Genomic DNA, 250339 nt, shown 5'->3' with positions numbered 1-250339 from the left:
CTTACTCCACCTGCAGGCAGAGGCCAGTGGCCGACAGGGCAGGCCTGGGACACCCTCCAGATCTTGGACACAGGTAGCCTCCTTGGGGCCACTGGTCTCCCATGGATGGCCAGCCCACTCACCTTGAGGCCTGAGGGTGGCCTTCAGGACTCTAGTCCTTCTAGGACTGACTCAGCAAGGGGTCCAGACTGGCCCCTCTGGGCAGGACACCTGGGGAGGCCTCTCCAGGTGTCTGCAGCTCCAGAGGCCCCCTGCCTGAGCCGCTCGGGCTGGGGGCCAGCTGGGGCCATTCTGCTGGCTTGACCTGTGTACCCCACATCCCTACCTCAATGTGGGTTGGTGGGGAGGGGGTTTTTGCCCAAGGCCTGTCCCCTGGTTCCCGGCTCAGACTCCTGGTTCCTGAGCCCCTGGCTTTTCCACCAAACAGGACGGGATACGGCATCCGAATAGTCACACGTTCTTTTGCCCACTTGTCCGTCATTGCTAAAGTCCTCAGTGCCCAGAGCTTGGCTAGGCACTGGGGGTCCCAGAGCTGAATGCGAAGTGAATGCTTCTCTTCATCGACCCCAAGCCCGGATGCGGGACAGAATGGTGAACACACAGGCTCCATTGGCCCCTATACACAAGGCTGCAACGGAGGAGAGTAGGGTCTGGGGATGCAGAGCCGTGGGGAACCCCCCTTGGGTAGACACTAGGGTAGTCAGTAAAGACTTCTTGGAGGAGCTGGCATCCAGGCCAAGGCCCAGGAAAAAAGGGAAGAAAGGCAGTGGGAGGGACACGGGAAACGGGATGCCTCGGGTATGGGACCGGAGGAGAGAGGCTCTAACGTGGCCTGGGGTAACAGTGTGGATGGTGGAGCATGGGGCTTGGGGGCTGGGCAGTGGGGAGAGCAGAGCTTGAAGAGCTCCCTCACACCTGATAAGGTTCCAGAAGGTTCTGGAAGGCCATAAGGGAACCTTCCATTTGAGCTTCATGGTCTCCAGCATCTGGCAGGAACACCCCAGGCCATTTGAGCTTCATGGTCTCCAGCATCTGGCAGGAACACCCCAGGTGCCCTTCCCCTGGTACCCAACAGAGTCCGGTGACTTCTGGGCAAAGAGCCTGCGTGCCTGCTGGCTTCCCTGAGCCCCTGCCTGGAGCCCCTGTTCTCCAGTAGAAAAGTAGCTCAAATTGGAGTCCTCAGGCTGTGAAGTGTTTGGAGAGCAAAAGGTAGGTGCTGGGGCCCTTGTCAGGCTGCTCCTGGTCCATCCTGGTCCCTCTGCTGGGCTAGGGGCCACAGCTGTTGGTTACCAAGGGTTCGTCCCACCAGCTCATTGAAAGCATTTGAGGAGAGGCCTCCCCGGGCCTCAGTTGCTCCATGTGGACTGGCTGATCCCAGGGTCGTCATCAGAGCCAGGATGGGCCACAGCCTCGGTGGCCACCCCCAGGTCCAGCCTCTTTGAGCTAACAAGGCCATGCCAGGATTTTGAACTTCTCTTGCAACCAGTCTGGGAGGGCGCACCCTGCCTGCTGAGACTGGGGGGGGGATGGCCTTGTTGATGCTCCCGACATGGGCGGGGTGATTAACAACTGCTTCCCCCTCTGGGTTCCCAAGGAAGAGAGATCGATTAAATCTCAGTGACAAGCTCTCTGGGAGAGGGAGGCCAGCCGGTGGCAACATAGCTGAGTCACGACAATTCTCTCTGGGAGTGAGGAGAGTGCCTATGGCAGGGTGAAGAGCTCCCTCATCTCAAAGGGCCCCTCTCTCCTGGAGGGGCCTGCAGGCCCTCAGAGAGGTCAGCGCCTCATTGAGGAGACTTCAGGGCAGCCCTGGGAGGCCTGGCAAGGGGGCAGGCCTCCGGCCATATTAGGAGAACTTTCTCGGGGCCAGAGCTATAAAGACAGAGTTCTGACCATCACTAGGGGAATGCAAGCATGGTTTGATCTCCACGTAACAGACAGGGAAGGATGCGGCTCCGTGGTGCTCCGATCCCAGGATTCTCATGGGGCAGAGGCTCGGCTGTGTAGCTCAGATCCAAGACTCTCTGTTCCGTGGTTGGGAGGCGTCACATCTCTGGGCCGGGGAGGAGGGCGGACTGCGCCAGGCTCTGGGAAAGCTGCCCGCTCCTTCTGCCCTGACATCGCAGTTCCCTCCGGAGGGGAGACTCTCTTTGCCTCACCCTTGTTCGTGTGTTCCCCAAATACTGGGCACCGCCATGTGTCAGGTGCTGGGGAAGCCACCAAGGGGAGCCGACAGTCTGGAAGGCGCACGAGGTGGTAAGTGTTTGTGGGGCATGTGGGAAGCGTCGTGAGCCATCCAGCATCCAGCCCGGGAGAAGGAAACAGCCAGGGCAGGTTAGGTGGGATGAGCAGGGGTGGGGGGTGGGGGGTGGGTCAGAGCAGGCCACGTGGATGAGCCAGGATGTGAGGGAGAGGAGGGAGGAAGCTGTCGAGGGACTTCCAGGCAGTGGGGCGGCCGGGCCAGGGGCGCGGAGGAAAGAGAGTGAGGGGCAGTCTGGGGGAGGGGCGGGGGTGCCGTGGCTGGAACCGAGTGAGGGAAGGGAGAGCAGGGAAGTGGTTCGGCAGATAGCAGCTCCGGGTCATGGGCGCCCGTGCGGTCTGGAGCTTTTCGTCCCAATGACAGGACCCACGAGGTTTTTGGCCGGTGGGGCTGTGGCGTACCTTCATCTCTCCTAGGATCGTCCGCTGGGAAAAGTCTCCGGGGCTTCTCCCCGGAGCCAGGACGCAAGGAGACGGGGTAAGGGGGTGCCTGATGTGGTCCAGGCAGGAAGCTCCATGAAAGAAGCAGCGGACTCTGGCTGGCTTTGGCAGACAGGGCAGCAACCTTTCCCGAGGGGAGCTGGGGCCTTGGACAGGAATCTCCAGAGAAGGAAAGGCCCAGAGAAGGCCAGTGCCGGGCTCCGCCCAGGCTGGGAGCCCCAGCGGTCCCTTGAGAGCCGTGGGGAGGGACTTACCCCAGGGCCCGTGTGGGATGGGGAGGAACCAGGACTCGGGCCAGCCTGTTGCTCGGTGGGGAGGCTGGAGGAGCCCCTACCCTTTCGTCCCGTCTGTGGCCTGTGGATGAAGGAGAGGCCAGGACAGCTGGGCCCCCGGAAACACACTGGGGCTCTGGGTCCCACACTACCTGCCTCTGTGACCTCAGCCCCACTCTGCCTCAGTTTCCCCTCTGTAAGCTCGGATGAGAGCACCTGCCTAGGGACGGTGAAGAGGGTGCGGCGGCATGGCCAGTGATGAGTCAGCAGAAGTCAACAGCCGTCCCTCCGCCACCGCCCTCCTCACGGTCCAGGCCGACTGAGGAGCAGAGGGCAGACGTGCCCCTCAAGCAGGCAGCCAAGCATTCACCTCGGGGAGCCCCTCGACCACCCACCTGCTCAGGGGCCCCTTCCCTGGGCAGGCTCATCAGTCGAGGGGTGCGGTAGGGCCTGGCAGACCCCTCCCTGTCCTTCCCTGACTTGGAAGCCGACTGTCTCGCTGGAGAAATTCTGCCTGTGGACGGACCCCGTGTGGGTCCGCGCCAGGCCAACGTACCCAAGCAGGTCTTGGGGCTGCTGAGAAATGCGGTGCTCTGGGAAGACACCAGTGCCCTAGACTCGTGTGCTCATTACTCCTACGTGCTACAGAGGTCCCTAGGACAATATTCTGGCTCAGGGCCTGGAAGACCCAGGTCTCAGCCTCTCTCTGGTCTTCCAGGGTCCCTTCAGCTGGTGCTCGACCCCTCTCGAGCTCCTGCTAGGGGCCTCTTGCCTTTGGCTGACCCCTGACTGAGGCTGGGCCTCAGGACCCCAGGGTCCCCTCCTGTCCCCATCACAGGGTTTTAGTGGTCAGGAAGCTGTCTCCCTGGCTGCCGTGGCCAGCGATCTCTTTGACCCTTGGCTCCCACCAGCAGCACCCGGCATATCCGCAGACTGCTTCCGTCCCCCTGGGACTCCACAGGGCCTGGCACAGTCCCCTCTCCAGGGACCCCCAGGTTCATGTCCCAGCGGTACCCCTGGAATGCTGCCTTGTGTCGCTGGGGCCCCTGGGCCGTCTGGCGGGCCCCACCCGCTCAGACTCCCGAACTGGCCAATCACGTTTCCCCACTCGCCCTCCATCCCCCACAGGCCTGCACGCTTTTCACTCACCCCTCCCTACCACCCTCCTTGGGGCCCTCTGGGGCCCTCCTGGTAGCCCTGACGTCACTTCTTCCGGGACGCCCCGCTCTGCACCAGGTGCCCCGCGCTACCCCCAACGTGTTACTGTTGTCTGTTGACTCTGAAATGCAGGTGGGTGATTGCGATGACTGTGGGGGCAGAGGGTGGGCGCCCTGGCCCTGCCCCCTGCCCCCCTGCCCCCCCGCCAGGCGTGGTAAGCCCACGGGGACGTGCCCCCCGCGCAGCCGTAATGGGCACCTTTATCCATAACCGTCTTCTGATACCGTCATGCCCTGTCACTGGCAGTTAAGTCAAAACTTGGCACGAGCCCCAGAGCGCCAGGCCAGGCCTTGCACAACGTGGGGTGGGGCGGGGGGGGGGGCGGGGAGGAATCCCCGCAGGGACACTGAGATGCGCCTATTTTTAGCCTCCAGAAGAAAACTAAACCCCAACACACACAACGTGCTACACAAATATTTGTTTTTATTCTTAAAAGGGCTCCGGTGGCGGGCTTGGGGCCTGAAGCACACGCTCACTCGGGGGAGCCACGCTGGCTTGGAGGGAGCCTGGCCGGTCCCCACACGCCGCACCCAGCGCTGCCTCCCCGCGGCCCCACCCTGCGGCTCCAGGAGCCTCCCCAGGGCCCCACCCGCCCTGGCTGTCCTCTAAGGAACTGGCCGGGCAGCTTCCCGCCTCCCGCCCAGCTCAGCCTGCTGTCCCCGCCGGCCCGGACCACCTGCCCTCTCCGGAGGGGCAGCCGCTTGGAAATCCCACGTTCTAGAAATTCCTGCTCTGAAGAAGGCTTCCCCTGCTCCGGACTCCTCGCAGTTAGCAATGTGGGGGGCAGGTGGCCCTCCCTTGGGGCGCCATTCTGACCGCTCCGCATCGGCTCCCGGGCACACGTGAGGGGGACACTCCCCAGACCACTCGCGGCCTCAGGGAGAGGCACCCGCATCCCTGAGCCGCGTCGCGGGACGGCAGCTCGGCTTCCCTGCGGCGCCTTCCCGACGCACCCTGGCCCAGGGCCGCCCTGACGAGACACCAGCCAGGGGAGCTTCGAACAACAGCCATTTACTTTCCGGGGGTTCTGAGACCAGAGTCCAAAGTCAAGGTGTCCGTGGGGCTGCCTCCCTCGAGCACTGGAGAGGGAGGACCGCGGCAGCTCTGGGTGGCTGCCAGCGTCCTTGGCTTATGGTCGGGTCACTCCAGCCTCCAAGGCCAGCATCTGCCCGTCTCTCTGTGTGACCTGCTCCTCCCTGGGCATCGGACACCCCCCACCCCCGGCATCTGCTCCCTCTCAGAAGGCCCCCTGGGATGGCATCTGGGGCCCGAGCACAAGCCGGGCTCATCCCCCTTCTCCCGGCCCTTCCTTAATCACACGTCCCATAGAGGGAAACACTGAATAGGCTCTGGGATTCGAACCTGGACACCCCTGAGGCTAACGGACCCCGTGAGGTCTCCATGAAGACAGACTCCCCGGGAGGAGGAGAAGGCCAAGCAGGGAGGGGTCCACCGAGGCAGACGGCAGACCAGGAGGTGCTGCCCCCAGAGTTTGGGTTTGGACAGAAACATAAGCTCGTGGCATCCCAGACCACCCGGGGTGAAGCAGGCCTGGGTCGGCCTCACTCCCACGCCAGCACCAGCAAGAAGCCCTGCGGGTCACCACAGTCCACGGCTCCAGGCCCTTCCTCCAGGTGTTGCCTCCACAAACATTGATAAGTGGTGGCTCTGAGGCTTCTCGTCACTGCTCTGTCCCTACCCATTTCCTCCTGCCCAGGGCTCTCTAGGTCACCTCCAACTTGGTTAGGGTCTGCGTAGGACCCTGGGCGTTTGTCTTGTCCCCTGACGTGCCTGTGGAGGTGGTTGAGACATCCTCTGACTGGGACGCTCTTTTCCGAGACCTCTGCGCGGCGGTGGCTGCCTTCCTGCTCCTCAGGGCTCAGGGTGATGGTCACTGACTCAGAGATCCTTCTAGGCTCTAAACTTAGGAGCGACCTGTTCCCCAGACCTCTCACGGAGCTCGTCCCCCAGGCTTCTGGTTGGTTCCGTCAGCACACGCACCCTTGGATGGGACACTGCTGCCTCCTCCTCATAGCGGCCCGGTGACAGTGCCTGGGACAGAGCAGAAATACAGCCGTGTTTTGTTGACCCAGTGGACAGATGTGTCCCAGACATTGGTTCGATGATGAGAAAATGCCGTCAGTAGCAGAAAACCATCTAAGGAGAAACCGAGGCTCCTGCTTGGGCCCAGCGACGCCCCTCCCCCAACACCCCCCCACCCCCTGCTGCAAGGGTGGTGGGAGTGGGGGGTTGGGCCTGAGGCCCTGACTAGGTTTAGATTACAAGATTAGGCGCTCATGTGGAGCCTTTGTCCAGTGAATGCATGTATTAAGCGCCCACTGTATGCCAAGACCGCTCAGCCAACATTGAACTAAGAACCAGGTCCAGGGATGTTCCGGTGCTGGGGGTGGTACCGGGCCCTGAGCCCATCCGCAGGCGGTGCAGCTAACCTTGGGCACATGGCTAGGTGGGCCTTACCTCGCAGGAAGCAGGATTGGAGGGAGGGTTCTGGGCCCGAGTTACCAGCCGAGTTACCTTTATTGGCTCTCATGTCATTCCAGGTGGGTACGGGCTGGGGCGTGCCTCCCGCCGCTTTTCTCCTGTGCTCGGGGAGCCCCAGGCTCTGTGCGGTGTCCAGGGGCTGCTGGGGACAGGGGCTCTGGCCTTCAGACCCAGCAACATAGAGCGACTCTGGTCGGGTTTGACAGTCAGGGTTCCACAGAAGGGTTAGTTTGACAAAGGGGCTCTGCTGTTAAAAATGTCAGAAAATCGGGGTGCCAGGGTGGCACAGTCAGTTAAGCATCTGACTCTTGGTTCCAGCTTAGGGCATGATCTCGGGGTCCTGAGATCAGCCCCGCATCAGGCTCTGTGCTTAGCATAGAATCTGCTGAAGAGTCACTCCCCCTCCCCCTCCGCGCCCCTCCCCCTCCGCGCCCCTCCCCCTCCGCGCCCCTCCCCCTCTGGCTCACTCCCTCTCTCTCAAATATATAAAAATAAAAACTTTTTTAAAAATGTCGGAAAAACCACGAAAGGAGTCCAACTCTATAGTTTCATGGAAGGTACGAAAGGCTCAGAGAGGGACCGGGTCTGCCCCAGGCCACACAGTTTATTTACACAGGTCTCCTGGCTCTTCCCCCAAACAGAGGCTGCCTGAAGCTGGGCTTCTCAACCCCTCCCTCCACACCGGGGCTGGCCTGGGGCAGAGCAGCCCAGCTCCAATCCCATGCCCCACGCTCAGCTGGAGGCCCTGACGGGAAGTTCCAGTAGAAAGCCAAAGCCGGGAGATTCTGCTCTCAAATGTTCCTAAATGAGACCATCGCATAAAAAACTAGTCCAGGAATGCTCAGAGATTTTCGGCGTGCTAACCGGCCACTGAGGTCTTGGGTCAGGGTAGGCGGCGCAGGGACCCGTGTTCCTGGGTGCAGCCTGGCTTGGCCGCGAGAGTTTGCTTCCTGACGCACCTGCCATTTCCCAGGAGGGCCGGCTGCCACCGCCCACGGCTGGGTGTCACCCCATGGAGAGGGGAGCTCGGGCACAGTCCCCCTGTGCCCAGGGACTGAGGGTGGGGCTCAGTGTTGATCAGTCTCATGAGGGGACAGTGGAGCCCATCACCCAACACTCCTGAGACCCTGGGCCTCCTGTCTGGACCCCGTGGAGTGAGAAAGGTTTGGCATTGCTGGAAGAAGCTGCCAGCCAGGAAATCAGACAAGGATCCAGGACCCAAAGAGAATCATCTGGGCAGAAGGAGCACTGTGGGGCTCAGACCAGGAGGACCACCCCCCAGCTTTCTAGGCAGAATTTAACCCCCATGATCTAACTGGAGGGGTTGGGAGAAGGACTTCCAGAGGCAAGGCTGCGGGCAGGAAAGCTCAGGGAGCTCTAGGGCCGGATGGGCGTGGGGAGTCGTCTCAGTGTCCCTAGGCTAGCAGGGGCTTGGGTCTAAGTGTTCAGGCCCTGAATATCAAGCCTGGGCCACTGACTCTGCTTCTATCCCTGGTGGCCCTGGCCATGGCCTCGTGACTCAGGGGTCAAATCGGTGCATACGCAGTTCCTTGCCTAAGGTGACCTTCTAGTCCTCTCTGCTGGGCCAACCCCTACACATCCTTCAAGGCTGGTTCGTGCATCCATCCCCTCCTCCAGGAAGTCCCCAGTGCTGTGCAAACGAGGGCAGGAACGGGCGCTGCAGGGTCGCTGGAGACCGTGCGGGGCGATAGTGTCATTCTGCCGACACCAGGCCCAGACGCCCGCCCGAGTGCAGGCCCGGAGCAGAGTCTGGGAGGCTCGCTTCTGCTGGGAGAGACACCTGCACATGAGGGCCTGGTGTGGTAGGAGAGGGTGGCCTCGAGGTCCTGGCCTGGTCCTCCTGTTTCTGCCCATGCCTGGGGCTGGGCGGCCTAACCTCTGCAAGCCTCAGCTTCCTCTTCTGTAAAATGGGGATTTTCCTAACGGTCCTGGGTGAGGATGCCCGGCAGGCACAGCTCCAGGTACAAAGGAGGCGCCTGGCTTTCCACCGCCGCTGTTCCTGACGGCAGCTGTTAACGGAGCAGCTAAACCCCAAAGACACATGGAACTCGAGAGTGTGAACGAGGCTCTTAGGACACAGGGCGGCTGCCGGGTCTGCCCCACAGGAGGCTCTTCCTCCTCCTGCACCTGACCTTGCTGCCCCGGGCCCCCCAGCTCTCAGCTGCAGCAGGCCTGAGCCCCTCGGTGCACAAAGTCCTCGTCAGTCTGGGGTCTGTGCACACCCAAGGGGAAGCCCTTGGTTCCTTCAGGCCCACCGACCTGGTGCTTCATCTGTAAATGGGGCTCGTGCCCAGGCTGCAAGGTCATGTCAGAGCTGCACGAGGTTCTGAGTGCCCCACGCTGCTGGTGGAGGCCAGGCCTGTCTTCTTGATGCGGTGAATGTTCTCTGACTCTTCCGGGTGCCCCACAGGGCTGCGGACCGGGCGCACGGGGGTCTCACAGGCTGAACCCGGTGCTCGCCTCATACCACTCAGGTCTGGTGGGCCCAGGAAATGGCCCTGTTGTCACAGTCCTGGGAGATTCCCCGGCTCTTCTCGGTGAGACCTCACAGACTGCCTTAGTCCCCCTCCCTTGAGCTGCCAGGGCCTCCCGCCTTTTTCTGGGGATGTCTTGGAGCTGGGGGGTGGGGGGGTCAGGCAGGAGAGCCAGTGCTGGTGGGCCTCTGGCCTCAGGACTGAAGCTCCCCTCTGGGGCCTTGGCCTCCTCCTAGCCTGGCGGATAATCCCCCCAGCATTGTGGGAGCAGGAGCTGGGCCCTGGGAAGATGCCCCAGAGCCTCTGCTTGGGCCCGGGAGGGCGACCTCTGGGGTTTTCACTGGTTGCCCCACCCTTGGGGTAATTGAGAAAGCGGCTTCCTTTTAATTAAAGCTCTGCAAAGGGTCTGAGCTCCCTAGGAAAGGGAAAGTGTAGATGCAGAATAATTAGCCAGACAAAAGGCAAATCCCCTTAGCATCTCCCTGGGCAGGTTAATTGGTTGGGGCTCTGGCCCGCCTGTCCCGGCCAGATACCAGGGCTTTCCCCAGCCTCCCGCCGCTCGCTGACCCTGAGGCCACACCTGCCCCACTGTCCGGTGTGGGAACCCAGCGGGGGCTCCGGTTGCCCTCTGATCCGCGCTGCCCCGCCAGGCCCTCTGCTCAGCCTCCCGGCCCCTCCCTTGTCATACCCCAGAGCCAGGGGGAGCCTGCGGGGCAGCCCTGGCCGGTCTCCCTGGAGCTCCCGTGGCCCTGGGCATGCTTTCCTGTGGCCTGTTCCAGACACAGCACCCTCTGAACCTTCGCCTGGGCTGGCAGGCTCCCTCCCCACCAACACCCCCAGACCCAGCACAAGTCCTCCTGGCAGAGCCTCCCCTGAGACAAGCCTCTCTTGGGACGTGCCGGCCACACGCTCTCACAGCAGGCCCCTGTGACAAATGTCCTCTCTCCAGCTCGTCTCGTCCTTACCTGTCCCCAGATGGCAGAGCCGTCTCCAAGGACTCAGGGTCCAGCCCAGGCCCAGCACAGAGCGGCACCCAGGATCCCCAGGCCCCAGGGGAGGCTCTCGTGTAGGCTGTGAATGCGGAGCCAGGCAGGGTCCAGAGTGTCCCTCACCAGCCCAAACGTAGGCCCGGGAGCAAGGGCCACCTCCTGACCGTGCCCTCCATCTGTAGGAGGGCGCGGGCTTGGAGAAATCTAGAGTTTATCAGTGAGCAAGAAAGAAGGAAGGAAGGAAGGGGAGGGGGAGAGAAGATAGACCGGCGGGGGGGGGGGGGCGGCCTCCAGATCACTGGCCCCTCCCGGACCGGCAGACCCCAAACTGGGCAACGCTTGCTGGGAGGCCTTTGCCTGAAATCATTCTGAAACGTCTGATTTCCCGCCCTGCTCTGTGAGGCCTTCCTCTGGCTGTGGCCCCGGGGAGACCCCTGCCCCGCAGCCGCCACCGTCGCTGTCCATAACTGTGGTCAGAGCAAGAGGTGCCCAGGCCTGCATCTGGCGGAGGCCACGAGGCCACTGAAGTCAGGAGAGGTCGGCGCCGGAGGTCTCAGGCTGAGCTGTGGGAGAGCAGGGGTGCGGCAGGGCGGGCATAGCCCGGGTCCTCCCGGCTCAGGGCACAGTGTGGGGCCCAGATAGGGGTGGCCCTGACCCAAGGTCACCGTGGGGCTCCTCGGGGCAGCCCCGAGCCCCTTCTCACTGCCCCCACCCGGGCGGACAGTGAGTCAGCCCCACAGCTTGGTCTGAGGCCTCCGGCTGTGGTGGTGTTTCCAGCTGCGGAGAGGGGACAGCTGCTTATTTTTCCTGCAGTTCCTGGGGGTGGGGGCGGGGGCGGGACCGAGGAAGCTGACCCTGCTGGTTCTCACACTGGTGCGGGCTTCCCGGGAGCCCCTGAAGGAAAGGGGGCGCCTCAGGGACAGGCCGCCGGGGTGGGGGGTGTGTGGGGCCTCCCCGCCACACTCCTGGGGCGGCCAGCCAAAGCCAATTCCACAGGCCAGTTCCTGGAGCGGGATGTTGGGGTTTCCGAGGTCGAGAAGGAACTGGCAAGCTCGATTCATGATGTCACTGGCCCAGCCCCAGCCCTGGCCCAGGCTCCCGCCTTGCCACCGCCTCTCGAGGGCGAGGGGCACCCTGGGATCGCTCAGAGCCACCACCGTGAGGACTCAGGTACCTGTCCCAGAGCAGCCCTAGGCATCCCTGGCCCTCAACACCCGGGCCTTGACTGCTGGGGCCACCGACCTGGGGAGGCCCTTGGAGGCGGGGACTGAGTGTCCCAACTTCTGGGACGGGCCAAGGTGGCTTTGAGGGGAGGTTTCCTGAACCAAGGGAACATGTTTCCAAGATGCAGTGATTCACCCGTGCCGGGAGGCCTTCCCGAGACCTGCCGACCCTCCTCCCAGCGGGCCCGGGGCTCAGCCCCCAGTGGGGCTGGAGCCCCCAACCCAGCCCGGGATGCAGGTGGGGTCAGTGGGGGCTGCATGTCATCTGCCACCTAGAGTCGAGGACCCCTCCCAGTGGGAAGAGGGTGGACGACAGGACCCATCTTCCCCCTTTCTGGGATTTCCAGTTTTCTCCCACAAACATTATTTTTTCTGGAACTTTTTAATGAAGTATAACCCACAGGAAAGTGGACACAGAAATATACAGCTCGACGAATTTTCACAAAACAAACCCTGCACGTAACGGGCACAAGGTCAGAAACAGAACACGGCCCGCTCCCAGAAGCCTTTCGATCCCCGCCTGGCTGCTGTCCCACCCGGGGGCCACGCTCCCGACTCCCACGGCCGTGGATTCGTTTTGCCTGTTGCATACCCCACAGGAATGGGTCACACGGCCTGTCCTCACGTCAACGGGTCACACAAAGCCTGTCTGGCTCCTTTGTTCAACATTGTGTTTGTTAAAAAAAGGAGAAGGAGAAAAAGAAAGAAAGAAACCCCAAAACCAAAGAAGACGACGTGCAGGGTATGTCCCCTAGCTTGATGGCAATAATCCTAAATACGTACACTTTCTAGGTTTCGGTTCTACCTTAGGAAAGCTGGGAAAAAGGAATGCATAAGCAAACAAACAGAAATTGCGTCTGCGAGGTTCCCCTACGCTGTTGCGTGTGGGCGTAACTCATGTAACACTCTTAAAAAATTTAGAGCATTTTTCAGAGCAATCTGAAAAAAAAGAAAAAAAATCGAGGGGAAAGTACAGACTTCTTCTATGCCGCCCTCCCCACGCCTGCGGCGAACATCTCCCGTTTGTCCCCGTTGACGAGCCGATAGGGGCCTGTTATGGTTCGTAAAGTACGTAGCTGACGTTAGGGCTCACTCTTGGTGGGGTGCATTCTACGGGATTGGACAAATGAACAATGACATCGCTCCACCATCACAGCACCCTCCAGTCTGCAGAGTATTTTCACTGCCCTAAAAATCCTTGGTGTTTCACATCTCTGTTTACTTCTGTCCACCCAGCCCTGGCGACCACTGGTCCCTTCACGGGGTCCATATTCCAGGCCTTTCCCAGAATGTGACAGAGTGGGGACCCCACAGTATGGGGTCTTGTCACACAGACTTCTTTCCCTTACGGATGTGCATTTACCGCTCACTCCTCTTCAGCGCTGAGTAATAGTCCATCGTCTGCGTGGACCACAATCTATTTGTTGGTCCACCTGCCCGATACCTTGGTTGGTTCCAGGTTGTGGCGATTACAAGTAAAACTGCTAGAAACATCTGTGGGCAGGTCCTTAGGTAGACATCAGCGTTTCGCTCATCTGAGTAAACCCCGAGGAGCACAAATGCTGGGTTATAGGGAAAGAGTATGGTTGGTTTTGATGGCGCCATCAGCTAAGGGTCCAGTTCTTGATTTTCAGCTCAGTCCGTGATCTCAGGGTCGTGGGATCGAGCCCCGTGTCGGGATCCGAGCTCAGGATGGAGCCTGTTTGAGAGTCTTCCCTCTCTCTGCTACCCGCCCCACTTCTGTCTCTCGCTAAAATAAACCACATTTTTTTAAAAAAGGCGTTTCGTCCCGCACAGTGGCCGCCCCCTTCTTCGTGTCCCCCAGCCACCCACCTGTGTCCTTCCATCCACATTGTTGCCAGCACTGGGCGCGGTGGGTGGTCTGAATTTTGCCCTTTCTCAGACGTGTGTCGTGGTGTCTTATTTTAATTTGCAGTCCCCCGATGATACCGAAGGGGAGCACCTTTTCAGATGCTTATTTGTCATCTTTGGTAAGTTATCTCTTTACATCTTTGCCCCTTTTTTAGTTTGCTTTCCTATCACGGAGTTAAGGTTCTGTTACTCAGCACCGTGGCCGTTTAGCAGATGCGTCTTACGATGGTTTTCTCCCCACCGTGGCTTGTCTTCTCACTCTCACGACTGTGTCTTCCTCGGAGAAGTTTCTAGGTGGGATGCATCTGGCTCATCCATTCTCTCCCTCACAGACCGAGCCTCTGGGGTTGTGTCTACAACGTCATCTCCAAACCCGAGGTCGTCCAGGTTTTCTCCTCTGTGATCTACTAGGAGTTTATTATGTAAAGTTCTGCGTTTGACACGTAGGTCTATGTCCCTTTCTGAGTTGATTTTCGTGAAGACCATAAGGTCTGTGTCCAGATTTGCTGTTTTGCGCGGGATGCCCGGGTGTCCCGGTGCCCTTTGCTGAGGAGCCGGTCCCGGCTCCGCCTTGTGTCTGCTCCTTGGCGAGATCAGCGACTACGTTTACATGAATGTGTTTCCAAGCTCTCCGTTCTGCCCCGTGATCCGTTTGTCCCTTCGCCAACGCCGCCCTGTCTCGATCACCACAGCTTTCCCGTGTTATGTGCTGTGCAGGAATCTTCGTGCAATGCTCTTTTTAATTAAGAAAAATGATTGACCGGGCGCCTGGGTGGCTCAGTGGGTTAAAGCCTCTGCCTTCGACTCAGGTCATGATCCCAGGGTCCTGGGATCGAGCCCCACATCGGGCTCTCTGCTCAGCAGGGAGCCTGCTTCCTCCTCTCTCTCTGCCTGCCTCTCTGCCTACTTGTGATCTCTGTCTGTCAAATAAATAAATAAAATCTTTAAAAAAAAAAGAAAAATGATCGATGCTATTTTGAAGAGTTGCCATGTAGGAAGGGCTGTGCCTGCAGCTGGCCTGCTGCACGGGGTGTGTCCTCTGCCAGCCCCGTGGTCCCTGGAAGTGACTTCTAGGCCCCAGCAAACCTCTGGGTGGGAGGGGTGGGGGTGGGGGGGTTTGTTTTCCTGGCTTCGGTGAGTGCGTGTGTGCATGTGCGGAGAGGGGAGGCGGGAATTCCTCACTGGCCCTTGACTATTAAGCATTTCGTTAACCAGACCAGGCCTGCTGGCAGCTGGGGTGGGGATCTGCACTGCCCCGAGGTGGACCTTCCCACTGTCCGCTTCCCATAGCCATTCTAGAGAGCAGTCGCCATCAAGGCTTCCGTGGCTGGGACAGAGAAGGGAGACCTGCCCCGTGAGACCTTGGGCAGGTCGCTCTGTTCTCTGAGCTCTCGTTGGCTCACTTGCAAACAAGGGCCATGGACCCCTGGTGGGTAAGCACTCACCCTAGTTCCGAGGCTCCCAGAGAGGGAGGCAGGCCCCTTGCAAACTGTAAAGCGCCAGGCAGACGTGTGAACGTTAAGACCAGCCGGAGTGTAAGTCCACGAGCAGGGCTGCCCGGGGCACCATGGGGTAGTCCGAGGAGGCGGGGGAGATGGGCTTTGTTGGGCGGTCTCCAGGCAGCCCTGCCCCTCACTCACAGGCCGAGGGAGCAGGGATCCTGGGGCTGGGACTGGCTAGGCGCGCCTACCATGGCGGTCACTGGGTCCTGGGACCCTGTTCTTCCTGCCTCTGGGTGCCAGGCTGCTCCCCGGCCGCCCACCCGGAGAAGAGCCTTGCTGCCCACAAGGAAGCACCCGGCTAGCGGCCGCAGAGAGCTCTGCGCAGGCACCTGGCTCTCAGGACCCCTGGCAGCCCTGTAGGTCCCCCGCAGCGTAGGTGCAGGTGAGAAGCAAGGAACTGAGGCGGGTGCCCGCCCAGCCGCCCGCCCCACCCCTGCCGGGCCCGCACTGCCTCCGGCGAGCGTCAGGCAGCCCGAGACAAAGGCCAGCCTCCCTCTGCCAAGTGCCAGGCCTTCCCTCCCTGGACCGTCCCCACCGAGGGTGGGGGGCCCACCCTGACCCCCGCTACACAGGTGGAGACTGGGGCCTGGGAACTGAGCACAGCAGTGACCTCCTGACCCTGTGACCTGCACCGTGCCCAGAGCATGTGGCCCAGAGCTCACCTGGGCAGCTTGGTCCCGGGATCCGCGGGACGGGCACTTCCAGTCAGCCTCCCACCCGTGCTTCCCCTTGTTACATGAATTCATCTCATTTCGGGGCACCCAGCAGGTCTGCAGCGGGTTGGGATCTCCCCCCCATGTCTGGGTAAGAAATCTGAGCCCCAGGGCTCTGCAGCAGCCTGGTCAGAGCCTCTTGGCCAGAGAAGGGTGGTGATGGCTGAGCTTAGAGCCCCTGACTCCAGGGCCTGGCTCTCTCTGACGAACCTGACCTTGACTCTGCCTCTTGGGGGCCTTCCCCCACGGGGGCCTGGACCCCTCATCAGCCTGTGAGCCCCTGCCCCCGGCTCAGTCTCTAGACGGTCATCTCCTCCTAGCAGGTGCACCTGGACCTCCTCTCGCTGCCAGCCGGGCCTGCGTGTCCCACCCCCAGAGTGGGAGCCAGGGCTGCCTAGAGCCTGGCGGGTGCCCCATTAAGGACATTTGAGGGAATAAGCCTGGAGAAGGAGGAAGGGGTACATCGTGGCAGCTCTGAAACTCCAGGTCTTGGAGTTTGGCCCTTGTTCTCTGGGCAGTTTGGGAGCCATGGAAGGTTCTGGAGCTTGGAGGAGGGCTTGGAGGGACATCACCCAGTGGGCCACGGGGTTCTCTGTAATTCACAAGCTGTGTTTGGGACTCCTATTCCCTTGACTGGGAGGAAGTTACCCTAGTAGAGGCGGGACTGATGCGTCGCCAAGCTGAGGGGACACGAGCCGTGGCGGGTGCTGCGCTCCTAGTAGGCAAACAGTCTCCAAGGCTTCGTCTGAGACGCGGCACCCAGTTGTGTCCCTGGATGTGAGGACCGGGGCACTCTCGGGGACTGGACAGCTCCTCACGTGACAGACTTGGTGATGAGGCCCAGGCTGGCCCACGGCGGAGCCTCGCAGCCTGGGCCGGACAGCGTGCAGTAGGCCTGAGAAAATCTCTTGTTAGGTGGGAGAAGCCAACCCCGGTTCCGAAGGAGGACATTTTCAAAACTGGCCAAATATTTGCAAGTAACAAGTTCATCGAGGCAGGTGGCTGTCCCATCCGTTTTTACAAGAAACCTCCCTATCTCCTCGTCATCTGAGGCCTGGCTGGAGCCAGGGAGCCAGCGGAGCCCGTGGACAGCAACCGGGCCGCAGTCTGGTCCAACGTGGGCCATCCTCAGTGGGAGCCCTGGCCTCAATCTCCCCGCTCACTCCATCGCTCCATCTCCAGGGCCACTACTCGGCCTCCCCCGAAGAGGGTGGTCTCCAGGGACCTGGTTAAGTTGCTGCCCTCCTCTGGTCTCTGGCAAGCTGGTGGCTTCTCTCTGGGCCTTAGTTTCCCTCTGTGGGAGGAAGCAGCTCTTCCAAGAATCCAGCTGGACAGGATCCTGTGGTTCCCCATCCTGGCCCATCACATACCAGTGTCCGCTCGTGCTCTGACCACCAGTGGGCTGAGGAGGCAGCTCCAGGGTGAAGGGCCGAGCCCCAGGGGACAGGGGCTTCAGGGCTGGCCAGATGGAAACTGTTTCTGGGCCTTGGGGGTTAAACTCAGCATCCGAGGGGAGAGAGTACAGGCAGGGTTGAGGCCAGAAGGATGGCTGGGGTCCTCTGTTGTCCCAGCGGCTTCTCTCCTGTGTCCTCCGGAGGGATCCCCCTCCCAGGACTGCTCCTCCCAGGCCCAAGCAGGGAGGGGGCTCCTGACCTCGGTGCAGCACAGACCACATCTCTGCCCCACCAAACGCCCTGGCCTTGCAGCTGACCTTCCTGACCTCAGAGCCCACCTGAGTCCTTTCCTCTTTTGTCCGCCAGGCTGACTCCTACTCATCTTGCAAGAAAACGCTCCAGAGCCCCTCCTCCAGGAAGCTCTCCCTCCTTCCTCCCTGTGAAAGGCTCTGATGAGGAAGACCCAGGGGCCATGGGAGCCCTGTCTGAGGGTCAGGGAGGCTTCCTATAGGGGGTGATGGTGGTTTAAGTGAAGGGAGCCAGGAAGAGCTGACGGAGGAAGGCAGGCAGGCCTGTCCGAGGACCCTCGCCACTCTGAGTTGACTCGGGGTTTACTGGCTTATCTCCTTGCTCCCCTTTCTGGGCTGGGGAGCCTTTGGGGAAAGGGCTGGGCTGAATCCTCTCCAAGGGCCCGGTGCTCGCCGGAGGCGCCTGATCCTGCTGGCAGCGTGCGTGAATGAACGAGTTGGAGGACGGAGTGAGTCAGGTGGTCTGGGAGGCCCTGGCCAGGGGCCGCGTCCTCTGGGAGGGGCCGGTGGGGCACAGCGGTACATCGGGTCCGCCACGGCTGGTGGGTGTGACGCGGCGCCCGTGAGTTTACGGTAACGGCGGGGTGGGAGAGCCGTAGGGAAAGGAGTTCTGGAGCCCCCGCTTGTTCCGATCCTGGCTCCGGCCTTCCTCCGTCTAGCACTTGGCTCACTCGGGTTCCCTGTGCTCTGCAGGACGACGGAAAGCCCCCGACCAGGCAACAGCATCGAGCTGAAGCATCAGGGCCGCCGCACTGAAGCCTGGGAAGACGAGGCTATGCGGAGACCAGGGTCTCACGCACGGGGCCGGGGCTCCCGGGCTTCCCCGTGAGGCTGTCCAGGGGATCATGAGACCTCGGGGGCAATGCCAGGAGCAGGTCGGGACAGCACGGGCAGGGACGGAAGCCCCACGGGAAGGGGGCGGCCTGAGGGGGAGGGACACAGACCCCAGGCCCAGGGAGGGACAGAAGGGCCAGCCGGGCCCCTGGGCAGGGAGGTCAGAGAAGGGAAATTAGTTATTGTCTGAACAAGGTCGCTTTTGGAGAGCAAAGGCAGGGAGGTATTAAAAATCATTTAAATTGTCCGTTGCTTGAATGTTTATTTCTTGACCAGTTTTATCATAAGGGTTGGGTCTCCCAAGTAGTCTGCTTCAAAACCGTTTTTATTCTTTATCAATTAATTAATATAGTTATTATTTATTTATAATTGTGAATATTTATATTTACATATTATATTACATATATTTATAGAAATGTATTTCTATAAATATAATTTTATGATTATATCATTTATAAGATATATATATATATATATATATATATATATATATATATATTTATGTGTTGGGGAGGGGAGGGGCGGAGGGAGAGGCAGATTTCTGGCAGACGCCCCACGAGCGCAGAGCCTGGCATGGGGCTCCAGCCTGCGACACAAGGTCAGGACCCGGGCCCAGATCAAGAGTTGAACTGAGCCACCCAGGTGCCCTTAGGTTCAAGGCCTTTTGAAACCGGTACGACTATTTCTCATACGGTTGAGACCAGTCACAGGAAGCCACACGGAAAGAGCAAGGCCGTCCCGTGCGTCGGTCACCAGGACATGAAAAGGTAACGACCATAGCATGTGGCTTTTAAGTCACACCACGTCTTTGAGCCCTGTCTGTCCCTTTGTCCCGGTGTTTGTCTGCCCAGTGCATGTGTGTTTAATAAAGACTAATTGTTTTTAGGGCTAATTTCTATCCATTTTCCTGTAACCTTCAACGTTGCTTGTAAGGATCCCCAAAGGTGAACGTGCCGGCACCTTCCGCCCAAGCTTCCCGCGGGTGACAGTATTTTTGGTGGACACGGTCCTCTCCCTGTAGCCCAGGGCGCCCTCTGAGCCCAGAGCCAGCCCTGCCAAAGGAGGGAGATCTTGGTTCTAATATTTTACACTGAAATGTGGAAACACCTCAGCCTGAGCGTGCCCCCAGCCACTGCCGTCTGTCCTCTGGCCAGGGCGCAAACATGCCACAACCAAAGACAAACGGTAAAAAGCAAATCTCACTCCAACAAGTTTTCTCTGTTTATGATTCTTCTAAATGACTATTGAAATTTACGTGCCGGGAAACTGGGGGGCCTCTTGGTTCCATCTCATTTCGATCCAGAAGATGAATTCACCAGGTAAGTCAGGGGACCCCCCACCCCAGCCCAGCTGCCACAGCCGCTGCCCCCAGCCGAGCGGTTCCAGCCCCGACCACCGGCCACCGACTATCCGACCATCGGTCTCAGGAAGCTCTCCCCGGCTGGGGGTCCAGCTATCCCTCCTCCTCGCCTGCTTCCTTCCGTGGGGCCAGATGTGAACGGCTTCTGGTTCTCAAGTCCTCGTGGGCCTGGAAGGATTAGGAGGCTGCCCAGCGCTCATTTGGCTGAAATAGTTGCTAAGATCGCGGCTGATTTCCTTACAGAATCGCAGGGGAAGGTTAGAGAAGCCCCGTCTGCAAACACTCGACAGCGACACCCGAGGTCTCCTGGGCTGATTCTGGCAGCAGCCCTCCCAAGCCGAGGGCCAGGGGACGGCGGGCAGCACGTGTTCTGCCGCCCCCGGGGACGCCTTTGTGTGTGTCGCCGCCGCGTCACCCCAGAAACGTGGTCGTTTGACCGTCACTTGGGCCGAGAACCAGTGGTCAAGGCTGATCCGCGCAGCCCCTGACGGGTAGCTGTGCAGCTACGGAACCGGCGTGTATCACGACTGGGCACATCCCTACCCGGTGGGTCGGTGAGCGCGGTCGTCCCCGCAGGAGGAAGAATTCTGTCTTCAGGCCGCACTTGCAGCCGAGCTCGCGAGAGTGGGCATTCCCCACCACGCCCCCCAGTCCCCCCCGGCAGGAGGGAAGTTTTCTTGGACTGGTGTGGGAGGAGCGGGAACATCTCTGCTCTACGACTTGTCTGTTGGTGATGCGCTGGCTGTGTCCTGGGGGTGGGGACGGACAGCCCTCTGGCGTCCTGAGTCAGCAGGGCTGCAGCCCCAACCCCAGGGGTCTCCCCGACTGGCCCAGCTTCTGCTGCTGAGGGTCTAGGTGGGCTGTCCGCGCCCTGGGGACCGGAGACTGAGGGGGGTCCCTGCAGGTCCCTAGGCTTCAGCCACTGAGAGCCGCCCGCTGTCCTTAGACTCTGAAGAGGTGGGGTGAGCCAAGACATGACCAAAGAGCTTGTGTGGGGAAGGGCCCAGCAGGGTCGTGACAGGCGGTGGTGCAGCACCAAAGCCACTTCTCCCACAGCCCGACAAGGCCCTGAGATGGCTCCAGACCCAGGGGTCTGTGACGCCTGAGCCCTCGTGTGCCCAGCTTTCATGCCTTGTGAGGTTCCAGGGAACACAGTTTGGGAACCTTTAGAAAATCCCCACATTAAGCATTTCTGCAGTGCGTGCTCTTTGCGGAGTTGGCGGGGCTGGGACGAGTGGGCATAGCCCAGCCCACTGGGGCAGCTGTTGGGTTTCATAGTCACGAGATGCTGCCAGTCTCCTGTCCCACCTCTGGCGGGAGCCTGCCCTCTGCCTCAGTTTCTCCGCATGTACAGCGAGGCGACTGGCTGGCAGGCTGCCCTCTCCACTGCTGTGGCAGCTGATTCCGTGGATCATGGGACGCACCAGGAAGAAAGGGACAGACGAGGCCCCTGACAGGGTCCCGCTCAGGTCTGCGGGACGGATGCCGCCCATGTGACCTCCAGTCCCTGCTAGGCCTGCCCCTCCCCCAGCAGAGCCCAAGCCCAGCTCACTGCAGCCCTCAAACCACAGCTGCCAGGCCCGACCCTGATGGGGGGCCCACAAGCGGGCAGAAGCAGGTCTTGTGCTATCGGAGAGGCTCCCCCCACACTGATCAGCCCCAGGCAGCTGCGGCCCAGGGCCGGGGGGCCAGCCGGGACTCTCTTGGACGTTCTGTGTGGCTGAGGGGATCTCTAGGCAGTCTCTAGAGATCTCCCGGATTTTCTCCGTCCAGAAACAGGAGTCGCCAAGGGCTATCTGGACAGCCCCAAGGAAGGGACAGTCACGGTTGGGGGGGGGGGGCAATGACACAGCCCTGGGCTGTGACGAGGCGGGGGTCCGTGCCCACCTTACAGATGGGGAAACTGCAGTCAGGGAGCAAGGGAGGGGCCCGGAGGCTCTCGTGTCGCAGGGTCCCCCACTGAAAGAGGCGGTTCGTCCGTGACTTCTCTCAGCTGCGTGCTGGGCGCCGGTGTCCCAGGTGCCGTGGGCCAAGCACGAGCAGACAGACCAGGGAGCAGGTGCCTCCCAGGATGACAGCTCCAGCGCGAGACAGGAACGGAGTCCGGGAAAGGCAGGGGAGGTGGGAGCGAGGTCTGTCCCTCCTAGTTCAAGGGACCCGTTCGAGGGTTGTGAGCTTTGCCTACTGGGGAGGCTGAGGGTGGAAAGGAGCCCCCAGGAGAGCGAGAGCCGTGGCTGCAGCCGGGGGATGGAGCGGGAGGGTGGGTGCTGGGTTCTAGACATCTCTTGAAGGCAGAGCCAACGGGATTTGCTGATGGATGGAGTGTGGGGTCAAAGAGGAAAAAGAGGCAAGAGAGGTCGAGGGTTTCGTTCTGAGCCTTTGGAAGGAAGGAGGGCTTCCTTCTTGAGATAGGGAGGGCCGAGGTCAGAGCAAGGAAGGATGGGGTGTTCAGGGACAAGGCGCTCGAAGGAGAAAGGGGAGTGGTCTGGGGCTGGCAGTCGGTCTCAGATCTGATGGGATCGTGATGGAGGGAGTGCAGGATCTAACCCTCTGGGGCCTAGTGGGCGTCTCCCTTGCTACAGCAGCCTGATTACTGCACACGTCCCAACATGTCTGCCGCGCTCCCACGCACACACGCCCGGCACTCTCATGCTGTCTCCTGGGTGCAGAGAGCCCTGTGGGCGGGGGAGGATGGGGAAGCAAGGTTCAGAGCGGTGGTAATGTGCCCCAGGCCTCAGAGCCAGCGCTGGGATTTGGACAAGGGGTGTCAGAGGCCAAAGCCGCTGTTTTTCCAGGGCTCACGGCTGCCTTAGGGCCTATGGGAATTTTCTCTCCCGGGGCGGGGGCGCTGAGTCCAGCTGATGGAGGCGAAAGGGCCACATGCTTTTTGTGGTTGAATTATCCAAACAGTGAATCGCTCCATCCGCCCGGGTGGCTGCGAACGGGCGGGCTTTGTCCAGTCCTGAGAACAGCGGCGGCGGGCAGGGCCAGACAAAGGCGGGCGCTGACACGGACTTTTCCATGGTCCGGCAGAGAAAGAAAGGCCTGATGGACAAAGCCTGGCAGAGTCAGTGGGGCGGGGCGGGGGCTCAGGCGTTAGTCACGGTGCGGCTGGCGGGAGGGGCGGGGGTCACCGGGCCCCCCACCCCAGCTCCCCGCCAGCCAGCCAGAGCGGTCAGGGTCAGAACAGGAGAGCGGGAGCTGACTTGCTGATGGCCCTCTCTGTTCTGGGGCAGCTCTCAGGGCTGAACCCCCTCCCACCCCCTCGCCTTCCTCATAAGCCCCAGAGGAGGCCTCCAGGGACGCCAAGAGACCACCCAGGTTCCCACCGCCGCCAGCACCCACTCTGTACGGGCCCTAGGCCCAGTCCCACGTCCCGGACAGCGCCAAGTCTGAGTGTGCAAGACCTCCCCAGCCCAGCGGCCAGTGACTCTTCAGGGGAGCCCCACGACTGTCTCAAAGCAACCTCTTAAAAACTGTGTGAGGTGGGGCCGAGTGATGGGCAGCCTGGGGCTGGGGCTGGGAGCCCCCTTGTCCTCACCCCTCTGTTCACGGGAACCAAGAATCAACCACGGGCCAGAGGCCAAGCCTGTGGGCTCAGCACAGGGATGGAGATTCAGGGAAGGGGAGGTGGAGGGAGTGCCCAGTGCACGAGGGGACCCGCGGGGGGCCGGGCAGAGCCGTTCCCTCGGCCACCGGAGCTGGGCACAGCGGGCTTCCTCCGTGTAGCTCCTGGAAGGGAGCTCTGAAGGTCCAGAAGGTGGGCTCTGCCTCTGGCCATGGACCCTGAGTGGGGAGGAGCAGGCGTGGACAGAAGGGGGGATGAGACTGTTGGGGGTGGAGTTACACGGGCATCAGCATGGGTGGGGGTGCCCCAAAACACCGGGGTCACGGATGAGGGATGGTGGCCTTTGACAGGAAAGGAGCCCACAGGGGTGATGAGCTCCTTCCTGCCCTTTAGAGAATTGTCTTGAGGCTGCCTTGACAATGAGCCGGAGGGGACGGCCGGGCCCTCAGCAGGGTGGGCTGGAGGGGGCGGCTACGGACGGTTCAAGCCTGTGTTTAGTCCAGGTGAGGAAGGGTGGTGGCCGTGGGGGCAGCCAGCTTTCCCCGGGGGGAGCTGGAAGGAGACTGGGGTCTGAGGCCACAAGGGGGCTGACCTGGGGGTCCAGGCGCCAGAGGGCAAGCCCGGGGAATAAGGACCGGAACCCGGGCCTGGCCCAGCCTCTACACGCACAATAATTTCATCTTTTAATTCTCCAGACTGCCGGGTACGTGTTATCCCAATTATGTCCCGGGGAAAGCAAAGCTCAAGGGACCCGGAGTGTCCCAGTCCGGCCTCGGGCAGAGTGGGCTCTACCTGCCACATCCAGCGGCTGCCTTGACTACCCCTGGCCCATGGCTGTCCCCGGATCCCTGGGCCACCCCAAGGGAGCACGTTGCTGTCCGCACAGGTGAGGCAGCCACCCCCAACCCAGAGCACATCTGGGGCCCTGCGGGGCACACCCGGACACCCGTGCCAGGCCTGCTGAGAAGGCACCTGGGCCTTGGCCAGAGTCGGCGTCATCCTCCCGCAGGCAGAGCAGGGCCCCCAAACCAGGAGGTGGAGCCCCCCAGCCTCACCGCGGCCCACACCGCCCTCTGAGGCCTGCCCCAGCTCCCATCTGGGTCCCATCAGCTTCGCCCTCGGCCAAGAGCGTGTGGCGTCCGTGGGAGTACGAGAAACAGCCGCAGGGCCCGGCCTGCTGCCGACAGGCCTGGCTTTGCCCCAGCGGGGAGGGCGCATTTCTGATGAGGAAGCAACTTGGCTGATCCATGCCCCGTCAGGTGGTGCCCGGGGAGGCTGCCCAGGCCCCCACCCGGCCCCGGCCACCAGGCTCCGGCCACGATCTTCAGCCAGGATGTGACTAAGGGCCTGGCCCAGGGCTGTGGGCCGCCTGGAGGACAGCAGCAGGGGCCCGGAGGGCACTCGGAGGATGGGGAATGGAAGTGTGCATGCACACGCATGTGTACGTGCTGGGTGCTTGCCTGTGCGTGTGCGTGTGCGTGTGCATGCGTGTGTGTCGGTGGCTCTGGGCTCAGGTCCCCGTGCCCAGAGGAGAAGGGGGCCAACCAGCTGCGTTCACAAGAGGATGGGCCCCAACAGAGCTCCAGCCCACCGGACCCTGGCAAGCCGACCTCTGCCCTTGGGCTTCTCCCAGCCAAACCCTACCCCGCACCCAAGCCTGTTTCCCCACCTGCTGTGAACAGTAGGAAATTAGGTCATTTACACACATCCACTAGCACAGCCCTGGGCCTGTAGCAGGTGCTCTGTGAATGAACTTGCACTTGGAACAGTCCAGAACCTTCAGGGGCCTGGCCCAGGGTATCAGAGAGACCATCTGTGCAGGGGCAGGGGGAACCTCAATGTTCATCACGGCCTCCTTCCAGCCTGCTGATATCCCGTGGGATTCTGCAAACATTAACCACGTTCCTACAACCCCCGAGGTCCTGGGTCTAGGGTTAGCCCCCTGAGATGACCTGAGCATGCCCTTGGGGAGCTCAGACCAGTGTGGGGGGTGGTGGTGGATAGACATTGTCCCTGCGAGATAGCTGTGAGACCCCAGCCTCAAAGCCTGACCGGCCCTCAGCCCTGGCTTTGCTGGACTGGGGTGCAGTCAGGGAGGGCTTCTTGGAAGAGGTACACATTTGAGCTAAATGTGTAGAGGGAACATGTCAGCCTGGCTGACGGAGAGGGGAAAGAGCATGGCAGGGGCAGGACTGACACAAGCAAGGGCCAGAGGAGGGACGGCACATGGTGTCCACATGGCGGACTCAGGGCGGTGTGCGCAGGTAGCAGGCACGACCATGGAGAGGTAGGTCGGTTGGAGGGTGCCGCTGAGCGGGACCACAGATGACCCGAGGCCCACAGAGTTGGTGGGCTCTGGAGTCCTCTGTGCCTGCTTCCTCCCTCCCAATCCCGGGCGCTCCATGCGGAGGGTCCGGCCGCAAACCCCGGGCCAGATGTGGGGCTGCCCTTGACCCCTCCCTGGGTGGCATGGCCAGGTGTGTCAGTCCACACACGCTGGGGGCAGCAGGAATGGAGCCGCCCTGGACGAGGAAGTTGCCGGACCTGGGTGCCTCTCGGTGACCTGGGCCCTCTCCGTCCCCTTCGAAGTAGGGGGACAGCTATTGTCCCCCGTCTGCCGCCAGGGGGCTGGGACCCACTGCAGCAGGCACTCGCCTGGGAAGACACCTGGGCACGGGCATTCGTTGGTGGATAGTGAGGATGGAGGGAGCGTAAGTCCCCAGAAAGCCCTCTGAGGTGTTTGGAGAGAGCAAGCAAGCATCAGTCCCTGCTCGGTCTGGCCTCTGTTCCCTGGCCTCTGGGCGCTGGAGTCTGGGAGCATCAGGTCAGACCCGGGGCGAGGTTCACCGCGGGGCGCCCTCCAGCCCCCGGGGACGGCCTCCCTGAGCATGGCCCCCGTGTTCAAGCTGGGCATGAGCAGACAGGCAGGGAGAGCACCATGGTGGCTGCAAGGCTGGTGGCGGTCCTGGGGACAGAGGGGACATTCTGGAGGACGAGCATGATAAGAAGGGATCAGGGGGCTGAGGAGTTTGGGGAGCGGGGCTGTGGACACAGGTGCCTCTCCCTCTGCCTGAGACTGTGTCCCCAGGTCCCGAAGTCCCCCTCACAGAAGGGGGCTGCAGAGGTCTTGTCCAGGGATGTGTACACTGAGCAGGATTTCCTCACCTGCTCAGGGGAGGGGGTTGGAGGTGGTCAGGTTTCAGGAGGCTGCCTGAAGGGCTGCTGGTCTCCGAGGGGCTCACTTGTCCCCCCGAATGGGCACCCAAGGGACGCACTGAGTAGATGTTTCAGAATAAGATCCCGGGTCCAGGAAGGCAGGGGATGGGGCTTGGACCCAACCTGAATGAAGCCTAGGATCGGGACAAAAGGGAGCAACCAAGGCAGAGGGCACCAGCGACAAGCGAGTGATGGCGGGCGGGGCGGTTTCCAGGTGACCACGGCCGGAGCTGGGCCAGGCCCGAAGGTCACGTCCTGACACCCAAGCAAGGCTCTTGGCACGAAAATGCCTTTCCAGAGGTTGCTGACCACCCTCTGCCCTGCTCACAGCCAGGCCACTCTCTCCAGGGTGTCGGTGACAGGGGCAGGGAGAGCCACCCCCAGGGACGGCCTCATGCCTGGGAATCAGCCCGGGCCTCTCCTCCTGGCTCTGGGTGGGGGACACCTTGCCCTCGTCGCTCCCGCGGACGAGCGCCACCTCACTGCCCATCACGATGGCTCGGCGCGGACACCACCACCACCCCGTCAGAGAGTAAACAAAGCGGTGACACCGAGGCCCCGTGGCTTGCCCAGGATCTTCTGGGTTAAGGGTAATCTGGCCAGGAGCCGTGGCCTTGACCTCCACAGCATGTAAGAACATGCTTGTAAGCTGCTAGGATCGATAGATGTTTTTACTTTTCCTAAAATACATTCTGCTCCCGCCACTCCTCCCACAGCTCCCCATTGCCCACAAGAACGCAGCCGGCATGAGTGTCTACGCCCCACACTGTGCTTGTAGCGTGAGGGCCTTCCACTGTGCCCCCCCACCAGGACCCTGAGCTCTCTCTGAGGCCTCTTCTAGCCCTTTGGCCTCCCCAGGGGCCTCTGGCCGGTGGCCCCAACCGCACGGTGTGGGCCGCTGGGCATCTTACTCTCCTGGGCCCTTCACCTGCGTCCAGCCTCTGGCTCCGGGGACCCAGCTGTGGCCAGTGGCCCGGCAAAGCTCTCACAGCTTTGGGAGCCTCTCTGGGCCTTGCTCTAAAGAGGTGTGAGCTGGACCTGGGGCCAGACAGCCACTCTCGTCACAACTCCCTCTGACAGCTGGAGGTGCTGTCAAACCCAAGGACACAGAGGGCTCGGTTAGCGGTCGCGATGCCACGCTCCCAGTCCGCCTCGGGTGACGCCTCCAAGCTTGGAATTATGGTTCCCAAATATGCACTTACTTGGGTTTGCTTTTGAAAAGGTTAGGATTTAAGTATCACCCGATAACACACACATGCCCAGCTACATGTGAAATTACAGAGCAGCTGGCCCCGGGCTCTGGCGCGTGCCCACGGCTTGCCTGCGGCTGTCAGCCACGGTGCCTGGCGAGGGGTGGTCTGACGTGGCCCCATACCTGGGGCATCCCGGGGAGGGCAAGCGGGGTCTTCGGGGACAGCCCGAGGACAGGAGGAGGCCCTGCCGGGCTGGACTCACCGGATTGTTTGTGCCCAGGGCCCGATGCCCCACCCCGGGGGCCTGGCCTCGCAGGTGCCCCCAACTCTCCCTGGAGTCTGGCATCGGACGCTTGCAGGCACGGGGGTCCTGGGCCAGTTCCTTCCCTTCTCTGTGTCTGGGTTGATCATCTGAAAAACAGGGATGGACTGTTCCAAGCAGATAAAACCTGTGGCGGGACTGCGCCCAGGGCGCACGCCTAGAGAGGACGCCGCGGAGCTTGGGGAGTGGTGGTGAGAAGGGCCTGGAGCAGGACCGTGGGCAGCGAGCCCAGGTGCACACGACCAAGCTCAGGGACCCACGTGGCCCCCCCCACCGTGATCATGGCAACGGTGATTATCATCGACGGGGGGCGAGGGAGGCAGGGCAACGCGAGTGACATCAGGGGAGCTCCCTGCAGGTCCTAAAAGCAGATTCCCGCGGGAGTGAGAGGAGCAGGCACTGGGGAGGGGCCCAGCACAAGAGGCCCGTGCTCGGGCTGCATGGAGCCCACGCGGGTGCCCGGTCAGGCCTCCTGAGAATAGGCATGGTGAGCCCGGCTCCGGCCGGCTCTCCTGATGCTCCCCAGCTCGCCCTGACCGTCCCACCCCGGGCAGGCCCCTCTGCCTGGCTCTCCCTGGCTCCGTGAGTGTGCGAGGCACACCCGCTCTGCCTGCGCACCAGCCCCTCTGCCTCACCCTGAGGCCTCCGGGGCGTGTCTCACCCCGCGGACAGCAGCCTTCTCGCTGTGACCTGCTGGTCAGCTCTGCACCTGTGGGCCTGTGGGTTAGGAACAGAGGCGCAGCCCCCTGAAGCCATGGCCCAGCCCCCCATCAGCCCTGTCAAGCTTCACCTCCCTTCCCTCCCTCTGCAGAACGGGGCCTGAATTCGGGAGCTGGAAAGCACAAGGGCGAGGGGCCCCAGGATTGGCGCCGGCACCCCGCGAAGCAGCTGCCTCCCTCTGAACTCTGAGCCCCAGGTCCCGGGCCTCGCTGCCAGCCTCGTCCCTGGGCATCCTCTGTCCTTCATCCGTCTGCGGCCGGGAGCCTGGCGGGTGAGCGGTGGAGGCGGCTCTTCCCCCAGAAAGCCCTGTGACTTTGGGCAAGTCCGTCAACGTCTCTGTCTCCAGGTTCCCCTTGAGCCGTGCTGTCGCCCACCCCCCCCCCCCAACCCCAGGCAGGGGCACAATTCACAGGTGCTCAGCCTAATGCCACCAAACACAGGTCAGTTGGGCACTGGGGACAATATCCGACCTCCAGGCCAGAGCTGGGGGCCCTGACCTCTCGTAGGTGCTCCTGGGCTGCCTTGGGCTCCCTGCTTAACATACACAAGGTACGTGGTGAGCGGCCTGTGGGCCACTATGTGGCGAGCTGCCCCAACACAGAGACAGACGTGGGGGAGGCTGTCAACCCTGGACTGGACTGGTGCTTGGGTGCTCCCCTGTATTCTCAGCAACCGGAGCAGGGTGGGGCCCTCCCTGGGGAGGGGCACCTGCCGCCCCCCAGTGCGCAAGTCTCCTAACATTCCTATGCCCCCACCCCGGCAGCAGCAGGACCAGGAGGCCGTGAGACAGGGCACGGGGGAGAGCAGATCCCAGGTGCTCAGCGACTGTGGGGCAGACCCTCCGCTGGCCGTGGCCACGAATCAGTGTGTGGGTACCGTCCACTCGGGGTCACTCTCCCATTGAGCAGTGTGGCCACAGAAAGTCTTCGGTGGGCAGATTCACCCCGCCAAAGGCGTAACAAACTCCAGGGAGGTCTGGCGGTGGGCCCCAGGGGGCGGGGATACGGGCCTGCTGAGCCCCAGCAGCTGGGGGGGTCCCCCACCCCAGGGGATCTGCCTGCACAGGGCTAGGCACAGGGACACAGAAGAGACAGAGTGAGGTGAGGGGCGGCCCACAGTCAGGACTGCGGGGGCGGGAATCTGTGTTCAAATCCCGGCCCAGACCCCGTGGGGCTGTGGAACTGGGAGGCCAGTGGCTCAGCCCCCCAGGCCTCTATTTCCTCGGGTGCAGGAAGAGCGAGCCGACGCCCCCATGAAGCTGAGCTGCTGGGCGGGGACGTCACTGTCACTGTTGGACCAGCACCCGCCCACTGCTGTTGTCCGGGGAAGCACACAGAAGCTCGTGGGCTAACTACGAGCCCTCGGGGGCCGGCCACGGAGAGGTGGAGAGGTCGCTCAGAGTGCCGGGAGGTCAAGTTTAAGCAGAGGCCTCCCTTGCTTCACTGGTCCAACCCCAAACAAAAACGCAGCCCCAGCCCCCACAGGGCCTTTGTGTCTGTGGAACCACCACCCCCAGGACATCTGTGGCCACCCCCCGCAGGGGACGTGGAGAGAACAATCTGACCAGGTTTGGTGGCCTCTGCATTCAGCAGGGTCCCAGGGACAGCACCGCTGCCTTTAGGCCCCAGCCCCGGGACCCCAGGGCTGCCTCCAGAGCTCTGTCCCCCGGGTGGTCCCCGGCCCTCCCCATCCCCAGCACCTGCCACTGCCCCCGAAGGATGCCCAGGGCCTGTGGGTATTGTCCCAGAGCCACCTGCCCTGTTCCCGGCAGGCCCATGGGGTCAGGACAGCTCCGCTCATTCACACGAGCCTGAAAAGCAGCCCCTCCCGGCAACTGCCCTCCTCCTCCTCCTCCTCTGCGTGGGGGGAGGGGCCAGGCAGAGTCAAACAGTATTTTTTCTGTTCTCTCCTGCACAGATGGAATTCAATTAGGAAAGAAGAAACCCAAGCCCAGCCAAATACTGCTTAAAAAAAAAAAAATCTTGCGGGAAAGAAACATCTTCCCACATCCTTAGCAAATCAATGAAATCGGCGGCTCCTGTCCAGTTTCGTCCCCAAATGCATCAGACACAGCCAGAATGTTCTCCCCCGCACCCAAAGCGGGCAAGGCAGGCTGACGAACACAAGCGGAGCTCGCTCCGACCCCTGACCCCGTTCCTGCCCCACAAACTGCGATACGCAGGCAAGGCTGTCCCCGGGAGCGGGGCTGGTCAGCAGACCAGGCCAACTCCGCCGCCCCCTGTGCCAGACCCTGCGTGGGGTCAAGGCTCGTCCCTGGGCTCTGAGGGAAGAAAGCTTCTCCCCATGGTCCAGTCACCCCCTTGGCTCTCCCTCCGGGACCTGGCCGCTGTCCAGGGCTTCCAGAAGCAGCCTGGGACCTGGACGCAGGAGGTCGCTGCAGAAGGCTGGGGCCATGCGCTGCCACCCACCGCTGTGGCCTCTGGCACTGGGTCTCCTCCAGGCTGTTCCCAGCTCCAGAAGCTCACCACAGGGTCAGGTCGTGGCTGCACCTGTCCCCTGCTTCACGGGGAGTGGCCCCCTCCCGAGGAAATGGTCCAGAGCCTTCCAGAGCTGTGCTGCCAGCCCAGCCCCACTCCCGCCTGTGTGCCGCCTTCTCTGGAGGAGGACCCGAGGCTCGTTGAAGTGTCCTGTCTGAGCTCCAGAAGCTTCACTGGCTTTGGAGACAGTCTCTGCCACAGAGCCAAGTCTTTCCAGAGCACCGGTATGAAACCAGGGGAGAAACCCATCAGGCCTTTAACAGAAGCAGCTCTGTGCCCTTGGGTCCCGGTGGAGGAGGGGGCCCTCCGCGGCCTGTGTCCTAGGAAGGGCACCGAGCCAGTCCCGGCATCCTCGCTGTGCGCATGCCCACTCCCCAACCCCGGCCCCGGGCTCACTGGGGTCCAGGCGTTACCCCATCTGGGAAACATGGGCTGTGCCCAGGTCCCCGAGCATTTGAGGGGCGAGAAGGTGGTGGGGAGACAGCTCCTTTCCTGCCCCGCTGACGGCAGAGGGATGGTCCGCGCGCCCTCCGCTGGGCTCTGCGCCTCTCCGTCTGCCCGACCCCCAGCTCTGACCCCTGCTCCTCGCTGTCTGTCTTCCAGAAGTCCTGGGGAGCGTTTTGCCCCAAACCCCTGGCACCCCGACCTTCCCCAGACTGAGTTCCCGAGGCAGCCATCCTCCCTCGGGGGCTCGTGGGCCCCCAGCCCCAGCACAGAACCAGCACGGGGGAGGGGCTTCTGGTCTGCGGCAGCCTTGGCTTCTCGGCTGGGTGGCGGACCCGCGGGAAGGACCACGGACCTCGCCTGCGTGTGCCTCGGCCGTGCCACCCGTGCATGCTCGTGCCGCACACCCAGGTTGACGGGGGGCCCCTGGGAGCAGCAGCGGGCAGGACAGCTGGCTGGGGGCCTGGGCCCGGGAGCAGTGCCACCATCTGCAACGTCCCAACGGCCCGCTCTGCAGGTGAGAACCGGCCAAGGTCCCGCCAAGGGAGGGGTGGCAAATGCGGGCGGATTACAGGGGAGCAGCGGCCGGGGCTCGAGTCCCTCCGCGCTCTGAACCAACAGGAGCCATTTCAATTCTGTCGAGGGTGACTTGTCTCACAGATTGCCGAGGCACTAATTAGTGCTAATTAGAATCTGATCGACTCGCCAAGGCAATCTGTCCTGCTGGGGCAGGCGGGATCCCAGAAGCACGTCTGATCTCGAAGGGAGTGGAGGCTTTTATGCGAAAAGGCCCCATGGGTAGCTCGGGGGGCTGGGTGTCTTTGTACCTCGCTGCGGCTTTGAGGACGCCCCTATTAGAAGCGATTCTGTTCAAACGTGTTTGACACATTCCAAGGGGAGGGAAGACAAACGCGTGCCTTTGAGAGATGGGTGAGCGATGGGTGAGCGATGGGTGAGCAGCAAGGCCGGCCAAGTGTCATCTCCAGCGTTTCGTGCAAAGGCACCAATGAGGCCTCACGGGCCAGGACGAGGCCCCCGGACCGTTGCCATGGGAACGTTCTCCCGCTGGAAGGGGAACTCGGGCACCCTGGGTCTTCCCCTTCTCTTTTTGCCTGGGACCCGCTCTGGAGCGGGGTGGCCACTGACATCCACCTGGGCCCCCGCGAGGCCAGGGGCGGGAACTAGAGCTGCAGAGAGAGGCGACCCGAGGCCTGGTCTCTGGCAGAGGGCAAGCAGCTGGGGGAGGGCTTCGGTTTAAAATTCCTTCCGGCCCCTGTAACGGGTGCTGGACGCGCCTGATCTCAGGCGGCCTTCACGGATGGGGCCTGGAGATCCCCACGTGCGTCTCCGTTTGACAGACACGAAAACTGAGCTCCCAAGAGGTTGGTGACGGTGTGCTGAGAGTCAGGGGCGGGCCAGGCAGAGGCAGGGCTGCAGACAAACTAGGGACAGGAGCTCCCACACATGTCGGAGCCCTGAGCTGCATCCGACCCCGGGGGGTGAGCAGAGGGGAGGCCCCAAGTCACACTGAGGACGGGGTGGGAACGGCTCCCGCTCTCAGCCTCCATCACGGAGGCTGGTTCTCCTTAGGGTCTCGGAGTCCAGGGCTGCCTCCCTTTGACAGGTGGGGGCCTGGGGTGGGGGGGACTCATCCGTGGCTAAAAACCAGATCCAGCAATGCTCGAGCCCTCAGGCCGCCCGCTTCTTCGCGGGGGTCAAGCCCAAGCGTTTAGATTCCAAAATTTTTATAGAAAACCCCCACGTGCACCCGTGTCCCGCTCTTCTCCACTGTGCGAGCACCTTGGCCACGGGCATGGAGCCCCAAGGCTGCAGGTCCGGTGTGAGGGGGAACCGCTCATTTCACGGAGTGGAAGCTCCAGGGCGCCCGGGGCGCGTCTGTTCGTGGGGTCTGTTGCCACGTGGATTCGCAGACGGTTACTCCTGAGATGCTTCCGGAACATATTTTACCCCTCTGCCTGGCCACACGTGCTCTGTGTGTGTGGGATGGGGACTGGGGTCCTTTTGTGCTGCCCTCGCCAGTCACGGGCGGGCCCTCCTGAGGTCAGGAAGGATTCCACCGAGGCCAGTTCGCAGGAGGAGGAGAGTAAGAGGTCGGAGCCTCTGGGTTTCCGATGAGCCCCAGGACGGCTGTTCCGCTTCTGGGTCAGCTCTGTTGCCCAGTACGTCTGTGGTGAGGCTGTGAGCCGGAAGGGGCCTCCGTTCTGGAACATTCCTCTTGCCCTTTTCCCAAAGCAGCTTTATTGAGGTTTAATTCTCAATTAATGGCACGTGTTTAAAGGGTACCCATCTGATAAGTTCTGACCTGTATTCGCATCTGTCAAAACCAAGAACGAATCCCATGTCCCCCAAAGTGTCCCTTTGCAGTCAGTCCCTACCCGCCCCCCCCCCCGCCCGCCTTTCCTTGCCCTACCTTTCCCCTTCTGCTTTCTGCAACAATTAGTTAGTTTGTATTTCCTAGAATTTTAGATAAATGGACTCGTCTAGTATGTTCTCCGCCCGGGTGCTCCCCTGCAGTAGAATAACTCTGAAATTCATCTGTGTCGTAGGGCGAATCAGTAGTGCGTGCTTTCTTCTGCTGGATGTACAGATCTCACAGCTCGGGTGGTTTTTTTTTTTTTTTTTTTTTTTTAAATTCTCTTGCGGATAGACATTGAGGTCGTGTCCCATTTGGAGTTACGAATAAAGCTGCTATGAATATTCATGTATAAAACTCTGTGTGGACATGTTTTCAGGGTATGTTTAACTTTTTAAGAAATTGCCGAAGTGCTTTCCAAAAGTGCTTGTGACATTTTATAGACATTCCATCAGCAGCGGGGGTTTTTCTACATCCTTGACAATACTTGGTGTTGTCAGCTTTTCTCATGTTAGTCATTCAGATGGATGTGGAGGTTATCTTGCTGCGGTTTTACTATGCATTTCCCTAACATATTGAGTATCTTTCCGTCTCACCTGTTCTTCTTATATCTTCCCTGGCAAATGCTATTCAAATCTTTTGTATATTAAAAAAAAAAAAGTGGGTTGTTTGTTTTCTTACATTGCATTTCGAGAATTCTTTGTATATTCTGGATACAAGGCCCTTATCGGTTAAGGGCTTCAAATGATTTTCTCCCAGTCTGTGGCTTTTCTTTTTATTCTCTTGACAATATCTTTCAAAGAGCAAAAAAATTCAAAGATTTTATTTATTTATATGTCAGAGTGAGAGAGAGGGAGCACAAGCAGGGGGAGTGGCGGGCAGAGGGAGAATCCAGCTCCCCACTGAGCAAGAAGCCAGGACCCTGGGACCCCTAATGACTGAGACACCCAGGCATCCCAGCTTTCACTCTCATCAATCCAATTATGACTTTAAGAAAGTCCTTTTACGAATCGTGCTTTGGGTGTCGTATCTAAGAAATTGGTGTCTAACCCAAGATTGTGAAGTTCTTCTAAAGTTTTTATAGTTTTAGGCTTTCCATTTCCACAGTCTAGTTTTAAGTTAATTCTTGTATGTGGATCCAGATAGTGGTTGAAGTTTGCTCTTCAGTTGTTTTTTCTTTTTTTTTTTTTTGTTTTTTTTTTTTTTTATACAAATATTTGAATGTTCTAACATCGTCTGTTAAAAGAACGATCATACGATCATTTTTCCATTTAATCGATTTGGCTCCTTGTCAAAAATAAGTTGCCTGTCTATGCGTGGGTCTCTATCATGTTTAATTGCTTCATTTATCTTGACACCAATACTACACTCTCTTGATTATAGTAGTTTTATAATAAGTCTTAAAATAATATCATGTGCATTGTCCACTTTTGTTGTTTTTAAAGTTGTTCTGGTTTTTTCTAGGTTCTATATACTTCCACAGGAGTGCAAGGGTCATCTGTCAGCCACTACAAGAAGGATGCTGCAGCCTGAGCCGCCAGGCATTAAATGCGCATGTCCATTTTGGAGGAAAGCGCCGTTTTCACAATCTTGAGTCCCTCTAACCCGTGAACACAGTCCACCTCTCCATTTATGAAGATCTGTAATTTCTTTTGGCAATATTTTGTAATTTTCAGGGTAATAGATCTCTCATGTCTTTCATCAGATTTACTCTTAAGTATTCCATACTCTTTTGACACTATTATAAAATGCATCTTTTTATAAAGATTTTATTTATTTGACAGAGAGAGCACAAGCAGGGGGAGTAGCGGAGGTAGAAGGAGATGCGGGGTTCGATCCCAGGGTCCTGGGACCTGACCTGAACCAAAGGCAGATACTTAACTGACAAAGACATCCAGGAACCCGCATAAGATGAATTTTAAAGTCTTAATTTCTGATTACACGTTGCTGGTATATAGAAATACAGATAATTTATGGATACTGATCTTATTCCTGCAAACTTATTGAAATCTCTATTGTAGATTCATTGGATTTTCCATATAGAAGATCCTGTCACCTCTGAGTACAGACACCTTTACTTCCTCCTTTCCAATCTAGGGATCTTTTATTTATTTTTCCTGCCCGATTTCCCTGGCAACAACTTCCAGTTCCGTGCTGAATAGAAGTGACAAGAATAGCCATCCTGTCTTGTTCCGAATCTTAGGGGAAGAAAATTCATGCTTCCATCATGATGTTAGTTGTAGGTGTTTTGTAGATGCCTTTTCTCAGATGGAGGAAGGTCCCTTCAATTTCCAGTTTACTGAGTTTTTAATCAGGAATGGATGTAGATTTTTGTCCAATGTTCAATGTGTTTTCTGTACCTATTGAGGTGACCATATGTTTTTTTTTTTCAAGTTTGTTAATATGGTGAATTACATTGATTAATTCTCTAATATTAAACTGATCTTGCAATCCTTAGATAAAAAGCTCTCCTTAGGGGCGCCTAGGTGGCTCAGTCGGTTAAGTGCCTACCTTCAGCTCAGGTCATGATTCCAAAGTCCTGGGATTGAGTCCTGCATCTGGCTCTCTGCTTAGCAGGGAGCCTGCTTCTCCCTCTCTCTCTCTGCCTGCCTCTCTGCCCACTTGTGCTCTCTCTGACAAATAAATAAATAAATAAAATCTAAAAAAAAAAAAAAAAGGCTCCTTTTGTTATGCTGTGTTGTCCTTTTTATATATTGTTTATTGGGAAATACATCCCTTCTTTAATATTCTGGGAGTTTCTGTAGAATTCATTAAATGTTTCATAGAATGGACTAGTGAAGACATCTGGACCTGCAGCTTTCTCTGTGCAATGTCAATTTCTTTAGCAGATATAGGGGTATTCAGGCTATCTATTTCTTTTTGAGTGAGCTTTGGAAATTCATGCCTTTCTAAGAATTTGACTGTTTGAACTAAGTGGTCAAGTTTATAGGCACAATATTATTCATAATAGTCTCCTATTATCCTCTTACTGTCTGTAGAGTCTGTAGTGATGCCACCTTTCTCATTTCTAATTTTAGTAATTAGTATCTTCTCTCTCTCTCTCTCTTTTTTTTTTCCCTGATTAGTCTGCTTGGAGTTTATCAGATTTATTGATCTTTCCAAAGAGATAGCCTTTCTTTGGTTTCATTCTTCTCTTTATTATTTTTCTCTTTTCTATTTCACTGGTTTTCACTTCGCTCTTCATTGTTTCCTTTCTTTTGCTTGATTTGGGTTAAATTTGCTCTTTTTCTATTTTATCAAGGTGGAATTGGGGTCACTGATTTGAGATCTTCTTTTCTAATATAGGCATCTCATCTTCTAATATAGGCATAGTTAATCTCTGCTTTAGCATCATCTCTCAAATTCTGATATGTTGTGTTTTCATTTTCATTCATTTTAAAATACTTTCTGATTTTACTTTTGATTTCTTCTTTGGCTCATGGGAGTATAATATAAATTTATTTAGTTTCCAAATATTTGAGGCTTGCCCAGACATCTTTATATTATAGATTTCAATTATGGTAAGAGAATATAATTTATATAACTTGGATCCTTTTAAATTTCATGAGGTGGAATGTGATGTATCTTGGTAAATGTTCCATGCACGCATCAGAAAAATGTTTATTCTGTTATTGTTGAGTGAATCATTCTATAAATTATAATTAAGTCAAGTTGGCTAATAGTGTGGCTCAAATCCTCTCTATCCTTGCTGATTTTCTGTCTCTTCTTCTATCAGTAATTGAGAGAGGAATATTGAAATCTCTCTCCATAATTGTGATTTAGTTCCCCCTTCAGTTTATCAGCTTTTGCTTCATGTTTTCTGAAGTTCTCAATATTTAGGATGGTTATGTCCTCTTGGGACCTGAGAGGCTCCATCCGTTAAGCATCTAACTTTGGCTCAGGTCATGATCTCAGGGTCCTGGGATTGAGCCCAGTGTCAGGCTCCCTGCTCAGTGGGGAGTCTGCTTGTCTCTCTCCCTCTGCCCCTTCCCCCACTCATGCTTAGTCTCTCTCTCAAATAAATAAATGAAATATTTTTTAAAAATTTTATTTATTATTTATTTGAGAGAGAATGAGAGAGCATGATCAGGGGAGGGAGAGGGAGAAGCAGACTCCCCATGAGCAGGAAACCCCAACATAGGACTCCATCCGAGGCAGACACTTAACTGACTGAGCCACCCAGGTGCCCCTAAATAAATAAGATCTTTAAAAAAATTGTTATGTCCTCTTGATTAATTGACACCTTTATAATTACGTGCTGGGTTTTGATTTTTTAAAAAATCTCCGATAATAGTGTTTTCTCTGAAATTTACTTGGATGGTAAAGTTATTCCAGCATTTTTGGATTACCATCATACTGGCAAGTCTTTTTCTATGCTTTTACTTTTAACTTATTTGTGTCTTTATATTTAAGGTGCATTTCCTGTATGCAATATTATAATTGGAACTTGATTTTTTAAAAATTTATTTATTGATTTAAGTAATCTCTGCACCTAAGGTGGGGCTTGAACTCATGACCCTGAGATCAAGAATCGCATGCTCTTCTGACTGAGCCAGGCCATGTGCCCCAGACCTTGATTATTTTATTCAATCTTAAAATCTCTGACCTTTAGTTGGGGTGTTCAGACAACTTACATGTCATGTGATTATTGACATATTAGATCTCTTTGTTTTGTGGGTTTTTGATGTTTTTTTTTTTTTGTTGGTCCCTTCTGTTTTTTGTTCTTTTTTTCTCTTTTACTGACTTATTTTGGGTGGAGTATTTTTTATTATTCCATTTTCATCTCCTTAGTTATATCTCTTTGTTGTATTATTTTAGTGATTGCTTTATGGCTTATACTATAACCTTGAACTTATCGGAGTCTACCTTCAAGTGATATTATGCTATTTCACCTAGTAGAGTGTAAGAACCTTATAATAGTATTTCCATTCCTCCCCCAACCTTTATACTACTGCCATACATTTCACTTATTTTATAAATGGATGTGAACAGTCACCTCTTTAAAAATTGAGGTGAAATTCACATAGCAAAATTAGCAATTTCAAAGTGAATAATCGAGCAGCAGTTAGTCTGTTCACAATATTGTAGAACAATCACCACCTACAGATGTTCCAAAACATTTCCACCCCTCCAAAATAAAACCCCACACTCATTAGGACATTATACCCCATTCCCCCTGGACCCTTGACAACCACTCATCTACATTCTGTTTCTATGGATTTACCTATTCTGAATATATTGTGTAAATGGAATCATTTACACAAAATGACCTTTGTGTCTGGTTTCTTTTACTTAGCCTAATGTTGTCGAGGTTCATCCACATGTAGCATATATCAGTGCTTTACTCCTTTTTATGACTGAAGAATATTCTATTGTGTGGACAGACCACAATTTGTTTATCGACTCATCCATTGATGGACATTTGGGTTCTTTCCACCCTTTGGCTTCTGTGAATATAGTTGCTATGGGCACTGGTGTGCAAGGATTCAAGACCTTGTTTTCAGTTCTTTGGGAGAACTGCTGGTTTCTATGGTCATTCTATGTTTAACGTTTTGAGGAGCAACCAAACTGTTTTCCACAGCAGCCAAACCATTTTGTATCTTTACTGACAATGTATGAGGATTCCGGTTTCTCCACACCCTTCCCTATGCTTATTTCTTTTGTTCCAAACAATGTTGGAAACTATGTGTCACGTGGTCATGTGAAAACGTGTGAAGTGGTATTTCACTGTGATGTTAGTTTGTCCTCTCTCTAGTGACTAGTGATGCTGAACATTTCCTCCTGTCCTTGGCCATTTGTATCTTCTTCGAAGAAATGGCTACGCAATTCCTTTGGTCACTTTAAAGTTGGGTTGTTCGTTTTTGCTGTTGAGTTGTAAGAGAGTCTTTTATATCTTCTGGATACTATACCCTTATTAGATATTTGATTTATAAATATTTTCTCTCACTCTGTAGGTTGCCTCTTCACTGTCTTGGTAATGTCTTTTGGTGCATAGATGTTTTTAATTTTAATGAAGTTCAATTTATTTATTTGTTCATCATGGTTTTGGTGTCATATCTAAGACTCCATTGCCAAATCTAAGGCCAGGAAGATGCACTCATATATTATCTTTTAAGAGTTTTATAGTAGCTTTGATAGGTAGGTTGTTGTTGATACACTTCAATTCAAAATTTTAATTCAAATTTTAATTTGAATTAAATTCAAACATTTAATTTTTGTGTATGGTGTGAGGTAGGGGGTCCAGCTTCATTTTTTTGCTTGTGGATATGCAGTTGTCTCAGCACCTGTTAAAGAGTGTATTCTTTCCCCCATTGAATGATTTTGGCAACCTTGTTGACAATCAACTGGTCATCGACATGCAGGTTTCTTTCTGGATTCTCAGATTTATTCCACTGGTTTATAGGTCTGTCCTCACACTAGTACCAGCCTGTTTTGATTACCGTAGCTTTGTAATATGTTAGAAAGTTGAGAAATATGAGTCCTCTAATTTTGTTCTTCCTTTTCAAGATAGCTATTTGGGATGTCTTAGGATTTCATGTGAAAGGGAGGGTTGACTTTTCTGTGAAAAGGGCTGTTGGAATTTGGATAGGGATTGTACTGAACCTGTAGATTAGTTTGGATAGTATTTCCATTTTAAGCAGATTAAGACTTCCAATCCATTAACATGGAATATTGTTCCATTTGTTTAGTTCTTCTTTTCAATTGTCTTTTGAAGAGATTTGAATTTTGGAAAATGTTACATATTTACCCATGTAGGTACCATTTACAGTGTTCTTAATATCTTTGTGTAGATCTGTATTTCCAACTAGTATTATTATTCCTCTGCATGAAGGACTGTAACATTTCTTTTTTCTTTTTTTTTTTTTTAAGATTTTATTTACTTATTTGTCAGAGAAAGAGCAGCAGGCAGAGGGAGAAGCAAGCTCCCCAATGAGCAAGGAGCTTGATGCAGGGAGCCCGATGTGGGACTCGCTCCCAGAACCCTGGGATCATGATTGAGCCAAAGGCAGATGCTTAGCAGACAGAGCCACCCAAGCATCCCTGGACTGTAACATTTTTTGTAGTGTAGGTGTGCTGCTGATGAATTTTCTTCCTGCTTTCATGTTTTTGAAAATGTCATTACTCACTTTTCCTTTTCAAAGGTATTTTACTCTGCATATATTTGCTGGAATTATATTTTAAAAGATATTCCTCTTTTAAAGATAAGTAGAGGTGACAGATTATCTTCCAGGACTTTAAAAAATGTGGTTGCTTTACTTGCATTGTTTCTGACAAGAAATCTTCCATCATTCTTATTTTTTTCCTTTATGTAATGTCTTTTTCTATGGTGACTTTTCAGATGTCCTCATTTTCACTGGTTTTGAGCCATTTGACTACAATGTCCCTTCATGTAGTTTTCTTCACGCTTCTTGTGCTTGGAGTTTGTTGATCTTTTAGAGCTGTGGGTTTATAGCTTTCATCATTTTGGAAAAATCTGATCATTATTTCTTCAAATATTTTTTCTGTTCCCTCTCTTCCTCATCTTCAGGGACTCCGATTATACATATATTAGGCCAATGGAAGTTGGCCCACAGCTCACGGATGTTTTTTCTCTGCAGGGGGTGGGGGTGATTCTTTCTCCTCTGTGTGCTTCATTGTGGATACTCTCTATCACCATGTCTTCAAGTTCGCTAATCTTTTCTCTTGTAATGCTAATTTCATGTTATTGTGCCCACTGTGTGTTTTATCCTGTGCAGTGTGGTTTTCAATGCGGTTTGGCTTGGTCTTTTTTATCCTCCATGTCTCTACTTTATCACTGAACTTGTGGAATACAGTCAGGGTGTCTGGTTCTGCTAATTCTTTTGGTTGTTTCCAGCAGGAGTCACATGGGCCTGTTATTCATCTTGGTCAGAAGCAGAAGGACTCCCTCTTCTTAATCCAAGTATTGGTAATGTCTTCCTTGCTGGCTGTGGGAGCCTGTATGAAGTTGGATAAAATAAAATGCCAGCCCTCTTCTCATGGCAAGTCCTCACCAGGGTCTCCCAAGGGATAACACAGCTGCTGGTTTGGAAGTGGGTGTGGTGTAGCTTCAGCAGAAACAGAGACTGAAATGTGACTTGGCCCAGGTTGTAGGGTACCTGGACTGGTCAGGGCAGTAAGCATTACCTGGACTGAGGCAAGGCGGCCAGAACCAGCCTCCTGGTAAGCATGTTTGGGGCTTTGTTCATGCAGATTGAAGAGCCTGATGTTTACTCAGTGATGCCAACACTGGGAGGACCTAGGGCCCCTTGGTTATAGCTCAGGTTGGGGTTCAGAGGGCACTTCCCCCTCAATTGGACGAACAGATTGATGACCCAGCAAGAAATGTCTGAGGTACGACAGGCCAGGATGAAGGGCAAAAAACCAATCAACCCAGCTGGGGGCAAAACAAGATAACAGCCGGCTCGTTGTTGTTCAGGCCATCTCAATGTGAGTTTCGAATCACGGTAACAAGGACCACAGTCATCACCAACCTGGTTCTCGAGAGCCATGATGATCGGGGCGTTGCCTGTTGAGTATCTTTTCTGGCTCCCTCGGTGACTGGTGGGGCCTACATTACTCATGCCCATTTGGGGTTGGTGATTGCTGAGGCTACTGTGTCTGGTGGGGTGGGGGATGGTGCTCTCCCTTACCACGTCCAAGCATGGCATGGTGGGGCGACTCTGCCCTCGGAATAGGGAGCAAAAGGTGACATAGATCACGTCTTGTCCTTGGGCAGGGTCCTGACCTGTGAAATAAGCTGTTAAACAAGACAGTCTTGCCAGGAAGGCCTGGGAACTAAATTTCTGGGGTCCAGGCCAGTGCCAGGGCTCTAATCAACCATTAGCATCTAGGTGGTAGTGCTAACAAGTGTGTGCATGTGTTCAGTGTGCCTGTGTGCACACACGTGTGTGTATGTGTGTGTGTGCTAGTGAGGACTCCCAGAGGTCTGAGTCCAAGTCTGAGACAGGGGCTGTGGCGTCTCCTCAGCCCACCACTGTCACAAGAAGGTGGCAGCCAGGGTTAAGCTGGGACTTAATCTGGCTTTGATGCTGACCCACTGAGCACCCAGGGCACAAGGGTCACGACCACCCACTCCGGCCCCGGGGAACCACCGAATATGAATCCATCCTGCTTAACCTGGCTCAAAGCCCCTTGGGGGCTGAAAGGAGGGGCCAGGGCCGCCCTGGAGCTGGGGTAAGCTTGTCCGTGCACCTTCCTGTTGGGACTCATGCTTCTGAGCAAGGAGCCAAGAGCTGTCCTTGTGCTGTTCACTTGGTGGAGGCTTAATAGGCACCCACCATGGCCAGTGCTGTTTGGGGTGTGGGGGACGCAACGTTGAGCAGAAAGGTCAAAATTCCCGCCCTTGAGAACCGGACAAAACATGAAACAGACACTGGCCTGGCTGGAGACAGTTAGGAAGCAGGGAAGAGAGGACGGGGCAGGGCTGCTGAGAGGGAAGGCAGGAGGCTACAGGCATGATGTCACTGAGGAAGTGACGTTTTGGCAAAGACCGAAAGGAGATGAGGGAATGAGCTGGGAGAGATCTGACAGGAAAGTGTTTAGGCAAAGGGAATGTCACGTGCAAAGGCCCTGAGGCAGGACACACTCTCACTTGCTTAAGGAGCATCTGGGAGTCTGTGGGGTGAGAGCTGCAGGGAGGGAAGCCCAAGCAGGCGACCCCATCAACTCCAGTGACACTGGGCAGCGTTGTGAGCGTGATGAGCCTGTGGAGGTTTTTGGCAGAGAAAAATAACATGAGGAGGCAATTGTAACAACCTCAAAGAACACGGTTCACAGTGGCTTAGACGAGGAGGTGGCCAGATTTGGGACATATGTGGAAGGTAAAACCACAGGATATGCTGACGAATGTGGGGTTCAGGAAAGAGGGGGTCCAGGAAGACTGTAAGGGTTTCGGTGTGAGCTACTGGAAGGCTGGACTTTTTCTTTTGTGGGTTTGGGAGGACGGTCAGGGGCAGAGCTGGGGTGGGTGGGTGAGGCACTGCGGTGCACGTGTTCACCTGTGAGACACCTACCGCTGTCCCTGTGGTAACACAGAGCACGAAGTGGGATCCAGGGTCTGGGGCTCAGGGGCATCCACGCCAGGTCTAAATGGGGGCATCTGAGTATCAGTGGAGATCTACACTGGGTAGATCTCCAAGGAGTGGGTGTAGACATAGAAAAATGCCACCGACTACACCCAGGAGCATGCTGGGACACGAGAACCAGCAAGGACATGAGGTCCTCGGTGGCCTTTGGAGCAGGGGAGGGGTGAGCTGCATCGGAGAGGCTCACGGGAGAAGAGGGACAATTGGAGATGGCGAGACAACTCTTCCGAGGGGTTTTGCTTTTGAAAAGAGCAGAGAAATGACTTTCCACTGGAGATTGGGTGGGCTCAACAGCGGGGTCCTGCTGATGGGAGAAACCCCGGTGCACAGGCTGCTCGGGGACAGGGGCGCGGGTCAGGCCAGGAAGGGATGGACAGGCGCTTCGTGGTTCCTGTTGCTTCCAGAACTGGGAGGAAGGCCCCACGCCAAGGGGCGGGCATGCAGCCCAACGGGCCACGGGGCGAAGGGCATCAGGTGCCTGGGTCACGCCTGCAGCGCCCAGCTCCGTGGCGAGTGCTCCCTCCAGGCCGAGGGCAGCCACGGAAGGGGCACAAGGCCTCGCCAGACGGGAATCCCACGTGGCCAGGGGCCGTGGCGGGGGGGTGGGGGAGCGTGAATGAAGACCGCTGAGTCGGGTACGGACAGAGGGGAGGGAGGCTGCGGAAGGTTCTAGTGGGGGCTGGAGAGCTGCGGGGAGGAGACGGGAGGTGGCGGGCGGCGGGGCATTGCCGCGCTGTGCCTGTGGGAGGGCAAGCCTGAGCGAGCGTCCATGAGGCCGCCTCTGCCTCAGCGTCCCCGTCTGGAGGGTGGGCGCGAGGGCCGCCGTGTCGCGGTACTGCTGGGGGTTAAAGGCCTCGGTCCATGGCCAGTCAGCACGAGCATCGGGGGCTCCTTAGCTCTCGCTGGCCTCCCTGCCGAGGCTGGCCCCGGGGCTGTGGACCTGTGAGTCCCACGGGAAGAGCGCCAGTGCCCTGGGAGCCGAGGAGGCCGGAGGGTGCGGGGCGGGCTGGGGGGGCCTGGGCGCTGCCGGCCCATCCTTCTCCTCCTGCGAGGCCATCCCCCAGAGGGCAGTGCAGGATCACCTCTCGGCCACACGCGGCCTCCCCACAGCTGGGAAGCCGGCTCTCTCTGGAATCCCTGCAAACGGGCCAACCTGCCAGCATTGGATTTTCCTCTGAATGCTCCTCTGTTTTCCGGCTCTGAATCGAATGCAGTCAGAGGTGCCCCGGGCGCTGCTCTCAGCGTGCTAGCTCACCCGGCCTTCCCGGTGGCTCCAGGCGGTGGTTACTGGGACCTCCACTCTATACAGAAGGAAGCCAAAGACCCGAGAGGTCAAGGCACTTGGCCAAGGCCACACAGCTAGGAAGAGAGGGGCTGATCCCTCTGCTCGACTGCAGGGGCACACGGGCTGTCCGCTGCTATGGGAAGGATCCCCACCCTCCCTCCCCCGGCTGGTCTCCTACCTGACCCCCATCCCCAGTCTGGGACTTCGTCACTTCTTCTTCTTCTTCTTCTTCTTCTTCTTCTTCTTTTTTTTTTTTTTTAAGATTTTATTTATCTATTTGACTGAGACAGAGATCACAAGTAGGCAGGCAGAGAGAGGGAGGAAGCAGGCTCCCTGATGAGCAGAGACCCCGATGCGGGGCTGGATCCCAGGACCCTGAGATCATGACCTGAACGGAAGGCAGAGGCTTTAACCCACTGAGCCACCCAGGCGCTCCCCTTGTCACTTCTTCGTACTGATGTCTGGAGTGGCCTCCCGTACCTGTCCTTCCGCTCCAGCAGAGCAGGGACCTGGTCTGTCTGCCGGGGGCTGAGCACCTGCCACGCACCCGGGATTCAGACTCAGCACTGGCGGATGTCCCTGTTTCCAGGGGGATAGGCAGGAAGAGGGGCGAGAAACCCCGTTCTGGGCCAGTGCAGACCTGCTGCCTCCTCTCCATACATCCCGGCCTCTGGGCTCGCCCCTCCTGCCACGCGCTGGAGCAGCCACGGCGGCCGGCTGCCGACGGAGCTGCGTTCTCCCTCCTTCTGCCGCCGGACCCTGCGTCTGCTTGATGAACGGGGTGACGGCCGTGGTGGCTGGGGACAGCATGCGTCCCGGGCGTGTCTCCCCGATCCCCCCCAGGACCGGCCCTGCCCTGAGCCGGGGGTGGGGGGCCGGGGGCCGGCAGAGGTGGGGACTTCTCTGAAGATGCAGGAGGAAAGAGAGGGAGAGACGGGGAGGAGCGGGAAGGTGGGTGGAGTGGAGGCAGCCAGAAGGACGGAGAGGGGCAGCGGAGGCCGGCCGGGAGGATGGGGGCCTCGGGAGCTCGGCTCCCCCGCGCGTGCGTGATTTACAGTGGAGAGTAAGTGCTAGAACAGACTGGGCTGGAAAGCCTCCCCGTGTCAGGTCGGTGCCGCAAAGAAAACCATATCTATTAGGACTCTGGGAACAAAGACTCCACGTAAACATCTCCCGAGGTGTGGAATCTCCGGGTGACTCAAGGACCTCACATCCAGACAGCAGAGTTGTGAAACCGAATGCCTGAGCGGGCTAGTCGGTCGTCTCCTGCGCCGACGACAGCGGGAGGCGGCCTCGGAGCGTGAGTCACCAGCAGCAGCGCCCAGGAAAGTACCCAGGTCACCCCAATTACAGCATTATCGATCGCTGCCATCGCTCGGGAACCCAACCCAATGAAACTGGAGAAAACGCCAGCTGGGCCGGGCTGGGCCGGGAGGAATCCAGGCTTTGGCGCAGTCGGCCTTCCTGGCGGCAGCCTCTGCGGTCATGCCAAGCCACAGCCCTGTGTGGTCGAAGTGTGCGGAGGCACCGGCCCCTTTCTGCAGACGTGGGCACCAAGGCCCGCCGGGCCAGCGCCTCTCCCGCAGCGCGAGCCCAAGGTAGAGAACCCAGACCGAGGAAGGCTGCTGGGGCGAGGCAATGGGCCCTGGGGACCAAGGGCATGCAGGGGTGGGGGCGAGGGGCAGGAGAGCATCGAGCTGCCCCTGGAGGGGTTTCTGCTCACAGAGCATCTGTCGTGCGCGGGCACGGACGTGTCAACCACCACACTTGCTTTATCTCGATCTCAACCAAGTAGATGCCCAGGAACCAAGGCTCACAGAACGTGTCGCTTGCCCAGGGCCCCTCAGCTAACAAGCAGCTGCACGGGGCTAAACCCAGCCCTACCTGCCCCCAAGTCCACGCTCTTTCCACGGGGACCCCCTGCCTCTCCGTTCCCCTCGTGTGCAGGTGGACAGAGGCGGGGAAGGGTCCCTGCCCCGTCTCCACGGAACATGTGTGCACGCAAGTGCGGCCGTGCCCACCAGCGAGGACGTGCGTGGTCGCGTGTCCCTGTGGGGCCTCCCCACCGCCCCCCGCCTGGCCCGGCCTCGGCCTCGGCAGAGCGGGGACGCCAGCTCCCGGCGGCCCACCCACGAGCCGGTAGCTCCCCATGCTCTTAATCAGTAAGATATGTTTCTGGAATAAAAACCACATCAGCATTTTTATTTTCAAGTTCAGACAAGGTTTTTTTTTTTTTTTTCTTCCCAATTTTCCCTTCACATGGGTGAGGCTAATCCTCTCGCCTTGACTGACAGGTCTTTAGACTCAGCCGTGCACGGAGAGAAGCAGAGAATCAAGGACAACAGCACCGAGGAGACTTTTCTTCTCCGCATTTTGCAGATTTCAGAAAGCCCACAACCCGTAATTACCGGTGCGAGATGTTGAAAAAGTGACACCAGACCGGTGGCTGGGCTGTCCTGGCAAACGCGGGGAGTGCCACGGGGAGTGCCACGGGGAGTGCCACGGGGAGGGCCACAGGAGGGCTCTTGTCCTCGCCTTGTTTATCCCACAGACTCTGTCCTTTCCTCCTGAGGATCTGCCCTGGGGGGTGGGATGGCCCACAGGTAGACACTCCGGCCTGGGGGGTGGGGAGAGGCAAAGCCCGGAGGGAAGGGGACCAGGAAGAGAAGAGGGGGGAGGGCCCAGGTAGGAGCCAGAGCGCTTGGAAAAACCACTTAAATCCAGGAAAATGCAGACTAGGCAGGAGCCTCTCTGTCAGGAGTGGGGAGGCTTCTCCATAGCTACGGAGCAAACAGGAGAACTTTCCATGCCCCTTCTTAGTGTTTTCCAGGGTATACTCAGACCCAGCCTCTGTCCTGGAATTGAACTGACCTTGAGTTAATAAAAGGGGTGTGGCAGTGGGGGGCCAAATCCTGGGTGTGTGTTTGGGAAGTTCTCCAACACTGAAGCCAAGCCCCAAAGGCCCAGTTATCTTTGGCCCCGTGAGGAAGGGGTGGGAGATGGGAGCAGGGAGAGCTTGGAGCAAGGCTCATTCCCAGGTGTGACTCCGTGGGGTCCTTCTGGCATTCTCAACGGGGTCATTCTTCACTGTGGAGCCTGGTCCAGGCACTGCTGAACATCTGATACCCCAGCCCCTGCTCTCTAAATGTCCGTGATGGGGACAGAGTCTGGGAGTGTGACAACTCACACTTCCACACATTCCTAAATGCCCCCTGGTGGGGGCAAGGGGTACTGCCTCCAGAGAGGGACAGGTAGAAATCAGGTGTGCTGCCACTCCAGGATGGGGGGGTTGGGGAGGAGGGGAGAAGGACCGGGTTGGAGATGAGGGCCCCCTGGGGTCCAGCTGCCTTGAATGTCATCCTGGGGAGTCAGACCTGAAGAAGTTCGGGGAGGGGAAGGGCATGGCAGACTTGTGTTGTAGAAAGGTCACAGGTTGCCAGGTGAGGCGTGCTTTCGAGGGCATTAAGACTGGAGGTAGAGGCCTGGGATTTTCTTTGTGGAAAGGGTAATCGCAAATTCAATTTCTTTAATAGATATAGGGTTATCTGAATCTTCTAGTTCCTTTTGTGTCCATTTTGAAAGTCTGAATCTTTCACAGAAATAGTTTTGGTATAATGTCATATTCTCATTTTCCTTTAGTGTCTGTAGGATTTGTAGTGATGTCCCATCCTTCATTCCTCATAATTTGTGGGTTTTTTCCTCCTGAGCAATCTCACTGGGGATTCAGAAATATTGTCGATCTTTGCAAAGAACCAGCTTTTGATTTTATGGATTTTCACTACTATTTGCCAGTTTTCTACGTGATTGGCTCATGCTTTTATTGGTGCTGTTTACGTCCTTCTATTTAGTGGTTCATGGGCTCTTCTTTTTCTAGTTTGTGGTGGAAACTTAGATGATTGATTTTTTTTTAAGATTTTATTTATTTATTTGACAGAGAGAGAGAGAGAGAGATCACAAGTAGGCAGAGAGAGAGGAAGGGAAGCAGGCTCCCTGCCTAGCAGAGAGCCCGATGTGGGGCTCGATCCCAGGACCCTGGGATCATGCCCTAAGCTGAAGGCAGAGGCTTTAACCCACTGAGCCACCCAGGTGCCCCTAGATGATTTATTTTAAACTGCTCTTCTAATAAAGCATTTTAAAGCCCTACATATCCCTTACTTTACATGCATTTCAAGAATGTTCATACATTTGCCTTTTCCTTATCATTCAGATGAATCTTTTAAATTTAATAATTTCCTTTTTGACCCACTGGTTACTTAGAAGTGTACATCTTAACTTCCAAGTGTTCAGATATTTTCCAGATTTTTGTTATAGATTTTAATTCTGTCATGGTCAGTACTTAATTCAGTATACGAAAGCATGCGCATTCTGTATAATTTCAAGCATTAAAATGGGGGCACTTGGATAGAATTCTGTGTGAAAATCAAAGAGAAGGCAGAAGGAAAAGTTAGAGTAAACTTTCCAGGCATTTTTAAAACAAGCATGTTCATTTTTAAGATGGATTATGATGGGGGTCACATTTTTTGATATTTCAATTCTACTCAAATTACTGAAAGGAGTGATATAATATTTTAAAGTAGCTCTACTACTTCTGGCAAATTATATTACGTCTAGCTATAAAGACCAAAGATCAAAAACTTAAGTATCAGCTTGAAATGTTGGTATCATTTTTTTCCGAAGTTCTTTTAGGGAGATGTGAGCAAAAAATTTGAAGACAACTAGGCTAGATAATGAATAAAAGGAACTTGGAATGGGAGGTTTCCTTTTTCTTTAAAACGGGCGCTACTTGAGCCCACTAGAAAGGGTACAGGAGCGAGGAGGCCCCTGCGCGTGGGGACGGGGCCGTCGGGAAAGGCAGGTCAGTGTCGGCAGAGCGCAGGTGTGTGAAAGGCACAGGGCTCTGCTGGCCATTTCGGGACTCCTGTGCCCTGCTGTTTCCTAACGGTGTCAGGTTCACTTCCCTCCCCCGGTGCCTATTCTGAGTCCCACTCACGAAACACTCTAGGGCAGAGCGGCCTACCCCGGGGAGTACTGGAAGGTGCGGGTTAAGGTGGACCCAAGTCCTTGAAGACTTCCTGGAGAAGGAGAGCGTTATGGTGGAGCCTGAAGGAATGGCAAGTATTTAGGAGAACAGGGAGAGGTAGGACTGGCTCCGGTCCTGTGGAAGGAAGCAGGGCGGGGCTGGAGCCAAGGTCGAGTCCAGCCCGGGCTCTGCCTTCCGCTGCCAGGGCACCATTCTCTTTGGGGTCTACTCCCCCACCCCATTGGGGGCCCCAGCAGAACAGATGCCGTTGCCGAGCATCAATGATGAGCCCCTTACCGAAGCCAGAGGGCTGGTCCTCACCTTAATTCTTGCTTGATGGAGAAGGGGTGGACACCGGTGCTCAGAGACGCCCAGCAGCACGCCGAGCTCACACAGCACTGGGACTGGGGCCGGAGTTGGCAGCTCTCCCCTCTGCCAGGCGGGCTCTGGCCTGGCCTGTTTTTGCCTCGTCCAACACGCCTGCAGCTTCCAGAGGGAGACTCTATGCTGGGGGCTCCCCATCATCTCAGGCCACAGCCCGAAGTCCTTAGGCAGGCAGGTGACCCTTCAGCATGAGGTGGCCGTTGTCTCTTGCCCCAGGCTGATGTCCACACCAGCCCCCTGCCTGGAAGGCCCTCCCGGCCGTCCTGACCTGTGTGAGCTGTGGCTGGGAAGACTGAGACCCTCAGGGCTGTGGCTTCTTCGCTTACAGGTCTTCTTCCCCACAGGACACGCTGAAGGCCACGGTGAGAGCATCTGCTTGATTCAGCCTTCAGTGCCGCTGCGGCGCGGTATTCATTTGCTAGGGCCGCCGCACTCTGGCTCCGACAACAGCAATCCATCCTCTCGCGGTTCCCGGGGCTGGAAGCCAGAGATCAAGGTGCGGGCGGCTGGTCTCCTCTGAGGCCTCTCGCCTTGGCTTAAAGGTGAGCCTCCTCTTGCTGATTTTCGTGTGAGTCCGTCTGTGCACACACACTCCTGCTATCTCTCTGTAGCCAAATTTCTTCTTCTTAGACGTCAGATTGGATTCAAGTTCACCCTAACAGCCTCATTCTAATCACCTCTTTAAAGAGCCCTATCTCCAAATATAGTCACATTCTAAGGTGCTGGGGTTAGTGCTTCAATACGTGAGTATGGGCAGGGGAATGTGATTTGCCTCTAAAAGCACTGGATACACAGGGGACATCAGACAGACACAGCCCCTGCTCTCACTGGCCCCCTAGCACAGAAGGCCAGAAAAGCCACCGGCTGACAGTCCCCTCCCCCAACGACCCCGCTGCAGCTGCTCCTCTGGCCACCCTCCTCCGGAGTCAGTGCTCCATCCCCACATGGCCCTTGCACCGCCTCGGACTCCCAGGACCCCAAAAGGTGTGATGGTTCATTTTCTGCATCAACTTGGCCCAGACATTTGTTCAAACAGGATTCCAGGTGTGGCGGGGGGGGGGGGGGTGGCGACTGTGGACGAGATCTGGGTTTGCGTCAGTGGTTGGGGTGAAGCCGATGGCTCTCCCCAACTGATTGGCCCAATCCATTCAGCGGAAGGCCCCAAGACAGCAAAAAGGCTGACCTCCCCTGAGAAAGGGCGGGGGATGGGGTTTCTCCTCCTGCCTGACAGCCTAGAGCTGGGACTTCTGCTTCCTTCCTGCTTTTGGACTCTCTCGGAAACACTGGCTCCTCCTGGGGCTTGGAGGCTTTTGGACTCAGACCGGAAAGACACCGTTGGCTCCCCCGGTCTCCCCCTGCTGACGGTGGACCCTGGGACTCATCCGCTTCCAAAAATCACACGTGCCGATGCCTGAGAATAGCCCTTTCTATCTACACCTACACGTGCTGTGGCCTCTGTTCCTCGGGGAACCCAAATAAAGAGGTCCTGTGCGGACCTCACCCTTTTACAAACAGGGACACTGAGGCTCACAGGGACCTACAAACAGGGCTTCCTCTAAGCGGAGGAGGGTCCATCACTCCTTTTCTGAGCCGCAGGGCCCTTCACCTGCTGCTTCTCTCTGGTCCCCAGGAGGGTGAGCTGCTCCACGGACCCACCAGCTCCTGCCAGCCCGACTGGGCCAGCTCACGCACACACTTGAGACAAGGCCTTGCAAAGTCCCCTTTCCTGCCCGCGGGACTGCACCAGGGAGACTCTGCGATCCCAGCTGCCTAGGGTCCTGGTCTGATTGAAATACAGAGAGGCCGTTGAGGCCTCCCCTAGGAATGATGTGCTCTTGTGACCTTGCCCAGGCAGGGAGTGGGACATCCCAGGGCCTTCGAGAAGCTGCTCTGGCCTTCACACCCCACCCCCTCGGGCTCTGCTCCCTGGCGTCTCTTTCATTCTCTACTGGATGGGGCTCCGGACCATTGAGTTCCCCTCCTGCTCCCGGCACGCTCAGCTCCGGAATCCGGTGACAGGGTGGCTGCGTCCAGTTTGACCCCCGGCACTCTCGCTGGGCAAACTTCTGCACGTGGCGTCAGGCTTTCTCAGCCCGTCGACACTTGAGCCACAAAACCTGCCCCAACAGCCCGGGGCCGGCACGAGGTGTGGTGCTGGTGACGCGAGAGGGTGAGACCGTGTCCCTGCCTTTCTGGCAGCCACACAAGGCTCCATGACCACACCTCCGTGGTGGCAGATGCTGCTGACGGTCCCCACGACCCGCTGTCCCTCCTTCCTGCGGTCAGGGACCACTTGCACTCTGAGTGGGCCAATCACCACCCAACCAGAGACTACGCAGTCCGGTTTCCCTTAGGAATCCGTGTGGCCCTGGGGCGAAATTCTCGCCCAGAGAACGCGAGCGAAAGAGACGCAGGCCAAGTCCAGACCGCCTGCTTCAAAGGACACTGCCTGCCCTTCTCCTCCGTGCTTCCTCCCAAGGGCAGGAAAATTGGCACAACAGGCCACCCAACTTCGCTGTGCACAAGGGGGACACCACAGGAGACGGCAGAACGACAGGACGGGGAGGAGCCACGTCCCTGCTGACCCTGAGAGCCCGGGGTACCCCGCCCCGCCCGCCCGTCTGCCGCTCCGACACTATTACGCCGGGAGAAGTAAGCTTCCTTCCTGCCGGGCCTCAGTATTTAAGGTCTTTGGGGAGAGCAGCTCAACCTGCTCCGGGTGGCAATCTTGGTTAGGTGTGACACAGGAAACCCAGACAGACTGAGACATAACACTGAAGCGCACAACGCCAGGCATTCTCACAAACTGAACACACCCGCGTGACCACCACTGCTGTCCCCCGCAAAGGGAACCACTACCCTTCCTCCCACAGTTTAACCTGCTGACGAACATCATGGGGACAGTCATACGGTTGTCATTTGGGCGTAGCTGCTCCCTGGCGAGTGTGGCCACCGGACCCTATGCTCTGAACGTACCGCGACCTTAGTCCTTGTGCTGCTGGTGGCTCGGGACCTTCCCCGGTCCTGGCTCTCAAAGTCCAACGCTGGTCTGGACATTGACAACTCCTCTGTCTTTGGGCTCACCCACACACACTTCTGTTAGGTATGAACCTTGCAGTGGAAATGCTGGTCACACGATATGCTAATCTTCCAAGGTTAGCAGAAAACACCAAATTGTTTCCCGAAGTGGTTATAGGGTTGTGCCAATTTCCTCTTCCACCAGCCGTGTTGGAGAGTTCTGTCTGCTCCACATCCTCACCGACAAACACATGGTATTGTTAGTCTTTTTATTTTTAGCTATCCTGGTGGGTAGTGGCGGCATTTCACTGTGGCTTTAATTTGCATTTCTTTGATTACTAATGAGATTGCGTACCTTGGTATGTTTGGCGAAAAGCTATCTCCCGTGTGCAGTGCCTGCTGTAGTTTTGGGCCCGTTTCGAACAACGTTTTGAGATGCAGTTCCTAATCTATCTGGGATATGAGCCCTTTGTCAGTTATACGCTTCAGTCTCCTCTCCCATCGCCTTTCCACCAATTGTGACTTCATGCTTCAGGCAGTCCATTTTAACAGCTCGCACCACATAATTAGGAAATTGGACCCTATCTGTTGCGAGACTCGTTTCCTAGAAGTTCCAGCATTTTGCTTTTCCTGTTCACACTAGCAATCCATCTGGCAATTGATATTTACTTATGGTGCAAGGGAAGGGTCAGGTTTCCTTGGGCCTCTACAGATACTCGGTGGCCCGTGCCCGATGGGCTGAGATCACCCTCTCCCCACGCTCGGCCATGCCTTGAGAAGAAAAAATACATCAAGTGTCCATAGATGATAATCTGGTTTTGGACTCTGTTCTGCTGCTAAACTTGCTTTTCACAGTTCCGAGAACCATTCTTCTTTCAAAGCATATTGGCTATTCTTGGCTTTTTCCATTTCCGCGCACACTTTATAATTTATTGAAACGTTTTATTTTCTAAATCTTCATTCCTGGTGTGTAGAAACTCAGCGAATCTTCATATATTACTCTCGTGTTCAGTAACCTGGCTAGACTCATGAATCACGCTAATGTTTCGGGGTGCAGACCTTTTCTGCACGAGATGCACGAACCACCCCAGCGCCTGCTTGAGGTCTTTCCTGATCACAACACTTCAGTCTGGTTTTTTGATCTACCTCTGGCTCTTTCACCGTTCCAGCAGAAGAGTACACATAGGTGGTGAATTTTGACTCCTCTTGCCTTATTCTTAATATCGAAGGGAAAAATTCCAGCATTTCTTCACAAAGTGCAGGACTTGCTGTAGGGGGGTTTTTGTAGATAGTCTTAATCGTAGTATCTCCATTTGCTATTTTTTTTTATTAATAACATGATTGATTGTTGTATTTTTATTGACTTACTTTTTCTGCAGGGATTGATCGTGATTTTAATGTTTACATTGTGATGTTTATTGACATTTAAAAAAATGTTACACCAATCCTGCATTCCTAAAATATAGTTTGTTAATAACGTGATTAGGCTGTCTGGGTCCACGTTCATGGCTAAGATTGGTCTTCACTTTTCCTTTCTTCTGATAAACCTTTCAGGTGTTAGTCTCAAGGTTATGCTACCCTCAGAAAGTGCATTGTGACGTGTTCCTGCTCTTTTCTGTTAGAGTCTGTGTGTGATTGGCAGTATTTCTTCCTAAAATGCTTTAAATGTTTTAAAGATTAAATATTTAAAATATTTTAAGACATATCTCATTGTTCTGCTTTTTTTTTTTTTTAAAAAAAAGGAGTTTGTTCACGTCAGCCATAAGTTCAAATTTATTAGATAAAATAGTCACAATATTATTCTATGGACTTTCAGCATTCACACGATCCATGGTGACAGTTTTATCATTAATGCATTTTTAAATTCTTTTAACGGTTTTTACTTATTTGACGGAGAGAGACACAGCGAGAGAGGGAACATAATCAGGGGCAGTGGGAGAGAGGGAGAAGCAAGTTTCCCGCCGAGCAGGGAGCCCGACCCTGAGATTGTGACCTGAGCCAAAGGCAGACGCTTAACCAACTGAGCCACCCAGGTGCCCCAAATGCATTTTTAAAAAATATTTTATTTATTTATTTGACAGAGAGATCACAAGCAGGCAGAGAGGCAGGCAGAGAGAGAGGAGGAAGCAGGCTCCCCACTGAGCAGAGAGCCCGATGCGGGGCTCGATCCCAGACCCTGAGATCATGACCCGAGCCGAAGGCAGAGGCTTAACCCACTGAGCCACCCAGGCGCCCCAAATGCATTTTTTTTTTTTAAGAAGAAATTTTTGGCTTTATCTTTGCTGTATGTTTCTTTTTTAATTTTTAAAATTATTGTGGTTGTTTCCTGCTTAATTATGTTTTGCTCTTATGTTTATTACTTATTTTTTCCCCTTAGTTGTGCATTTAAGTCATGTTCATTCTACTGAAGGATGTTTAGGGGATCAATTCTCCGCCTTCTTTTCTCACATGTGCATTTAAGGTAGCAAATCTCCAACTAAATAGCTTTAATTGCAGCTCACAAACCTCATATACAGTATTTAAAAATATATTTATTTGAGAGAGAGGGACAGCAAGGGTGCACACGAGCAGCGGCGGGGCAGGGGCAGGAGAGGGAGAGAATCTCAAGCAGACTCCAGGTTGACCACTGAGCCAGATGCGGGGTTCGATCCCACAACCCTGAGATCATGACCTGAGCTGAAACCAAGAGTTGCGGTACTTAACAGACTGAGACACCCAGGCACCCCCTATATGTTAGTATATTCATTAACGTTCACTTAAAAATACTTTCTGATTTTCATAGTTCTGACCCTTAGGTGTTTGAGAAATGTATTACTTAGTTTCTAAAATTGTGGAAATTTTCTAGTTATTTGATATGCAGCTTAACTGTTCCAGGATCAGAACATATTCTGTATGATTTTAATCCTTTGAAATTTGTTGGTATATGTCCTATGGTACAGCAAAATGGCAGATCTGGTAAGTGGTTTCACATGTATTTTGAAAGTATGCGAACTCTACAGGTGTTGGGTGCGATGTTTTATGGAAACCAAATAGGGTTGACCCTATTAATTGCTCGAAACTTAATATTTTTATGGGACCTTTTTGTCTGCTTATTTTGCCATTTGCTAAGAGAGGACAGACCACGGCAAGCTGACCGTGACTCCAACCCCTTCTGCCGACTGGGGCAGGAACACTGGCAGGCGGCTGTTACTCGACACTGGCTGGGAGCAGGTGACGGCCCCTGCAAAGGGAGAAGCGGGGGGGAGGGAGGGAGACGGACGCAATCGCCACTTAGCGGACTGAAGGGAAGAACCGCCCATCTAGGCAAAGCAGTGTTCACGTTAACTTTCTTTTGCTACTGCCTTCTTGAGACTTCAAGCTTAAGGTTTTGACTTCCAAGTGTTATTCCCAAGAAGTAAAACATCCATTCCCTTTCTTTAGACTATACATGTGGACATGAGACCTTGTCGCTGTACCCTGTGTCTCGTACCCCATCTCTCTACTTTCCACCATTTTGTCCCTCAGTGGTTCATTTTGGGTATTTTCAACTGGTTGGTCTTCCATGTATAATTTCTCTCTTTTGGCTAAAACCACCTACTGACTCCTCAATTTTAGTTATATTTTCTCTGGTTCATGAATCTTTGTAAGTCCCTTTCATCCTGTGTCTGTCCCGCCTTTCGTTGACACGTTGGAGGTCAATCTTCAATCTCCTCTTGCATCTCTGTAAACACTGAACAAGACTGTTTTAAATGTTTGCTTCTGTGTTCACTATTACTTATGCCTTCTCTTAGTTTTCATTATCAATTGTCTTGTCACCTCGTATTATTTCTGATTTGAGTGCCAGAGAACATATATGGAAAATTATACCAATAATTTGAGATCAAAGGTGGTATCTCTTTCCAGAGAGGACTTTTGCTGCCAGGTTCCTGGGACAGCAGAAATCCAGGCTGGCTGAAGCCACAGCACACCAGGTTACTGAAATTCAATTTCCAGGGCTGAAAGTACTTTAAACTGAGAGTCGTCCCGAGTTATTTCTGGCTCATGATCACTCTTCTGATACAGCCCTTCGGGGTCCTGACCTAAACAAACAGAGGTTTACCAGGCAATAGTCCCCATCACCTTGGCTCCTAAAGGCCACGAGAAACTCCAGTCTCTTTCTCTAGAGGAAAAAGCAGCCCAAACACCAGGCTCATCTCCTAGCCTCTGGCTATTCCTGGGTCCTGGCCCTGTAATTTCTCACTGTCCTGTTAGCTCCCAGGTACCTTCAAATAGTAGTTTAAAAATATGCTGGCTGGCTTTTTAGTCATCTTCAGGGAGGCTGGTCAGAACCATCATGGATTTTGGAGCGCCCTCTCTTTTCTAACATAAATAATTCTCTAAGAAAATGCCCTCTAGCTCCCAACCTATCTTCCTTCCTTGACCTCCCATAGTGTACACCATACAATGCAAACGAAGCCCTAGCACCAAGATGTTCACAACAGCATTTATAATGATGAGAAACAGGCTACAAAATGCCTAATGGTAAGAGGATGGTTCAGTCCACGATGCAGTATTCTGATGATGCAGTCAGTGGAACTCTTTTAGGGTTGTGAGTGTACAGACATATCTGAAGCTATAATGTTAAGTGTAGGCTTATATGTAGGCTTAAAATATGGGCTACACGTTGGAGGCGGTCCTCTTCTCTATACACTCCCGCACGAGACAACCCCCTTTATCTCCATGCATTCAAGCATCATCTACGTGACTCCAAACATGGATTCCCAGCACTGACTATCTTCGGGGCTCCCGTCTTATATACCCAATTATTTTCCAAAGTCATCTCCATTGGGAGGTCTTAAAAGCATCTCAAACTTCATTTGCCCTAAGGAGACTCTCGATTCTCTGTCCCTTCACACCAAACTTTTCCACTTTGGGGAACATACAATCATCTACCTAGCTGCTCAACAAAAATTTATGAGTTATTCTTGTTCATTTCATCGAGCCCATCCCCAAAAATCCATCAGCAAGTCCTATGAACTCCAAGATACACACCACATGTAAACCTGTCTCCCCACAGCCACCAACCCTCGTGTGTCTAAGTCACCATCACCAGGAGCTCCATAAATGGTGTCTCGGTTTCTCTTTCCACAATTCATCTGCCACACAGCCATAGGAGTGGTCACCAAAAAACGCAATGTAGATCTTCTCTTTCCTATGCCGAGTGCCACTTAGTGCCCTCCCAACACATTTAAGAGTCAAATGCCCCCAGGACCTCCAAGACCCTGCGTGACCGGACTCGGGTTTACCCTGTCTGACCAAGTCTCCCCGCTCACCAGGCACTGGCCCCACTGGCCCGGCCACCCTCCTGGCCAGTGACCATGTGAAGCTTGCCACTCAGGGCTTTTGTGCTCGATGCTGTCTCACAGTGAACGCTCTGCCCCAGCTCTCCGCACAGGTCAGACGTGACCGTCTCAGAGAGGACACCCCACTTACCATCCATATCGTTGCCTTGTTTTCTTCACGGCCTTCACTGCAGTATGGGATGCCCTGGTTCTTACCTACCTGTTCGCGTGTTAATTTTCTGTCCTTCTCATCAGAACCGAAGCTTCTCGAGCGCACAGGCTGTGTCTGCCTTCTCTACTGCTGGGCCCCCGGTGCCTGCCTGGGACACTGCCTGGGGAGATGGAGACCCTGGGCAGTTAAGCAACTTTCTCAGGACCACCCAGCTGGCAGTCTGTGGAGGTGAGGCTTAAACTCGGGATTTCCTAACTGCGAGCCCACGTGCTTCCCAGGGAGCTCCCCTTGCTTTATGTCCTGAGCCACAGTCCAGGCACTTCTGCTAGATTTACTTTCCATGCCTCTGGGAAAGAAGCCATACTTTCCTCCTCACTCATACCCTCCTAATTAACCACAGCAGCAAATCACCACACATTTACTGCTGTGTGGCCCTGGGCCTTAACCCCTGCAGCTCAACTTCCTCATCCATGAAATGGGGTTAATCCTAAAACACGCCGTGTCATTGCTCTGAAGGTTCAACGATTATTATTTTCCAAGTGCTGAGAACCCTGCCCAGTACACAGAAGGCATCACACAAGTATTTGTTCAAGAAATAAAAGGCATTTGTGTGTCTGGCACCGTGGGGACGGGGTCAGCGGGAGACAAGGTGAGGATTCCACGTTGTTTCCATCAGACACACTCATAGTGGAGGTGGGAGGGGCCCAGAGACACAGGTCCAGCAGGGAGGGTAGTGGGCAGTAAGGAATGCTTGTGCCGTAACAGGTACTGTCAGCACGTTCATCAATTTTTACTCTCAGACACACCTAGATGTTGGTGCTACTGTGAGTGCCATTTTATTGGTTGAGCAAATGGAGGCGCAGAGCTTATGGAGCCTGCCCGGAGCTGCCCGGGCGAGAAACGGGGGCCGCAACCCACGCGCTCACTTCCATATAAGCCTTTCGACCACCGTAGCGCTCTACACTGTGCTAGAAAACCTCATGTAAGCGCCCACGGAACGGATGGACGTAAAACGAGGGCACACTGGGCATAAAGAAAGAACGTATGTTACACTGTTGAAACAAAAAGAAACATTTAATGTCATGTTTCTACTTAAAGGTTTCAATTGGGAGCAACAATGAATGATGACCAAAACTTTCAAAAAGTCATTTCCGCTGACATAATCGGTTGTGATGAGGAAAGTCCAAGGAGTGGGCTAACACCATCACCGCTACAGGTACAGAAAAGACTTACCTTTAACATTTATGTAGGTTATAGATGGTAAATTTGATTTGATGTAAAAAAAAATTCCAAGTAAGTATATATAAAAATTTGTAGGAAGGAACAAAATAGATATTCTAGCATACAAATGCAAGGGGGGGGGGGAGGGAATTTTGAAAACAAGGTTTCTAACTGAGTTCTCACACACAGGCCCCTGTGGCTGGAATGATCAGGACCGCGGACAGCACCCAACGTGCCCTTCGGTGGGGGGCAGGAGGGAGCCAACCTCCAAAGGACTGGGTTTGTATGAGACTCTGAGTATTAGGGTTCCTCGTCAACTTCGCCGCATTTTACAGTTCTGTCTCAATTTTACTGACTTGCATGTAAAGACCAGCTCCTACGTGCAGAACCTGCTGACGAGGGAAGACGTATTTTCACGCCTCCCTCCTGCAGCGACTGCCATTGCTACGAACAAGGTCTTTGTTTATTCATTCGGGGAGGATGGAAATGAAAGGAGCGTGATGACATTTCAGGAACATTTAAATCCCAGATGTTGGTAAAAGAACAGGATATTGATGCCTTCAGTAGATATTGGCTGTAAGACACACACACACACACACACACACACACACACACCATGTTAATTTTTTATTTAAAATGTACTAATTGTAGCTCAAATGACCGCAACCACTTCTCTATGTTCAATTTTCGAAGATGGGCATCTCTTAGTTGTTTCCAAGCTCTGTGGCTAGATTCAAAAGTTACTGAACAAAAATGTATCTCTAGATCAGCTCCTCAAAAAACCTCATTAACAACCCTATGAGGTGTATTCACAGGGACATACACACACATATAAAATACGGACAAATTATAATAGCATATTATTAGAATGGTGATAGTAAGTATTTTTGAAATATTAACATCCCTTGTTAACGCATTAAAAACCATTCTGCAAATACTTAGGACTCAGTATCAAGCAGAACAGGCTTCCCCCACTTTCTCTGATAACGAAACAGGCTACAAAATTGAACAGCTTTGTTAGTTTGCTCTTGGAAGCAATAATACGGCCACGGAACTTGCTGCGACCGTTCTGTCCCTTTACAAATGCTGTTAGGCTGGCCTGCCTTCCTTTCTTCTTCTTCTAAATGACTGATTGAGCTGGTGATTTAATCCTCTGCAGCAAGCATGTAAGACGAGGCTCTCAGAATGGCCAAGCCCCTGGCAGAGGACAGGGAAGCTGCTGGTCTTGCTGGAGGCTCAGCCAGCCAGGGCATCCAAGCAGCCACAGTGCAGCCGTCAGCATGTTTTCACTGTGCGAGTCCCACATTTCCCAGTTAGAAAACACACAGCCATTACCCCTTTCTGTGTTCCCACACAAGGCTCCCTTTTGTTTATTTGTGTTTGTTATCATATGGCTTATACCGACATGTTTGCTTGATTCCACTGGTGTGCACACATCACTGAGGGGGGAAGAAAAAGAAATGTCTATTGCAAACTTGTTAAAAGGAAAAAGGGACTCCCACTGGTTTTTTTTCCTGTGGCAGAGGGGGGGGGACCCTCTGTTTAGAGGACAGGACGTTAACTCTTTGTGTCCCGGGAAAGAATGACTTCTTCGTGCACTTTAAATTTTGCAAAAGGCTTCTTTACTGATGGAGTGTCATAAATGAGAGGGAAAAAACGTTATTCACAGATGACCACGATTCTAGAAGCTGACGTTTTTTCAGACATAGAGAGTACATTAGCACAGGGGACCACTTTTATTTCATTCTGAACATACTTGAGCTGTTTTTACAAAAGCCATTTAAAGGACGACTACAAAAAACATCGGAAGCACTTTACTCTGGAACGATCAGTATTTCGGTTAACGCTTCTGGCAGAATCTTTCTATTTTGGAAAATTCAACAGGAACTGTGCAAAATCTCTAGAGAGCTTACAGTAACGGGCTGTCCAGGAATGTTCATACATGACCTCCCTCCTAGAGCTTTTGTTGCTTACATCAATGACCTAAAATTCCAGTGCTCGTTTAATCCAGCTCCAGCTCTGAGTACGTATTTGGTGGGGTGGGTAGAAAGAGATGGAAATAGAAAGATACAGGGTCAAATCTGCTCCCGCTCCCCAAAGCTACTTTAGCAATTCCACAAAGCGGAGCCGTGGCCAGACCTGGAGTGGCGTGCTTCAGGAGACCATGTCCCTGAAAGTGAATAGGACCAGGAATCTCTTTAATCCTGTGGTCCTGTCACAAAGTCCTCTTCACAGACGCAGGCAGCCCCTGGGAGCACAATGGCCCAGGAGGTCTCTTCCCGGGTGATTTGGAAAGAGAAGAGTTAATGGCCCGCACACTCTCCCCACTCTCTCCCCAGGGCCAGGCTCAGTGACAAGCACAGCCCAGTCCCTAAAATGAAGAGCGAGCTTCTCTATTCTTCAGCATCTCTCGAATTAATTAGCTGGAAATGAGTCTTGTCAATGTTTTGGAAAGGCAGAAAGGGTGAAAAGAGATTGCTAGAATTAATCACAGTGAGAAACTACTTCAACTGCCTGCCAGAGTGCGGAAAACCCAACAGGCAGAGAAGAAAAGGAACCGGGCTGATTCGCCATCTGAAGGAACAAATGGAATCCGATCAAATGCTCCAGGCTTTGCCAAATAAGGGATGCACCCTCCCTCGAGAAGAAGAATTTATTATCTGTTGCCACAGTAAGTACAATGTATTACTGAAACGCACACTGTATCCATGGGGACAAAGGCAAACCAGACAGTTTCTAAAGCAAAGAAACAACAGGATACTCAGGTACTTTCACTTTCAGAGCTTACCCACATCGAACTCTATTATCTAAAGGAGTCACGTGTTCCTGAATTTACACTTAGTAAATCTTCAAACACTTGCGATTTCACATACTGCAGAAGATGGAAAATCCAGGAAACAGATTCCAAAAATTCAGGTATTTTGATGGAGAGCTCATTCACTAAGAAGAAAAAAAATAGAACAAAATGACAGATATAACAGATCTATTTTTAAGAGTCATCCAAGGCGGGTGGGGAAACAGCAGATTTTGGTCAAGAGCGGAGAGAAACCTGGAACAACTCGCCCAGCATTCGACAGGGAGATGCCTGTGCTCTTCACAGTAGCCTTCTCTCCACCAGAAAATCCAGACACTTTGACCATGTAAAAATTCTGATATGGCTTTTCTATTTCCCCCCTAAAATGAGTTTGAACTTTTCAGACAACAGCAGCATAAAGCCAGGACAACAACAACCAAAAAACCCCCAAATTATTGGCAACTAAATTTCAGGCTTTCTTGGCCATTTTAGAAAGTAAAGTGCTTCCAGCCATATTCTCCAGAAATTCAAAAGATTCATCTGAATGATAAGGAAAAGGCAAATGTATGAACATTCTTGAAATGCATGTAAAGTAATGTTTAAGGGATATGTAGGGCTTTAAAATGCTTCATTAGAAGAGCAGTTTAAAATCAATCATCTAGGGGCACCTGGGTGGCTCAGTGGGTTAAAGCCTCTGCCTTCAGCTCAGGTCATGATCCCAGGGTCCTGGGATCGAGCCCCACATCGGGCTCTCTGCTCAGCGGGGAGCCTGCTTCCTCCTCTCTCTCTGCCTGCCTCTCTGCCTACTTGGGATCTCTGTCTGTGAAATGAACAAATAAAATCTTTGGGAAAAACAAACAAACCTGTCACAGGCCGAGGGGACAGGGCGTTGGGACCCAGAGGGGGCCCCGGCACACTCACCAGTGGTGGCGGGTCACTAGTAGGCTTCAGAATCAGCTTGTCGCCTCTCTTCTCCACCTCAAAGCCCATCTTTTTCAGCAGGGACGCGTCCGCCAGCCCCTGCTCCTCCATCTTGGCGATGAGGTCTTGGTTCTGACTGTTGTCTTCGGTGAGGTTGCGGATGGCGTACACCACCCACTGGGTCAGAACTGGGGGCCGAGTGAAGGAATCTGCCGACACAGTTCCCCGTGTCTGAGGTTCACGTGAGCGTGACGGGAAAGGGAGGGCAGGGACACAGCATCAGCGAACACGTTCTCACGGAGCGTGTGCTACGGACACGCCGCCCAAGAGGGAGTAATGAAAAAGCGGGAACACAGGCACTTACATGTATGTCCCACGTGTGTGCGCCCACGTGTGTGCCCGTGTGACGGCCAACACGGGGAGGTACTTGATCGAGATTTGATGAATGAACGAGCAGGGAAGCAACATCTGAACTCTGATCGCGTGCGCGCGCACAGAGACCCGTGGTGCTGAGCCGCCGGGGAAGAAGACACGATGGTGTCAGTCATGAAGATGCCAAGTGGGAAGCAGACAGGAGACTCGTCTTGCCCGAAGCCAGCTCCGTTATAAAGAACTGCTCCCTAGCAGTCAGCACAGAATTCCCCTCATTCGGCTGCACTTGAAGGAGGGAGCCAGAAAGCCTTTGAAGGATTTGCTGCGTCCTCTGGCCTGGCTGCACCCAGCCCTCATCTGCACCCAGCCACGTCTGGGCAGCATCGGCCACAGCAGACAGAAGACAGGACGGCTGTGTTAGTTAGCAAGGTCTTTTCTTGAGTGACCAAGAACTGTGTAAATCTCAGGAAAGCATTAAACCTACGTTGTTCTAGAAAAGACTGCAGAGAAACCGGGTACCAACTCATGGATCCAGGGACACAAAAGCGATGCCCAGAACAGCGGGCCTGGCACTCTCTGTTGGTCCAGAGGGGAACAGCAAACACCCAGGGGAGTAAACACTTTCTCTGAGAAAGCAAGACCTCCCTGCTCCCGATCGGACGGACGTTGGCAAGAAAAACAGTCCCTTTCCCCTGACTGCCCCATGCTTCCTGTGCCGGCATTTCTGATGTCAGAATGGGGTATCTGTGTCCCCCCCACGATGTATCAGACTCTTTAGCCTGAAGGTCCTGGCTCCCAGCACAGCGGCGAGGCCGGGCCCCTCGCTGGACACGAGGCCACAGAGAAAGGCTTCAATAAAGCCTGTGGCTCTTTCTTGTAGACTCTGAGACAGAATGCCAATCAAACTGCTTCCCCAGCCCCGTAACCTCCGAGTAAGACCGTAAGGAACGAGCCTGTCCACTCAGGTGAGATGGCGGAGGTGCAGGAAACACGACCTTCATGTTCAGGACAGATCTTCAGGGGTTTTACGAAGTTACTCCCTCCCAGTCCCTCTGACATGCCCACACTGGTTCACAATCCCGACAAGGCCTTCGAGCTCTCCCCCGATCACAGACGCTCCACGCGTCCCTGTCCCTCCCGCCTGGGGGCGCGGGCAGCCCCGAGAAGAGGGTGAGCAGATGTGTGCTGGGGCAGTGACCCTCTGCTCTCTGGAGGTCTATCATTAGGGGCACTCGTGAGGATAAATGACTGACCTGTTCCAGATGGCACAGAGTCGGAATGGGTGGTGCCCAGCTGATGCCGATTCTGTAATTAGTCGTCCCCCTTCGGTGGGAGAACATCCTTCTGCCATTTACCTGTCATTCTTCGCTGAGAAGGCCCAGCACCTTTATCAGGGCTGTTATTTCCTTTCTGGAGACAAAAATACTCGAATGCACAAAGCCTAACTGTAACGTTCTCACCCTTTTCCACGATCACCGGACCCCCATTCTACACCAGTTTAGAAAGAATAAAAGGGAGGATTGTGGACAAAAGCTTCTACCACGTTAGTGAATTTCTGAACCATGAATCATGTGCTGCAAGCAATTTCTCATCAAGAATAACATCACTCTACAGGTTCACCTCCTCACTTTTTGTATGGAAAGGGAGAAGCAGGGTCAGGAGACCTGACTGAAGGAGCCAACCACCGACGGGTAAACTTAGGCAAGAACAGATAGAAGACTGAACTATTTTAGCTCACGTGTCAAATTCCTGAATGCCAATGATAGGAAGCAAAGCACTTCTTTCTAAAGCTTCCTGGTAATTCACTGAAATGTGACTGAAAGCAGGAAACCCGAAACCCCCCTACATGCCCCAGAGCTCCTGGAAACGGGGTGGGGGTGTGGCTCGGTCACGGAGGAACCGCGCCAGCCTTTCATGCTGCCAGGCGAAAGGCAGGATGTCTCTGGAGAATGCACTACCGCCCAGAGCGGCAGTGGTCAAACCGTTACTGGGCAAACGAGACCCCTGCCCAAGGGCTACCGCGTCCCTCTCCTGCCAGGCACCCTTGACACCAAGTGGGCTGCGAACACTACCAGTGACCTCGGTCTGCGTCTGTGCGTCCACCCAAACACCCCGTGAAGTCTTCCTGCGCAGGTGCGAGGCCTGCGCGACGTGTGACCCCGGGAGTGACATCTCCCCACTCAGCACGTGGGCGGGGCCGTGGGGACACGGCGGGACCCGCACAAACGTGTTTTTCTCTTGCTCTCAGGGTGGTTTCCTGACTCAGGGCTCTGCAGGCTGGAGGAAGGGGAAGACGGGAAACCCACCCACATGCAGCCCAGGCGAGAAAGCTTCGTGCTCTGGGTCAGCAAAAGGGTCGGGACAACAGCCCCCAGGAGAATTCCCACCACGTGGGCAGACGAGAGCAGATCTGTCATGCTCCTGGTGCTGAGGCACCCGAGGCGTTTTGTGAAAATCCTGCCCCCGTGGCTTCGTAGCACCTCACCCTCACAGCGCCAGGAAACTCCACACTGACAGGCCCGCCCCGTCTACCTCCCGGGAGAGAGCAGCACAGACCTGGCAAGGGCGCTGCTGCCAGCGGGGCCAGCACTGCGCCAGGAACTAGACGCAAAAGCCGTGAACTTCTCGGGGGACAGACCCCCGGCACAGCCCCCAGATGGACAGCCTAGCAGACCAGGCAGAAAAGCCTGAAGCATAAGAGGCATTTTTGTAGTTTTCCAAAGTCGGTGCTCGGAGGGCCAGAGGACAGAGCCGAGGGAGAGGAGGGGCGGGGCGGAGCAGGGCCACAGGCGGGAGCCGGCTCCTAGGCACACCTTGAACGTGAGAAATAACCAGAGGACAAAACCACCCGCCTCTGCACTTAAATGCGCGCTTCACATTCTTATGTAAGGAAAATGGTACTTGTTTAAAAGAGGAGGATTTCATGGAGTCGGAGCACAGCGTCCTGCCGCACACTTTTCCTGGGCAGAGAGGAAAGACGCGCTCTGCCCCTCCGCCCCCCGCGAGCGCCCGCACTCCGGGCCGGTGTTGTCTGGCTACAGATTAAGTGCCGCACAGACGTGCTCGACTGGGCCCCGATTTCTCGGGAGAACATTCTAGGCCTGCTGTCTGGGCTCTCTCACTTAATGATAATTAAAAAACCAAATTGAGTGGTTGTGTCTTTCATAAAATTCGGTCTGAAAAGAGAAGCACTGAAACACAGCCCTTACGGGCGGGCTCTCACGCGCGAGCCCAGCTCATGAATATGCATGGCGGTCCTTGTTAGCGTCCTGAAAGCCCGGAGCCCTGGGCGGCCCTGAGTGTCACTAGGGAGATTAAAGCGAGTCCCAGTTAATATTCACATGGCCCTCTTGTTCCCGCTCTGAAGAGACAGACGGAAAGAAAGAGTGGGGGAGAAAACTAAACATCTTCCAAAGTCTAATCCTACCAACACGTGAAGTGCTTTATTGTGTGCTCAGCTTTAGAGAGACTGCTTCTAAAGTTTCCATAGCTACTGCAAATACAAGGCGTGAGCCTGGGAGCTACAGAGCTACCTTGAAAGGGCCCTGCCAGCAGCGACCTCGAGCAAGGACGCCACAGGGCCAGCCGGCTCCTCCGCGGAGGGCTCCGGTGTCTGGAAACAGGCACAAGCACAAAGACCGAGCGGCTCAGGACTGCTGAGCTTGGGAAGGGGGGAAGGCCGCTCCCGGGACCCGAGCCACGGCCCCAGGTTCAGAAAGACACAGGCCCAGCACCGAACCTTGTGGCTTGGCACAAGCGAGGTGATGAGGTGTTCACGGGCCACAAAAATGGGGGCCGGCAGATGACACGATCTAGGAAAAAATACCGCACAGCAAGGCTATTACTAGCTAGCACATGTATGTGTCAAATTCATTTTACAGATTATTTATTCGAGAGAGAGAGAGAGAGAGTGAGAGAGCGCATGTACACGCAAGCCAGGGAGGGGGAAAGGGCAGAGGAAAAGGGAGAAGCAGGCTTCCTGCGGAGCAGGGAGCCCGAAGTGGGGCTTGCTCTCAGGACCCTGAGATCCGGACCTGAGCCGAAGGCAGACGCTTAATGACTAAGTCACCCAGGCGCGCCCCAAATTCACTTTAAAGTCAGGTGAGTGTAAACACTAAAGCTGGAACTGTCCGACGAGGAAGACTCCCTCTAAGAAAGGCAGTATCTTTCAGTTACTGGACCAGAGGCACTTCCAAAGCCCTGTGCTGTATGGGAACGCAGGGGCTGGGGTGGAAGACAGGGACTCCCTTCTGGTCAAGCTCTGGCTCTCCAGCTGAAGATTGCTGAGAACGGAGGTTGGCAAATTAGGGTTTGTGTTTCTGTGCAGACACAAGTTTAGTTTTTGTATCTTTAAATGCTTGGGAAAATAATCAAGACTACTCTTAGTGTGTGACACGTGAAAATTATTTGAAACTCAGACTGCAGTGTCCAGAATAAGTAAAGTTTTATTGGTACGCAGCCATGCCCATTCATTTATGTACAGACTCTGGCTGCTTTTTTGCTCCAACAGCTGAGCTGTGGGGCTGCGGCAGAGACAGGACAGTGGGCACAGCCAAAAATACCTATGAAAAGGTTGGCCAACCTCTGGCATAGAATATGGAAGGCATCAGTAGGTATCTGTTGAATTTTATAAACGAGCTTTTAAAAGTACTGGCATTAGGGGCGCCTGGGTGGCTCAGTGGGTTAAAGCCTCTGCCTTTGGCTCAGGTCATGATCCCAGGGTCCTGGGATCGAGTCCCACATAGGAATCTCTGCTCTGCAGGGAGTCTGCTTCCCCCTCTCTCTCTGCCTGCCTCTCTGCCTACTTGTGATCTCTCTCTGTCAAATAAATAAATAAAATCTTTTAAAAAAAAATACTAGCATCGAAAAACTTACATTAAATTAAAACAATTTAAATATATTAAAAGATTTTGCTGATGTGTATACATATTATATGTCCTATATAAATACAATGCTTTATATACTGTGTGTATATAGATGTATAATGGATACATCTAGATTTAATAGAATCTCTACTAGGCATATATCCAATAGACATACTGTATTTTAGAATCTACACTTAATTTTTGCTTCCAGGATATATTCTTCAACATTACTTGTAGACAACAAGCCCACGTATGGCAAGGGATTTATGTAGTGCCTAATAAAGTATACTATTTCATAGAGCAGAGAGTATGAAAAATCTTTTATGAGGCTGGTCTGAGAAGACGACGTTCAGTGAGGCAAGTGCACTTTCAGCAGGCTTCCCCCCAAATCAGTAATAATCTTTGCTAAAGAGGAGGATGGTGTCACACAAGCTCCATATCTAAACTAGTATCTTCACAGAATTGGTAAAATTGCAGAATTTTTCAGAGTGCAAGAAGGGAGTTTAGTTTAAAACGGTTCGGGAAATGCTTTACGTTGCTAAAAACCAAAATACTTCTCAATATGTCATGTCTGCCAGCCCAAGACCCAGCACGGGCCGTGGCATCGGAAGAGCGCCTTCTCTTCCTGCTGCGGTGACCTGCTTCCGCCCTCCTCCGAGCCGCTCAAGCCTGAGGAGCCGTCCCCGTGTCGGGGGTGGCGTGTTTGGGGTTGGAGGGGGCGTTCCCTGAGTCCTAACCAACCTCAGCCCCGCTCTCCAAGTCTTCACTTTCTGAGGGAAAACGTGGCACTTCCCAAACTGCTGCCCGGGGACCCCTGGGCTCCCCTGAGCCTTCCGCGGGAGGAGGAGCTCACGCAAGCCAAGGAGGACTTGCGGGTGCAGGCGGTGAAGGAGGAAGAGCCCTCGCGGCTCAGGGGCGTTGGGAGGGTAAGCAGGGGCCGAGCTGCGGAGGCAGGAGAGGTGGCAGTTTAGCCGGACGCCGAGCAGGGGAGGCGGTCGGGCAGGAGAGGTCCTTGAGGAGGGACAGACCCAGAAACCACCACCAGCCTTCCTCCCCAAAGCCAGCCACGCTTCTCCTGCACAGGCTGCCTCTACCTCCAAAGGATGACATAGGTCACCTCACTGCCCCCCCGTCTACGGTCTTCACACTCATGTGTCACTCAGCTAACGACACACTCTTCTCCATCAGAAAATTAGAGTAGGAGTCTCTCTAGCGTGGACTGTATCCGGGGGTCTCCCTGCTGGAAATCCGTATGCCCAATAACCATCGCAAAACCAGCCATTTGGCTCCCTCTTCCCTCTCCAAATCGTTGGTCGATCTGGTTTCTAACTTCCCTCCACAGTTTTGTATTTTAATATGAGGGAACATCTGTGGTTCCCGTGTCTCAGCGTCGTGCCAATTCCTGCTGCCCGGGCCCTGCGGTGTGTCGTGTCTTAACAGCATTTACACATGGATGGACGCGTCCTCTCTTATTTGCCAATTACCGGCTAGTTGTGAATCCCGGGAGTGGTAAAAACAAGAATGCTGCCGGAAGAGCCGGGCGGCGGGGGGCGGCTAACTGCCGGGTCTGCAGATCAGAGGTCCCATCTGAAGAAATAGAGTAATACTTGGGGGTGGTATGTGCTCCGAGAAGGAGCAGCTCATCTTCTCGGAGGGAAGAGTCATCCCTGAAACACCATCTCTGAAAGCAGAGGCTGTCTGCCGGCCCCGAGATCCCTCGGGAACCGGGACTTCAAAGGAAGTACGGACGACAAGGCCCAGGAAAACAAACCAACTCGGACGGTTCGGTGTCCATGCAAATGTCAACCAAAGACATCCTCTCTCTGGGCCTAACCCAAATCGGCACTCTCTTACTCCCTCAGTGACTCTGAAACAAAGGGCACGTTCTCTGTCCTCCGTGCGCACAACTTACTTTCCGTAAGTGGAGCTTTTCCAGGGCTGGTCCGACAGTGACCACCTCACGGGCTTCCTCCCCTCTCCCCAGCCTGGACCGTGCCTCCAACCCCACATGGCCGGCCCCATGTCCTCGGCGGCAGCTCGCTCTGGGCCCTTTACAAATCCCAGATGTAGAAAGGCCCAACATCCAAGATGAGCAAAGAAGACGTCGCTGTCGCCGTGACCAGCCAGCCTGTGCATCTGGCATGGGGGTGACGGGAAGACGACACCCGCCCTCCGTCACCACACGCACTCCCTCCCCACTCCACAAGCTTCTGTGGCCGAGTGAGGGCCGCGCGGCAGGTACCCCACATCCACGGGGTTTGGTGGTAAAGGATCCTACGGCCCTGAGACTAATTTCGTCCATTACGTATTCTGGAATCATCTTACCAGCCACTTGAAAGCATAGTGTGGTACGAAGAGTCAGAGTCTGGCGTCCGTGTCACACAACAGGTTTTGGGATCAGAAACAACCAATACCACTTCTAACTTAAACCACATGAAGGGCTTCTGGGGCCACGAAGCCGTTCCGTTTGTATCCGGGGCAGCCCTCCCATGTCGCTTCTGAGATGCCAGCCCAGCCCCCACATGCCGTGTGCTCGGCCGGGCCCGAACATGGTGGGCAGGGCCCAGAGACTCAATGGCACGGGGAGGATTCCTCTAGAGCCCCTCATGCTGGGGGTGCCTCCCCTCCGTGACCCCCCGCTCGGTGCCCCTTCTCAGGCTGCTGTTCCTTCCAGGGAACGTGCGCGCCTGTGTGCAGGTGCTGCTGTCCTGTCCCCGGGGTTCCCGGCACACAGAGAGAGACGCGGATTGGCTGGACGAAGGGCCGTGGCTGCCTGCCTTCTCTCTCCCTGGAATCTTCCGCACCATTGGGACCATGTGTGAGACGTTACTGAGTAAACAAATGCGGACACCCAGCGCTGCTCGGAGTTGGGCTTGGTGTTGCAGGGGGAGGTGGCCACGGCGGACGTGGAGACCGAGGCAGGAGAGGTTGTGCTGGCCCCCAAGATCGTGAAGCCCTGAGGACTGACCGCGTGTGAGCAGACGGAGCGCAGCAGAGACAACCCAGAAGCCCCAGGCCCCGTGTGCTGGGCAAGAGGACGCTTGCCAGGTGCGCTGTGCCCTTCGGGATAAGGGACTCGCTGGGCCACTAGCTGCCTCAAATGAACTTCTCTTCAAAGACGACATTACTGCTGCCTTTGATGTGAGCATGGCTGGGCTGGAGGACTGAACCCCAGCAGAGGGTCAGACCACTTGATCCTCTACAAACGCACCACGCCACAGGGGCGCACAACCACCCCATTTTACTGATGAGAACACAAGACACAGAGGCTCGAGCTTGTCCGCGGTCACACAACCAGAAGGGGCCAAGCCAGGGTCGGAGCAACGTGGTGACGTGGCTTCCAAGCACTTGCAAGCGGGCACACAGGCAGGGGGAGAGGTCTGCAGGAAGGGCGGGTCTGCCTTCCTCACTCTGACCATGAGCTTCTAGACTTTGCCGATACCACCCGTTAAAAGGCGGCTAGGTTTCCTGACACTTGAAATCAGGTCCCTGTCTCTTTGAAGAAATCCCAAACAGGACAGGCTGGGAGATACTAGAGCGACCACCTCTGTGAAATTACCTGGGAAGCGGCCAATGAAGAGTTCAAATTAAATTAGTATTTGGGGCAGGAAGAATAAGTAGTGTCATCTACATGACGGAGACCAGGGCTGGCCTAGCGCTGACGGCGTCCCACGTCACGGAGGCACAGCTAAGGGTCAGAGATGCTGCCGAGCTACTGAGGCTTAGGAGAAGAGCGAACAGTGTGGGGTTCTGGCAGACGGGTGACGAGAGACAGCGGGCGCGGAGAGGCAAGGAGGCTTCTCCTACTGTGTACACTAGGCACCGAGCATCTGTTGTCACTGTCCTTGGCCCAGAAGTCACTAGTCACCTGGGGGCAGTCTGCTCCACGGGTACCCCATGGCCGTCCTGCGCGCCTCTCCCCTGCTCCTTGCCACACCCCAGAAAGTCAGCAGGGGGGCCCTCCCTGCAGATGCTGGGTGGCCTGCTGCAAACCAAGCAGGGGAGGGGCTGGCGGCTCTCATTCCTGCCGTTGGCTTCTGTTTCCACCACTGACACGCGAGCTAAGAGCGGAGCGCAGAGCAGGAAGCTCGCTCCTCCTTGTTATGGGAGGAGCTCTGCTGGATCCATTTCAAGGTGACGGCGACCTCCAGCAGACATTGATCATGTGCAAATACCTTCCACAGTTACTGGAAATAACTACCATGGACCCTCCAGATGATATAAAGGCCATAGTTGGTTGTGACGGCGACATTAAGTTCTAAAGCTCCTCCTGGACACTTGTCTGTCTTAAAGCTTCGAGAACACCGGCTACTTCACTTTGGGGGTAAAATCTCCTTCAGTTTCAGACATCTAATACCCCAACACGTTTTTCCACCTCTACACCGACATGCTTCTTCAGCACGACCCCGGAATGAGCACAGGGTGTAGACACAGACAAGCGGCTGGCCCCACACCCGGCTTCCGGAGAACTGAACCACCATCTAGTCACCCACGCAGCAGACGGGAAGACACTGCACTCCATGCGGGGGACACCACAGCTCCCAGCATGGTCACGTGCCTGCCCCTGTAGCACCCACATTCCCAAGACCAACGCATCGGACAGGAGTGGTGGAGGACGCGTGAGGAGGCACTGCCAGGCTGAGGCCCACGGGAGACAAAGAAACCAGTCACCTAGTCACCTAGCGAGCTCGGGCAGACGGCTGGGGGCTGCGCACAAGCCCGTGGCACCAAGAAACATCGAGGGGGCCCCTCAGTGGCTGGAGCGAGATGTACGGGGCAGAGGTAGGCGGACACCGCACCTCCTGGGCGTTCAGGAGACGGTAAGCCATCTCTGTTTTATTCCAGTACAATTAGAAGCCACGGGCAGGAGCGAAGCAGAAAATTCAAGACACACTCCTGGGCAGCTGTGCGGACAGTGGTTTGGAGAGGCAAGTGTGGGAAGCTGGGGGGGGGGGGTCCATGAGGAGACCCCAGGGGCCAGAGGGAGGTTGTGGAACAGGACAGGCCTAGGCTCAAATCCCAACGCTGCCATCTCCAAAGATGTGGGACTTTGGGCAGTTTACACAAGCTTGTCGGGGTAAAGCTGCTTGGGTCATCTACAGGGACAGCACCTGGCACCCAGCACTGTTCAGGGACAGCAGAGGGCCCCGGGCAGGCTGTGGAAGCCCGGCTCCTGTCTGGCCTGGGGCTTCATGACCCCCGTCTCAACTTCTCCTATTTAGTGAGGGGGACGACGACATTCTCCAGCGTGTCAGAGGCTAATCCAGGACTCAGACGAAGCTCTTGGCTCCCGGAGTGAGAAAGTACAGGTTCTAAATGCCGTGCCTGCTCTCACCAGCAGAGCGCAGAGCCATGGTCGGTTACAAAACCTTTTTGCCTCCACTTCCTCTTCTGTAGAATGGGGTCCTGACAGGCTCTGTCTCACAGAGTGCTCATGGGGTTTAAATAAAATCCTGAGGCCCGGGATGCAAGAGGCTAGCTCTGCTAGACACATGGGCCGGCCGCCACTGCCTCTGCTGCAGGGAGCCCCCCTGCGGTCAACAAAGCTGGGCCACAGCGAGAGCTAGACTCGCCTGTGTCAGGAAAAACCCTGTCATTCAACTGTCAGAACCAGTTAGTTCTCTGACTGCTACCCACGTGACTGCTCAGTGCATCCCCGAAATCAGTGTCCCCGCCAGCATCTGATGGCACATGCGGGTCTTGTTAAATGCAGCAGCATTCCTGGGTTTCTTCATTCTCCCTCTGTCACTTTTCAACGAGGGGACAGGGCAATGGCGATCACCATGGAGGACGAAGGAGCAGAAACGGTGTACCTGCGCACACGCACCTGTGTGCTCCAGAAGCATCGAGTCAGGATGGGCATAGGCTGATGCCACAGTGCTGCTGACCTTCGTGAACATTCATGGAAAGCAGCACGGAATTCCAGCTGAGTATCACAGTCCCAATGCTACATGACAGCAGAAGCTGAAACAATGAAAGAGGGTCTTGCTCGAACTGGGATCATGGAAGACTTCTCTCCAATACACAGAATTTATTTCAAACTGGACGAACCAGTAGGGGTTGGCCAGTGCACACAGGGGAGCAGCCCAGGTCGAGCAGCAGCAGGTGTAGGCCTGGGAGAGGGAAGAGCCGGAGGTACCAGTGGAAGAGGGAGGCCAGTGCGCCAGGAGGGAAATCAGGAAGGGCTGATGGGCGGGGTGAGGCCGGGAGGAGGGAGGTCAGGAAGAGGCACCCCCTCCCCACCCCTGCTCAAGCCAGCCCTCACTACAGAGCCCTCTCTTTGCCAGGAACATCTGAGCACCTGTCCTCAAGGTACCCCCACCAGACCGCAGGCCTCACGAGAGCAGAGAGGGGGTCTCCTCCTTGGCCAGCACTGTGTCCCCAGCAGACAGCAGGAAACACAGACAGAATCCACAGATGGAAGTGATGACAGACACCAGGGACCTGAATCCAGCAACACAGGAAAAGGATCGTGCAGGAAAGGCTGTTTAACATTCGAAATTGGCTCTCCCGGCTGTCAAGACGGTCGTGTACTACAATGAAGACGGTATCAGGTAGGAACCATGGAAAGCCAATCTTCTGAACACAGAAGAGAAACAGAATCATACCTATGGGACAGTGACACGTGTCCCGCAGAGCCAGGGGTGAAAGGAAGGTCTTCTCGTGGTAGGGCGACTACAGAAGCACGGGAGGACAATGAAAACCTGCACCCCGGCTGCATGCCTGGTAAGAGTGAGCTTCTGGTAGACCTCAGATCTGTCAGCAAGGCAGAACTACAGAGCTGCCAGCAAAAATACAGAAAGAAGCTCTTCCAGCCTCAGGGTCTCAGTGAGACACAAACCCACTAACCACAGAGGGAAGAAAAAACTCGCCCAAGCACCCCAGAAGTCAGATCAGAGTCCGTTCTGGAAAGTCGTGCTGGGTAAGAAGGGGCCCAAACGAGCCCTCCAGGGGACAGGGCCGGTCTTCTGGGTGACGGCTGTGGCGTGTGTGCGTATGTGGGGACACCCACACGTTGTGCATAGTACACTGACCTCTCAGTAAGAAAGACACCTAAGAAAAATAAAAAACAAGAAAATAAGACAAGCCACGGATCGGAGAGACGCTTTCAATTCACATAAACGAACAAACGAGTCACACCCTGAATACAGGAACTGCTTCCATGTCTCAACTGAAGAAAAGGAAAGAAAATGTAAATAGAGACAAAAAAGTATCTGGTGGCACCTTTGTGACACGGGAAGTCCCAATGGTCAGCAAGTGTCAAAACGTGCTTGTGACTGAGGACAGCGTCTCCCGCAGCATCCCGGAAGCGCGCTGTACGCGTCGGAACAGCAAACATCTTAAAGTCCCTATCAAGCGCCAGGGAGCACGCAGGACGGGAGAATACACTGGTACAGCCAGCTCTGAAGAGTGTGGTGTCACGGAGGAGCACGCTCAAGGTAAACAAGCTGCAAGACGGAGATTCCAGAAATGTTCGTGGCGCCGTTCACGATCGACGGTAGCAGCCCCCAAGTTAAAATACCTAAATGCCCAGCAACAGCTCAGAGAAAAAGCTGCTGCCGGGAGAGAACGCCGTGAGCCGTCGGCAGTGATCTGGAGGGGGGAGTCTGCTGGCAGGTGACAAAACAACACAGGCCAGGACTCCTCGTAAGCCGATCCGGAGACGGCCAACCGCAGCCCCTTGCGCGGGGAGGCGAGCCCACCGGGGAAGGGCGACGCGAGCCCACCGGGGAAGGGCGTACGCGGCGGCGGGCTCGGCACAGCCGGGCCAGGACTCTGTCCGCACCTGGGAGCTGGTTCCGCACACGCCTGCTTCACAATCTTTTACAAGCGGTACCTATATACTCTTCCCACTTCCCGGTAAGCACCTTCTGTGTCAAGGCAGAACAGTCTCGAACACTCAGCATGACAACTGAACTGGGCCTAGAGGTGTGGGGTCCGCCAACTAGCCTGTACGAAGAAACACTGCCCCTGACACCCCAACCTTCCGAATCCCGTGGGTTCTACGGTCTCAGCGATGGAACAGCAGTGCGCGGGCATCAGTGCTCCAGCAGCCCGGTGGGAGGCGGCTGGGCACCTTTGCCTCTGTTTCCGTCTCGAAAACCTGTTAGGATTTCCTAGTGCTTCCTAATTACACACAGAAGAAATACCTGAATAAGAGGGGGCTGGCTTCTAGAAGTGCTTTAGAAGAGAAAGACAGAAATTGTTTTGATTCTGACAAAATCTGATTTCTCTAACCGCCCCCCCCCCCAAAACCGAAGAAAATGTGTTGATTTTTTCTAGGCTTTTCCTATCCTCACCCAGAAAGTGTGGATCTTTATCCACATCTGACAAAGTCACCATTCTGTGAGCTTCTGTAAGAACGAGAAATTCGGCCGTGAACCAAACACGAAGACAAGCATCTCTTGTAAAAGTGAGGCTCGGCGCGGTCATGTGAAAAGTCTCCAGTGCAGGGCTAGGTCCCTGCTGCCCAACTGCGGGCGGTCTCCTATTTTTGCTCTGGGCTGGCTTCCGTCCAGCCATGAGGCTTTTTCACAGCACGGGGCCCATTTTCAGTTGTACTCAGTTAACCCTGAAGAAAAGGTCTGTCCACTCCTCAAACAGCCTCTCCTGGCAGCCCACAGAAACCAATGGCCATTGTTGGGCTGGGAGCTGGCAGGTTTCTCAGGGTGGCCGGGACTCACAACCCACAACACAACGCCTGCTGCCCCGGGGCCAAGAGCACTTCGCCTCTGCCTCGGAGAGGATGTGCAGCAGACCAGAGGCCGGTTAAGATGGGGAAAGGGGATACCTGCAAGCGAGCTTCCTGTTTCCGTCTTCAGATCTGCGCCAGTGTCCAAGCGAAGGGGTGAATGCAGGTCCAGCAAACCACGGGGCTAAGAAAGCCCGAGCGAACGGAGACCTCCCTCTCCCTGTCGCCAGCACGCCTCGCCCCTGTGAGGCAGCCGACTCCGTGCAGGAAGCAGGCCCTGTATGTCCTCCAAGTGGTCTGCAGAAGACACAAAAAGCTTGGGACGCGGGGTCCCTGGTGCGGCTCCTCCGTCCCACCTGCTACTCCCGCCTGGGAAGTGCATTTCCCATGGGTCTCCGAGCGGGGCCTCTGCACACAGCTTCCTCCACGGAGTCGACAAGGACTTCCCGGCCGGCTGTTCCCTGAGCTTGTTCCTTCAGAGACTCAAAACACTCACTCAATCAGGTTTGTTTGGTTTTCGTTTTTTTTTGTTTTTTGTTTTTTTTTTAAATCAGATGATTCTAGAAAAATAAGTGGTACCGAGAACACAACACTTCCTGCTAAGACTGAGGATGTCAAAAGAAAAGAGCCAGAGTTACTATTTAACGGTGCTGGGCTGGCTGCGGCACACCGATGTTTGGCCCAGACCCTCGTCTATCACTGCTAAATCTGACCGAGGTCATTTTAGGCAAAAATACTGACATTAGTCAGGGTTACCTGGAACACATTTCTCTCTGCCAAACTCCAGCAACCCAATCTCTCAAGTGTTTTACCGAATACATAGTCCGTGTGCCAATGGTATTTAAATCCAACAACTTAAAAAAAATCATTTGTTAACATCCTAAACACACCCAAGTGTCACTGCTCTTTTTAATAAAGAAAGGGAATACAGAAAGAAAAACTGGCAAACAATTAACTTTGTAAGAAAATACATTAAGCTAAATACTACCACCACCACCACTACTACTTCTACTACTACTACTACTACTTCTTAGGCACCGATCATGCATCTCAGGAACTGCCCAAGACCCTTCATGTGCTGGTATCAGCAGATTCTCAAGTCATTAGCTCTTCTGAAGGCAGACCTTCATCCTTGGGGACCACTGTGCCTAACAACTGCCCCAGGGCTCTGTCACATGCGATCTGTCGGCGATACCATCTGCGGACAGAGAGGCGGTTCATTACAGAGCACAAAGAAGAAAAGATTTCTTCGTGGAGTGCCTCACTGACTCAGGAAAGCATGAGAATCTTACTCTTGGGTCACAAGTTTGAGTGCTACATTGGGCGTGCTACATTGGGCACAGAGATGACATTCAATCAATCAATGGCTCTGCTGGTGACTGGTAAACTTCGCAGCGTACGCTTTTGAAAGCAGTGCACACTGCTCCGTGCAGACGGGTTCTCTGGACTAGGAGCACAGCCCCACAAGAGGATGTGTTTGAAGGAAACTGTCGCATGTGTGAGGTTTAGGCTGATGTTTCAGACATTTCTTTATGGTCTAATCTATACGGCAGATATAAATATCCTGAAATGCAAAGAATTACTAAAGCTCTACGACATCCTGTAGAGACAGACATCAGGGACATGTGCAGGACGACTGAGGTGCAGACAGTCAGAGAGAGCAATTCTGAGAAACAAGTCTCTGGTCCATGCAGACGATGGGATACTATTCAGCACTAAAAAAGCAACGAGCCGTCACACCTGAGAAGTCTCGAGGACACTTGAGCAGCAAGTGAAGAAGCCGATCTGAGTGGCCATGTACTGTGTCATTCCGACGTTCCCAGGCCATTCTGGAAGAGCTCCAGATAAAAAAAAGATGGGTGCTGGTGGGGAGGGCCGAACGGGCAGAGCAGACGGTTGTGCACGCAGTGAGGACACTCCGTGTATTACAACGGCGGACACAGGTCACTACACATTTGTCTGGGCTCAGAACGCAGGACCCCAGGAGTGAGTCCTCACATAAACGATGGCCTGTGGGGGACAGTGATGTGTCTGCATCAGTCTCCAACCGCAGCAAGTGTCCTACCCGGCCGGGGAGCGCTGATCGCAAAGGAGGCTGTGCACGTGTGGGGACCGGAACAGAGGCAATCTCTGTACTGTCCTCTCAGTGTTGTCGCGAACCTGAAACTGCTCTAAGAAAATGTTATCTTCAAAACAAACAAACAAACAAACAAAACAAAACAAAAAACCCAGGAAAAAAATGACATGAAAAATTTCATGTTGTTTCAAAATTAAAAATACCTTTGTGGGCTAACAAACTCACAACCACTATGGGAGACTAGCATGGAGGAACTATTTACGTGACAATGTCTGATACACGTTCCCAGGAACCTCCTTTCCCTGAGGGATGCTCACCGGACAGCACTGTTAGATCAATCAGCCACAAGGTGCAGGACCCATCAGATTAAGAATTAAGGGCAGTAAATAGCTATATAAAGTTTTGTTTCTGTTTTCAAAAGAATTTTATGTGGTGTTATTTAAAACATTAATAGTAACTACTGAGAAATAAAATTAAGAAAACACTGGGTCATCGCAAGGCCAGGTGGCCGATGTGACAGTCCGGGGAAGGGGCTTCCAAGGCACCAGCTTTCAGTGCGCTGGTGGCGGCCCTGCCCGGGTCCCTGCCCAGAGTGAGCGTGCAGGGGGCAGGAGGCTGCTGGTAGGGAACACAGTCTACACTGGGCACCTCACCACGGGGAATGACGGACTCCCACTTCCTAACTTCAGGGAGGATAAACCTCAAGCCACCTCGCTCTTAGTTCAAGTCGAGGACATACAGCAGAGCCTACACACCCTGGCCTTCGTGACGGGGAAGAACGCGGCCAACCAGGCTTAGCAAGACAAAGCCCAAGGAGAGGCAGGTGGAACCGCCACACTGCTCCTCAGCTCCTCAGCCCGCTGGACGCAGAATCCGCGCGCTGACGACACTTGTCATCTCCAGCCTCTGATTTTCGAGATGGAAGGAAACCAGAAGCACATCACTCGAGGCTAAGTAACACGATCTGAAGGAGTCTCCTTCAGTGCTGGAGTCTCCTTCTAGAACCATCCATTTGCCAAAACACCTGAATGAGGAAACTGGCCCACTTTTGTGAAAGCCTCATTCATAACTGTGCCAGGACTCCTCCAGCCATCAGCTCCAGGCCCTGGGGCATCGGTTGCTAGGATACCACAGAAGCCACACAAACAGGACTTCTTCCCTCTTTCACTCTGAATGGTTCCATTTAGATGCGCCCTTGTGTGTGGGGGGGCGGGTGGGGGCACTGGAGGCAGCATGTTACCCTCTCAGACGCCTGGGAGTGGCACCAGCGCCTTGTCCAGTCCTCAGCCCCGGGCTTGGCTCACGCCCAGGGCCTCGGGGAGGCCTCTGCTAACCTGCGGGCCCATGTATGTGCACTTGTTTGCTTTGCTTGGGAAGAAACACTCGGTTCGACATCTTCAAACGCACGAGGTGAGCAGGATGGACACCAATGAGAGGCTTTAAAAAACCGAATTAGATCACTGGAAGCCAAACCAGAAGTCTACCTTTTGAAACTAAAGCAGCATGGGGAGTTTTTCTAGCGTTCAACTGTCAGCTCGACCACGGAACAGAGTGTCACCCACTGCCTGTCAGCTGTTTAATGCTGGGGACTCAGGAATAAAGAGAACTCGGGGCAGAAGCAAGATGACACTGAACCCACCAGGAGAAGCTTTTCTAGAGGGAAAGAGTTAACATGGTTCTTTAACCCTTTCCATGACTGATGAGTATTTGGGATGTTTCCACCTTGGGGCCCTTACGAGTCACGCCACGTGGGCCTTCTTGCCTTCTGAGACACACGCTGGGAGTGGGAAGCTGGCTCACAGGGCAGGTGTGGGGGTCTGGGGTCAGCAGACTCCACTAGAAAGTTTTCCAAAGAGATTATTCCAGTTTCCGTGCTCATCAGCTTGCTCCATAGATCCTCACCATTGCTCGCTATTGGTGGCCCTTCTTCCCAGCCACTCTGGTGGGTTTCGCATCGTGCGTCCCATTTCCGTTTCCCGGACAACTGGCGATGCCGGCCTCTTCCACGTTCACTGCTCACTTGGATTTTGTCTTTCCCGAGATGCCATGAGCCTTCTGTCCACTTTTAAATCCTGAATTACCTTTTGTAGAAGCCCTTTTACATACTAAAACAGAAGTCCTCTGGGAGATATCTGCAAAGTAAATCGCTTTGCAAAGTCTTTCTCTTACAGCATGCAGTTCTGGGTTACGATTTTTGTGTCTTAAGAAATCTTTGCCTACCCCAGTCTAATAACCATGCTCTCCTACGATGCCCCGTGGGGACTCCTATTCTACCTTCACACGGGAGTCTGTGGTTCTTTTTGAGTTAACGTGTGTGAGGACTGTGAGGTGCGTAGCTGGTTATTTTTTCCTCATTATGGAAATTGAATTAATCCAGTCCCATTTATGGAAAAGACCCTCCTTTTCTTGATGAGCTATAGGGGGGCCTCTGTTGTGTATGTGGGAATCGGTTTCTGGATTCCCTATCCTATTCAGTGATTGGACTTTTATTATCATGATGATTTGAGTCCTACCACTGATTGACAGCACAATCATAGATGAAAACTCACCTTTCTCATAGGAATTAACAGCTTTAATAGGGTGTTTGTATGACAACATCTATATTTTGAAAAACCATGTGAAGGGCACTTTACAAACATTATGACCCTAGAGGGGTCAGGCCCATTTTAGAAGAACAGAACCTGGGTGTGTCTCCCCGCCCCTGGGGCCTCTGGCGACTGTCATCATGCCACACTTCCTTAACACAGGGTTGCTGGGGAAAACACCATCGCTTATCATTCCTGTAAACTGCTACATCTCTGTACGCAAGTAAAACTTAAAAAAATGAGATGTCTCCATGATGAAAATTTAAAAAGAGAATTAAAAATTTAAAAAAAAAAAAAAAAAAGGAAGAGAGAAAGAGGGATAAGAGAGAGAGAAAAGAACAGGAAAAGCAAAACCCTGTTTGGAATCTCACTCGGTGCCTGCCCCCTCCCCCTCCAATCAAAACAAAACAAAACAAGAAACCCACATCAAGGACAACTGATGAAAACACAGATCAAAAAAGAATGAAAGAAAAACATTTCAAATAAAGCTCGGTGGTTTCTATTTGGAAACAACAACACAAAATCCCACTTGCCACAGTGAACTGACAAATACGAAACGGGCTCTGCGGCAGTGGAGCGGGGATTTTCCGACGGCATCTCCTACCGTGTCATTACTGTGGGTGACCCACAAGTGAGCGGGCGAGGGGACAGCTGGGCCGGGGCTGGGCCTGTGCCCCTGGAGCAGCGGCAGTGAGCGGAGGGCAGTCCTTCCCTGCTAAACACCCCTATGACGTGCTGTCTCCCTAAACCTGGAAATCCCCACTGGCCTCCAGAACCTACCTCCAAGAAATGGAGTCGCATTCTGAGGTTCCTAGCCAGCGGGGGGCGGGGGGTTTGCTCTGATAGGACAGCCAGCTTGGGCTTCCCAAACTGCAAGGGTGGCCAAGAAAAGGTAGGCCTCACAGGGTCCCAACTGCAGATTTCCTCTGGGGAAGGAGCCTGGACCCCACAGGTGTCACACGCCCTCATCCCCAGCCCACGGAGGACGGTTGCGTACGTGGGCATGACCAGCAGACCCAGAGTGATCGGAGTGCGGGGGGTTTTGGTTAACTGACAGCTCGCGTCAGCATGATTCCTCGTCTAAGCATACTCCAAAAGATCTATCGTTTTCTGACACAAAATACTGAAATTAAAGCTCAAGAAAAACTTGGCTGGTGTTAACCAGAAGACTGCGCGCAACCAAACACATCTGAAATAACATCACTGCCGAACGGAGCTCATTAATTCACCAAAGAATTGCAGAATCCATGGGAGAGATTTCTCTTGTGCTTCCAACCACCCTTGCTCCCGCCAACGAACCACACATACACCCTCGCTGGCTGCTGTCTGTTCGCTGTTTCACTCATTCAACTAAGTATTTATTAGAAGTTTACTATGTGCCAGACAGCGGCATGTTATACTGAGGCAAGAAACAGAAAAATGGTCCCTGCCCTCACAGAACCCGGCCCAGGGTAACGGAGATGTAATGCATGACGAGTATTTACTGATGGACTGTGATAAGCTGACAGAGCAGGTTCTAGGAGGGGTGACCTGACCTCACTGAGCTCCAGGAACACTTTGCTGAGGAAGGGGCTGAAGGCAGCGCAAGGAGCACGGGACCAGGGGACGGAGTTCAGGGGGGAGGTCAGTGCGGGTGACTGCCCGAGGTGACCACCAGGCACATCTGAGAAACAAAAAGGGCAGTGTGGGTCAGGGTGCTGCAAAAGGGGGGAAAAGCTCTGGATAAAAATGCGAGGCAGGCAGGGGCGGCTCCCACGGGACCTTCCAGGATGTGCTAGACACTCTGGCTTACTTTGAGTACAATGGGGAGTGCTGGAGATTCTGTAAATCGGGCACGTTTGCGAGAATGGTGTCGGGGCAGGGAGAGTCAAGAGACACGGAGGAAGGATCTTGTTTTGATTTTAAAAGATGACACTGAGTGAATGGGGAACCTTCATCTCCTGAACACCCCAAGGGAAGGAGGGGAATGGGAGGTGAGAAGCCATCACTGACCCAGACCAGGGTGACGAGAGTGTGCACACCTTAGAGGCAGAGGAATAAAAAGAAATAGCATCACAAGTGGCTCCCAGATTTCTGACCTGAGCAACTGGATGGATGGAGGTATTTCCCCAATTACCGAGAAAGAGAGGGGATGGTTTTATGGGGATATTAATAGTTCAGCTTTGGACTTGCTAGTTTTGGAGTATTGGTAAGACATACAAGCAAATGTTACACAGGGCGTTAGAAATTAGTCAGACGCTCAGAAGACAGCTTTGTCTAGAGACTGAGTTTGGGAACCACAGGAGAAGAGATCTTTAAAGCCGTGAGATACCCAGAATACAACTCTATGTTACCAGCTCCATGGTAACCAGACTGGTCCAAGTCACTGTCACCTCTTGCCTGGACAACTGCAGTAGCCTCCCCATAGGATTCCCTGTCATTCTGGGGACCCAGAGAGTGTGTGGCACATAAAAGGTATTCAGTAAACATGGAGTGAATTTAAGGAATAAATAGGCAGGGTTCCTTAGGGAGAAGACGCAGGGTGAGGCAAGCACTCCCGAGCTCTGCCAACGTCCAGGACTGCTCCAACATTTACGAGTTGTGCAAAAGATGAGGCAACAAAGGACTCAGAGAAGAAGGATCCAGAAAGACACAAAGAAAACCTATAGAAGATACTATCATGAAAGCCAAGAAAGAAGCAGTATGTCAAGGAGGAAGTGATTAATTCTTCTGAACTGAGTGTTAACATGACAAGAACAAAGTACCATTGATTCTGGCAACAGGTGAAGACTGGTAACAGTAAGCAAATGATGAAGCCCAACACGCCCTTCTGAAGATCCACTGGAGTTTTTAAAGACACAAACCCTAAAGCACCAAAAAAATTTCAGATGCTGAAAGGCAGGCAGAAAAGAAGTAACAGACAAGGCCATGGCTTATGGCTGTGTAACTCAGCAAAACCCGAGAAAGTTGATTCTAAGCTGGTAATGAGAGAAACAAACATTTTGCCCTGCAGAATCCCCCAAAGCTCAGATGTTGGTGCTCCCACGTACCTCTTTAATGGAAGGTAAAGGTGAAAATGAAAACAGAAGGCCTGTTTACAAAGTTAAAACATAGGTGTACCTCTAGGTCTCCTTTCTCTATCTCAACAGAAGATTGGAAGATTCATTAATCCATAACAAGGATAAAACAGAGATACTCTGGCATGGAGGATACCAGATACCGCACTGGAAATAACAGAACGAAGTTGAAGTATACATGTTAAAATGGAGAGATCCTGCAGCTTTCCCAACAAAATGGCGGTATCAGGCATACATTTTCAAACAAACTCAACTACTTCCTCACCAGCGTCCCCACTTTAAAGGAAATTCTAAAGATTTCAGGCAGAAGGTGAATGATCCCACTTGGACAAACAGAGATAAAAGGAGTTAAGGGCAGCGAAGGCAGTAAATGTGTGGACAGATTTAAATGAACACAGATATTGTGGGGTTTGAAAATAGAATTAAAGTGTGTAACAACAGCAGCATGTAAGTTGGGGACGACTAAATGGTCCTGAGAAGGCGGTAAAGGTTTGAGAAACAGCAGACAAACATTTCCTTAGTTAATGATGCATATTGTAATTTTCCCGGGTATTAACAGAACAGAAAAAATAAAGAACATTTAAACTAAAAAAAGATAAAAACTAAATTATACAAAATAATCTAAAAGAAAGCAAGAAAGAAGAAGAAAAAATAGGAAAGAAAGGCTTTAATATAAACAGATTGGTGATTATATTAAATATAAATGGGCTAAATGCAACAGCTAAAAGGCAGAGATTGTCAAAATACATTAAAGAAAAAACCCAACTACATGCTGTTTACAAGAAACAACTCTGATGCAGAGAAGTTGAAAATAAAAGGGTAGAAAATGTTATACCCCATATATTCCAACCTAAAGCTAGTTAGAGGAGCTATATTAATATCAGGTAACAAGTGTTTTTAAAGATAAAGAGGTTCAATTCATAATGACAAGAACATATCTCAAAGCCTGCCATACACCTTTATCTAATAACATTGCCACAAAATATACAAAGGGAAAATTTATGCAACTAAGAGGGAAACAAATCTATAACCACAGACTGATATTTTAAAACTCTCTGTAACTGATAAACAAAAATGGACAAAAATATCAGTAAAAATACAAAAATTTCACAAACTTGACCTAATGTATGTGGATAAAATGCTGATCCCCTCTACTGGAGAAATGTGCTTTTCAAGGACACACAGAATGGTTGCCAAAAAAAGGATTGAATACTGGGTCATAAGGCAAGTCTCGATAAATTTCATAGGACAGAAAAGCATGTATTCTTTGATCATAACACATGTATGCTAGAAATCAATCTCCAAAAGAGAATTAGATAAGTTCTATTTGTACAGATTTTAAGAAATCTATTTCTACACAATCCAGGAGTCTAAGAAGAAACCATAATGGAAATTAGAAAACACTTTAAATGTATGGTAACAAAAATAACACACATCTAAATCTATGCGATGGAGCTATAAAATACACAGAAAAGGATAAAAGCTTAAAATTAAGAATCCTAATAAATGGACAGATACACCATATTCATGGACTGGAAGATAGTATTGTTTAGATGTCAATTTTCAACAAATTGATTTTAGTCAATGCAGTTTCAAAGAGTAATTCAATATGTGTGGATTTAAATCATTTTTGTTGGTTAAACTGGTTTTTGTTGGTTGATTTCATGTGTGTACGTACATGTATGTGCACGTAAACACATAAGCATGAATGTGTGGAATTTGACAAGCTGATTCTAAAACTTTTATGTGAAAAAACAAGTGATCAAAAATAGCCATAACACTCCTCAAAAAGAAGAGACATGTTGGAAAGACGGACCTGACTAATACTGAGCCAGGTTAGAGAGTGACAGCACTGAAAGAATATAATATTTGTGTAAGGACAGACAAAGAGATCAACGGAAAAGAAAACAGACTCCAAATACAGACCCACACATATTTGGACACTTAGGATAAAGACGGCACTACAGCTAACAAGGCATGTTCATTTCAACAACTGAGCTGAGACGATGGTGTGTCCATATAGAAAAATATAAAAATAGACCCCCTAATAAACACCATACTCAAAAATCAACTCAAAGTGAATTACAGACATAAATATAGAAAGTAAAACTGTCAAGCGTTCAGAGGATAATAGAGATTATCATCCCGACCTCATGGCTAGAAAATATTTAATAAGATACATACCGAAAGAACTAATCCTAAAGGAAAAGTGATAAATTTGATTAAATGTTAAGAACTTCTGTTAATTAAAATAAACTATAAAGAGAATGGCAAGATAAGTCACAGAACGGGAGAAACAAAACATTAGCAAACATGTAGTTGACTAAGAACTTCTATATAGAACATACAAAGATCTATTACAAATAAATTACAGAGAGAAAACCCAATGAAAAAACACGGGCAAGAGGTTTGATCAAGCACAGTTTATGTACGCGCGCGTGCGTGCCCACACACACATGCACACACAAAGTCCCAATGGCAGATAAACACGCTAGAAGATGCTCACCCTTGTTAGTCATGCAGCAGTAGAACACAGGATCTTTAGCCTTTCCTGTGGTGACATGAGGGAGGAGAGCACAGGTGCACATTAGAGTAAATCCTCATGTCATGTTATGATAGATTTATTGGACTCTGATACCCACGTCAAGAAACAGCAAGCAGCAAAGCATATTACTGAGATGTACAAAAGCAACTGCTAGAAAAGCGAGCTAAGAGTGAACTCAAAGTGTGGAGAGTGGAGGCAGAGACCTCATTCCCTCATTCAATACACTTTGGCATTTACAACACAGGTATTATTTTGATGAAAAGAATATATAAGAACTGAAAAAAACTAAGAATGGGTGGGGGAGAGTGAATGGGAGGGAAGGAGGCCAAGTCAGGGAAGTTAGAGAATTTTCTGGCAAATCTGCTTGTGAGCGAGAGCAGAGGAACAGCACGGAGGGCGGCCTGGTGCGGTTTCATTCTGGAATCTGTTTCATGTCCCTTTCACGCCGGCTACCTGGAAGGCCAGGTTCTAATTTACGGCTCACATCTAAAGACTGACTCCCCGGGCTCTCGCGCTTCCTTATCTCTCACCTTCCAACCATCATTTCCCTTCGCTCTGCTAATTCAGCATGCTATCTCTTATCTTATCATGCATACTGGTTAGGCCTTTCTAATGTAGTAGGCTTTAATAAAACTCCACAAAGAATTAACAAATATGCATCATACTAAACTATGTCATATTTTAACTTTTCTTGACAATTTAAAGAATATTCTGGGGTCTTGAAATTCTTCATTAATTATCACTGTAAAAGCTAGCTATATACAGCTTGACCATATACATGCTGAGTGACTTCTCTACTACACGAACAGTTACTGTGTTTCCATGGACGTGTTCTGTCCCCTCCCTGGGACTCATGAGGCAGGACAGGGGAGCAGCTAAGAACCAGCCACACACCAAACTTACATTCTGGGTCAGATCTGTAGGACGAGCCACAGAGACTGTCTCGGTGGACATCCTCATCTACAAGATGGGGGCGACGGTGACGACAGGACCTGCTTCTCGAAGCTGGAAAATTAAATGAGGTGATGTGCAGGAACCCAGTAAGGGTTCAGGGAATGTTTCTGGAAAGGAGGGAATTACTGGCAAGGAGGCCAAAGAGACTCTGCCAGCATGAGCTACGGGCGGCTGGTCTGTATGGCCATAACGTGCTGTGTGCAACGGCCTGTCAGAGCCAAAGACCAGTGATCAAAACCTTCATTCCCTGGAGGTCAATTCGGGGAACATGGGACTGCGGGTGAATTTCTTTTTTCACATAATTCATCCTTTCCATCAGGAAGCGCACCCACTACGAATGCGCTCGAGCATTCTCGTACTGCTTCCCTGGGAGCCAAAGCTTTTTTTCTTTTCCCTTCCTTGTTTAGGGAGCTATGACAAATTTCAAAGCCCTGTGAGGCACAGAGCTTGTCGCGCCTGACTAACGCGATGCAGCGAGCCAACTCTGCTCCACTCGAAGAACAGTCTTCTGGGGCTGTTCGTCTTTTCCTGACTGGGCTTATAAACTGTTGTGCTCTTTAGATCCAGAGATTTTCTTCTATCGCTCATTAGATAAATGACGGTATCTTTAGCACAATAATGAGCATGTCGCCATCTACGCACTTTAAATACGTGGTTTTCATCAGCTCCTTTTCTCTTCTTGACAGAAACCAGTGGGGGGGTGTTCGTTAAGTGCCCCCCTCCCCCGGCTTCCCAGTTCTAGGCTGGGCTGCTCACGGCCTCTCCGGGGCTTACGCTCTCCACGTTCTTATCACCTTCCTCCCCAAACACGTGCAACTGACGCAGGGACACGCAGAGGCCAGGGCGAGGGACTGGACTGAGTCCGGCGGTCACCAGGGAGGTCTGGGACTTACCAGAATACCTCTCAAACCTGAACAGGCGGAGGTCCTCGTCACTGTTCTGTGATCAGTTTCCTACAGTGCTGCTGGGTGACAGGGCTTGGAATAAGCAGGTTCCCTGTACGCCCTCCCAACAAGGGGGTCACCCAGGTAGCGGCAAGAACCGGAGCGCCCAGCTTCAGTACCAGAGGGTCACAAGGCAGAACCTGTCCAAAATGGGTACTTTGTGTCACTGAAATATTTCTCTCCATTCCTGGGGCCTCCAAGTACCCCTCATGTCTGTCACTAGACCATCATGAAGATGGTTTGTCCCAAAAGACTGGATACTCAGACTGCCTAGAGCACAAGAAAAATAAAAACATAAAAACAAACCCCAAATTCTTCACATCTACAAATACGCACGGTTTGGAAAGGTGACACTGACGCGCTGCCGCACACAGGGGGACCGTGGACGAGCGCTCCCCACCCCCCCAATTTTAAAGCGCTTGTGAGGAGAAGACTGGTTTAGAATGTTCTCCCGACCTTGACCACTCCCACTCATTACCCCGCATAGACCACAGGACTTCTATTCCAGCACGCGAACTTTGAGAAAGTGGCTTAGCTCTGAGGCACAAGCAGAGAAGGCCAGCGGCCACACACCCAGCGAGCCCAGCACCCGGACTGGGGCCGATGCTCCCGCCTCCCGTGCAAGGATACAGGGGTTACTGTCGTCCATGCGGCAGCTGTCCAGGATCAAGGGGATGCCGTCCAGCTCACTGACCTGCAGAGAAAGGAAAAGGCAAATTTATACACGGACAAAACCTTGGGTCATGGTGGAGAGGACAGAGCACTGGTTCCTCCTTCGTGTTTCCTTACTCGCTGCCACGATGTCACAGCATCCTGTTATAGTTTAAGCCTGCCCCATCGGACACAGCAGGGTTCTAAACGTGACCTTGATGGTGAGGCAGGCAGACACGGGAGGTGTAGACCTTAGTGACCAGCCTGCCCTGAAGGTTTCAGATGATGATGAGATGTCAGTTAACAGGGGACCCTCCTCCCCTCCCCTGCTACCCGGTCTCCTGTAACTCCCACCACCCCAACCTCTAATGACTCAGAGCAACACCCCTCGTCGCTGCCTCTCGGCCTGGCCGTGTGCTCACCGTCTTCCTGCAACCGCTAAGTTACACGCTGGTGTACAGGCACGATTTCCACTTTACGCGGGCTGCGTACTCATTGTATCATTCCTGCTTTTATGACATGTTAGTGTTATTTTAGGTTTTAGGTGTTATTTGGTAGGATTTGGTAGGTTATTTTTTGGGAATGAAAATGCTCAAAAATTTTTCCATGTAATTTAAGGGTAATTGCTTCTTTGTTTTCTGCCTTCTTGGTTTATGAGGCTTCAGAGGAACGCTCTACTTTGGCTTATCGGGGGAAACCTCCACCAACTCAGAAATATTTAAAAACAGATATACAAAAAGGGATACACTATTTTTCTTCTTACCTTTCCTCAAAAATGTTGGGGCAACTGGACAGCCATATAAGGACGAAAAAGTGTATCTCTCTTCCCAATACTGTTCACCAAGATAGACTGCAAATGGATTGGAGTTTATCATAGTTTATAATTAATTCTCCCCACTGTGTATCTGGAGGGAAAACGGCTTGGTCTCGAACATTCTGAGGAACCGCCGGAGTGCTTCTCAAAGTGCTGTACCGTTCTCTGGTCCAGCCACAACGCACGAGGGTTCCCACTGCCGCACATCCTTCTCGGTACCTGTCAACCGTCCTGGTGGGTGTGACGGGCTGTGTCACCGTGGTTGGCTCTGTATTGCTCTGACAACTAATCGGGTTGTATACGACGCAATGTATAACAACAAAGATCCCAGAAACAGCTCAAATGTCAAATGCGCTATGGCACAGATGCGAAAGGCTTGTACGCAGCTGGGAACGCAAGTGGAGAAGACCTAACACACTACTGGGCACGGATCGCTAGGACACAAGGTAAGTGAAGAAAGCAAAGTGCAGCGTGGCCTTGTCTGTAGACCTTTTGTGTCATGAATCAGGAGAAATATACAAAGTTTGTTATATTTCCCAAAAGACACCCTGAAGGGTGAAGTAAAAAGCTCTAGTGGTTATCCACAGGGGATGAGGAGAGAACAAGGCACAAGAAACAGGAATGGAGACAAGGCCTCTGTTAATGTACCTGCCTATGGGATTCCGACTTTGGAAGCCTGAATATATTTTACATAATTTTATATAATTAAAATTATATTTTATATAATTAAATTTATAATGGATATTAACTAGACTTCTTGTGATTATGTCAAAATATACACAAATACTGAGTCAATATGTTGTATATCTGAATGTCCTGTTATGTGCCAATTATGCCTTAATATAAAAGTTAAATTTACAAAATTATTTTAATCTGATGACACGTAAAACAAAGAAAACTATTTCACAGGACTGAAACAGTCCCTGGTGAGATGTGTATCCTAAACTCAGAAAGAACCACACAAAAACCTTCAGACGGCATTCAGCTTCACTTATTCTGAACCGTTATTTATATAGTTAGCTTAAAGCAAAGGATAATTAAAGTTTTTAGGAAAAAATATCTTCAGCATAAAAAAGAACTATCAAATCCAGAAGCTAATTTGATACTTATAAATTAGAAACATTAGTAAGATTTCCTGATCTACTTTTTTAATTTCTAAGAAATATTTATTCCCTAGCTGCCTACTGTGATGGCCCAGAAGACAAGACAAGCATCACTGAGCATTCCCAGGGCTGGATGAACTGCGGACCTTCCTCGACTTACCATGGGGATATGTCCCAAAGAACCCATCGTTACTACACCCAACCTACTGAACGTCGCAGCAGAGTCCCGCTGACCTTAAGCATGCTCTGAACGCTCATGTTATCAGCCTACGGCGGGACAAAATCATCTGCCACAAAGCCAATCTGATACTAGAGTGTGAAACAGCTCATGTACAGAGTGAGAAATGGAAAGGCTGAAGAGCATGGCCCGGCTGTCAGCGTATCAGCTGCTGCTGACCTGTATGATGGTGTGGCCGACAGGAAGCTGTAGCCGCTGGCCCACGTCACCAGAGAGAGCACAGTGCGGGATCGCTAGCCCGAGAAAAGATCCACTCTCAACATTCCAAGGGCGGTCTCTATCTCTCGCACACCATCATCGGGGTGGAAATTCCGAAGTCGAGCCACCGTGAGCTGGGAACCATCTATAAATACATGTCCCGGTGGAAGAAGGCAGCCCTCCTGCCGCAGGGTCACTGATACTGACCATCCTCAGTTTCACAAAGGCAGAGAGGAAGAGAAGAAATCTAATTTCTACCCTTTTTTCTAGGCACTGGAGATAGGGTGAGAAATGAACTTAACAGACATCAAGCAGGCGCGAAGGAGCGACACTTTCATCATGTTTCCCATTATTCTGATGGAGCCCGGGTACGTATTATTGGCTCTACTTTACTGAATAAGGAAGTGGGGCTCCTGAGTTAAGTACCCTCCTCCTCAGGATCACTTCACTAACGAGTGCTACTCAAAGTGGCCCGGAGACCACCGCAAGTCTGTGAAAATAGACCAGAAGAGGAAAAAGCCAGGAACCGAGCTAATGATTTAACAGGGTTGTCCTGCTATGCTGTTACGTACCCTGAATCTTAAAGTAATAACTTCTAGGTTTGAAGGTCTTTTTAAAATTTTTTATTTTTCTAGTAATTCATTTGTATTATATTTTATAAGAATCTTGGTCCAGGATGGTCTGGGAGAAAAGAGAGGACATTCTTCAGCACAGGTAGTGTGAGAAGCACTGGCTCGGAAGGTCAGAGCCCTACAGAGGGCTGCACCTGGAAGGGGTCACATGCTTGAAAAGCACAAAAGGAAATGTTTTGGCCAAACTGGTAATGCCCCAGTGAGATTATAGTCAAAGCTTCCCAATGCAACCCTCATACCGCACGTCTCCTCCAATAACCTGCCACGCACCTACCAGCAGGACTGGGCTACTAACAACGACATTGCCAATGCCTCTGTCCGGGGCTGAAGAGGAAGGATCCAGAAGGAGCAAGGGCCTGGTGACTGCCATAGTGATGAAGGGATACCATTGGACCCTCCAGTCCTTTGCAAATATGTGATCTTAAATCCTCCTGGAACATACTGGAATAGCTCGGTATCTGACCATACAGCACTGGCCTCACAGGGAAGGCCTCCCCGAAGAAGTGGCATTTAGCTCGAGATAAGCGTAAACACGCATTAAGTGAACAAATCAAAGGGGCTGTGGAGTATGTCTTGCAGGGAGAAAAGCATGTACAAAATCTGGGAGATCCAGAGGACCAGGGAATGTTCCAGGAGCTGGCCAGGCAGCACAGCACAGGGATGAAAAGCAAGAGCCCGGGAGCCAGCATGCTAGGGTCCAAGCCTGGTTCTGCAGCTCCGCTGAGCTGTGTGACTTTGGGCAAGTAACTTAACCCAGGAGACTGTGTTTTCTCGCCCATAAAATGGGAGGATGGGGCTCACTTCCAAGAGCGGATGCGAGAAGGGGACTGACTGCCACAGAGGCTCGCGCACTGCCGGTGCCCCATGATGGTATCTGCTGGTCACGCTGTTAACAGGGGTTCGGTGCTTGCGGTGAGAGTGGAGCTCCCTCAAGGATGAAGAAGCAGGAAGAGCACGTCCACAGAGCTGAGTTTACAATCCTACTTTGTACCTAATTCAAAAAACGTTCTGTCTACAAAATAGTAAATTTATTTTCAAAAATCTTTTTTTTTTTTTTTTTGGTGAGAAATAAAACTATTCAGGAGCTAATATTTGATACAAAAAGAATCTCATTTTGGGGGGGGGCGGTGGATAAGGAGAATCCTCAGGGGTGCTAAACGGTGAGATTGCCTTTGAAGGAAGCGAAATCGCATGTTAAATGTGAAATTTAGGCAGGCGGTAAGAGCGAATGAAAGAGCTGTTGAAGACCATGTTACACTAGGGTTGTAGCTGTATTGGGGGCATGCTTTCCCAGGTAAATATTTCTTATTCACACTGCTCCATTATGAAATGATATAAGATACATTTTTTTAAAAGATTCTATTCATTTACTTGACAGAAAGAGGGAGAGAGCACAAGCAGGAGAGGGAGCAGGAGAGGGAGAAGCAGTCTCCCCACTGAGCAGGGAGCCCGAAGCCGGGTTCAATCCCAGGGCCCTGGGCTCATGACCTGAGCCAAAAGCCGAGCTTCATCGACTGAGCCACCTAGGCGTCCCTATCCAAGAGAACTTCTTAAAGAGATTCATAAACGTTTTTAACATAAATGATCTCCAGACAAGGATGACGGTGGAATTATGACAAATACACAATTATATACTCAAGAATGGACTCAGGTTTCATAACCAGGATAAGGACACGCCGATGCCAGCCCTTCAGGGGGAGTGACCGGTAACACAAAGGTGTTACGACCAAGCTCAAGTTGACTGCCGCAGCTACACGTGTGGCACTCCCGTCTGGGGCAGGGGAGAACAATTAGGAAATTAACAAGTTTTCTTCTGTTCACACTTCATAAAACAAGGAAGCTGTTTGTTTTCTTACCTAACATGTTGGGAATTGATTCTAGACCTGCAATAAATGAGTCACAAGCTGTAGTGCACATCAAGGAGCCAAGCTCAGTCAACACTTTCACGAGGTAACACATCTCAACAAGACAGCAAGTCTGGCTTAAACAAACGAACATTTAGCCCCTGGAAATAAAGTGTAAAAAGAAGGACCATTAATTGACTTGCTAACCGTTCCCTCCTTCCTTGGCCAATCATCTCAGGGAAGGTACTCTGCCAAGTGTGCAGGCCAACCTCTACTGTCTAAGCTCCTTTGGGAAAGTAATTAGATGGACAGAAAACAGAACCTCAACTGTTCTGACTGCTCTCACAGCAAACATTAAATGCAAAAATCCAAGAACTCAAAGAAGGGCCAGAGCATGATACCAACACAGGAACTGATCTCCATGAAATACATAGTGAATTGAGCATAACTGACATTTGGTAAAAATGTGTTCACAATACAGCTCCTCAAAGCAAATACATCCACAAACAGAAATCAGGGTCCTCGTTCCGAAATGAAATCGATGACCAGCAGGGGTGTGGCGATGCTCCAACAAAGTCTCCGTGGGATGGAAGCCATCCTCAGACACGCTCACAGCCACTCAGAGGGCCTGGAGCCCAAAGGCAATGCTGGATGACAAGGACCACCTGGCCAGAAATGCGGATGCACCTGCCCATGGGCCGAGACTCAAGGATCCCCCCAATCACCTGGAGGGACGGCAGACGCTCTGGATGCAGACAGCCCTGCGTAAGAATTCCAGCCCATCCTTTCAGCCACGGAGCCTAGAGGAGGTTTCTGAACTTCCCGAAGTCCAGACTTTGTGTGACGAGGGGTCATGCCCACTTCAGGAGGTTACAGTGAAGATCCGAGAGGAAGCGTTCAGCACGGTACCCTGCACGTCCCCGCACGTCGGGACATAAGACACAGCAGCATCTGTGATACTGCTCTCACCTGGTTCCGAGATTCTGAAGGTTTCCTTCATGACCCACACTTGCAAAGGGCTGGACACAGGACTTCTTCACTGAATACAAGCAAAGTTCTAAAACATAAAGACTGGCACTTGCAAAAGGAAGAAATCGGTAGCCGTGGTGACTCTGAGTGAGTCAAGCTTCTCCTGAGTGTCTCATGAGCTGCGTGTGATGCTGGGTGGCTAAGCCCTACCCGCAGCCCCTTGCCAGCTGTTGCCTCTCACGGTCAAGTCTGACCGCAAACACGGTCTTGTTCATCTCCATGTTGCACTCACTTCTGCGCTGTTTCGTGCAGCATCAGCCCAGGCACTTCATGACTGAGCTGCTGCCGCCGCCAGAGAAACAGGTTATGGGGCTACAACTCAAGAAGTCACAGGCCATCTGGTAGATTCTGCAGGCGATCTTGATCTAGCATGCAGAGTCCAAGGCTAGACTCCATGTCGGCACCCCTGGGAGGTTTCACACAGGACCGATCCTGCGGTTCCAACCCCAGGACAAAGAAATCATTCTTGGAGAGTGAAGTCAGGGGATCAGAGTCTTGGATCGAGTCTTCCAAGGATTCTAATGTGCAGCTGAGCTGAGAATTCCTGACCTGGGCCAAGGCCAAGAGCACCCACCAAGCCAGCGCAGGGGACCCATCATAAACCCTGAAAGAAGACCCTAGCACGCAGCTCACTGCCCTCATGTTTCCCTCTGGCACTTTTCTTTTTTCTTCCCCCAAATTCCTAAACCCAGCTTTGTTGAGCAATGACTGACATATCGCAGACTGTAGTTGCCCCCGTGCAACCACAGGCAAACCAAGGTCAGAATGTCCGCCTCCCTGGGAAGCACCCTGCCACCCTCACGGCTTGCCCTCAGCACCTTATGCCACGACTAAGCCTCCCTCTTTCGTTTTTTTAAAGTGACTGCTCTAGGGATTAGAGGATGCGTCTCTGACTTGCTGTGGTCTCCCTACAAGCAGCATTACACTGTTTCCCACACAGCATCAGTGTGGCTGCCGCCGCATCAGAGTCTCACAACTGGACCCCCCACTTGACCCTGGGGCAAATTCTCACGCACTTTACTTCCATACACTATAACCCCCCGAATACACTGATTTCCTTCGCTTGATATAACTTCCCTCAACACCCCCCTGGGCACAACTCCGCCGATGGCAATCTCTCCTGTTTGTCTGGAAATGGCTTTATGTTCATTGGTGAAGGATATTTTAGCTGGATATAGAATTCCAGACCGAGTTTTTGCGTTTTAGGTCTGTCACTCCACTGATTCCTGTTTTGCGCCACCACCCAGGAGAAGCCTGCCAGCTGGAGAGTCTTTGTTCTTCTTGACCATCCGGCAAGAGACAGAGCAGCAGTGGCAAGTAGCAGCACTGCAGAAAGGTGAGCTGAAGCCAAAGTGGGTTCTCTGCAAACACTAATGAAATGAAAAAAATTCCAGGAAGACTGACGAAGGAGGAAAAGAGAGACACTAATTAAAACAGAGCAGAACGAAAAGAGTTAAACAGCTGTAGAAAATGTAGATTCAAATGAAATATTATGAATTTCATGAAAAAAGCTAGGAATCTAGGTATAATGGAGATCTCTGAGGAAAGTAGAAGACATCAGCATTGACACAATAAATATAAATCTTGAACAGAATAATTTAAATACTTAGATTATTTAAAGATACAAAAATAAGCAAGACTGACAAAAACATTCAAAGACCCAATGGTTCTCCAAGTGAGGGCCTCCAAATTTCTCAGGACCACATAATCTACGGTGTATTTAAGTTGTTCCCAAACAACAGGACAAGAAAGAAGGCTTCCCAGCTCATTTTAGAAGGCTACTCTGAGTTGGTCCAAAGCCAGCATCAGACAGACCAGAATAGGAAGTTACAGGCCTATACCCCACCCCGTCCCCACACGCAAAAATCCTGCAAGAAGTATTTGATGAACTAAATTAAACATACTACAAAAATGCACCAGGATCCTCTAAAGCCGACCAGAAAATCTACAGTATAATCATCTTCACTAATGTACTAAGAATACCTCACTAACACAGAAGAAGCATGGTCATGGTTAGCCCCTATTTGTGATTTTTCTTAATTCTCAGAGAACGGGAAGACATTTCTAACTTGGGAAAGGCGATGTGCCAGAAACCTGTAGTATCATACGTGCTTAGAGAAAATTTAGGTAGATCCCAAGACCAGAAAAAACACACAAGGGGACGGTCTTCTTATTCTATGTAGGAAAATAAACTCCGTGAAATACTGCGACTTAAGAAGGTCTTTGGATCTTTCTGACTCTGGAAACCAGAGAGGAGTTAGAGTGCTGCGAACAGTGCTCAGTCCTACTGTCAAAACAGAAGCAGCGGAAGAAAACAAACAGAAGAAAGCAATCTGGCTGATTCGAGTGAAGGAAGGGTGATTTTTTTTTTTTTTTTTTTTTAGGAGTAGAAGTTGATCTTAGAGGATCGATTACCCAGATATAAAGTGGAAAATAATCATCCAGAAGGCTGGGATAAAAAGATCTAAAGTGACATGAAAATGCACCCAGTCCTAACTGCTCTCCGAGATGGGGTAGAAGTTTTAGTTATTACTGACACAGAGACTGGACTGGGGCCCCACAAAACCCAGGAAGAGAACCATGGGCTTGGCTCACTAGACTTGCTCACAGGGGCAGGATCCAAGACAGGAGTGAGGAGAGAACCCTTAAGTGTTACAGGCCACCGACCGTCACAGACTCACCGAAGTCCCAGAGAAGCAGAAATGGCGCCTTTCTGCATCACTGCTCTCCCTTGGACACCGCAGGCTTTCTGCTGAGACTGCTAAGCGCTGGTTTCTGGGGACATGATTTTGCTTGCGGAGAACCCCAAGCAGACTGGGCACTGGCTCGTCTAACTTTGGTGTGTGGGGCCGCTGCTCTGATAAACCTGGGCTCTGTTACCTTTCCTCAATTTTAAGAAGTGAGGCATATCTGGGACTCGGTATTGGGGTTTGTGAACCTGCAGGACACCAACCTGGCCCACAACAGGTAAAGGAGCCTTGACCCCAGGAAGGCACGGGGAACCCCTCCAGGCAGGATTACACGGAATCGGACAGGACACATTTTAAATTTCAATCTCTTTGAATTGTAACTCATACGGGCAGAGAATCTGACTTCCCTGTCTCGGACCTTAATTTAAAATGGAATGTAATCTTTGGATTTCATTGTCTCCCCGGGAATCTGATAATGAGATAGAATTAATATTCAAATTTAGAGTATCTCTTGTGGGCATCTTATTATTACACTGAATTTAGTCTCTTCATATGCAACGAATTCTCTGCCTTGAGGTCAAAGTGACTTTGGAGTTAATTTAATTCATGGGTTGGTATGACCCACTTAAGAGTCTTCTGGGGGCAAAATCACGGCCCTCCACCAGTGGTCCAGGAGAAAGAAAGGAGCACGGCTGGTGGAAAAAGCAAGTGTCCTCATGACAAAAGGTCAGAGCAGAATGGTCCTGACAACGGACCTTCCCTCTGAAGAAGGAGGGACGCACCTGTGGTCCAATACCTCAGCAGAACAACAAAACCCAGAAAACAATGCTGAGGTGGCAGACATCTGCCCTCCTTACACTGCAGAGACAGCCGGATGAATGTAACATCTGATGGCCTCTCCAGGTCCTTCCCTCCGGGTCTCCTCGAGCTCCTTCCCAGGGCAGTGGCCATCGACAAGCGAGGCTGGTCTACGAAGTCCGTGGTCCATACGCGTTTGTCTGTCTGACCCTTTCATTGGACTGTGGGGTCTTCACCCACATGACGCGTGCTTCCTTCATTCCTGCATCTCGTGCTTTGCCCTTAGTAACGAGTTGCTGAAAACATACATGGACGTGAAGCAGGTGAAGCAGCTCTGCTGACCGACCCCATGCACACACCCACAAGCGGACAGGCAACAGAGTCCAGGTGCTCGTGTGGCTTAGCTCGGGGGAGTGCGGGACGCATTCAAAAGGACGCACAAGCAAGCAATCGGGAAACAAATAAAAACACATTACAGACCATGACAATTCCTACACAGGGAGTAAACAGGATGACCAACTAGACAGTGATAGGGAGGCTCTCTTTCAAACACAGTGGCCACATAATACTCTTCTACAAAATGGTGATCTTTGAACAAAGACCCAAGTATGAAAATGGGGCAAGCACTCCACGATTTAGCGGGAACCCAAGTCGCCTGAGGAAGAGCAGGCCAGAAGTACAGACCTGGCGGTGGAAAGAACTGAGCACATCTGGAGTACAGAAAGGAAATCAGCTCTGTGCAGGGAGCAGGGGTGACACAGTAGGGGACTGAGGCAGTGAAGGAAGGAGCCAGAGCCCATGGACTAGAGGTTCTTAAAGCAGAGTCCTTGGAGTGGCAGCCAAAGCACCACCTGGGCTCGTTCTAAGGAACGCAAATCAAGCCAATCCCCAGCCCCCAGAATGGAAACGCTGGGGCTGGGCCCAGCAGGGAGCTGTGGAGGGAGCCTTCAGATGACTATGATGCTTGCTGAATCCTAAAAATCGCTGGTACCCAGCAGTGGTTCCCGATCCTTCCCGTGAATCCAAATCATTTGGGGAGCTTTTAAAAGTGATGCCTTGATCCCACCACACATCAGCTTCACCTGAATCTTGGGGGTGATGGTCCCAGAATATATACTTACGTGCATGCATGTATTTTAAAAGCCCCCTGGGTGATTCAGCTTCCTAGAATATAGTCCTGAAGGTCAGGGAAATCACTGGGATCTTTTTTTTTTCCTAAGTGTAAAAGCAGCGATCGAAGACTTTATGCAGGTGAATGAAATAATCCAATGTGGATTTTCGAAAAGAGGACTGCAGGCTGCCGTATACAGATGTGGGTGAGGAAGAGCGCTCTGGGAGGGCTGTCAGGAGGCGTTCCCTCCAGCAGGTGAGTGGAAAGCAGACAGGGGCACTGGGGGTAAAAGCAGCAGCTGATGGGAGACAGATCCAAAGGATTTGCCTTCTCGAGTTGTGGGTGGTGAAGAGAAAGGACTGGTTTCATGTAATGAGAGACGGAGGAGCTCAGAGACCTCCAAGCAAACACCAGCAGTTACGTCCTCTGTATTTGTTTTATGGAGGGTGTGAGACCAGGGAACAGGTCTGGGCTCGAGAGGGACACAGGGTCATCTGTACACAGACCGATGGTCTTTAAAGCCCCAGGACTAGGGGCCTCCCAGGGGAGGTGGCTGCAGACCGTGAAGGGCTCAGGACCAAGTCCTAAAGCATTCACACACTTAGGGGTTCTCAGACCGGGGTATCCATGCTCCTTCTACAGCTTCGGCATCGTCGTCAAATACGGTTTCATCAAAAGGTTTGAACAATCCAATACCGGATACTGCAGGGAAATGTAAGCACTTTCTCATGGACTAATTTGTAAGAAATATCAACTTTTTTCCTGGAAGGTGATAATCAATAATCAAAAATCCACAGGGATAAGATTTTCTTTAAAAGCCACGGTGACCATCAGATTATTTGCCCAGCGGTCATTTTTCAGGGTGACTTTTTAGAAGGTGATTTCTAAACCGAATCATGTGGGCTGTAAATTTCTTCCTTTGTTGACATTATAGGAATATTATATATGCACATATATTTAATAATAAAATATATTTTATTAAATTGAATAAAAAATATTTTAATTCCAACCAACTGCTGCTGTGCCAGTCTTGTCTTTGAGAGGAACAGAGGCAAACTCGATGGGAAATCCAATGTCAAGAAAATTGGTTTGCGTTCAGTAAGTCTACCGTGTGCCCAAGGTTAAAAAAAAAAAAAAAAAAAAAAAAAGCCAGTCCCGGAAGTGGAGGCTGGACGGTGGGGGTGAAGTAACCAGTGGGCTCCCCGGGCCCTGAGCCCCTCTGTCCCTCTCTGCTTGAGGGCAAACAAAGCAAGGAGGAAACAAGCAAGAGGACAGAACGAAGAAGGTCAGTTTCAGTGCCAGTGAGAAGTCGAGTTCATCCCCGCTCGCAATCACCACCCTGAAATCTCACCCTAACCCAGGCTGACATTTGAGGATCTGATCCCTTCCATTAGGGGTCAGGCCTCCCCCCTGAGGTGGGGACAGAGCCCACCCATGAACGTGTCCATGTAGTTCCAGACCCTTTTGTTCAATCCGTAGGTATTACAGGCATGTATGTTTAAAAACGAAGATCATCTTTCTGTAGATGCTATTCTGTGTCTTTCCACATAATAAAAATCGTTTGAAAATGTGATTTTTAGAATGCTGCATGCCATTCCGTTAGGACAATCTGCCATAATTCATTTCACCTTCCCTGCTGAGGACACTTGAGTAATTTCTAAGCTTTTACCAGCAATATACCAAACATCCATGTATCAATATTTTCAATGACATCACTGATGATCTCCTTTGGAGAAGTTTCCCAAGGAAAAACACCATCATCTGCAGATCTCTCTGACACACCTCGCCGAACTGCGCCCCAGAGGGACTCGCCACTTCAGGACACCCTCATCCTTCACGTCACTTCATCCTCACTGACACGGAGCCATTTTTTCCAAAGTTGTTTTTCTTCAACAGAAAACATTTTTACTTTCTAGCGTCACTCTTTTTATTATTGTTGTTATTGTTGTTAGAAAGGCCGAGCATTTTTCCACCTAAGTTTTGTACAGCAAAGTTGTGAGAAGCAAAGGCTGTAGGAGGTCAAGGCCGGTGCTAGTGAAGTTCTGCAGACCAGCTGAAACACGCAGAGTGGGTTCTGGAACCTGACTTGGGAAGAACCCACAGGACTTGCAACGGGTGAGCAAACGTACACCTAAGAAGGACCGTGTCCACGGGACAAGGCTTAGCCCAGCGTTCCATAGGGGACCGGGCCACCGCAGAGCGTCGCGTGAACACTGACAACGGGTGGACGGCAGCAATGGCAGAGCCATGGCGCGGGCCCCGAGCGACCAAGAGTCCTTCAGAGACTGTACCCCACGGCAAGCTTGACCAAGACAGTGCAGAGCGGAGCACGCTGGGAAAGAAGAGCACGAGGAAAGGAAGCCGGGCTGGGCTACAGGCCAGGCCCATTCAGAAAGCAGAGAAGTCAGACAGAAGACGCGTCTTCCAACTCCACAGGGCGACACAGCAATGCTCGGACAGGGCTCATGGAAAAACAAAGAAGCGTTTCAGGAAGAGCAACACTGAGACTCTTAAAGTACTCCCAAGTACAAAGGACAATGTGATTAATAAAAATATTTTTTACGTTCAACTACCGAATTCCAAAAAGGTTAACAACTGACTTCTTGCTAGCCAACCTCTGCATCCGAAGCGAGTGCGAGTTTCTCAGAATTCTTCACCCAGCAGACACGATCTGTTTACAAGAGTGAAGGAAATGAGCCAGGTTTACAGCAGCTTACTGCATTCTACTAACAAGGCTGCAAAGAACAGTAGTCATTTTTAAAAAAAATTTTATTTATTAATTTGACAGACAGAGATCACAAGTAGGCAGAGAGGCAGGCAGAGAGCGAGAAGAAGGGAAGCAGGCTCCTTGCCGAGCAGAGAGCCCGAGGCGAGGCTCGATCCCAGGACTCTGGGATCAGAACAGTAGTCATTTTTAGGTGCGAAGGGAAGAGACTGCACATGGTAAAGTCGTCCCCTGGCCACAGGATGTATGTGCTTCCAGAAACTTCAGGGCAGGATGAATGGGAGGTATTTTCAACTGCTTTGGAACGCAAAGCATACTCAAGTGTCTGGTGGGGGGAGAAATGGACAACGATGGGGTCCAGAGGCTGCCAAGCAGACCCCTTCCGGACACTGTTCCTGACACCAGGTTCTCCACTTCTACACAGGAAGGGGTGAGCCACAGAAACTCAGCTGAGTCACCCTGGGCTCCTCTGAAAACCAGGCAGAAAGCTCGATTCCCACAGCACGGGGTGTCACTTACCTGGGGGGGGGTGAGACAAGGGAACGTCTTGCACAATACCTGCCTTCCAGAAAGTGTTCAATAAAATGGCAGATAGTAATATAATCTTCTTTATTTGCCCTTCTACTTAGGTCATTTTTGTTGCATTCTTTGCAAAGAATGTTAAACTAGCAGAATTACAACGAAAGAAGCTTAGGCACAGGGTTCTTTTGCCACTACAGGCATTTCTTGAAGACTGTTTCAGCAACGAAACGTCAAAAGCTGACCAGCGTAGCAGCTGGGCAACTAAATGAAAGACCTCTGCTTTCAAGCAGAAATAGGGGAAAGTATGAATCAAGACGTGAACTGATCTCAGACATTCTCGAGTGCACGTGACTTAAAGCTCCACTCCACTCAACGGCCTCCTTAAAGCACCACAAGGTATGACTTGAGAAAGCAGTAAGACCAGAAAGGGATTGGTAAACCGTGTCAGTGGCAGAGAAAACAAAGCAGCTCGGGAAAAGTCATGCTGGGACGTCTGCACTATCACACACAGCTATGTTTAGAACAGAAATAACCCATAGAACAAGTTTTTAAAAATATGCATTCCACCTCTGCTTCCTGGGCTGTGATTCCCACCCCACCACACCGTCCATGGGGTCACCCTTCAGCGCCTGAACAAACAGAAATCGGTCCGGAACACATTCAGTCTTTAATTTTTAACCCGTGGACAGAATCTCAACGGCTCGCTGGAACACGACGAGCTCCCTGCCACTAATAAATACAGCCCTGGAAACGAATTATCCACTTGCCCATGGTGTTAAAAAAAAATAAATACAGGAAAGAAAGAAGGACCCGCTGAGAAACTTGCCACCACCAACTTTGGGGTTCTTTCTCTGGATTGACTGTTTGCGGATACCTTACAACTACCCACTCATCAGACAAAACTTGAAAATAAAGCTATTCCGCGACAGACGCTATGGTGGGGGCCAATGGGTGAAAAGAGGCACGTTTACTGCTCTTACCCCAGTTGGGGCGGGGGTGGGGATGAGGGAGCGAGGAAGGCCCCAGAGACGAGAGCAACATGTCATTCACATCGGAAGGAGCACATCACACCAAAGGGACACAGAAAAGGAGCCCATGTGGGGCCAGAGAGGCCTTAAAGGCCTAGCTTGTACGTTTCACTTTTTATCCTGAAGGCAATGGAAGACACTGTGTAGAGACCTCTTTCAGAACATACACACACATATTTTTTTTTTTTTTAGATTTTATTTATTTGGCAGACAGAGATCACAAGTCAGCAGAGAGGCAGGCAGAGAGAGAGGAGGAAGCAGGCTCCCTGCTGAGCAGAGAGCCCGATGCGTGACTCGATCCCAGGACCCTGAGATCATGACCTGAGCCGAAGGCAGAGTCTTAACCCACGAGCCACCCAGGCACAATGAACGCACACATATTTTAATTTAAAAATGTAATTTCCTACAGTAATGTGTATAAAACTGAAGTGTACAGCTTGTAGATGTTTTATATATGCACATGCATGTGCAACTATTACTCAGATCAAGACAAAGAACATTCCAGCACCCAGAAGCTCCCTGAGTCCCCGAGCAGTTGATAACCCCATATAGCAACTAGGACTCTACCCTCTACCATCTTACATTACTTTTGGCTGTTCTGGAATTTGGGTCAATGGAGCCACACAGTCTGCACTCTCATGTGGGTTTTCTTGGTTAAACATATTGCTATGGGTCACAGGAGTTCGTCCTTTCTCAAGACTGTGTACTACTCTACAGTACGCACATACCATGCTGTACCCCTACCCATTCTACTGGTGGTGGACACTTGCTTTCTCCAGCGTGGGACTCTTATGAGTCAGACTGCCAAGAACATTCACGCACATGACTCCTGGTGGACATAAGACATCATTTCTAGGGTACATACCCAGGTAATTGCTGGTTTAGGAAAACAAGTTATTTAACACAAAACTATCTTATCATGCTGTTGTTGAAAATGCCGGTTGATGTAACAACCTAGACTAAGATAAGGCAAGGAGGTCTCACTCATGAGTAATAGAAGATTGAAAGCAAGATCCTTTCTTGTTTTAATAGGACAGATGGGATGATGGATCATGAAGATTTCCAGAGAGGCGGGTCGCTTACTACCCACAAGCTAAGGGAAGGTAACATGACCCAGTCTCGACCCTTCTGAATCTGTAGGCTTTTTGTCAAAACTGGGTAATGGTTCCTTTGATCCTGTTTTCAGTCCTACCCTTTCTTCTCTCCTTCTGGGACTCTGATGACGGGATCTTAGACCATATATTAGAACCCTACATGTCCCTGAGGCTCCAAGAGTTTTTTTTTTTCCCCCTCATCTATTTCTTTCTGTTGTTCAGACTGGATCATTTTCATTTTATCCTCAAGTTCCTGGATTTTCTCCTCTGTCGTCTCCATGGTGCTCCAAGCCCACCCGTTGGGTTTTTACATTTTATTTTGGGTTACTATATTTCTCATTCCGAAAATTTTCATTTGGCTTTTCTTTACATCTCCTGTTTCTTGGCGGAGAGGTCCTATTTCTTCCTTTGCTTCAAGTTGCTAACTGCTCACTGAAGCACTTTTATGAATGCTGCTTTAAAACCCTTGCCAGATAATTCAGCATCTGTGTCCTCGAGGTGTGGTATCTCGATCGCCTCTTCTCATTCAGGTTGAGATCTGCCTGGCTCTTGGCATTAACGTGTGATTTTTACTTGTACTGCAAACATTCCAGGTGTGATGTTATGAGACCATGAATCTTGAGCAGATGTCCCCGTGTTAGCGGCCTCCTCTTAAAGCCATGACGGCGAGGGGGTGATGGCGAGGGGCAGCATCTGTTACTACCATGTGGGGGTCCAAGTCCGGGCTTCCCCTCGCTGGGTCTGTCCTGACAGTAAAGGTGTGGCGGGGCGCTGGGGGCCTGCCTCCTTACTGCTCTATGCCTCTGGTTCCTGAACAGGGTGGTGTTCCGGGGCCCCCCGTGGCCTCTACCAACAGCACAGCTGGGCAGGGGAGGAAGGAAAACTGTCACTGCTAAGCAGGGATTAAGTCTCAGCTCCCCATCCAGTCTTCTCAGACTCCGCCAGCGGGGGCACAGGCACCTCCTTCCATCCAGGCGAAGGGAGAAGTGTAGGCTCCCCACCTAGCCTTTGCTGATGAGGGCGGGGCTGCATGTTCTTCTACAGTGTCTGCCTGAACAGGGCAATTACCACTGAAAGTTTGCCTTGCAGAAGTGCCCCTCTATTGGTCCTTTGGCAAGAAAGAGCAATTTCTCTTGGTGTTTCTGGACTGACCCCTTCTCTAACACCCAATCTGAGACACCAGAGGCAAAAGGAAAACCCAGGGAATGTACCCTTGGCCTCTCCTGGAGCCCCGAGGAGCGGAGGCAGCCTGTCTTCTTCTCCCCACCTTTCAGAAGGCTCCTGTGTTTGTTCACATCTGAGGTTCAGGGATTCTAGCTGTGCTCAGTGAGAGGAACAGAGAGAAAGGCATCTAGGCCACCGGGATCCGGAACCGGAGGTTCGATTCCCAGTACAGGTGTCTTCAAGGTGCAAGAACTTCCATTAGGAGGTAAAAGAGGAAGTCTCCTCCAGGTTTGGATTTTGAGAAGACTGGGCTGCACATGTGCACATAAAAATAAGCATGGCTGCGACTCACCAAGGCTCAGTGTTCATGTCACATGGTCCAGCCCGAGCCTCCCAAGAAGCCTCTGAGGCTTCCGTCCCATTTCCTGCAGAGGAAGGAAGCTCACACAGGTTCACTCTGAGTCCACAGCAGGGCCAGGGTTTGGACCTCCAGCTGCCCGACTCTAGAACCAGAGCTCCTAACCACCACACTACGTAAAGCCTTTGGCCATGAGCCGCCCTCCAGAATGGGCAGTAAGGGTGCATGGATTCACACTTTGCTATCTTCAGACCATACACTGCAAACACAGCCAACAATCAGCTGCTGAAGATTACACACTCTTCCCTTTTATCTTTAGAATTCCTCATTTTAAAAATGAGAACAGCCCGAATTTTGATAGTGCCATACATTTAGAGCTCACAGCTATGATCCCATGAACCCTCTTAACAATCCTATGAGATGGATAACCTCTTTTTTGTTTCATTAAGTTTCTTATTTTCATCCCAATATACTTAACATGCAGCATAAGATTAGATTCAGGTGAATGATGTAGTGATTCGAAAATTCTATACGTTACTCGGCACTCGCTGTGGAAAGCGCATCCTTAATTCCCATCACTGATTTCCTCCATCCCCCCTTCCCACCTGCCCTCTGGTGCCCATCAGTTTGTTCTCTACACTTCACGGTCTGTTTCTTAAGTTGTCTCTTTTCTCCTTCGTTCATTTGGGGTTTTTTCCTTAAATTCCACATATGAATGAAATCCTATGGCATCTGTCTTCCTCTGACTTATTTTGCTAAGCATAATATTCTCTAGCCCCATCCTTGCTGTGGAAAATGGCAAGACTTCTTTCTTTTTTAGAGCTGAATAGTATTCTGTTGTATATCTACACCACATCTTCTTTATCCGTTCATCGATCAGTAGACACTTGGGCTGCTTCCATAATTTGACTAGTGTAGATAATGCTGCAAGAAACATCAGGGTGCCTGTAGACCTCTGAATTAGTATTTTTATATTTTTATTACTGGATCATAGGGCAGCTCTATTTTTCACTTTCTGAGGACCCTCCCCACTGTTCTCCACAGTAGCTGCACCAGCGTGCATTCCCAACAACAGTGCATGAGCATTCCTTTTTCTCCATGTCCTCACCGACACCTGTCGTTTCTTGTGCTTTTGACTTGAGCCATTCTGACAAGTGTGAGGTCCTATCTCACTGTGATTTGTATTTCCCTGACGATGAGTGATGCGGAACATCTTTTCCATGTGCCTTTTGGCCACCTAAATGCTTTGTTTGGAGAAACGTCTGTTCGTGCCTTCTGCCCATTTTTTAATTAGGTTATTTGTTTTTTGGGTGTTGAGCTATATCAGTTCTTTACATATTTTAGACCCTACCCCTTTACTGGATATGCCATTTGCAAATATCCTCCCCTCCCCCAACACCTCTGTTCCCTTGGCCATGCGGGAGCTTTTTTATTTTTGAAGCAGTCCCAGTAGTTTGTTTCTGCCTTTGTTTCTCTTGCCTCAGGAGACACGTCTAGAAAAATGTTGCTACGGCTGACGTCAGAGACATGACTGCCTTTTCTCTATTCCAGGATTTTTATGGTTTCAGGTCCCACAGTTACGTCTTTACTCCATTTTCAGTTTATTTTCATGTGTGGCGCAAGGAAGTGGTCCAGTTTCATTCTTTTCCGTGTTGTCGTCCAGTTTTCCCAACACTAATTGTTGAAGAGACTGTCTTTATCCTGTTGCATGTTCTTGCCTCCTTTGTGGAAGATTAACTGACCATATAATTGTGGGTTTATTTCTGGGTTTTCTATTCTGTCCCATTGATCAATGCGTCCATTTTTGTGCCGGTCCCATACTGTTTCCATTATTACATAGTTGTGATAGAGCTCGAAGTCTCGAATTATGATGCTTCCTCTTTGCTTTCTTTTTCACGACTCTTGGCTATTAGGGGGTTTTGAGGTTCCGTTCAAATTTTAGGATTGCTTGTTCTCCTTCCGTGAAAAATCCTGTTGGTATTTTGATAGGGATTGCACTAAGTGTGTAGACTGCTTTGGATAGTATGGGCATTTTAACAATATTTGTTCTTCTAATCCATGAGCAGGGAATGTCTTCCCATTTTTTCCTGTCCTTTTCCATTTCTTTCATCAGGGTTTTACAGGTCGTTCACCTCTTTGGTTAGGTTTATTCCTAGGTATTTTATCAATTTTGGTGCAACTGTAAATGGGATTGTTTTCTTAATGCTTTTCTGCTGCTTCATTATCAGCATGTAGAAATGCAATGGATTTCTGTATATTGATTTTGTATCCTGTGACCTTACTGAACTCATTCAACAGTTCTAGCAGTTTTTCGGTGGTCTTCAGGGTTTCCTACATATAGTATCATGTCATCTGCAAATAGTGAAAGTTTATCTCTTCCTTACCAATCTGAATCCCTTTCATCTCTTTTTCTTATCTGATTCCTATGGTTAGGATTTCCAGGACTATGTTGAATAAAAATGGTGAGAGTGGACATCCTTGCCTTGTTCCTGACCTTAGAGAGAAAACTCTCAGTTTTTCCTCACTGAGTATGATGTTGGCTACGGGTTTTTCATATATGGGCTTTATTACGTCAAGGTATGTTCCCTCCACACCTATTTTGTTGATGGTTTTTATTATGAATGGATGGATGTTGTACTTCTGTGTCTCTTGAAATGATCACATGGTTCTTATCCTTTCTCCTACTGATGTGATATATCTCACTGACTTTATAATTCTTTGGAATTCCATGAATTCGGAATATGGCAGATATTAAGTCATAGATAATATTAACCTTGTATTTTTAAGGGCAATGGCTCCCGGTAAAATCACTTGAGTATATTTTTCCACCTTACTTCTTCATCGACCAGTGATTTTTTTTTTCACGATATATTACTAATTACTAAATATCCTAAAAATTAAAGTTCCAGAAGAGGGACGTCTGGGTGGCTCGGTTGGTTAAGCAGCTGCCTTCGGCTCAGGTCATGATCCCAGGGTCCTGGAATCGAGTCCCACATCGGGCTCCTTGCTCGGCGGAGAGCCTGCTTCTCCCTCTGCCTCTGCCTGCCTCTCTGTCTGCCTGTGCTCGCTTGCTCTCTCTCCCTCTGTCTCTGACAAATAAATAAAATCTTAAAAAAAAAAAAAATAAATAAAATAAAGTTCCAGAAGAATGACACATTTTAAAATAAGGTATAAATGGTTTTTCCTTTGTATTTTCTAAAAGCATATATGAACTTTATTTAATCTCTGCCAGATCACAGCCCATGAATTGTAGATTTAATTCTCACATCTATAATTATACAAAGCAATCCTGAATCGGTTATTTTACATCATATAAACTTTTAGGTATCAACATTTCCTCCAGTCATTTGGCAAAGGGAGAGGGGTATAGGAGAAGGATGCAGCAGGACACAGAGAAATGACAGATGCCCAGTGGGAACCTGAAATCACAGCCACTCACCGCAACGGCAAGTCTAACGTATGAAGCCTCCCAGCCACACAGCCTTTGCTCCTGTCTACCTTAAACAGACAAAACAACACAACCCAGTCCTCTTCCGTCCCATCCGTCTTCAGGCTTGTGAATCGTGTTCTGGAATCTCGGAATGTCAGAACTGCAAAGTGCCTCAGGTAATTACGTGGTCCATCACAACGACACCCCACTTACAGGTGAGGGCCAGGAGAGGAATTATCCTGGTTAAGAAGATGAGGAAAATTGATAGCGTCTCAGGGAGACAAGGGCCCTGTCACTCTAATACCATGCATCCTTTACTCACAGCCACGAAGAACCAAATTCATATCATTATGTGAAGAAAAAGTGGCAGATCTAGCGGAAGAGAAAAACAATACAAATCTCTCTACTTTGGGAAATTTGGGCAAAGAGAAAAATCCACAAATTATATAATTAGAGCTTCTAAAAAGGACCCGGAAAAACATGGTCCAATCTCCTTATTAATTTTAGAAATGAAAAAATGAGCAAAATGAGGTTATTTTCCCTAAGTCAGGGGCTTCTAGGTCCTTTGACACTATGTGTTTGTTCCACTCACTAATGAACTCGACCCTACTCCCTCTGCTGTCCAAGTACCAACATGTAAAATACTCAGGTCCTGGGACCTTCTGCACAAACACCAACTTAATTAGATTATTAATATTTAATGTATATAAAGAAACTAGTATCGAGCTTGTATTTTCAAAGCTTAGTCTTCTATCTTGGATGATCATCACCTCAACGAGTATAGCCTGTCAACTGACCCTTACTTGCTCGGTATTCCTTCTCCCTGCTCTCAACTAGATTTGGAGAACCTCAGAAGTCCAAGGCCTCTGATGTCTAATCAGAATTTTAAAACATGGAATGAGGGGGGCGCCTGGGGGGCTCAGGTCATGATCCTGGGGTCCTGGGATGGAGCCCCACATCAGGCTCCCTGCTCAGCAGGAAGCCTGCTTCTCCCTCTCCAACGTCCCCTGCGTGTGTTCCCTCTCTCGCTGTCTTTCTCTTTGTCAAATAAATAAGATCTTTAAAAAAATAAAATAAAATATGGAATGAGCATAAAATGCTAGACAGAGTCAGCTCCAAGTTCCGCAGACGAATACGGAAGGGGCTGGTGGCACCAGGTCCTCTACTCTTCCTGCTCTCATGGTCTGCAACTGAATGGCCTGCTGTACCAAGAGCAATCTGACTGAGCCAGAAGGACACAGAGACAATACTTTACTTACACACGGTATGAGCCATTCTCTCTCCTGATGAGGCTAATTGCCCCTTATTACTTCTAGTTATTCATTCTTGCAGTAACAACCTTATGGACAGTAAACATGGAATTATAAGGGTTGTAACCTTGAATTGAGTTTCTACTATTTTCACACATTAACAACCCTATACTTAGCATAATAATGATAGCTAACATCACAGGGTACGTATTCTACTTATGATCGCCTATGCCGAGGAATGTTCTAAATGCGTTTTTACAAGTATTAATTCATTAAACCCTCCCTGTGCAGTAGGCACTATTATTATCCTCACTGAGCACATTTCACTGGAACATCAGCCCCACAGGAGCAGCCACACTGTGTTTCCTTCCCTGCTGCACTTGCTCAGCCTACAAGAGCGCTCGACACACAGCAAGCCCCTAACACTCACTGAACGGACAGATCAATGACATTCAGAGAGGAAGAGTTAAGGTGCGATGAAGTCACAGACATGATCGAGGTCGCACAGTTACTGAGTGGCACAGCCGAGAACCAAACCACTGTTTTTTGATCTCATTATATCAGGAAGCAGCAAACTTTTTCTGTAAAGAGCCAGCAAATAAATAGTTCAAGCTTTGCAAACCATTCGGGAGTCTGTCACACCTACCCAACCACGTTGTAAAAGTAACATGTTAACAGCCGCAGACAGACAATACTACAGGAACAGACATGGCTGTGTCACAATAAAACTTTATTTATAGGAAGGGGCCAGAAGGCCGTAGTTTGCCAACCTCTGCATTAAATCCTCACAAGGATCAAGCAAAGTAGATGAATGGGAACCAGAGAGTCAGCTTTGAAAGGACTTTCTCCCAGGCCATACTGTGGACCCGAAAGTTCCCACCCTTTCCATGAAAGCTCCCAGTCTCTACCAAAGGGAGACCTGCAGACCTACCATGCACTCAACACTGCTTTTGTACTTTTATGCCACAAACCAGAGCCTCAACTCTGTTTTCCATCTTGAAATGAGAACCCTGACTTCAGCAGGTTGCTGGAGCTCAAGTGCACCGGCAGGTGCGGAGGGCCGTGGGCAAGGGCACAGATATAGTTAATCCAAAATCTGTTTTCACAAGAAAATCTGACCTTACATTAAGCACCGTGATCTGGAAACAATGCAAAGACTCCATCTGGAAGACAGGCAGGGCACAGGGTTGGCCATTTCTGTTCTCCAAAGGAAAACAGCTAACCAAAACTAAACACTAACCTGGTTAAACGTGAGGCTGAACATAGCTGAATGCATTAATCATCAGACAGGATAATAAAGGAAAATATGCAAGCCCTCTCCCAACTGTTTACCACTTGTATTTTTCTTGGAACAGAAATGCATTTTATATATTATATGAACCTGTAAAAAAACACATACCTGGTAAAGTATTTGAATACATATGCTGTATGAAGAGTACTAAAACATGAAATATTCCATTATCATAAAAGAATTTTGAGTTCACAAAGGTTTAAACACTCACCTGACTCCAGCTATGGTAACAACTAGATAACGAAACTTCATGTGAACAGAACTGCATTTTATGCTAACTGGATAATCTTGATAATTACAGACTGTTCGGTATGTAGCAAAGTCTGACATACTCCTTCATGCGGGCCAGTCTCAGGAACTAAGGGATCACTTAGGAGAAACAACACAGAATTTAAGTAGAGAAATCCTAATAAATTCATTTTCAAAATTAAAAATAGCTTTTTGGTTAAGGTTATTGCTCATATATTTATAAAATCCTTCAAGGCCAGTGCTAACCTCTTTCCAACCAACATAAGTATTACTTGGCTCAGGAAGTTCAACTCAATACCTTCATTTACTGAGAAATTATGTGCAAACGGATACGTGAAATTAAAAAGCGGAGAAAGGCACAGTCCTCCCATCAAGAAATTGTATAAACTCTTGTTTACCTCAGGCTCACCAGCACAAAGATGAATTTAAGTAGAATATAAATGCTGAAAAAGTCACGGTAGCGGTTTCTACTTTGGGGTGACATCATACACCAAGAATCACTGGATGGACTTTGCGTAAATGCCACCCACCCTGCGACAGAACGCCGGCATTATTTTTCTCTATGGAAAGAGCCGGGTTCAGTTGTTCTTGGCCCACATCACACGGCTAGCGAGCACCTGCCGCCTTCAAGTACAAATGCTTCTTGCCCCCGACACTTGAACTCCCTCAAATTTGCCGGCTTCTAGCTCTGAGCTCCAAGAATGGGTCTCAGGGCGTGTCTGGCCCCTGTTAAGTGTACAAAAAGCGTATGGCTCTGGTGTGCAACTTTCCAAAAAGGGATAATTCTTAAAAGAAAAAAAAAGGAAGGATGGTCAGATGGAGAATCTCGCGATCACACCCGGCAAGTACAAAGTCTCGCAGAGCCCTCCCTTTCACAAACCGACTGCTCCCAGCTGCCGATACACTTCCAAACAGAGAGCGATGAACTTCTCCTCTCTGACCGTGAGATGGAAGGGCTCCCACAGAGCCCAGCCCCACGGACGCAGCTCTTCCACCAGAACGGCACGACCCGTCCGCTCGCCCTCACCGTGAGGAACACACACCGCGCCCATGCGCGTGTTACAAGACACCACTGCAAGATGTTCGGTTCGCTGGAGCCCAGTTTTGGTCTTCTAGAAAGAGGAAGATCCATTCTACAATTCTCTGGGAGTGTATCTGGAGAGGCCATTGCCATGCACTGAGGCTCTGATGGACGGACGGACAGATGGACGGACGGGCGGACGGCTGGGATGGCGAGAGTGGGCTGACGAGGGGGACACACGGTGGCTCCCCTGCCTCTTTTGAGCTCCGTGTTTCCGTTCAACAACAAAGGGGGGCCCGTCTCCCTTCAGGCTGCTGGGAGGAACTGAATGAGGGGACAGAAGCCTCCACGGTTAGTGTCACTATGGGAGACGGCATGAAGCCCCACTTCACAACCCAAGGCCAGAGGCGAAAGGCGGCGGTGCGCACACTACACCAGCCCAAAGCCTCGCTCTAACCACATTTTCCAATATTCATGGTGTTTTAATAAAATGGAAACGCTACCGAGTCATTACTTCTGAATCTCATTCCGCAGGCAAATGAGCCAATGTCTGAACAGAACAAGATCTGCTGCCTGTGGACCACATGTGAACCTGCAGCCAGAGGCGCACCCCTTGAGGCTTGTGCTCTCCAACCTCAGTCTTCACTTCCTGGGAAGTCCTGCCGAAGCTGCCGCACAGACGGAGTGCTCAGGCTACTAGCAGTCCTCAGGCTGAGGTCCCGGATGTGAGCATAGGGACAGGCCACCGCGCCCTGTCCCCGAACCAGGGAGCTACCAGTCTTGCTGCCAACTCAACACAAAGAGGCATCTCGATGTCTCGTGTGGGCACACATCGCTCTTTCCCCTGCTCGCTCCACGCCCTCCTTTTCTGAGGATGGCTAAGGACCGAGGGGCAGGGTTCTCAGAGACGGCCCCAGGCCGGAATCCCACCTCTGGAAACGGTGGGGTCCCGACTGGCATGGTCAGTAAGTGCCTCTGGAGATCGGACACTAGAGTTTTAGGATTACGGGGTTCAGGAGGGGTGTACGGGAGGGGAAAAAAGCAGGAAACTACGTTAGTACAATGTGTCCCACCCGCCATCCCTCATTTCCACTTTGTAAAATCCATTTAAGATTTAAGAACTCTTTCCCTCTTTAAGAACCTGAGGCTGATGACTTTCTGGAACCGGACCCTCTACTGGCCAGCCCCGGTCAGGGCCAGGGAGAGAGCAGCTGTCAGGACGGCCCCTGCAATCTCACAGGATGGGTCTGTTTCAACAAAGCTGCTGTTCTTTCCCTCCAAGGCAGCTCTGGTTTTCACAGGGAAGGGGTTGGAGACCCTAAGAGTTCTCCCACTGAGTTGCCTGCTCTCACGCTCTCCCTAGACTGTCTTAACTCTGAGACTGTGATGCGCTGGAAGAGACATGGGGGCCGCTGTGGACAGGCACAGTGACTGCTCGCTCTCTGCACTAGGCAAACAGCAGGCAGCCAAAGACTCCCCTGAGGAAACGGTTAAGAGAAGGTGGTGGTGTACGGTGCTGCAGGTGGCCAACTAACGCATGGGTCTCCCAGGGTGTCTGTGAGCACGCACATAGACATGAGCGGGCAGGTGCACACACAGACACACACACACACACACACACACACACACACACACTGGATCTTGGCGGGGTCGGGGAGAGCTGGAGCACATGGTATAGAACGTCCTTTTCTGTCCAAAAGCCCAGAAGCTGCTCAGTTGCCATGGTTTCGCATTTCTTTCCAGTTCAGTTCTGCCGGCCATTCTGTGTGCCCAGAAAGGAGGAGAGTAATGGGAACTCTGCGCAGTCGATTCCGGAATAGGAAATCTTGACACACAAACAGGCCTGCGTATAAACATAACTACTTTCTCTTGTTCTTCCAACAGCTGGGTGTTTGGTTTTTTTTTAAAAAAACATCATGCCATTTTCCTTCTTTCTTTTCACTTTGTTTTTCCTATAATTATTTTTTAGTTTTAGCTTCAGTTTTAATAATACTTCATTCAGTGAAAAGTGATTTCTGTTCTCGTTTAGCACCGCTGGAGACGGGGAAGAGACAGACACTGTGGCGTAGTCAGAAAAGGCCCAGCAGTGAAAGACCGAGAAACGGCACTCAAAGGCACACAGACTGAAAAGGGGGAAACCACTTCGCCCTCGTTCACGGAGGATACGCTTGTCTGCGTACAAAATGCCAGGGCATCTATCTTCTGAAACCCCTCGGGTAAGTGATTAGCAAGGCCAACACACTAAAGTCAACCGTATTTCATGTATAAGCAATGATCAGCCAGAAACTGCGTATTTTTTTTTTAAATGCCATTTATAACAGCTCTCAAAAAGGGAAACATTTAGATATAAATCTAACAAAGCATATGCGGGATCTGAATGCTGGCAACGACAAACCATTGATGAGAGAAATCAAAGGAAAGCTCCACAATCAGGAAAACACTCCTTGCTCATGGGTTGGAAGACTCGGGGCAATTATACCAATTCTCCCCCAAAGCAAACTGTAGATTTAACTCAATTCCAGTCACAGTACAGCAGGGTTCTCTGTACGGTTACACACAAGGTAAACTCTAGAACTTATGTGGATAAGCAAACAAGGCAGAAAAGCTAAAGGAAGTTGAGAGAACCCCACTACCCAATTTCCAGCCTTGATACAAACCTACCGTACTCAAGCCAGTGTGGTGCTGGTGAGCAGACATGAGGCCGGTGGTAGAGAATAAAGTGTCCGGAGACAGGCCCACACAAGGAAGAGCCATCTCACTTCTGACAAAGGTGCAAAAACCATTCAGCGGATAAAACAGTCTTTCTGACAAATGGTGCTGAAATAATTGGTTGTCTGTTTGAAAAAAAAAAAAGGGGGCAACTTGACCTAAACTTCACATCTGACACAAAGACTAACTCAAATGGAACATAGATCTAAACATAAACCAGAAAGCCAGAAAGCTTTTAGGGAGAAAACATGTGAGAAAGTCTTTGTCATCCTGGCCGAGGCGGAGTTCTTAGAAAGGGACTAGAGGCATGACCCCAATAGAAAAAAAAAAAAAAAAGCCACACATGAAACTTCCATCAAAATTGTAAAGCTGTTGCTCTGTCAAAAACACAGCCACAGGGGGCGCCTGGGTGGCTCAGTGGGTTAAGCCTCTGCCTTTGGCTCAGGTCATGGTCTCAGGGTCGTGGGATCGAGTCCCATGTCCAACTCTCTGCTCAGCAGGGAGCCTGCTTCCCCCTCCACCTCACCTGCCTCTCTGCCTACTTGTGATCTCTCTCTGTCAAATAAATAAATAAAATCTTAAAAAAAAAAAAAAAAACCCACAATCACAGAACTGAGAAGACAAACCACAGACTTAGAGAAAATACTGTGGGTCATATATCCAACACAGAAACTGTGCCCAAAATGTATGAAGAACTCTCAAAACTCAACAGTAAGGTAACTCGGTTAAAAAAAAAATGGGCAAAGGACTGCACAGACACTTCACCAGAGAATATACACGGATGACAAATAAGGCCCACGGAGAAATGGTCACCATCATCAGCCGTTAGGGAAACGCGAACAAACAAACCAAGATCCCACTACACACCTATCAGAATGGTTAAAACAGGGGCGCCTGGGTGGCTCAGCTGGTTAACTGTCTGCCTTTGGTTCAGGCCATGATCTTGGGGTCCTGGGATGGAGCCCTGTGTGCCCAGTGGGGAGCCAGCTTCTCCCTCTCCTTCTATCCCTCCCTTCGCTTATGCTCTCTCTCAAAAAAACCAAACCAAACCAAAACAAAACAAACCCAAAACCAAACCCAATCAAAACAAACAAACAAACAAAATGGTTATAATAAAAAAGTGACGACGCCACATGTTAACAGGGACGTGGAGCCACCGGAATTCCTCTCTTGCTGGTGGGAAGGCAAAATGGTACAGCTACTCTGGAAAATGGCTTGGGAGCTTCTTACAAAACTAAACAGAGACAATCCTACGATCCAGCAGGCCCACTCCTGAGTATCTGCCCTAGAGAAATGAAAACTTAAGCCTAAATTTAAATGCTCATAGCAGCTTTACTGCCAAAAGCTGGGAAGACCCAAACATTCAACAGGTGAGCGGATGAGGGAAAAGACCAGCACGCACACAAAGCCATACGCCGTACTACTCAGCAGTAACAAGGACTTCACTTTTGGTCACTTGGAAGACGCTATGTCTTGGAAGACACTATGAAGAGTGAGAGAAGCCAGTCCCAAGATGTCATATATATTGTACAATCCCTTTTATATGAAACCTTCAAAGAGCTAAAACTAGTGGCAGAAAAGAGATCCCTGGCTGCAGGGGTTACAGTTGGGGAAAGGATGTGACACGAGGGGGATTTCTGGGGTCATGGACCTGTTCTGTATCCTGATTGTGGCTGCGGTGTTTACACACATCTATATACATACACAAAAAATTCAAAGAGCTGTCTAGTCCCCAAAAAGTCAATTTTACTGTATGATGATAAAAACAGAAGAAAGAAGCTCAAAGATACGGAGCTCTAAGAGATGAAGGGAGGCAGCTTCTGCCCTTTCCCCAGTCTGCTGGCTCCAAGCAGGTGTGCCGCATACTCTGGGGCGATCAGACTGGAGAAGTCCATCTGCAGGAGGAATCACCACCAGGTCTTCTGGAATCTTCCCTGAGTGAGTGCTCTCCCTCCAGCAGAGCCCTCTGTGCTCTCCCGCTAAGGGCCCTCATGTCAATCACACAGAGAAGGCTGACCATCCAGCATGCCTATGTGCTCTAAAAACTTAATTCTGGTGTGAAGGAAGAGAGAGAAAAAGAAAGACGCCCCAGGGAAGACTCTGAAAAGACAGAGATGTCTGTGGTCTACTTGCCTCGGATGCCCTTCTTCGGAGAGCAGCCTGAGTGGCTGGAATGGGGGTCGAGAATCCCAGCAGGAACTGGTGACATTCCTGATGGGATGCAGCCATGAGTGCCCTGAGGAGAAGCGGGTCTGAGAGACTGTGGTCCCCCCAAGGCGGTCAGACCCCACACCAACAACTGAATAGGAAAGACGCAGCCCCGGGGAGCCCAGACAGCTGACCCAGCGCTTTCCCAGGCTGGCTAGAAGCTCTTCTCCAGGGGCAGGTCGCTGTCTTCTTTTTCCAAGCGAACAGTTTCTGAAAGGCCACACAGGGAGCCGTGAGGGAAGCCGGGGTCATTCCCAGGCCAAGTGATCAAAGCAGACGGCTCACTGGCTAATGAATCAAGGCAAGGGCTGGCAGGTGTGAGGTTGCTGGATCCTGGCCCTAGCCCTCCCCATGTCAGGAAGCCCTCTCTGATCCTGGGCTGTGCCTGGCTGCAGTGGGCCTGAAGATGGGCCATGCTTCATCAGGTGCCTCTCTCCCATGCTCGGACACTTGCTCTGTGGAGAACCCTCTACCCCGGCCATTCAAGGGCACTTCAGAGCCCCGTCTGGCTACCCCCAGCTCATTCACACAGCCCTTGGCAATGGTATCGATGTATTTTTTGAGCTCGCCTCACACTCAGAAATACATTTTATATTCAACTTAATATACACACATGAGCTCAAACTCCTATAGAAACATACAGGCGTGGGGACATCCGGCCACTCATGTATTCACCTCATACCGTCCCCTATCTTTCTCACGTCACCTGCCCCAGCCCACCTGGCCCTGGTACTTATTACAACATGTGTCATTCTTGCTAAATAAGCATGTGAAAATGAAGCATCTTCTACTCCATCTTATCCTATCTCATTAAAAAAAAAATTCTGGCTGTGTGCAATGAAATTGGTTTAAATCCCATTAATGGGTTCCGATCTACATTTTTTTCTTTTTAAAATTCTGCTTAAAGTGGAATTCAAACAGATCCACGTTTCGATCCTACTGGGTTGGGACAAATTCCTCCTGTGACTTTGGTTCCTCACGTGAAGGACAGGGTAACCGCCTGGGGGTGCTTAGCCTTACCATCTGGGACCCAGCCTGCTCGGAGAAACTGCACCCAGCACCCTTACTTAGAAATCTATAGAGTGGCTAAACACTTGGTGGCAAAGTTCACTCCATATTCCACCAAGATTATCTATACCCTGTGTTCCATCAGAAAACCGCATTTTTAAAATTTCCTGATACTCCTCCAAGTTCTTACTCAGATCAGGCTCCCTCACTGTGTCCAGGGTCATCATTCAGCAAATATTTTCTGAGTATCTAGCAGGCACTGTACCAGGTCAATCGTGGAGATGAAATATGGGAGACATGGCTCCTTGGCCAGCAGGGACTCCTAACCAGCTCCCTGGGCCTGTGGACTCGGGCTTTGGTCCATTTTCCGTGACCAAGTCTATTCAAGATTCTCGCTCGCTTTGGCCAAACTGGGACTCACTTCCTTCTTCCTCTGTACCTGTGCTGGTGTATTTCATTCCTGCTCAATATTCTCTTTGCTGCCACACACCTAGCTGTTCCCACCCATCCCTGAGGCCCAGTCCACGGGATCTCTGCTTTCCCCACTGGGGTGTTTGTAGACTTCTGTCCTAATCGTGTGGCATGACTGTGACCATTTCATCCTTAATTTCCCTACCAACCTGCTAGCACAGTGCCCCGCGCTCACCAGAGAACATGGAAATATTTATCGTCTATGACTCTAACAATTCCAAACATGTATAACATGCTACTCTTTCTTTTTTTTTAAATTTTTTATTTTTTATAAACATATATTTTTATCCCCAGGGGTACAGGTCTGTGAATCAACATGCTACTCTTTTGATGAAGTTTTTGGATTCCATGGTGAATCCCCCTACCCACCAAGAGCTTTCAATCTAAGGTCAACAAGAAATAACTTTAACATTTCTTAACCTTTTTTTGAAAAAGAAATTTCCAAACACACCACAAATTAGAGAGAGAAGTATCATAAACACCCCTATACCCAACACCCAGCTTCCAAAATTACCACCACATTAGCAATCCTGTTTCATCCACCCTTTTCCCACGCATTCTATTTAAAGTAAGTCTCAGACATCAAACCATTTCACTGGCTAATGCTTTGGCATATCTAACAGATGCCACCTTAACAGACGCCATTACTTTGCTTTGTAAGATTAACTATGATGCCAGGGCACCTGGGATAGAGTCCTTCATTGGGCTCCTTGCTCAGCAGGGAGCCTGCTTCTCCCTCTCCCTCTGCCTCTGCCTGCTGCTCCCCCTGCCTGTGTTCTCTCTCTCACAAATAGATAAAATCTTACAAAAAAAAAAAAAAAAAAAAGATTAACTATGATTCCTCAATATTATCCAACAGCTTGTCCATGTTCAAATACCCACAGATACCTCAAGCATGTCCTTCTGCAACTGTGTTCAAACTGCCCTCAAGCCCAGTCTACACACCACCTTTGGTAGACGGGCTTCCTCCGGGTCTTTTCAAATTCTCCTGTTTTCAGGTGGTCCCTTACTGAAGCCACCAGCTGCTTATCTTGTAAATCTCCTCATCAGCATTAGATTCCATGTTTACCTTACCTCTCTACCACCTACATTTTCTCTCAGCTGGCAGTTAGATCTAGAGGTTTGATTTGATCTGAAATATTTCAGCAAGGAAAGTTCACAGGGCCCCCTGGACTTCCTATTGCATAACATCAGGAGGCATGACCCCTGGTCTCCTCCGCCCCCACCCCCATCAGTGATTTCTGTCAGTGGGTCCTGCTGCTGGGGCCCCACACAGCCGTCACACAGGTCCACCGCAGTGGTTTTACCCTAATGGGCTCTCAGCAGGTGCAGAGGATGGCTACCTAAATCCGATCATTCTTTGAGGACTGCCAAAGGAAAACTAATTTTCTTCTAACAGGATTCCTTTTCCCTTGTTAGCTGGAATTCTTCTATGGAGTGTGTCTCATCGATTCTCTGCTTGGCCTGAATTACAGTTCAAACTTCCAGAATAATGAACCGGCACCTGAGTCGTCTTCAAAGGTGACGGACGAAACTCCCGCATCTCTAGCACCACACCTTACATCCTGCATTACGAACACGCGGCTTTTGATGTATCTGCTCCGTTTCCATCCGCTACTCGATTTTCCCTTCGTCCTCTGGCCAGCGTACAACCCTTCAAGTAGGTGTCTGCGTCCCTGTGACACCACCCTGGGAAGTCCGACACCCTCCAAGGGACATCTCCCCGGCTGTCTGCCCCACCCAGAGCCTGCCGTTCCTGTAAGAAGCCCGGCTTCCTTTGAGAGGGGATTAAGAAAACACTAAGTGGATGCTACAGGGGCTCGATGTTTTTAGTATTTTTCAGTGAAGAAAGCCAGGAAATACACACTTTCTTGAAGGAAAATTAGCAATCATGAATGGATACTGCTTGTCCCGACTCAAACTTCAAGGGTTTTTAAACGTCTTCGCTTCTATATTTGTATGTTTCACGTTACAAATCTTGCTTCCAAACAGCACAAACACGACTGCTTATTTTCTTTATCCTAAATGCAAAGTAGGTGACATCCACATAAACCTAAGTGCGTCAACGGGTCTAAGTACGCAATTCAGAGTAACGGAACCAGCACTGCTCCTAACAACAGAATGTGCTCTTCAATTTCTCTGTGGCGCTTCCGTCCCCAAGATGTATCCCTCTAGGGTGACACGGTTAAAATGCTTTTTTAGGAGTCACTTCACATGACTCCTTCGGCCTGAGAGAGTCCTTCTGTCCCCACATCCTCCCGCTCCCGGTTTCCTGCTTTCCTTTGAGGAGATGCCTTTGTATTTGTTAAAATTTGTTAAACTAAGTACAATACACAGGATTTGTGGCCCTGGGTGGCTCTGTCGGTGAAGAGTCTGCCTTCAGCTCAGGTCACGATCCCAGAGTCCTGGGATCGAGCCCCACCATCGCTGCAGGCTCCTTGCTGAGCAGAGAGCCTGCTCCTCCCTCCCCCACCCCCCGCCCCACTTATATTCCCTCTCTCGCCGAGTCCCTGTCAAATAAATAAAGAAAAGCTTAAAAAAAAAAGAAAACACAGGATTTTGAAAGAAATACTATAAAACAAGGACATGCAGAAGATTCTAGTTTCCATCTCTCTCTATCCTACTCTGCCCTCTTAAAGTTTTAAAAATCAGTCTTTATTTTCTCATGGTTTCTCTTTGAACATACATGGGAAGAAAAGTACGTGTGTGCACACGTGTGCATACAGAGACATTCTCATTTCTCCCCGTGTTACACGGAAGACAGCAGAGTCTGACAGTCTTTGCTGGCTGCTGTTTTCATACAACAACCGATCATTGCACAGAATACACTGTGGGGGATTTCATTCAGGTCACTCGTTTATAGTACGCTGCAGTTCACTGTATGGATATAAGACTCCTTCCTGGGGCACCTGGATGGCTTTGGGTTAAAGCCTCTGCCTTCGGCTCAGGTTATGGTCTCAGGGTCCTGAGATAGGGCCCCGCATCGGGCTCTCTGCTCAGCGCGGAGCCTGCTTCCCCCCTCTCTCTGCCTGCCCCTCTGCCTACTTGTGATCTCTCTCTGTCAAATAAATAAATAAAATCTTTAAAAAAAATAAGACTCCTTCATGAGGGACAACTGTGTTCTTTCTGATTTCTTAGAATTATAAATAACATACAGTTAATGGTCTTGAGCTCGTCTCGGGACAGACTGAGGAGTCTAAGAAGAAACAGGTACGAGCCTAGTCCCAGGGACCGTGGCGTGAAACCCAGCATCTCAGCCTGTGGTTTCACATGTACGGTCTCATCACGGGCAGGGTGGAGCACTGTGTCAAGGGTCCGAGGACCCTCTGCATGTATTTTCATGTCAATCGTCCATTTAGGTCTTCTATCCATTTCTCCACAGGGCCCCTGGTCTTCCCCTTCCTTGTTTTCAGAAACAATGTCTTACGGATGTCAGCTCTCTGTCGGTGATTAAGTCGCAAATATTTTCCATCTTGTCCTTTATCGTTTTACTCTGCCGATTTCCTTTGTGCTGTCTAGAGGGTTTTGGTTTTTTTCTGTTTTAAGTCCACTTAAATTTACCATATTTTTCTCTTACTGCTTTCAGAGTGAGCAGTGTGAGAGAGTCTCCCTAGCTCTCAGGGCACGAAGGAATCCGGTCGTGCTTTCTTCGAACACTTGCAGGTTCCGATGTTTTAACATGTAGATTTCTGTCATCTGGCACTCCGCCAAACCAGTGTGCACGGTCCATGGGACGGGTCCAATTTTAGCAAGAGATACTGGATGTGCAGTTTTCCTTAACGCCATTTATAGGACCATCCTTCCTGTCCTCCAGTGACCTGAAACATCATCTTTATCATACGTGCAATTCCCCAAAAAACTTGTTTCTATTTCCAGATTTTTCCATTTTGTCCCATTAGCCTGTCTCTTCGTGAGCTAAGGCTGTATCGTTTTGGTTGTGGAAGCTTTACGTTTTAAAAGCTGGTAGAATTACCCATGGTTTTTCTTCTTCAGGGACCTTCCTGGCTATTACTATTCACTTATTAATCTACATAAGCCTTATAATCAACTTACTTAGCTCTAAGAAAAAAACCCAAGGTCTATTACCGAGACTATATTAAATTTAGAAATTAACAGCAGGAGAAATGCAACGTAAGCCTTCCCGCCCCAAGCACCCGGAGTCAACAGGGCTGTTTTCAGGCAGGACACCTCCCTTCTCGTCCTGCCGTGATGACAAGAATCAATATTTTGAACAGCAGGATTAAGCAATTTGCTCAGAAATAATTTCTGTTGGGGCGATTTATGACACAAGGTTTTAAAACATCTGCGCCGAAGATATGAGTAACCCAGGAGGGGTGAACGCGGCAGTGTGGGGAGCACGTGGAGGTAGGGCACAGAACAGCAGCCTCAAACCGTGAATCCCAGAGCAGCCTCCAGGGCAACTTCTAGCAATCAGAAACTGGGTTCAGAGGAGTTAAAATGCACACCAAATCCTCAAAAATCAACTCCTGCATGGCTGAATGACCCTTCCTCTCTAACTCCTGGCAAAGGTGGCTTTCCTGGGGTTCCTGGGGGGCTCAGTCGGTTAAACGTCTGCCTTTGGCTCAGGTCACGATCCTGGGGTCCTGGGATCGAGTCCTGCATCAGGCTCCTTGCTCCCTCAGTCTATTGTTCCCCCTGCTTGTGCTCCTGCTCTGACAAATAAAATAAAATGAAATAAAATAAAATAGGGTGGCTTTTCGAAAGCCTGCTGTGCTCCCCCAGCTCTCTACTGCCCCCTCTGTTGGCTCTCAGACCCCGTCCCATTCCTCTCTCGACATTTCTACATATTCCTCTGCCGGCCAGCGGCAACCGGCTGCTTTTTATCATTCCTGCACTAAGGCAAGTATTTCTTCTGCCGCTGCCCTGAGAAGCGGTTCCAGGACCGACCGGGGGCTGGGAGGTAATCTCCTCTGAGCCATCCGCCCCCCGCCACGTCTTTCTACTGCACATTGCTTCCCTACCAACATGACTCTTCAAAATTCCTGAGAGGGTTTTTATCACTTACAAAACAGAAAATTTATCATATGATCATCTACGTTGTAAAACACAGGATTACTGGAAACAATGGCTGTTGAGAATTAACCGACTGATAAACCAACAGCAGAAATAAGGCTATCAGGCTCTTCGCAATCAAAGCCTGATAAAGTTTAGTACAGACGAGCGTTGCTACAGCTGCGGATACTCTAGTTGCTTGACTCTGAGCAGAACGTGTGAGGTGCAGAAATGTCTCAATTTCACTAACTACCCGGCTTACTACATACATGTGTGGTTCTGGAATTTTCTGGTTTGCTCCATCCAGGGAGTCGCATTTTCACACAGTTTTGGATAAACTCCTCGGATGCTTAAGAGCCCATTTTGCATCTCTTCATGAAAGCATACAAAGATTTGATACCAAAAAAGAGAAAACTCGATTTAGCCTGAATCTGGCCACAAAGGCAGAGGGGGGAAGTCAACAGAAGCCCCCCCTCCCCCCCAGCGGAAGACAAAGGATTGCAAACAGCCAGTCAGACAGTGAAGTCTGGACAGACAGGCACAACCAACGGGGGTAGCCAGACGCAGAGCTGAGGCCTCCTGGGGTTCAGACCCGAAGGTGACGGACGCGCGGAGGCGGAGAGAGCAGCTGTGAGCATTGCCGGTGCGGAAACCCTTCTGCCAACTCTCAGCACACGTCCTGACCTTGGGCTGCCGGCAGCAGAGGGGATGATGGGAAATCTAGCAGCATCGGCCCAAGGTGCTGGCGGGGCCCGGTGGGGGTGCCGTGGGGGAGCCGACACGGCCCCGCCCACACAGAAAGGGAAAGGGAAAGACAGCTCACTGCAGAAAACTCGCATCTAGAAACCAGCAAGCTTCTGAAGTTAGATTCCCATACTTCAGTCCTGCACAAGGGGAGAGAGCTCTGGGTCAGCGGAGGTCTTGGAGGACAAGGTTCCAAGTGACGGGAATGAAAGATATGCGGATAGGCCGCTGGAAAGGCCCAGGGAAGCCTGGTCAGCCCCATTCTGGAGCGTTCGGAAACTCATTACGGAGGTAGTACAGAGGAAGTACAGAGCTGTCTGCACTGACACAAAGCAGCCTGAGGAAAGGGGCAGGGGAGCCTGGGAAACACCCTGGGTGGACAGAGCAGTGGCCTTCGCACACCCTATGGGCCTCCTTGCAAATACTTGCCATTTAATCAGTCTGCCCAGAGAGCTGCTTACAACTGGGGCTGTTCTAGACGGAGAGACACCTGGTCCCTGCCCGCCTCTCCTGCGCCCCCATCCTGGGAGCCAGGGTCCCTGCCCGCCTCCCCCTGCACCCCCGTCCTGGGAGCCAGGGTCCCTGCCCGCCTCTCCTGCACCCCCATCCTGGGAGCCAGGGTCCCTGCTCACCCTCCCTGCACTTAAAATCTAGGAATGGGAGTGTGGGTAGGAAGCAGACAGATACGAAACATATCCTGTAAACGCGCAGAATGACAGATGGCAGGAAACGTGCCAGAGGAAAGGCGAATGAGTGCCAAAGCAATGGGGGGAGTGTGGGGGGGGTAACAATTTTAAGGGAGGAGGGGTAGGAAGGCCTCTGGTAAGATGAGCAAAACCCTGAAGGAAATGAGGGAGGGAGAATCCGGCAGAACAAAGTACACAGGGCTGCTGCCGGTGGGAGCCGAGGGCAGCAGGACTGCCGGTGTGTCAGAGCCAAGTGGGCACGAGGGATAAAGTCCAAATTCCTCAGCTCCACACTCAAAGGCCTTCTGTAATCTTGACCAAACCTTTATTCCTTTATTCACTGCCTTATCTCTTAGGAGCTTCCAAAAGAAAATCTCCTCTCCAGCCAGCCAGCTGCCTCTGGTTCTCGGGGGAACACATCAGGCCCATCCCCCCACCCTACTCCTCTGCTGGGACCGGTCTCCCTGCCATCTCCCTGCCATCTCCCTGCCCTCCTCCGGTCCGCCCCGCCCCATCCTGCCCCTCCCCTACTCGTTAGGGGCAAGCTTCCCCCACTGAGCCTTGTGGGCAGGGAGGGCTGGCCATAGCAGGGCCATTTTCTATGCTTCCTTCTAGACTAGATCCTTCTAGACCAGATCACTATGGTCACAACCTCTGCTCCAGGAAACAGTCCCTCACTGTCCTCTGTGCAGGACTGGCCACGAACTCCATAAGCGCTTCTGAAATTTACTGGACATTCCAACCAGCTGGGTGTCCCGTTCAAGCACAGGTTCTGATTCAGCAGGTGTGAAGGGGAGATTCTGGATTTCAGACAAGGCCCCAGGGGATGCCTCCGTGTTTGGTCCAGGGTCCACACTCGAAGGAGTCAGGGACCAAGAGCCAGGATGGAAACTGACCCTAGAGAAGCCATGCTATGACTCTCCATTAGGATCTGGAACCAAGACACAGAGGGACTAGAGGTGTGAGCCGCAGGCCCCAGAGCAGTGAGGGAAGGGTGCACAAAGGGTCAGGCTGAATATACGGAGCTGGGTGGCCTCGATGGGACAAGGAGGGCAGCTCTGGCTTCTAACGGGTCCAGAGTTCCCCGAGGTCCCGGAGGCCTTTCAGTCTCTGCTCTAGGATTCCACGTCCTCACGGTACCCTTAATATACACGCTCTGGCTCAGCCTCTCCTACGGCAGCTTGAGAACTAGAAGGAAGTCTTAACCAAACCAAGTCACGGTCGACAGCGGGTTAGGTTATCCAGGAATCCCGACAAGTTCAAGGGCACACATCTGATTACAGTTGAGCCAACCAGGGTGAGAATACTACTTTATTAAAGAACACAAAGACGTCACCGTGTGTGTATGTATGTGTATTATGTGTGTGTCTGTGTGTGTGTGTGAGAGAGAGAGAGAGAGAGAGATCAGCAGTATTAAGCAAAGACCATATAATAGTGAAAAAGACCTTGCATCTGACTGAAATGATCTACGTTACCTGCCACCTGTCATCACAAAGAGAAAGAACAGACAGCTGCCCCTTCCGGCTGGGGGGGCAGGCATCCACAAACGTGTGAGTACCGATCTACGCCAAGTCCTCGGTCGGGCAAAACCCAGAGAAGAGCCAGCCAAAGTGAGCCTTCAGAAATACAGCCAGTGAAGGGCGACACACACGGGGGAAAAGTTACAAGAGTGGTTCCAGAAATGCCATGATCGAAGCTGGCACGGACGGAAGGAATTCATTTATTTTTCACCCATTAACTCCAAGCCTCTCACTATTTCTGTAACTGTTATGAGTATATTATCACTTTGCGTGATTAATTTTTCTTGTTCAGCTCAAGTAAACCATAAAATGAAGTAAAAACATTGATTTAAATAGGAAATGCTTTAAAAATCAGAAAAACCTGGGAGTCAGAAGATCCATTCACCTGCTGAACATCAGGACCACACCTACAACATCCCACACAGATGAGGTTTTTCTAAAAAAAAAAAAAAAACAAATTATACTTCAATCCCTTAAGTACAAACATTGCAAGCCCATCGCTCTTAACCCAGCCTCTTCTGTCTTGGCCAACATTTGAAAAACATCTCCGCAACGACCTGCTTTTTTTTCAACTTTAATTAGAGACCATTTAGACAAGCAACCAACTTCTGCCATTCCCTGGGGTGTAGCTTAAAACAGATTTTTGTCTAATTACTAATAATGACTAGGCAAAAGCAGGGAAGAAGTAGATGATACAAGAATGAAGGGCCAAGGCTTGTATCAAGTGTCCTATTCACTGGGCTGGAAGTTTCAAAAAAGGAAAGATGGGTATTTTGTAGCACAAGCTGTGTTTTAATGCTACCAGCATTTAATTTTCTCCTTTAAAAGGAGTTTATATCTATTACGCTACATTTTATCAACTATTGTTTTGGCTCCCATGTTCCCGGAAAGGTTAGGGAGAAGAGAAGAAAAGAGGAAACGTGGCATTAAACAAGAGCTTGGAGAAGCTGAACGGGAAAAGAGCAACCGTATTTGAGAACATTCACCTGTCCGTCCCTGGGAGGGTGCAGAATCTTCCCTCTGGGCAAGGTGCCTGCCCTGCTCAGGAGTGAAGAGCAGCAGGGGTGCGCCGCCATGTTCTGGAAGGCACCCTCACCTCGGCTCAGACCCTGAGATGCTCCTTGAAACAGGAAGGCCGCTCCAAGCTCACCCCTCCCCGCGGCTGGCCCGTTGAGAGCCACGTCCCTGCAGCCCGGCCTTTCCTGGCTGCCTCCATTCCCGTCTTCCATTTATTTCCTGTCTTATTTCCACGCCCCACGGTGGTCTCCCTCCACTCCAGATGCCCATGGCCGTCTTCCAACTGCTTCCTCTCGCTGGGCTGGGACGGGCGGGCAGCAGAGGGGCTCCGCTCCAACCCCTTCCCTACTGACGTGCTTAGCAGCTGGGACGGGCTAGTTCATGCTGCAGAGACAAACAGCCCCCCCCCCCCCCAACCCAAGCAGCCTGAAACAACAAAGTTCATTTCTTGCTCATCTTGCTTAACAGCTGTGTGGTCTTGGGCACGTCACTTAACTTCTCTGGCCCTCTGTGTCTTCATCTGTGAAATGGGAACAATAACATCAAGAAGAGGGACGGAGGGAAGTACTCAGAACTGTGCCTCGCACTTAGCAGCACTCCGTACTAAGCCGTAACTGCTGTTACTCCCGGGAAGCTTCTGCTGATACCCCAAGTCTTAATGAGGCGGCTGAGTGCTGACTATCCACTTCTACAGGGTAACTCTCGTTTAACCATCTGTGTCCCAAACTGGACCATCAGCTCCTCGAGATTAAGAACTGCACCGGACTCCGCTTCCGGACCCCAGAGCTTAACAGGGTCTGGCACAAGGCAGACACTCCGTTGAAGCTTGCTGAGCTAAAGGGCATCACGTGGAGTCAAATCCCTGGTTCCTGAAGCAGCCCCACACACACACACAGAACGATGTTACGGAAGACACGTTCCCAGAGGCCCCCGGCCTGCACATTTGCCTAAGGCGCGTGCTGAGGGTCAGGAACACCCTACACAGATGGGAAAAACATACGGCTTTGGGGGCCCTGAACTGGGCCCAGGGGCTGGCCAAGACCACCAGGCCGTGGGCCACCGCTCCCAGCAGTCTAAGCAAAGGAATGTGGCTGGATTAGCACAAGTCTGTCTCCACCAGAGGAACAGAACACGATCCAAGATTCCGCCCAGTTCCTCATTCCTTACTTAGGGCCGTTATTCCCCGGCACAGAGAAGCCGGCCTCGACACGGCAGATCCTTTGGAGGTGACGAGAATGTTCTGCAGGGCTCGCCTGCGGTGCGAGCTACAGAGGCGTACACATTTGTCGACACCCATCAGACCGCTCATGACATAGCTGTGTGTTCTGCTGCCTGGAAACCAGAGCAAGAAGCTGGCCACTACGATCTGGCTTCCTTAGCTCCCGTGAAGGAGAGGGGAGAGGGAGGGGAACAACTGATGAGCGGCGAGGAGAACCTGGGGCCTGCTGACAACGTCATGAAACACGACTTACCCTGGAAGTCTGGGCCGCGTCAGCGCCTTTGCGAAGCCTTTCCCCTTCCTTCCAGCTTCAGAGCCCCGTGAAGAATGGGGGGCTCTCCACCTGCCCCGCTCTGTGCGCCACTACCCGGCACGGCCTTCTCACCTCTATCGTAAAAACACCACTTCTCCTTTCTAGCATCTTCCCCTCGGTGCTGAGTTACTCACGGACTAAGACCGCCTGCCGCACGTCCTTCCCCCAGCACTCAGCAGCAGGCTTGGCACACAGAATGTTCTTCCTAAGTACTGCTTTCTCCGGGGAAGGGTTTTTAAAGTTCTCTTCAAACATATGAAATATACCACCTTTAGATAAGAATGTTACTTCTCGGCAAGAATAATGTCTAAATTACATTAAATCTCGGTAACTCTATAGGGATTTAATCCCCTCGTTTCTGGATTGCGTGCATCCTACTGTCATGATTTATAAGTCCATAAAAGCCATATATTTACTGGGCAGAATAGACAGTAAGCCTGGAATGCATAACACGGCACTAGAATTCTTGCTCTAAAGATTACTGATGCCTCGGGCTTTTAAAAAATGAGATGTCACATGACGCTGTCCATCAGGAGCCTGCCTAAGTATAAAACATTACACACGGCTCTACCGATTCCACTTCACACGACCGCTCCTGGCGCTCTGCCGTGAGCGTGTGCACATGTGCGTGCACAGGTGCACAGACCAGTTTGTGTGTCAAATTAACCTGGCAACCTAAAACCGCATCTCCAGGTCACTGTCCACACATGAAACATGGCGCTAACGAAGAATTCCCAGAGCTATAGCCTGGCGCACAGCAGCGGCGATCCGGAGTCACTGTAATCCTCCCCCAGGAAGGTCCGTTGGTCAACACCAATCATTTGACTCTACAGTTCTGAACCAGAAATAATGACGCCCACGACTCCAGTGGGGAGATCTCAGGCCACAAGTAGGCCATGTCAAGTACTGGGCTTTTACACTGATCCAAGATGGCCAGAAGGTCTGCAGTGCCTCCGGGAGACACGGACAGTCCACGGCCACCACACCTGCCCGTGGAGCTTCAGGGAATTATCAAGATCACACTTCCTGGGGCAGGGGGAGGGTGTGTGTCACAGACCTAACTTCGCAGGGGTGAGTGGGGGTGGACAATTCGGAGCCAAAGGTCAGGCAGGAGTGACTATGGGGGCAGCATCGGGCACCCCCAACCGCTGGATCGGGCCTTCCTGAGGCCACTGTGCCAGTGACAAAGGGCCACATCATTCCCTGCCACACAAACGTTGAAGTAGTAACTGTAGTTTGAATGTATACGTCTTCCCACAAAAACTGAACTTTGTGTTTTCTCTTTTATAAATTTAAAATCAATAAACAGTATACACAGAAGTCTAAGAGATGCCAATTTAATCATTATAGCCTAAATGACTAAAGTTGCTTGGAAAAGAGTACATCGGGCTCAATTTTCTAATAAAGGCGAGCCACACTGTTTAATATAAACAACTAGTTACTTACAAGGCCTCTTGGAAGTAACACTTACAAGAGAATAAAATACCAATTAATTTGAGAATTTTAATCACAATTTTGATTAACACCTAAAATTCCAAAACAATGGGACTTATGAGGTTAGTACACGCAAAGCTCCTTGAATTCTACATGCCTATGGGGGGGAAAAGCCATTTTTACCGTTTCTGTATTTACCAACGCTGTATTAAGGTATCTTCTAAAACTGTTAGAAAGGATTTCTCAAGATTAGAAACAAATCTGTCTTACAGAGAAGACAGAAAGGACCAATTTCTTTCTCCCTTCGAAGTGCTGAATGAGACATCCACCCACACTCCTCGGGGAACCCCCCCACCGGGGCTGATGGCACTTCGGGTAGGGCCCCAGTCTGCACAGGGACCTTCAGGGCCACGATCCCGGGCCCCTCCAAGGGCTCCTGCGGGAGCACGGGGCCCGAACCGAGGAACCAGAGTTAGCACCTGGGCCAGGCGGGTGGAGGCCATGTTTACTAGAGCAGCCCTCTCGGCCCTGAAACACGGAGGTATTTTTTGTTGTGTTGTGTTGTGTTGTGTTTTTGGCTGGGGGACGGAGGAGGATGTCAGCGAAAGTTGCCAGGGCTGAAATTCCAGCAGGCAGGAGACACGCCCTCCCCTCCCGCTCCCAGAGGCCTGCTGGTCGGATTCTTCCTGTCAACACCCCCCTGCCACCCACCTCCCTGCTCAGACTTCCCCAGCCCTCCTCCTCCACACCCCCAGCCCCCCGGGCTGTCCGTTCTGGAGCTGCAGGTGCAGACCCAAAGTCGCTCCTTGCCACAGAGAGGAGGAGGGCGTGATCCCCTTCAGAAAACATCTGAAACTGCATCTGTCGTGTTAGTTCCGTCCCTCACAGTGGCTCCCTCCGCCACGTCTGCACGTCCAGCCCATGGGGTTCGACAGAGAAGGTCCACTTCGCCGGCCTTCATGCCCCCAACTCTGCCATGAAAAGGGCTTCCTCTGAACACTTCCCGTTGGATTTTTCCAGTAGGGTAAACCCAACACTGTCACTAAGTCATACCCAGAAATCAGTCTCACGCTAAAGCAGTTATTCAAATGTCCAAGAGTAACATGAGCTAAGTGCAGCTTGGGGAAGGATTTGTAACACAAGATGTACAATAATACAAATAACACAAACAGTTCCACCTGGAAAGGACAATCACCTCCCCACCACACACAAGGAAGCTTCAGACCGGCCCCTCGGCTTGCGAAGGGAGCAAGGTCTCTCGCACTCGGCAGGTGAGCCGCCGCGCCCAAGGGCCTCTTCAGAGAAGGTCACACAAAAACTGGAAAGGTCCTTTAAAAAGTTCACCATGGAGATTTATCAATTTTCTTTTAATGCTAATACTTGATTTTTCTTTACATGATTAAGCAACATATATAGTTTGCTTATGTGTGTGTGTGTGTGTTATATTAGCAGATAAAATTTTCTTTAATATAGACATCTTTTTAGAAGTCTTTCAAAGCTTAAAAATCTTCTGGATAAGCAAAGAGAACCCTATTTTAAACTTAATTTACGAAAAAACTTACTCTTACACCTGAAAGATTTATACTGGGTACTCTGCAGGGCTTCGCTGAAATCAAGTCTGTGACCATACACAGAGAACTAGAAGCATCACGTCTTTGGTTCACAATGTCCCCAGCGGACAGCTATCGCCGAGCCCAGCCGACACGGCGTCTAGGCCAAACGTGGAGAGGACAGCAGGTGGCCAGGAGGCGGCGCGGCCTGGTCAGGAGTGTGGACCTGGAGCCGAGTTACACAGACTCTTATCCGGCTCCCCCCGCTGACTGGCTGTGCCTGACTTTGAACAAGGTACTCAAGCCTGCTGGGCCTCCACTTACAAACCCGCAAGGTGGGACGACAATACGGCCTAGTCTAGGCAATGGCACGAGCATAAAGGCACTGCCAAGCGGAAGGGGCTGATACGACGGCTGCCACACCATGCACCATGCTTGCTGCTAATACTCCGACTGTTACTATTAGTCACTGTCGAAGTAATTTACTTTTCCAGGGTCTTGATTGAGGCTTAAAATTCTCTTTTTCCAACTGCAGTTGAAGTGCTGAGCTAACTGATGCCATTTCTCCAAAAGAAAATGTAGGTGTCCAAGTTCTTACTAGGAGCGTCGTGGAGAGTATAAGCCTTTAAAGAACAGACCACAGTGACCGGCGCAGAAGGGAAGCGTAGGCTCTCCGAACCATCTCAGTGCGTCTGCGCTCCGGAAAAGAGGGTAACACGTCCCACAAAGATGCACAAGACCGATAAACATTTCAGGTGTTTCCCCTCCAAGCTGGCTCCTGGGTGACCCAGTCGGTTAAGGGTTGGATTCCTGATCGCAGCTCAGGTCTTGATCTCGGGATCTTAAGTTCAAACCCCATGGTGGGCATCCATGCTACTTTAAAAAAAAAAAAGGTATTTCCCCTCCAAGGTGCATTTACACTTTACCCTAAATTTGAACTAAAAGACACAAAAGGTTTAGCATGATGGAACCACACAGGAAAGACAGAGGATCACAGAGAACCAGGGGAGAACCTTCCTCACTCAGGGGAAAGGCAGCTCTGCGTGGACTTTTCCAGCACAAGGCAGGCTCGAGACTGCCGGAAGCCAACCTAGGAGGCTATCCGCTCTGAGGGCGAACCTGACAGCATGGGGCCACGTAGGGTTCTCCTTCCTAGGGCCCCACGCCCAGCATTGCTGAGTTCGAGGATGCTGCCCAGCAAGAGACAGCCAGTCTGTGTCCGGAAGGCGGCAGACAGCTGTGCAACAATGGCAAACAATGTACGAACAGCTCACGGGCAGAAAAGGACCCCAGCCTTCTCCCTCTCTTGGTTCCCATTCGTGGGTGCTGTGTGCTCAAGAGCCTGTCTCCAAGAGGCTGAGGCCCTTCTCCGAGAACTTCGGGAAGAGCATCAACCCGGAGAGGGAGCACCGGGCTGTGAGCCAGGCCTTCCCTTCACGCTGACCCTAGAAAGGCAGAATGACCCAGGACAACGTGGGCTGTGGAGTTGGGCCGGATGAAACGAACCAGAGCTGTGAAAGCCCCCTCCAGGACACACGGGAGGCTGCACAAGAGGCAGTTATCCGTGTCATCACCACTGACAATAACTCAAACCTCACGAGAGACGCAGGTAGTATCTCATTTTATCGATGAAGAAACAAACTCTGAAAAGTTAAAATGACATGTACGAGGCTGCCTTGCTAGTACGTCAAAAAACAAATTTCAATTTTCTTTTCCCCCAAATCAAAATGTTCTCGTGCTGAAGGGCAGGGTAAGCAGACAGTCAGGGGAAGGCTCACACAGTAAACCCTGGAGCCGGCTTGCTCCCTGGGATCCAGAAGCCCACTCCTTGGCCGACAGGACTCACCTTTGTGCCTAACCCCTTCATGGCTCAGGGGTCCTGGGCATCACCCTGTCACTGGACAGACTTTGCATCACCCAAGATGCCAGAAACAAAAAGCCAGAGAGGCAGACAGAAGCAAAGGTGCCCAGCAGCCACCCAGGACGAAATTCCTAGAGGCTGGGTTTTCCCAATCACGGTGGGGCTGCCGGCAAGTGGCCTTCAGCCTACGCAGCCGCTGACAAGGAATGAAATCCCACAGCGCAGACTAAGGCCCCACCAGAGGCTGCCACTTTGTGAAAATCTCTGCCCACTAGTTTAATGAGGCTTATGCTTTGTCCAGCATGGGAGGGCGACTGGGGGGGCTGGGCCACGACAACATGTAGGTGCTGCATCCGCACTCACGCTGCAGGTGTGCTACTAGAACCTTTAGCCAAGAAATGACATTAATATGGAAACTGCTGAAAGGTGGGATGTGTGCGCCCTAACCGGTCCTAGGACATGGAAGCAAAGGAAGATCGCTCTGGGAGAACAAGCCCACAACCCAGGGACCAGGAAAACTGCTGGGAGCAAACCACAGGGAAGGAGGGAAGGAAGGAGCAGGGAGAGGGGAAAAGAGAGACAGAGACAGAGACAGAGACAGAGCAAGGCAGGAAGGAGAGAGGGAGACAGAGATGGAGGGAAGGAGAGAAGGGAGAGAAACTGGGTGGGGAGGTGACAGATGAGAAAATCATACCCCAAGAGCTAGAAATAATACAGCAATCTGAAAGAGAAGAGGAGGGAAAAGACAAAATGCACGGAGAGAGTGCAAGGAAGGAAACCTGGCTACGAAGGAGAACCAAGATCGTCCTCAGAGAGGAGAGGTATCTTAATGCAACTCCTCCAGCGGAGTTCAGAGCCCGGGGCCGGCACACAAAGCCCCCCACCCGCCCTTCCCCCTCCGCACGCCCTCAGGTCCAGCCAAGGCCAGCACGTAGCCAGGGGATACGCACAACCCCTCGTAAGGCCAACCGTTCCCTCCACCCGCCACCCTGCTCCTTGTCCCTCCCCGAAGGCCTCGACCCCAGAGGCTCTTCTGGAAGCGCCAAGGTGAACCACTTCCACCAAGCACGTACAACACTTCCGCCCCCACTCTGAACACACACAGCACGCCATCGCACAACCCGTTTTCACACCTGTCTCCCCCTCTACACCGCGCATTCCCTGGGAGGAAGCCTGGGGCCAAATCCGTTTCTGCACCCCCGTGTCTAGAGTCCTGGCTGATACACGGCATATGGCAGCTACATATTTGTTGGGCTGAACCAGAAGCTCTTGCCGCGACGCCAAACAGTGCGCGCCTTCGCACTTGGACTCAAAATCATTCCTGACTTGACTCTTCAGTGCGGCACAGCAGCAGATCGAAATTCAAACTAAAACCCACAGCTTGAGACTAAACACCATGCCTGGTCCATTAGAATGTGATGGGTATGAAATTAAATTCTATCAGAACAAGGTAAGCAATAGGCTTTTAAGAGGCTGGGGGAGGCAGTCCGACTGTGCCTTCAAGTCCTGATGAAAACAAGCCCATTATAGGGACATGGCTTTGATCCTTTTAATTTTCAGTTGCTGCCAGGGGGGGAAAAAAAAAGGAAAAAAGAAAGAAAGAAAAGAACCCGAAATATGCTAAAGATCAAAACTGTTTCAGATGTGTGACAGTGTGACAGACACCGCTACTTTATTCTTCAAAAAAACGTGAGAACTCTCCATTATTTGAAATCAGAACACTTTTCTCATTTAACCAAAGAAATAAAGCCTGGGGAGATAGAAAGAAATTTCACAATGTCAAGAGAGCGCTCAGACTTTCTCGGGGGGGTGGGATACGGAACAGAAAGCATAGACACTCGCCCGCTCGGCAGAAGCTCACAGACCTGAATCGCGACACCTGACGACTTGGGGTAAATTCAGATTCTGTTCCTTTGATGACGGAAAAAATGTTCAGCACACTGGAAGGATATTTTCTTCTTTCTGTTCTCTTCTCTCCCTCTCTCACACACCACCCACCACCTCCACCCCGGCTACTAATGATCTGTTAGCAATATTATCCAGATCTTGTGCCAACGTTTTACTTATTAAAATCTTTCAATTAAAAAATGTAACTGAAATTTTAACTGTTAAAGCCCCGGAACCTTGGCCAAGGAGGGGCTGGGATGCTGTGTCCCACCAGGCACAGGACAAAGAATGACGGCAGGCAGTAACGAGCTAAGTAGGTTCTCTTCTTACCAGGACCTCCAGCCATGTGCCCCTTTCCTTTTTTAACAGCACTTTCTTGGCTATTATAAAGTAATTCACATTCGCTGTCAAGACTACAAAAAGTATACAGAGACAGAAACCTGTCCTTACTTTTACACCCAGACACAGCGGCTACCGACGGAGTGTATTCACTATCGCGTGCGTATGTGTGCAATGTAAACAAACGTGAAAGTAGGGCTCGTTCCGTACAGCCCCGTGTCCTGTTCTGAATTCCCGCTGACCGCATTATCCTGAGTGCCAACGGAATCAAGAGAATGGATGCTCTCTGAAAACACGATTTTTACTGGATGCATATCATCTTACCATAATTTATTTAAACATTTCCAACTGACGGAAAAGTAGGTTGTTCCTAATACAACGTAATAATGTTAAAGTAAGTCTCAGTATAAAAGCTTCGCTTGTGTCCCACAAGTGGATCATCTAATTCACTCCTCACACCCACCCTCTGCCAGGAGTCCTACGATGGCTCCATTTTTGGCTACATAAACTGAGTCACGGAGAGGATAACTAATTCGCTTGAGGCCAGCCTCCTACTACCCAGCAGAAGCCAGGTACATGCTGGTTCAAGGCTGAGTTCCTCATTGAGGCACAGTCAAATCTATGATAATCTTCATTATTTCGACTCCACAAAATATCCCTGGTTATTCTGAAAAACCAATAAACTACTACTATTCCCGAGTCCCATGATTCTAGCTGTAACATTTTATTCCTTCATCAACGCAACTTTATTCAGCTTCTTTCACAATTTAACCAATTACGCCCAGCTCACGGATAAAACGAGTTTTGCCTCCTTTCTTGTTGGGGGGCTCCCCTGTCACAGGCCAACTTCTCACTTCTCGGGGGTCTGCTTCCCAAGAATATGCTCTCTTTCACTAACACATACACTCTGTACACTGCTGAGTATTTCAGCTGTAGATTTTAATACTGCTAAGAAAATTCCCCAATTAGTTTCATGATTTTTTGTCAAAATTCTGGGGTTTTTTTCCCCCTTCAGTAGGATTTTACTGGCCTAGCAATAAACAGACATATGGGTTTAAAGGCAATAGTTTTACAATATCCCACTTTTCCATCAAGCAACAAGACACTTCTCTCAGCTTATGTGGCTGGTTTTCCTTCACCTGAAGTCTCAGATATTTTCTGTTATGGATACTGTGAAATAATTGTTTTTACTGTTAAACACAAATCCGTTTGAAATCCCTGTTGTCTAGAAACTGATCAGAGGGCTCAGTAAAGAAAACGGAGTGGCGGTTGAGAAAACTGGACTCCGGGCTTTTATAAACTGCTGAGTCACCATGGACAAATCCTTGCCCAGTATCTTCCCTCTAGGTATGGAGGTTGTGGGTAAACAGCTGCTTCTCAGAATGCACAGCTCGCCCCAGAGATGTAGTTCTCTACATGAACCCCCGGGGGAGTCACAGACTCCCCGGAGCACTTGAGAGGACAAAGCAGCCCACAGGAACTGAGCGTGAGCACTGTTCTGAAGGGCTCTGCCGTCAGCGCCCCCTGCGCGGCCAGACTAAAGGTGCCGGCTCTAAGGATTCACACAAAGGTGGTCAAAGATCTCCAATGACAGGCCTCAAAGGATCAAGAGATGCTCCCTCTGGTGAGTGCAGAAACAGTGGAGTCCCAGTCTTAAGAGTTTGGCCCTGGACCTGGAATTCAGGCTCCGATCACTCCAAGCAAGGAACTTAACTCCTCCAGGCTTTGATCAGCCAGTTAAATGGGGCACTCATCCAGAATGCGACACACCAGGGGCTACCCCAGACTGGGTGTGAGCTGCCTTCCAAGAGCTCACAGCCACAGCCCAGTGAGGAAGACAGTGGAGGTGGCGGCATCGCCCGCATAGGCCTGGGGCCCAGTCTGTGTGCAACGATCAAGTAACAGACAACAGCAGACTCTTTCATTTCATTTACATATTCAGTACGTTCTTCCTTTTAAATAATTTGCCTCTTTTCTGCAAAAGAACATGCTGATCACTCTAGACAAGACACAAAAAGGGGTTTTGGGCCTTTAAAAAGGAAAAATTTACAGCTGCACCAAGCTAAGCCATGATATGTGTCCTCCAGATAGGAATGTTAATTTTACCTACTGTAACAGGAACTGTAGGTTCAGGAAACTAATGGTGACAGCTTGATTTATGAATTTTGACATATTTCTTGAACTGGGATTACATTACAAAGAAGAGGAATTCTAAGCAAGCCGGATCTTGCCTATACATTCAATCTTCGAATCAATAAACTGGGGTTCTGTGCAACTTGTTTCTGACAGAGGAAAAACACACAGGTTCACCGAGACAGGCCACAGGCCCGTCATTTGAAAGTTCTTAACATACTCCCAGAAGTGAGCTAGAACGGATTCATGGATCCACACAGAAAACACTTGGGCTCTTTACAGGACAGTAACCAAAGACAAATTCAACACAGAGAGCGTGCGTGGTCAAACAGGGTCAAATATACACTCCTTGATTCTCAGCCCGAAGAAAGTTCTCACATTTGCTTCACTTTACTAATCCTCCAAAATGTGCTGTCTGTTAAAAACAGTGATGGGGCGCCTGGGTGGCTCAGTGGGTTAAAGTCTCTGCCTTCAGCTCAGGTCATGATCTTGGGGTCCTGGGATCGAGTCCCACATCGGGCTCTCTGCTCAGCAGGCAGGGAGCCTGCTTCCCCCCTCTCTCTGCCTGCCTCTCTGCCTACTTGTGATCTTTCTCTGTCAAATGAATAAATAAAATATATATATTTTTTAAAAGTGATGAACACAGAATACAGAACGTGAGGATTACCTTCAACTTCATAAATACCTGTGAAATGCTGTCTATGAGCTTCTATTTCAATACACAGCCTGGGAGACACTGGCGTGAGCCAGACCCGCTCACAACAGCTGAGCAGCCGCACACGCGCTGTCGGACGCTTCACATATGCGATCACGGTTTCTCCTTCCACCCCCGTGGGCAGGCGTCGGGGTCTCTGTTCTTCACACACAGGAGCTGAGACTCGGAGAGGTGAAATCATTTGTCCAAGCTACATGGCTGAGATCGTGAAAGCATGAGGCCGATCTGGGTATCTAACGACGAGGTCCTGCCTGAGTTCTCCGAATTACTCGAAGTTTTCCATACGCACATCACCCGTATCTGTGTATCCGAAAGTGACACACCACGTAAAGATAGAGGAGCCACAGATGGGTGAAACCGCTGCCAGGATGTTTTCAGCAGCCTACCTGGAATTCCCCAAGCAGTCAGACGCTGAGGAATGCCATGGAAGATTCCGGTAAAAGGGGAAAAATATGTCCCTGGCAGAGAGTACAGATGACGCCATTATCAACCAGGAAGAGCAGGTTCATGACAAACGAATCATCAAGGAAGAAGCGAAGAACCCCTGGCTAGGGGCTGGGGGGCTGGGGGAGATGGGCCTAGATGGGGAGAGGGAGGACTAGGAGCTGGGCTGGCCAAGGTAGAGTGAGTGACGCCCAAATCCAACCTAGCATGACCTGCCGGGGTCACTTACATGTGTGTATTACACCGGAGCCCTAAGTAACAACACACATACCGGAAACAAGTTGGAACCCACAACCAGTAGTGTATTTACATTCAGAAAACAGAGGGGACACGTGCAGGATAAAGCAGGGCAGTGAGAGTGGTGGGTACAGGCTGGAGAGGAGAGTGTGGGTGGAAAAAGCCGTTCTGCAGTCATCTGAGAAGGTTCTGCAGAGAAGGCAGCTTTTGACCTTGAGACCTAAAGGGCAAGCTAAGGTCACCACCTGGGGAAAGAACACTGGCTGGGAACACAGTGCCCCTAGCACGGGCCGAGAGTGTAGGCGCAGGGCGTGTGTGAGGACAGAGCGCCTGGGGTCCACGGTACCCTCACGCTGACCTGGCATTCCTTTCTCTGCACAACCATCAGTCACCTGGGGGAGCTGACGAGTCCGCCACCAGTCGGCCCGTTCGGGCGCATTACCAGCCAGCAGGAACCCTAAGCGCAGCAACCTAAATGAAATGATGAGGAAACAGCAACTGATCGCTTAAGCTTCATGGTCTTAGAGGCAGATGCGCTGCTTGAGAACACACCAAACAGAAATGGTAAAATAAGGGTTTAACAGTTTGCCCACTCTTGACCCCTGGCATCTAGATGTGAAGACCTGAGGGTGCCCATCACCCTCCCAAAAAAAGGAGCTAAAAATTCATCACGTCATGAATACTTAACAATTGTAAATTTAATCGAAGACTTTAAGATTAATGAAAAAAGTATAGTCAGATCTACAAAGCCTAAAATTTGGATTAAAAACGTACCGTCTAACTCCTTAGAAATACTACGCTAGGTAGACGTTCTTAGAGTCTAAAATATAGATGTGGTCAAATAAGTCAAATAAAAATAAGGCAAATTACAGTAAGCTAGAGTATCCTCGAATATATCGTAAACATAAAGGATCTTCAAAAATAATTATAGAACCCCAAATTTAGAGGAACATTGCCTTTCATTTGGAAAGGTATTTTCTTTTTACTACGTCTCTGTTCGCAAACACAGTAAAGAAATTTTATAGTAAAATATACACTCCTTGAAGAGAAACTATGTTCAGTACAGAGTGGACACTCAACAAACCTTTTATTTTTCATTTTTTCAAAGATTTTATTTCTTTATTTGAGAGAGAGAGAGGGAGATCACATGCAAAGAGGAACAAGAGAGGGAGAAGCAGGCTCCCTGCTGAGCAGGAAGTCCTGTGTGGGGACTCGAACCCAGAACCCTGTGATCATGACCTGAGCTAAAGGCAGAAGCTTAACAGACAAAGCCACCCAGGCACCCCTCCACAAATATTTTTAAAATAAATTTGCACGCAAGAAAAATCTACTGAATGCCAACGATGTGGGAGGCACAATTTAGATGTTAGGAATAATGGGCCAAACATTTTAATGAAAAATATATTAGAGATTTTTTCATGTATATCAATGAAACCTACCTTCGTAATAGTTAATTCTGAGCTGGGACTCAGAATTGGCCAAACACAGTTTCCGGCCTTCACATCTGAACTTTTCCGAACACTACAGACTTATTTTTAAAATGCAGTCACGGATGTAATGAAAGCTCACTGTGTGCATATGTCTGAACACATGGGATCGAACGTACGTGTGAATGCTGGGTATCTTCTCTGCCGGGGAGGGGGAGAAGGAAAAGAAGAAACTGAGCAGCATTTCCACAAAACTTTTGGCAGAATGGACGGAATAATTCAAACTGTGGCCCAGTTTATAAATCAATACAGTTTCTTTGCGGGAGAAATGAAGGTAGACAAACTAGCTCATTGGTCTATCTGCTTTGGAAAAAAAAAAATGCAATCAACTTTAATGGAAAAAAACAGCAACCATGTTGGGGTTTTCTTCTCATCAAGAATGCACTCAAAGCATTTCTGACCATAGCAAAGGAAAGAAGAAGGGGAAAAAAAAGCACACCATGCATTCCTTACGCTAACAAAGAGGAAGCCAAAGAATGCTTTCTTGGTGTTTACAGCATTAATACCCATGTGCTGCTTACAATAGAAACCAAAACAGAATCTCCATTTCAGGTCCACAAAGGTTTAAAAGTAAACTAATCAGTACAGATGTAGCAAGGAAATACTGTGTTTTGCCGAGCACAAAAAGCAAGGTAAGAATAGAAGCCACCAAGGGTTTGGGAACGGCTCCCTACTATGACCTGGGAAAGGGAAGTCCGGCTACTCCTTTACAATCCAGGAAACACTACGATTCATCACGTGTGCAGAATTAAGAGTGGACGATCCATGGGAGGACGGGGAAGTAACTTCCTGAGGCAGACTTTTCATCTGAGGCCAGGAACATCTGACTCTCTTAAATACAGCCCCAAGACACAAACGCACAAGGGGGCTTATCACCCGTCCTATCATGATGGTGCAGGCCAGCCCCCGTCCTTGCTTCGAGGGGGCTGCTGCTGGCCCAGCCTGCCCCGAGGACACCACTCACCCGCTCTTCTCTGACGGGCTGACTACAGTGACTCTGGTCTCCCCCAGGGAAGGCAGAGCAGTGGTTCCCATTCAATAAACACCAACGGAATACTAAATCACAGGTTCTCTGAGCCACGGTTTCCTCATTTAGAAAATGATGGCAGTTTTCCAGACCTTTCCATGGAGACATCCTAAGGCTCCAAGAAACCAATGCGGATGTAACAGGGAAACTAATCCTCTGTACCAGGGAAAGGGCCACCCAGCCGTACGGGGCGCCATCCAGTAGGTGGGTACCACTTCCGATGAAATGAATGAAGGGACAAAGACAAGCCCAGAGACCCAGCTGGGCTCAGACGGCTTCTGATCAAACCTCAGAGCAACTGGGAGTGCACGAAGATCTAGGACAATCAGTCAGTCATCTTGGGATCCTAGTTCAGAGAGGCAAGGATAGTCCCCAGGTGCTCCTTCAGTGAAAGCTTCAGAGGAAGAGATACCGGTCTGTCTTCTCCATCAAAAGACCCCCAGAGCTGGGAACACGCACATCTAACGAACGGATGAGTCAGAGACAGAGATGTGATTACCCAGCAGTGCCAGACTTGAACCCAGAGCGGGCAGAAGGGGCCTGGCTAGCCTCGTAGACACAGATACACCGGCCTCTAGCATCTTTGGTGGGAAGTTGATCGGGAAGTCTGCTGACCTCCTCTTCCTCGAAACCCCCCGAGAAACTCCTGAATGAGGCACCGTGGTCCACTGGGGAGAGCACAGGCCCAGGAGCTCAGTCGGACAAATCTCAATTCTCCTTGGAACAATTCAACTCACCTGACACTTGACAGCCTCTCCTGGACGTGGTTGGCAGAACCTGCTTCCCACAGCTGATATAAAGACCCAAGTTGATAACACATGTAAGTCGCTATCCACAACCCTGGGATGTAGTAATAAACACGAAACAGGTCTTCAGACCCTCCTCCCGGGTGAAGGATGAACCGAATCTGTTTAGAGGATACGAAATCCCCCGAACTCAAATCTTTAGTCTTAGAGCAGAGACAGAGCCAAATTCCCCTTTGGGCACAAATCTGGGTAGAAGTGGAACAGTCATCTGGACAATACAATGAGAATTAACAGCCTGGTGAGAAAGACTGCACTACACTATCATCCATTTCTCTAAAATCGTAACTAAAGTCATCTTTAGGGCACATGACCTCTATCCTTTGAGGCAACAATGGGCAAGGGCAAGGTCTGTCACAGCCAGCCAGAATGAGGATTTTGTTGGCACAGGTAAGAGAGGAGGAGAAACAGAGGCATTCATAAACTCAAAGAATGAACGTCTTCATACCTTCGAGAATGTTTGCTCAGAAATCAGCAGCGCTATTAGCAATGGCACACGTGAAGGAACACAGCCCGACTTCCTGTGAGCCCCGATGACCTCTCCAGAGCAGCCCTTGGCCACACTCCGTATTTACTCACGGCGCAACCCGATCCTGACTTTGGTGAGTTATTTCATAAGCCTTTTAAGGGTTACTACATATTGTTCCTATAAGAGGCCAATCCAAATTAGCAACAAAAGAATAGTTAAACACAAGAAAAACCACCTCTTTTGTGATCCTCAAGAAAGGCAGTCTTGGCCATTAAAAAGGCAAAGTGTTTTATTCTCTATCAACTTTCTCTTAGAAAAATCGGTCCAGTAATTTTCCAGGCTGGGGAGGGGATTAGTAGTCTTCCACTCATGCCTGCTTGAAAATGCAGAGGCGTCGAACCGGTACACACCTCAGAGCATGTTCTCTGGCATTTGGTTCTGGGCCGTGTCCTGCCCTCAAAGGCTGCACAACACACCCATCTCCAAATGTCAGCACCTAAAGATGACCGCTGGATTTCCAGTCTTCTCTCTGCTCTCCAACTGGGTGATTCCTACTGTCCCGTCTCCAAGCACGCCGACTCTTCACTCTGCCATCTCTACTAAGTTGTCAAACAGATCAGTAAAATTTCTAAATTTTGTTTTGGATACGGTATTCTTCAGTTCTAGGACGTTCCATCTGGTTCTCTTTTTGGTGTCTATCTCTCTGCTGACTTACGCTATCTTTTCGTTCATTAGACGCATACCTTCCTTTATATCCTCGAGCTTAGTTACAATTGCTTTGAAATCTTTGTCCCCTAAACCAGCCTCTGCGTCGCTGTAGTCTCTGCTGATTGTCTTTTTTCTCTTGGAGAATGGCTCATATCTGCCCGCGCCTAGAGTAAGCCTGAATGGTACCTTGGACATTGTGAATGCTATGCTGGGGGAACTCTGGATTCTCTTATATTCCTTAAAATAGGTTGATATTTTTATTTTAGCATTTTTGGGTGCAATTACATGGTCAACTCTGGTGTGGCAGCTCAAAACTCAGGAGAATTATTTCATCCTTAGCTTAGCTGCTTGGATCCTGCCCTATGTGCATGGTTCAGGCATCAGGCATGGATTCAGACAACTGATACACAGAATTTGGAGCTTGCTTTCTCCTTCCCACGGTCCCTCCTTCACTTTCCAATAGTAGTGCTTAACTCCAAACTGCCATTACTTCTTTAGGATGAAGGGAGTGCGGATTTTCTCTATTAAGAGTTTTAAGTGCCCTACACGGTAAACACACTATGCCCCTGCCTTCTTCTGAGGGGCGATTCAATTCCAAAATCTGCCTGTTCATGTCAAATTTGATTATCTTCATACTGCTGTCTTTTGTTCAGAGTTTAGAATTATCATTTGCAGGGAAGGTGCAGTCCAACAGCAGCTTACAGGACCATCACATGGTCCTTACAGAACCCACACGACATTTTTCCCCCTGATCTGGGACTACCCCTCACAATCTTGTGGGTCACAAATTCAGAAAGGGTGCTCCCAGGCAGGCCGTCGCCGATTCATGTGGCATCAGCCGTGCAACTAGGAAAACTAAGGAACTGCACAACTATTCAAAAAACTTCCAAGTCGGTCTCCTGCTCACAGGCCCACGGCCTTGGTGTTCCCTGTCACGGCTCTCTCTCTCTCCTCATTCCGCCATGCAGACTGAGCAAATCACAGCACAGAGATCTCTGGGGATCTACACATCTGACACGGTTAGCCGGCTTTGACGAGGCTAGAAATGGAATATGCCAGACCAGTCCAGGCTCTCTCAGAAACGATACAAGATCACTCTCAGCACATGTGACTAGTCAAAACAGAAGTTTAGCCCTCCAGACTGAAGAAAATGGAGAAACAAATGCTAATCCTCGATGAGAGGACGGCAAAGCCACGCTGCAGGCCCGTTCTTGCTGCCGTCTTGGAAAAACAGGATCTGCCACACACGCATTTGATATTTGATGAAACAAAACAAATGCTGCCCGAAGAAAAACATGAGGAAAATACAGGTAGGCTAGTTAGTTTAGTGTGAAGCATGTGGTCCAATTCTCCTGCCATCTTGTTCATCACCTTCTCACATCTTCAGTCTAGCGAGCTCTAAGCTATTCAGCACAACAGAGGCTTCCAATGGCAGTCCACTAAGTTTCCAAAGATTCAATACTTAAATAGTATATCAATTTCAAAAGAGAAAGAAATGCTTATTTGCTATGATCCATTAAGGGTAGGTCACGATTAAAGTTTTGTTTGTTTTTTGATTAAGATAATGGTCCATAATAACTACTATTTATGAAATGTCTACCATGTGTTTGAAAATTTCTAGGCACTTCAACTACCTGTTTTTATTCACTGTTCTCTACATGATTTAAGAATGTGTTTAAATGCACCAGCTTAGGACACACACTGACAATTTAGGAGAAAGGAGACGGGAAAATATAATGCAAAATTACAAAAATACAAACCCTGATATAAACAAATGTGACCTAGGATGCGTATCTGTGGGAATGTGTGCACATACATATTATTTTAAGCTACCTTCTGAACACTCAAAAACATTCATTCCAAAAAATGGATATAGTCTAAATTCTAAATACCATATTCTCAACAAAGCCATATGTCTATGTCACATGCTGAGAAATCATCTTACCTTGTCTTGGTTGTCTTTATTCTTGTAACATAGATTTCCGATCAGTCGAATGAGATGAGACTTAAACCCCTCCCCCACACTGGAGATGTCACCCTCCGCCCTTATGCAGCCACTGCTACTGAAGATGCTTGCGGAGTCATTGCCAGCTACGTGAATCAGTCGCAAGAGATCTGTAACGAAAACAGGAAGCTTTATTTTCCGTAAGAAAATTTTTAGTATTTTGTACCGATTTTCCAGATACAAATCTAACTTATATCAATGAACGGAGATAAAATAAAGGTGGAATACCTTTAATGATTAGAAAACTCTTCTTTTGCTTGAAATTTTTTCATGACTCTGATTTTGGGGTGATAAGCCGTAACGATTATCCCAACTTGGACTTTATTTATCCACAAAGAAAAAAGTTAGGTGAAAGTTTCCTGCCATCTTTCTTTCTTTTTTTAAAGATTTGTTTATTTATTTATTTATTTGAGAGAGGAGAGAGAGGGAGAGAAAGAGAGAGAGTGTGTATGCGCTTGCATGTGCATGCGCGAGGGGGAGGCAGGGGGGAAGCAGACTTCCCACTGAGCTACAGAGCCCAACACAGGGGCTCGATCCCCCAACCAGGAGATCATGACCTGAGCCAAAACCAAAAGCCAGATACCTAAGTGACTGAGGCACCCAGGTGCCTTCTGCAATCTTTCTTATAAACAGGTTTCCAATCCCAAATTCTTTATGAAGGAACTCAGGTGAGAACTACAGTCAACTACATCTAAAATACAATCAGTACCTATTCTGTAATGAGCTGTAGGACAGAAACCAAGAAGTAGGTTGCTTTTTGTTTCTCATTGTCCAGATAACTGAAAGGCAACATGTACTCTCCCTAAATCTATTCTAGCTATATTTGAAAGAAGTAACAATATTATGCTCTATGAAATGTCTCCAGACAGCATTTGAAAATAGATCATCTTCCAGAAGCTGTGTTTAAGTGTTTCCACGTTTTCTCATTTAGCACCCTCACAAACCTATTAAATGCAAGTATTGTGATGCCTGGGGGGCTCAAGTTGGTTATGTGTCTGCCTTTGGCTCAGGTCATGATCCCAAGGTCCTTGGATCAAGTCTCTCATCGGGCTCCTTGCTCAGCAGGGAGTATGCTTCTCCCTCTGCCTGCTATTCCCCCTGCTTGTGCACTCTCTCTCTCTGACAAATAAATAAATAAAATCTTAAAAAAACAAAAAATGCAAGTATCATTTTCCCAATTTTATAATGAAGAAATCAAGCTCAGAGAAGTCAGTAATCTGGCGGAGTTGGGAAGACAACTGTCTGCCCTGGCTCCAAGCACACGTTTTTCTAAAAAGATTCTGTTTCCCAGGGTTTGTGGTGTTTCATTTTAATTACCACTAAAAGCACCACCCTCAGAATACAACACTGACACGAGAGTCTCAACATCTGCTATAGCTCACTGCTGAGTCATCTACCCACCTCAATACAAATTCACCATTCTTAGCATACCCATCTCCACAACAAGTATAATCCCTTTTTAAAGGAAAAAAATAGCAAACAGTGAATAACAACACCATAAGCATGGCTAACCACAAGAACAGGTTCTACTTGAATTATTTTGCAAATAGCTTTTTAGCAAAGATGGTATGCCAACCAATGGTTAAGAACCAAATACATAATCACTATGTGTAAGGCACTCTCCTTTGTGCTCTATAAAAGAAACTGGGGGGATGCCTGGGGGGCTCAGGTCATGATCCCAGCATCCTGGGATCGAGTCCCACATCGGGCTCCTTGCTCCGCAGGGAGCCTGCTTCTCCCTCTGACTCTGCCTTCCACTCTGTCTGCCTGTGCTCGCTCTCGCTCGCTCTCTCTCTGACAAATAAATAAATAAAATATTAAAAAAAAAAAAAAAAAGTAACTGGGAAAAATAAACTTAACGAATTTGGAAAACGAATATAAAAATCACCATCATCCCTGCGGAAACCATCGCCATCCCCAACCGTCCTCCACCATCATTACCCTCCTACCACGTCGCCACAACACGACTAAGGAAACGTCCACAACGTACACCGTGTGTAACAGGCATCAGTATTCCCATCTACTGGTCAGGCATCCTGATGGCAGGTAAGTGGCAGAAGCCACAGCTGGGATCAAAACAGTGATTCTTCCTCCCTCCCATCAAAAAAATTAAAAAATAAAAAAAAAAAAAATCTCAAAAATATACCAATACACCGAAAATTAAGGATCTGTGTTTGGGCTTACATTTCAGCATGACAAGCCAAAGATTCCTTAATTACAAATAATAGCAGGTGGAATACTTCACTCACCAAGCACTCTTTCCAGCAAGCCAGGAAAAACCTGCAGATAACTGAGCAGATCAGTATTCGCGGTCATTTCACACAAGACATCAAGAAGCCGGATTGTGGCCAACGCCTCCTAAAAATAGAAAGCATGACTTTTAAGTCAAGTGAAATGATCTGCAACTGTTATCGGTAACGGTGAAAGAAAGGAATATTATGAAAAATATTGAAGAGTTGGTGCCGGGAAAGAAGCATCCAACGAGAGAAAACAAAACGACCAAGAACGAAACACAAGTATTAAATCTGTATGTGAACGATTATTTTTCCTAACAGCAACATCTGCCATCAAGAACGCGAGATTATGTGTCATTATGTGTCTTCTTGGAGTGAGGAGTCAGAAAAGTTCTTATTCAAGCAAAAATACCTTCCAACAGTGGAATAAACGTTCAAAATTACTAGTTATGTACATAACATTTATGCAAATACTTTCTTTTTAAAGCATTCCCAGCAAGCAAATTCTACTTTAAAGATTCAACTAGCCCATGAAATACATTAATTTCTTGTCCACAGGAATCCTGTAAAATGCTGTGGTTGAAAGAACTCTGGTGGCAAGAACGCGCATTATTTCTGGATAAATATAAACCTTTATACAGTATCTTACAAGGCTGGAGAAGATAACGTTATTTGAAAATGTTAGTTCATGTGACTACTCAATAATTGATCATCAATGGACCAAATGAACTAGAAACGACCAACTACACGGCGTTAGGTAATCTGAAGAAAGTGGTAAAATCCAATTTTGTACAGATTTCGACCCTCATTTTTAAATTGCACATTATTTGGCAAAATGTGGTAGATGCTATAAATTCAGGTCATAAAGATAACATTCTTCAAAAGAAAAATAAACTATTTCCTTTAGTTAATTCTAAGCCTCTACTTACTATTCTCCAGTTATGAGATTTGAAGGTAATATTCTAATCTACCTTTCTGAAATCTCAAAAGAAAACACAACAAACAACATATCTTAAAAATTATTTGTTTGTGGGACACCTGGGTGGCTCAGTGGGTTAAGGCCTCTGCCTTCGGCTCAGGTCATGATTCCAGGGTCCCGGGATCGAGCCCCGCGTTGGGCTCTCTGCTCAGCGGGGAGCCTGCTTCCTCCTCTCTCTCTGCCTGCTTCTCTGCCTACTTGTGATTTCTGTCTGTCAAGTAAATGGATAAAATCTTTAAAAAAAAACAAACAAACAAAAAAACCAAAATTATTTGTTTGTTTGTTTGTTTGTTTATTTAGAGGGAGAGAGCGAGTCCAAGGGAGAGGGAGAGTCCCAAGCAGACTCTGCACTGAGTGCGGAACCTGACATGGGGTTCGATCCCATGACCCAGCAGTCATGACGTGAGCCAAAATCAAGAGTCAGACGCTCAGCTAACTGTGCCACCAGGGTGCCCCACAACACACATTTTTAATGCCCTGTATCTTTAATTTTACTGTAGCTTTCACTTGCTCATGAATGAGTTAAGGGAAATGTCCAGATGAGAAGGTGGAGATCGGAGCCCCATTCAGAGGACTCCTGAGCAAACCCACAGACGTCGCGCAGCATCAGCACCCCCTCTGTGAATGGGCTGCCCAGTCAGCTGCCCAGACTGGCACCTGTGGATGCCATGCCCCCTCCAAGAATGGCTGGTGGCTGTAGAGCTAGGTCAGAATACGTGTCATGGGATCCTGGACACCCTGTCACGCCGGACAGCAAACGGGCGATAAAGACGATCAGGATCACACTGGAAGGAACCAGAGGCCAGAGGCAGACTGAGGAGGCACCGGCTGGCAATGGCGCATGAGAACACGAGGGAGAATTACAACTGAAACGGACTGAAAATAATCAAGTGGTTTCAAGGGTGCCTGGGTGGCTAGGTCGGTTAAGCGTCCAACTCTTGGTTTTGGCTCAGGTCACGATCTCAGGGTCCTGGGATGGAGCCCCACAGCTGGCTCCATGCTCAGCGGGGAGTCATTTCCGCTCTCATGCTCTTGCTCTTTGTCTAAAATAAATAAATAAATCTTAAAAAAATAAAAAAGGAAATCAGGCAGTTTTAAAACTATGACATCACAACAGCGATGAAATCCAAACAAAACCGGGGCACCTGGGTGGCTCAGTGGGTTAAAGCCTCTGCCTTCAGCTCAGGTCATGATCCCAGGGTCCTGGGATCCAGCCCCGCGTCGGGCTCTCTGCTCAGCAGGAAGTCTACTTCCTCCTCTCTCTCCCTGCCTGCCTCTCTGCCTACTTGTGATCTCTGTCTGTCAAATAAATAAATGAAATATTAAAAAAAAAAAAAAAGAAATCCAAACAATACCACCTCATAGCTGATGTCGTAAAACCAACTCACTACTTATAAGACTGGGAATCAGATTATACCTTGTACAACCTAACAGTTGATTAGGAGAAGTTTGTAAATGCTAAGAGTCAAAATACCATCATTCCACAACCCCCCAAAGAATGAATTAATCCAGGTAACATCACAAAAGATAAACCAGACGTTACCTGCCTCTTGATGAAAGCATGTATCACCAACAATACAACATTACTGGAAAAAAAGACATGAAAACCTAACCCAGATGTGAACAGGCTCTCTGGAATTATTATCATCAGTCAGAGGAATGTGTTAAACACCACCATGGAGATAAAATCAGAATTCACACTGCAGAAAACTCCAGGAAAAACGACCCAGGTTCTTCAATAAACACGCTAGCAGAAGAAAAAAGGAGAGAAAACCAGAAGGAGCCGGCAAGAGTGGAACATATACACATGAATGGGCATTTGGGACACGACCACCGACTGTAACGCATGGCCTCTGTTGGTATCCTGCTTCAAAGAAATGAACTTGAGCAGGGGCGCCTGCGTGGCTCAGTGGGTTAAGCCGCTGCCTTCGGCTCAGGTCATGATCTCAGGGTCCTGGGATTGAGCCTTGCATCGGGCTCTCTGCTCCGTAGGGAGCCTGCTTCTCTCTCTCTCTCTCTCTCTCTCTCTCTCTCTCTGCCTGCCTCTCTGCCTACTTGCGTTCTCTGTCAAATAAATAAATAAAATCTTTAAAAAAAAGAAATGAACTTGAGCAAAACTACTAGATGATGGGGGAAAATCTGAGTGTTGTTTACTTGATGTTATAATTATACTGCTAATTTTTTAGGTGTGCTTATAGTTGACTTGGGTGTGACTCCTCATCTTCTTTAAAGATACATATAAAATAATGCACTGATGAGACATGCCCAAATTTTGCTTCAATCCAGGGCAGTTACCACAAGATCAGGCTAGGATCACAGACAGAACAAGAGTGGTAATGAACTGACATGGCGGACGGGGTTCAGGATGCTTTTCTCGCTTAGTCTGCTTGAAATCTTCCATGATAAGAAGGTAAGAATAAAATCAGAGAGTTGGAAGGATCACGTAGATGTTTCCTTACAGCTCCTAAATTCTATAAATTAATCTAGTTCCACCTAACACATTCCCAATCTTAATTATTAGAATCCCTTTATTAATAATGTATTCCTAAGGAGCATCTGGAAACCAACAATGAAAAAAGAAGCCAGGAAAATGATTCTCTTGAAACCTAAGGGGAATATTTGAGATGCCCTTCTAGTATTTGTTAAGTATCACACAACTGTAGTCATTAAATTGGGCACTGGGGAAACAGACACAGGCACATCAAAGGAATGAGGCTCTACAGCGGGCAGAAAAGGGGGGAAAAAGATTAGTCTCCTGTCTAGATCATCCGTCTGGGTTAACTTTCCCCTTTGGAGTCTTTAAACAATTTTACAATATTCGAAGTTGTAAAAAAGTGATAACGGTGCAAATGACTCTTGTTCACAGAAACACGGATTCCTTGGGTCTGGCTGGAATGCAATTAATTCCTGCCTTGTGCACAGACCAGCATTCGCACCTGTCAGTCACGTCACTCCGGCATTCTTTCATTGCATATAAACACGCGGCTCTCAGAATTCTCTGATAGCTATTAGTATCTCACTGGTTCTCTTTGTAAAACATCAGAACACAGAAATGGATCCCCAAACATACAAGAATGTAATATATGACAAGGGCGGCATTAAAAAACAGTGGAAAGGATGAGATTACTCACTAAACGGTATTGACATAACAATTAACAGCTACCATTTGGGGAGCGCTAACCAGGTACCGATCAGTGTAGTAAATGCTTACGTCAAAATACTATTCATCACTATTACTGCTATTAACGTACTCATTAGTTCATTAGAATGTACTAATACATTCTCTGTGCAGAGAAGCTGGGCACAGAGGACAAGCAACTCTTCCAAGGTCACATACCAGTAATAGAGGAAATCGGGATTCAAACCCAAGTGGTCCTTGACCAAAGATTATAGAATCTTGAATCATCCAAAGACAGAACCTGGATCTATACTTCCCTCCTTGCTCAAAAAGAAATTCAGTTAAAAATGTGGATCAAGTACTAAAAGGATGAGCACATACAGGGGCATATTTCCACAATCTAAGTGAAGATGGTTTTACAGAATATGTAAAAAACTTCAGAAACCATAAGGATAAAGTTGGTAAGCCTAACAAATTGAAGACCAAAATATAAACTTCTAAAAGGCTGAGGATACCATAAGTAAATTCAAACAAAAAATTAACTATGGGGGGGAAGTTTCCTGTATATATAACAAAAACATTATTAAATGTATTTTAGAAGGTAACCTAACATGAAAAACCAATTAACATGCTGGATACTGAAAACACAGTTACAGAGAAATGGGAATTAAATCAGATTAGGGAGAGGCTGTAAACCCATATACTCCCATGCTCTTTTGTCTGGCATTTACAAGTATTTCTAAACATTTTAAATAAACAGACTCTTTGACTCAGTGATTCAACATCCGGGAATTTACAATTCCAGATTTACCTGCCCCAAACTGCAAAGATTTCCACGCTACAGCATTACTTGTAAAGGTCTGAGGAAAAACCCTGGCAGCAATTAAAGTGTACGGCGACAGAGAACAAACAAGAAAATTCTATCTCCTCTGTCCAGTGGAATTCTGCTCAACTGTGAGGGAGAAGGAGATGAAGGCACCATCATGTGTTAAAGTGGAAAGATGTATGAGACACTTCAGGCTAGGTAAAACAAGAAGTTGAAGAATAAAAAAAAGTATTGTTAAAAAAAATAAAAAGAGGGGCGCCTGGGTGGCTCAGTGGGTTAAGCCTCGGTCTTCGGCTCGGGTCATGATCTCAGGGCCCTGGGATTGAGACCTGAGTTGGGCTCTGCTCAGCGGGGAGCCTGCTTCCTCTCTCTCTCTGCCTGCCTCTCTGCCTCCTTGTGATCTTTGTCTGTCAAACAAATAAATAAAATCTTTAAAAAAAAAAAAAGAAGAAGAAGAAAAAGAAGAAGAAATGAACCAAAAAACAGGTGTGTACTTACAAAAATCTCTGAGATAAAAACGTATATATTGATATGTCCACAGAAAACACACAGGGGTTGGACGGGAATGAGGACTTTTGTTTCACTGACTTCAGTGTGAATTTTTTGTATTTAATAAGCAAATATTATTTGCACAATACAAATATTTAATCTCTTATCGGTCTGTGGGATGAAAGATTACCCTTTCTTATTCCACAAGTATTTATTAAATACTATGTTAACAGATACTACAGATACTACAACGTAAGTTAGGCACTGCATGGAATAAAAGAGTGAACCACCCCCCCCCCCACCTGAGGATAATTCTCGTTAACAGATGAATACGAGAAACTACAGAACGAAAAAGAATTTATTTAACTTCCAGAGGAAAGGCCATGCCCCCTGCGAGTGACAGGACTAAGACTCAAGGTAAAGCTGGACTGAACCCTAAGTCCTACAGGATAAGAAGCGCCTTCGCACCGACGACAACGTTCTCAGACACTGGAAACAAGTACCCAAAAATACCAAAGCCAGAGACACACACGTTCATGTGAGGACCCAAAACTGTTTCTATTAAGGAAGACTGAGGACAAGTCTCGGGATTTTAAAGCCAAATGATTACGCAAATACGCAACAGATGACCCCGAGACATTTTCACTCTAGTTTTTTGGTCACGGCCTCATGGGACCCTTACTAGGTATACTGTCCTAGGGACATCACAACTGGGTAAGCGAGAGGTTTGCCGTTCTGCTGGCTGTGGGGAGAGGGAAGAGGAGGCAGGAGCACGGAGCGCTGATCGGCAGCCGCTGCGGACTCCCGCCGCAGACACACTCCCATCACGGCGGGTCTCAGGCTACCAGGAGTTCAACAGTCAGCTCACGGATTTCTGAATATTAACTGACTCTCGGTCAGCCCGTCCGGGCCGGCTCCAGGAGACCGCTGGGTATATGGTACATTTAAATACCGAGGTGAGAAGTCACCTTAAAGAGACTGTGGCATTTTTTTTTTTTTTAAAGATTTTATTTATTTATTTATTTGACAGAGAGAGAGAGAGATCACAAGTAGGCAGAGAGGCAGGCAGAGAGAGAGAGAGGAGGAAGCAGGCTCCCTGCTGAGCAGAGAGCCCGATGTGAGGCTCGATCCCAGGACCCTGAGATCATGACCTGAGCTGAAGGCAGCGGCTTAACCCACTGAGCCACCCAGGCACCCCGACTGTGGCTTTTTTAAAAACATCTGACTGAAAGGAGAACACATATATACTAACATGTCCAGGTCATGACTATATAGACCAATCAATTTTTAAAATTTTTTCTATTCATTTGAGAGAAGTGAGAGTGAGAGCGTGACCAGGGGGAAGGGTCAGCAGGAGAGAGAGAAGCAGACTCTATACCAAGCAGGGAGCCCGACGCAGGGCTCAATCCCAGGACCCCGGGACCACAACCCGAGCCTAAGGCAGACACTTAACCGACTGAGCCACCCAGGCACCCGATCAATGATTTTTTAAAAAGTGAACTCTCGGGGCGCCTGGGTGGCTCAGTGGGTTAAAGCCTCTGCCTTCGGCTCAGGTCATGATCTCAGGGTCCTGGGATTGAGCCTTATATCGGGCTCTCTGCTCAACAGGGAGCCTGCTTCCCCTTCTCTCTCTGCCTGCCTCTCTGCCTACTTGTGATCTCTCTGTCAAATAAATAAATAAAATCTTAAAAAAAAAAAAAGGGGGGGAACTCTCTGGGCTTTTCAAAAGAAAACTGCCTAAAATTTTCTATTTATTAATATACAGTAATTCTTCCCATTTTAGAGAAAAAAAAAACTGCTTGAAAGAAAATACAAATTTTCCTCCATATACAAAGTTCCATTAGGTAATTTCTTCTTATATTACTGTAGTCATCTATACAGCAAATACCAGGGCCCTGAAAAAGTTTACAGCTATAGTTTAACAAGTAGCAAGTTTTACTTCCTTTTCTGTCTCCTAGAGAATTAATTTTTACAACTTTTTGAAGCACAGCTCACTGCTCCTCCTGCTGGAAACGGAGGCAAATCCACCTCCAGAAAGGAAAGGCTCCTGTGAGCCAAGGCGTGTGCGCTCCTGTCACAGAAACGAGAAGGCAAACACCAGCTCTGTCCGCGAGACCCAACGTGGTCTGCAGGACGAGGTACAGAACACCCAGGGCAAAGTCGCTGGGAAAAAGGTACAGTCACAGAGAAGATCTACCACCAGAGTCGCAAGCATGGGCTGCACGCAGAGGGAGCGAACCGTTCACGGCATCACACACACGGATCTAGAAAACATGAACCGATCCGGAGACAGTGGATGGCCCCACAGAAGGGCAGCCCCTCCCGTCTCCCCACCCCACATGAGTCGCTCTCCACCTGCCACTCCCATCAGCACAGAAATGTTTTTTATCGGTGTTAGCGCGATCCAGTCCACATGCAATAAAACACGGCCATCTCGAGCGCGCCGTGCGGTTTTGTCGAGGTACGCAGCTACGTACACTTTTCTCTTACTCAAGACATACCTCATATCCTTCACATCAAATCCACCCCTTCCCCTCCAGCCTCAGGGGACGTCAGACCTGCTTTGTTCACATCAGTGAGTTTCGCCTGCCACAGAATTTTGGAGATGGAATCGTAAGATACGTTCTCGGGTCTGGCTAATCTCGGGCCGGAAGCTCGTGATTCCTCTCTGCTGTCGCATCACAAACCCCTTCCTTTCTACTGCTGCGCCACTTTCCAGACACAGAACCGTTCTAACTTGAAGACGGAAGGGAAGGGGGATGGGACGGACAAAAATCATGAGAATTTCTCAAGTGTGAAGGATTATCAATGCTTCCATCGCCTTGGTAAAGACTGGACTAATCCAAGGTGGCCTCGAGGAAAATAAAATAGAATAATTACAGGATGGTGTATGATCAGGAACGTCCTATATTGACAGAAGAAACAAACATTCTGGAAGGCAGTTTAGAAATGTATACCTTAAGCTTTAATACTGGATATACCCTGGGCCGCCTGGGTGGCTCAATCAGTTAAGCATCCGACTCTTGATTTCGGCTCAGGTCATGATCTCAGGGTCCGGGGATGCAGCCCTGCATCGGGCTCTGTGCTCAGCGCGGAGTCGGCTTGAGATTCTGTTCCCTCCTCACCAGATGCTCCTCCCCCATCCCAAGTGTGTGTACTCTCTCTGTCTCGCAAATAAATACATCTTTACCAAAAAAATAAAAATAAAAATAAAAAGAAGACAACACAAAGCTGGATGTATCCTTAACACCCAGCACTTGCACTCCTGAGTTAAGGGTGGAAAGGTACAAAGATGGAACTGCCAAGACATACAGGGTAGCACTAACTTCAGGAAACAGAAATAAGAACAACCTGATGGTCCAACTGACAGCTGGACAAATGAACTATGGCAAATTCTTCACTTTTAATGTTACACTGACTTCATTCCGCAAAGACTAAGTGCCTGCTGTATGCACAGTACTATGAAAGGAACAGTCAAAACGCCTACTCTCCTCATAATTACATGCAGGAGAAGAAAAAACAGAAACTTACAAATAGCACAGCCTGATTTCATTTTTAATACATATATATTTGTGTGTGCATGGATGAACATATATATTTGATGTTATCTGCCTGGAAAAACATGTTCGCTGGAATTTGCTTTCAGGTTGGGTGCTGGGTGGTTCAGTGGGTTAAGCCTCTGTCTTCAGCTTGGGTCATGGTCTCAGGGTCCTGGGATCGAGCCCTGCATCGGGCTCTCTGCTCAGCAGGGAGCCTGCTTCCCCCCTCTCTCTGCCTGCCTCTCTGCCCTCTTGTGCTCTCTCTCTCTGTGTCAAATAAATAAATAAAATCTTGAAAAAAAAAAAAAAAAGAAGAATTTGTTTTCAGGTCATTAACTCTGGACAGCAGGAATAAGGGCGCTGTTTCCCTGCCGTATTCTCGTAACTGTTCTAAAACAAGGACACTGTCCTCACCCATCCGGGCCGTGTAACAGACTACCACAGACTGCGCGGCTTAGAAACGACACTCAAGGCGGTGGAGACCCAAGTCCCTGATCATGACGGCTGGGTTCTGATGAAGGCTCTCTTCCAGGCTGCAGACGGCTGACCTCTCAGCGTCCTCACGCAGTGATGGGGCAGAGGATGACGGCAGGGTCTCTATCAGGGCACTAATCCCATTCCTGGGGGCTCCCCCCTTAAGACCTCCTCACCTCCCACAGGCCCAGCCACTAGCTAGGACCACCACCTTGGCCATCAAGTCTGCAATGGATTTGGAGGGGAGGGGACACAAACATTCAATCCACAGCAGTCCACACATTAGTCAAGCGATATTTTTAAAAGCTTTTATAAAAGAATTCTCAGAGAGGGCCTAGCTGGGTCAGAAAATCCCCTGCTCTCTCCCGTCCAAGACTCAGGAATCCGTTCTCTCACCTCACCGTCCGCGTGCTGCTCCGACGTCAGTTTGGACAGCATCTCGCACCGGTCCACAAACGTGCTCGCGATCAGCTCCGCATGGCTCAGGAACACAGGGATGTCATCCTTGGTCAGCGGCTCATCCCCCACTAATTTCGCAATTATGAGGTCCAGCAATGTAACTCTGGACAATGTACAAGAGTTTCAGGTGAGTATGTCATACAACGCTAGAAATACTGAGCGCGCATTCTAAGAGAATATGCTTACTTTTAAATTTCTCACTTTGTTTCTAATGTCTAGCTAAGGGAAATATTTGGTGTGAATAAAATCAATCTTCATCAATTACGTACTTTTTAAAATTGTGGCTTCTTTGATGGGACAGGACGACAGAAACCAGCACCTTTTCAAGACACATTCCTGTGGGCCCTTCACTCAACATTTCAGAAACGCTGTCGGTCAGGTTTTGTAACACACACACACGATGACAACAGCAGCAAGGTTCAGTGAGCTAAGAACGTCGATGCCCGGCTCACTGCTGCGCTAACAAACGTTCGACACACACGGTCTCCGAGAGGCAGCTACCATCCCTGGCCTGCATTCCGCACGGCGAACAGGGCTCACTGAGGCCGACTGACCCGCCCAGATCACACGTGCCAAGCTGCCGTGTCGGGATTCAGGCACAGGCTCCCCCTCTCCCTCCTCGGCCACAGGCCTCAGCTCCTCCCTGTACTGGCCTTCTTGTAAAGGCTGGCTTTGTTTGTTTCGTTATTTTAGCTCATCAAAACGTAAATCTGGAGACTAAACCCATGACATTTTACATCAACACTTAAATGATCCCATAAGTATTTTTATTCAACAAACTCTTTCCTTTTCTGAGGAAAAAAAAAAAAATGTACCCTACACAGGGCAGTCTATCCAGCATACACCAAGCAGGATGTTTCCCAAAATCACACTGTGACTTGGGACTAAAGGCATAACTCTCATTTACTTCCAAACCAGAAAAGACGCAGATACTCCGTAAATGGGGAAAATACGCTTAGAGCAGGCTCGGAGCGTTTCTTACCGAACAAACAAACAGAACTTGTTTACTGCTGTAAGCTTCGAAGTGGAATAAAACTGTACCAAACTCTTCCCGTATTTTTGCTAAATGACAGGAAAGATAGCAGTCTGGAAAAATCACACACAGACCGTACCGGTTTTCAAGACTCCTAATGGCCTCCGATTTCTTACAGCAAAGACTAATTCAAAAGAAAACAAATAATGCCCTCGACTGAGCACAGAAGAACAACAAGTAGTTCAGTATTAGGATATTTTCATTTTCCCTTATTCACACAGGAACTTTACAAATGAATGGGGTCCTCTCGGGCCATAAAACCAGGCTTCCCACTTCTCCCAGGCAGGTAGCTTTCCGGAAATGCCAGGGAGGAGGCCGGCTAAGGAACCCAAGTGTCTGCTCTAAAAACACTCCTTTTAACCTGGGACACGGGGGCAATGCTTGTAGGTATGTGACGTCATGAGCTCTGGTTTCCGGGAATCGAGCACCTTGTGTGTGGGCTGATACTCAGAACAGAAAAGAAGGAGCAAGTGACCGTGATGGAGCTGCAGGAGGTCGGAGACAGAGGGGCAGGCCCAGCGTGGTACCCGAGCGCGTCCAGCAGGACGGGGAACACCGCGGAGTCCCAGGGGACATTCTGAGAGAGCCGTGGAAGCTGGAGCTGACAGGTCAGCACAGACGCGGCCTTCCTTACAAGCTCACCACGGGCCGTCCGCCCCCAGACCTCCCTCTCCTCTGCACTCTACTGCGTCACTGTAACACAGGGCACAGGACAGCTAAGCAGAAGAGCTGAAAGTGATTTTAAGGTCAAAATAAAAAATAAATGTTCAAAATATAAAAACACAAATCAAGCTTAAATATCACCTGAGAATAAATGAGACTTCATTAAATGATCTACTTCTACTGTGTTCTCTGTCAACAAAAACTTTTAGTGGCTCTAATTATTAGGGAGTGGGTCCAAAACTTCAGGGGCATCCCAACTCGAGTCCCCATCAAACTCTCCAACTCCCTCTACTCTGAGCCACCATCAAAAACCAACCTTGCCACCAAATACAGGAATCACGTGTGGGGCACTCACACCTCAAGGAGGAAACTGTTTTCAAAATCACTTATAGTGGTGCATTATATCTGCCACCTCCTTTCCAAGCCAGAAACCACAGGGAACCGTAGGTGTCCAGAAATGTCCTGCAGAATCCAGGAAAACGGGACACAATGGGGAATGTCTTCGTTCTTCCAGCTGTGGCGGAACCACATTAAACCCTTCCCTGAAAAGGTGACAGAATACAAATGCTATGCACTCGCTGATTTATTTATTCCCTCCAAAGTGAAGGATGAAAAAGCAAGAGATCTAGTTAAAAAGGTCAGGGACTAGCTGTCCACAGCCACACATCGGTGTGAAAGTCCTGTGTCCTAAAACCCCAAATCCTGGTAGCCTCAGGCTACCAGACGCACCCCTCAATTCAGGCTGGAGCTTCTAGGATTTTCTCCCTCAACAGCTGGCTGTCATTCGCAATCTTTCTGATCCACGTCTGGTTAAACACTTCCACAGTCTGTCCTCAAAATGAGGCTCTGTTTCATTAAAAAAAAAAAAAAAAAAAAAAAAAAAAAAAGGCAACATATATACACATGAAGAGTTCTAGGGGAAAATTCTATAGCAAAATTTCTATTTGAAAGTTATGCTTAAACTAATGGAGGCTACAATTCTAACAGCCACACCTGCGCTGTCCTGCGGCGGGTGCGGGTCGGTGAGAGGACTAGAATGCACGACAAAGAAGGACGCGAGGCGCGTGAGGGGGGAGTCTGATGAGCCGGGCGTGAACAGTATCCCCTAATCCCAGAAATACAAGGTAATTCAAGTTTCAGGACGGATGGCTCCAACAAACCATGGATTTACCTCTGGGCTCCTCCACATGTGCCCATTTGTTGAATGCTGTGCCCACAAAGGCCAAACCTTTCATTAACCTGAATTAACCAAGATACAGGTACAAAAGTATGGCTGAAATCTCTCTGTCCTTTAATAAGTTACAGAGATAAGAAATTCTTGGGCCGTGGGGAAGAAGATCACTGATTTTGGCACCCAGCAGACTGCGTTCCAACGCTCCCCCAGCTACCTCTGTAACCTGGGACAAACGCCCGACCCTACAAGACTGCAGAGCCCGGTGTGGCAGAGGGCAGGAAGGCACTGATTCCCTAGGGTCACAGAGGCAGAACTAGCAACTCATCTCCCGAGGGATAACCGTGCCCCAAGCGCTAAGCGCTTCCTTGCAGATCTCAATCAGTCACAGCAATTTCACGGGCGGCTACTGTTCTTATCCTCATTCTGCAGACAGATCCGACTTCCCCAAGAGCAGGCAACTGACCCCAAGCCACGAGCCGCGGAACTACCTCTGCAGTTCACTACTCTGCTATACAGACTACAAGCCTGCGAACCACCCAAGCATTTCCGGATATCAGCGAGTTTCATCTAATAATACTGGCATTTATTGCGAAGGACCAGAAAATCGTACACAGGCAGACTGGTTTCCGCTGAGTCAACCACATAAACGGGTTTTGACTCCCTATCCTCAACTTGTCACCGAGTGGTGGAGTTGATGAATGGTGACATTCCAAGCACTTTCCCTCCGGAGCCACCCACACTGTCACCGTGATGCCCCAGGGAGACCCATTAGGCACTTAGTGAACTCACTACCTGTTCTACTCACTGATCAACAGACATGTTTCAATCTGGCAGCCCCCAGCCCAAGTGGACGTTCTGACTGAGCAGGTGGGCGCTGCAGCCTGGGCATTCCTCAGGGGATTCTGATGTGTGTTCCCAAAAGTACCACTGTGTCTCCCCAGGGGTCTCTAGGGAAGTTCCTCATCTGAACCACAGAACACAGAGAACGTGCTCAGTTCTCACAAACAAGGCACGCAGCACCATTCTGGATGCACAGGAAAGAAATTCATTACATACCCCTGCTGAGAAAAACGCTAATTTTTTCAGTGCTATTAATCTGTGAATGCACAACTGTGAACAAAGAATTGCCCATTACTGCCTCAAAAGGAGTCAACAGGGAACCCATGAGCTCTACTTGACCGCAGACTGAGTGCTCCTGCCAGGCCCCCTTTTACCTCCTTGTGCCTCCCCGCCCCCAACGCACACACCCCAGCACACACGCCATCAGCACGGAATGTGTCAGGCCCTCCGGCCAACTGCTCGAGTCAGTCACCACAAACAGCTCACACAAGCCCGGACAAGGGCCTAAAAGCATGAGTGCACAGCTGACCCCTAGACACCACAGGGGTTGGGGCCCCGACTCCCCCACACACAGTCAAAATTCCAGGTTATCACTTCTGACTCCCGCAAAACTCAACTACTAACAGCTGGCTGTTGACCAGAAGCCTCACTGATAACACAAGTCAATTAATGTGTATTTTGTATGTTGTTATGTATTACATTGTGTTCTTACAATAAAGTAAGTTAGAAGAAAATGTTATCAAGAAAATCAAAAGGATGAAGAGTGCCTGGGTGGCTCAGCAGGTTAAACACCCGACTCTGGGTTTCAGCTCAGGTCATGATCTCAGGCATGTGAGATCGAGCCCTGTGCTGGGCTCTGTGCTCAGTGTGGAGTCAACCTGAGGATTCTCTTGCCCTCTCCTTCTGCTTTTCCCCCTGCTCACATCCACTCTTTCTAAAATAAAACTAAATAAATAAACTATTGAAAAACAGAAAACCAGAAGGAAGAGAAAATACACTGACAGGACTGTACTTATTTTAAAAACCTGCCTTGGGGCACCTGGGTGGCTCAGTGGGTTAAAGCCTCTGCCTTTGGCTCAGGTCATGATCCCAGGGTCCTGGGATTGAGCCCTGGATCGGGCTCCCTGCTCAGCGGGGAGCCTACTTCCTCCTCTCTCTCTGCCTGCCTCTCTGCCTACTTGTGATCTCTGTCTGTCAAATAAATAAAGAAAATCTTTTAAAAAAATAAAACAAACCCTGCATATACGTGGACCCGCACGTATTCACACCCATGTTGCTCAAAACTCAGCTATACCTGCACCAGAAGGAGACGCAGTGGCCAGGACGCTCCAGGCAGAGGAAAGGCCATCTGCAAAAGCACAACATCAGAGGGAAGGCCTCGAGAACGACAGAAGTTCTGTGTCGCCGTAATGTGGTAACGGGGAGCAGGGTCGGGGAGGGAGTGGGGAAGGGACCAGAGACGAAGCTGCTCGGTGGAGGGCCTCACGCCACTCAGGAGCCACCAGAGGGGGCCTGCAGGGCTCCGAAGGTCCCATCTCGGCCAGACGGTGGGACGCTAACTGGAATGCACCTGTTCGCGAGTGAGAACATGCATTTGCTTCCTCTCGGTTTCACCTAAACAACTTTTTCCGGCAGCCTGATGTGCCAAGGACCGTCTGGGGAACACGGCCACCCTGGAAGAAGAAGGTGGAGCCCGTGCCCTCGCAGGGCAGGCAGCCCAACGCCAGGGTCACACAGCAGCACGCGGGTGCACACGTGATACGATGCAGGACAAAGGGCGCGAGGAACGAAAGCACGTCCCACGAGGAAAAGCCATGAGGGGCCGTGACACGCGGGCAGACGCGGCTGAAGGGGCGCAGCGGCTACGACGTCTTTATAAGAAAAACAGAAAATGTTCAATCTGGCATCTCCATTTGGCTACATAATGGAGCAGTTTAAAAACTGATCCCTCGACAGGATTATGGGAAATATAAAACTGAGGATTCAAGTACCACTGACCCCTGTACCACTCTCCCGGCGTCCAGGCATCCCTTGCGGCAAAGCAACTTTCCAACTGATAGCACTGCTCTTCACGTCACTTATTTTAGGTCAAAAAAGCTACAAATGATTCTTTTTCTGCAACAGAAATATGCAGCTTATGGGGGGGGGCACTGGATTTAGAAACACGGCCTTTAAACTGACTTAAAAGCACGCACTTCCCTTTTCATTTAAGCTATTAAAGAAGAAATCTCCCTTAAAGAGACTACAAAGGAGTGTAAAAGCTGAAGTGTTGGAAGCCACGTAGATCGTAAGAATTGCAAAACCACAGCATTTATAAAAATTCTGACCACAATCAAAAGATTAACATTTTTTTCAAGTGTTTGATCATCAGGTCTGTGACTTCGAACTAAGTTTTATTTTTCCTAAGGCAACCTTTCCATAAGGCTAGGGAACCTATGAGCTACGGCAGTTACCCGGGGCACCGGGGATCACGTCAGTCCATCCTCTCATCTTCCAGGCCGAGAGACTGAATCCGGACCTGAAGAGCCTGGCTCTGGTCACAGAAGGAACGACCATCACAAGGAGGCAGGGAACCACGGTCTCCGTGCTCCCAGGGCAGTGCTCTTGCCACTACAACACTGGAAGATCACGCATGGGTACCCAGGCTCTGTCCAAAAGGACCACGGGAAAACTACACGTGCGTGGGGTACGTCCCAAATCATCACACAGTGGCGTGAACACGGGAGCGCATTTCCAATCAAATGCAATGAAAGGACATGCACAACATTCTGTTCCGGATGTTTCTGAGTTTGCCTTTTCTGAATGATGGCGCCAACCTGGACCGTGCAGCCCCACGTAAATTACTGCCTGTTGTGGCTAAGCTGTAATGTCAACCAACCAATTTAAAACCATTACTGACACAGAAACATGTATTTAGAGACTTGGTGCCAACTACGAAACCACATCGTTTCTCAGTCACGTGCACAGGATACTGTGTATGGAATGCTAAGTACTTAAAACCACACTGGTTTGGGGGTTACCTTTCTTGACTGCTCATTTTGGCATACATCGCTTTCACCAATTCCGGGCTTTTCAGAAAATGGTCTGTAATAATCAAGAACCTAAGAAGAGAAGGAGGAGAAAGTGTGGTTACTAGAAACATAGAACAATGGACATGGCCTTCCCGACTTGATGGGCATTTTACACATAAAAGTTCTTTTTTTGAACTTTTCATGGCTGTAATCTTAAAATGTTTTAAGAGGGTCACGAACCATTTTTCCATTAGCGGCTAGAAGAAAATAAAAACCCTCCAAATAGGTTTCTCCAATTTTACTTTGGAAAAATTTATTGAACTGATTCAAATTCATTCAATTCTAGGTTCTATCTAAGTTTCATTTCAACTGGAAAATGAAATTTAGCTACAAGTTCAGGTATAAACAGTAACCATAATCAATTGCTTAACTCAGAAGGTGAAGTGCTAAAATTAACTGGGGAAACGGACATGTCACACATATTATTTAAACACATGCCAACGGGGCACCTGGGTGGCTCAGTTGGTTAAGCCTCTGCCTACAGCTCAGGTCGTGATCCCAGAATCCTGGGATCGAGTCCCACATCGGGCTCCCTGCTCAGCGGGTAGTCTGCTTCTCCCTCAGACCTTGCCCCTCTCATGCTCTCTCTCTCTCTCAAATAAATAAGTAAAAATAAAATCTTTAAACACATGCCAACAACCCAGTAATGCACACTGGCTTGGTCACCTCGTCTGTAAGAGTTCTCGAGTTACCAAGAAAACATCCTCACTGTCAAGCAACGTACTCATCTAAACTCAGAGATCAACTTATGGAAACCCTGAGGCAGAGATTATAAGCATATTTCTTTAAAGTACCACTGTGACAACTAAAAAGACTGAATAGTATTATTAATTAATTCTGAATCATATTGGCCAGAGGGCATATTTGCAGGCTTAAGAACTAAAGAATATACTGTTTATAACCAAGGCTACAGCAGTAAGAGTGACTGTAAAGCATTAACTCTATTTAGGAACACAGTTTACTTAACAACTTAAAAAAATTAATTGAAATTATGTGTTTTAGCATGATAACCAAATGAACCGCACCAACTACCACAACACAGTGTCGCTCATAGAAAAGCAAAATCCAAACGTGTTCTATTTCTTCCACAGTCCTCAAAATAACTGATCGGCACTTAGATATACGGTTTTTCTAGTAATGATGAATATATTCAAAATTCTCCATTTTTTTACCAGTTCAGGTAGGTCATCAGACTGCAGTAATAAAAATTCACACATTTTAAGCCAGGTACACAAAAGCGAACCTAAAACTCATTCATGATTCACCTTTTTGGAGCTCAAAAGATTTTCCCGGAAGACCATTTCTTCAAAAATGCAATGTTCTGGGGTACCTGGGGGGGCTCAGTCCGTTGAGCACTGTACTCTTGATTTCGGCTCAGGCCACGACCTCAGGGTCCTGGGATCGAGCCCCGTGTCAGGCCCTGCACTGGGTGTGGAGCCTACTTAAGATTCTCCCTCTCTGCCTGCCTCCGTGCTCCCCTGCTCCCTCCCTCTCAAAAAAACAAATACATAAATAATAATAAAAAATAAAAAGTATTTTAAAAAACACCACAAATGTTCCAGAACTGTGCTAGGAGCTAGATCACAATCCATATTCCAAAATGCTAACAGCGGAGAAAAGCCCACGCGTAAATAGGGAATTAGACGAAAATGTCTTAGGGGCAACAACACACATGCTTTGTGAAACAGAGAAATAACGAAGCTGACCTAGCCAGAGGGTCAGGGCAAGACATTCAAGAGGCTGGAGGAGGTGTTCCAAGAGTCCCTCACCGCAGGGGGACACGGAAGAACAGGATGGCAGTGGGCTCAGGGAACTAGAGCCAGGGAAAGACAAAGAGGGTCTAAAGAGGGGCACGGGACCGAGAGCCTCCACCTCGGAGTGCGACGGGCCCCCAGCTGCGGGCCCTCCCATCCTTCGGCCCCGGTGCTAGGACAACACCCTCCTGCACCATGTCAGCCAGTGTCCTCTCTCTTTCTTTTTGATCAATTTGTGTTGTTCTTCCTAAAGAACCAGACTAGCCTTAGTTCATCTTTTCTATTGACTTCTGTTCCGTGTCCCTATTTTCGGCCCTGATCTCCTATCAGTTGCTTCTTTCCGCTTACTCCGGCTTTTCTGTGCTCTTGACTTCTTCACAAAGAACCTTCACGGAGGTCACTGCTTTCAGACCCTTCCTCTTTCCCGGGAGAAACATTCAAAGCTACACATTTCCCTCCAAGCCCTGCTTTAGCTTTATCCCCCAAATCTCTGTATTTTCATTATCCTTCAGTTTGAAAGACTAATTTGCCCTATGATTTCTTCTTTGACAAACTGATTCTTTAGATGAGCTAATTTCCAAAAGCCTGGAATTTTTCTTAGTACCATCTGATTATGGTTTTCTAATGTAAGGTCACCGAAGTCAGAGACTATATGTTTGTATCTATATGTTTGTAATCCTTTCTGCATATTTACTGAGCCTTTTTACAGCCCATATTACGGTCGATCTTGGCGAACATTACACAGGCAGCTGACATCAGGTGGATTTGGCAAGTGCTGAGGTAATGCTCTACAGCGCTGCTCCGTGAAGGCGGCTCTGAGATCACGCACGCCTACACTGAAGTTGGTCTGCTCCAGTCGATGGCTGAAAAGTGTTAAAATCTCCAACTACGACTTCCAATTCTAGGCATAACGGACAACAATTTACCCTCCTACCTCAAACAACTATAAAAGCAGCCAAAATATATGAAATCATAGTTTTTCAGACAACGAACAACAGCCCCAAGTCTGACTACGGAAAATAAAAGTTACTTCAGCAAACTTCCTTTTAAACCAACAAAACACTCTCGTACGTGTGTGAGAACGTGACTTGAGCAGGATGTTTATAAAATCCTTAAGGCCCAACAGCAGACGGAGACACACTCGGAAGGAGGTGGAACCTAATTTAAAAAGGCTTCCAGGTGCGCGGGGCTGTGAGGGAGAAGGTGATGGGGACGGGCAGGGGAGAGATGGGTCACAGCCACTCTGCGGCTCAACCGCTGTGACCATCAGCAGCGTCTAGAGCAGAAAGGGAAGGGGACCCACACTTTGGCCCTTCTACAGAGAAAAAACACGAGCAGATCAAACACCTAAACCTCAAAGCTGAAATGATACAATAGTGGACGAAAACTTCAGTAGAACTAAGACCTTCATAGCCACTACCAAAAATCTACAGGACACAGAAACGACTGACAATTTCATCTACGAAAACATCAAAGATTTTTAGACAGAAAAAAATCCACACACAAAGTCAAAAGATAAAGAAGTGAAAAAAATCTGCATTTTATTTCACACAAAGGACTACTGGCCCTAACTTAGAATATCTTCCTTCATACAGGTAAGGACACAACTGACATCCAAATGGAAAAATAGGTAAAGAAAACGAGAACGCACATAAGAGAAAAACGGGCTCTTCAACATATAAATAAAAACGATGCTCCAACTCTTAAGGGAAATATAAATAAAACTCTGTAATGATACCATTTTAACCCTCGGAGGCTGGCACATCCTCTCCGACAGCACACTCTGTCAGCAACGACAAGAAACCAGGTCCTCTCCAGTGGCCAGCAGGACTGCAGACGGGTACCAAAGCTAAAAGGGCTACTTGGCATGTTTGTTAAAATATAAAAAAGCATATTCCCTTCGACCTAATGATCGCACTTAACGGATTAAGGGACAATCATACCAGCCCAGGTGCGATCTGACATATGTATAAACAAGGCTACTCCCTGCCGAATTCTGTATTTACAGGACACTGGGAACCTAAATGTTCACCAGTAAGGAACCGATTAAATAAACTGCGGTATATTCACACAGCGGAAGATAGAGAAAGCTCTTTATATACTTACATGGAAAGATCTTGAACATGCACTACTGGATTAAAAAAGTAAGAGGCTCAGGAAGCCTGGACGGCTCAGTTAAGCCTCCAGCTCTCAGATTCAGCTCAGATCATGACCTCAGGATCCTGGGATCGGGCCCCACACAGAGCTCCGTGCTTGGCATGGAGACTGCTTGAGATTCTCTCTCTCTCTCCCTCTTCCCCTCCCCCTGCTCGCACACTCCCTCTAAATAAATAAATAAAATCTTTTAAAAGAGAATATAAATATAGAAATTTTTAAGAAAAGCAAGAGGCGCAACAGTGTGCTGAGAAGCAAGCAAGCAGCTCACCTGCTCCGGGGATGGGGCTGGACGGAAGAACTAGGCGGATGGCCGGGAGGGAAACTAAGCTTTCCGAGACTTGAACCACAGGAATATATTATCTATCAAAGAACTAGATATGTGACTGAAGCGTATCCTGGAAAATTCATCTCAAATTTATTTCTGCTTTGTAGACACACCACTAGGCAGGAGTGAAAGCATGGCCGTCTCTGGGCAGGACAGCTCAGTGGAGAACTCAGACATGTTTCGTTGGACCAGAAGCTATTTCTGGGCAGACATATTTAAATTCCTACTAATAAAACAGCAAATACTATCCACTGTCTACTGTGAGCCAAGCACCATCTAAGGAGCAGCTCAGTACATGAAACATGGTGCGTATTTTTCTTCAAAGCATTCATCTGGCGCAGTATACATTTATGGGGGGGGTCATTATCTGTCTCTCACTAAAATGTAACGTCTGAATTTTGAATCTCCAGTGCCACGAACAGCACCTGGGCACACTTCACTCAATCAGTGTCTCCATGACTTAGTTTCTGTTTAAAGTGAGCATTTCTAAGTTTTCCGAGTTTCCTACAAGCCTGAGCGAAGAAGGAGTGCCATCTACCTCACGAATTCGACATAGAAGAGCATCGGATCCTCAGGAAAAGGGCAATTTTTCCTAGGCACTGGGTTCAGGTCAAGTGCAAAACCATATGCTTTAGAAGTCACCAGAACTGAATACTAGCTCATTCACTTTCACCAAAGATCATTAAAAATCCAAAGCCATCAAAGCCAAGGGCAAGAATGACATCTTCCCGTGATGCTAGGTAGAAGAGGGTGGGAGAAGTACAGCCATTCAAGGCTCAGAGCGACAGCAAGAGGAGACAGCGTTGCTGGCCAACACTCCTGGTGCCAAACCAACACTCTAGTGAGTTTCTGCACGCCTTTCACCAGGTGGGGCGTGAAGCTCAAAAGCCTGGAAACGTCTCATCTAAATCAGTCCCTTCATTTGAGAAATAAGGACGTATGGAAAGAGAGGCCCACAGAGGCTGAGCGTCCCGGGGAAACCCCCCCATTACCCAAAAGTCAAGACAAGCCCATCTCAGTCCGACTCTGCCTCCCGTGGCTCCTCTGAAAATGCTCCCCTTTACAGGGCTCGCCCTTTGCTCACGCAGCCCTTCTGGAGAGACGTTTCAGGAGAACTTAGGGTCCGGTTCTTTGTGCCACCTTCAGCTCAAAATGATCAAGGATAAAATTCCTCCGTTCTTTTTTTTCTTTTTAAAGATTTTACCTTTAAGTAAACCTCCACACCAGTGTGGGGCTCAAACATACGACCCCGAGGATCAAGAGCAGCACACGCCACCGACAGAGCCCGCCAGCCGCCCCCTCCAGTCTTTCTTCCACTCCACAAAGAAGAAACGTCCACTGGTGAGTGAAGATGGGGCATTTTTCCTTTAACTATCTGGAGGACAAGAATGGCTGCCCCTCACATTCAATTTATACAGAAGGCAGAAGAAAACGCTCTGCATGAATGTCCATACAAACCACTAGAGCTCTTGGCTACACCCAACGGGCTGACGTTCAGCGGACAGTACCGACGGCCAACACACACACAGGGCAATGCGCACAAGATGCCGATGGGAGGGAGATTTTCTCTTACAACTGGGAAGTGGTAACTGCACGGCTGTCAGTTACGGGTAAGTCTGTGCTCGCTGCTGAGACTGTTTTTCTAAATATAATATATTCTCCATCCCAGCACGCTGCCTAAAGTTACAAGCAAAATTCTCAGCTTTCATTCAGAATTCACTGCAGTTACTTTCTCACCAAACATCTGCTCAAGGGAAAGACAAAGATGTGAGACCCAATCATGGTCAATGTTTTCTAAGTAACAGACTTTAAATTTGTGATTGAATTCTCATGCAGAACAGCTATGTCTGCAAATTCAGAAATTCTGTGGTAGTCCTGTGTGAGGGAGACAGGGTTCCACTAATGGGAAACCTAAAATGCCACAAGGATATCTAGAGACCGTAAGACTCAAGTAACACTCCAAACATTATGAAAAATATGACAGATGGCCTTGGGGGAGCGTCACAAATATTCTCTAGCAAAGGCAGAAGCTAGAGTAGAAAAGGCATCAGAGAAACGAATTTCTTTTATGAGAAGAAAAAGCTAGAAAAGTTATCTGTTTGCTAAGCCCTGAATTTCACACACACAGAGACACACAGACACACAGACACACAGACACACACACACACACACACACACAGAACCTGAATTCTCTCCCTCTGTGTACATGAGGGTCACAGGCTTGCTTTATCTACCACTTTCTGTTTCTGATGCCAAAACTGACTCACACAGGCAGTCAGAGGCAAAACTCTGGAGTCTAATCTTGAAATTCATCATTTAAATGTGATTGCAGAAAAGCTAACATCCACAAAGAACTGAGCACAGTTTTACATCATTTTCCATACTGGCTACAACCCAAAATGCAGGAAGGTCCGTCTTTCCATCTCCTTCTTTCTCTCAGTCTTCCTCATTTATCAGGGGTGTTAAAGCGCATGAATAGTTACAGACAAGCTAATTACCATCTACAGTGCACTGTCTCTGTGTCATGTAGAAGGTGCTAAAAGCCATCTCTCTAAGCCTCAAGGAGCATATGTTAAAAAAAAAAAAAATACAAAGATTATGATGTCGGTAAACAGAGGTATTCCTGAGGTCAAAGTTTTAGGGAAGTCTTTTTCAAATGAGCCATTTATTATTTTCATTTCCATATAAGCATACAATATCAAAGCTATACTTATGAATAAAATAGACTTCAGTGACTCTGAAAACCCAGAAAACTCTTTTACAGTTCCCTAATTAAATGAAAAATCTGATTTAAACACTGCTCCAGAAAACAGATGCCACTCTCCTATTCTGATTTCTGGGAAATCAAGCCCACAGCTGCTTCCATCAGCAATCGAGACAAAACACCCAAAGCCGCCATAGAAACAAATGGTCTCCTGTCTGACGGGTAAATAACCTCTTCGGGGGGGTCGAATGTGAGGACCGTAAGGCAGACAATTCTACTAGAAAACAAATGAGTTATAATCTCTAAAAAAGACAGCGCAGGAGCCAGGACCTCCCGGGTACCCTTCCTGGGCTGTGGGATCCAGATGAATTCAAACACCCAAACCCAACCCGTGGATTCATCCCGGGTTATCTAAGAGCACAAAAACATCCCTCACACGTACAAACAAAAAGAGCAAACATTTTTAGAAGGACATTATCCCAATAACTCCAGTGCGCCCACACTTTCCTGTGTCTCTGGTATACCTAAACAAAAAAGACCCGGTGACTGAAACCTTACATTTGTCCCTTTCCAAGAAAAGAAACTAAACCCATGAATTCAAACACCATCCAATTTTGTACTTTGTCAGCCATCCCCTAATGTTAGCAGGTAGGAGGGCAAAGAGTGGGTGCTCTCTAATTTTCAGAGATGGGTTCCTATTTTACGGTAAAAAGTAAACAGTTTTGTTGGAAGCCTCTGGATGCCGGTGTAACTCATGTGACCCGAGCCTCGCTGCACTCCACTTCGCCAAGAATGCGTTTCTTAAAAACTGAAGGTCTGGGGCAACCCTGTTTGCCCCAAGTCTGCTGGCACCCGTTTTCCAGCATTTGCTCACTTCGTGTCTCTGGTCACATTCTGGTAGTTTTCACGATATTTCAAACTTTTTTATTATTATATTTGTCACAAAGATCTGTGATCAGTGATTATCATTCACTGAAAGCTAAGCTGATGATTAGCATTTTGTAGCAAGAAATAATTTTTTAAGTTAAGGTATGTACACTGTTTTTGCAAGAGAAAATGTTCTTGCACACTTACTAAATTACGCTATACTGTGAACATAGCCTTCACGTGCACTGGGAAACCGAAAACTTAATTTGACTCTCCTTACCCCAGCTTTTGTTGCACTGCAGAGGTCTGGAACTGAACATGCAGTACCTCTGAAGTATGGCCATTCTTCAGGATCCTGTTTCTGTTAAGCAAATGCACATCTCCTCCCCCAGGCATCAAGGCGTCACTGCTGTGCGGTTAAGCCATGAGCTACTACCACTCCTTCCCATCCTTTGTCCTGCTATCTCCACCTGCTGACCTCTGAGAACTCGAACTTGAGCTCTCCGGAAGTGGATTCCATCTTTTGCCCTTTACCCCAGTGCTGCCAGAAAACCTCCCCTGAGCTAAGATACTTAAATGAAACAGAATTCAGCTAGAAAATTTTTCTAAGTAAGCAGACGCTGAGGATTCATCCATCGTGTTTACAAAGCATCAGAATCTGGAGGGAGGTAATCTAAGTCAAGCACAATATCATACTATTTTCATGCACCAACTTGTGTTTGCGTGCACTTGGTAATTCAAATACAAATAAATATTCGGAAAAATAAATAATTTAAAAATTAGGGACAATTTCAATAGAACAATAAAGCTTATGCTGAAATAGACCCAAACTCAGAAAACCAGTCCCTCACCCTTGAAATGCAAGTGGCACTAATGTCAGCTCAAGGCACACGGACACAACCTGTGCCCGTGAACACGTTGACCTGTCCGTGAAAACATGCACGAAGTAGATCCTCAGGAAAACTGGAGACCAAAACAAAGCACAACAACATCTTTGATGATTTTTATCATGATGAAAGGGTCAATGCCACAAGACGTAACAATTACAAACATAAATGTGTACACCTAACCACAGAGCCTGGGAAGAAGAGATGCAAAACCCAACAGATCTGACTAAAGAAACAGAAAATGGTGTGGTGCACTTCCAGTCATGAGCGGAACAGGTGGATGGAAGACCACCAAGAAACAGAAGGCCCAACAGGCGTCTACATGGCACCAAAATCTGAACCCACAATGCTCTCCATGCAGGTGGGACAGGCTCTACGACAGGCCAGGTGCTTGGCCATAAAACATGCCTCAATATATTTAAAAATTAAAAACAAAATTTTATAAAGTGTGTTCTCTGACCACAGAGGAACGAAACTAAAACTCAAGAGCAAAAGGAAATTTGGGAAGTACAGAAATATTGGAAACAGAACAAGCTTGTAAATAACCAACAGGTCGAAGAAAAAAGTTGTAAAAGAAATCGGATATAACCTGAGATGGATTAAGATAAAAATACATGAGACATAGCTCTTACAAAAAAATTTACAGTTCTAGGGGTGCCTGGGTTGCTCAGTGGGCTAAAGCCTCTGACTTCAGCTCAGGGCATGATCTCAGGGTCCTGGGATCGAGCCCCGCATCGGGCTCTCTGCTCAGCAGGGAGCCTGCTTCCTCCTCTCTCTCTGCCTGCCTCTCTGCCTACTTGTGATCTCTGTCTGTCCAATAAAATTTTTAAAAAATCTTTAAAAAAAGAAATTTATAGATGTAAATACCTACATTTTAAAAAAACTCTTTCAGCAATAACCAGAACTTCCAGTTTCTTAAGAACTAGAAAAAAGAGCAAAGTAAACACAAATGGATAAGAAGGATAAATAAGGGTCACAGCAGAAATAAACAGAGAATAGAAAATGAAAAGGGAAAGAAAAAAATATCAATGAATCCAAAAGCTGGTTCTCTGAGATCAAAACCCTGACAAAGCTGAAACAACCAAAATACAAACCGAAATTACTAAAATCAGGAACAAAGAGGAAACATTCCTACCAACCTCACCTAAATAAAAAGGGATCATAAGGGAGTACTATGAGTAACTGTGCCAACACATCAGTCTGCCTGGGCCAAGTGGCCAAGTGTCTTTCCGGGAAAGACACAAACTACTGAAACTGACCCGAGAAGAAGTAAACCATCTAAACAGTCCTATAACAACAAGCAGAAATGGGATGAGTCATCAAAAAACCTCCCACAATGAAAAAAAAGCCCAGGACCAGAGGGCTTCACTGGTGAATTCTACCAAATATTTAAAGAAAAATTAACACCAGTCCTTTGTAAACTTTTCCCCAAAATAACAAAACAAACATAAGAGAAGGGAACACCTCTCAACTCACTCTGTGAGGCAAGTGTTAACCTGATACCAAAACCAGGCAAAGGCATCACAAGAAAAAGAAAACTACAGCCCAATATGCCTTATCAACATAGACACAGAAGTCCCTAACACAACATGAGCAAGCCAAGTTCACAACACACAGAGATGATATGCCATAAGCAGGTGGGATCTATCCCAGAAATGACAAGTTGACTTAAAATAAAACAAAATTAGGGGCACCTGGGTGGCTCTGTCGGTTAAGTGTCTGACTCTTGATTTCGGCTCAGGTCATGACCTCAAGGTTGTGAGATTAAGCCCCCCGCTGGGCTCCATACTGAGCTTGGAGTCTGCTTGAGATTCTCTCTCCCTCTCCTGCCTCTCCCCCACAACATGCATGCAGTCAATCTCAGAAAAAAATAAAAAAATTAAAATAAAACAAAATTAAGCACCATAATATACTATAGCAATAAGATAAAGAACAAAAACCTCAACAGACGCAGACAAAGCACTTGATGAAATCTAACAGCTTCCATGATAAAAACATTCAACCAGCTGGGAGTAAGTACAGGGACATTCCTCCCCCGGAAGAAGGGTAACTATGGAGAACCATACTTCACACTCGGTGGTGAGAGACTGACGCCTTCCACCTGAAATCAGGAGTGAGACACAGAGGTCTGCCCTCCACGACTACTCAGCATTGTACCAGAGCAGCTGCGTAAGAAAAAGAAAGAAAGGCAACCCAACTGGACAGAAAAAAGTAAAACTATTTGCAGATGACATGATCCTGTATAAACAAAGTCCTAAAAAAAAAAAAAAAATCACACACAAAAAAACCGCATCAGAACGGGGGACCCTGTGGCTCGGCTGGTTAAACCACTGCCTTTGGTTCAGGTCGGGATCCTGGAGTCCCAGGATCAAGTCCTGCATTGGGCTCCCAGCTCCTCGGGTAGTCTGCTTCTCCCCTCACCTTCTCCCCTCTTATGCTCCCTCGCTCGCTCGCTCTCTCTCTCTCTCAAATAAACCAATAAAATCTTAAAAAAAAAAAAAAATCAGAATAAACGAGTTCAGCTCAGGTCACAGGATATAAAATCAATATAAGAAAAATCAACCAGGGGCACCTGGGTGGCTCAGTGGGTTAAAGCCTCTGCCCTCAGCTCAGGTCATGATCCCAGGGTCCTGGGATCAAGCCCCGCATCGGGCTCTCTGCTCAGCAGGGAGCCTGCTTCCCTTCCTCTCTCTCTGCCTGCCTCTCAGCCTACTTGTGATCTCTGTCTGCCAAATAAATAAATAAAATATTTAAAAAAAAATCAACCATATTTCTATATACTTGCTGTTTACAACGCATGAATGGAATTAAACAATTCCCCTTAAATAACATCAAAAATAAAATACTTAGAATGAATGGAACTAAAGCTAGGTACGACTTGCATACGAAGATACTACAGAGCTTCACTGAAAAAATGAATAAGGCCTAAGTAAGTGGAAAGATACCCCTCCACATGGACTGGAAAACTTAATCTAGTTAAAACGACAGTATTTCTCAGAGTCATCTATAGATCCAGGTACTGTCTACCAAAATTCTAGCTGTCCCTCTGAACAAACTGAAAAGCTGATCCTAAAATTAATACGTAACACAAGAGACCCAGAACAGCGCCAAAAAATCCTGAAAAAGAGGAGCAAAGTTGGAAGACCCACAGTTTACAGTCACGGAGACAGTGAGGTACCGGCATGAAAGAAGACGGAATGCAAACAACATCAAAACACGAAACATAAAACCCTGAGCAGAGCCTCGGGGACCTGTGGCGCAACAACGGAAGATGAAGGTTTGTGTCACCAGACTACAGGGACTGCTCCGAGGGCCCTGCGGCCTCCCACACATGCCCACAGGCCATGCAGACAAAAGCACAACAGCCTGTGATCCTCCCAGAACCCAAGGACGGGCAGCCTGACCTCTGAGAGGGTCTCCTTCCTGCCCCGTGGGCGGCTGCTAGGGACACTCGGATGAGATGCCCTTCTGATGAGATTTGGAGATGTCTGCCCACCTCCTCAGAATGTAAAACCACCTCAAGCAATGAGGCATCTCCCTACAGTCACTGTCCCAGTCTTCTGGTCCCTTGTCAATATGTGGGACAAGGACCAAAGCTTCTCCTCCCTGTCCACAGAAGTAACAAACTGTCTAAATCTAACAGTGGCTTGTTATGTCTCTACTGATTACAATCAGCCTCCGCCTTGGCCTTCTGCGGCCTGACACATAGGCCACGAAAGAGAAGCTGAAAAAGGATTCAAACAAATAGTGGCTGGTGAGGCGCCTGGGTGGCTCAGTGGGTTAAGCCGCTGCCTTCGGCTCAGGTCATGATCTCAGGGTCCTGGGATCGAGTCCTGCAACAGGCTCTCTGCTCAGCAGGGATCCTGCTTCCCCCTCTCTCTCTGCCTGCCTCTCTGCCTACTTGTGATCTCTGTCTGTCAAATACATAAATAAAATCTTTAAAAAATATATAAAAATAAAAAACCACTTTCAAACAAATAGTGCCTGGAAACTCCCCAAATCTGGCAACATAAACCTACAGATTCGGGCGCCTGGGTGGCTCAGTGGGTTAAGCCGCTGCCTTCGGCTCAGGTCATGATCTCAGGGTGCTGGGATCAAGTCCCGCATCGGGCTCTCTGCTCAGCAGGGAGCCTGCTTCCCTTCCTCTCTCTCTGCCTGCCTCTCTGCCTACTTGTGATCTCTCTCTGTCAAATAAATAAATAAAATCTTTAAAAAAAAATAAAATAAATAAATAAACCTACAGATTCAATAAGTCTAGAGAACGCAGAGAGGATATACCCAAAGAATTCCACACCAAGACATCATAATTAAACTTCTGAAAGGACAAAGAAAAATCTTAAATAAGCAAGTAGAGAAGCATCCAAATTTCTAACTTCTAATTTCTAACTTCTAATTTCAGACATTCTAATTTCTAACAAGAAACTTACGGCCATTCGGATTCCGGCTGCTTTTGGTGAGCTTCGATGACATCAATGGCAATGTTCAAATTTTCCTCCAGTTCTTTCATTCTCTCAGAATTCAGGGATGTGAACAAAATCATTGATGAGTAGGCGACAATTTTTTTGTCTGGATGATTTAAGCAAGACCTTCCAAATAAAGAAATGAGAGTGTGAGCCCATTCAGCAATACGGTAAGATATGATTACAACACATACATAATAATCATCCCATTAACAAATTCAGTGCCTAATGATGTTTTTTAAGGATTTAATGAAGTACAACGCTTTGAAACAAATACGCTATTTACTGTAAAAACAGCAACGTAAAACGAGTCACAGCACAAAGCATCCAATATTAAAGACGCAGCTGACGTACGACTCAAAAGCAAATACCATCTGATTAAAGAGAAAGATAATGATTACATTTACAAAAAATTAAAATGTTCACTCTTGTTAGAAAAAAAAAAATCAAAGGCAAAACAGGCTACGTCATTATCGACAGGAATTCCTTCACTAGTTACGAGGGACACAATATTCAGAGGAAAGATGGTATCCCGACAAGAGAGAGAGAGAATGTGGAGGCAGGAGCGCCAGTGGGAGTCCTGCCTCACCGCCCCCACCAGCTGTGTGATCTCAGCGAGGTCACTGATTTATCAACCGTCAGTAACATTATGGGACATGCACTATGGCAGGATTTCTTTTTTCAGTGCAACTTCATAAGACCCTTCTGGAGGAGATATCATCCTTCTATTATAGACAAAGACTGTGTTGACTTTACTTGCCCAAGGGCACAAAGCCAGTGCCTTCCAAAGCTGGAATTCAAATTTGGTTATATTTCTCTCAAAGATATATGCGGAGTATCTTTGATGCATATATACATGCATAGTATACTATGCAGAGTGAAGTCAACCTCTTTCTGTGTGTTTTCTGATATAAAAATGGAATACAATGACCTCCTTGGCCTATCTTACCGGGCTTCAGAGAGGATCAAATCTGACACTATCAGTAAAACCACCCTGTAAGCTGTCTTGACTTCTCTGAGCACCCTATTGAAGGGCCTCTCCTCTGCTTCTTCTACTTAAGCTTAATTATCACTAATTGTAAAGATTTTAGGCCTCCAACTCTTAATTATTGGCAGGAATCTGAGGGCCAGCTACAGACTCGGTGAATCATACCTGTTTCTATCTAGCTGATCTGATCTGAACATCACCCTCTCCACACAGCCCAGAACACTCCACCACCAGGGAAGGCGGCAGAGACTTTAGGCAGCTGTTGTCTGAACAGGTGCAGCCTTTGGATCCAGAGAGCAGCTCGGCCACCTACCAGCAGTGTCAGCTTCCCCACCTGTCCCAAAGGGGACAGCGCCACCTGCCGTGCAGGGCTGCTGACCAGGACAGAGAAGGCCCAGCCCAGGGCACGTGGACAACTCCTACGCTACAGCTTACACTGTTGCCACAACCGAAGACACCCCACTCGCTGGTAACCGAGCCTGGATGAGGAGCCAGGCCTCCCACTGTCAGTGCCCCTCCTATTACCTATTCTTCCTCTGCCACCTGCACACCTTTTACCTCTGTGCTCCACTTCTCACGAACCAACAGAGCTGGTCAAAACAAAACAGTAATCCCCAGGAAAAGCACCGTGAACCAATCCAGACCAAGAGATTGGTTGTCCACGTCTTACAGCTCTCCAGATCTACCAAAACATAAAGCCCCGGGCCATGTATAAAAGAAGAGCTTGGCAGGGACGCCCGGGTGGCACAGTCGGTTAAGTGTCTGACTCTTGACTTTGGCTGAGGTCAGGTCAGGGTCGTGAGTTCAAGCTCCACGCTGGGCTCCGTGCTGGGCATGGAGCCTGCTTGAGATTCTGTCTCCCTCATCCCCAGCCCTCCACCCCATTTTTTCTCCCTCTCCCCTTACCCTTCCCCCAATAAAAGTAAGTGCTCACTAAATAAATAAATGACTATTCATTGCCCATACTTGGGTTTATGGCTTTTTTATTATAAATTTGTTTTTCTTACCAATTATAATAAACCTAGTACTTCTTAATCAAAATTTCTATTTTCTTAAAATACAACTGACATGCAACAAAGGGCGTCAATCTTAAGTGTACAGCCCCCAAAATTATTATATACAGATACACTTCCATAACTACCAGCCAGACCAAGACGTGAAACATTCCCAGAACCCCAGGAGACTCCCCCATGACCTCTCCCAGCTCCTCCTGAACCTGCCACCAACCACCAACCACCACCACTATCCTGAATTCTATCATTAAAGGTTAGTTTTCCTATTTTTGAACTTCATGTAAATGGAATGATATAAACACAGTCTTTTCAGAAGTCAGAAAACCTTTTATCAATATACTCACAGAAAGAGTTCTGGGAAGGCATGCACCCAAACAATGGACTGGGAATCTTCATTCCTTGAGGCGATGTTGCCTAGAAACTGCAGGCCACAGCGAAAAGCTGAGGATTTATAAAAAGTAAAAAAAGATACAATTTAAAAATTTTTTGACATACTGAATAAACATATCTTAATAAAAAGAAAACATTCTGGATTATTAAACAGGAAGTTTTTATTAGCTTCTTTTACCTATATAAAGTCTCTCACCACAATGAAACTTTGGGCATAAACTTAATATTAAAATGCCTTACCAAAACAATGTACACTAGACAAAATAATTAACTTCTCAAAAAGACTGTAAATGTACACAAAATATACCTCCAATTTACATTAAATATCACTGGATTGTGTGTTCTGATCGAGAGAGCTACTCTTAGAGTGGATTTTGTAAAATCTAACAATGCTATTTCAAAATTACATCTAAAACATAAGACAATAGTAATATTTAAAGTTAAAAAATAGTAAAAAGATATATTGGGCAAAACCAGCCTAAAAAGGAAGTCATACATCACTTAAAATGGGATGTAATAAACATTAAGGCAAAAAGCATTATTGGAGATTATTATTAAAAGTCATTTCAGGGGTGCCTCGCTGGCTGTCAGTGGAACATGCAACTCTTGATCTCAAAGGCTGTGAGTTTGAGCACCACATTGGATACAGATATTACTAAAGAAGATATACTTAAAAAAAAAAATCCATTTCAGAATGACTTAATTCACCAGGAAGATATAACAATTTTAAATCATAATTATCTAATAATATGGACTCATATGTATGTATGTGTGTAAAACTGACAAAAGCACAGAAGAAAGAAAAAAATCCACCATTAAATTTAGCAGTAGTTACACATCTTTCTGGGTAACTTATAAAACAAGCAGACAAAAATTAGTATATTTAGAAAACTTTAATAGCATTTAATAACAACCTAGTTAATAAATACAGAATATTTCACCAAATAAAAGTGCAGAATATTGGACAAAACCTAGGATGCTGACAGCACCTGGGAGGTGGAGCAACAGGAATGCTTGTCCACGGCTGGTGGAAGGGCACAGCCACCATGGAGGACAGTGTACTGAGTGGTTTCTTACAAAACTAAACATACTCTCAATATATAATCCAATGATCAAAATCCTTGGTATTTACCCAAAGTAACCAAAAACTTATGTCCACTCAAAACCCTGTACGTTAATGTTTACAGCAGCTTTATTCATAATTGCCAAATGAAAGCAACCAAGATGTCCTTCCATGGTGAACAGATAAACATGCTGTGGTCCAAGGAGACAATGGAATACTATCCAGCACTGAAAACAAATAAGCATCAAACCATGAACGGACATGGAGGAAACTTACACGCACATTACCAAGTGAAAGACATCAATGAAAATGCCACACACTATATGATTCCAACTATGACATTCTGAAAAAGGCAAAACTAGGGAGACATTGCAAAGATCCATGGTTGCCTGGAATGAAGGCAGGGACAGTGAAAAGGCAAAGCACAGGGCAGTGAAACTACTCTGTGTGATACTATGATGGTGAAAACATGTCACGGAGAGTCACGGGAGCAGGAAGCAAAGAGAGAAGCAGGCTCCCTGATGAGCAAGGAGCCCGATGCAGGACTTAATCCAAGGACACTGGGATCACAACCTGAGCAAAGGCAGATGCTTAACCAAATGAGCCATGCAGGTTCCCTCAACATATTTTTAAAAACTGACACAGAGATAATGCTCAGTTACTGCATCACAATTATGTTTATATATAATTACTTGCGGGAAATAAGCCCCCAAAATGAACAGAAAATCCCCACATATTTAAAAGTAGAAGACAGATCCTAAATAACCTATGGGGACAGAAAAGAAATCACAATGGAAATACAATATTCAATCAACAAAGATGCCAGAAGCCAAAGCTTCTAGATGCAGCTAACACAGTACCCAGAGGAATATTCATAGCTTTAAAATGCATACTTTGAAAAAAACAAATAAATAAAAATTAAAAAAATAAAAGGCATACTTTGGGAAAGAAGAATGAAGAAAATAAGCTAAGCATTTGCTTCAAGAAATTACAGAAAGAATAATAAAACAACCCAAAACAGTAAAGGAAGAAAAAAAGATTAAGAGCAAGAAATTATTAAAATTGAAAGCAGTCATAAAAGAGAACATCAAGATCCAAGATGTGACTCTTCAAAAAGCTCAATATTGACTAACCTTTGAGAACTAATCAAAAAGGAGAAAAGCCACGAAGAATAAAGACGTTAAATTTTCAGAAGTAACAGGACACGGCCATGGATCTTGCAGACATCAAAAAATAAAGTCAGAAGATACTACAAATACCTTTAGGCCACACTGTTTGAAAATTTAAATTAAATAAACAAAACCCTAGAATACGGCTAAGAAAAAGCACCTCTGTAAAAAATTCAGGGAACGCCTGCAGTCTTGTACCATTAAGGTCTTCTAATCAGCAACCAGAAATTTTCCCACAAAGAAAAAAAAAAAAATCCTAGACCCAGGCAGCTTTACTACCCATTCACATTCAAGTAGGAAATAGCTCCAATTTATACAACTCTTCCAAAGGACAGAAGAGAGAGCAGACCCTTAAACCAGCTTGGTGAGGCTTGCGTAACTGTGATACCCAAGTCGGAACAAGCACAGCAGGAAAAAGGAAGGGAACAGAATGTAAAAAATACTGAAAATGTATTCCACATTGAATCCAGTTGTATAGAGAATGACGAAGCTGTGAACTTAACAGCTGTACTGCAAGCTGCTTTATTATCACAAAGTCAAAATTTGTAACCGACCACATGAACCTACAAAGGACAGAAACATACAAAAATCTCAAAAACCGCAGGGAACACAGAGATGGTGAAATTCAACACTCATTCATTTTCAAACAACAAACAAAACAACTACCAGCCAGGAAAGATTACCAGGGGGCTTCTTTAACCTAAAAATGGGCAGCCCACAAAAAATCAACAACACAATATAATTGATAGCCAACTGGAGAGAGAGAGCCTTCTGAAAGGGTGGAGACAGGAATACCTGCTATCACCATTTCCGGTCGACATTCTCCTGAAAATCCAGGCCAGTAAGACTAAGGATGGCCAAACACTAGAAAAGAAGACACTAAACGTTTTTCCCCCTCACAGCTGAAGTGTCATTTGTACTGTACGTGGAAAGTATTTTTAAGTATGTAAGTTGTTTGAATTAGTAAGAGTCACCAAAGTTGCTGCATACAAAGTCAGTATTTTAAAAAGTCAACAGGGCACCTGGTGGCTCGGTGAGTCAAGCATCTGAGTTTGACTCCGGTCATGATCTCAGGATCCTGGGATGGGGCCCTATGCTGGGTTCCCCACTCAGCAGGGAATCTGCTTCTCCCTCTCCCTCTGCCCCTCCCCCTACTCGGGCATGTGCACACACTCTCTCAGATCAATATGTAAAATCCTTTAAAAATAAATAGCTGAAAATAAATTTTTAAATTAGAGTCAATATTTCCATATAGAGAGAGAACAAGCAAAAAAAAAAAAAAAATCAAGAAAGGAGACCATGTATGAAAGCATCAAGAATACAGCTATAAGTGATGTACAGTGCCACTAAGCAAAAAAATTCTAAAACTTGACTGAGTGAGGAATCACACCATGATCACAGAGTAGAGGAATCCACTTTTCTCTAGAGAGTAAGTGCAATCTGAGTCTGAATCCCAACAGGGATGTGCGTGTGCGTGTCTGCGCACACGTGTATGTGTACATGCATATGTGTAATTTTACACAATCAGAGGCTGTGTATAGGTTTGTGTGGGTATCTGTGTAACTTGACAAGATGACTCTAAAATCTGCCACTATACAAAGGGCCAAAGCTGAGAAGCTGTTGAAAATCATTAGGTAAGAGGATTTGTTTTCACAAAACAGTAAGCAAGTGCGTGTAACAGTACGGTGCTGGGGCAGGAGGAGATAAGCAGACCAACAGAAAAGAACAAGAAAGAGACTCAAACCGAAACTGGCGAAAGATGGACAACAGATTATTGAGTACAAAATGGTCTTTTCAAAAAATAACACTGGGACGACTCGGTACCAGTACGGAAAAATGGAAATTGGACTCCTTTCTCAAATAACACAGAAAACTCAATTCCAAGTACTAACCTAAATTGAAAAAAGTAAAAATAGAAAGCTTTTAGGAAACAACACTACAGAATAAAAAGACATTTTAAACAAGACACACAAAATAACACCAGAGAAAAACATTAACAAACTAAACTTTCATGTTAAAACACTTGGGTGCCTGGGTGGCTCCGTTGGTGAAGCGTCTGCCTGTAGCTCAGGTCACGATCCGGGAGTCGTGGGATCGAGTCCCACATCGGGCTCTGCTCAATGGGGAGTCTGCTTCTTCCTCTCCCTCTACTCCTCCCCTCACCACTTGTGTGCTCTTTCTCTCTCTCTCTCAAATAAATCTTTAAAAAACACAAAAAACAACAACAAAAAACCTAAGAACACTTTTTTTTCTCAGAAGATATCCTAAAGTATTTTAAAAACATTATCCACAGAATAGGAAGAGAGACAAAAACGTAACAGGAACACTTAAGTATCAAAGGACTTATCCAAAGATTCAAACAGCTTTTATAAATCAGTCAACAAGACAAATTCAGTAGAAAAACGGCGAGTTCAGCCTCCTCTGTCCGCAGGCGCCTCGCGGAAGGCGTGCAGGTACTCGGTTCCGGGCGACTCCCTGGCCGGTTTCCGTAGCACGTGGTCTCCTATGGCGAGGGAACAGGGATGAGCTCCTGCAGGGTGTGACCAACCGGAGGTCTCCAGCAGCCAAAAACTTCCTCAGGATGCTTCAAAGCAACTTCCCCAGCACCCTAGGGGTGGATTTCCAGCAAGTTCCACCAACAGGGCCTCTCAGTGACTTCTCCACGTGACAAGAGAGCCATGACCAGGCTGTCTCCAAAAAGAGCTGGATCTCAGACCCAGGGAGGGGGAGTCTCTCTCTTGGACACTCCTCTCAGCCCGAGGGGTACCGACTGCCCAGAGTGTCTACAACTCCTGTATGCTCCAGCACTGTCCGTACTTCTTAGTAGTCAACCCCGTTACTTCAAGCCCTGGTTAGAGTCCGTGATTCTTTACATCAAGTTTTCCCTGTTCCAGGGATGATGTGGTTTCCACCGCCCGGATGCGTCCTCGCCGGCAGAGTGGATGGAGCAACGGAAGAGGAGGAAGGGGAAGCGCGGAAGAGAGGGAAGAAGGGGAAGGTTCCAGCGGGAGCAAGAGAAAAAAGCCCCAAGCACAGGCCTCAGAACACAATGACCGCTCAATCAGTCAGGACCAAGTCAGGCGGACAACGGTACTCATTCCAACAAAGAAAAACTAATATAAAGAAAGAAACCACAAAGGCAACACTGAGGTTAACACAGAGATTCAGGCTATAGGCAACAGCCGCCACCCTCGGAACTGAAGGCACGAAGGCAAAGTAAGGCAGGTAGGGTTGTGAGAAGCCCAAGCCGGCAGCGGCCCTCCAGGGCTAGAACCCAGGCCTTGGGAGAAAGGGGCTGCCCAGCTACCGTGTGGGCCTTGGAAGCACAGAGGGCGCCTCCGACTCGGGAAGGGCCCCGACCAGCTGACAATGGAACCCCTGGGTGAACACAGGGAGGCTGGAAAGGGGGAGCGGCTGCTGCTTTCCAAGGGGGACACGAATGGGGGTCACGTCCCAACTTCCCGCCTCCCGCCAGCCAGCTTCCCACCAGCATCGTTCACTGGCTGACCCTAACAGAAAGCAAAGGACAGCTGTGTTTGTGGCCTTCCAGCCCTGGCGACCCAGTGCAAAAACAGAGACAGAGGGGTGAGCTTGAGTTGAATACCAACAGCCCAAGATCCAGAACAGTCTCTGCATTAGGCAATCACCAGCGTGATACACACATGTCATTTCTGTGCGTTCTTATTTTATCTTCACAATAAGGCAGACCGCATCATCTAACATTTCACAGATGAAGAAACGGAGGCAGAGTGATTCAGTAAATCAGCCGAGGTCGACAGCAAGTGAGGGGCCCAGCCAAAACTCGGGAGCCCACGGTGTGCCTTCAACGCCAGCTCTTAACCAGGCCAGGAGCGCTGAGAGAAGCCAAGAACATTCGTACAGTTCACACGGGTGGAGAGAAGCTCATCGGGGAAATACTTAAAATACTTCTGTGCTCTGTGGTAACCGGACACGACCGTGAATCCCTGCCGGCCCACCCCTGCCCAGCCCCTTCCTCGGGACACGCCCCATACCTAAAAGGCCACTGCCTGACCGAGCCCCAGCCTCCCAGGGCCATGCCCCAACTATGCCTGGCATGCACGCCGAGGTGTCCACACCCGCGCCCTCCTGTTTGCTCACTGGGTTTGAAGTGGTTCACATCAGGGCCAGGGCAGCCCATGCAGGCGGAAAGGCATGCGATGCGATCCCGAGTGGAAAGAGACCGAGACACTTCTGGGGAACCAAACCCCATGTGAGTGGAGCGTCAGGAAGCGAGCAATGAGGCAAAGAGGCAGGAGGGATCAAAGTAGTAGCACCTGCTGAGTACTTACTGGGTGCTGGGCGCTGTGCTCTGACCGCGCTATCACCTAACCCCCACCACAGCCTTCTGAGCTCATCGCCAGCCCTTCCACACACAAGCAAACTAAAGCTCTCGGATCACCTCACTTGCACGGCTAAAGCAGCAAACCTGGCCAAAGCCAGAGGTGGCTCTTCTGCCCCCAGGAACCCAGGCCAATCCAGGAAGGTAAAAAGTTGCAGGAACAGGAGGTGAAATGGAAGATTCCACTCCATGAGAGGATCCCCACCGTGCAGCAACCACGAAGCAGTTTTAAGAGCAGGGCACTTCTGAAGTCTTTAAACTTTCTAGACCTCTGCTTTGGCAGAAGGAGGATGGGCAGGAGGAGGGTCCCGCCCCAGAGCTCTGGCCCTTCATCCTCATGACTCTCCCAAGATCCGAGATCCATCCGGCCTTCCCTTCCAGCCTTATGGCCCCAACCCCCCCCCCACCCACAATAACCCTGGGCTGGGCACAGAACCGGCTGCCCCCAAGACCTCCCAGGCAGAGAGGCTGCAAAGATTAAGAAGGAAAAGATAACGTGACGTGCCTGTGCTCAGCACTTGCTCACAGGAACTCAGCAATCGCCGGCTCAGAGAGTTCTGGAATGGTGGCCCAAAACAGAAACACTGAGATAAGAATAGGAAGAAATACTGAGAAATACAAAGACAAGAAAATGATAAACCAAGAACTTCACAACTGACTTCACATTACAATCTACAAGAAGCAAGATACAAAACTGCCACGTACCGGTTCATTCCCGTACACACAAATACTGACAGAGGATGAAACAGTCAAGCGTGTGTCTGAAGCAGCCTACCTCCGGGTGATGGCTATTTTCCTTTCCCCTTTCCTGAGTTTTTAAAAATTACTTTGTAATGAAATTATAGGAAATGTTTACAATGAAAAGCTCTACCCTCATTTTTAAACTGAAGTCACAATTTAAAATGACAATTTATATTTTTACTGAATAGGATGTTAACATTCAAATCCTTGTAGAACTGAATTTCTCTCTCTCTCTCTCTCTCACACACACACACACGCCAACAATACAAGCTGGTCTGAAAGGCAACTGACCTAAAGATCATTCAGGCAACTAAAAATTAGCACTCTGAATCAGAACGCAATTCCAGGAAGGAAAAGGTTTAAAGATGTCCCAGCAGCAAGAAAAGAAAACCCCAGACAAGTACTAATGACAGTTTACTTTTACCAAACAGCTTATCAAGTGATCTGTGTAAATACTGCAAATGTTACAAAACCATTCCAAAATCCCAACATTATTTTTACAGATTAAAAATGAATAAAGGCCAAAAACAACACCAATAATTCAATTAAAATAACTCATGCTTGTGTTTACATAAATTTGATGAGCGTAATATATTCATCACACCACTGCAATTATTCTCTGAAAATAATACTCTAAATATTATTTTGACAATGTAATTACAGTTTTTACCTCAAGAGTGGTAACAAAACGCTGGCACAGATATGCTGCTAAAAATCCACCAAGAATAAGGTTCTCACAGAGAAAGAGTCACAACACAGTATGGGCACTTTATTAAGAACCAGAGTGCTTTTATAAGGCTTGTATTAGGCTTGAACTAATACACTATAGAATTTTTTTAAGTTTTATTGTTGAATCCCAATTTCACATGGAATTCCAAATTCAGGCGCATCGCGGACCGCCCTCTTCAAGAAAAAAGAGAGAAATACTGTGGAACTTCCATTGCCCACCCCCGCCTCGCTAACATGCTTCCAGTTCTGCCAGTAAGCACACATCACCTCCGTAAAGCCGACACAACTGAAAAGTAAAGACCTAAATCAGGGGAGAGATGGCCCATGTTCATGGACTAGAAGACTCCGTATAGCTAAGTTGGCAAGTCTCACCAAACGGATCTATAGATTCCACCTAACTGCTAATACGCACGACATAGACATACTCTTAAAAAATCAACAACGGGAGGGGCGCCTGGGTGGCTCAGTGGGTTAAGCCTCTGCCTTCGGCTCGAGTCATGACCCCAGGGTCCTGGGATTGAGCCCCACATGGGGCTCTCTGCTTGACAGGGAGCCTGCTTCCCCCCTCTCTCTCTGCCTGCCTCTCTGCCTACTGTGATCTCTATATGTCAAATAAATTTAAAAAAAATTTTTTTTAAATTTAAATTTAAATTTAAATTTTAAATTAAAAAAAAAATTAAAAATCAACAACAGGGGCGCCTGGATGGCTCAGTGAGTGAAGCGTCTGCCTCCGGCTCAGGTCATGATCTCCGCATCCTGGCCTGGAGCCCAGAGTCCGGCTCAGCAGGGAGTCTGCTTCTTCCCCTTTTCCTCTGCCCCTGCTCACAAACACTCACTCTCCCTCTCTCCAAAATAAATAAATAAATAAATCTTTAAAAAAAAAAAAAAAAAAAACCACAAAAAGACAAACAGCCCAATTAAAAACTGGGCAAAGACCTTGACATTTCCCCCAAAGGAGATTTACAAATGGCCAAAACAAGCACATAAGAAGATGCTCAGCATCATTAATCATGAGGAAAACACAAATCAGAACCACAATGAGATGCCGCTTCCCAAGCATCGGGATGACTCCGACCCCCGGAAAGGAGAAGGAGCGCGGGCGAGCACGTGGAGAAGCGGGAACACTGTACACTGTCGGTAAAATGCAAAATAGCACAGGCGCTGAGGAAAGTCTGGTTCCTTAACAACTTAAATAGGAAGTGGACCCACAATTCCACTGCTAGAACTGCTGAAGGACAGAAAGACCATACACCGATTAGTATGTCCACAGGCACACCCGGAGCAGCGCTATTCTGGACGGCCCGATAGCAGTGCCACAGCCAAATGGCGGAAACCACCCAAATGGCCGCCAGTGAACAGATTCATGAAATGTGGCCCATGCACACCACCGAGTCTTACTCAGTCGTCACATAACTGAGGTACTAGTACCTGCAGCAATGTGCAAACACTCGGAAACACATTCTGCTTCCTGAAAGAAGCCAGACACACAGGTCCCATGACTCTCTGATTCCACTTCCATGAGAAACCCAGGACTGGTAAATCCAGAGACAGACACAGGAGAGGGGAGAACGGAAAGCAGCTGCTCGGCGGGGAGAGGATGTCCTCTCGGAACTGTGGAAGTGCGTCACTTAGATGTGGTGGCTGCACGGCACTGCGAACGCTCTCAAGGCCCCACGGCTGTTCCCTTTAAAGAGGTTACTTGTCGGCTGCGTGAATGTCAGGTCAGTAAAAGGCGGATTCCTTAATTAAACTAACATACCACAGCTGCCGAAACCGTAAACTGTTCCAAACACACCAACACAACACAACACAACATAACACAACAAAACACAACACAACACAGGTGTATGAAGACGTGCCCTCTGGCTGGTACCAATTGGTGGTGAAAAGCCAGGCCGCCAACCACACAAGCAATTTCTCGACCACTGACAAACTGGGTCCTAAAAAGTGTCAGAAATCACCTCCTTTAAATTTTCTGTGAGATTATGGACTTGTTTCAGCGAAGAGAGAATTGATCCTGCGAAACACTGTTTTATCCCATAAACATCACACAAGTCTTCTTGCCGATCAGGGATGGAGCAGAGCAGCCGTCAGCATCCAGGAAGACAGGAGGGCACATGATGTGCGATGGAAGCATGGAGCCCAGGGATGGGGCGATTTTAGGAGACGCGGTGCTCAGTGGCCACACAGGGATGGGCTTCAGTGCGCCAGGGGAGGGCTGGCCCACTCTGATGGCCCTTGAATCACTGCGTCCGTCTGGTGCTTCCTCTCAGGTGTCTCATTCAGAAATACTTCGTGGCCAGGGAAACCCACTTCTGTCCACCACAGGACCCACTATCTACCATATCAGCACTTTTCAGTCATTATAAAATGCACTACATTCTGAACTCTCCTTCGGAATGACCATACCACACAGAAACTTCAAGAAGAGCTGCTTTTCCATGCAACAGTGAAACCTGGACCGGACCTTACTACTGATTTTTCATCCCCCAATTTGAGCACAGAGGCTTCTGGTGTATCATAAATTAGAGCTACAAAAAGATCTTTAAATCTCTAACATCTTAAAAACACTTTCCTACGAAACCCCACACCCTACTGGTTTCTTGACAATACCTGAGAAATTACTGCTGCCCAAAATAACAGAGAGCAAGCACTTTGTGTGAAGGGGCGCAGATGATGCGGAAGACAGACTCTTATCTGCTCTGCTCAGCGTCCGGATCACAGTCCGCACCGAGGACAGGCATGCCATGTCCACACAAAACACTGTATGACTATGCGAGGGCCGGCCTAACAAAGCACCAGACTGTTTGGTGTAAACAATGGATTTATCTTCTCAGAGAAGGAGGTTCAACGTCCACGATCAAGGTGTGGGATGGGCTGGTTCCTTCTGAGCCCCCTTCCTGGGCTTGCAGATGGTGGTCCTCTCGCCATGTCCTCATGTGGTCGTCCCTCTGTGTGTGTCTGTGTGCTGACCTCCTCTTCTTACAAGGACCCCAGCCATCACGGGTTAGGCCCGCCTGCAGGACTCCATTCTACTGGATTTAGCTCTTTCATGGCCCGGTCTCCAAACACAGTCACATCCCCAAGTGGCAGGAGTCGGGGCTCCGCCGTACAGAACTAGGGGACAGTCCGGGAGCACAATTCACCCCACAACAGAGTGAGGACAGGAAGCTGTGACAACTTCATTTATGATCATTCACTAACATCACCAAATAAGTTTCTCTGTATCATGAAATACAAAACATTTGCTTTAACTAAGATGTGGATTTTAAATCCTTTCCAAAGGTCTGAGAAACCCATGAATCCCACAAGTTACAAGTTACCTGTCAACAGGGACTCCTGCTCCACCCGTAGCTCACGAAAAAGAAAAATCAGATCAACAGCCACGCCAATTGTATCCAAGTTCCTGTAGGAGATTTTTTAAAAAGACAGAGTCAGACCCATTAGTTTTCTTAGGCCTGCGTTTCAAATGATCCAGGGAACAGAGCCGCAAACTTTCCACATCATAATCTCATAACCTGCTGACGTGTTACCCCCCCCCCCAAGGCAAAGGGGACCTTCGGGCTGTGAGTGGATTCAGGATCTTGAGATGGAAAGATCACCCTGCACTAGCCAGGTGGGACCAATATGGTCACAGGCACCTTAAAAGAGGAATACAAGAGGGTGTCAGAGTTGGGGAAGGGAACATGAGCCCAGAAATGCCAGCGGCTTCTAGAAGCTTCTAGAAAAGGCCAGGAAATGGATTTTCCCCGAGAGCCTCCAAAGGGAACTCGGCCATGGTGACCCATTCCAGCCTTCTGAATTCCTGAACCAAAAGATAACAAATCTGTGTCGTTTGAAGCCATAAAGCGGGTTGAGTAACGTGTCACAACAGCAGGAGGAAAGCAATCAGATTTGGGGAAGCAGAAGCGGTGATGCACATATAAACACCCGCACACATGGGAGCAGCTCTGGAATCTGGCAGGGAGCAGGGGCCAGAAGAACAGTGAGCAGCCTCTGAAATGCTAGACGCTTTTAGACTTCTGGTGGGCACGTGGATGCCGAAGGCACTGCCAGTGAGGGCTCAGAAGTGAGGAACCAATCCCTGGAAACCGGGGAAAGAGGACCCTCTTCCCACAGGCGCAGAAGCTCAGCAAAATGATGAACTCGGATGTTTAGCTGAGCCACGATTATGGTGGGACCTGAGTGCTCCACTTCCTGCTGCACCTAACAGAAAGGAGATGAAGAGAGAACCAGGTCTTGCTTCGGAGAATTCTTAGTCTAGCCAGATGGCAAAAGACACTAAAACTGGGACAGTCAGTGGCAAGAAAGCGTGCTCTGCCGAGAAAGCCAAGGGGTTAGCTGCACAGCTTTTGCTCCTGCCTGGGAAGAATCAGAAGGTCAGTGTTGAGTCCCAGGTGAGGAGGGGCTCTTTGAGCAGATTAGGGTGGGACCCACTCCCTTCTGTCACCTCAGCAGAACCCAGGAGTAGAGACGGGGTTATCTACGAAAGCTCTGTGCAGGACCCTCTTGCCTAACGATGGGAATCCCCATGACAGACACGTGAGACCCACACGGTTGTTAAAAATGTTTTATCAGGAGAAGAAAGTCTGCCAGCTTGGACAAAAGGCACAGAGAAAGGATGAAATTTAAAAAAAAAAAAAAGGTGTCAAACTCCCAAAATTCTACTAGCGGGAAGTAGGCTGATAGAATGACTCAGGTGCAAACACATGCTCCCTTGGGGAAAAAGGAAGGCTGACTCTGAGGGCAGGGCCAAGGGCACAGCCTCAAGCCACAGATGACTCTTCCCAGGCCTGGAAACCGAACTGAGTTTTTTGCCAGATGGGATTCTGAAACTGCTTTGCTTGGGATCAGTGATTCCTCTTTTCCTTCGATTTTCTCCTCTTTCAAAGGATAATGTCCAAAACAGTTACCCTAGGCCTGCCCCAAACTGCATTTGGGGAGCAGAGAACCTGTCCAGTTTCACAGCTGCACCAATACAGTCAAATTCTACCCCAGAATGGATGTGCTCCATCCAGAATCGGACATGTGAGTAATTGAGAAAACTGAGTAATGCAATTCGGGACTTTTAGCTGATGAGACTTAGATGAGATTCTGGACTCCAGCTAATGTTGTCGGGGTCAAAAATGTGGGGCACTGGGAAGGGCTGAAGGCATTCTGTATACTGACTCTCTAGGGGCTCCAGGGTGGACCATGGTGGGGAGAATGGCCCCCGAAAGATGTCCACACCCTCAACTCTGGAACCTGTAATTATGCTCTCTTATATGACCAAAGAGATGTGGTATGTTAAGAAATATGTTTTTGGTCTTTGTCCCACGTTCCTAGCACAGAGCACCTAAAACCCTTGGAATTTCCAGTGTGATAAGGAGTTTTTTGATATTTAGAGCAAGCCCCTCTCAACCACAAGTGGGTTTATCCTGATAAGGCGGCTCTAATGGGGCTTCCACATGGCCTCACAGCGGGGCTGACTGTCCCCCAGAGGGACCAACCAAGTGATTATGGGACTGTAACATTCAGCCCCAACCTCCAGACCTCTGCAGAGGAGAAAGGTCTAGAGATTGAGTTCCATCACCAACAGACAACAATTTTTCCAATCAAGCCTATGTGACAGAAGCGCCATAAAGACCCCCACAAAATGACAAGTTTGGAAAACTTCTCTGTGGGCTAGTGAACACATCAGAGGGAGCAAGACCGCCCTGCAGCGACCCACTTGTCCTACGTAGCTCCTCTCTTTGGGTATCCCAAAGTTGTGTCCTTCACAGGAAACTGGTAACCGTATGGCAAGTGCCTCCCTGAGTCCTGGGAACCGTTGTATCAAACCCGAGAGGTGTCACGGGAACCTCGGAACTTGTCAGCTAGGCAGAAATGGCAACCGGTTCGCATCTCAAGTGGGGCTATCTTATGGGACCGAGTCCTTTACGTTATGGGATCTGATGGCACTGATTCCAGGCGGGTGGTGTCCGAACGGAAATGAGTCTAGACCCGCAGCTGCCACTGAGAATCAAAGTTGGTCAAAAAAAATCAGAAGAGACTTTTTAGGTATGATTACTGGTTCTGAGAGGGGGAGATTATCCTAGATACTGGCTAGGGCATCATTAATCCTAAAAGTCCTTATCAGGGGGTGCAGGATGGTGGGAGCTGCAAAGAGACTGGAAGATTCTCTGGTGTTACTTGGAGGCGGGAGGACGGGGCCGCAAGCAAGGACCCGGGCAGGCTCCAGAACGTAGAGAAACAAGAGAACGGATTCTCTGCTAAAGAATGTCTACTACCAGCCCCACTGGTTCTCACTGATTTTGGACTTCTGACTCAGAAAAAGAAGATAAGAAAGACTGCTCTGTTAGAGCAGCAAAGGAAACCACGACGGCTCCCTGCCTTCACTTCCCCACGAGAAGCAGAATGAAGCCACGACACTCACTCCTTAAAGAACAAGAGGGTCCGGGTCCTCTCTTCCCTCCCCACGGCCGAAGAGCGGCTTAGTGCCCACCTCCCAGAGGAGTATGGTGCTTGCTTGGATGGCCCTGCCAGAAGACAGCTGGTATCTCATCTGCCACACTATTTTTCCTTGCAGTGCTTGAATTTTTATAGTTTGCGTATTACTTGTATAATAAGGAAAAGCAAATAGAAATGAACTGCAAAGGAAGTTGTATTATCATACACTTCGAGTGCACTAGCATTCCTGAGGGCAGAACCAAGCCACCGGGGGACCTGGGCAGAGCGGCGGAGGCAAGTGGCGTTAAGCAATCTCATCTGAAACACCCACAGCCCTGGGTGGGAGATCCTGCTTGCCCTGACTTCCAGAGGGGAAGACCGGTGCTCATGAAGGTCAGGGTCCCGATATAGGGTCCCATGGCTGTTCAAGGGACCGAGCAGTCACCCACGACAGGGTTAGCAGGTGTCTCTAGGCAGATACGACAACCGCGTTCAAGCTGAGCTCTGGAGTCCCAGAGAGCGTTCCCTGGCTCGTCTACTGTTCATGGAATGAGGGACTGTCGGGCAAGTTCCTTAACCCGAGCCACAATTTCTTCTTCTGTAAAAGTGGGAAAACGGTAGCATGCTATTTCTTGGGTTTGTTCTAAAAATAAAATAAGACACTGCAGTTAAGCCCTGGGGACAAAGCCCGGTGTGGAGGGCAGGCCCACCAAATGCTCGCATCCTTCCCAGCGAGGCGAGCCAGGCACCACGATGAATTCGCCAGCCCGCACTCAAGAGTTTCTGTTCTAAGGCTCTCCCTTTGCTCCCCGATCACATCAGAGGGGCGCCCCTGCCCGGAAAGGGACAGAACAAACTAGCCTCTGCCCCTGGCTTCGGTTTCTAGCACATTAACTAGTTATATTTTAAGATGTAAACTATTATTAGCAACATTATTACCATTTCTATGCATTTACCTGCAAAACGGACAGCAGGGTCTGCTCAGTATGGAGTGAAACAACCTCCGCATTCTCCACCCCCCCCCCCCCGCCTTGATCTTAAAACTCTCACTCATCACATCAAAGCCTCAGGTCGAAGACTGTCTAGGCAGCAAAGGGGGTCCCTCAAGAGGCTCTGGACTAGCCCAGCTCCACCCACCGCAGCAGCGAGAGAGGCCTGGAGGCTCTGTCTACTTCAAGCCCAGGAAAGAAAGGGGAACGTGCTCTTTGTGGCTTCCGATTTCATCTCAAGTAAAAATTTGTAATAAAAAGCAGATTCCAGGGGCACCTGGGTGGCTCGGTGGGTTAAAGCCTCTGCCTTCAGCTCAGGTCATGATCTCAGGGTCCTGGGATTGAGCCCTGCATCGGGCTCTCTGCTCAGCGGGGAGCCTGCTTCCTCCTCTCTCTCTCTGCCTGCCTCTCTGCCTACTTGTGATCTCTGTCTGTCAAATAAATAACATCTTTAAAAAAAAACAAAAAGCAGATTCCATTAAACCGAAGAGGAAAGGTGCTCAGCTCTGGGAGGGGAGACCAACAAGCAAAAGAACGGGAACAGCATCTGGCAATTCTCTTCTTAACTACTTCCAACAAGGTGCCCCTTCTAAAACAGGCGGAAGGAGAGCTCGCACCTCTGCACGGTCTAAAGGAAATCTTAGAATAGGCCATTTTAGAAATCTACAAGGCACGCTCCTTGTTCCAAGCCAACACAGGCTAACTAATTAAAACACTAAAACTAAATATTTACAGCTACGAAAAGTGAGGCCCAGAACTGCATATGCCTTTAGAAAGGCAGAATCCAGGATTGGAGAATTAAAATTAAGTTGAAATCGCTGTGCTGTATGTCTATAACCTAAGAGTTCAAAACATACATTAGAAATACAAAGAAGAAAGGACCTTTGTATGTAACCCCTAATGTTAAAAACACTCTGTCATAGGTCGTACCGTTTATATGCTCGCCTGCAAGTGTCCAGTGGCAAGACCGCAGGGTGCCTGTCGCCTGGAGACGGAATCTAGCCTTGTGGTTACCATTGGGTAATAACACTGTGATCCCCAAACTATTTCTTGCCCGTAAACCTGCAAGACAGCCCAGCACTCACATACGCAAGGAAAGAGGATCAGAGGATCAGTGGGCACCACAAAGAAGGCTACCTGATAGAGTTCTGGTTCACAGGACACTCGATGCAGGCATTCCGGAGACACCGGAAGCACTCCGTTATCAGCTGCAGGCTGGACGCCAGATGCTCCGCCTGGGACGGGTCTCTGCAGGCCAGCTCAACAGCATGGGTAGATTTCTTCAAGATGTCCAGGACTCTCTGGAAGATAGTCCTGGGTGCAGTTTCTCTGAAAAAAGGATGAAACTGTTACAAACCAGAGGAAAACAAATCTAATCACTGAATGTCCTATTCAGAAAGCTGCTTGCACTTACTTCCATGGACCGGCGGGCCAACCTGTCCATTCTCACTCTGTAACTTACAACACAAAATCAAAGAGCTACAAACCTGAAGCGCTTAGCCAGACACATTCTCAGAAACCTTTTCATGTGTTATTAAGACAAGTGAAACCGAGAGGAATTGAGTAACTTGCCCGTATCACTGGGCTAATAACGGGCAGAGCCCCATTTCTGAAAGAAGCCATCTGACGTGGTACCCGCACCGCCTGCGACAACCCAGATGCCCGTCTCCGGGGAGGGTCTGTGCTTGGGGATCCATCCTTAATCAAAACAGAAGATCTACATTCTCTGTTCTAGAAAGACAATCTAGCCACACCCACCACCGCCCAACATGTACCAAAATACAATTTCCAGAAACACTATCCATTAAGCTGTCTGGGAGGCCAACCCGCTCACTGTTCATTTTCTAGATACAGAGAAGCCAGCAATACGGCCGGTATATACTGGACTGCACAGGGGAGCGGAGGAGGGAGGGAGGAGATAAACAGGGAGAAACACACAGAGACTGAGATCGGGAGAAGGGGGAGGCGGAGAGGGGGAGAGGGCGAGCAAGCAGCGCGAGCGAGCGAGGGCGTCCTTCCACCGAGAACGCATGCCCAGGGGAGAAAAATGAACATGTGGCCAGTCCCCCGGGGCATCTCAGCTCCCACATGCTCTCCTCCCAGGAGCAAGGCCCACACCGGCAACCACTACAGGGCTACAAAGGTAAGCAATTTCGTGCAACGTGGCTCAAAAACGTGAAGCCGCCTTCCTCGCCCCACGAGTCTCCTGAAGCAGCAGCCCCTGTCTGACAGTCAGAAGAGCGACTGCTGTGCCGGACAGCTGGGGAGCTTCTTGCCGAGGACCCTGACCGCACGAACGCTCGCCTCTGGCCCGGTCACGCCAGCCCAGCACCCTGCAGCTCTTCCTCCCCTGTGCCAGGTCAGCAGGGAGCCCCCAGTCCACACGAACCGTGGACACCGAGCCACCCAAGTCACTGGGCTGGCTCAGGGGCTGGCAGAGCCCCTCCACGCATCTCCCCCGCGCAGGGCAGGGCCCAGAGACATGCCGCTCCTTGAGCTTCAGGACCCCAAGTCCCTGTCCTGCAACTGGCATCTTTTCAGCTCATGGACAGAGGACGTAAGTCACATGATTTGTCAGCGACTGGGTGACCAAATGAAACCGTAAAAGCCCAAGGGTACGGTACTCACCCCATCTCAGGGACTGTAAGAAACAATTACCCACATAAGCCATTTTCAGTGACGATTTGCCATAAAGAAAATTCGCGAACACTCTCCAGACATCTTTAAGGAGTACTAAATACAGTGCAGACATTGACATGCTAAGAAAACACCAAAGAGTTTCCAACACGTCAAAGGATGCTGAGTGTGATCAGGAGTGCTCCAACAGGGAGTAAGTCTCCTCATGTGCCCCCACTGCGCAAGGTTTCGATGGCAGCCGTCATGGAATGTCACGGTCAGATAAAAGAAGCAACCACCTGAATCGCATGCAGTAACGCCTCTTTTCCTACCGAGACGGCATCATCCGGCCCAGGATCAAGAAGCCGACATGACCTCTCCCCACCCGTCCTTCGCAAGGTAACCTCACACGGACACTACCTCGCTACTCTGAACGGTCTTCCCAGAAGCCATCACATCGAAAGCTTCGGACTCAAACTGTGGTAGACGGAAAAGCAAGATGGGAAAAAAAAAAAAAAAACCACTGTTCTTGGGAAAACTGGAGGACTGATATTCCAACCACGCAACAATTAGTAAGTTCGAGAACCTATCCTATGAGTGACTCCCGAGGCTGCACAATAATGTGTCACATGTGCACCAGGCCTTTCTCCTTGGTTAGACTTTTAACCAAAAGAAAAATGTTTAGCTGAGCTAAGGCCAACTGCCATCTTCCTAAAGTGACTACTAACGGCTGCCAGAGAATCATCATGGTAGCCCTCCCTGGGCACAAGGCAATTCGCACTTGTGCCGTGAAGAGAAGTAGGACCGCCTGGGGCTGTGAGCACTGCCATTTGCTCTCCCCGGGCTGCGCACCCATGGATTCCTGAAAACACCAGGCATTTGCAAACCTCTCTGCTCCAACGTATGCCCTCCCCCCAAATGCGCCTTCTACACAACGCCCACCCAAGTGTCCGCCTGCAAAATCCTGCATCTCCTTCCTGAAGCCTTTGGAAAACTCCCAGGCCGGAGAAACTCTCCACTTCTCCAGGTGGACCAGCACCCCCGTCAATGTCCCTCTGTCACTCCGCCCCTCTGTCACTCCGCCCGTAAGACGGACTACGGACTACGTAAGACTTCCCCACATCAGATGATACTCCCTTCTCCAGCACAGCTCCCCGGCTGGCCCATAAACCACCGGGAAACAGAGCCTATCCTCTGTATTTCCCTACCTCTAGGGCCCAGAACTGGCATCCACTAATTGTACTGACTCAAGCTGCCAACAGCGAAGAGGCACCAGCGCGCTCGGTGGCATCTGCCTGCCTCACGGATGCACACTGGGCGGGACCTGAGCAGGTGAGCAGCGGCACTCACATCCGGGGCTGCAGCAGCGGCAGAAAGAGATCTACCCAGGCATCCGCCCGACTCTCCCCCTCCGGTCAGGAAATCCATACGTCCTGGCTTCCACATCTCCTTTACCCTCGGAAAAGGGACATGTTTTCCAAAAGATGGAAGACGTCTTATGACTGAATAGTTCACAAACATCAAATTTTTCCTTCTCCGTGGGTGACATCATGGATGACCCTAAAGGGGGAAATGTAACCCTACTGATAACCGTCCCGTAAATTTCCGGAGAGCAAAGACTATCTGTTAGAGATGTCTCGCTCCCCTAGAAAGAGAAGGAAAAAACCCGTTCTCTAGAGCGATACAATAAATGGTTGTATTGTGTACAATACCTGATCAACTTCCACCAGGTGGGGAAAGAGCTTTCATTCGCTACCAGCAAGAACTGGGGAAACACCCAACAGTCTCGTGTACACTCTGTGCTCCTCCACAGCCTTGAAAGAAAGTTATTTGGTATAACAGATCCCAACAGCCCTAATGTACTCTGTCTTCAAGTTTGAAGCTCACCGTCAAGGCACTGCGGCTAAAGACCTGAAATGATCAACAACAGACCCCAGAGCAGTAAAGATCAATCGCTCCCACATTACAAATGTTACTATTAATAACAGTAATTGCTGTCACTTCTGCTTTCACCAAACGAACACAAAATATTCAGAGTCTTTAAAAAGCTTAGCTACTTTATCCACAGAAGGCAGAAAGTACTTAGGAGGACAATTAAAATTCAACTGTTAGACACTCCTATTAGATAGGAATGCATACCCCGAAGACAACGTACAAATGAAATGTTACATTACAGAAACAAAAAAAAAAGGCTTTGAATTCTACAAAAGGTAGAATTTCATTTCCTTCAAGTCTGAACAGATCTGTAGGTTGAATCTTGGCAAGTCCCGTCTCAGTAAAATTAAAGAAAACTCCCCGTGACCGTATATCAGAGATTAGACAGGCCCGCGGTCCCATGGGCACACACTTTTTCCCGTCAGTCATTCGTAGGCTGGACCTCCTCCTGAAAAGGAAGCCAAAGGCTCATCAGGCCGGCCCAGCCCTGCCCTGCTGAGACTTCCTACTCCAGAAAAGAAGGATTCACACCTTGCAGACAAGTTCCAAGACTAAGAATCACTGGCTGTTATTTAAAACCACAGCCCCACCCCCCCACACACCCCCTGATCTGACCAGGATGGACTGAACAAAATAAAACAGAAAATAAAAACATTTGCCCTTCCTGCCGGAAAGAGCTGAGGGCAGAATTCGGAGGCTCATCTCTGCCGGCCTGGGAGCTCTCCGCTTTCCCTCTTCTGCTCCATCTGGGACTCTCAAGCTGTCCCTGAAGGCTCAGACCAGTCCATTTACCGAGAACAGGCCAGCGAGTAAACACTTGGGACTAGAGGGCCTGACAGGCTCAGCCACCACTCGACAACGCCACCCTCAGAGCAAAAGCAGCTGCAGACGACATCTGAGCGCACAAACATGGCTGAGTGCTAACAAAGCTCTCCTTGGGGACACTGACATGTAAAGTTCATGCAGCTTTCTTGTGCCCCAAAGTTTACTTTTTCCAACAACTTAAAAATGTAAAAACTACTCATAGACCATTTAAGGAAGGAGAAAAAAAAAAAAGGAAAAGACAGACACGGACATTCTTAAAAGGTGGCAGGGCCCCACCGCGGCCCCAGGATCAGTCTGGCTCCCCTGCTTTAAAGAGTCCATACACATCAGCCCTCCCCCACCCCCCAAAATGACACGCTTCCCCTCTTCTCACTGTCCTCACGATAGTCAAAATTCATCTCTCATCCGAATCAGACTGCAAATGCACAACGCCGAGTGAAAGAAGCCAAGAAAAGGTGCAACCGGCAGGTAAACCACTGGCTGGCGTGTCCAGGAGCAGCACTGCCTTCAAAGAAACCCGACGGGTGACAGCGTGGCCACGGGCTCTGTGGGGGGTCAGAGGAAGGCACCCCAGATGCATCTAGGACGGCGTGTTAGCCACAGCTATCAAGCTTTGGAAGAAAATATATGGAGAATGTCTTTATAATCTCAGGCAGAGAAAGACTGCGTATATAAGGCCTCCTTAAGAACCTTATTTGGAAAAGTGGTCTCAGAGCAGAGAACCGGATAAGGAAGCGCCAGGCCCCTTCCTGGGAGACGGGGATGGAAAGCGAAGGCGTACCTGGTGCATCACAGGGAAGGCGGAGGGCTCGCGGAAAGGCAGCCCGGCGAGGGAATGGAAAGGTAAACTGAGTCGGAGGCAAGCCAGAACCACACCGTGCAGGGTCGAAGGATCCTGGCTTGTATCCTAACGGGAAAGCCCCAGAAGGCTCTAGTGCCCTGCATTCTGGGGGACCCCTCTGGCTGCTCTGTGATGAACAAACCACAGGGGATGAAGAGAAGGCACCAGGAGACCAATTAGGGCCCTGTTCTAGGACAAGAGCGGCAGAGACGGAATAAGCAAAGATCAGACTCTGATATATTCTCAGGAAAGAGCGGATGAGATCTGCCGACAGAATGTGTCATGAGGCCATCTGAGAAAGGGGACTCAGGAGAACCCCAGAACTGTGGCCCACGCCGCATCAGGAAAGATGTCCGTGCAGCTCGCCACAAAGGAGAAGGCTGCCCGGAGATACCCAGGGGGTGGGGGGCTCTGCGAGCTGGGGCTGGTGAGGCGGGAGGTGCTTTCCAGAAACGACGAACCAGGCAGGAGGCAGAGCGATCCACAGGTCTGGAATTCGGAAGGAAAGCACAGCCAGGGCAGATGTTCCAGCCACCAGCAGACGGAGAGGACTGGAGCACGAGACTGAACAAGGTCGCTCGGGAGTGAAGCGGGCACAGGGCAGGGGAGAGGAGCCGTCTGAGTCTGAGGATGGAGCCCCCAGAGCCCCTAGAGCCCCTGAGCCCCAGGAGGGAGCCGCCAACGAGAAAGGTGATTCAGAAGAGGGTGGCGGTGTGCAAGGCAGGCGAAGGAAGTGTTTCCAGGAGGATGTGAGCCCCCAGCAACGGCGGCCGGCAGGGCGGGGGAGCGAAGAACGAGGAATACCACTGGTTAGCGACGTGTTAGCGACTTGAAACGGGCTCGAGAGAACGAGAAACGGAGATGGGTAAATAGAAATCACTGTTTGGGGAAGTTCCATTAGGACGGGGAGCAGGAAAACGGGACCACAGCTCAGGGAAACAGAGCTTTCTCACCAGGGGAGAAACTACAGCAGATGGATCATCGGATGAAGATAATCCAACAGAAACGGTAAAACGGACAATTTAAGAAGTGGGGGATTATGGGAGCAATGCCTGCGAAAGGGAGGGAGGTCGAGCGTGCAGGTCCGGGGGTGGGGGGGACGGGTGGTATTCGGAGCAGGACTGTTCCTCCACAGCCACAGAAGCGGAGGCAGGGGACAGTCGCGGAACAGGTAGCTGGGGGGAGGGGGCCGGGGAGTCCTGGAAATCACCTTCTGGCCGCTCCTCTCTACTCAGTGAAACAGGAAGCCAGGAGTGAGGATGAAGGAGACACAACGGAAAGTTAAGGAAAGGGAAAGGCGGGACCTGGTTGACCAGGACAGCAGGAGGCTGAATGGAAGAGGGAGACGCAGAGCACTGCCAGGCCGCGCTAAGGCAGTGACCTTAATGACCAACCTAAACACAGACCCATCAGCACCGCTACGCAGGGATCGTCAACTTCCCTCGAGACCAGTGAGCAAGGCTGTAAGCTTGCCTCGAGCCTGGCTCAGCTACCTGGGTGCGGCCACAGAGGACACAGCAAGCTGGCTTTATCCCGAGCCAGAGACGTCCCAGGGAAGCCTGAGGCCAAGTTAACAGAACAGACAAGGGAAGCCCCAGTGGATACACCAGCAACTGCCTTACCACCAACCCATCCATCTAAAGTGGCTCAGAAGGACAATGTGAACCTGAGGAACGCAAGGGACAGCAATTAGCAGCAGGGGGATCGGGGTGCCGGGCTGGCTCCCTCGGCAGCGCATGGGACTCAATCTCAGGGCTGTGAGTTCAAGCCCCACATGGGCATGGAACCTACTTGAAATTTAAACAGAAACAGAGAAAAAGTAGTAGGATCAACCAACTGTAGGTCCTGGTCGGACTGAAGACCCTTGCGGGAGGTGACCTAGAGAAGATCAAACAGGGGGCCAGAGTGGGACCCCTGAACAGACTGTGGCGGGAAGGCAGCTCTGGTTAACGAGAAGGCCCCAGTGGCGCTGACAGTGAGTGGTTAGCTGGGGTGAAGGTCAAGCTCATTGACAGAAAGAAAAGTCAAGGAACAAAAAGGCTGGAGCAAAATACGTGAACACCGAAACAGCCACGATTTAAGACAGGACAAGCACTGCAGACTTAACAGCGACCTCGAGTTCATTCTTCAAGGAACGAGGTGAAGTGACCCAAGGAATTCTTCTAGTGGCAAGAGTGACCACACATGTGGTACACACTGATGGCGTGAGACGGAAAGCTGGAGGAGCTCCAGGGGAGAAGGTCTGGAAGCAGCCAGGGCCCTCCAGGAGAATGCCTAGCACGCCTTCCACTGAAGGGCACACGGGAGAGAGCAAAGAGCCTCCCACTTGGAAGACCTTCCGGAAAGGCATCCCTCAGAGGCAAGCTGAATTTCACTTTGATCAAGAAGATCAATGTTCAGAGAAGGAAATGAAGACGCTCAAATTTTGGGGGAGGACAAATGTGAGGGCTTCGAGAGCTGAGGAGTCAGAAAAGGTTCATACAAAGCCTTGAGGGAATCGGGGAGTAACAAAACCTAGCTCACCAAACAAATGAGAAAATCAGCTTGTGCATTTCCACCCATAAATACGCCTGTCGAGTTTATTTTCAGGGGCACAGAAACCACAAGTCACTCTGGGGAGACGGAGGTCTCTGCGCTACTGAGGTTTTCCATCATGTAATGGTATATCGCACCATTCGTCATCTTTAACGCCCTTTGATAAAGCTGTAACTATTCTCAAGGACAAAGACAACCACAAAAACACATAAAATCGTGCTTATTACGTGCCAGGCGCTTCCCTGAGCCCAACATACACCATGGCTCCAATGAGAGCATCGCTGGCTTACACGCGGTCCCCTGGCTAGGACATGACTCGTCCACGTCTGCGGCCGGCAGGGCGGGGGACAGCGCAGGCAGGCCCGGGGTTCCTGGCCTCGGCCTGACTTCCCTTGCCCACGGTCCAGGGACCACTACAGAAGACTAGAAGAATGAAGCGCTGAGAAATTCTGCTCTGAGGGCACTGGCGGTCACAGTCCCAGCCTTATTTATTTTGACTTGCTGGCTCCAACGCTTTCCTGTCTGTTCTGTCCATTTAAGAGAATTGAATGAGCGGTGGCTTACCCTGACCACATCTGTATTTTGAAGTTGAGTCAGAACACCTTACCAAATCATTCCATGGGGTCCTCCAGCTCACGGCCTAGGTAAAAATAAAGCAAACTGTCATCCTGCTCTGTGAAGTGCTTTTTATAGCATCACTGAGTTGATGTTCTCGCTCAACAAAGCTGATCTGAATCACGGTTGAGTCAAGATGCCATATGGTGACCTTAGCGAGGCTGACGACTCCTGTGGGTTTTTGGGGGGTTTTCGTTTTGTTTCATTTTTTGTTTTTGTTTTGGAGCAGCCGGAGATTGTTGCTGGCCAGAGACTCAGTAATGTTTGGGGAAAACCTAGGTGAGTATGCATATACACAGAAAGACAGGTTTATTTCTGAGTTCCATAGTACGTTGACTCTAACGTGCTCATTCTATTTCCTTCCTGAAAGTTCATCAATGCAGTTATACAAGTAGTTAGGAATACCAAGGCTTTTTTTCTTTACCTTCAAAATCATAGTCCTCTGTCGTATTTGGCATTTTTTTCTATACTTTCCTTGCTAGAGTCCTTTGTCTACACTCTCTCTTTATGCTGAATGACTCAAGAAAATATTTAAGAAACAATAAACACCCCATCAAGTGCTCATTCCGTGCTGGCTCTTCGAGCAGGCTCTGAGGATACAGAGTTAATGAGGAGAAGCCTGCCCTCGGGCTGCTCTCACTCCAGCAGGTGGGCAGGTGGTGACAGGTGATTCTGACACTCCGGGAAGTTCTTTCCAAGAGGGAGGCGCAGAGGGCCACAGGGAAAACAGGGCAGGAGGCAGGCTTTAAGGAGGAGGTGACATGGTGATTGAGGGAAAAATGATCTGTGCGTACGCACAAAGGAATGGAGGCATCAGACAATACTTACAAACGCAGTATCCCAGCATTTGAACTCTGGCTATGTTCCGGGCCGACTACAGCTCTTCGCACTGATCAGCTACCATGACAGTGCTAAACGCTGGCACGTGTGCAGTCAGCAAAGAAAAGCAAACCCAACTAAAAGCTCTGGAGTGGCCAGAACAATCACTACAGACCGGCTCTTGGACACTCTTCTCACAGCCAGCGGCTCCCCACCGCGCTACGCAGTTTGACGCGTACGGAGCTGCGTCCGAGACCCTGGTCCCACCTGCCAGGTCTCCCCTCCATTCCAAACAATGTAATCAAGGTTCTTTTAAGAATATATAAATACACAGCCCGGCCTTAAAACAAGACACGTATGTCCATGCTCAAAAACTGAACGGAAACGATCAGCTACCATCACGTCTAAAACTGAGGAGTGAAGCTCGCTCGCCCAGGACGGGCAGAAGCCCCCTCCGCCGTGTGGCAATCAGGGCCAACACGAGGAAGTCAGCACCAGGCTGGGCCTCCCCTGCACTCGGAGACAGAAGGGTGCAGTAGGAATTACCAAAACTCCAAGGCCATCCAAATATCCATCGGTAAGAACAAAGGGAAATTATCATCTATCCCTGTGCCGGGAGACCTTACAACAGCCAGAGTTAATGACCTGGCCCTCCGCGCGTGAAAACCGGCAGCACTCAAAGGCACAAGGTAAATGACAGGCCAACCGTACCAGTGTCCCCCTTCTGAAATCAAGAGGGAAGTGCAGGATCAGAGTGAACAAGGAGCCCTCCTACCACCATCCAACCCCCCGCTGGTGATCAAGCCCTGACGTGTGATCCCTCCCGTGACCATGACAGCGCGCGGTAGAAAGGACAGGTCACTTCCACGATTCTAAAGACGCTCCAGCGTCCACCTTGAGCACACTCTCCTGGCTCGCTGAAGAAGGACCCTAGGGAAGGGTCCACGTGGCAAGGACTGAAAGCCTAACCCAAAACCTGGCGAGAGCCTGGAATCAGGCCTCCAGCCAGTCGATCATCAGGCTGGCTGACCTGGTGAACAGCCTGACGGCGACCTCAGGAAAGACACTAACCCAGATCCACCCAGCCAAGCATCTCCCAACCCTCACAGGCTGCAGGACACCATAAACGTGTGGCTTCAAGCTGCTACCTTGCGGGGCAATTTGTTCCCATCCAGAGGGCATTAACAGTCTGGGTAACATTTTGGCCTTTGAGAGAAGACAAAACTTGAACGTTTGTTGATTTTGCTAGTGAAATGTGTGGGTACTCGTTAGACCATCTCTTCTATCGCCCACCGTAAAGCACGGACATTTTTATGTATTTGTGGTCTTGATTTGTCAGAAGTTTAAAAATAAGCAACCAAACCAACGAAAACACTAGGATGAAAACTAATGAAAAGCCTCAATTTCCTTTTCCAAAGACTACACAAGCATGGGTGTTCTGAATGTCAGTTCCTAAAGCAGTCACTCCACGCAAACACATCTAAATTCCTCTGCCTAAGCACAACACTGCTCATTTCAAGTACCTGCTTTTTTTTACTGGAAGTTCTTACAGCTTCTTAAAATTATTTAATATTGCCAAAATACCTTTCTACCAAGGGATCATAACTGTGGCATGAAATTACTGCCCACATCTTAGATCTGAAAAACCATTTTTCTTCCACTAAGTTTCTTGTTCTTATACCTATTTTTTATTCCAAAGTTTCAGAGGCCATTCCAAAAGCTTATTAAAACAAGAACTGGGGCTCAGTGGGTTAAGCCTCTGCCTTCGGCTCAAGTCATGATCCCAGGGCCATGGGATCGCGTCCCGCGTCGGGCTCCCTGCTCTGTGGGAAGCCTGCTTCTCCCTCTCCCTCTACCCCACTTGTGTTCCCTCTCTTGCTGTCAGATAAATAAAATCTTTATAAAAAAAAAAATAAAGTAAGGACCTGACCATAGAAATGAGATGAAATTAAAGACTTTACAAGCGTGACTTTAAAATACACAAAATTGGGCGCCTGGGTGGCTCACTCATTAAGCATCTGCCCTTGGCAAAAGGTCATGATCCCAGGGTTCTGGGATCAGGCCCCACATTGGGCTCCCTGCTCATTGGGGAGCCTGCTTCTCCCTCTCCCTCTCCCTCTCTCTCTGCTTGTGTTCCCCCTCTCACTGCCTCTCTGTCAAATAAATAAATAAAATCTTAAAAAATAAAATAAAATAAACAAAATTCCCAACAGCCACCACTCATTTCTTTTCACTTTGCACCCTGCCTAGAGCCTGCAATGTCAGGGTCTGCTGGGCACCAGATGCTCACCAGGCCCTGTTCTGCACTAAGCATATACAGCACACTCTAATACCTGCATCGATCAACCCTACAAAGCAAGCATTGTAATACCCATTTTCTTTCCAGAGGGAGGAGAAGAGCAATAGCTTACAGGCAGAAAATTGAGATACAATGTTACATGCAGTGAAATACACAAATCATGTTAAGTTTAATGAGTTCTGACCAATGCATGCCCCCAGGCAACCAATACCCCCAGTAGATAAAGCCCACTTCCTTTACTCCAGAAAATCCCCTCCTGTTCCTTTCCAGTCACTTCCCAGCCTCTTTGAACAAGCACCGTTAGAGGTGTGTCCGTGTGTCGGCACTGATCAGCCTGGCCTGTTGGGAGAACTTCCTAAACACAAACGCGCACTGCGTACTTGGCGTCTGGTCTCTTTCACTTGCCATGTCCCTGGGATCTGTCTGCACTGCGTTCTGCTGCACTTGTGGTTCGTTCATGTAAGTTTCCAGATAGTTTTAGCTGTTTCCACTGGGGGAAATCTGAGGTGTTTCAAGCATTTGGCTGTATGTCTTCTGTGGATGTATGTTCTTGCCAGAGTCATAGGCAGGTGTATGTTAAACTTTACAGAAAAACTGCCAAAATGTTCCCCAGGGCAGGTGCACCATTTACGCACTAGCAATCTATGAGAGTTCCAGTTGCTCCACATCCTTGCCAAAATTTGGTGCCGTCATTTTAATCGTAGCCATTCCGATGGGTGTGCAGAGGTATCTCACTATGGTTTTGTTTGTAAAAGCTTTATCGAGGGGCGTCTGGGTGACGCAGTTGGCTGCCCATCTGACACTTCATTCAGCTCAGGTCACAATCTCGGGGTTGTGGGACTGAGCCCCACGTCAGGCTCCACACTAGACACGGAGCCTGCTTAGGAGTCTCTCTCTGTCCCTCCCTCCTCTCAAAAATTAATTTTAAAAATTCAAAAATAAAAGTTTTATTGAGATATAATTTACATAACACATAATTCACCCATTTCGAGCGTATAACCTGACTCATCTTTGTATAATATTAATTTTTTTTATTGTGGTAAAATGCAATACAGTGGTCCCCCTGCCCTTATCCACAATTTGGCCTTCCACAGTTTTGGTCACCCACAGTCAACCACAGTCCACAAGCAGACGACCACTCTCTGATGTCCCATCAGATCAACAGCAGCCTAACGCTACGTCATGATGCTACATCATTCAGCTCACCTCATGGCGCCATGGCGTGCTGTTATCATCTCACGTCATCACAGGAAGGGCGAATACAGCACAGGGAGATACTCTGAGAGACCACACTCCTGTAACTTTTATCACAGTATGCTATCACTGTTCTATTTCACTACTAGTTACGGCTGTTAATCTCTTACTGTGCCTCACTTATAAATTAAATGCTATCACAGACAGTATGGATAGGAGAAAACATCTACAGTTTCAGGTATCCACTGAGGGTCCTGGAATGTGTCCCCCGAGGATAAGGGGAGAGTACTACTGTGTACCTAACATAAAATTTTGTCATTTTGACCATTTTTAAGTGTAAAATTCAGTGGCTTGAATTATGTTCACATTGTTGTATAACCACCACCATCTAATTCCAAAACTTTTTGAATACCCCAAAGAGAAACTCTAGAACCATGGGCATTAGCTCCTCCCCACCCCTAACCATGGGTAACCTCTAACGTGCTAGGTACTTTATAAAGCGAATCGTGTATTTGTCATTTTATGTCTCGTTTCCTCCATGGAGCATGTTTTCAAGGTTCATCCATATCATAGCACGGATCAGCACCTCACTCCTTTTTGCTGCTCAGTAATATCTCAATGTATGGACAGACCACATTTTATGTACCCACTCATCTGCTGATGGACACCTGGGTCATTTCCATCTTGTGGCCGTTGTAACGCACACCAAGCCGTGGCACACGAGCACCTTTGGAACCTCTGCTCTCAGGTGTGTCTGCGATGCCCACCGATGAGTGGGGCTGCTGAGTAGCACTGGCCTTCTGAGGAGCCCCCAAACCCTCTTCCACAGTAGCTACCCCATCTACCACTTCCGTTGACAATGCCCAAGCATTCCAGTTTCTCCAGCACTTACTTTCCTTTTTCTGCTATCACAGCTTTCTGAAGAATGTCAAGTGCTACCTCAATTTAATTTCCATCTCCTTAAAGACCAATGACATGGAGCACTTTCTGTGTTTTTTGGACACTTATGCACTATATCTTCTTTCATGAAGCAGAGAATTTTTTCACCCAATTTTTAAATTAGTTTCATCTTTTTACTATGGTGTCGTAGGAGCACTTCGTATATTCTAAAACATGTCCTTTGTCAGACATAGGAATTGCAAGTATTTTCTCAGTTTATGGCTTGCCTTTTCATTTTCTTAATTGTGTCTTGGGATGAGTGTATGTTTTTCATTCTGATAAAGTCTAATGGTAAAGTCAATTTTTTCTTGCATGGTTTGTGTTATCTGTGGGCTAAATAAGAAATGTTTATCTACACTCCAGGTCACAAAGATAATCTCCCATGTTTTCTTCCCAACACTTTACAGTTTTGGCTTTTATGCTGAGGTATTTTTTGTGGAATATGTGGGCCAAAGATCATTTTATTCCAATCAGATCTCAAGTTCTTCCACCACCATTATTAAAAGAAATAGTTTTTAGATTGATTTTGATTTTGAGTTTGCAGATATTTGTCAAAGGGAAGGTATCTAGAAAAGGCCTCAATTTTTCATACAAACATTCGGTGTTCAATAAAAGAGACAGGATCAAATTACTGAACACAAGAAAACTAACATTAGAAAGTTATTGGGCACATTTTTTTTTTTTTGGTAGTTTTTAAGTAGGCTCCACACCGAGTGTAGAGCCCAATGCGAGGCTTGAACTAGCAACCCTGAGATCATGATCTGAGCTGACACCAAGAGTCAAATGCTTAACCAACTAAGCCACGCAGACGCCCGTCAGGCACATTATTTCAAATAACTATAATTAATATGTTCAAGAAGTAATGAATCTTTTTTAAAAATCAGAGAGAAATTCTGCAATAAGATAACTCAAAATATGTATCTGAAACTAAAAACACAGTGGATAACAGTAGACTAAACACAGCAAAATAGAGGATCAGAATACTAGAAAGCAGATTAGTAGCAAATTTTCAAACAGAAACTCTGAGAAGGGACAACAGAGAAAGGGGCATGTGATACATACAAAATATAGCAAGGGAGTCCCAAGATGGCCCAGTCAGTTAAGCGTCCAACTCTTGATCTCAGCTCAGGTCATGATCTCAGGGCTGTGAGATCAAGCCCCAAGACTGGCTCTGTGCTCAGGGGGGAGTCTACTTGAAGATTCCCTCCCTCTGTACCTCTCTCTTGCTCTGATGAATAAATCAATCTTTAAAATATGTATTTATAGTGAAAGGTTTAACGTATAACTAGAAGGAAAGGAAAGAATGGGAAAGAAGCAACATCTGTGAAGAAACACCAGCTGATGTACTGATGAAAAAAAATCAAATTCAATGGGGGCGCCTGGGTGGCTCAGTGGGTTAAAGCCTCTGCTTTTGCCTCATGTCATGATCCCAGGGTCCTGGGATCGAGCCCCGCATCGGGCTCTCTGCTCAGCGGGGAGCCTGCTTCCTCCTCTCTCTCTGCCTGCTTCTCTGCCTACTTGTGATCTCTCTGTCAAATAAATAAATAAAATCTTAAAAAAAAAAAAATCAAATTCAAGACGCATTATCCAACAGAATAATTCAAAGAAAAGCCAAACATCTCTATCCTCCTGGGCTTTCTATTCTGGAAGGAGGCAGAGCATCAATAAAAAAATCATTACAAAATAATACAAAGTATGTTAAAAAATAGTAAGTGCTCTCTTAAGAAAAGGAAATAGAGTTTATATGGCAAAAGGGGTTCAGAAGGCTGGAGGGAAACAGTTGCACTATTCGGCGGGATGTACAAAACCTGGAAGAAAGTAAACAGAAAAACAATTTTACTTTTTTTTTTTTTTTTAAGATTTTACTTATTTGAGAGAGAGAGACAGATGAAGACCGTGAGAGAGAGCATAAGCAGGGAAGAGAGGGGGAAGCAGGATCCCCAGCGGGCAGGAGCCTGATGCAGGACTCAATCCCAGGACCCAGGAACCACCACCTGAGCCAAGGCAGACACCCAATCTACAGACACACCCAGGCATTCCCAGAAAAACAAGTTTAACTAAACACAGATTGAAGAGGAAAAATAAGCTATCCTGACAGAAGTTAAAAAAAATATGTATGTATACAAACCTGTATGTTTTACATGAGATTGGAATTAAAGACCAAGCATGTACCATGGGTAATAGGCTACATGTACCAGCAATTCCACAAAAATCTGTCAACGGGGCGCCTGGGTGGCTCAGTGGGTTAAGCCACTGCCTTCGGCTCGGGTCATAATCTCAGGGTCCTGGGATCAAGCCCCCGCATTGGGCTCTCTGCTCAGCGGGGAGCCTGCTTCCTCCTCTCTTTCTCTGCCTGCCTCTCTGCCTGCTTGTGATCTCTGTCAAATAAATAAATAAAATCTTTAAAAAAAATAAAATAATTGTCAAGCACCTCTAATTATCAGACTCCATGCTAGATGCTAGGGATACGGTGAATGTGATACGCTCGCTTCATCCAGAAGCTTAGCAAATGGGGGTACCTGGGTGGCTCAGTGAAACATCTGCCTTTGGCTCAGGTCATGATCTCAGGGTCCTGGCATCGAGTCCTGTGTCAGGCTCCCTGCTCAGTGGGAAGCCTGCTTCTCCCTCCACCTCCCTTCCCTGCTTATGCTCTCTCTCTCTCAAATAAATAAAATCTTTAAAAAAAAAAAAAAAGCTTATCAAATGGAAGAACAATGAGGTATCAGTTTAAGTTTGAGAAAAAATTATAGAAAGGAATATCCAAATGTTACATTACTTCAGGAATGCTCAAGAACCAGAACATAATCTTGCCAAAAAAAAAAAAAAAAAAAAAGAGAGAGAAGAGAGAGACAGCAGCACTATCTGTAACTTTCTACAACGATGGAAACATTCCACATCTGCACTGACCAACACAGCAGCCACTAACCGCATGTGGTTACTGAGTACTTGAAATGTGACTATTGCCAGTAAGGAACACAACCACTCATTTTACTTATTTCTAATTAATTTAAATCGCCACACACAACTAATGACTACTCAATGGCCAGTGGAGGCACAGAGTTCGACAGTAAGCTCCATTAGGCTCCACATGTTAACCTAAGGGTCCAGCTACATCACAGACAGATGATGGAGAGGTACACCATGAAGGTAACTAAAGGGTTGGAAAACCTCCAGCAAAAACCCCAAAACAGAATTTTTAATGTATCTATATCTTATTTTGTTTCAGAAAGAATTTAATGAAGACTGACAGCACAGCAAAAAAAATCACTTGTTAAATAAATGTTAAAAAACGCAGATGTGTACATTAAACAAAAGGTAGAAAACAAATGTAATCGGTAAGAAACAGTATTACATTCCATAGAGAAGAAACAGCTAAATAGTATCTTTTTTTTAAATATTTTATTTATTTATTTGACAGACAAAGATCACAAGTAGACAGAGAGGCAGGCAGAGAGAGAGGAGGAAACAGGCTCCCCGCTGAGCAGAGAGCCCGATATGGGGCTCAATCCCAGGACCCAAGCTGAAGGCAGAGGCTTTAACCCACTGAGCCACCCAGGTGCCCCTCTTTTTTTTTTTTTTTAAGATTTATTTATTTCAAAGAGAGAGAGAGAGAAAGAGTGGACAGGAGCCAGCGGAAGGGGCAGAGGGAGAGGGAAAATCTCAAGCAGACTCCGCACCGCACACGGAGCCCAACACAGGGCTCCACCTCATGCTCAGGAGGACATCTGGACCTGAGCCGAAACCAAGAGTCAGACACTTAACAGACCGCACACCCGGGGGGGCACCCCGCTGAGTACTATCTTAATACTGGTATTTTATGACTCTAAGCAATTTTTTATGGATTTTTGTGATTAAGACACTATTCAAGAAGTAGGCTCTACAATCCAGGGCATGAAGAAGTTAGATTGGTGTATTCATGATCTACTGCTATCTCACAAATGACCCCAAACACAGCAGTTTAAAACGCTACTGCTATGGTCTCATGCAGGTCTGAGGATCAGGAATCTGGGAGTGGCTGAGTGGGGTGGTTCTGGCCTCGGGTCTCATGAGGTTGCACAGATGGCGGAGAAGGTTCCCCTGGATTAAGAACATCACTTCAAAGACAGTTCACCACATTCCTGGCCAGACGGATCTCTCTGCACAGAGGACAGCGTCCTCCTGACTTGGGACATGGCAGCTGACTTAGTGATTTGAGAGAGAGCAGAGAGGGAGCGGCTGCCGTTTCTGACCTAGTCTCAGAAGTCACACACTGTCACTCCCACTGTAATCTATTATATTAAAAGCAAGTGACTAAATTCAGCCCACAAAGGAGAGAGCAATTAACCTCCTCTTGAAGGATAGAGTATCAAAGAATCCGTGGAACATCAAAAACCGTTATAATGGATGGGGCGCCTGAGTGGCTCAGTGGTTAAGGCCTCTGCCTTCGGCTCGGGTCATGATCCCAGGGTCCTGGGATCGAGCCTCACGTCGGGCTCTCTGCTCGGCAGGGAGCCTGCCTCCTCCTCTCTCTCTCTGCCTGCCTCTCTGCCTACTTGTGATCTGTCTGTCAAATAAATAAATAAATAAATACCCATTATAATGGGATAGGAGTTTCCATTCACCCGGGGGTTGTAATGAGATCCTGGGATCCCTTTCCCTGGACATCTAAAAATTAGAATACATTATAACCTTTTCAACTGCTTTCTAAAAGGCAAGAGATTAAACACGACTGGGTTCTCGGTCACTTCCAACCCAACCGTGTTTTCACAGCCAGTACTAAAGAAGTAGCAAGAAACACTGCGCTGTGCGTACAATGTTCCAGCGCCTCAAGTGATTCCACCAAGGGAGCAGTTTCATCCCCACTTTCAGACAAGAGGTCCAGGGAGATAAGCCACAAGTCCTGTCCAGGTCTACCTGGTTCCCAAGGTTTTGTGCTTCTACCTCAGGATGCTTCTCTGACTCCAGCTACCACAGAAGCTGGTGTGTGTAGCGTCACACATATGGAAAGCCCCACAAAACCTATTACTTCAGCCAAGATTGTCATCTATTGTTCCATCAATCACTTTCTTTCCCAGTCTGGTTTGGTGTTTTCTATAGGTTGCTCCCAGGCCTCATTTTGCTTCACTTTGCGTCCCATCCAGCACAGGGTCCGCTGGCCCATCCGCCCTCTGGGTCCCCCTGCACAGGAGGAGCAACGAGTAACTTGCTCAAAGATGGAGGCAGGGACAGAACCAGCACCACAGCCTGTCCGTACAAACCCTCCTGCAGGGCTCTCTGCACCACCAAATCCCACCTCCCCATCCCCAGACCTGCACAGCAGTCCGCCTCCCCCTGGTCTCCAAACTCTGCCTGAAACAAGGACACTGACCCAGAAAAGCTCAAGTCAGATGTGGAAAGCTTCCTTTGCTCACTCTTCCCCAACAATCCAGTTGGACCCTGTCCATTCGACCCTGTAAATATTTTTCAGTACTTACCCTATCCATCCTCATAAACAATGTCCTAGTTCAGGCCATTTTCCCCCCCTTGGGCTTCTGCATCAGCTTCTTAAGTCTCCTGCCTCTAGCTAGCCTCGCCCTCCCTAATTTATCCCCCACATGGCAGTCAGACACTTCTCTGTAATGCCAAGGGCTTATCTTGCCACCCCCCAGAAAGAACGTTCAGGGGCTCCCCATCCACACTCCTCACGACCATCAGGAAGGGCCTTGTAAACTGGCTCAGGGTCTGGGATTGTATCCCAAAGATTACAAAAAGGGATCTGATGTGTGAACGTCTCCTCTGTAGCAGACCTCTTACCCATGTGATTTCATTTAATCCACTCAGGAGCCCTGCAAAATCTGCACAGGATTCCTTTGCATATACTGTCTTAGTTAGCCCTCTCATCTGTCCGCCAGGCAGCCAAAATAATCTAAAGCCTTTCCTTCCCCACCATCTATCCAACGGGTCCCCAAGTTCCCTCTGGGGAACCTTCTTATCCAGACCATTACAATTTGCTCACATGGCGTCGTGCAGATGCTCACTCGGTGCACGGCTGACAGCTGAGAATCAACTGCGAGGGGCGTCCACCAGAATGCAGAGGTGCTGAAGCATTAACTCCATCGCTGCATCTCCTTGGAGTATCTTATCAATTACCTACCTCCCCCAGACCCCACAGAGAGCCCAGGGCTTTCACCAGGCCTTCAACAGCTCGCTGCTTCTACTGTGATCTAAGGGAGCCCCAGGGCTCAGACCAAGCTGTCCCACTTCAAGATTAGAGGGCCTCTGGGGCCTGATCATCTGGCCCCGCCGGCATGCGGCGGTCCCCTTCTGTGCTCTCTGTGTGCCCACCCCCCAACGATAAAATTATCTGCCGGCTCCCCCACAGCAGAACCTCCCGGGAAAGGACTTCATTGTCCAACTTCACCTCGTAGCACAAAGCCTGGAGCACGGGGGCCGTCGATAAACGTCTTAAAGGAAAGGCACACGAGCTGGCGTTGATTTGGTCCTCTGTACCAGCGACCTGGTGGGCATGATCTCCTCTAATCCCACAGCCACCCTCCCAGGGAAATGCTGCCGACCCGGTTCCCCCCGCAAACCGAGGAGGACGCCGAGGCCCGGGGAAGACTCAAACACAGTAAAACAAGCGCCGACGGACAGTGTCACATACTTTGCATTTTCACACGCTTTATTTATTTCATTCACCCCACTGTACAGTCCCGCGATGGAGTTATAGGTGATAGTCCCATTTTAGACATAAAAAAATCAATAAATGAAAAATAAACACCCACGAAGGCGTGGAGAAGTCGCCAGTACCGCGCGGGCTGGAAGGCCAGGGCCCGGGCAGGTCCGCCGAGTCGCCCTGCGACGGCTGCCAGGGCCCGCCCGGCCGAGCAGGGCGCTCCCGCTCCCCACCCCGCGCGGCCCGAGCCCCGGGGGCGGCCCCACCGCGCCGCGAGGCGGTCCCCGCGGCCGCCCCGGCGTCTCCGCCACGCGCCCCCGCCCGCCAGGACGCCGCTCCCGGCCGGGGCCCCCCGCGCGCGCTCGGCCAGCGAGACGGGCGGCCGGTGGCGCCGGGCTGGCCTGGGACGGGCCCTTCCCGCGCCCGGCTCCGCACCCGGGCCGGCGGGCGGGCGGAGGGCCCAGCCCCCCGGAGCCCCTCGGGCCCGCCGCCCGGGAGGAGGGGCGCCCGCTCCCCGCGCGCCCGCGCCGCCCGGCCGTTACCGGTTCCGCTGCTCTTTGAAGAGCGCCGTCAGCGCGCGGAGGGCCTCCAGGTCCTGGATGGGCGCGGGCACCATGACGCCCGACAGCCGGGCGGGCGGCGGCCTGGGCGCCGCCATCTTGCCGCGGGCCGCGGGCCGAGCCGGGCGACGACGACGAGCCGGAGCCGGAGCCGGAGCCGGAGGCGCGCGGGCCGCGCAGGCGAGGGGGGAGCACGGACGCCGCCGCCGGACGCCGCCGCCGCACCCCGCACCCGGCGCGAGAGCGAGGACACGCCTCCAGCCTCCCCTCGGGCTGCGACCCGGACGACGCGGCGCGGGGAGGGGGCGCGAGCGGAAGTCCCGCCCGAGGGGAGGGGGCGCGGGCGGAAGTCCGGGGGGAGGGGCACCGAGAGGGCGCTGGGTCTGAGAGGCGGAGCGCGGGACCCAGGCTCCTCGGGAGGGGGAGAGTCGGCCGGGCCCTAGGCCGGAGACGGGGCAGGACAGATGCACCCCGAGGAGGAGATGCGGGCGTGGAGGGCGCTGGCAGAACGGGGTGCAGGGCAGGGGCATCCTGAGGAGAAGCGGGCGTGGGGGAGGGGCGGCGGGTGGGGGCAGGGACAGATGCACCCTGGGGGAGGAGGGGTGTGGGCACAGGGACAGATGCACCCCGAAGGGGAGATGCGGGCATGGAAGGCAGTGCAAAAGGGGGTGCAGGGACAGGTGCATCCTGAGGAGAAGCGGGCGTGGGGGAGGGGGCAGCGGGTGGGGACAGGGACAGATGCATCCTGAGGAGGGGGAAGGGTCTGGGCACAGAAACGGCTGCAACCTGAAGAGGAGATGCGGGCGTCGGGGCGCTGCAAAAGGGGGTGCAAGGACAGGTGCACCTTGAGATGGGGGCGTGGGGAGCTTGGCAGGGAAGGGCGTGCAGAGATAGGTGCATCCTGAGGAGAAGCGGGTGGGGACAGGGACCGATGCACCCTGGCGGGGGGGAGGGGTCTGGACACAGATGCACCCTGAAGGGGAGATGCGGGCGTGGAACGCAATGCAAAAGGGGGTGCAGGGACAGGTGCACACTGAGGAGGAGACGTGGGGGTGGAGGGTTCTGTGGGAGGGGGTGGGGGTGTCAGAGAGTCATCGGAGGCTCCTTTTAAGAAGGTTAAAGACCTCATTCTGCTGTTGAAATGGGTTGATTGGTGCCCCCATGGACCCACTGGGAAGTGGAGTAGTCTGTCCACAGAGTGCAAGTCCCAGACCCTGAGAGCTCAGTTCCCAGGATGTCACTGGTGATTCCAGATGGTTTACCGGGTACCCGTAAGGTGCTCCCGCTCATCCAGGGCTTAAAATAGAATTAGAAGTTAAGTAGCTGCATTCTCCATCAGTAGGTTAAGAATTGTTTTTTTTTCTAAGGGAAATGAAAATATTTTTTTCAAGAAACAAAATTCTGTAAGTGGTTGTAGGTAATTCATGTATTTTCTTTCCACTACCCTTTATCATATCATGTACTTTCAGTATTGTCAGCAAGCCCTGTGCTGGGCGAGGGGATTCCAGCCCTGAAGGAACTCAAGGCAAATGATAACTGCTGTGGCAGAGAACCGCCCAAATTGCTTTGGGGCATTTCGATTTCAGGAGTCGGAGTGTGTTTATAACGTGGCACTTTTGATATTCTTTGCTAAGGAAAATTTAAAGACACAATAAGCACCACCAGAGTATGCAGGAGAAATGAATCATGCATGTGCAAGTTAGGGGATCACGTAATTCAACCTTACCCGTTCAGTGGGTTACATACTCATTTCAGAAACATCTCTGTGTGTCATTTATGTGCCAGGCGTTCGATCACCTAGCAGTCCAAAAGACAATTCAAAATCTTTAACAATCCTGAGACTAGCAGGGCGAAATCACCCAATATTGCCTTGAGGAGCTGGGGCTGGTAAAATGCATTGTCATGCCTCAAGTTCTTCCCGCTGAGTCCTCCATCGTCAGGTGTAAAACAAAAGTAACTACTCTGATTCTTCCAGAAAACATTCACCATAATATTCCCATTTATTGCCTGGAATCTTGCAATCTCTTCATGGGTTTCTCGGCTTCTTCTCTCACCTCCCTATATTCTTGATTTTTTAAAAGTGTAAGTCAACATTTCACTTTTGTGCAAAAACCTGTAAAAGGATTTCCATTTCACTCAAAGTAAAAGCCAAAATGCTTCCGGTGAAGAAGTCCCTGAGTAGTCTGTGTCCCTCCTCCTGCCCACCCCCATCACGCTGTCTTCCTCCCACACTGGCCTCCTTGTGGTCCTCCACTAGGGCAAACGCACTCCTGCCTCAGGACTTTGCACGTGCCGTTCCTTTAGTGTGGAACTTTCCACACTCTCCCAGCAGACACCGGCATGGTTTGCTTCCTTCAACTATATGCTGAACGGATTTCTTAATGAGCTTCCCTGGTTGATTTTTAAAATTGTAAACATTCCACTCGAATCCCTGATTCTGAGAAATTGTTCTCCATAGCATTTAACACTTTCTATACCACAGTTTACTTACCAATTTTGTTTCTTGCCGTAATGTCTTGCAGCACTGAGGAAAGGACCGACCACATGGTAATTTCTCAATAAATATTAGTTGAATTCATGAACAAAGAATTTTTTTAGAGAATTTTCAGAAAGGAGAAAGAAAATAACATGCCTCTAGAAGAGAAAAAAAAAAAGACACCAATCCAAAACATACAGGAGAGAGGGAGGATGGATGAGAGGAAGAAAAAAATTATAAGAAGATTAGAAGAGGTGCGTTAACAGCACAGACGAGTAGTATGGGCAAGCATGAGAAACAAAAGGAGATTAAGTTGGTCAAACGGTAGATGTTATTGATTGCCCAGAATCGACTAGGGGATATCAATGTTGACTGAATTGACAGAAGTAAGTTAATATTTCACTTGTGTGAAATGGCATTTTTTCCTTTCCCTTTTTTTTTTTTTAGCTTCAAGTATACTTTTTTCCCTTTCTCTCTTTTTTTTCTCTTTGACTAAGTGTTTTTATTTTAACTCCAGTATAGTTAACATACAGTGCAATATTGTTTCAGGGGTACAATGTAGTAATTCAACAGTTCTGTACACTACTCCGTGCTCCTTATGATAAATGTACTCTTTAGTCCCCATCACCTACTCCTCTAGCTCCATCCATGTTGTTGCAAATGGCAAGATTTCATTCTTTTTATGGATAAACAATATTCCATTCTATATGTATACCACATCTTCTTTATCTGTTCATCTACCAGTGGCCACTTGGGATGTTTGCATAATTTGGCTATTGTAGATAATGCTGCAGTAAACATTGGGGTACATGTGTCCCTTTGAATTAGTGTTTTTGTATTTTGGGGGGTAAATATCCAGTAATGCAATTGCTGGGTCATAGGGTAGCTTTATCTTTAATTTTGTGAGGACCCTTCATACCCTTTTCCGCAGTGGCTGCACCAGTTTGCATTCCCACCAACAGGGCATGGGCGTTCCTTTTTCTCTACATCCTCACCAACGCCTCTTGCTTCCTGTGTTTTTTATTTTAGCCATGGTGACAAGTGAGAGGTGATTATCTCACTGTGGTTTTGATTTGCATGTCCCTGATGATGGGTGATGTGGAGCATCTTTTCCTATGTCTCTTGGCCATCTGTATGTTTTCTTTGGAGAATGTTCGTTCATATCTTCTGCCCATTTTAAAACTGGATTATTTGTTTTGGGGGTGTTGAGTTGTATAAGTTCTTTATATATTTTGGATACTAGCCCTTTATGGGATATGTCATCCTCAAGCATTCTCTTTCATTCAGCAGATTTTCCTTTAGTTTTGTTGGTTGTTTCATTTGCTGTGCAGAAGGTTTTTATTTTGGAGCAGTCCCAATAGTTTGTTTTTGCTTTTATTTCCCATGCCTCAGGAGACACATCTAGAAAAATGTTGCAATGGCCGATGTCAGAGACATTACTGCTTATGCTCTCTTCTGGGACTTTTTTTTTTTTTAATGGTTTCAGGTCTCATATTTAGGTCTTTAATCCATTTTGAGTTTATTTTTGTGTGTGGTGGGAGAAAGTGGTAGTTCCATTCTTTGGCATGTAGCTACCCACTTGCACGTGTTAAAGAGAATCTTTTTCCCATCACGTGTTCTTGACTCCTTTGTCAAAGATTAATTGACGTAGAATTACGGGTTTGTCTCTGAGTTTTCTATCCTGTTCCATTGATCTATGTGCTTATTTTTGTGCTAGTACTATACTGTTTTGATTACTACAGGTTTGTAATATAACTTGTAATACAGAATTGTGATACCTCCAGGTTTGTTTTGCTTTTTCAAGGTGACTGTGGCTATGTGGGGTCTTTTGTGGTTCCATACAAATTTTAGGACTATTTGTTATAGTTTCATGTTGGTATTTTGATAGGGATTGCATTAAATCTAAATGGCATTTTTAATGTTACATCAGTGTGGTTTGCCTTAGATAATGTGTCAACTGTGTTGATGTACATGAATTAAACTTTAAATGAAGTTTGTGATATAAACATGTGCCTTGAATCCAGTGTAGAACAGGGTTAATAATCAAGAAGTAAAATAAGGGGTGCCTGGGTGGCTCAGTGGGTTAAGCCTCTGCCTTCAGCTCAGGTCATGATCTCAGGGTCGTGGGATCGAGCCCCACATTGGACTCTCTGCTCAGTGGGGAGTCTGCTTCCCTCTCTCTCTCTGCCTACTTGTGATATATCTCTCTCTGTCAAATAAATAAATAAAATCTTTTTTTAAAAAAAGAAGTAAAATAAATAATTTTTAAAAAGAAGGAGGTGGGGGGAGGAAAGCAAAGGAGAAAGTAGGTGAGGTTGAAGACAAAAAGATTTGGACTCAAGTGCATACATATGTTTATTGCAAGGGAAAGAGAGAGGATGTAAGTGAATAGTGGCAAACGGTAGAAAAGATGAGTGACAAATGGATAGAAAAACTCTTGCCTGTGCTGGCTCCTCTGTCTGCAATCTTCTCCTTGCCATCACTGCCTATAATTTTCACTAGAAGGCTATGCCATTATCCACTACCTACTGCACCAAAATACCATGTGTCCATCAGGAAAATCTTTAGTCAGTCTATACCCCTCTTTTGGCACTGAGTAGTCAGCTTGGTACCATGGATGTGTTCGTGTACCATCTTTGGCACCTGAGGTCCCTCAAGGCAGGGCTTTGTCTTCCTCTTCCCCTCCAGGATGAAGCTCAGTGCCTTGTGCTTAGAAACAATGTTATAAATACTTGTTGAACTGAAAACTTTGGAGATGAAAGGGAAAAAAATAACAGAATAGTGTAATTGTTGAGAGCAGGGATCAGCAAACTAGTCTGAGAGCCAAATCTTTCCCACCATTTTTGTAAATGTTATCAGAAACTGTCACATTCATTTACATATTGTCTATGGCTTCTCTGAGGGTACAGTGACAGAGTTGAGTAGCTGTGACAGAGACTGTATGTCCTGCAAAGCCTAAAATGGTAGCCATTTTGTACTTTATGAAAAAGGTTTGCCAATCTCTGAGAAAGACCATGAACTCTAGAATCAGACAAACCAGCCTGGTATCAATCCTGCTTTCATCAATTAACATCTGACCTTGGACAAGTAACCAACCTTTAAGCCTATTTTTTTCATCTGTAAAAATGGAATAGTAACAATACCTAGATAATTGGGCAGTTGGGAGGATTCAATGAGATATTCTAGGTCAATCCTGTGTTATTATTTATTTAGGTTAGCTCAATACATGTTGACATTGAACTATGTACAAGATAAGATTGAGTAAACGGAAGTGATAAAGTAAGCAAGGAGGCAGAAAGCTGCTTGGCAGTTTGGCTAGTTAGGAACACAGGAGTAGGCAGGAAATTGTAGGTAAGCTCAAGGTATAATTGAGTGATTGGCAATAGGCTACTGGTGTTTCAGGCAATAATTCTGATGTGATTAGCAATAGTTGTGTTGCCCAGAGGAATGATTTTTATACAGTTTGAAAAGTTAGTACCTAACTTTAGAAACAAGAAAATGGAACACATTCTCAAGAGGAAAGAAAATTAAGTAAATCCATCCATGTGATGAACTAGATGTTGGAATGGACAAAAAGATAAAGGCAAATATTCTAACTAAACTTGGTGAATTAAAACAAAACATGACTTTAATGAATAAAAACCTCAAGAGAGAAATAATCCCAGCAGAAAAAAAATAGTAAAAAAGGACCAAGTGGAAATCATAGACCTGAAAAAGAATGAGAGAAGAAAGAAACAATAAAATTGAATCAAGAGACAAAGAGATGAGAGAGAGAAAGTGAGAGAGAACATGTCCAAGAACAGGAAGAGAAAGAGAAAACATTGGGAAACAAAAACAAAAACAATGAACAGAATCTCAGGAACCTGTTAGAGATGTCAGATGTTCAAATACTAGTCTAATTGTAATACCAGAAGGATAAAAGAGAACACAACACACACAGAAAAGTGTGAAAGTGGAAAGTGTGAAAGTGAAAAATAATCACGAAAATTTTTGAAGTTTGATGAAGGATAGAAATATGCAGATACAAATGTTAAACTAACACCAAGCAAAATAGACACAAAGAAGCCTATACCAAGACACATCACACCATTGAAAGCCAAAGAAAAAGAGCACATGCTGAGAGCATCAAGAGAGAAAAGATGTATTATATACAGAAAAACAATTATCTGAATCGTGGCTGACTTATTAGAAACCATAGAGGTTAGGAGATGGTGAGACATCTTTAAGCTGCTGGAGGAAAAATCTGTCAATAGGGAATTCTGTATCCAGAAAAAACACCACTCAAAAATGAAAGCGAAATAGAGGCATTTTAATATAAAGTAGAACTAAGGGGATTCTTCCCCAACAGAACTGCACCATGAGGAACACTAAAGAAATTTCCATGGGCCAAGGAAAGTGATGTCAGATAGAAACTTAACTCCTCAGAAAAAAAACTGAAGAGTATTAGAAATGGTAAATATCTGGGTAAAATCAAATGACCATTTTTTTCTATTTTTCTAATTGTTTTATGAGCCATATAATGGTTCATAGCAAAAATTACAACATTTTCTTTTCTAATGTATTTACATTACATTAAATATTCTTTTATAATGTAAATAGACATATTAAACATAACAACAACAGAGGAGATGGGTGAGATATGGACCCTTATATTGTATTCTCTAAGGCAATCACCAAAAAATTAAGAATTGAAAATGCAAAGTTATAGCTAAGATATCAATAGGAAAATTGAAAAAGAATCCTAAAAAACATTCTAAAAATTTTAAAAGGAACAAAGGAGCAAAAATGTAGAAGAGATCAACAAGACAAAAATAAAATGATAGACCCAACCTAACTGTGTCAATAACTAGTAATGGAAGAAACACTCTAATTAAAGGTTAGAGATAATCAGAATGGATTTTTTTAAAAGCCAACTGTATAAAGACACAGATTGAAGGTTAATGGATGGGAAATAGATAAGCCATGTGAATGATAAGCATAAGAAGGTCAGTGGGGCTATATTAACATTGGATAAAATAGAATTCAAAATAATATTTTACCAGGGAAAAAGAGGGATACTTCATGGGGTGCCTGGGTGGCTCAGTTGGTTACATGTCTGACTCTTGATTTTGGCTCAGGTCATAATCTCAGGATTGTGAGACTGAGCCCTACGTCAGGCTCTGTGGTGAGCATGGAGACAGACTGCTTAAGATTCTCTCCCTCTCTGGGGCGCCTGGGTGGCTCAGTGGGTTAAAGACTCTGCCTTCAGCTCGGGTCGTGATCCCGGGGTCCTGGGATTGAGCCCCACATTGGGCTCTCTGCTCAGCAGGGAGCCTGCTTCCCTTCCTCTCTCTGCCTGCCACTCTGCCTACTTGTGATCTGTCAAATAAATAAATAAAATTTAAAAAAAAGATTCTCTCCCTCTCCCTCTGGCCCTCCCCACCCTGCTCCCAGATGCACATGCATTCTCTCCTCTCTCTCTCTCTCTCTCTCTCTCAAAAAAAAAAAAAAAAAAAAAAGAGGGACACTTAATAATGGCAAAAGAACAAAATCATCATCAAAATGTAGTTATCATTGTAAGTGAAAATTGTAAGCAAAAATTGTAAGCAAAAATTGACAGACTTCAAGAGAAACAGAAAATTCCACAATCATAATTGAAAATTTTAACACTCTTATCTTTACAATGGCTGGAACAACCAGGTAAAAATTAGCAATGATGTAGAATTTCTAAACAATACTCTCAAACTCTTTCAGTATTTGTATGATGCAACACCCAACAATGATAGAATGCACATTCTTTTCAAGTGCACATGGGTAGACCATATTCTGAGCCATAAGTCTTAATACATTTATAATGATTGAAAAACCACAGAATACTACAGCAAATTAAGTGCTAGAAATTTAATTAATAATAATAATTAATTTGCTACAGCAAATTAATTGCTAGAAATCAGTAATAATAAAATAACCTAGAACACTTCCAAATATTTGCAAAACTTAAAAACAAACCTCTAAGTAATTTTTGGATCCAAAAAGGAATCACAGAAGAGATTAGAAAATGTTTTGGACTGACTGGTAATGAAAATGTCATTTCAAATATGTAGGATTACAAAGAAATGAGGAAAATCCCATGCTCATGGATTGGAAGAACAAACATTGTTAAAATGTCTATATTACCCAAAGCAATTACACATTTAATCCAACCCTATCGAAATACCACCAGCATGTTTCACAGAGCTGGAACAGAAACAATCCCCAAATTTGTATGGACCCACAAAAGACCCCAAATAGCCAAAGCAACCTGAAGAAGAGAAGCAAGCTGGAGGCATCACAATTCTGGACTTCAAGCTCTATTGCAAAGCTGTCGTCATCGACACAGTATGGAACTAGCATAAAAAACAGACACATAGATCAATGGAACAGAATAGAAAACCCAGAAATGGACCCGCAACTGTATGGTCAACTAATCTTCAACAAAGCAGGAAAGAATATCCAATGGAAAAAAAGAGTCTCTTTAACAAATGATGTTGGGAAAAATGGACAGCCACATGCAAAAGAATAAAACTGGACCAGTTTTTTATACCATACTGAAAAATAAATTCAAAATGGAGGAAAGACCTAAATATGAGACAGGAAACCATCAAAATCCTAGAGGACAACACAGGCAGCAACTGCTTTGACTTCAGCTGCAGCAACTTCTTCCTAGACACTTCACCAGAGGCAAGGGAGACAAAAGCACAAATAAACTATTGGGACTTCATCGAGATAAAATCTTCTGCACAGTGAAGGAAACAATCAACAAAACCAAAAGGCAGTCTATGGAATGGGAGAAGATATTTGCAAATGACATAATTGATAAAGAGTTAGTATCCAAAATCTATAAAGAACTTATCAAACTCAACACCCCCAAAATAAATAATCCAGTTATGAAATGGACAGAAGATGATGAATAAACATTTTTTCCAAAGAAGACCAACAGATGGCCAACAGACACATGAAAAAATGTGCAACATCACTCATCATCAGGGAAATAAAAATCAAAACCACAATGAGATACCACCTCACACCAGTCAGAATGGCTAAAATTAACAGCACAGGAAACAACAGATGTTGGGGAGGATGCGGTGAAAGGGATAGACTCTTACCCACTGGGTGGGAATGCAAACTGGTGCAGCCACTCTGAGAAACAGTATGGAGCTTCCTGAAAAAGTTAAAAATACAACTACCCTACGATCCAGCAATTACACTATGGGGTATTTACCCCAAAATATAAAAATACAGCTTTGAAGGGATATAGGCACCCTGATGTTTCTAGCAGCATTATCGACAATAGCCAAACTATAGGAAGAGCCCAAATGTCCACTGACTGATGAATGAATAAAGAAGATGTGGGGTGTGTGTGTGTGTGTGCGCGCGTGTGTATTACTCAGCCATCAAAAAGAATGAAATCTTCCCATTTGCAACAGTGTGGATGGAGCCAGAGGGTATTCTACTATAAACTAAGTCAATCAGGGAAAATAAATAATATGATTTCACTCATATGTGGAATTTAAGAAAGAAAACAGATGAATATATGGGAAAGGGGGAAAGAAAAACGCAGGGAGAGAAACAAACCATAGAGACTCTTAATGATAGAGAACAAACTGAGGGTTGATGGAGGGCGGTGGGTGGGGAACAGGTAGACGGGTGACGAGTTCTAGAGAACGCACTTGTTATGAGCACTGGGTGTGACATGTAAGTGATGAATTACTAAATTCTTCTGCTGAGACCAATATTACACTGTCTATTGACTAACTAGAATTTAAGTAAAAATTTAGAAGAAGGGGCACCTGGGTGGCTCAGTCAGTTAAGCATCTGCCTTCAGCTCAGGTCATGATCCCAGGATCCTGGGATTGAGCCCCATGTTGGGCTTCCTGCTTCTCCTGCTCACACTGGTTGTGTTCTCTCCCTCTCTCTCTCCCTCTTTCTCTGTCAGATAAAGAAATAAAATCTTTTAAAAATTTTGGAGGGGCGCCGAGGTGACTCAGTGGGTTAAAGCCTCTGCCTTCGGCTCAGGTCATGATCCCAGGGACCTGGGATTTAGCCCCGCATCGGGCTCTCTGCTCAGAAGGGAGCTTGCTTTCCCCTCTCTCTCTGCCTCCCTCTCTGCCTACCTTTGATCTCCGTCTGTCAGATAAATAAAATATTTAAAAAAATAAAAAATAAAAATAAATGAATAATTTTGGGGGAAAAAATTTAAAAAATAAATAAATAATTTTTAGTTAAAAAAATCAATTGCTGGAGCTCCTAGGTGGCTCAGTGGGTTAAAACCTCTGCCTCGGGCTCAGGTCATGATCCCAGGGTCCTGGCATCGAGCCCCGTATTGGGCTCTGTGCTCAGCGGGGAGCCTGCTTCTCTTCATCTCTCTCTCTCTCTGCCTCTCTGCCTATTTATGATCTCTATCTGTCAAATAAATAAATAAAATCTAAAAAAAAAATCGATTGCTAATACTTCAACACTGAAAAAGTTTCAATTAACATCCAAACTTCTGGCTTCTTTTGCAAAAAAAAAAAAAAAAAAAAAAATTGTACGGTATGGTTGCTACACTTGTAGTGGGCATAGCATAATCTATAGAACTGTTGAATCACTGCGTTGTATACTGATATAAAATTATGTGTCAACTATAATTCAGTTAAAAAATTTTAAAGATAGGTTTGTGGGATAAAGTTCAGTCAGTGCTTAGAAGGACATGTAGCTTTAAATGCCTGGTTTGGAAAAGAAGAAATATCTCAAATACATTATCTAAACATTCACCTTAAGATCCTAGGAAAAGAAAAGCAGATTAAACCCAAAGCAGGCATAAGGAAGAAAATAATAAAGACAAAGGAAGATCAATAAAATAACAGAAAAATATATGGAGTACCAATGAAACCAAAAGCTACTTCTTTGAAAAGAGTAATAAAATTGACAGACTTCCAGTTGGATGGACTAGGAAAAGAGGGAGATATAAATGTCTAATATCAGGAACAATAAAGAAGACATTACTACAGATTTAATAGACAGTAAAAAGAACAAGGATATGTTATGAACAACTTTTACCTCAATAAACATGAGCACCCATGTGAAATTGAGAAATTCCTTCAAAGACACAAATTGCCAGAGCTCATCTAAGAAGAAGTACAACACTTGAACAACCTGATGCCAATTAAACAAATTGAATTTATAAATAAAATATTTCCTATAAAGCAATCTCAGAGTGATATGGCTTCAGTAGTAAACACTATCATGAAGTTAAGAAAGAAAGAATATCCATCCTACAAAAACTTTCAGAAAATAAAAGAGGTAATACTTGCCAATTTATTCTGAAAACTAGTATTAACCTGATTCTAAAACCAAGCAAAGACCTCACAAGAAAAAAGAAATACAGACTAATATATATCATAACCACTAAACACAAAAATTAGCAAATCAAACCATATATACAAATGATAATACATTATGTATTATTTTATGTATGTATCATAAATGATGACAATACATCAGTACTAAATGGGGCATACTCTGAGAATGTAAAAATTGGTTTAACATCCAAAACTTGATATGCTTCATCATATTAATAGAAAAAAAGAGAAAAGTTCATTTCAAAAGATGCAAGGAAAAACATCTGATAAAATTCAATATGCTTTCTTGGCAAAAAAACCCAAACAAACAAACAAACAAAAAATTCTAGGAAGCCAAAAATAGAAAGAAACTTTAAAAACCTGATTAAGGGTATCTACAAACAACAACAACAAAAACAAACTCATACCCAACAGCACACTCAATAGTGAAAGACTTAATTAGGACAGGAATAAAGTTAGGATGTCTGTTCTTACTGTGTCTATTTTACTGAAAGTCCTAGCCAAGGCTAGAAAAATAAATGAAAGACATACAAATTAGGAAAGAAATGAAAATGTCTTATTTTGCAGACTACTTAATCATGTATATAGGAAGGAAGCCCTACTTAATCTATAAAAACACTACTGGAATTAATCAGTGAATGTAGCAAGGTTAACATATGAAAGTCAGTTGTATTTCTACCTGCTAGCAGTGAATAATTACACATTCAGTTCAAAGAACAACTTCACTTAGGATAACATCAAGAATACTTGGGGATTAATTTAATGAAAGATGTACAAAACCTGTACAATGAAAACTACAAAATATTACAAGGAGATTGAAAAAAACCAAAATGAATGAAAAGACATACCATGTTCATGGATTGGAGGACTCAATATTGTTAATATATCTGTCCTCCTCAAACAGATCTATAGATTCAATGCAATTCCAATTAAAATTTTGATTGATGTCAACATCGACAAGTTGATTTACAAACTTATATGAAAAGACAAAGGACCAAGAATATCCAAGACAATTTTGAACCATAAGAGCGAAGTTTATGGACTTAAACTATTTGATTTTAAGATTTATTATAAAGCTACAGTGATCAAGACAGTGTGCATTTGGCACATAATCAATGGAATAGAATAGAGTCCAGAAATAAGCCCACACTCATGTGGTCCATTAGTTTTTGGCAAAAACACCAAAGTAAATCAAAGGGGAAATCAATGAGAAACCACTGTGTAACCATTAAAAAGACTAAAGTTTTAAAAGACAGATCATAAGAGCCCCTGGCAGCAGAGTTGAAAGATAGAGTTGAAACAAGATGCAACACCAGATCTCACTCGTGAGTTCAAGCCCCACGTTGGGTGTAGAGATTACTTAAAAATATAATCTTTACGGGCACCTGGGTGGCTCAGTGGGTTAAAGCCTCTGCCTTTGGCTCAGGTCATGATCTCAGGGTCCTGGGTTCGAGCCCTGCATCGGGCTCTCTGCTCAGCGGAGAGCCTGCTTCTTCCTCTCTCTCTGCCTGCCTCTCTGACTACTTGTGATCTCTCTGTCTCTGTCAAGTAAATGAATAAAATCTTTAAAAATATATATATATATATAATCTTTAAAAAGAAGAAAAAAGATAATGGTGTCCTTGATGATACAGAGCAGCTGGTGGGAGGACAAAATGGTATGGCTCTTTGCAAAACACTAGGGTGATATCTTTAAAAGTTAAACATACACTTACACTACATCCCAGCAGTTCCATGGACACAAAGACTATGTATACGTCTTCCCATACAAAGACATAGTGTAGTAACATTATTCATAGTAGCTCTGAACTGTCAGCAACCCAAATATCCATCCACCGGTGAATGGATAGAGAAATTGTGGTCTATCCACCCACTAGTATACCACTCAGCAATAGAAGGAATGAAACATTAGCACACGTAATAACATGAGCAGTCTCTAATCATGCTACATGAAAGACCTCCAACAGATGGAGGGTGGGGGGGCATGAGGAAGTGTTCTAGGGAAGACAACTGTTTCCCATCACGATTGTTCTAGGGAAGACAACTGTTTCCCATCACTTGTTGATGTTGACATTAATCAAAATTTTAATTGGAATTACATTGAATCTATAGATCTGTTTGAGGAGGACAGATATATTAACAATATTGAGTCCTCCAATCCATGAACATGGTATATCTTTTCATTCATTTTGGTAATGGTCCCCAATGGAATACAAAGTTATTTAAACTATACACTAAAAAGATGAATTTGATTGAATATAATAATAGCGAGTGAAAAAAACTTCACAAGAAAATGGTGGTATCCCTAAAGGATAACTAATGGCAGACTTGCCCTCTTGCTATAATCAACAAGAAACTGGACAAAATATATGGGGGGAAACCCACATTTTTTTTTAAAGATTTATTTCTTTGTTATAGAGAGAGCGCCTTAGCTGGAGGGGGTGGGAGGTCGAGGCAGAGGGAGAGGGAGAGAGAGAATCTCAAGCAGACTCCCTGAAGAGCTTGGAGCTTGATCCCACGGTCCTGAGATCATGACCTGAGCCAAAGTCAAGATTCAGACGCTTTAACTGACTAAGCCACGCAGGCGCGCCAAAACCCCCCCTTTTTAAGACACTGAATAACAGGCCACATAGCACTGAGATTGCCGAGAGGGCAAAAATGCTTGATCTCCTGGCCTCCCTGCCTGGACTAACTTTTCACATCATAGCTCAGGAAGCAAGGAGCCCAGGTAGCGAGCCAGCGTCACCAAGCTAAGGAGACAGAGACGGCAGATTGCAAACCGAAGTGGCTGGAATTTGCGGAGGTGGGAACTCTGCAGAGAACCAGCTCCAGAAACCAGATAGGAATCTGCTCGAGTCTCTGACTAACCGTGAAGCCGTGTGTGCATGCACAAGGTGAGAGTCCACCAAGCCAGACAAGGAACAGCTATCTAAGAGCTGTGACCTTGACCGTCCCTAGAGCTCCCATGGGGTGAGGAGATGTTTGAGCCCAGGCCAGCCAGATGGGAGAGATACCTGCCACGGATGAAAACAACAGTATGGCAAGCAAAAGAAGCCAGACCGAAAAGAGACTACATATCTTGTGATTACATTTCTACGCGATTTCTAGAAAAGGCGAAAACGATAGAGATGGTAAGTAGATCTGTATTCGTCCAAGGTTGAGGGGGAGGCGAAGGACTGAAAATAAGCACTAGGGAAACCTGGGGGGATAATGGACATATTCTGAAATGGGGATGTTGGGATGATTACACAGCTGGGAAAGTCTACCCAACTCACCAAACTGTTAGAGGAAAAAATCTGGTGGCGCACTGTCAGGCCCCGGGCGACACCCTGCCCATGACAGCAAGGGTGTGTGTGGCCGGGGCTGCCCATCGGGATCTGAAGTCTATCCAGCCCCCCAAGGGAGCAACAGCAGTTCCCCATAAGATGGAAATAATGTGTCTGGGCTTGAGCACTAGCAAGGCCAGAGGGCAAAGGCAGCACTAGCAAGTGGCCCGAACTCATGCCCCCTATGGCTGATGCACTGTCACCTGTCCCTAAGCTCTCCCCACCTCTGGCCACGTGGATGGGAGGCCCTTAGGATGGGAAGGAGAAGGGCCCCAACCAGCCCTGGTGGTTCCCTGGTGGGATTGTTTGGTGCAATCTTCATTTCTGGTGGGTGTGGTCATGAATCATTACCAACTTAGTGGCTTTGAAACCACACAAACTTAGTATCTTCCAGGTCTGGAGCTGGGAAGACTGAAATGGGTCTCCTAACATGGTGTTGATGGGGGCAAGCCCTCATTCCTTGTAGAGACTTGGGAGGTGGGGTGGGGGTACGGTGGGATCTGTTTCCTTGGCTTTTCCAGGTTTAGAGCCAGGTTTAAACCATGGCTCTAAATCTATGGTTTAGAGCCATACATCCCAGGGTGTATGGCTCCTTCCTCCTCCAGAGCAAGCAAGCATGGGTCTGGAGGGTTGAGGCCTTCATGCACTGACCTCCCTCTGGTTCTCGGCAACCCATGTCCCATCTCTTTTTCTGTTACTCATACAGACTCTCACTTTACAAGAGCCCTTGTGAGGCCACTAGGCCCACTCAGGTCATTCAGGATCACCCCCCATCTTGAGTCACCAACCCTGATGTCATCTGCAAACTTAGGTGCCTCTTTGCCAATTAAAATGTGCAATTCAATGTATTCACGGGTTCCAGGGATTAGGACGGGGCCATCTCTGGAGGGCTGCTCTCCTGCTTACTGCCTTTGGTATGCGGGTGCAATCCAAAAGAGGGGTGAGGCTATCAGGCAGCTCCCTCCAGGGGTGGCCCGGAAAGACAGTGGTTAGTCGATGTGTGAAGGGACAGAGCTTTGGGCGGGGGGCCTGGCAGGCATTTCAGGTGGAGAGAGAAATGGCCCCAAGTAGGACTGCACAGAGACTGAGGAGCTGGGGCACAGGGCTTGGCGGCTTGGTCCGGGGTCTGAAAGAACACTGGGGACAAGAAGATGTAAGGAAGAAGAGGTGAATGAACCTAAAACAACGAGCACCAAGAAAAAAGATGTTTGTGTCCCATCTGACGGCCCGCCAGGAAGCCTCCGACACAGGAACTGCCCCAAACAGCCAAGCAGAGAGAATGACTTCGGCCACCAGCCCTTGTCATCAGCTACCCTGGAACGGATGCTGAATTCTCGTCAGCTGATGAGCCACGGTGGCCGGGGTGGAGACCAGGTGTGGGCCCAGCCGCACGGGGCAGGGCCACGGGGTGGGGGATGGAAGCCCGCATTGAGGCTGACCCACCTACTACCCCACCCGCGTCCGATCTTCTCCCTGCCCAGTCCTGCCTCCTGGACCCCCAACAGGCGTCGATCCCGAGAACACTTCGCAATAAGCCGCACCCAGCTCTCTGTCCCCAACTCCCAGGGGAACCCAACCAGGGACAAGATGCTCTGTAACTATTTGTTGGATGGACTGAACTCACCTGACTCCCTTGTGTCCTTCTATCCTCTGTTGGAGGACTGCAGTGGTGGCACCTGCCCAAGGCTGAGGATCCAGGTCTCCAAGGATGCGTGTCCTTCCTGGATGAATGACTGAGCCCAGTAAACCCTCGCTACCTTCCCACCACGGGGCCGTAGTAACTCAGCCCACGAAGCTTGTCATCGGCCCAGGAGACACCTGCTCCTGGCACGGGTGACATCACCTTGCCAAAGATGGCCTCCAGAGCAGGGGGTGGGCGCCACCGTTGAACAGGACGAGTGGGTAGTGAGCAGGGCCAGGAGGCCGTCAGCGTACTTTCCCTTCAGGGGTCTCCGCGGACCACCCTGTCCAAGCATTCCCGGCCACAGCATGTAGTGATTTAATAGAGTCATTGGTTTACGCGTGCGCGCTCTGCCCTTCTGAAGCACAAGCTTCACGAGGCTGGGACCTTGTCTACCTTGTTGGTTGTCACACGCGTAGCGCCTGGCACGGCACCTGGCCCTGCGGACACACCCTCCTTCGACCGCCCGCAGGCTGTGGAACCCCGGGGCCGTCGATGAGCCTCGGGTTCCTCATTCTGCAAAGTGAGCGTGCAGGGAGCTGTTGCGAGGATACGGGGAGGCCCAGGAACAAAGCTCTGAGCGTGGCGCCCACATAGGCACACGCACACGCAGGTGGGGGCAGCCTGGAGCCCCTGCGTGAACCACGGGCAGAGCCATCTGCTGGGGGGGGGGGATGTTGGAGGTTGGAAACCGATGCTGAGTAGAGCAGGAGGCAGGGCTGTGGGGAGCGAGCAGCTGACTCCGGGCACCGCGGCTTTGTGGGCACCAGACATCCTTGGTGTGGGATTTCCTCCGCTGGAGCGCAGAAGCTGGTGCAGGGCCGAGAAGACAGGTGACTTGCAAATCCCCGCCTGGAGCTGGGCCGGATGAGCCGGGCGGAAGGATAAAGGGGCACAGCAGCTGAGGGCACTGGCAAGCCAACGCTGGTGAGGATGTCCTGTGTGGTCTGGAGGTCTGCACATGGGGAGTCAGGAGGCGCTGGTCCACATGGGAAAGTCCAGGGAGTGGAGCTGGGGGTGAGGTCAGCGGGGGGTGTGGTGGGACGGAGGCGGAGCGGACTGGCAGCTTCGGAAGCTGTGGTCAGGGAGTGGGATCCTGGAGTGCAGTTGGAGCCCGCGGGGTGATGACAAGGCCAGGGGGTGTGGGCGGCCGGAGGGGAGCGGAGGTGAAGGTCACGGGCCAGGAGGAGGGGTGGGGAGCGTTGCACGGAGCTGGCGGCCCCCTCCTGTCTCCTCCGCTCACTTGCTTCCCTTCCTCTCTGGGGACCCGCTGCCTGGTTTCTGGGGTTCTGTCCAACCTCCCGATGACGCATGCATGGGCCCCTCTGGCCCTCACCTCTTTGCCTCAGTTCCGGTGGTTCCGCTTTGCCCTCCACCTGACGCGGGGGCAGGCTCTCACCGCCTCCCACGGCCGAGCAGTTCTCAAACGGAGCTTGTTTTCTTTCTACCAAATCCTTCCCTTCCCTAACCACCCTATCATTGTCTTCCCAATCCCCCAATTTTTATGTCACTCATTTCCTCTTCTTCTTTGCCGGTTTCGCTCCTGCCGTCCTCCATGACGGAGCCTTGTGAATTATTCTGTCCATAACTGTTGCAAGCCAAGCCCGTTCTTGCAATTTGCAGAGCTAAAATCCGACCCAGAGATTTGGCAGCACAGATCTGAGAAGTGAGGGTTGAGAAATGGGCGGAGTCCGTGGTGGGGGTGGGGTGCGAGGAAGAAGTCTTGGGATGGGGTAGAAACAGCAGCCGGGCAGATGGGGGTCCTCGGTGGGGCTCGGCCAGCTCTATGGGGGGCCGCACACGTGTCCTTTCACTCAGCCTCAGTGGAAATTGTGAATATTCGTTGACGTTAGCTCTTAGCATGCCTGACACATCATGGGTACCCGCCGTACCCTGGCTCTCCTTCTGGGAGACCTGGTCCAGCCCTAGCCCTACCCGCAGGGCACTGCATGGTGTGATAGGCTCTGGGCCAGAATCAGGTCCGGCTGCAGCCCCGACGAGCCGCGCACCCAGCTTCTGAGTCTCCGTGTCCTCCTCCGTCAGATGGGGTTACTAATATCTGCTTTGTCCCCGGCACAAGGCTGTTGGGAGAATCAAACATGGTGACGCGCATGAAGGGACCTTGTAATTGAGGGTGTTTCAGTCTCCCACAAGCTCGCAGTGCTCGTCCTGGCTTACTAAGGTACCGGCTTCCAACGTGGGCTCCTTCAGTCTGGGTCCAAGGAGAACCCTCTCCCTTCAATGCTATTGTGTTCATATCATTCACAACCCGCTTAGCGGAGGCTGGCCCGTGTAGACGGTCGCTGAGGCAGGAGCTCTGGAGTGAAGGGGCTTGCGCCCAGACCCCTGTCTCTAGCACCAGCGGCTGTGTCCTTCGACATGCAACCTTGATGTGACTCAGTTTTCATGGCTGAAGGGGGGGGATGGAGGGTGGTGGCAGGGCCATGTCATGGGGGAACTGTGAGCATTTAGCGGGCGGGCCTGGGGGCTCTGAGAACAGAGCCCGGCACACACAGGGAGTGCCTGGTCCTTTTAGCTGTTATTATCATCAGACCTTTCACGAGTCCACCCCACCGCCCGAAGGTCGTCCACACGTTCCCCCGAATGCACGGAGATCTCTGTCACCTGCCTTCTTGGGATAGTCACACAACTCGATGTCCCGGGCTGAGTGTCCCAGGGCTGGACCCCCGTCCCCAATGACCCTTCCCCTTCCTCAGTGTTTCCCAACTTTGTTTTCTATTCTTTTTATGCTACATAGAAACCCCACCAAGACAAGCAGAAACACCCAGAAAAAAACGTCAACTAACTGGTCATGGGTCACCTCGGCCTCCGGGGAAGGAGACCTTGGTGGGAGACATGGCACAGGGAGTGAGGCCTGGGTGGGAGAGGGGTTGGAGCAGCCCCCGAACCCATGGGAGGCCCCAGCTACCCCGCTGTCCCCTTAAGGCTGTTTGCTCTGTGTAGGCGTCTCTCCTTTCTGCCTCCAAGCAGCAGCACACGCCTTTCCCTGCACTTGGGGCGCTTGCTAGCCCAGCCCTGCCAAGGCCCCCCTTATGATGCAGGTGGACACAGGCACCCCCGCCGGAGCCCCCAAGCCAGCCCCTTGCCAGACCCAGCGTTCCTCTCTGCGGACACGCTCCTCCCAGCGGCCCCCGCTTTCACGGTTGAAATGGTTCCTGGCTTTGAACCTGTTTCCTACCTCCCGTGTCTGTGCTTAGGATGTTTCTTTCCTTTGTTTCTTTCCCTCAGTGTCATCGACCCTGAACACGCAACGTCCAGCCACACGCTTTGTTACGTGGTGCCGGGGACAGAGCGGTGGGAGATTTGGGGGGTTTGCAGTAGAGAAGGCGAGACAGAAGGAAGAAGCTGGCGTTCCTAGACAACCGTGAGAAAGAAGATGTTTGGGAGGGAGATGCGGGGGACAAACAACCTGCGTGGGGGGAGCAGGACCGGCCGCCGAGCCTCCAGGGGCACCGCAGGAGGCTGGGCAAGCGGGCCTGGCCTCGCGTTCTCCGGCACCGCAACCAGCGCAGCGGCCCTACGGAGGGCAGGGGGAGCTCATCCTGGAAGCAGGCGCAGGGAGCAACGAGGGAAGGCCATTTAGCAGAAAAGCAAAAACCTCTGTCATGGGGAATTTTGGAATGTTCGTGCCCGAAGCAGAGAAGAGGAAAGCCGGAAGTCGGTCCTGAGCCCAGGGCAGCGAGGGAGCCCGTCATTCGAGGCCACGGAGTGCCACCTAGTGCCCATCTGAGGAAATGCGCCCTGCTTAGGGGACAGGCTCAGGCCGGTGGCTTCTTCGAGCTCAGGATGCAGAGGGCAAGGAGAACCTGGGCCAGGAGCTCACCTCCCCGAGCTCACCTTACCCCACGCTAGGAGGATTCTGGATCCCGGTCCTGGCTCAGACACCAGCGGGGAGGCTCCAGCCCACAACCTCTGCGTCCGTTGGGAAGCAGCGGAGGGTCCTGGCTTCCACTCCCATGTTCTGGGTCCTTGTCCGCAGCCAGGCCCTGCTCTGTCCGTCCTGCCTGCCCCGCCCCGTGCAGCCGGAGTGAGTGTGGAGGAAGGGCAGCCTCCCCGGGGCAGGGGGTCCACCTGCCAGCAGAAGACGAGCTCCGATCACGGATGCCGGGGTATCAGCACGGCGCTTTGCTGGGGTGAAGTGCTCCAAGAAAACCCTGGGTCTTGAGTCAGACTCTAGCCTGGTCTAAACAGAAGCACCTTGGGGACGGGAGCTGACCAGTTCTTCTAGAAGTTTCTCTCTGTTCCTTTGGCCTCTCTATGATTCTACCCCATTCGTCTTTGTTTGGCCGTCTGAAGCACTTCAGAATAATTCTTTTTATTCCATACCTGCAAAGAGTTTTTACCTTCCCTGTAAATACCGTCATTTTGGGGCTGAATGTGCCCAACTTCCTTCATTCTTTAGACCAGTGACTCTCAACCCAGGACGATTTTGCCCCTCAGGGGACATTCGTCTGGAGCCCATTTGGTTGTCACACTTGGAAGAGCGAGGCTGCTGCTGACATCTAGTGGGCAGAGACCAAGACGCAGCTCACGTCTTGCGGGGCTTGCATCGCGCCCCCATCCCTGCCGCCCCACCGCCCCCCAAACACACAAAGACCGATGCAGCCCCAAACGCATTCGTGCGGAGTTTACAGAAACTTACCTGGGAGTTCCGAGACTTCTCAGCACCCCAGTCCCTTAGGGGAACGTTTTCCATTTGTCGTGGGTATTTCTACCATCCTATGGAGTGTCCAGGTCAGCTCTGACCAGCCTGGGCACCTTGGGGGTCTACCTGGCAGACACCTCTCAGCGGAGCCAAAAGCCTACATCAGTCTCCTTAGCAATCCTTTGCTCATGCAGTCGGTACGTTTCTGAACAAAGCACTTATCAACTCAACCACACATACGATTAAAACCTAGACACATACTACCTAGAAAAGCTAGTATTATATTTACACACACATGCATAGATGTTGGGTAAAATGAACATTCCTATAGATGCATTCAGCTTTAAATAATTATTATTCTATAACTTTTTTTTTTTTTTTTTGAACCATTCCCTCGACAAAGAAATGGTGAAGCCCGGCTGGAGCTCTGCAGGGCAGACAGAACAAAGAAAAAAAAAAAAAAGATGCTTGTCAAGTAAAATATGAAAGGCGTGCTCCAAGCTCCCCTAATTACATCTTGGAAGGGAAGCTTTGTCCTAGTGACATTCAGGATCATTTTTCATAAGCTCAGGTTACCCTCTTGAAGATTTTTAGGAAGTTTCATGATATGGAGACATTGTTGAAAAATTGGCTGCTTGACTTCTGCTAAGCAATCAGATTTGGAGATCAAATCCATTCCTGCCCGCTTAGCTTCTAGCTCCGCCGGTTATCTCAGGCAAAATGAGTTGGTGACTTTAACTTGGACTTTTCAGGAGGCGGATGGTTTGACCCTGCTCTTCCGTGTGTGGTTTTCACAAAGGCTCTCCGAGAAGGCTTGGCTGAAGGTGCAGATTGATTCTGAGATAGTTGACATGGTCTGAGGCCATAAACATCACAGCATTTAGGGGACAACAGACGTGGTTGTCATCTTTATACACGAGAAGCGGAGGAAACAGAATCCCTTTTGCCAGACCCTCAGGTCTTTCCTTTAGAATATAAAATTCTCAAGCAAATTGTGGGTTCCTCTTGCCCTGCCCTGAATTTTAAGTGTTGGACTGCTTAAACTATCATTAAAACTTAATGAAATTAAACTCGCTTGGCTCTGCAGAATCCTGATTTATGCACACCTGTTTTTACGCTCGTGGAGACTCTGGCGGGGGCTGTTTTAGTACGGGGTCAAGACAGTAAGTAGACCTCCTGTTTCTGCACTAGGTCTTCATTCTTGGGAACAGGAGTGTCTAGCAAATAGGAATATATTATAAATCACATTTTTAGTGAGAATGACAAAGCTTAGTAACCCTCGCCTTAGGGAACCTGTCCAATTTGTCAGTTAAAATTTAGCCTTCTGATATAAAACGAGCCCATTCATGTTGTGTGAGGGCTGATTCCCCGCGGAAAGAATCTGTTTGGGAGCTGCCAACAAAGCAGAATGTTAGTATCGTGGGGCGCAGTACGTGGACCTCTGCAGAAAGCTTTGCAGCTGTTCCTCAGTTTACCATGCAGCCCCCCCAACTCCCATGCCCCCCAGTCCCCCAGTCTCACAGCGGCAGGCGGACGAGCCTCTGAAACCACAGGGTCCCCATCCAGGGGAATTTCTGGATTGCAAAATGAGGACACAGATTAGAATCTGTTACTTGCACGAAGGGGATAATGCAAATATCCAGCCTAAAAACAATGACCCAAGTACAAAGCATTTCACTGAAGGCGAGGGAGAAGACAGGCACACTTGCGTCCGCGTTTGGGTCGAGACTAGACAGACCCTTCTGGGACGGGAGGAGGAGCGGGGGTTGGCCCTGAACCCTATCACTTGGTGCTCGGAGAGCATGTGGTGGACGGGGTCTGGAAGCTGTAGTGCAAGGGAACTTCATGCTTAATATCAACACGACTTTGGGGAGCAAAGAGGATGTGGTCTCTAGGCCCCCAGCTCCAGGCACTTTGCTCCCTCCATGCCCCAGACGTGTGGTCTCCACACCCAAACCCAGGGGAGCCCAGCCCCGTCGGCTCTGTGCGCCCGAGGCGGGCGGCTCCTGCCTACGCAGCCACCACCAGGGACGGCACCAGCCCCACGCCCAAGCCACCTGTCGCAGGCTCCGGCACCCACAGGGTGGCTGAAACCACACTTTCATGGACCCCACCCTGGGGCCTTTGGAGTCAGGATCTCCATGTCCCGGTGACTCGGCTGCCGGCTCCATCAGGAACCACAGAGCAAACCCTGCGGGTTTTGTGCAGTCGGACCTCCAGCTTGGCCGTCCTCGCACTGTGGGGCTCCCCTGCGACCTCGGGGAACAGCCAGAACACAGGCTGGAATCCAACCCGAGAGAGCCCCGCAGGTGAGGTCCCTTCTGGGCCCTGACACATCCCCACGGAGCCTCCCAGACCCGCCCCCCGCCCCCTCAGTCTCCTCCACCTCCGACAGCTGAGTGCCCTTCCAATGTAGGCCTGTTCCAGAAGGTCTGAGAGTCTACAGTATTGACTGCGCCCTTGAAGGTAGGGCACCCCGAGAAGAGAAAACCCACAGAACTTCCTGCCCCGGCCCCTGGGTTTAAGGAGGCTTAGGGCGGTTTTACCCTCAGAGACCTCAAGACTTGACAATGACATCGCCCCCTTGCTTGCCTACGGAGCTCTCCGAGGACCAAGAGTATTGATGGGGAGCATGGAGTAGGGAAAAGAGAGACCCCCTCTCTCCTGCTCCTCTGTGCCCCGATGTCCAAGGACAGCCACCACCCTGCACTCTCCCACCTTCACCGCCTCACTCCCTCAGCTTCTCTTCATTCTTCAAGACCTACCTCAAAGGCCACCTCCTCCAGGAAGCTTTCCCTGGTTTCGTCCTTAAAGCATGAACTACCAGAGCCTCTCTGCTCCCACCTGGGTTTCCAGGCACCTCTAGCTCACACGCGACCTTGGCTGTGGCTTTCCTGTCTCCCTTCCCACAGCGCGTCCCTGAGAGGACCGTGTTTATTTAACTTGGAGATGTTTCTGACATGCCTCTCCTGGTCGGCATTTCATGAAGTGGTTCTCGCTGTGGGGGTCCAAGCTGGGCCTTCGGCACGAGACTTCCCTCTGAACCTGCTGGGTGATGGGACACGAGTGTTTTCTCCTCTAGGGCCTGCAGAGAAGGGGCGGCAGGGCCTGAAGTAGCGCCTGAGTTAAAGGTCTGTTGATGGTCTGAATGCCCCCAGCACCCAGACCAGGAGCCGCAGAGTGGCACGTCGCCCACCAGGCTGACCCCTGCTTCCCTGGTTGCTCTAACACCCGCTATGCTCACCGATCCACCAGGGGCGAGGGGGTGCCTCCCAACGACCATGACAGGCAGGCTCTGTGGTGACCCTGGCCGATGGAGGAGGAACAGAGGCACAGAGAGGTTAAGCCACGTGCTCGGGTCACACAGCTCAGGTGGACGGTGCACCGTGGGCTTGTCCTGCTGTTGGCCGGTGCTCCCTGCTCCCCAGGCTTGGCCATGCGGCAGAGGGCCTGTCCCCAGCCTCACATTTGCTGGGTGGCAACAATCACAGACACTATTCAGACCCGGCACTTGCAATCCTCAGGGCAGAAGGAGGCAGTGGTCAAGAGGGTTTCTATGAAGGTGGTCTGGATCTACCAGAAGGTCCGGAGGCAACACCCAGCTGGGGCAGTTCACCTCTCGCTAAACTTGGCGGTGACCCCCCTGGCCTGGTGGGCGCAGGAGGAGAAAATGTTGACTCACTCGGGCGCCTGGAATAATAGAAAAGCAGAGACACTCCCTCCCTGCGTGACCACAGCCTCGGCCGGCCACATCCCTCCCAGGTTTGCACCAACGCAGAGATCTTTCCCATCTCGGCAGCTCCCCTGCCGTAGGGGACTCACGCCTCCTCCCAGCCCCGTCTGTGAGCCCCGAAATCTGGACATCATCCCGGGTCAGATAGCGTGGCTTTACCTCTCCTCTGATCTGTTTGTCAAACGGAAAGGTTGCTTTGTGTTTAAGTCAAACTCTCCTTAATGCATTTTCCATTCTCTACAGAAACCACAGCCTCCCATTTAACACACACACACACACACTCACACACACACACACACACCACGAAGCACACGTCCCTTGCCTGGCTGACCATTTTCTTTGATCCATTAAAATCCGAGAGCCAGTCCTCCTCCGTCTCTAGAGCGAGGCCGAGAGGGAGTAATTACCCATAAAGTGGCCATCCGAGTGTTTGCTCTGTGATGAAAGAAAACTTTTGAGAACTTGGAATAGAGAAGGAATATGTAAGCCACTCCAGACCCCATCAATAATGATATAATGAATTAATGATTTACTCAAGTTTTATATGTCTATTTGCTTTGCGATTCATAAGCACGCAGCGTTTCCTTAGTAACCTTGACATTGGACCAAACTTCATCTCTCTGGGAACTGAAGAGCACCTCTCAGGGAAAGGCTCACAGCTTCTCTGGCTTTTTTCAGTGTTTGCAAAAGAGAAAATGATGAATGAGAATTTTCTGAAGGAGGCATTTCTCGTCTTTCCTTTCCTTCCCATGATCACGGAGATCACGAAGGAAACACCTACCGTATCAACCTCTAATTCCACCCCCTCCCTCCCACACAATGGTCTTAACCAAATAACATCGCTTTCACTGTGTGTGTGTCGTTAATTTCTGGATGTGTAGCTGCGAGCACACACACACACACACACACACACACACACGTACATACGCCATCGATGTGTTACCGGCAAACACAAACGATCTGTTTTCTCAGTCGACTTAAAAAATGTCAGCACCCTCCGTGCCTCGTGCGGGACTGTGTGGTAGGCTGAGTAGGTAGGTCAAGGGAGATGGAAGTTTCTGGATGTGTCACCCGGAAAGCCCATTTATCCACGACAGCTCAAGTGGCAGCGAGTCCCATTTCCCTGGTGGGAACCCTTGCGGAGGAATCTGGTCAGACAGACGAGAGTCCGTGCCTCGGAACTGGATATCTGTAGACTGAGACCCACGCCCAGCTGGGTAACATTTTTTTTTGATCTGCCACTGGGGCCAAGAATCTTCTTGCGGGGAGGATTTTGTTATTTTCCTTTTGGGGTACAGTTATCCAAAGAAAGGGAAGAAGCGGGGTAAGGGGGACCTGCTTGCCGGGGAAAAATCAAAGGAGGGAGTCCGTGTTTTCTAGCGACCAGGAGACCAGGCACTGAGAACGGTTGTCCCCATCAATGAATGCCTTTCAGTGTTAGATGTTTGTCCTCCGAGGTTGCTGCCCTGTCTAGGGTCTGAGAAGCACGGGTCGCAGTCACGTGAGGCTTTGTGGTGAGAGTGGCTCAAGGTGGGAGCCAGAGAGAGGCATCCTGGGGCGGGCGGCGGGGGGCAAGACACATCCCTGGACCTTGGAAAGTCCCTGGCCTGACCAGTTAGATCCCCGGACAGCAGTAAAACGGGGTGCTGTCAGAGACGGGGAGCACAAAGGAACGAGGGCTTCCTTGGCCTGAGGGCTTGGAAGGGTGTTCCTGGACCCAGTGGTTGAGGAAGGCCTCGGCGGGTGTGCGAGTCAGGACAGGAGACATTGTTTTATGGCCAATATCAGAGTCCAAAGCTATCACGTGCTTCCCGGGTCGCCAAGATCCCCCCACAAGCCAACACCTCCGCGGGGTTACCTGCGCTGCCCCATCCCTCCCGTGGGCTCCTCTCCTGGCAGTTGTCAAAGCTGGTGAGGATCTCGCTTCTCAGATACACATCACTCAGCTAGTCCCGCAGATATGGAATAATAACTTGGGGTGAGCGGCCCCTGTGCTTGCTGCGCGGGCCGGCGAGGCTGGGCTACACGGCAGGAAGGAGCGCTGACGAAATGGCCCAGTTCTGCTGACCCAGGTGTCCTGTCGGTCTGAAACTCGTTGGGGATCTGAAGTTTAAGGCGGGACATGTTAGAACATCTTGAATGGAATCGAGTTGGCCGGGGGGCCCAAACCATGAGAAACCACCAAAAATTCCACTTGATTTTTAAACCAAATGTGGCCCCGCTTGTCTACAGTCTGACCCACGTTTTGAGGGAGAAGCCCAGCTTGCTTGAAGGCTGTAAAGGAACCTGAGACCAACCTGTCCTACCTCCCACCCACTCAAGTTTTCCAGAAAAAATGGGCCAACGCTCTTTACAAACTGTTCCATGACAGGGCAGCCGACCTGCACCCGGGGGCCGGGCAGGTGGACAGGGCCTTCGGAGCTGGCCCGCAGCAGGGAGGGGCTGGGATAGCACCGTCCACCCTTACCACACATCATCTCCCTCTCCCCACCTGACCTTCAGCCCCTGAGCCGGGAAGTGACACCGTGGAAGGCTCTAGAAGTTTCCGGAACCACGTCTCTACACCCTTCGGAAATGAAATGCCTGGCTTCTCTTGATTGTGTTCTGAAGCACTTATAAAGAAAAGTCCAACACAGCGCTTTAAAATCTCTCCGCAAATGGAATGTTCCCTGTCTTACTGCTGTTTGTCTGGTTGGGTTCAAGTCAAGCCAAGGGGGCATCTCAAACATTTCTGTGCGTATTGGGAGGCACACATGAGGGGGTCTCTGGTCCTCTTCAGTGGGCGAAGGCCACCTGCAGCTTGTTTGCCCTATCGTCAAGAAGGCCCCTTTTGGGGCTCCCATCACGGGGCTTTCTGGGGAGCACAGTGGGGGTCCGGCTCACAGATCTCTGCCCAGCCCCCGCCACCCAGAAGGAGGGCCAGTCGCTTACCGATTTTCCCTGGGACCCACCTCTCTCTTTTTTCTCAAGACCCCATTGGGTGTATTTCAACTGGACATTTAAAAAAAGAAAGATCCACAGTAACCAAAGCAGGTGGTTTTAGGACACCGTGTCTTGATTAACCCCCATCTGAGAACATACAGTTTTCAAAAGATCGAGAAGCTCTAGAGTGTAAGGGTGAGGGGCTGAGAGCCTGGCCCTGCCTGGTACCCCGGCGACAAATGCTGGTGCTGACGCTACGGCCCACTCTGGGCCTCAGTCCCCCTCCGCCACCGGTGTTGTAGGGCTCTGGCCTTCTGCCCGTCTCTCCCCGTCCCAGTGCCCATGACCTGGTGTCCACGTGTTGGGCCAGGCTGGTCTCACCATCAGCATTTCTGAGAGTCAGAGCCACCGCTCCCAGGATGCAGCAACGAGCTCGCTGACTCCTTCTCGGGTCTGAGACATCCGTCAGCCCAGGCCCTCATGGAGTTTCCGTCTCCATGACTAATCTTTTCCAGGGTCGACCATGAACTACAGGCTGAGGTCGCTTCTCAAGACAAAACAATAGCAGCACACTCTGGCTTGGTGGCTGGAAGTTAGGTCACCGTCCAGGGCTATCTGGGAACCGGGAAGACAAACACTGGTGGCCCTGCCCACCCACCCCTGCCCCCACAGGAGGGAATACAGCCTGTACACCTGCACACAATGCCTTCCTGTATCCATCGCCTGCTCTGGGGGACAAAGAATCACCTTCAACATGGAGTCAGCCAAAGGAAAATTAGCTTGTCCCCGACCCACGGGGCAAAGGGCAGGTTGGGCGCTTCTCCGGTGGGGGGCAGGATGGTGAGCAGCCAAGGAGGAGTTGGTCTGGTCTGCTGGGTGGAGGACGCTAGGCCAGGGACGCATTGGCCCCTATAGGCAGCGCCCACGAGGCCTGGCTCCGGCATCTCCCCCCGCCTGACGCTGAAGCTCCGATTCCCCCAGCTTTGCTCTCCTCTTCCTGCCTCCCACTCTCTAGCAGCGCACGTTTCCTGTACTTCTCGCTCTGCTGATCTCCGCAGTCAGGATCTCTCTCTCGGTCTGGGGATGTTCCTTTTCAAGGTGTTCTGTTCTCGTTTTATAAATGTGCTATCTCCACCCTTCTTGCTCGGGGTCCTCACCAGCAGTT

General features: G+C 49.5%; 1 protein-coding gene across 3 annotated transcripts; it reads right to left on the bottom strand.

Annotated features, from left to right (window-relative positions):
• Positions 1-61936: 61936 nt before the first annotated feature.
• Positions 61937-221328, bottom strand: ATXN10 (ataxin 10). Of its 3 annotated transcripts, none has more exons than XM_059187268.1 (13): positions 220994-221328; positions 200337-200528; positions 195105-195187; positions 183674-183770; positions 181296-181454; positions 168124-168204; positions 161331-161496; positions 151525-151633; positions 149216-149385; positions 129989-130063; positions 90659-90722; positions 63939-64126; positions 61937-63163 (listed from the first exon to the last, which is right to left on the bottom strand). In XM_059187268.1, the coding sequence occupies exons 1-13, from the start codon at positions 221107-221109 to the stop codon at positions 63161-63163; spliced, it is 1503 nt and encodes a 500-aa protein (XP_059043251.1). In that variant the 5' UTR covers positions 221110-221328; the 3' UTR covers positions 61937-63160. The 3 variants fall into 3 exon arrangements, with proteins under 3 accessions (XP_059043251.1, XP_059043252.1, XP_059043253.1); XM_059187269.1 differs by having other exon boundaries at positions 130013-130063; positions 220994-221327; XM_059187270.1 differs by lacking the exon at positions 129989-130063 and having other exon boundaries at positions 220994-221325.
• Positions 221329-250339: the final 29011 nt, after the last annotated feature.

The sequence above is a fragment of the Mustela lutreola genome, chromosome 8 (assembly GCF_030435805.1).
Source record: "Mustela lutreola isolate mMusLut2 chromosome 8, mMusLut2.pri, whole genome shotgun sequence".
Taxonomy (NCBI): domain Eukaryota; kingdom Metazoa; phylum Chordata; class Mammalia; order Carnivora; family Mustelidae; genus Mustela; species Mustela lutreola.
The sequence above is the reverse complement of the archived record's forward strand: the minus strand, read 5'-3'. Positions and strand labels throughout refer to the sequence as shown.

Excerpts from the sequence above, each read along its gene's own strand:
- ATXN10 (XM_059187268.1), bottom strand. The coding sequence starts at position 221,109 with ATGGCGGCGCCCAGGCCGCCGCCCGCCCGGCTGTCGGGCGTCATGGTG. Across the intron at positions 149,386-151,524 it reads CTTGCTGGAAAGAGTGCTTG|ATCTCTTGCGACTGATTCAC; the intron begins GTGAGTGAAGTA and ends TTTTCGTTACAG. Across the intron at positions 90,723-129,988 it reads ATGGATCTTCTGACTCCCAG|GTCAGTGAGCTGGACGGCAT; the intron begins GTTTTTCTGATT and ends CTTTCTCTGCAG.